Genomic DNA, 288,358 nt, shown 5'->3' with positions numbered 1-288,358 from the left:
GGGTTTTGCTGTAAGTCTCAAAGCAGATTTGCCAGTGAGTTAAAACGGGCTGTAGTGTTTGTGTGGGAGCTACAATCATTTAAGTGTTCTTTCTGAAGTAAGTGGAATGGGTAAGTAGAAGATTAGTTCATATATAGAAGATAACCTAGAGACAGAAAGAGTTTGATGAGTTTGCATAAGTGCTATTTTTCCTTTGTTGGTGGAAGCAAGTGAAAGAAAAACAAAATTTTTGGTTGAGAAGCTCTTTTAATTTAACTAAATAATTTTGCTTCCGGAACCAGTACTATGGCATTGCCAATGCTACTTAGCATTTTGCTTCAAGAACAGTATGCTTTTGTATTGTAGCGGTTCCTTAACGCATATTGAAAGTGCAGTAGAAAAAAGAGCATTGCAGAACAAGAGAGAGAGTCCTGGGAATTGAAACTAAACGAATAAAGAGAAGAAGGATTCAGCTATAAAGATAGGTTGCCCATATTTGGTTTGTTTCCAATAGAAAAGAAGCACCCAGCAATGTATACTTGAAGAAAACAAACCAAGGGAAAAAAATGTTTTGTTTATCTATTAATATAAAGTGCCAGCTACACAGGAGGAAAAACAACCAAAATGCAGACTTTTATCCAATAATACAAATTAAGCTATTTCAGATGGAGCTGTGAGGCCATGCTAGGCACTGCTGATGTAGCAGCCATTGAAGAACTTTTAAACTTAGCAGGCTGGGAGATAGTCCAATGGAGTAAATGATTAGGATGATGTTATTAAATCTGCCAACAAATTGACATACCAGGGAATATTTAATTTAATGAAATCTGAGATTTATGGACCTTCCAGGAAACCACCACTGATCAAGAACCCAACAGTGTATAACCAGGACTATAATACTTTGCAGGCTTCCTACCTGGTAGCCCACTGTCCCTGAATTCCCCTCTCCTTATCCTCTTTGTTGTTTTTTTTCTCTTAATTTGCTGCTTACAAAAAAAAAAAAAAATATATATATATATATATATATATATATATATATATATACAATATAGAAATGCACACCATCTAAAATGCCACTATAAATTAATTGCTCATGTAACAAAAGTTGTGCGTGCATTCTGCAGCCTTGCAAAAGCCTGATATGAAGTTTTCCTATAAAGGATGCAATTTTAAAAATGATCACTGATCCAATAAAAATGAGCAACAAACAAAGCTGTCATCAAACATACTGTATAGTGAAGGACTATAGACAAATGTAAAATTTTCTAGAACCCTTTAGGTGTGGAGGTTCTCCTGGGACAGAATTTCAACAGACTATTGTCCAGAATTGCCAGAGTCAAGAAAGTGCATGGATGCTCATAGGCTGGTCTTGTAGTCTAGTGTTAGACCTCTTCTTATGATTTTGAATAGAAAAGGATTATCTCCATCTGAGACACATTGGAGGCTACTTCAGATTTTCTTTCCTCTGAAATGATTTGAAAAAATATAAAAATCTGTTGAGTGACCTGCTGTTCTATATAAACATCACTTTTAAGCCACAGTGGAGTTGCCTCCCTGATGTTTACTTTTAGTATATTGTAGATAAAGAAGACCAATTTTTTGGTTACCAAAATCAAAGTAAAATATATAAAAAAAGAAAGTAAAAAGTCAACTGAGGTGCATGAGAAAGACTTTCACAAAAGCAGTACACCGTAAAGCCAATAAAGCAGCAATAAAACAAATAGGTGCAAGGATTATTGTCTAATTGAACAAATGTGTAAAGCTAACACGATAAACTGATTAAAATAATACAGTCCTCATATCTGGGGCCAGATCTATATAAAAAAAATTATTTCAGAGATTCTAAATTAATATTAACGTATGGCAGCAGAAAAGAGTAGGCAGATTGCATTAATGCAAAAGAGTCTCCACAAGTTGAAAAGCAAATTGTCTTGAGACCAGAGATGTACGACGTGAGCATAATGTCTCTTCATCTAGAAAGGCAAATTGCTACAAATGTCACAAGTAATGCCCCAATGAGCTCTATTATACTAATAGGCCTGAACATATTTCCCAGCATGCTTTATGTCTCAAGCCCACTGTGACCATACATCTCAAGGCACGGATGAAATATAAAGCATCCATTTATGAAGCTAAGATGACATAATGTAGCAGTGCCCCTCACAGATGAGAAAAGACAAACTGCTATTTATGTGAGGAGACGACACAATGAAGCCTTGTATCTGATTCCCCTGAGGAACAATATATTAGTGGATATCATACAGGCAGCAAGCCACACCTAGATAGGGACTCCAGATTTACCCAATAAATCCTCCTATCTCCACCTAAACATCTTGCACCAGGAGCATGCTTTGATGTCGGATGTGTCTGAATAACAAAGCTAGCTTTATGTATATTTTTTACTGCTAAATTAGTCCTGGAATATACATCAATGAAATGCTTATGATAGTCTTAAATAAAAATACATTCAGAAACTCTGATATACAAACATATAGGAAATAAAGTTCAAAATAGGCTTGGTCAGATTCCATTTATGGAGGAAAACTTATTTCACTGCTTATCTCATGAATACTAAATAGAAACCTTTTGGGAAATTTGGAATTGAGTTAGGAGATACAAATTGAACCTGGCCAATTTGTTAAATGTTATAAAAACAAAACACAGTTTAACCAGAATATTACAAAAGAGCCATTTCTAGGAGTTGTACTACAACAGATTGTAGCCAAGTGCATCTATTTAGGGTACTGGGGCAGAATGGTATAATAAACAGAAATTATTTCAACTGTTCTGAACCAACAGGGGCCATTTATTAAAGGAGAACTAAACCCTAAAGTTAAAAAAACCCTACCCAACATAGACCCCCTCCCTCCTCCTCCACAGCCTAGCTGCTACCCCGGGCAAATGCCCCCAAGTCTTTACTTACCCCTCCATGCAGATACTGTCCAGCGGAGTTCACGGCAGCCATCTACTTCTCTTCGGTAATCTTCGGGAATGAGACCGGCGTAGTGGTGCATGCGCAGTTGGAACAATTTTCTGTTTTGCGACAATTGCGCATGCACCAAAACTCACGAAAATTGCATAAGCGACGGTCTCACTCCGAAGATAACCAAAGCGGCTGAAGATGGTGCCCGTGATCTCGCTGGACAGTAAAGTAAAGACTTAGGGGCATTTTCCCGGGGTAACAGCTAGGCTAGTGGGGGGGAGGCAGGTCTTTGTAGGGTTTTTTTAACTTTAGGGTTTAGTTCTCCTTTAAGGAATCTTTTCAAAGCAGCACTTTGATTTAACCATAGCTAATTTGGGTTGGGACAGCAGATCTGACTTTTAGATTATGACCTCTAATTATCTGGACCTTCTTTGCCTTCTGCATCAGTCAGTGTTTATATGTAACCTGAATGTTTGATGCATGCCTCTCCTTTTGTACAGAGCTGCAGAATATACAGATATGGGATCTGTTATTTGGAAACCTGTTATCCAGAATTATGGAAAGGCCGTCTCCCATAGACTACATTTTATACAAATAATTTCTGTAATAATAAAACAGTACTGTGTACTCAATTCAACTAAGATATAATTGATCCTTATTAGAAGCAAAACCAGCCTATTGGATCTATTTAATGTTTAAATGATTTTATAGTAGACTTAAGGTATGAAGAACAAAATTATGAAAAGATCTGTTATCCAGAAATCCCTAGGTCCCAAAGATTCTGGATAACAGGTCCCATACCTGTAATATAATTTAATACTGCATCATCTGCTTAAGTTGAATGTGCTTTGTACTATCCATATCCTTGCAATGAAATGTCAATGGCCACATGGTTACCTTGCATTAACTGGCATCCTAGGACAAGCACTGGGGCTAGATATTTTTATTATTCAGATCCATATACCTTGTTTCGGAAATAGAATTAAATGGTAATTCAGGAATATTTTAGAACTGATAGTGTAAAAAGGTTTTGTGTGTGTGTGTATAACTGGTTCAACAAGTGCAGTGGGGGTTTGTATGCATAGAACATGGCTATTAATCTAACTTAAACTACATTAACTGCTCACCACAACATAAAGTAATGTGGACAGAACAAACTACCATATTGGAGTGTTGACAACTGGATCTTTGTATTAAATCAGAGAAAACCTGAATAATTATATGTAAAAGTATAGTTGTTCATATTTCGAGCTTCTGTGCCTGCAATTACACTAACATTAAATGGCGCTACCAACTACTAAGCTTTAACAGCTATTCCCTGTAATTCTGTTTAATAATGCCTAATACCTATGGTTATTTATGCAAATTGTAGGGTAAATTAACAATTATCACTTTCTATCACTCTCTTTACTCCTTTCACCAAACCAGAAAAAAAAATGAACTGCACATTGTGCTCTAAATAAGTAGGGTTTTTTTAGGGGGTTATTTTACTAAAATCCGAATTTATCTCATAATTAAAATAAAAAAAGCTTGACCAAACCCCCATGCCTGATTTTACTTTATTTATTAATACAATAACTTGACTAAATCGGATTGGGGAAAAACCTGATAAAATCGAGCGGAAACTCAAATCATATGATTTTTTGGACTTTTGTCCTGTATTTCTCAATTTTTTAGGGTTTTTGCAGATTATTGGGCTAAACCCAGAGCAAACCACAATATGTTCAAATTGGGATAGAGCCATCTGAGACGGTGGATTTTCAGATTCGGGCTTTTTGCCGTATTGGGCTATAATAAATCTTGAAAACTTGGATGCCTGACCAGATCAATTCAATTCGTAAATAACCCCCTTAATGTGCTCCTCACTAACAAAATACCCATATGTGTCGGGCAGCCTTTTATATAATAAATATCTCATTATAAATGGCCATTTCCTGGTCAGTTGAAAGAATATTTCTGGTGAAATAAGTAAAAGTTACTGAACTGCCTAAAAGTTTGGAAAGATGACTCCTTGATGATGGGGCAACATCAAAGCAACTAGTTGTCTTGACAAATATGTAAAATCCTCAAAAGTCCAAATAATAAACAACCTCTATTTTTTTTAATTCAAGGATCTTTTAGGTTTATCAATCAATAAAAATCTCAAACATTCAGCAAAAATCAGAGAACGGGGTTTCAACATTCAAGCCATTTTATGTGTTGAGATTTTCAAGCATCCAAATTTGTAAGAATGATTGGAGCAATCATTAACCACAGCTTTATTAAAGATTACTCTCATGAAAACAAAACTTTTATATAAGTTTCATTCTGTGCCATTAAGACATTTTGTGAACTTGACCCTGACATTCATAGACAGGAGGGGGAACCCCTGTCTTAACCCTTAACTGTTCAATGAGAAGTATTACAAAGCAAGACAGATTTCAAAGGTTTGTCTCTTCCTTGCTTCTACCCTAGCTGTTTCCTACATATTGTAGCTCCGAGCTGCTATTTCAATCACCTTACACAGTTAATACATGAAATGTTACTTGACAAGATGTGGGGGGTTTATTTACTAAAATCCAAATGTATCTCATTATTTAAATAAAAAAACCACATCAAACTCCCATACCCGATTTTACATTATTTTCAAAAAGCTTGTTATTATTCGGCTTTGGCTAAAACTCTTGTCGAGTGAAAACCTGAATTGTACGATTTTTTCGGGGGTTTTCTTGAAATGCCTGAATTTTTCAGATTTTTCCCAGAAAAGACAGAAATGTTTGGATTTTCTGTCTAATTCTAGCGCAGACCACAGAAACATCAAAATAGGACAGGGACCTCTGCAATTGACGTATAAACAACCTCAGCAGGTCTGAGATGGCGGATTTTCAGATTTGGGCTTTTTGCAGCATTGGGCTTTAATACATTTAGAAAAATTCTAGTTTAAAAAAAATTTAAATTTTTAGATTTGCCCCAAAAACCCCAATCAGATGCATTCGGAGTTTAGTAAATAATCCCCTTAGTCTTCAGAATAGCCCTGACAACATTATATCAACATAATCTAGGCCGCAGAACTGTATTGGAACCATACTTGTGGATATACAGTATATATATGTATATATATATATATATATATATATATATATATATATATATATATGTATGTATATATGTATATATATATATATATATATATATATATATTTTTTTTTTTTTTTTTTTAAGATTATAAATTATATTTGAAAGGTGTGTGGTAAAACATTTATCTATCTATCTATCTATCTATCTATCTATCTATCTATCTATCTATCTATCTATCTATCTATCTATCTATCTATCATCTATCTATCTATCAATCTAACAAATGACATCTTCCACTAAAAGCTAATGGTTCGTGTTTATCGCCCTCAGCTACACAATCTTATCTTTTCCACTTTCACAGCTACATAATACTGGCCATATATACAGTCTCTGCTTATTAACCCATTGACTGAGGCTTGGTCAGATATAGATCGGGAAGGCTGGAAATTCCCATCTTACAAGAAGTGCATTACGCTGGATGCAGTCCTCTTCAGAGAGGTCTAAAAAAGTCCCCCATGTGATCTGGTCATTGGGATAAAGGACCAGTCACCAAAAATAATTATTCCAAATCCTATTTTATGACATTTGTCAAGCAAAATTAACTTTAATTACACTGTAAAAAAATATTTGTATCTTGTTTCCTTCAGTCTGGGAATTCATACTTATAGCAAGCAGGCAGGAGCCATTTTGTGGACACTGTTATTAAGACAAGCCTTGTATCATCTCAGAATCTTGTTTGTGCACCAGAATGGGGGACCTGATGTCCATCTCCATGCCCTGGCTACACAATTAAACGGTGAAGAGAACGGGGGAATGTGGGGAGAGCAGTGATATCTAGGAAGTGCTGAATGGAAAGTGAAAGTAATTGTCTGCCTCGCCTCTATGCCTAAGGCATAGAGGAGGGGCAGACAATATTTGATTGACAGCTGAGACTTTTAAATGAGCTTACAACAGCTATGAATGCTTTAATAAAAAATAGAAATTGGATTTCATGTTTAATTTGAAAATGACTTTTATTATACAGCTTTTTATGTCTGGGTGACAGGTACACTTTAAGGTGATCATATCAGCCTAATTTGGCTTACCCTTTGGGTGACTAAATTAGGTGAAGATCAACTTGTTTTGGATGGCTTCAGACAAGGAACTCTTAAGGAGATTTTCAGATAAACGGGTAACTGATACTTCTTTTTGATGAATGCTCTAATGGAAAAAAAAAGAAAATAGAAACTGTCACAAAGTGTTATTTACAAATGGCAGGGCAGAGTGCAAATTGCAAAAAACAGCCACATGCATCAATGTGTTCCACACTTTGCACCTGCCCTGCCATAAGAGCCAACAGGCGCAAGCTGGATTTCAAGAACCAGTGCTGGGGGTACAAAGATGTAGCCCATTCCAGCCCAAAACTAGGGGATCTGAATGGCACCTGCAAAAAGCATGGTGCTAAGAAGCCCTGTATTTACTGTCTTTTTACCATATGACCACAGGCGCCCTGAGTGAATGATCACAAAGGGGTATGATTCTGTTCTTGTGTTTTTCTCTTTTTCAGAAGAAACGTATACACGAGAATACAGATTATTTTCAAGTTCTGTAAGCACATTCAGATGACAGAATAACATTTAAAACCTAAGAAATTGTTTGCAATTTTCACCTTTCTTGATCTGACACTCTTTATTTTTGAGCTTATGTGTAAGGCATTTAGATTTCACAGAAAATGTGTATGGCATTAAGATTATACTTCCCACTAGATTCTATTGTTTCTCTTATTGCTGTGAATATTTACAGTCATTCCTAGCACCATTCCTTTGCATACCTTGAATGTCCAACTTGTAAACGTCGTGTAAATACACTGCAGAAGAAAGGAAAAATAAAAGACATAGTTACTTCAGAGACAATACATTGGTGCTTTGAATTCTGTTCTGTTTTTTGAGCTTTTGGTTTGAGCTAAAAAAAAGGCAATTTAATGGGCCCTAACACTATGATATAATATCACAATAGTTATTTTGCTGGAAGATGCACCTCCCTCCCTTTTTGGAGAGCAATAAAAGTAATTCAGGACACAGTTTAATACTTGCCTGGAAAAGCATAATTTTTATTAAAGCATTTGCTGGAAACCAAACAATAAAATAACTGAAGAGTACAGACTAATAGAAAGTATTAACAGCATCAAAATAAATGATCATTTTGAATAAGCACTACTGGGCAGATCATGTGAAAAAGACAGGGTTAGCAAACCGAATGTGAAAAATGTTGTTGCCGGAACAGAATTGTTTGTTGTTATGAAGAGTTCACCTGACTAGTAATATAACAGAGATAACATAAACATAAAACCCAGTGCAGGTACTACATTACAAATTGCTATCTTCATTGTGTCCCCATCCAATAATTAACAAAAAGAGAATATACTATACCATTTCACTCCCTATAGTGACCCTATGCAAAATGCAAAATGTGCTTGCACATGTAATATTCAGATAGCATACAAAGTACTGAGAAATACAGGTATGGGACCAATTATCTAGAATGCTCTGGACCTTGGATTTTCCAGATAAGGGGTCTTCTTTAAGTACAAGGTATTGTTTTATTGTTACAGAGAAAAAAAAGGTTTTTTTTTTTAAAAAAAAATTAATTAATGGATTAAAATGAAGTCTATGGGAGATGGCCTACCTGTAATTCAGAACTTTCTGGATAACGGGTTTCCGGATAACAGATCCTATACCTGTACAGGGAAATATATGGATTTTCCAGTCGCTCATTAATAAACCTTTTTATTCAAAAGCATTAACTACAAAGGAACATTTTGCATTTCATCTATATGTGAAGGAAATGCTTTAATAATATTCTGAGCAGAATATATTTTCAATATATAGCCCTATTTATTGGTGTCTTATTGGTTCAAGAGTGTGCTCCTTAGTGCTTTCCCACAGAACTATTTTGCCTGGGGAAATTGTTGTACTGGGCAATTTGTGCCAGGTAAAAAAATGCAATGTAAGGTGCACAGTAAAGCAATTCTCCAATACTAGAATGCAGTGTACAAAGTGCAAAAAAAAGTGCAATGGTTATCAAAGGCTGAATTACTTTCCTTGTGCATACATTCCAATAAGTTGAACCAATGTTTATCTTGATTTTTTATTTCTCTGCACTTCCAACTTAGTGGAATGAATGCACCAGGTAATACTCAACCTTCGATAAATCTGCCCCTCAGGGTCAATGAATACATTTTTGCATTTTGCCACGGTTCATGTAAATTGAAGCAAAAAATGCTGCCATCAAGGATTGTCGTTCCACGGTCACCTCTTCAGACTTAGGGGACTAGATGCGTGAGAAAGAAACCACAACCTTTGATAAATCTGCCCCTTACTGTCTGAGAGTAATGTGTAAGCCCAGGAACTCCACCTGGAATGCCTAAATAGATATAGAATATTACCTTGAACAATGTGCAGGGGGATGCTTTGATTTTTACACTGGTGAGACATTATGCAATTTTTTTAAGCTACATATAAAGATACACAAAAAAAAGAAAACAGTGGAGTAAATAATGCAACATTGGTATATGGGAGGCTTAGCACTCTGCTGTCACTAGCCTGTGCCTGCGTTTTTATGTAGCTTGATCCAAGTCCAGCTATTCGCATATAGCATATTTGTTCTTTTCAGATCTGTTTTAAATCATTCTGATAGGGTATCAGTGTTGCTGTATGAGGTCAGGACATCACATGTATTTATTGACCTTAAAGGTTATTATATTATGATAATAGGATTGGATGAGAGGTAGAGGTTGTATATGTTGCATTATTAATAGATTGTATTATTTTATGTCAATGTAATTTATAGTGTTCATATATATATATATATATATTTTCAATCTTGACCAGACACAGAATCCATTGGTCTCAATCCCAAAATAACTGTATGGCAATCATTCTGGTTATGTTTTACTGCTGCATAGCCACACATTTTTGGGGGAATGCAATATAGGTTGGTAATGGAGAAAATTTTGCAATGCAAAAATTTTGATTTGGGAACATTTTGCGAACCCCTCGTCCAACAGTAGGATAGAGATTGTGAATTTTATAGTTTGCAATAGTCGCAGTGTATGTCATTAAACTTCTTACGGAATAAGTTGTTGCATTTGCTTGAAAAGTTTACGCCACCTTCAAGCAGGTCTTAAAGGTTTGCAAGGCAAAATGAAGAATCACAATGCAATAAAATGAAGAATATTACATTGCGACATGCAAATTGTCATTCTTATTTGTGCACAAATTCACTCTCTTTGCATTTTTATTTTTATTATATTTCCCCCATTGTGTGAACAAGTTGTCTTTGGGCATCTAAACATTTACTTAGTTACTCTGCTATTGTTATGTGGTAATACTTGATGAATCAGTCACCTTCAGCAGCACCTAGGAAAAAGATGATACATCCAGTAGATATACAACAGTAGGCAGTTTCATCATGCTAGAGTCCATTCTGTAATAACTAAGTAGAACTCCTAGATGCCCTCATGGTTACACTGCTACAGCCTCTTATCTGAAAGCTCTTCTATGACCTATGGAGAGGATTCATGTTTTTGGAACCTGGGAATACCCACTCACCTATTGCCCCTTTGTTAGAAGACCCACTGAACATAGGTAGAGCCAGGCCCGCTGTCCTTTGTCGCCCCGCCTCCCTTTTATTTGCTTGAATTTTCATCATCCGGAGCAATGGGGATTGGCTCAAAGGAAATTAAAAAAACTATAGTATCTCCTGCGCATCCACAGTATTTCTGAAACAATGTGGGTGTGGTTGGGCAGCATACCACCCCCTAAAATCCTGCCGCCCTACGCCCGGGCCTTGGTGGCCTCTCCACAAATCCAGGCCTGGGTAGAGCTGCATGCAGAGATACAACACTTTGCTCTCACTTGTATTAGATGCATTAAGCAGGGCAAGGTGAAAACTGCAAAAAATCATGGCAATGTTAAATGATGCAATGTAATCATTGCTGCTCTGTGTGGTACAATTTTAAAAATGACCATGTTTATTGGTTCAGAAATATTCAGAAATATTGATGTTGGATTAGTAATTAGCAATCTGTTTATATTGAATATCTCCTGTGCAGGTGCCAGCAAATTAATTATACAACATGAGTACTTTAAAGGTCCCATTTAAAGTGGGAAACATTACATATGTAAAATCAAACTGATAAAATCTACAGTGCAGTAAAATAAATGGCTACATAAAAATCAGTGCAGCCAGAGGTGATTATTTATCATGCTTGCAGTGCTAGATATTATAAGTGGCAGGTGGAGGTCTGGGGGCTGAATCTGGTCCTCTAAGATTGTTATGGCCCCTAGACTGCTCATGAGCTTCAGTGACCTCTTTGGATGACATAAACATTGTATAATCATCTGGCCCCTATCATGTGGTATAAATGTATATCAGTAGTGTAACTAGTAACAGATGGGCCTGGGTGCCGGATGTGCAAACGACCCCACCGCCAGAACCAAGCACCTGCAAGTGTGATCCCAAAAAAGACCTAAAATATTTGCCCTGCCACCAGGCCCCAAGGGGGTGTGGGCCTGGGTGTGATTGCAGCCCTTGTAGTTATGCCACTGAAGTATATTGTGTGTTCAGTAAATTGATTGCAGTCTAACTGTCCAGCACAGTTATTCAAAGTGTGTCAGCAGAAAGAAAATGGGAATGTGTTAGTGACATCTTCTAAGGAATGGGACTTCACTTCAATAGGGCTGCTACAGGCCTGGGCTAGTGCTGTAAAACAAGAGCATAAGGTACAGTTTTTCTAGCCTTATACTTTTATTCCCCCTCAGAAAAATTTTGTTCAGTTTTGGGTTTTTTTACCCATCTGATTTAACTGTACCCCTGGGAGATAAACTGGTCCATTTCCCATAGGTATGTTATGAGATATTGAACTGGGGAATAAAGAAAAATCTATTCATTCATGACTGTCAGGAAAATTATTAACAAACTGACATATTTATCAAAGCACATAGATGTGTCAGCTCATTTAAATGTGTTTGATTGCTTTGAGAGGTCAAACTTAATCATTTGTAGTGCTTTATTGCCAGTCTTAGTCATTTGAGGGAACCAGCTACCCATTTTGGGGATGCAATCAGTGGCAAGTCTCTCTGTGTCCTTCTCAAACAGAGGCCCCCCCAGACATCTGCCCTCTACTCAGCTCAGCAGCAGCACTAATGCTAACAACCATCTGAATCAATAACTGAAATGTAACTTACATATAGACAATTGATTTCTGCAGCGGAACATGGAAATAAATGGTTAAATAGGAAAAAGATCATCTTTTATAAACAGTACGCATGAATTCTGCTCATAAAAACGTACTGACTAATATTAAATTAGCCCCGCATAACCCATTACCCTCTACTAAATACATTTTACATTTAAATCCTCTTAAGCATCAGGAAATCAGGTGAATCCTCCATATAAACCTAAGTTCATAAGAAAGATATCACAAGTCACTGTAGGTTGAATTTGCAGGTCACATTCAACATTTGATAAATATGGTGCATCTTGTATTTCACATTGAGAAATGACACATTGCACATTTTTGGGTCAAGGTATATATGTTTTGTTTTGCAACTTTTTTCTTTTGCTGCTTCCTTTGATACATGACAAATACTTAAAGGCAGGGCAACACAGCAAAAATAGAACTGACCTTTGATAAATTTATCCTATGCAATGCTACTTTTTTTTTTAGGATACCTGACAAATATTTATGGATGAAAAAGAGCATGCTTGTTTTTCTACTCTGTATTGTCTGGGTCACTTTCAATTCTTCCCTTACAATCTTGCATGCACAGTGAAATTGCAGCATTGCAAAAATCATCAAGTTAATAATGTAAAAGTGTACTTTCTGGGTGAAATCACAGCAAGTTCATAGAGGTCCCTAGAGATGTGTGGCAAGTAAGATTCATTACATTTTCCCTCTCACTGAGCCTTCTGGAAAAGCTGCCTATTGTTATATGGGGATGAGTAATAGATCAGCCCCTTGTTTTTGCAGATATAGAATATACACAATATCCAGCACATCTTCTTCAGCAGACACAACATTCAAAACAGTAATTATCACATCTTCTTTTTATAGTTCATTATGAAACCATAAAAGGTTCTTGAGTACTTTGTGTAGTGGAACATGATTAGGGAAAGGGATGTATACTGTTGGGTGCCTGCCAAGGTGATCAGTCTTAGCAATCCCCACAGCAATTGAAATCGGTCAGATTTATTAATCGTTTGAGCAAATTGGTCAGGGATATTTAGAACAGTTAGGAAAAAAATAAAATTAATTATGAAAATGAAACAAAATAATCAAGTGCCAATATATTCTGAAAGAGTACAATGAGAGATAAAGAGATTTAGATCTCCCTGATGACTGATAATGAGTCCTAGGTCTGTTTGGCAGCTAAGTATGTTGGATGAGCTGTTGGACCCACGGCAAATGGAAAAGCAGAAGTCGGCTTTCCTGAGTGATAACCGTCGACATTCTGAGTGAACGGGAAACAGCTGTTGATTGAGAAGGGCATAGTTTCTATATGCCAATTGCATTAGGTATCTTTGTTAATCACAATATGGGAGCTCTCAGAAGTATAAATGTGCAGCTGTCAGTCTGGGCCCACACTATTACATGAGTCTAGAGGTAGAACCTCCCTTCTGGAGCCTTAAAGCAGTCACTGGTTCTCTCCACTGCCTCTATTTAAAACTATATCTTTTGCCTCAAGGTTACATTCTGGAAACTGAAATTGGGGTGTGAACAGCATGCAGCACAGTGACAAAATTACCCCTTATATAGCCCAACACACTGATACGCTGATATCACATGCTTAGTTGGTTTTTGACACTACAGATCTACATAATACTTGTCTCAACACATGGAACAGCTGGATGAGATCTGATCTATCAGTGCTTGATATCTTATGCTTCATCATTCCCCCTTCTCTACCGATAAGCTTCTTTCTAAAAGATGGCAAACTGACAACCTTAAGCTTTGTTTTCTCTCATTTTTCATTTTTAGAAAACAGCAGCTAAGATTTTTTCCAGTTCCAAATTTGCCAAACAAACCATATTCAAAAAATTTGCAAATGTTTTATGCCACACCATGGAAATAGCCATCTACATCAGGTATCCAGCAGGAAGGACACCCCAACATTATGTCTCCATGACATGCTTTCATTAATTATTTCAGTTTCTCTTTAGTTCACATTTTTTTATTCTTTCAGCTTCATTACTTCTTACACATGAGCCAGCAAATTTTTCGAGATTTATTAAAGCCTGATGCAGCAAAAAGGCTGAAACCGAAAATCCACCATCTCAGACCTGCCGAGGTTGTGTATAAGTCAATGGAGAGAAGTTTCTGTGGTCTGCCTGGAATTAGCCAGAAAATCCAACCATTTTGGACTTTTCGTCAAAAATCGAATTTGGACTTTTGGGAAAACGCCCAAATAAAAATCGTACTTAGGTTTTCACACGATTTTTTACCTGAATCGATTAAATGAAGCTTTTTAAATAATAAATAAGGTAAAATTGTGTATTAGAGTTTGGTTGTGATTTTTTCATTTAAAAAAAATAGATAAAATTGGATTTTAATAAATAATACCCCAAATCTTACTGTCATTTATTGGAGGGTGGAGAGGCTTATTTGCATGTCAAACTACACACTACTTATAACACACAACACAGCATAATGCATAACACAACAACAGAGCAACCAGTTAATGGATTCTGGTAACAGCAGGGCTACATATAGTCTACTATCACTTATGGGACTTTATTATTGGTTACACTCTTAACTAGTGATTCCCGCAAAATTTGCGGCGGTTTCGTAAATTTATTTGCCGGCGGCGAATCACAGGAATTCGCCCCGAATTTGCGCCTGGCGAATAAATCCGGCCATCATTACGCTTAACAATATTTTAAAAGTACTGTAAATATTGGCTAAAAAGATTTATGGAGACTTAGGCTCCAGCTGTTACATATTCATATATAATTAAGCTCTTCAGGGGAAAGCTTTCAGTTGGTAGTCTCCCAAACAAAAAATCCACCCTCTGCCCCTGGTTGTGCTGATATTCCCTTCATTCCTAACCTCTGGGATGTCCAATGTGGGTATTTTCACCTTGTGATTTTCTATAAAACTGTATAATGAAATATTGAAATTCTTAGGGATGAGTTTGACATAGTTAACCATCTTACGTATAATCAATGTTTTGTTTAAATGGGGGAGTCCAACTTATCTCAACTCTACTGTATAAAATGACCTGGATGAATAAGAACCTTTACAGACATTTTTCTCTTTATGCCTTTTCTCCTGACTGGCAGCCTGTTCTTTTCGACTAACCATGTACCATTCTCTATAATATTGTCACAGTCTCATAAGGTCGCTGGTACTTTACCTGCCTAGCCGGTAAAACGACTGCCAAGGTTGGAGCTGGTATTACAAATTCACTGGAATGTAGCTGCCAGTATACTTCTGGCTGGCCATAGACCCAAAGATCCGATTGTACGAATCAACGTACAATCAGACTTCCCCATCTCCCGACCTTCCACTAACCATTCCGATCAAATAAAGTAGAAAAGAACAGATCAGCCGATGTTCTGCCCCTGACAGCAATCGTACGAAAGTTATGTCCGACCAAAGCTAGTGACAGTCTCCCTCTGAAAATCTTACGATCGGCAATACATACAGACATATATTATCGACAGAAATCTTTTAACCTGTCCAAAATCGACCAAACGACCGATCTCGGCCGGACAAAAAATTTCTGGACTCTCCACACACGGTCAAAAAATCGTACGAATCCTCAATTCGTACGATCAGATCTTTGCATCTATGGTCAGTTTAATACTCTTAAAATGAACTCCTCACCTGCCCCAATCTTATTTTTTTTCTTCCTGGATCTGCCCTCTGGCCCCCATGAGTCATAGCTCTGCCCCTTTATCTCACTACCTCATTACATCTCAGAGCCCACCCCCTTTTTGCGCCCCCAGTGGCCGATGTAAATTATTCAAAAAAAGTGGCAACCCTATAATCACCATTATTAATTTGTATAGCTCAAGGGCAGGATCTCTATTTCTAGCACTCCTAGGCTGACCTGGGTTTTTTTTCTCTTGCCCCCTCTTGAGTGCTCATGAACGCACACTTTTTTCAAATAATATGTTTCCAAATCTGTTCTAAATCTTCCAGACCTTTGTCATGTGAACAAATGATCACATGACCGAATAGTTTATCTAAAATTGTAATTAATAACATTCTTTTCATCTATTATTCGAGTTGTGAGTTCATTCAAGTTCATTTGGGGTATAAAAAAACCTCTAAAATTCGACCTTTGACAAATAACCCCCCCCAAGTATATTCTTAATTAAGTGTAATCATGGTAAGCGAATTATATTAGTAGTTAAGTATTTGCACGTTATATTAATTATTATCAATGAATAATATATTTATAAGTATCGTCTTTCCTGTGTGGTCACCTCAATTTTGCTGCTCATAATAGAAATACTAACATCACGTCTCTCCTACTATACAGTTTTGACGATTTCACACTCTCTGAGTAGTGATAAAAATTGGCTCAATTATGTTGGTCTTATCTGGTGTTAATCTTTATTAAATCTTGCAAACAGTTTACATAGTGTGACTATGATAATAGGCAATAATATAGATGTGCAACAAAAACGTAGCAATGGCATAAGTGATCTCAGTTTAGTAAACCTGCTCTTTCTGCTGCAAGCCATTATCCCCATTTATCGAACTTTAGTAATCAGACACCAAATAATAGAATACCTATATTTCTAAATGCTGATAAAATCAGCAGTATTATTTCGATTCACTTGTAAATAAATGTCACCTGACGCATTTGGGAGAGAGAACCTTTTCTGCCAGATAAACTCATGTCAGCCAGTATGTGTATCAGATGAAATACATTTAGCCTTATAGTGTAAGCTCACCCGGCTGCTGGTAATCACTATCTGCATTTTGCTGATGGATGTTTGTATTTGTTTCCTTTGATTTACATGACCTGACATCTCATATAATGAGCTTCCCATAGCACACACCATTTCTGATATTCTATGCAGCACTAATCTATCACTCTCTGACCTTACAAGTGTTGGGGTCATGGATTCAATCAGTACAATGTTGCAGGGTGTAATTAATTACAGTTTGTTCACCCAACTTCTCATAAGTGTGTTGAAAACCATATTTTTTAAGGAATATTTCTCAAGGAAAGAAGGCTCGTGCTGTGTAATAAATCCTACCATTTTTATTCTCTTAGATGATAATTTCAGCATGAACGGGCAGAAAACAATTGTCCTTTTTCTGGGGAATAACAATAACTCTGTCTAATCAGAACTGGGTGCATTACAGACTGTCAGCTCAAATAATCTGCAAAATATAGGTTTTGCTTCATTTAAACCTATTCCCTGACTTTAGAAGCAGGTTATGTACATGTCCAGAGTGTTAAAGTCCATAGGGTTCCCCCAGGATTTGTGTCTATATAAATGCCTGGTTATATGTGATATTTATCCATCCACCCTTCCTTGCAGACTCCTGAACTCATAATCCATCAGGGAAAAATATTGCTATCCTTGATATTTACAGTTTGCCTTTTAAAAACACTTTACACTTACACCTTTCCTCACCTTCCATTGCCTTATCCTGTGTAAGTACATGGATATACTGCAAAAAATAAATTGAATATGTCATAGCCATCCACGTGTGATAGTTTCAACACAATTACATGGAACAGTGTCAGTCCACACACAATGTGATAGTAATAATAAATATATAAATATGTATATAAAATATATGCTAAAAAGCATTAACACACTTTACACCGTGCATTATTGTCATTGCACTAGTGCAGTAACCCATGGCAACAATTATATTTCACTATTTTCCCTGCATCTGGCTAAAGAAAGCTAATCACTGATTGGTTGTTATAGATTAATGCCATGGTAAAAAAATGGCTAGTGTATAAGAGCCCCATGTCTTCCAAACAGAACACAAACACATATGCATACCTCCCAACTGTTCCATTTTTCGCGGGACAGTCCTAATTTTGACAGCTCAACTTGTAGTCCCGGATTATTACTGAAATGTCCCAAATTTCTCTTTGATCTCCTGCACTAAACAGCCAGAAAAAGATTTTCCAAAGCTGGGAGGTATGCTTGTGTCTGTGAGAGCGCTGATGCGTCAGAGAACTTCACTCACACAGTGTATATTTGCTGGTCCCCCCTGGACTGGGATTCATAATAGGCCCTGGTATTTCAAGTACAGAGAGGCCCAAACAGCCCCTCACCAGCCCACTAAATAATGCCTGTCTATGGCATCTTACAGCCGCCCCTCTGGCACTTGCCAGAATCTACAAATAACCAGTAAAAATCCTTTTCACTTCCTCATTCCAATCTTGTGCAATATTCCAGATTTATATACACATAAGCACCTGTATGAATGATAATTGTAATTTTTATTTCAGACAACTCTAAAACAACTTGGAAACACAGTAACACAGCTATATTTTAGAGGTCCATCACAAATTATTTTGAGCTACTGTACTGTGTTCCATCAGCACATAGATCAATTGAATGAATGTGAATGGAACAGCATCTCTCACTCCATCCTGCTTGTGGGCTATGCACATAAATATCCATAGCACGTACAATACAGCTGGCCCTTGGTCTGAGTATTCCCTTGCAAAACAGTTTATGTGGTCAGTAAAACAACTTTAACTGTGCAGAAAAATGCATGTGTTCTTCCTCTTTCCTCATGGTTTTAACGAGCCAGTGGTACTAAGGTTGGGAGCTAGACTTAAAGGAAAACTAAAGCCTAACTAAAGAAGTAGCTAGAAATGTTATACATTATGTTTTGAGTTTCTGTACCAACCCAAGGCAACCACAGCCCTTTAGTAGTAAAGATCTGTGTCTCTAAAGATGCCCCAGTAGCTCCCCATCTTCTTTTCTGCTGATTCACTGCACATGCTCTGTGCTGATGTCACTTACTGAGTTTAGGGACCCACTCACAACATACAGTACACATAGAAATGTTAAAATATAAGGCTGATTAGTAATTAATACAGATAATTACAACATGGCAGCACAGAAAACAGTGCAACTAGCATCAGAATTTAATAATCAGCCCTGTAGCATCATCTTATATTACAGACAAACCTAATTTTCTGCTTGATGATTAGTGACAACCCCTAAGTTTAGCTTCTCAACAGCTGCTCAGAGACCACTGAGCATGTGAATGTCGCAGACACTTTCCAAGATGGTGACCCCATGTGACAAGTTTGAAGTCCTGCATCATTGTTGCTCTCGAGAAGCTGAAACTTTAGGCTGGTGCAATAAGTTCAGTATATAAAATATGCATTTTTTTACCCATATTAATTTTAGTGTTTAGACTTATCTGCCAATCAGCAATGGGTATTTTCAGTTATAAAAAATGATTAAGCTAAAATTGGTCCATGGTAGGAAATTGCAGTTTAAAATGTTGTACCATCACATTAACATTAATGCCATGACATAAGCAAAGCACAAAAAGTGTGAGAGGCAAATGTAAAAGAAGACAAGACTTCTTAGCACAAACAAAACTCACCCACTAAATTAATTTAAATAATGTAAAATATAAGAATAGAGACCCAAATCACATTTTTTAAAGAAAGTCTTTTTCGGGATTTGTGAAACACATAGGAGGGTGACTCCTAGGGTTCTAAATCTGTTACATTAAAGCCTTTAAAAAAGTGAGCAATGTAAAGGATACTCTTTTTCAGATTTGGGGAGGATATAGCAAGTAGTGATGTTCGGCTTGACCTGAAACATTCAGGGACCTGGGTGTTTACACCAGTTGGAAGGGTTTGGATTGAAATTTGGATGACCATTGAGGGTTAGGGTTGGGTATGTGTCAGACTGGAGAAGTACACTTCTCCTCTGCTCCCAAAGATACCCTGTTTTGGAACCAGAGGCATGCACAGAAGTAGTATACAGAGCGAGAAAATGTGGGTGGGGGTTGGGCGTGGATGCTAAAATGACAGTAATTTGTGCTGTAGGTTCGAGTGTGGGTTAAGGCTTTGCGGGTTAGGGTTGGATGAGGATAGGGTTTTTCCTGACCTATTTCACTAATAGAAAGGATATCATGTAAAACACCAAGCCATACAAAGTTACTGTGTTTTAATGCATTCAATACATTTATTTACGTTAAGTAAAGTAAGTAAGTAAGTTACTCCTAAGAGCTCCTAATCATTTCTACAAAGTTTGTAGAAGCAGCAGTACTGACTGCTTAAAAATATAGACAAAGCATGGTTGGACTATTTCAGGGAGAAGGAAAGATGTTGATGTTCCAATGGTAAGAGTCTCAATTTACAGTTGAGATATCTTAAAAGGGTCATCTTAAAAGGGTCATATCTCAGTTACTACATTTTGAACATTCCCGGACAAGTAACGACTGTGGAAGTAAGCCATCAAAGCAAGGCCTGCATGATCCTACCTTTACATGACATCTGTAACTTGTATGGAATCTCTGTTAACATCATCTCCTAAACATAGCTAAGTACAAGGGTTTTTCACATATGTCCAGGTACATATAGGGGCACATTTACAATTGGTCGAATATCAAGGGTTAATTAACCCTCGATATTCGACCGTCAAAGTAAAATCCTTCGACTTCGAATATCAAAGTCGAAGGATTTACCGCATTTCCTGCGATCAATTCGAAGGATTTTAATCCATCGATCGAACAATTTTCCTTCGAACCCAAATTGGCTAGAAAGCCTATGGGGACCTTCCCCATAGGCTTACATTGATGCTCGGTAGGTTTTAGGTGGCGAAGTAGGTGGTCGAAACTTTTTTTAAAGACAGTACTTCGACTATTGAATGGTCGAAAAGTCGAACGATTTTTAGTTTGAATCGTTCAATTTGAAGTCGTAGTCGAAGGTCGAAGTAGCCAATTCGATGGTCGAAGTAGCCAAGAAAATACTTCGAAATTCAAAGTATTTTTTATTCTATTCCTTCACTTGATCTAAGTAAATGAGCCGCATACTGTAGATTTCTAAATGTTAAAGCCATTTGTGTTACCTACAGAACATTAGAACACAACAAAGTCTATGCTTTTATGCTGCTTTTGTTTCTTTAGATCATCACCCACTTGTATAAAAGATAAAAACCGACTAGGCAAAATAATTGTGGAAAGGTAATTTATTCTTCAAAGAGTTTTATTATATCTTGCAACTGAATATAGGTTTTGCTGTAAAGTGTTACTGGGTGATCTTTGTGACTTGCTTATTACCGATGGACTATCAAGTCACCTACAGAAGCTCTATAGAGATTTAAAACCACAGAAGTTTTATTGGCAAATTGAGCCAAGGCCATGGGCATGATTCAGTTCTTCTCTAATTAAAAGGATGTTTTATAAAAGTATGAACTGCCAAATCTGTCAAACTGAAATGATATTAATTCCTATGAATTTCATTATATTGGATATGTAAACTGACAGTATAATTGCTCAAATTAATGTGTTCATTTTTGTAATGTGGAATGTGGGGCTTTTTGACTGATCTACAAATAGTTGAAAAGAATATGAGACGGTAGTATAGACTTTTGGAAAATAAATATATGGTTGCAGCCGAAGATATGACCAGGACATTTTTGGCCAGGGGTTATTGTTCCAGGAAGGTGTACTTGAAAATGTGTTGGCCAAACTTACTTAAGAAAGTAACCAATTATTCCATGAATGTCTGATTACTGTAGGTTGAGCTACAACACTGAATCAGTTACTGACCACCATTAAATTGTGATTAAACCTATGACAAAGTGTTCACACAGTACTCTGCTATAATTGCATACACAAAACAAATTCATTTAATGTCTCCAATCCCAGCCAGCAGGCAAGTAAGAGGTTAAGCATCACTGGAAATAATGGGACAACATGTGCCCCAAGGGAGAAGCTTGTAGAGGGGAAATTGCATACAATGCACAAAAGTTTGTGCCTAACAATTCAGATGCAAAATTGTGTTCCAGTTAATAAATAATATAAAATTGAGTGCATGTTGTAGCCATCCTACAAAGAAAGCATATCAGCAGGGCAATAAGCACTGCACTTAAAGGGGTTGTTCACCTTGGAGTTAACTTTTAGTATGATATAGAGAGTGATATTCTGAGTTGATTTGCAATTGCTTATCATTTTTTATTATTTGTGTTTTTTGAGTTATTTAGCTTTTTATTTAGCAGCTCTCGAGTTTGCAGTGTCAGCAATTTGGTATCTATGGTCCAAATTACCCTAGCAACTATGCATTGATTTTGAGAAGCCACTGGAATATGAATAGGAGAGGGACTGAAGAGTAAGATGAGTAAGATGAGTAATAAAAAGTATCAATAACAGTAAATTTGTAGCATTGCAGAGCATTTGTTTTTAGATGGAGTCCGTGACCCCCCGTTTGAAAGCTGGTAAAAACAGAAGAAAACTGCAAATCACTAAAAAAACTATAAAAAATAAATAATGAAGACCAATTGAAAAGTTTCTTAGAATTGGCCATTCTACAAATTACTAAGGGGCAGATTTACTAAGCTCGAGTGAAGAATTTGAATGGAAAAAAATTCGAATATCGAAGTATTTTTTTTCCCGAATCATTTGCGCTAAAATCCTTCGAAATTCGATATTCTAATTCAAAGGATTTTCCTTCGAGGGTCAAATTCGAGAGTTTATTAACCCTCGAAATTCGACCCTTGATAAATCTGCCCCAAAAAGTTTACTTGATGGTGAACCACCCCTTTAATATCTGGTCAACTATGGGTGAACACATCCTTGCTCCATTACAAACACTGCACCCAGCCCATTACTAACAAGAAAATAGGCATCACTATTTGCATACTTTTGTATTCACAAACTTGTGGGTAATGTTAGAGCTACAGTATGTCCACCAATAGAAAATGAGGACCCTGAAGTCCATCAACCACTTTTACTCATTATGATGTACTTGATGTAACCTAACAACGTGGCACAGCCTTATCTTTGAGAATCTCAATACACTGTTCTTTCAATTTCACTTTTCTGACCTCTCAAGGTGGCTGAGCAGACAATATTGGATATTGCATTAATCCCTTTCCAACAAAAGGACAAGTCATAATTTACTTATCTCAGTTTCTCCATGACAGTGAGACATTAATGATTTCCGTCAGCTGAAACTCATTAAAGGCAACTGCCAAGAAATGGAAAATAATTATCTTGCATTGCTTCTCCATGAACATGTATTGAGCAATATGGATTTTTAATGGAGCCTAAATCATGTACAGAGCTTTAAGACATGAATAAAAAACTTTTACTAGTAGTGAGTTGAAGAGCAAGCGACGGGCAAATTAGGCCTGATTATTTAATGGATTGAGAGTCAAAGATTCATTGTAAATATAAATCTTTAAATGATCTATTTCTCCAGGGTGGATTTCATTTAAGAGATATGTTATCAAAAAGGGCCTTAAAATTAGTAGTGAATGAGGCCAATTATTTTTATAATTATATTTATCTACCTACACAAAAAAATGAAGCAATGCCTTTGTGTTCATCGTACCCAGCAATTGGCCATCTGGGTGTTTAGTCTAACATGTAATGGAATCTGCAGCTACTGTACCAACACTGCATGCCATTTATAGGGTGTATGCAAATAAGGTTAATGCTTTGAAGAATAGGTAACTAACTGTTTCTTATAGTTTGGAAAAAAAGTCTGCTTCAAAAGGGCTAAATTGACTTCTATTATCCTTATAAGTTGAAGTTGGAGATTGCCAGAGGCAAGGCAACTACAAAAAGCAAAGTAGTTATCCCGAAACCCAATATCTAGAAAGCTCCATTTTACCAATTAATTCTAATATTTTAAAATGATTTTCTTTTTTTCTGTAATAATAAAACAGTACTTTGTATTTGATAGCAACTAAGCTGCATCAATCCATATTGGTGGCAAAATAGTCCTTTTGGGTTTATTTAATGTTTAAAGGATTTTTAATTGACTTAAGGTATGGTGATTTAAATTATGAAAAGATCCATTGTCCCAGGTCCCAAGCATTCTGGATAATAGATCCCATACCTGTACTAACAAGGAAGCATTTTTTCCCCAGCAACTTGCACATGATTTATCAGCATGAATGTGGATGAACTGGATTCCTTTGCTTCTCTGGGTACATTAGCGCTCGGTACAAGCACACTGACACAGAATGAAAGCATGTTTAAGAGCTGTGACTGACAGGACAAGCAGAACATGTTTACATGAAGTGTGTACTACAGGGATCATAACATACACCAATGAAAAATAAGGATATATTTCATGAGTTATTATGGCACATTTCTGCAACATTTAAAGAGACCGTTCATCATTTAAATCAGTGCCTGTCCTAGTGGAGGTCAGATTCACACACAACAGTCAGTTAAAACAGAAGCCAGTACGTTTTTGAAGTATGGGAGACAACTGGAGAACCCAGAGGAAACCAACTCACAGACACAGAGAGAACATATAAAATACATTGTGGATATTACCCTGGCCAGAATCAAAGTCAGGACCCCAGCATTGCAAGGCAAAAGTAACCAGTAAAAAGTAATCAGTAACCAGTGAGTCACCATTCTTTTTACTATGAAATTAATCTTTCATAATTCTTCCATAATAATAATAATAATAATAATATTCCATATCAAGAATGCATTAGGTTACAAAGTACCCTTCTACTGCAGTATAGTATGGTAAGTGTTAGCAAATGAAGCTGTGCGTGTACATACACCTTGAGAATAGAACCCTGCATATGGGTGCTTGCAGCATCTTTTGCTGGCGTGCTGGTAAACCATCAGGTGTATCCCCATGATCTGTAGAGTGTGCAAAACAGCAACATATTTTATGCTTGCTCGCAGCTCTAATTAATTTTATGCCTCAAGCTCAGAAAGAGGAAAAAATATTTAGTTTGGCAAAGATTTGTTAGACAAAACAAAGAGATGCAAGAGCCAAATTCATAATAGGTAATTATCCCTACAATATCCCTGTGTTTCCTGCCCAAATGACAAGATTATGCACATGCAGGCAAGAACGCAACCAGCAGTAGACTCAGCGGAACAATATGCTTCATGGTATTAAGAACATTGTCCTGTGTGTCATTGAGATCCCAGATCTGGGTGAGCACAGTCAAGCAGCAAAATCACCTGGATTATTTTTATTTAGCTGCCATTGTCTGCCTAAATAATGGGATCTGCATTACTCTAAGTCTGTTGAAAGCCCACATAAATTATTGTTTTGTCATCGAACCCTGGTGTAAAATAGGATTCACTCTGTGAGCCTTTCAATGATTCACACGTAGGGAAATAATTCTTCGTCAGGAAGCCAGGCATTTTCAGAGGCACTGTGAGTAGTCTGCAAGTGAGCCTTTCATGAATCACATATTATCCCCTTTACTGAAGCTGGTGATTATCCTCTCTTCGGCTTTTCAGCACTCTTTAACAAGCCTCTTTTTCCCTTTTGTTCTTTTTCTCTTCATCTTACTGACAATTATCTGCGAATACTCCCTGGGCACTAGAAAATGCTGCTGTTGTGACTGAAGGAAAAAGTGCAGCGTCTAGACCATTAAAATTGATGCACAGGTACGAGGAGATACCGTTCCGTATGCTATTCCAAGTCACTTTTATATTTATTTACATAAACAGCTGTAGCCAGTTTGGGGGGCAAACCATTTATCTCGGTAAAGTGCACACAATAAATGTAATCGCAGCAGAAGAATGAATTATGTATATGATCTCAGGATATTTTTGATTTACTGATTCCAGAAATCTAATTATGTGAGTTGTTATTGCCCTCAGAGCAGTTCACAGTCCATTTGATTATTTCTTCTAAACACAATCAGGCAAATTTTTCCAAAGAATCATTGACATCATCCAATGCCAAGGGCATCATTGCCATTGATGCCATATCCCCTGCCCAGGCTGTTGCATGAATAATGTGCATGCATTCATTGATACTAGGGAACCCTGGAATTATTGTCAGTCAGACAATGTGGTCCCAGGGTTACACTAGCAGTTTGCTTCAATAGATGCCACAAGAAGCAACAAGTAAATCATTTTTGTATGGCCATCATAAGGTGTTAAGACCCTCTCTTTAAAACCACTTATAGTACAGTGGTGGTTACAGGGTCTCATCCTGCTCCGTGACATTTAAAATGCAAGTCAAAAAAACATTGGAAATCATATACTCAGCCTCTACAATAGACGTTTTCTAGAATTCTTTACATCAGTGTAGGGATCAGATAGATCAAATGTGGTTCTGAGAACAGATTCGCAATCTGCTGCACTACACAAAAGGCGAACAGATATACAAGAAATGATGCATTATAAATGTTTCACTGCTATCAAGAGCTGGGATATAATCTGCAGTTTTTTATTTTCTTTCGGTTATGTTCCATCATAAATATTAGAATTTGATGTGATGAATAGTCAAAAATAGGAATAGAACATTAAGCAGGCTGAGATACAAATAATATTTTCATGCCAATAAAGAATGCTGGAAAGACTACAAAGCTTGTAGCAGAACCAACACTAGAACATACTAGAATGCTTACCTATTCTTGAACAAAACTAGCATTGTTTTATATAATTTTGGCATAGAAACAACAGGTGGCTGTTACCAACAGTGAGATTTGCCCTTACTGCACACAGGCACAAGTTCTATGCAGCACAGGCAGAAGATCTATGTAGAACAGGCACGAGATCTATGCAGCACAGGCATAAAGGTGGCCATAGATGCAAAGATCCTATCGTACGAATCCTCGATTCGTACGATTTTCGGACCATGTGTCGGTCGTTTGGTCGATCGGACAGGTTTGATTTTGTCCCGACCGATCCCGTCTGTGCCCATTGAGCTCTCATCGTAATCTGATCGTTCGGCCATAGGGCCGAACGTTCAGATTACCCCCGATATTGCCATGCCTGTTAGTGGCATATCGGGGAAAGATCATCTCGTTTAGCGATGTTGCCAAAGGAGCGGATCTTTTCATCTATGGCCACCTTAAGATCTATGCAGCAGAGGCAGCTGCCAAATTTCATTTGTCCTGGCAAATCTGTTATGGTGACAGTAACCAAGTGCTTCCAATAATAACATTAGCTTTCAATGCTTTCACACTGTAAGGCTTTTACTTTTGATTAGGTATAGCTCAGTTCAATGTCAATGTAGACAGTACTAATGAGTATTTGCTTGGCACATACAGTTGTCGCTTACATTAAGATGAGTATTTTTGGTGACGTATGACTCATACCAATGCATTGCAGCACGGGGGTGACACAAATGATTCCTACTCAAAAGTCTGCCTATAGGAAGCAAGAGTTGCACATGCTTCATCTTTTTAAGCCTTTCAATTTCACCTTTAATTACAGGGGACTGTGCATAATACAAGGTCATAGATTAAGCTTTAAAACCATTTATAGCTAATGAGATGATATACTACTCTGTTCCACAGTCTGAGAACCCCACCCGAGCAGCACCACAGGTTACCCATGCAGAATTACGGTTCAGCAATATATTTTATTTCCGTTGTCCTTGGTACAGTGTTCAACATCTAAGCTCCAGGGCAGGACAGAAGAAGGACTCTTAAAATGTATTTTTTGTCTGAGAAATGACTTTCTGTCAAGAGGAAGAAGCATCACTTAGTACTCTGGTCTTGATGAAGCAGCTGAGAGCAAAGGTTGACTGCAAATACTGGAAAATCTAAAAGGTTTAATAAGGTAGACAGGCAAAGGCCATCAAAAGACTAACGCTACAATGACCTGCAAGAGCTGAGAGAAAAAGCTCAGCAATTCACATTATTTAAAAAGCAATTATTTCATCTTGGTTCTGTGGCTCTTGTACCTGGGAAACTGACATTGCCCAATTCATTTTGAAGTCCTTTGGTACAGCTCGGTTAATATATCAATCTGAGAAAATTATTTTCAACTGAATCAGTTTATTATCCATGACTCAAATAATGATTCTTAGCATGTAGCATTTTCGGCAGTGTGAATTACAAAACGCTCTGACAGTCCTCTTGAGCTTTGTAGGAATAGAGTAGAACAAATTCATTAACACTCACAGAAACTCTTAGGAGTTTAAAATACTTTTTTTTCTTGAGATTTGTTTTTGTTCTGTGTACCAAAGCTTGACGAGAAATTCACTGGCAGTCACTTAAATCTTGTTAACACCAGGCTTCTAGCAGCCCTGGGTTTTTGAGAGACTGCTCAGCTAATTATTAGAACCAGCAATCGGGAATTTAGAAACAGACAAGTAGATATAGATAAGGCATGTAATTTACAAACAACAGAATGTCACAACTGTACTGGATCAATGCACTCAATATTTTACTAATGTTTTTCTATTACTATGAAGTTAATAGTATACATTAATGGCTACATCTATCTGAGCGACAATCCAATATAAAGCACCAGATTCCGGGAAATTGCTCTGGCATATGTGTAGTTGATTGGTCTCGGTTTACAGGAAAATCTGTTGTAATTTGGGATTGGACTTGGTCAACAATATCATGTTCTAACTCTCTTTCATGCTGTAGCCTTACTGTATTTGACAACTAAGGCAGTGAATACAAGGCTAGGCACAGGCAGAAAGTAAGAACTGATTGTTCAGCATTCTAAGAATTCATTTATTATGAGGCTGATAGGGAAAGTCCACTATGTGTGCATGGTCAGTTTGTCAGTTAAGCATTTCACAAGCCACAGTGATGCTAGCAACAATTTTATACTGGCTGTTGACCACTACTTACATTGCAACCATATGCATTGCCAAAGCTGACCCGTTATCAATAAAATAATATGTTGTTGGGGGACCCCATCAATGGCAATCTAAAGTTATAAAACAGTAGTAATATAAATAGTTAAAAGGCACCACATATATGGCTATGGTCCTTTAAACGAATAGTTTTGCTCAGTGTGAAGTATACTTATGGCAATCAACAACTTATTAAAGGGGATCTTAACAAATAATTCATGTAAACATACAGTAGAACCCCCATTTTACGTTTTTTAGGGGACCAGAAAAATAGATTTTTTTGTTTCATTTTCTTTTTAACGAATTTTGACGTCGGCAACAATTCGCGGGCGTCAAAATTGACACCGGCGACTATTTTGATGCCGGTGACAATTTGAAGCATTAAATAGTTGCCGGCATCAAAATAGAAGTGGCCTTCAAAATTTTTTTGGACACAGCGAATTTTCGCAAATTTATTCGCCTGCAGCAATACACAGAAAATCGCAGCGAATTTGCATCTGCCAAATAAATTCGCCAATTACTACTAACCACCATTTCATTACCAGCCCTTATAGATGAGTTTATATATTCAATAAAATACATATGCCTTCATAAATGATCATAATTGAGAATCTATTCAAAATATAGAATTTTCGTTTAAAGTAAATCTTTGATGACACATTAAGGACTGTCACTAGAGACAGAATTTATAGGAAAGTGTTTGCAGCTATCTGAAAGCTAAATGAATGGAAGATATGTATTGTATTTACACACAACATCTAGTCTGGATATAAAATATTGGTCTCCTTAGCAGTTATGCTTGACCTCTTATTACCAATCTATTAAATTTGCACATTTAGATCTATGGCACACAATGGATTTGACTGCCTAAATGCTCTCTGAAAGAACTAAGCCGTTCCCCATCTGCACTCACTTCCCAATCAAAACGATTTGCCTGTCTATCAAGCAAAATGATTCTCTTATACAAACGTTAATCCCACACCTGTACTTAGCTTTTTGATCACATTCAGTCTGTAAACGCTTATCAGTAGAGATAATCATACACTGTCAGAACAAAATTCACAAGTGCCATTAATGGCTGTTAGTGCTGCGCAACTATAGCTGTTTGTTTAGGTACCTAAAGACAATAATTTCTTAGCTTATAATGTCCCTTTACTTGGCAGACTGGAAATGTGTACATTAGATTGTCACCATCTAAACTGAAATGTTTGGCTTTGACCTAGTCAGGGACACTGCTATCCAAAAAATATACACGCCAGTGACAATAATAAAACAAATCAGGAACTGCCATATTTCTATAGTCTGTTAAAATTCATTATGGCCGATAGAATTGTTTCCCGGGAATTTGATGTAAAATTGGAATAGCAGGAAACTAGATGGCAAGTGCTATAATTTAGAAGGTATTTTCATCTTTCACATGCCAATTCTAGGCACCAATTATAAAGCATTGTCAGCTTCATGTTCTGAATAAGGCTCTGAAGGAGAAACATTTAACTGGCAATCGATTTCATGCTTGTAACTTGTTCTATAAATCCATGGAGCCTAATATCAAGGGGTGGAAGAAATTACAATCATAAATCAGTTAATATTTTATATGACAAGTCTACAAACAGACAGTGTCCTTGTTAGGCAGACATCTGCCTTCCCTAAAACAGAACACACCAAAAAATAGTTCAGGGAATGAAATTCTACCTATGACGAAAAATAATTTTCTTTAACGTTTTCGCAGGATGTGATTTGTTTCATTTGAGTGGCAATAGCAATTCTTTATTTATATAGGCCATACGATTCCGTGAGGAAAATGATCATTATGTTTTTGTTTTTATAAGCCTAATTATCTTTGAATATAGTGCAGTCTTAGTTTTCATTAGCATAAATTGCTATGATTTCATATGCTATAATTTTTATGATTTGCTTTAGTATAAAATTCTTATATTACCTGACTGGTAAACAAGCTCCTGACAGTATAACTGGTGCAATATTAAAGGCCACTGTACACTCAAATATTCCTGAAAAATGGTCTTGGTATATGCACCGATGTTTGCATTTACGGGCTATAAGAAATCTATAGAACTGTTATATGACTTGATTTGGAGAATACAGTGGCTCCTGACCATATCCACAAATACATTATGTGACCGACACCTAGGGGCACATTTACTTAGCTCGAGTGAAGGAATAGAATAAAAAATACTTCGAATTTCGAAGTATTTTTTTGGCTACTTCGACCATCGAATTGGCTACTTCGACCTTCGAATACGACTTTGAATCGAACGATTCGAACTAAAAATCGTTCGACTATTCGACCATTCGATAGTCGAAGTACTGTCTCTTTAAAAAAAACTTCAACCACCGACTTCGCCACCTAAAACCTACCGAGCATCAATGTTAGCCTATGGGGAAGGTCCCCATAGGCTTTCCTAGCTTTTTTTGATCTAAGTAAAATCGTTCGATCGATGGATTAAATCATTCAAATGCTCGTTTGAACGAACGAATATCGGTAAATCCTTCGACTTCGATATTTCGAATTAACCTTCTATAGTTGACCCTAAGTAAATGTGCCCCCTAGACTGTTAGACCTTGCCCACTTCTTGTTTCTAATAACAGGATTATAATACAATTGGAGACCAGTGGATGATGATGATGATGACGACGATGACAACGATGATGATGATGAAGAAGGTAAAGCTGCAAGCTAAGCCAGTAAGACTGTCACAGAAGCTTGAGGGTTGGAAGTTAAAGAAAGTAAATATACATTCATCTTTTAACATATCTATTAAACAGGCAGAAATAAAAAACAAATACCAATTAAATCAAAGTGCTTCTCTTGCTGATAAATAGGGTATTGCTGACAATATTTCTAGCTACACAAAGATAGTATTGGTAAATGCACTTTCCTTACCAATGTTTTAGAAGTAATTCATTATTTGCAAGTAGCCAATAACAGGTATTGAGTTTATGATCATAACATTGCTAAGTTATCATACTCACATCAAGGTAAACCCTGTATGGAATTCCTAATTAGTTACCTCTTGTCGATAGGATTATTTTACTTTACTTTACCACCCAAACAGAATTCGGATTACCAAATATAAAAAACAAGTAACTGTTCAAAAAGAGGAATTGTGACTAAAGTAAAGTAATTAAAGTATAATAGTTGCAGTAGCACATAAACAAGAAGCACCACACATTTCTAAAGGAAAACTACAGCCCCAAACAATGTAGGTCTCTATAAAAAACATATTGAATAAAACAGCTCATATGTAAAAACCTTCTTTGTGTAAATAAACCATTTTCATCTTCATCACAATATACTTTTTAAGTGGTACTGGGTAATCCTAAATAGAATGCTACAATTCATGGTGCACAAAAACAAACTAAACAAAGCATACATGTTAGGTCACACGAGCCAGTTAATAGACAAAGATCTGTGTTTTGCTTCCACACTTCTTCCTGTTACAGTTAGGGGCAGATTTATCAAGGGTCGAAGTGAATTCAAGGGAATTTTCCAAGTAAAAAAATTCGAAATTCGAAAGTAATTTATTGGATACTTCAACCATCGAATAGGATACTACAACTTCGAATTTACTTTGACTTCGATTCGAATTAAAAATTGTTCGACCATTCAACCATTCGATAATCTAGTACTGTCTCTTTAAAAAACCTTTGACTTCAATACTTCGCCAACTTGAACTTGCCAAAGTGCTATGTTAGCCTATGGGGACCTGCCAGAGCATATTTCAAAGTTTTTGGGTTTCGAAGGAAAATCGTATGATCGTACGATTCGAAGTTTGATTGGAATACGATCGTATGATCGTACTACGATCGGAATACGATTGTACGATGAATAAAATCCTCCGACTTTGAATTCGAATGTCGGGGGATTCTATTCGATGGCCGAATTTCTAAGTATTTTCCACTTCGAAATTTGACCCTTGATAAATCTGCCCCTTAGAGTTGTAGTATTTCTGGTCAGGTGATCTCTGAAGCAGCACACAGACCATCACGAAATGGTGGCTCAAGGCAAGGGATGTAAAAGGACAATATTTACTTAAATATATCTTTCAGTTTGGTAAGATTCTTTTATATGCCACTTAATATGATATAAAATATCTGTTGCTTAAGTATTTATTTCAGGGGTAAAGTTTTCCTTTAATGGCCCACTACTAATATATTGTTTTATAAACATGGTTTTTATTGTCTGTCTGACGTCTCTGGCACAAGATCCTCATGGCTTCAGAAAAGAATGAACACATAAACACTGTAATTATTTGAGAAGGATCATTTGATTTGGTACACCTATTTATTTATTTGTTGATGCATCTTTTAAGTAAAACGTGTGTCCAGTTTGATGTTGAAATATTTTACATTAGGCTCTAGTATTTCATTTGCTGTATGAAGGCTTTATATGAACAAAAATACTTTTTTTGCTTCATAATTTAGATATATTCAGTGGAAGATACACCATGGCCACTATTCTTTTTCATTCCTTCTAAATGTTAAAACTGCTGCTCTTCACCAACTGTTGAATATTTAAAGGGTTTGTTCACCTTTGAGTAAACTTTTAGTAAGATGTAGAGTGATATTCTGAGACAATTTGAGGAGTTATTTGACAATTTGAGTTATTAATATTTAGCTATTTTTTCAGTAGCTCTCCAATTTCAACAATCTAGTTGCTAGGGTCCAAATTATCCTAGAAGCCATGAATTGATTTGAATAAGATACTGGAATATGAAAAGAAAAGGACCTGAATAGAAATGCGTAATAAAAAGCAATAACAATACATTAGTAGCCTTACAGAGCATTTGTTTTTAGATGGGAGTCAGTGACCGCCATTTGAAAGTGAGAAAGGATCAGAAGAAGAAGGCAAATAATTCAAAAACTATAGAAAATAAATAATGAAGACCAATAGAAAAGTTTCTTAAAATTGGCCATTCTATAACATACTAAAGGTTAACTTAAAGGTGAACCATCCCTTTTACATCATAGTCTCCAGTGCTTAAAAGTCTGAGAGTACTTGCATCAAGGCTTTGCAATATAACTTTTCTAGATTTGCCATTCACAGGTAGGATCCAACAAATGCCATTAATGCAGCTTAGTTACCCTCAAGTACAAGGTTCTTTATGGGAGTATCTATGCGAGATTGCGTTCCCGTATTTTACATTCTGGATGATGTGTTTGTGGATAAAAGATCCCATACCTGCACAACCAAATATCCTGCTGACTGCTGTTATTGGCCTGCTACATTACTCATGTATTCCCCTAATTTGAATGATTTGAGATTCCTTTCTTTATCTGTGACTGTCAGTATCATATCACTGAGAGTAAATTCAGCTTTTAGATTTGGGTAACCTTTTTTTTAACACATCCTGCCTTTAAATTTCAAATTGCAAATCCTTGACCATTGCTCTAATCTTGCTAAATCATTATTCATTTGGTTAATTGCTCACTGGAGAATAAACCATAGAGATCACTTGAGACTATATTAAAAGTACATGATCTGTGACAGGTCCCTGGGGTGCAAAGCATGTAACCTGACCTTCTTCTAATCACCCTGTCTAGGAAACCATTCACTTATCAATCCTACAACCAATCATTGATTAATTAACACCAATATAAATGATTTAAAACAAAACAAAAAAAGATTGTCATGGCACACAAGTTTTTAGCTGTAAAACTATTTTCCTTAACACAATTGAGCCCTCTCTATAAGCTGGAACATCTGATGAGATTCATGAGATTCTATCATTACCTTGGGCTTTGTTTGTTCTTTCCCCCGCATACATATAATCAAGCAGATGTATTTACCAGTAGATAATAAATGCGATGATTTTTCTTATGATTTAAAACAATGTGTATATATATATGTATATATATATATATGTATATATATATATATATATATATATATATATATATATATATATATATATATATATATATATATATTTATATATATATATATATATAAAATTATTCTGCTACTGCAACAGGTCTTAATTTTTCCATTATTTTTCTACAGGGAAATCAAATGTTCCATATTGATCCACATATCCCCTGAAACTCGAGCTGAATCTCTCTTTGTCTAGTGTGTCTCACATTGTTCACCATAAAGGTACTAGTTTAAAGGGATAGAAGAAAGTAAAGTAAAAATAGCTCTTAAAAATTATATATTTTTAGGCTCTGCCGTTGTTTGATTTAACCTGAGGAGGGCAGTACAAACAAATTTGGGAAAATGTAAGAAAGAAATTAAGAATTGGGACATGGAGGAATTGATGAAACTACAAAAATGAGTAGGAGGTTAAAGGTGGGATAAGACTTGGAGGTGAACGTTCATTCCTAGATATTCTTCTACTATTGCATAGTGCCTGATATAAGAATGGTTTCACTTAAGGGAAATTAAAGTCTAAAATAAAATACTGCACATGCTCAGTGTGGCCTGGGCTTAGATTATCAAAACAGCACAAGTCAAATAATATCTTCCATAGAAGCTAATACAGCAAGTTGATATGAATCTCTACACAGTCATCTGCTGCTTTACAGGGAAACAAACAAAGCTGCTTGAGGGAAGTAAGGTGGGAGGGGCTCTGCTGTTTGATCGTATGATTGTTTCCCTGCAGAGCAATTAGGGACCGTTTCCTTTCTGCAGCAGTCAGAGCAAGAAAAACTAAGGGTGAATTTCGCTGCATACAGTCAGGTTTATTATAAAAAAGTTACAAATGTTTTTATTGAAGTATAAGAAGTATAAGTAAAGACAGATTTATTTTTCATTAAAGAAAGTAAAAATAGGAACATAACTTGGGGGGCCTGGGAGGTGCAGTGCAAAATTGACTAATGAGGAAGCAGGGTCCTGTGTATTCCTGGCTTCCCCTGTGGCTGCTGGGTCTGCTTTACTGGTAGTAACGCCACTGATGACACCTCTCCTACTGTTATACAATGGCAAGTACCCTGACTCCAACTTTTAGTTTAGAAGTTTACACAGGAATGCTTTTTCATATCAACACTGAGATGATGTACAGTATGTTGCGCAATTTTGAGTCTCTGCAAAATTAATATTGGTTTGGAAAATATCACAAATATATATATATATATATATACACAATGTAGTATTGTCCAATGGTCTTAGAGGACAGAGTGCTTTGTTCTGTATTTAACTAGTGACAACAGATATGTTCGTTTAACTCATAAGATACAGGGGCTTTTGTGAGCATTTATTTATAGCTAATTTCATTACAGTACATTCATTTTTTTAAAACCTCAGCACCAATGTAAATTTATACAGTTTGCAGCACAAGATAATTGTACTTTTATAGCTGCAGGACATAGCTTTTGTGAATCAGAAAAATCCAGGGGAGACAATATTTTCAGTCGGTGAATTCAAAATGACTCTCTTAAATGCAATGTTATCGCCCTCTTATTCATTTTTGCTTGTTGAGACGGTTTTAGTTAGACTTGTTAAATTTCGATCATGTTTTGTTATATTTGCTATTTTCACTTTGAAATAACATTTATTAATAGTATCTATGTGCACAGAAATGTTTTTAAATTCTTTCTTATGTTTTGCAATGCAAAAGAACATGATTATGTTTAATGTATAACCTTATTATTATTATTTTATTCTCAGTTTATGCAAGAGTAGCGATAAGCGAATCTGTCCCACTTCACTTTTTTCTCACTCCAAATGCAATAAAATCAATGGACATTTTTTCTAGGGACAAATTTTGTCACTGTTTTGTCTCAGCGACTTTTTTTGCCCAAATGCATTCTATTCAATTGGCGTTTTTTTCTTATGGCGACTTTTTTGTCTTGGCAACAATTTTTTCTTGGTGATTTTCTTTGTCAGGGCAAAATTTTTCTAGGCACATTTTTGCCACAGTCTCGAGGAAAAAATTGCAGATGGCAAAGTGCATTATTTTGCTGTGAATCCATGCCAGGCAAAAACATTTACTCATCACTATGCAAGAGTTGTGGAAAGTAGAGAAGAAGATTAATTCCATTGGATTGCAACTGGATTGCAATCCACTGGAGCACACTCGAAAGTGACATATGTTGCACCCTCCTCTGACATCCTTCCTACTTTAATCATGTATCAATATGCCCAGCTGTGTGGACCTATGCCAGTTGACCATAGTTGTGTACCAAACATTAGACAATAGCCTATCATTCAGCCTTTGGACTATTCAGAATACTGGCAACTTAATGCATCTTCTCATCTCCGTGAGAACCAGGACAAGCAGAGCATCCAATTCTTGTTAAAGTATTGCATTTGTACATACTGTTAAATGGCCTGAATGTGTTTTTGCTAATGCTGTGTGCTATGTTGGAGCTTTATAACAATTCACACATTTCTTTAATATATGTGGGGTGGGTATTATAGGCCCAGTATAGTATATAATGTCCCAAGGTTTGTAAACGACAATAGCCTTGCAACATCGCATTTATGTGCACTGTATGAAATAAAAATTGAAGCAGAGATGTGTGGTATTGTGGGTAGGCAGATCTGCCCTATCAATACATAATAAAGTATGGCAAACGTAACATAAATTAGCCAGAATGCACAGTTATTTATCCTTTATAATGAAAGGTTGCCAAATCCTAATCTAGCGTCAACATTTCAAGTTATCACTCAAGACATTGATTAGTCTGACACAGAAAAGTAAAGGAAAATGTGTGCTTGGTTGCTATAGGATAAATATTTAGCATTGACTGTATCAAAGTTACTCGCTCATATTGAAATAGGCTCATTTTGGTCTTCATCAATAAAGATGCATTCATCTACCATCAATCAATTCAGTTAACATTATTAATAATATTCATTGATATAAATAATTAATAACATTATTAATTAAGTCTGATTAGAAGTGAGAAGTGAGAAAATGGTCTCAGCATGCTTACAAATATCTATTTTATAGATCTATATCAAAAGATTTGGCTGAATATCAAACTAAATCTAAACCCTTATTTTAGTAATCTAATTTTAGAAAAGCAAAACAAAATGCATAATCTGTAAAGAAATAATTGTCACGTTCAGATATCAACATCTTTAAATTCACAATGGGGTTTTTATTTTGGTTGTATATGCAAAAAGTGTTGGGATTTGACTGGATCTCAAATCTAAAAATAAATTGTTGCATTCCTACAATCTAAAACACTTCTCAAAATCAACAATGAAATAGTAACAAGGACAAAGGATTTAGGACAATGGCAGGTATAATGTTATGTCATTCACGCATCTCCTTCAGTGTAGGCGACAAAATAACAGGAGATTTCTTTGCATTGGTGCCAGTGTGAATTGCTAGTGGTAACATTTCTTAATTGTGTAATCCACAGAAATGCAAGGGAAGACAATTTACACAATACAAAAACTATCTCTCTATTAAAAAAATCTAATTTGAGATTTTCCCATTATTGGTGTAGAGGACTGATCACCAGGGTAATTCAGACATTGGATGAGTGTATGCTGTAAAGGAGAATTCAACCTCTTATTAAAACCCTACATAGACCCCCTTCCCTCCTCCCCCCAGCCTAGCTGCTACCCGGGTAAATGCCCCTAACTTTTTTCTTCCTCTGGCGCTTCGGCAATTTCTGTAACTTTTGGCACATGCGCAATTGTTCAGGGCATGCAGACTGCTCAACTACACATGCGCCAATATGGCACCTACTTCCCGAAGATTACCAAAGAGAAGAAGATGGCTGCTGTGAACTCCGCTGGACAGAATCTGCACCGAGGGGTAAGTAAAAAGTTAGGCGCATTTAACAGGGTAGCTGCTAGGCTCAGGGGGAGGAGGGAGGGGGATCTATGTAGGGTAGGGTTTTTTTAATACGGGGTTGAATTCTCCTTTAAAGGCACCTGAAATTTATGATTCAGGCACAAGTTACTAACAGCGGCTGTCTGGCCTATTTGTGAGCATGATAGGGTGAGGCGGTAGAATCAGGGTGACTCCTGAAAATACACTTGAGTAGACATGCCTGCGCTTGACTCCCTGTTCCTCTGGAAAAGCTCTTTCTCAGAATTGTAAGTCATGTCTCTCTGAAACTATTAAGCATTAGCGAGATTTGAATTCTGTTGAAATTTCTACTTAAACTTATGAAAACACCTACTACAATAAGAATAGCAGAACCTGTACCTGCTTGGGGCCAAAGAATATAGAGGGGGGCACTAAAACCCTACAATATGTACAGTTGCAATGAGTATTTGCATTAGAGCTAAACAATGAATGCAGTTCTAAGCAACCAGTACATCTACCTGTACATTTTATTGTTCAACAGTTTTACATTTGTTGATTTTTTAAAAATGTCTTTCTGTTCTTTTGTTCTGACTTTTGAAGCATTAGATGCAGTACAAGTTATTTCTTCTCCAGGTCTGTTAATCATTTGGTTTCTACTACATCATTTCAGGATTAAGAACCAGCACTGCAGATAATATAAACAGCCTGACAGATGCTGCTATGAATAGCAATTACATTTATAAATAACTGTAACACCACTGAACATTTTAAATGAATGCATATTGGAAAGATGCTTGTAATTATTTGTATATTTTCATTCATTTTGGAAAAACAGTTTTTCGGTGTAGATCCCATTTTAAGGGAGTCATCGTTTTACCCATGCATGTATGTATACATTCTATTAGCCAATCAATTGAAAAGGTGCCTAAGCTTTGTTTAGATTTTATCTTCACTCCATGATTCTGATCCAGGCAAACACTTTCACTGTCACTAATCTTTTTTAGCCCTATAATAGCATAACCTTCTGATAGTTGTTCTTTCTGATAGTTGTAATTATGCATGACTAGCAGGTTTGTAAATATTCTAAATGACAACTTTTTATTTCAACTAGTTCAGGAACCTACTAGGAAAGACTCTCTTTTAGATCCGGTAACTAACAATACTGAATTCATCTCTAGAATGGCTAACAATACTGAATTCATCTCTAGAATGGCGGAGCATTTATGGAATAGTGATTATAACATGGTCTCCTTGAGATTATGTTCCAGAAATAACTGTAAGCCAGACACTCAGTTTTAGATGTACAGACTTTGGCAGTGTAGGGGCATCTCTGCAATATATTAACTGGGAAAGACTTTTTACATGGTTAAACACAGAAGGAAAATGAAATGTCTTTAAACTAATGCTTAACACATATACATGTCAGAATATTCCACCTTTAAGCAAGGAAATGTGTCAAAATCAAAACCCTTATGGTTCAATAGAAGCAATAGTGTTGAGGTTGGTAAGAAAAACGTGTAATTAAATCAATCAAGTTAGCCAGGATAACTGAAACTTTAATTAGTTACAAATTAGCCAATAATGCATGCAAAAAATGCTATTAGACACGCTAAAATAGAGAAAGAAAATTCCATTGCAGCGAAGAGTAAAATTAACCAAAAATGATTTGTTAAATATTTAAATAGTAAGAAAAGTAAGCAGGAAGGGGTGGGATCCCAAGTATCATGGGGAGGTCAATTGGTAGATGAGAGCAGGTATAAAGCAGAGGTTCTGAACTGTTATTTTGAGTCTTTCAATACCACCTAAGACTTTCAGCTTTCAGCTCACACCTATATTCTTACCTATACTCACACCTATACCCACACATATACACACACTTTCCAAGTTGAACCTATACATATAATTTTACTTTAAAATCCAAAAAGCAGACGGCACTTCTGAAAGGTGGGTTTTATTGGAGATCCTGCTGGAAATACCTTACGCGTTTCGGGAGTTATCCCTTAGTCATAGGAACCTATGACTAAGGGATAACTCCCGAAACGCGTAAGGTATTTCCAGCAGGATCTCCAATAAAACCCACCTTTCAGAAGTGCCGTCTGCTTTTTGGATTTTTGGTGTATATACAGTGGGGACACTGTCTGACAGAGCACCTGTTTTGTGAGGGGAGAACGGCGAGTTGTTTGCGGTCCCTTTTTTCCCTTTTTTTTCTATCGAACAGATATAATTTTACTTTGCCTTCACTATTTTTACATTATTATTTTTTTTAAAAAAATGGGTGTTAGTTTGGGTAATCACTCTCTCTTTAAAGCTGCAAGCTAGTGGCGGGGGAGGATCTAGCCCTCAGAATGAAACTAAGGTTCAGCAGATATTTACTTCAATTAATGCTGCTATGCAGAGAGGCACAAGAACTTTTATACTATGACCAGAGGTAAACAAGTTAGGGACCACTGTGTGGGTGGCTTATCAACTTTATGATCATAACCTTGTAACTAAACTCTTTGCTAACAAATGCAATTGCATATATACTGAATTACTTAGACAGGGGCCCAGGGAATGTGCACTGATTGATTGGCCAGGTCAGTAGCACTTCCATTGTACTTTTGATATATTTTTACTTAGCCTTAGGAGTGCACCCACAACCCCCCTTTTTGTATTAATACCACTTAAGAACCAGGTAACGAAGGCTACCTGTTCTACATAGTAACACAGTAAGCTATGTTGAAAATAGACACACGTCTATCAAGTTCAACCTTTTAAGTCTATATATAACCTGTTATATAACCTGCCTAACTGATAGTTGATCCAGAGGATGGCCAAAAAAAACCCATTTGAAGCCTCTCCAATTTAGCTCAGAGGGGGACTTTGACTCCAAGATGGTAATTGGACCAGTCCCTGGATCAAGTTGTACTATGAGCTATCTTCCATAACCCCCATCCACCCCTTCTTAAGGTTATCTTATGTATCAGCCTATATGACTGATTCAGGGAGAGAATTCCACATCTTCACAGCTCTCACTGTAGAAAACCCCTTCCTAATATTTAGACAGAACCTCCTTTCTCTTAATCGGAATGGGTGCCCTTTTGTCAGCTGGAAAAACCTACTGATAAATAAAGCATTAGAGAGGTTAGTATATGATCCCCTTATATATATACATCATTATCATATCACCCCTTGAGTGCCTCTTCTCCAGCACAATCCCAATTTGCCCAGTGCTTCCTTATAACTGAGATTTTTCCATACTTTTTACCAGCTTAGTTGCCCTTCTCTGGACCCTCTTTAATCGATGGAGACCACAGCTATATGGCATATTCTAGATGTGGCGACGTTCGCCAATAGGCGTTCGCGTCAAAATCGTTCGACCATTCGACCATTCGATCGCTAAAATCGAACGATTTTCGTTCGATTCGAACGAAAATCGTTCGATCGAACGATTAAAAATCCTACGATCGTTCGAATCGAACGATTTTCGGATGTTCGAAGTTCGCGAACTGTTCGCATTTTTTGCCGGTGTTCGCGAACGGCGTTCGCGAACACATACTCGGCGGTTCGCTACATCCCTAGTTATGGAACACAATAACCTATACATTCACTTTACTGGCATGTTAATAATAATAATAATAATAATAATATAATATTTATAATAATAATACAGGGGAACTGAAATAGTACAAAAAGAAGATGCAGCCAAAGTTTACAGCTTTTCAACGTCTTTGAAGTGCCCAGTGATCGTAAACAACCAACTGAAACACAACATGGGAATGGGCAAGACTGTGCTGTGTCTTGCTTTTATTCAAAGGCATAACATTGGCACATGATCAATCAGGACAGACTGCATTGCATACTGATGGAACTGAGTTCATACATATACTCTTTTTGTTTGCTGTTGTACATGAACCCTAGGTTTATGCTTGTATGTTCTTTGCCCTGTTTGAAGTTTCATTTTTAAAATATTTATTTGATTTTCACATAAACAAGAAAAATCAGTATGACAGCATATACCATGCAGACTTAGAGGAGGTGCTGTAATAAGTACAATGGCATGTCATTTTCAAATGTTAATAACATTAATAGATGAAAACATAGAAAAACAAAAATTAACTAAACCAGTGGATGTAAGAATAAATGAAAAGAAAGAAAAAGACAGTTTTTTTGGGAAAGTCGGATTACCCAGTTGCCAATCAATTTACATTTGAAGCAACCTAGAAACTCGATCTTTGGTATTGGAGTCACAGGTCTCAAAATAAGGAAACCATATAAGTATAAAGGATTCTTTGGAACTCCTCCCAATTGTTTTTGCTTTTAAAGCTACCTGCCAACCAAGTTGGTTCATGTAAGAAATGGTATGTGTTAATGAGGGGACTCTTTCAATAGCCAATAATTAAATAAAAACTGTCTGCCAGCAGAGTTCACTAGTACATTTAATGTTGTGAAGGAGATACCCAACTCAATAACCTTATTTCAGCCAAGTATAACATCATCTGGCAACGGCGCAGTAACACACTACAGCAACACAATTAGTATAAGGTGATAATGTAGGAATATATCTATACAGCACAGAGATACCATGGATAGATGGCTAGATAATTGCATTTTAATGCTGAAACTCTGTCTACGCCAAGGCCTACAAAAGGAAATATCTATATCTCATAGAGCTCAAATGGTCATTTAATGAATTGATTATGTTGAAGTCAATATTTTTGTACTACAGAAAGATATAACATTCTGAAAGCCAAACAGATTGTCTATTGATATTGTTCTTTTAAACAAGAATGTAGGGTCAGCTTGAGTCCATACACCGAGGAATATAATAACACACACATATTTTGCCAACTCTGTCAAAAGTGAACGCTAAAGAAACCGTATTTCAGCAAAGCCCTGAAGGTAAAAATAATATTGCTTATGGTTCATCTTAATGAGCAAAAATCAACCAGTGGAACTCTAGTGCAGATGAATGTGACAGATGGGGAAGTTTATATATTTATTTCTTTATTTCCGCTTGCTTCCTGCATTAAAATGAGTTGCAAATTGTACATTCTAAAAAGTTGTATTTTAATGTTATTAAGTTGTCTCATTTATAAAGCCTTAGCAGCTTCCTACTTTTATAAATCCATGTGAAGCTGAAAAAGGAAATATTCAATTATATTTTCCATCCTGAGTCAAAGAACTTGCTATTTATTCACAAATGTTAGATAGCCAGACAAAAAAATGCCCCGGGCTTTATTTAAACAAAGACAATCCCATGATAGGCTTCCCATTATCCAGGGAATCCTTGCACTTTAAAGGAATTTCAGTATAAAAATAAAAACTGGGTAAATAAATAGACTGTGCAAAAAAAAAAATATATATATACTTAGTTAGCCCAAAATGTAATGTATAAAGGCTGGAGTGACTGGATGTGTAACATAATAGCCAGAATACTACTTCCTGCTTTGCAGCTCTTTTGGTTTCCACTGGTTGGATACCAGTTAGTAACCAATCAGTGACTTTTGGGGGGGGGCACATGTTTGCTTTTGAATCTGAGCTGAATGCTGAGGATCAATTGCAAACTCACTGAACAGTTATGTCGCATGTGGCCCCCCTTCAAGTCGCGGACTAACTTAGAGTTATAGAGCTGAGAAGCAGGAAGTATTGTTCTGTTCTGTTCTGTTACATTATCCATCCAGTCACTCCAGCCTTTATACATTACATTTTTGCCTAACTAACTATATAATAAACATTTTTTATTTTGCACAGCCTATCTATTTACCCAGTTTTTATTGTTCCTTTAAATATAGACCATGGCATAGAAGGCAGGACAGGGGCACAGTGCTAAGCACTCCATTCTTATGTTAGCTAAGTACAGTTATATTTGCAGGTATTCCAGAGGGTGCCAAATGTGCACTAATTATCTGCTTAGCCTTCCCGGTTGTGTCACACTGCACATCTAGTCAGACCAGTGCATTACAGTATTTAATAAATCTGTATGGTTTAATAATTGAGTATTTACCCTAATTGATAGAACTGAAACATTTAAATCCCAGTTTCTCAAGCTGGATCCTTTAATGTGACTGATGGTAATTGTGTATCATAAATGGCAGGGAGTGTGCAAACAATATAAAATATGTGTCATTGCTGATGACCTGTACCATTCTGAACTCTGATGTATGTATGGCCAGCATAAATGTAGGTTTTCTTTCTTTATAAAGATATGTTTATTTTTTTTTCCAAAAAAGAAATGTATATCTGCCAAAGGAGTATTTTACAAAGTGTAGCTTGTGCACGGTGGCATAAGACGTTGGCATGCCTGTCTTCTGAACTATGATTTTTTAATTGTAAAGTTAATGAATTTAGGGTGATGGCACACAGAGTGTTTTCTGTTTTAGCCCTTGGAGGCAGGGCCACAATCAGGGGGGCACAGAGGTACTGTTGTACCGGGCCCAGGCCTAATGGGGGGCCAGCTGTGCTGCAATTTGCAAAATAGCCCCAAAGCTCTGCAGGGGCAGTTTGTGGGTTGGTTGCTTTGATTTATATGATAGTTTTTTCCAACCTATTATATGTCAGGTAGCCTTTTTCTGTAGATAAAGAAGGTAGGGCTTTCCTCCGCTTCCCAGAGTCCGATGTCACCTAAATAAGTTACCCTTGCTTAATTCCAGGTTAGTTATCTTGACAAACATGCGATGAAGGGGAACTATATCTATATTAACTGAGCTTATGGTAAACAAGTTTAATACTGGTCTCTGCTGTCTCTGGAAGACTAAGTGCCCATCCTTACAACGTTAGTAACTCCAGACAGCACATCCTGCTCATTGCATTAAAATATGGGACTTGTCCATTAACCCTTAAAATGTTACATATATAAATATTGCCATCTCTTTTTAATTCAAGCCTCTTAATAAAGTTGACTTTGTTTCAGGCAGAATATTGAGGAAGTGATGTATGTTAAATGGTTGGTTGTTTTTTTTCTTAACTATTCTTATTCACATATCTCTTGTTATTGCCCTGCATACAGAGCTCAAATAAACCCTTCTATGTATAATTAAGATTGATAAGGCAAGTATTCCCATTATTAAGGGTATTTATATAAGCACATCATCATTAAGCATATTTATATAAGATCATCTTTTAATAATTGCAATGACACACGTTTGTCTCCTCATCTGGAGCACTGATAACTAGAACTTTAACTGGAAACATCTTCTGAGGCAAATAGGATTGGGAAGGGATTGAAGCTGTGCTTTACAAAAAGACCATTACAAATCACCATGTTTCCAAATCTGTCACACAGAAATTCTAAGCCAATTGTTGTCGTAGCAATTAACAAAGGCTTGAATTTGCTTTGTTGGGAAAATACTTTATAATTTTTCATTCTTTTTTCAACAATACATTTATGTTTATTGTGAAACTGCTGTAAAATAACTCAGACACTCATTTTATTCATTGAGTAGTTGCCTACCGCCCTTATAACTCCTATTCCAATAACTATTTCTGAGTTTATTAGCCAATTGGTTTTAGAAATGTGTGCCAGCTAGGCTTTACAATTTTTGTTTTTTTATTATTGGTTTGGGTTTGCCCATGAATAATAATCATCATCACCAGACACCCCCATAGATCCCTCAGTAACCAGCATCATATAATGCCATAATTACCATCTCCATAATGTAATCAGATAAGCACTCGATGAGGTGCAGAGACCGTGAAGCCTTCATTGGTTTCTGAACACATTTATTTTTTTACCTCCATTACAATCCTTAATTGCTATGCAACATGCGGCATGCTGCCCAACCACACCCACAATGTTTCAAAAACACTGGGGATGCGCTGGAGATACAATAATTATTTAAATCCCCATTGCTCCGGTCCAGATGATGAAAATTTGCATGGATAAAGGGGAGGGGACAGGGGCGACATACGGCAGTGGGCCTTGGGGCGCCCACTATGTAAATCTGGCCCTGACAGGTTTACCTGACTATTCAACTCAATATACAGATCACTGGCTAACTCGACCAATGCAGTTAGAAGCCTAGTCCTTGAACCTTTATGGAGGATTGAGGCACCAACAAATCTATTCTAGCATCGGCAGAGCGAAAGAACAATTTCCCTGTTGTTCCTTGAACAATCTCCTGAAGGCAGGACATCACCCACCAAACCCACAGGAAGGGCAAGGCTGATTGAAATTGGCTGGATTTGTTTGCTTTTGTGTATCTAGATTAAATTGTGATGCACAAGGAGAAGCTACAGAGGACTTGGTTCATAAAGAAGGGTAGCAGTGGTGTAACAAGATGTTACTGGGCCCCACAGCAAATTAATTTTAGGGGCCCCCAAAAAATTCAGAGGTTGTCCTGTTTACCAATATATATTGAAATTGTTCATTAATTAGGGCCTCAAGGGGCCCCCTATACCTCCTGGGTCTCTTGCAACTGCAGTGTCTGCTTCCTCTGTAGTTATGACCATGAAGTATAGCAGCTTGTGTGCCTTATCCTACAGAGTACACGTATCACATATGGGTTCATTTTCTGAGGTGAAATAGTCCAGATTGCATATGTTGTTCTTATTACATTTTTCTAATAACTTTAGCACTCACTTGCTTTGATCTTTGATGCCTTTCATACCATCTCTTTCATGCTCATTATATAATATAGATATAGCAGAGGCACAAATTAGATGATTTTTCTTTCATTTCATTTTCTACTTTTTGGTTATTTTTAAACTAGCCACTTGTTTATAGTACAATTGTCACGGTCGGCACCCTACACCAGAACAGATGCCAAGCACCCTGGTCTCGGCTCGACTTCACCAGTTAAGTGACCGCCTTTGGCCTCGGGAGGAGCCCTCGGCGTACTCAGATGCCACCTGGACTTAACGAGAGGTGCAAAGCATAAGTTCTGGCAGGCAATGGGGCACGACTGTCTTACAAGGATGTTAGAAGATAGGAAGCCACAGGAACAGGCAGGCCGGGCCAGCCCAAGCAGTAGAGAAGTCAGACAGGCCAAAATCAGGATGGAGAAAACGTAGAATGGTCAATGGACAGGCAGAGGTCAGGATTGGAGATGTCAGAATAGTCACAGGCTAGCAGGGTCAGGATTAGAGAGATCAGCGTAGTAAATCAGGCAGGCAAGGGTCAAACACGGCAGAGATATCAGGAATAAAGTAATAGCACCCAGGAACAAGCTAATTTGAACCTACAACGGGCAATTTGCTAAAACCCAAATTCCCCTCTTATACTTTTGAATTTCGCGCCTCTTGCGCTGACGTCATTACGTCAGCGCGCCTGCGCCTTTAAATCAGAGTGCGCATGCGCGCGCGCGCGCGCGCTAGGGAGCCGGCACAGGAAGAAAGCAGCACAGCGGGTGTCCACGCCGAGGACGCGGCGTGGACCCGGCTGCCGCTAGACCACCAGGGTAAGTTCCTTACAACAATAAACAGCAACACTATTCAGCACACTGTGTGTATGTGATAAAAAAAAAAACAGTTTGCTTATTAAAGACACAAACTCAGTTCAGAACCATATGGATTAATGTATGGCTCTTATGAATCTCAACTACGCACTTTGGACTGTCCCACATTTTTAGCGGCTGTGAGAGAACAGAATATCAAAGGCTATTGTGATACTAAACTCTATAGTTAGTATAGGTATGGGTATATAGAATTTGTGTGAAAATAGGGAGGGGTGTGTGTATGGATGCTGGGTTTTCATTTGGAGGGGTTGGACTTGATGGACTTTGTCTTTTTTCAACCCGATTTAACTATGTAACAAGTACTGTGATGCATGCCCAAACCATGTGACCCAGATTAAATTAAAGCTACCCCCTGGCACGGCCAGAGCCTTTAATTCAAACAGCAAATCCTGGGTGAGAAAGTAAAACAGGCTGAGCAGTGCTTTGCATCTTTACTATCATCACTGCCAGCAGGGAACTCAGTTTAATTACCATTATGCAAAATCAGACACTTTGTTTCATTAAGATATTCACTGTTTTCAGTTCATTCCCCACCAAAAATGGATACAGGATACTCTCTCCTGTGATCATTTTCATTATTGTGTGAGCATCCCATTTTAATACTATTTTTGCTGCATTTAGTCTTACGGGTGAGATGCATCTGTTTTTTTTTTTAACTTCCAGTTACCCTCATCAATCCTGACAACCATACTTACTTAAATAACAAAGTCCACTTTATATACAAACTGCCAGCTGTACAAATGCATGATCATGAACTGCAAGGTTCTTTTAACTCTTTGGTTACCAGAATGGACTGATCATTACTTTGCTACCATTACTGCTTAGCACAAAGACAAAAGGCTTGGCTTGTTTATAAATAGTGAATAAAAACATATAAAGCCATTTTCATAAACATGCATTACATATATTTGCCTATTAATGATTCTCTTTATCTAAGACAGAGTATGTAGAACCAGGTGTAAAGCATATTGTGTACATGTGCATTATTCTATGGCCTCATCCAAGCAATGGCAATTCACATGGATAATTTTATCTGGCTGCTCTCACCTATGTTTTCAGATCAAAAGTACTGACTTATTATTGCATTATCAACTTCCTCCCAACCAGACATGTTGTTCCCAGAGTTTTGATTTAGATCGAAGCAACTGCATGCCCTACAAATTATATCCTTGTGTATTAAAAAAGGCTGTTACATTTAAGAGATACTCAGATCAGAATATAACAATTTATTTCACTGCAGCATCCCAAAGGTTGCTAAAAATGCTATCCTTAAAGAGTTTTTTTTATCCAAATAATTATTTGTAGACAAGTTATTTGGCACCACAAGGAACCTATTTACTGTGATGTCCAATAAAAAAGAAGGTTTCAACCTTGGTTAAGTAATCTGGGGGTTCAAAATGGTCACTTTTTTAACAAAATAATACAGACTGTAAAACCTAGTACCCAATTGATATAAAGACTTGGGATGAGGAAAGAACGAATTTGGAGAATATCCATTGTCCATAACACCATTACTTGCACTGTGCATTTTCATACCAGATCTTCATGAAGATCAAAGAGTATAGCTCTTCTGTACATGTACCCTAGAACCATTCCAAAATCTACCCCTAAAGTTCTTATTCATATATTTAACTCAAATGTAACTTGTAACTGTAACATACTGACAGCAAATGAAAATTGGTAGTTACCCTCATTCTCCAGGAGGTAATTAATCAAAGTGACAACAGAGCCACAATAGAGAGAATGGTTGCATTAAAAGCACTGCACACTAGAAAGCTTGAACAAAGAAATACATTTGGAAATTCTGGCTGCAAAAAGATTGTATTTATGAATGCAAAATACAATCTTTGGAATTATAAATTAATCTAACTTTGGGACATGTTTAGTTGAGACTGTGTGGTATGCTTGTTTCTGTGGGGGGCAGAAATACAATGTTTTCTGGGACCTGTAAATCTACTTGTGGTTTAAGCACTGAATTGCCAAATAAGGGCGACCATCTAAGCATATGGATGGTATGAGGGGTCATGGTCAAGAACTGAGCTGAAAAATATCTCATACCGATCTACAAGGTAAAGAGGTAGTGACATGGAGAGTTCTAAGAAAATAAGGTCAGATCATTCACTGTAGGTAGAGCTAAAGTATGGTTCTGTAATTAATAGAATAATACACTACACAAATGTTAGCATTGTCAATTTAGAACATATGGGTTCTGCTATTTCAGCTCATTTATACTGAAGGTTAGTGAATAAAGAATCTTGTTATTTGTCCAAAATTTGTCAAGCATTCCTATTTTTGTGTTTGAAACAGTTGGTTTTATTTATGGCTTAAAGAGAGATTTCAGAAAGGAGATACTCCTAGGGGGTTATTTACTAAATTCCGAATGCAAAAATCCTGAAAAATTTGTGATTGTTTTTTTTAATAAATCTGATTCTATTTACAAAATTGCAACAAATTAGAGTACACTGTGCGCCAGGCAGACTTCCTCAATTTGTTGTTAACTGACAAGTTCATATGGTTATTGCAACAATGTTTCTAAAACTTGACTTTTACTGTTTGATACCATTAAAACATGTTGCCCTATCATATACAGACTCACTGCTTAAAAAATGAGGAACAGTGCAGGACTGTGTCCTTAAGAATACATATAATTAAAAACTGCATCAGGTGGAACGGTGGATTCAATTCTAATAGATATTTAATGCTTACTGAAATGATCAAACTCAGTTGCCTAATGCGGGCAAGTGAAATAGTAGGTAAAGTGCTACACCCAAGCCCTCCCTTCCAATGTGCCCACCCTTCCATCCACCTATGCCGCCCTACGCGTTTCGCTGACTGCTCAGCTTCATCAGTGGCATAAGTCTTATGCCTTATGTATTAGGCAACTGAGTTTGCTCATTTCAGTACGTTTATGTAGATTGCTAGTAATACATTTAAAATGTAGATTCACTATTGGTACAAAATAAGCATTATAGAAATGGAGCATATAATGAAGTTAGGCCGATTATGTGTTTGCAATGGCAGCTATTTCAGTTAAAGACTTTCATGTTTAATCCCAATAGAAGAGCAATGTAATTACAAAGAGTGCAAGACCAGAATGCCTTTCAACAGAAAACACCACAATGGAGCAGCAACAATTTATTTGAACATCATATATGAATTCTCTAGAACCTAATTTACTTAACAGTTTCTCTGTGTCCAGTTTTTACAAATGTATTAAATGATGTGCCATTTTTCAACATCAAGACTGCAGTCTTCAAATGCCATTTTCTTCTGATCTGTAGAGAATTTCCTTTTGTCAGAGTCACTGGCCACTGTCAGCAACACTGCAGTTGATATTTTAAAGGTTTGATATTTTAATTTTTCCAGCATGAACTGTTTTCCTATGATTTAGAAAATGATTTGGTATAAAAGCTACACATATGACTATGAAGATTTTCATTCATCCAGGTCATGGTATATCATAGCTACAATAGTTTTTACTTATTCAATTAACTGTGTAAAGGTCAGCATCTGTATTCCGCGGAGAAACTATAAGAATACTTGAACCATAGCATTTTAATCCGCATAATCCAAATAAAAATGCATTAGGTATAGTACCGTTTACCTTCTATATTGGCAGGTATATTGAAGTATTGGGTGGGATGGTAGTACAGCACATTGGCTGGTTTTAATTACTTGTAGGACAGATCTTACTGAACTTTTTGCTCCACCTTTCTAATAGCATCACTTAGTTTTCCTTCCTTCCTTTCTTCTTTCTGCCACTTTGATAATGTTACTTCTATGATTTAGGGTGGGTAGTGGGTCAGTTTATGGGTAACGTTTTTGAAGGCCATGTGTGGGCATTGATCCAAGCATGTAGGTTTGCAAGTCTATGAATGGGTTGGGGTTGAGTAGGTACATGTCATTCTTGAAGGATTTTATGCTATTAGCATTTCATTGCATTGCATGTTACAGCTATTGGGAAAGTCTATTAATTTGTGTGTTTGTTTAAAAATTAAAGTGTCCCTTTAAATACTATAATTCCCTAAAGCTTTCTGTTCCATAAAAAAGTATGTGTGAAGAGGTTTAGACAAATAAGGTTTGCATTTAGCTTCAGCAGCACTAAATGTATTCCTGGTAATGAAGAATTCATAAACGTGCATGCTACTTTCCTGCTTGCATGCTGAGCACTCCATTATTCATGGGGATTCTTTTGAGATTAGCAGACCCTTGCTAGCATTAATAAGTATTGTAGGATGCATCTCAGCAGAAACACAATGAAAGTGTCTATAATCACAAAAGGAAAAGGGGCTGCATAAAGTAGATATAACCTGTTAAGACCTTCACTCCTGGCAGAAGTAAAAAAAACAACAGGTTTTTGTATTCAAGATGCTCAGTGATTTTCCCTGGTTGTTGCGTGACTCTGTATAGTCTATTATAATCAACACAATAAAAAAAGAACCAACTTCCTTACCAAAAACAATAGTCACACCTCAGTGTAAACATGTAACCTTTATTATACTTACATTAAAAATAAGTTATTTCCCTTATCCCTGGCTGTCATGGCTAGGATTGTGTGTCATATGCAATCTGTTGCAATATATTCAATATATTCATTGCTATTTCCTGTCAATGTTAATACAATGCAATACAACGCAATACAACTTACTGTATAGGATGAGGATTGTGCTTAAAGGGATACTGTCATGGGAAAAAAATTTTTTTCAAAGTTAATCATTTAATAGTGCTGCTCCAGCAGAATTCTGCACTGAAATCCATTTCTCAAAAGAGCAAACAGATTTTTTTTATATTCAATTTTGAAATCTGACATGGGGCTAGACATATTGTCAATTTCCCACCTGCCCCAAGTCATGTGACTTGTGATAAACTTCAATCACTCTTTACTGCTGTACTGCAAGTTGGAGTGATATCACCCCCCCCCCTTTTCCCCCCAGCAGCCAAACAAAAGAACAATGGGAAGGTAACCAGATAACAGCTCCCTAACACAAGATAACAGCTGCCTGGTAGATCTGAGAACAGCACTCAATAGTAAAAACCCATGTCCCACTGAGAAACATTCAGTTACATTGAGAAGGAAAAACAACAGCCTGCCAGAAAGCATTTCTTTCCTAAAGTGCAGGCACAAATCACATGACATGGGGCAGCTGGGAAATTGACAAAATGTCTAGCCCCATGTCAGATTTCAAAATTGAATATAAAAAAATCTGTTTGCTCTTTTAAGAAATGGATTTCAGTGCAGATTTCTGCTGGAGCAGCACTATTAACTGGTTCATTTTGAATTTTTTTTCCCCATGTCAGTATGCCTTTAAAGGAGAACTAAAGCTTAATTTAAAAAGTAGGCTTAAAATGTTGTACATTATGTTTTGGGTTTCTGTACCAGCCCAAGGCAACCACTGACCAGTAGAGAGGAGGGTCTGTGCCTCCCAAACTACCTCTGTAGCTGCCCATCTTCTTTTCTGCTGGTTCACTGCACATGCTCTGTGCTGCTGTCAGTTACTGAGCTTAGGGACCAACTCAAAATATAGAGTACTCATAGAATATAAATGTCACAATATAAGGCTGATTAGTAATTAATACAAATAATTACTACATGTCAACTCAGAAACCAGTGCAATTAGCATCAGAATTTAATAAACAGCCTTGTAGCATCAGTTTATATTACAGGCTAACCTCATTTTCTGATCCATATCCATGAGCCATATTCATTTTAGGGTTTAGTTCTCCTTTAATATACGTAACCCTACTTGGAAGGGCTCCTTCACCCGACTTTGGTTTTAGGGTTGAGGGAAGTAATTTTTTAATGAATGTATAATAAAGGGCTTCATTTTACACTGAGGTGTGATTTGTATTATTTTTAATTGGCTGGAAGGAAGTCAGTTCCTTCTAATTGTTTTAAAGATTTCCTTTGAGGCCGACTAACATTCTCTATTGCAAGTTTTGGGTATATTGTGGCTATTATAAATCATATCTGAAAGTTAACATGAAACACATATTCACCAATGGGACCTTGCCACAGCCAAGACTGATAATATGGATAACCTTCTCATATAGGGTACATGTTTAAACAGTACTTGTATTATAGAAACAAGGAAGGGAGTAAGCATAATGTTATATAGATTATTATCATACTTATCATTCTGAACTTAATTACAATTTGTTGTAACACCTTTTTAATTCTGAATTCTGAAGCTTAAGAATGACAATTTTAATAGGTTTTATTTAATTTAAAAAGAACATTTTAATTATTAATTTAATTTTCTGCACTTATAACTTTTGCTTAGCATTTCCATTTTGGTTGTTTCCTTTAATTTGTTAATTTTTTTTATTGCAATCATTTTCTGGGAAACTATGGTCTCAGGGTTCATCGTGTCCCAAATTTGTCTAGAAGGCCTCAGTTGCAGACCACAGGGGGTGGGCATTCAAGAGAGTGAGCAGGGTTTCAAGCAGTAGTCTAATTTTATCCCTAAATATTATTGTTGGGAGGTACATTATTCTGTAAGGGGAATTGAATGCAGATTGCTATTATTGACATGAATAGGAAGCTGCAGAGGTCAACCTTTACAAGTATTTATAGCATGAAAATGGTACAGTTTTTAAAGAACGGGTACCCATTATCCAGAGAGCTTGAATTATGGAAAGGCTATCTCCCATAGACTCCATTTTATCCATATAATCCAAATTATTAAAAATTATTTCCTTTTTCTCTGTAATAATAAAACAGTACTTTGTGCTTGATCCAAACTAAGATATAATTAATCCTTATTGGAAGCAAAACCAGCCTATTGGGTTTATTTAACATTTACATGATTTTCTTATAGACTTAAGGTATGAAGATCCAAATTACGGAAAAAAACATTATCTGGAAAACCCCAGGTCCCGAGCATTCTGGATAACAGGTCCAATACCTGTAATAATAATTAGAGGGACAGTGAGAAGCAGAGAAAAACATTGATGAATGTGATGACGACAGCCAAGTACTTAGACTCAGGTTTCATACACCTGTATTGGCAATAACTGATTAACACCACTGTAGCAAGAAAGAGCCCACTTTAGGCAGAAAATCTTTTTTTCTTACCTATATTCTGATTTCAGGATAAACACTGAATGTTTAGAGGGCCCTTAAAGGCAAATAAATCTCTGTAACACTTTGCGCCAGATTCGATTCAATGAGAAAATGTTTTCTCGTGGTCTAACAAGTGAAAACTTATGAACGAGATTCAATATGAGGAGAAAAAACTTTTCTCCAAATTAAGTCCCAGTTTTTACCCATAGAATTCAATGGTGTTTTCACGTGATAAAAAGTGAATATTTTTCTGAATTAAATTACGTCTCGAATTGAATCTTGTCCATTCGTTTTCACCTGATGAACCTATTTCTCAATTAATTGAATCTAGCCATTTATTTTTTAATTTTTAGGCCAGGAATCTGTGACCACATTTACCCTTGACAGATTTCTGGTTCCCCAACATCCAGAGCTTTGAGACAATAAATAATATATATCAATATGTAAATATGGCAATAAATATGTCCCCAAACTGAGTTGGTTAGAAATTAGTTGGAAGAAACTGTCTCTCTGATAAGTTAGCATTCTACAACAAAATGTTTGTGAAACTGTGTGTCTTGACCTGACCTCAAATTACATCACATATCCCCAAGGAATGTTGTATCGAAAGCCATAGGCTCACCCCTAGATGAAGGATCAGCAATGTGACTCTCCAGTTGTTTCCTAATATCAAGGCCTGGCTGAGTATGATATGGATTGTAGTTCAGCAATAGACAGTTTGCAGAATCATATAAATGGTTCTAAAATGAAAATATTAAAATCGCAGTTATGTTAGCAAAAGAGGAATAAATAAAAAAAATGTCTTTTCACTGGAAGTTGTGTTTGGGTGATGTTTTCCCCTCAATTCTATAATAAATACACAAAAGAAATTGCCATGTGTTCCTTTCAGTGACCCCATAACATTAAAGTAAAAGGAGAGCATCCTCCTCCTTCTTTGCCATTGACACTTATAAAACTATTGTTGCCTTGAGGAAAAAAAGGTGCCAGGTCAGAGTAGGGCACATATAATGCAAACAAACATAAAATGCCACATGAAATGGCTAACAATTTACAGAAACAGTCCATCACCTTAGGCTAAGTCCCATAAGGGTAGCAATTTTTGCTGTTTTTTCTGCTTCAGTCACTTCAGGCAGCTCTCATTATCCAGCAGCTATGACACCACTGGGGCAGTAAATATCCTTAGCACAGTACAGAAAGCCAATGTTATGTTGGTGGATTTGCTAGTAGAGGTTCTGCTTTGTGCGGCTTTATAGTATACAGAAGGTCTAATTTTGGTGGATGCTTATATGGTGCAATTAAAACAAAAATGAATGTTATTACATTCATCTTGAACACTTCCTTAAGGGATGCTCTGCACTTCATACAGACACTAAGGGGCAGATTTACAAAATTCGAGTGAAGAATTCGAATGTAAAAAACTTCGAATTTCGAAGTATTTTTTGGGTACTTCGACCATCGAATTGGTTAAATTCGTTCGAATTCGAACGATTCGAACGATTCGAAGTAAAAATCGTTCGACTATTCGACCATTCGATAATCGAAGTACTGTCTCTTTAAAAAATACTTCGACCACCTACTTCGGTAGATAAAACCTACCGAAGTCAATGTTAGCCTATGGGGAAGGTCCCCATAGGCTTGCCTGTGATTTTTTGATCGAAGGATTTTCCTTCGATCGTTGGATTCAAATCCTTCGAATCGTTCGATTCGAAGGATTTAATCGATCGAACGAAAAATCCTTCGATCGATCGATCGCAGGATTTGCGCAAAATCGTTCGACTTCGATATTCGAAGTCGAACGATTTTAGTTCCCAGTCGAATATCGAGGGTTAATTAACCCTCGATATTCGACTATTGATGAATCGGCCCCCTAAATATTGTGTAAATTTTCCTAGCCTGTGGCTGCTCGCTTGTAGGAGCTAAAGCCAGAACTAAGTCATGCAGGGTGTTATGTAATAAAAATTATTAGCATTTAGACCCAGCTATAGTATCACTAACTACATATAACATTATTATGGTGACACAATAATCAAGCATCCATTAAAAACAGTCTTGCCTGATACATTTAGTGCAACATAATAAATATACCTGTGTTAAAAGTGATGACCATTTTTAAAAACAAAACCCCTCCCTTAAAATCCTTATTCCCAAAAAATACAGGTTGTTACTTATTGCTACATAATTGGCCGTAATTGTTAGACACTCCCAGTGAATATAATTGCTAACCTTGAACCCCAAGCTAGTGCTCTTCATTGCTAAGAAACACCTACCTAGGGCACCCTATATGTAAATGCCACACCACCATCTTTGATCAATCTCCCAAGGATTCTTTGTAATGATCCAGCACTGCCACGTGCTCCACAGAGTGAAGCTAGACATTTGCAGCTTATGTGCCAATCCAAGACCATAAAAAGCCAGGTAGTGCACATGTACAGCTCATGAAACCCCTGACAAATTAATCAAAGATGATGGTACATAGACCCAGTGAATGTTTTATCAAAGATAAAACTGGGGAGTGCCACTGTTTTTTTTAATAATAGTAACCTTTAGTCAAGCAGCTTAGTCTGACGAGTTTTGTGCATCATCACTTTTTCGAATACCTAAATCCCCCTCCCCTTATATTGTGTAACTGATGAGGTTTGTCTAGAGCTCTTCTGTACACTACCAGTAAATCATGGAACATAGAAAATGTGTCAGTAATAGGACACACCAGCAGAGAAATCATCTATCCAGTCTGATCTGCCTTGTGTTGCATAAGCACTGGAAAATGATGTTTGCACCATTCTACCAGAGCTTAAACTGATCAATGATGAACCTTCTCTGTAAAGCACTACAGTAACATGTAGTTTTATAAATAAAGACTAATAATAATATTCACTCTGTTACAAATGTATAGAAACATATTTGCAGAGCAGCATTTGTTTACATTAGATCCCACCTGCAATTCACCAACTGTAGCTGACCTCTACCTCTCATCATCTCCCAAACGCCCACACTGACGACCAAGCTCCACCCCATATCCCGCCCACTCCACATAGCAGTTAAAAGACCACACAGACATCAGCGCTAAAAAAGTAACCCCCCCCCACACACAAGTTGTAAAAAGCTATTGATGGTCAGGGCCCCCTTATAAAAAATTGGGGCCCCCAAAAAAAAATTTAATTTTTTTTTTAAAAAAAACATTGGTGGCAGGGGCCCCCTTATAAGTTAAAAAAAACTTGGGGCCCCAACAAAAAAAAATGTAAAAAAAACTAAAAAATAAACAAACATTGGTGGCAGGGGCCCCCTTATAAGTTAAAAACAAATTGGGGCCCCAAAAAAAAATTTTTTTTTGAAAAAAAAACATTGGCGGCAGGGGCCCCCTTATAAGTTAAAAACAAATTGGGGCCCCAAAAAAAAATTTGAAAAAAACTAATTTTTTTTTGAAAAAAAAAAACTGGTGGCAAGACGTACGGCTCGGGCGCTCGTAAGGGGGGCCCGGATCTTCAAAAAATGCAGCGCTGCCGGGCCCCCCTTCATGCCCGGGCCCGGTACGCTTGTCCCCCCTGTCCCCCCCTGATGGCGGCCCTGGTCACATGTATGTGGTATTGTTGTCAGAGTACTTTAATATACTATGACAATTTAGTGTAATTGAGTGCAGAGGCACCACTGGAAATTAATTTGGTTCTCTGCCACCTCATTATTTGCAATGTGCCTAGAGGTAGGCTTATATAAAAAACAGTTGGCATTGCTGCAGGGCAAGTCATGGATAGTCTTGTAGTGGGAGCTTTTGTTTCATATAAACTACTGTTTAAGAACATAAATATAGAAGTTTTAATTAAAAAAAAAAAGAAAGAGCAAAACTAACTGTAATATATATTTTTTTATAATTTCAAAGCATATCTAAGTATTCATAACTGCTTGGCAAATGTATTCATATTTGTTTTTGAACAGCTTGCTAAACGCAAATTTTCAGCCTGACACCATCCTTGGGAGATCTGCTTCTTTGCCTCCAGCAAATGAGTTGCAGAATTCTCTGGCCATTGATGCTACGGCTGCCTTTTGTCTCTTCTAAAGCTGCTTCCAGAATGCTGAGTGAGGGGACTTTGTGAGCTATGAGCTAAAGCGTGACAAAGATCTGCATATCATGATCTCTTCCAACCAGCCGTGTCCTACAGGTAGAACTATTGTAGGGACAGGGACTGCACAACATAATACTTACCATAATCAGTCTCCAGTACAGAACAAAATATACTGCATTCAAATTCCCTGGTGTATTACATTTCACAGATTAATAAATGGTAACACTAAAATAAGTAAGTACTAAACACTTCTAAACAAGTATAATGTCTCCTCTTTTGTATCAAACTTAATGACAGTCTACACTTATAGAGACACAGGTAGAGAGAAGCCACTCTGCTCCCATCTGCTCCTTCTTCAGTTTATACCTACATTGGCAGATTTGACATGGAAACAAAAAAATATGCATTTTAGCAGTGGACTGGAGCAGGTGTAGAAAACTCAGAGTGTGCCATTTCCCTAATTCTTGAGTTTCCAGTTAGTGGAAGTGGCCAATGTGTGTGTGTAGGGGGGGCATTTACCTAGAATGTATGGTGTTTTGAGTGAGATATAGTTGAAACAGGGATATCCTACTAAATATGTGTAGGTAAGGTTATGGAATAAACCAAGTAGTGCACTAGTTGCATTTAAAGCAAATGTAGTCAATTTCCAATCAATGCAGCCCAGCAACAAGCATCTATCAAAAATGTCACAGATTTTTTACATGATCTGGTCATGAAGGGCATATCTGCTTTGCTGTCATGGTTCTGTTTCATCATATGACTTTGTGATAACACCTACATTCCAAGTTATCTTCAGAGACAGAGAATATGTTAGATGTCACCTGACATTATATACAGTTCAGAAGCAACACTGAAAAAATAAGCCTAATCCATTCAGGGTCGGACGGCCCAGACCTGCTCCCTCGATGGTCTGCAACGTGGATGGAGGTGCCATTGGCACGGAATGATGGCATTTGCACGCGCACAGCGGGGGTGGGGACCGACGAGAGAGTTTAGAAGTCAGGAAGGCCCTTCAGGTTGCAGGCCCAGTGGCCCGCAATGCTCCAGTCCGACTCTGACTCCAACAAAAATAAAATTATAATGAATTGCGGATCATAAAAGGCAAAAGTAAGATAGATAAGGTACCCAAGAAATCTGACATCTTATTGTATATATCTAAAATAGCATAGTTTTAAGAAAAAAACTACACACTTTGCATTGCAAAACATTTGCACTGCTGAGTGGTTCTTCAGATATATAGTTCTCCTTTGCAACAATGTGCTGCTGAGTAGTATATACTGTGGAATGGTACAGTCTCTTTTGTTAGATGGCCAGGCTTGTGATTTTGGGGTAATTTAAGATCAGCGCTTTGGTAAACCCTAGATACATGTTTTCTCCTTTGCCACAATGTGAGTTCTCCAATACAGTGAAATAGCATAGTCTAAATGGTCAGATAGGCAGGCCCATGAGTTGGTATAATTAGATGGCAAATTAAGGCTCAGCCCCCCTAAACACATGTTTTATTGCATTTTACCATACTTTGTGAATGCCAAACCAAAAGTGGTGGTCCCTTGTAGGTTATTATAAAAATTATATACAATATATATTAACTTTCTTTGCAATAAGTGGAAGGTTTCTGAACAGTTTTGCTGCATTCCTTTTCCAAATTAATGATATCTGGTAACATGTTTGTTTTTTTAACAAAAAATATTTGTTGACCGCCTCCATCATGAAAGAATGGCCCCTGAGAGAAGATACAGAAATTACTATTCCCTTTGAATAAAGGATTATTTACTTACAGAAACAAGTTCAAATACAGAATTTGCCAAGTACATTTAACAGAAAACATTTGTGTTTCAAATAGAGTCATGTACATGTACATTGCTTATTTATCTAAATGTTTGATAAGTATTTACAAAAACATGGCCATCTTTCTGAACCTCTGTAAGGTACAGTATATATCCATTTAAAGCTTTGGGACAACAATCATTTTTATCTATGCAGCTGCCTTGGGAAAACTAAGTAAGGAGTATCACTCCAGAGAGTTTATCATCACTGGATACTGCTAAGTTCAGCCCTGTATGAGGCCACCCCAGTACATTTTTAGCATCATTACTTTGTATCACTAGTGACAGCTAATTCATCTGTCATATGTGTTAAATTCCTTTAATATCATAAAGTCTGAAATACTTTATTTGTGCTTGTAGATCTTGGTTTTCTGGGCTTTAGAAAAAGACATTCTGTATGATCTGAGTTGTAACTCTTGTTTCCACTATTCAGTCACCATGTAATAAAGGCAATTTAAGGGAAAGAATTAAAAGTGAACCACCTACAATATCTGCAAATGTGTGGTTTGTGTTCAAGTTAAGTGTGCCTGTCAATGTCAACATACATAAAGCCAATTGTAAGACATAGCCAATATGTATGTCACTGTGTATGGGGGTTGACTATAGAGCCAGTTATTCCGGCTATTTTATATTATTATATGTCACACCCGTAGCCAAATTATACATATCAAAGGGTTTCTTGGGGATGGAAGGGAAGCATTTTTTAGTAGCAGTATGCACAAAATGTCTATGTCTTGAATATATTGATAATGGGTTGAGTGCAGAGGACTCTTGTATTTGACTATATGTATTTTGTGGTCACAGCCTCATTGCACCCCCGCCTAATGGTTTTAAAAAATAGTGGTGAGCACAACATTCCCTTGTTTACCATAATATTAACACCTATTGTTTTCTAGTGCAGGTCCATATAACTAGTGATGGGCGAATCTGTCACATTTCGATTCGCTAAAAAATATGTAAAATGGCAAAAAATTTGCGAAACACATTGAAATCAATGAACGCAAGTTTTTCAGAAACAAATTTTTGCCGCAGATTCAGGAAAACATTTGTGGACGGCGAAACACGAAAATTCGCTGCAAATCCATGTCTGGAAAATAAATGCACCCATCACTACATATAACCATACATGAGGCAGATTTTAATATTATCATTATCATTATTATCAGTGAGGATTCTATGTACAGATTCTTACCTCTTTAAGTATCCATTATAGTTAGCTCCTCGCCAATACTTTTCACTTATGCTAATCTCTCCAATTGCTTTGCCCTGTTAATTACCAGTAATGTGCACCTTTGATCACTGTAACAAAATGGTAAATTCTCGCATTCATGCATACTGCCACTGCATCCTGAATCTTTTACCTTGGGCATAATGCGATAATTCCAGCAGAAAGAAGATTGTCAGGTGATTGATGGACTGTTAGCATAGCACAAGAGCAGCAAAACTCAGTGAACCTTTCCAGGACATCAGAATTGTTCAAAATACTTCTAGAGCTCCCACTTAAATATAGATATTTAAAAAGGAAAAGTGTACAGTGCTATATATAATAGATACAAATCTTAAGTGTAATTTTCTTTGTGATACTGTATGTTCCCTATCTAAAATGAAAGGCAGATAATTACGGATTAGTGACCCATAGAACATTAACTGATGTGATCCAGCTAAGTGCGTGTCAGAGTGTTTTCATTGAATTTGCCATGTTCAGTGACCTGGAGTAGGAAAAGAAACAGTAAAATCAGAATATAATATGATGTCACAGAATTATAATCCCTTTTATGGGTATTTAGGTGTATGCAAAATGAATGTAAAGTTTACAAAACAACTTTTTGCAGTTCTTATTTTGTGACAAATAAGGGGTTATTTATTATCGAAGTCGGATTTTATTTCAACATTTTCTGCTACAAACTCCAATCAAACCCGCCCGGGTTTTTTTACTCTTATTTATTATTAGATTTTCCCGAGAATTTATTATTAGATTTTCCCGGGAAAAAATCCGATCTTTTTGGATTTCTTATGCTTTTTTACCCGTAAACTTTGGGATATTGCACAAAACCCAGTGCACATCAAAAAATCATTGGGACCCATTGACTTATATATGACCTGAACAGGTCTGAGATGCTGGATTTTCTGATTCAGACTTTTCCATCCTCAGGGTTTAATACATTCCAAAAAATTTGTTTAGAGTTTAGTAAATAACCCCATTATTGTGTGTATCCCTACCTTTTTGTTTTCTATTGATCTGCTTTGTATCCCCATATATTGAAAAGTAGCCTCAGTTGTCATCTGATAATTCTAGTACAATATACTACTTGAATGAACACCTTTAAGAGTATATTATTATTTTGAATTTTGCCCAATTTATTTGAGCAACAAAGATTTGTGCTTCGTGTTATCAATCCCTTGATAGCAAAGTTCTATTCCTGTTGTAGGGATGTTTGGCATATGGGCAGAAATTTGAAAACAGGCAACTGAACTTCAAATACAAAACAATTCTTTTGTCTTAGATTTAGTCTGGTAGTTACAAACAACATACATCCACTTTAATGGCAATTATACATGGACACCCCCCTGTTTTACAGCGCAAAAATACCCATGCAGGGGGACCTACACTGATCCCCATTCATTTCAATGCTGGGCAAAGGAACTAAGACATCTTCTATACCACAGACCTAAAAGTTATTAATAGGTTTTATCCTAAGGCCATTCAGGCAACAACTTCACACAACACTAATAAGAAATAGAGTATAACAAATGCCTTACATTATTAAATATATGTACAGAGATGCATAATGTATATCAAAATGTGCCAATGATTCTCTGTCTATAATACTTTAGAGCTAGAGTGAAATACTGTAAGTTTCTTTATGCTAAATGGATGTAAATTTGTAGATAAAAACTCCCACATCAGCTTGTCATCTACTCATAGTTGAAGTATTAAATTACTGTTACTTATCTTAACTTTTGCCCCTTCTTTTAATATAATATTCTACTTCTTGATATTTCAGCAAACAACAGATATTCCATCTAAGTAACTCATGCCCTGAGGATATTACTGAGCCAACGTTTGGTAATAAGTGACTGAAGGCTAAATAATAAATAATTACTGCATTGCTTGTTTGTTTCCTAAAAAAAAATCACAGGGACACTAGTGACAGTTTCCCCCCTACAATGCAGCATTTACTCCCTCCTCCCAGAACCACAGCATGATTACAGTTATGCTCCAAGTTGTGTTGTCTAACTTGCATTTCATTTGGCATAACAAATGTTATTACAGATGTGTGTTTTCACAATTCAGGTGCAATCTGTGGCAAACAAACAAGCGTGGGTTGTTTCACTAGTAGCTTCTGGATTCCCTGGCATCATTAGGTAGATCTGCTTATAATTCAACAAAAAGGACAGGACAGATACTGTGGCATTGAATAAGCATCAATATGCAGACAACCTTCCACTGATTTTGGCATGCCCATACTTTTGGTTGTAAATGAGGCTTTATTGATTTATATAAAATATAAAGTAGCTTTAGGGGAGCAAACGAAATGTGAACTAAATGCCTAAGCTACTCCTGTATTATTAAAATTCTTGCTATCTAAAACAACCCATAGCATATGCATTTATCTCATCAAAAAAGATTTATACCCTGACTTCAATAAGTCAGTTGCAGTTGTAAAGGTCTGCTTTGAGGAAATCAATTCAATTCAACTTATTATCAGTTTGTTTTGTCTCACTAAAGGGCACTTGCAAATGTTGTGAGGAATGTAAGGGAACAGAGAGTCTAATATTAGGGTGGTGGTCACTGTAATATGCAGACACTTTATGCAAAAAATGTCCATCATTCCTCTCTAATGACAAACACTACTGACTCTATTCTGCAGTGATCCCTCTTCCTTAAACTTGTCTGTCTGAAAATGAACTACAGGTATGGAATCTCCCATAGACTCCATTTTATTCAAATAATACAAATTGTTTCCTTTTTCTCTGTATTAATGAATTAGTACCTTGTATTTGAAATTAAGAAATAATTAATCCTTAATGAGGCAAAAACCAACATATTGTGTTTATTTAATGTTTTCATTATTTTGTACTAGATATCAGCAAAATAACTAATCAATTTACTAAAAGTGTCCCTGGCGAAAATAGACTAGCGCAACTTCGCAGCCTAACGCCAGGTGAAGTTGCACTCTGGAGAAGGGGCAAAACTACGCAAATTTACTACAACTTTGAAGGTAAGTAAATTTGTCCCAAGGTATGGAGATCCAAATCACAGGTCTTGGGCATTCTGGATAACAGATCTCATACCTCTACTTTAATGTCTGATGACTAATCCATACCTTAAATCTCTGTGTGATTATTTTTCCCATTAATCTTCATATTAATGCGCAGATTTATCAAGGGTTGAATTGAAAATTTGAATTGCGAATCCGAATTTTCACGTTTTTTTATGGCCAAAACTGTCAAATTCAACTAGAGAATTGTTAAAATTTGATTTGAGTTTTTAAAAAAAAATTCAAATTCAATTTTCGAGATTTCTCATACTCTGGCCCTTTAAGAACTCGAGTTTGACTATTTGTCACCTAACACCTGCTGAATTGCTGTTTAAGTCAATGGGAGACGTCCTGGGATCAATTCAGAGTCTTTCAAACTCGGAACAAGTTTGTTTCGAATTCAGTTCAAGTTTGAAATTTTGATTTATTTAATAAATAATTGGTTGAATTTAATGGGAGTTTATGAGAGTTTCAAAAAAACTCCTATGAATTCGTAATTCAACCCATGATAAATCTGCCCCTAAAATTCATGTTCTCATTTACAAATGGCAAGTCAGGGTGCAAAGTGCATAAAGCATGAGTTGGCATGTTTTTTACACTCTGCACCCTGATTTTTCTAAAGTGAGCACCCATGGGAGCAACAAATTGCTGTTACCAGATGAATACAGCACTGGCTGTGTACAGGGCTCATTTTCACTTGCGATTTTAATCCAGTGTGAGGTTCAGAGTGCAAAGAGCACTAACAGGTATACTTTTACACCCCTTGTACTTGCATCCAGGACAGGGCCGCCAACAGGGGGGCACAGGGGGTACAAGTGTACCGGGCCAGGGCCTGAAGGGGGGCCCAGCAGTGCTGAACTTTTCAAAGAGCCGGGCCCCCCTTGACAGCGCTGAAGCCGTACTGCCCTTCTGAAGTCCCGAACAGCCGTAAAGCGGAAGTGCCTAACAGCTGATGTCCCGAAACGGCCAAAAGACCCAAATCGGCGAAAATAGCCAAAGTCCCGAAGAGGTGAAAAGATCCAAAGTCAAGAAAACAGCTGAAATTGAAGACCGGAAGCAGCAAAAAGACCCGAAGTCACGAAAACAGCCGAAATTGAAGTCCTGAAGCGGCGAAAAGACCAGAAGTCCGAAAACAGCCGAAATTGAAGACCCAAAGTCATGAAAACAGACGAGATTGAAGTCCTGCAGCGGCAAAAAGACCGAAGTCACGAAAACAGCTGAAATTGAAGTCCTGAAGTGGCGAAAAGACCCAAAGTCACAATAGGAGGAGAAGTTGAAGTCCTAAAGCCACGCGTTCAAGTCTACTGAACACTAATGTGTGTTATTTTTTAATCCCCTGGCCACCAATGTATTATTTTAATACTCTATAGGCCCCTGCCACCAGTGTTTTTTTAAAACATATTGTCTGGGGCCCCAATTTTTTTTTAACTTGTAAGGGGGGCTCTGGCGCCAATGTTTACCAATGTTTTACCCTGGTTACCAAGTATTTTTTTTTTTAACCAACTTTTATAAAAAACTTATGGGGGGGGCCTTGGCACCACATTTTTTTGTAACCTATAAAGGGGCCTTGACCATCAATAGCTTTTTATAACTTGTGTGTGGGGGGAGTTACCTTTTTTTGCGCTGATGTCTGTGTGGTCTTTTAACTGTGGTGTGAAGTGGGCAGGATCTGTGGCGGGGCTTGGGGCTCCGAAAATTTTGTTGTACAGGGCCCCATGATTTCTAATGGCTGCCCTGATTCAGGACATTTGTAATTTAACCATCCTGTGTCTGGGAGTCATATTTGTCTTACCCCTTTCCTTTGCTTTCTTTATTCGTTCACTAATAATCAGAGAGATATCTCACTACTACTGGAACATTAAAGCATTTGCATGAAAAGGTGAATCCTTTTTTTCTGTTATATGTAAAGGATGCTAAAGGCTCACTTACATACTAATCATAATGCCTGCCCTACCTATTATCCAATGTCTTGGGGGTGACATATCTTACTTTAAAAACAACACACTTTTTGGTGGTACAGTCACTTTCTATATTACAATTTACGAGTGGGCTGTAAACACCACCAACAAAAACCAGGGTATTGTGACGACAGGGCTTTGGCTAGTTAAAACGTACCTTTGAAGTCATGTCTTAACATAACTTTGCATGACAAAAGATGGACACACCCTGTTCAAAACATTTTTTTATTACAATGCAAGTTCTTTTTCCATTTTATGATATCCTGGGTTGTAAAGTGACTGGTACATTCAGCAGTGTTGTCTTGTCAAGTAATCAATAGCTCTTCTACAGTGCAATACTCCCAGTTGTTTGTTTCTCTACCTGAGATAGGTGCTTTATTTGGCTCACTGAGCTGCAATCTCACTCACATCTTGCTAAAAAAAAAGGTGAGAGGAAAATGTGATGTATTCTCTTCAAAATACAGCATTTACTGCCTGCAATAGAGTACTGAAGGGAATAGAAGTAGAAAGCACTAAAGAGCTAATCCGTGGATAAAAGCTAAATTCTGAAATCATGAAAAAATTAAGATGACATTTCTGCAAAATTGACACAACAGGTAATCATTCAGTTTAACATCTATTTATCATCAAGGTAAGCAGATTGCATTTAATTGAATGGAAATTGACCTAGGAATGCTTTAATGTTATTGTAGTGACCTTGAAGCTGTTTTATCCATTGAAATTCCCCAGTCCTGCTCAGGTCCTGCTGCTGATGGGCTTAGGATGCTGGCTCACCAACTGACCCTGCTCCTGATCTCTGCCAGGTCAAATCAATGATTTGCTTATTCTGTGCAACATAGAAAAGAGACATTTGTAACACCAAAATCTAATAGGGTGCCCCTGGCTTAACCCTTGCAGTGGCATTATCATTTCCTTAACTGACAATTGTCAATATTTACATATCTTGATTCCTTTTATTGAACTGAAAAAGGATTTATAGTTCAGACATTTGCTCCGGGTTGATGAGCTTGTCCATAAATTCTTCTAGCAAAGGTACACGGTATGATAATATCTGTGCATGCTCTTTTCTCAGTAAATATTAAAGAGCAGAAGTCCTTTTTAACTTTATGGCATTTAAATCATTCACATTAATATCCAAGATTTGAAACCCACATAGTTTTAAACCCATGATATTGTAGTTTCTATATCAAGTGGCAGCCACAGTGGCTTAGCTTTAGTCAACCGCTGTCTACAATTCTGTCTTTTACCATTTTAGCGCCACTATTGTTCACATCGGTTTTTTTTAACAGAGGTTCTCAAAATGCAATATGTAACAGGGATATGTTCCCCTCGTTTTTACAGACTCATGCACAACATATGTCATTTGCTCTGTTACCCAATTGTCAAGACAGAAGACGTGATTTGATCAAGACCTCCACTAAAATACACAGGAGATCATCAGCTGAATCAGAAGCCGGAGCCCATATCTACCAGTTTTCTGAAATGGAAAATGATCACATTTATGTTATGCCTTCCAATATGCCCTACATAACCTTAGCTGTTCACATTTGTTCAGCCTGGGAGGAGAGACTGCTATACAATGTTTTGGCCATACATCCTTGCTGCTAAACTAAACACATTTCACTTAGTCATAAGGCTAAATAGTGAATAAAAGAGATTTAAAAAGATTTTTGTCACAAATGATATTCAGAGCATTACAGAAAACATACTTCTTGTAGTACTCCACAGCTAATTTTTATAAGGCCACTGGTCCTAGAATTATCTCAACTGGTCTTTAGCCAATTAGAAATAAACAAACCCATTAGATGAGTAGCGCTTTTTGTAAGCTGTTTTAGTGTATTTCACACATGTATTTTCTTTGTTCAGCTCTACTGCTAGAATCCACCTGCTTTCACACAAAAGAGAGCACACTGTATCATAGCTAAAATCTTTATTGTTGCTCCCTATTAAACAAAGAGCAAAGAGTAACTTATATAAATATATATATATATATATATATATATATATATATATATACATATATATATATATATATATATATATATATATATATATATATATATATATATATATATATATTGGGAAAATGCACTTATGTACATACACACTGTATATATATATATATATATATATATATATATATATAGATATATATATATATATATACAGTGTGTATGTACATAAGTGCATTTTCCCATGGTACTGAGGAATAACAGCTTTTCTGTATCCTGTTCAGTGGATTTAAAACGTTTTAATTTTTTTAAATGTTTTAATATTATTTTTTTAATATGGAAAATAATTATTGTGCCGGCGTGTATGTATGGCTAGTACTCCTTACATATAACAATTGCTAATATCTACAGAACATATATTTCTAATGCACAAAATAAATATCTCCTTTTATGGGGAGATAGAAAGCAAAATGCATATTTATAGAAATGTATTTTTTTTTAGGTCTTATTAAATTGTTTATTTTGGCCAAAAATACATTTATAAATATACATTTTGCTTTCTATCTTCCTATAAAAGGAGCTTACAATCTTAATATTCATTAAAAAAAACACAGGCAAAACGCCATCATCAGCATATAAGAAAAACACGTATTGTTTACATGTGACCTGCTTCAGCTTTTACCAATTGCTAATTAAGCTTAGTGCATGCATCCTGCAAATACCCATCCTGCTAAGGTTTTGCTCACATTATGGCAAATGGGAACAGATACACTTGGTAAGTAATATTTTTGATTCTTGTAATGCTGGATAAAATGTGGAGAGCATAGTTTATTACTTTGTCTGCATAGGAAGAAAAATGGAAAAAATAAGAGGCTTGCTGGCCATCAATAGAGAAAGGGGAAAAACATTTATATCACACATACAGGCAGACAAAATAAATCACTGTACATATCCTAACAAACCCCCCAGCTGAAGTGGAAGCTTGTTCTTCCACAAACTCTTTCTGGACTTCAGCACTAAACCTAGATAGGTGATCAGCATTTTTATGCTGACTCCCTGGTTTGTAATGTACTGTAAACTTTTAAGGTTGTAAGCCATGTACCACCTTGCTAAACAAGCATTGTTATTTCTCTTTGGTTCCAACAACCGGATGATGATCGGAAACCAAAACAAATTCCTTTCCAGTCATATAATAACATATCTTGTATCTTGTTTAGCAAAAATACTTTTCTTCTGTTTTTTTTTTCTTTTCTTTTTGCTCTGGAAATAAATTTACCTTTCAACAACTGCCGGCTCCTGATCCTTGATAAAAGCATCAAGAACTCACATCCCAACAGTCACCTATGGAATTAAGATGCAATAGCACAGATAAAGCATGACATACCTACCATTATTTTATATATTTTTATATACAATGTCGTTAGGTGTGTCAGAGCAAGCTCAGATTCTAGTAGAAGCTGCAGTAATCGAATTCACTTGTTCTACGTTAGGAAAGAATTGGCCCCATGTGAATGCTGAGATGCTAAATCTAGTTTGCTTCAAGTAATAGCTCCAAAGCAATATGGCAGCCCCCAGGGGTCACCTTCTAGCTCTTCTAACATGGTTCCTTTGTGGCATTGTCCCACATTGTAATTTTGACAGTGATTATCAAAACCAATTTACCATGACAATTCTCAATGAGAAAAACTCATAGCAATTTAGCTGTGATTAGATGTACATTGTACTGACAGGCTCATAGCTCTGCTTTAAAGCAATAATGCCATCACTTAAGTAGTCTCTCTTATTATAATACCGTTTTTATACAAGTAGAGTATGAGCTTAAATCCTGAGACTTTATTTAGGATTCCTGCAATAAGGCAAGGTCAAGCTTTCTTTGTTTGTTAGTCACATGGGAGCATGAGACACATTCCACCACTCTATCAGAAAAATTCCAATAGGTTTGGAGGCACTGGATTCTTTTTAATTACAAGGTATGGATATATGTGATCAATACCCATGTACCCAAAATTATAATAATTATTATTAAGAGCTCAAAGCATAAGGAAAAATTGTGTTTCCAATTGTATTTTCAGTACATAATTGTGACTAAATATCTGTAGGAGATGAATGCAGTAAAACAGTGTAATTGCCAAATGGTTTCAGAGGGATATGGGGCAGAAGAGTGTATCATTGGTTTTTATGACAGAGGAATAGGGCACACCTCAGATAATTAAATGCAATATCACTGGTTCCATTTACCATTTATCATCTGATACTCTGTACCAGAAGAGGAAAGTACTGTAGCACAAGAAAACATCATCTTTAACCAGAGTAAGCATATTTATACTACACCAAAGATACATAAACATATCACAATACTGCTGAGATACCAAATGTCTTGGCTATTGGCTTCAAATATTCAAATATATAGATCAATCCTTCCATTGGTAGCCTCAATACAGTCCTGTACTCAATATACAGTACACATTCTTTAATCTGTACTGTTTATACATTGCCTGCCTCCATTACCTTATAATTGGATCTTGGCTATTATAGATGTAAAAATCATTTATACCATAATTTTGCAAGAAATGGGCATTATAGCTGTGGATCAAGCATTGTTGACTAAATTGCAGGATAGCCCCCATATAGTTCCTCCTTGAACTACTGAGATTTATATTTTACCATTATTAGTATTAGTTATTTATATAACACTGATGTATTTATATAACGCTGACATATTCTGCATCACTTTACAGAGATTATACATCATTCACATCGCTCTCTGTCCCAGTGGGACCCAGTCTAAAGAGGATCATATTGGTACGTTGATGCAGTCCTTCTCCAATAGACTTGCCTTAGCCTTTGATTTGTTCTGGTCATTGGCCCAAATGATCATATCAGATTGATCTGGCCTTGCACAGAGGTCCCAAATAGAGCAAAGGTTTTGTGGCCACCATGAATAAGCAGACCTTTATTGGTATGGCCCACAAAGTAACCAAACTTAGAATATGAGACCGTTAGCTAAGGACTTCTGGTACCTGTAAAAATCCAATAAAAGTTAAATTATATTTGACACAGATCCCCCTTGACAGCTTTTAGAAAAGGAAAAAATCTTGGTGACGTACTTATCAGGAGTGATGTGGTCCCCGTACAACAAAATTGGATCACAATGCTGGTTGAAAGAGCCACTTAAGAATGGATGTTTTTATACAGTATGTAAGTGACAAAGTGACCTTATTAATAACTACACAATAGAATGGTGTTTTAGAACAAAAAAAACTGGTGAAAGGGTTATAAAGCTATGATTAATACTCATGCTTGTTTCTTTGGTTTTGTTAATTGATAATAAGTCTTGTGAGGTATGTGTTGTATTGCTAAATGTCTCTTGCATTACTTAGCACATCAAACAGGGGAGTGTGACTACGTGTGCAGCCTTTTATTAACATACACACAGTATTATGTGTGTAGCATGAGGCATATGAATACCTTCTGTTTTGAGAAGGTTTTCATTGCATGTCTTGCATTTGAAAAATGTGTTCTGTGGGGCAGATTTACTAAAGGGCGAAGTAGGCTTTTATAGTGAAAATTGGCCACAAAGGCAATTCGCATCAACAATTTACTAAAAAGTGAAAAGGACAATTCGCTAGCGAAAAAGCTCAGCGATATTGAAATTTTACGCTGTTTCGCCAGGTGAATTTTTACTTAGGGGAACGATCTTTACTGCACAAATTTATCGAAGTGCAAAGTTTCCAATCCGTTACCCTTTTCACCAGAGTCTGTTTCGCCAGGTTATACCTGTATAATTGATAAGATGAAGCTGCAGCCTCAACATTATTATGTCAGTGACATCATTTCCTGAATGGCAAAAAAATCATAGAAAAAGGCATATTTCAATGAACAGTTGTAACTATTAAATAGTTTTTTTTTCTTTTTTAACCATTTAAAGCTCATGCCACTTTCTGCTGAGACGAAACTGCACGTTTTGCTTAATACGCATATTCGCTGTGAATTAATGACTGATGAAGTTGTGTGAAGTATGGCGAAGCCTTCAAAGGGTCTTTAGTAAATTTGCCCCCAAGTCCTTGGGGTATATTTATCAAAGAGTGAAGTTAATAGTGAAGTTCCGCCACTGGAGTGAAATTCCGCCACTCTCCATTCATTTCTATGGGATTTTTATAGGCGTATTTATCAAAGGGTGAACTTTCACTTTCACCCATTGATAAATACGCCTTTCAAAATCCCATAGAAATGAATTGAGAGCTGCGGAATTTCACTCTAGTGGCGGAACTTCACTCTTTGATAAATTTACCCCTTTAAATTTTGGTATACTGTATGGCTCTGTCCTATTACTCCAATGGTCACAGGGATTAGGAGTAATTTGCATGTCTCCTCCCATAATTTGGATTTTGGTTTTAAGGCAGTGGGTTTGGGTTTTAGGCAGTGGTATGTGTGTAGCATGAGGCAAGTTAGTAACCAGCCTGATTGATCACAGATTTTGATAACTTGCCTGTAATGCCAATGGCACATTGGTCATTTTTTCAGCTTGCTTGTATCCACCAGTGAAGAAGAGCTGATCCACTGCCTTCCTCTTCTGGAGTGTGCACAGGAACAGACCATTAGCAAACACACAGAGCGTGGAAAAAGCTAAAGTATGCATTCTTGTGTCAAAATAAGTTTTGTGTGAGTGCTAACTGAAACAATCCATGTGCCATTGGTCTCTTGTCTAAACAGGATGCAGATGTATAGCGGCTTCATAGATTGCATCAAATATAATAACAATCTCCTGGAAGAATTATTCGATGACCCTAAATACACAATTTCAGGCAGACTTCAAGAAATTGCTTTCAGCTAAGAAGGCAGTCACTAACTGTTCCCAGTGCCAGAATAAGTTGGAGAGAAAAGGAATTTTGGAGGCAGCTTCTGGCCAGTGACCCGTGCACAGCAGGTCACATTGCAAGAATAAGTTCCCTGCTGTGGAAATGAACTCTGAGTATTCATTGTACCTGTTACACAATAGGGAACACTGTTGATTAGCTTTAATGGAGACTACTTGGTCACAAACATTCGAAACACAAATAAAAGTATATTTGCAAAGGGGGTGCAGGCTCACCTTACACTATTGATTTACAATTCCCCTATGTTCTTTCACATTGTCAGTGAAGCAGCAAGTGACTAATGGGCAGCATGACGGCAGACTTTGCATAACCAAAACTAACAGTTTATAAGGTATATGTTACCTTTTATTTATTTACTTTTACAAAAAGTACTGTATATTTTCTAGGAATAGATTATTTTGTATACAGACTTTGCTTTTCCACATATTTACATTTTTGCAAGTTCAAGGGAGCTGCCATAGTACTTGCCTTTGATAAGACGTTCTCCATAGACCTCTAGGTCTGTGCAGAACACCCTTGTCAAAGCAAATAATACAGCCTTTACTGCCTGTTTATTGACTTTGGGTCCCCGGATTTTGGTGAAACTATCAGCATCGAGCAACGTGACATTTTACGTTTGTAAAATCCACAGAAGTAAAGTTCTTGGTATAGATCTAGCTGGTTATTGCTTTCTGTAGTACCGAGTACTGGCTGCTATAAAATCCCTGCCAACATATAATGGCACTGTGAGTCTCAGCAATTGTTGGCATATAATGGTGATCTGACTCTCAGTTACCTGGTAGTTTAAACTGTGACCTGCAAACAGCTTATATACAGCTGACAGCAAATTGGCATTTCTCTTACAATAAAGGAGTGATGAACTTGACTTGGGGACTAGGGGTTAATGTTGATAAGAGCTTATAGAGAGGGATCTGTATGACCGGGGGTTATTAGTCCTGCCTAGTGTCTAATTAAAAAATGATTATTCTTACCCTTTATTTCTATTATGCTTGGCAGTAATGCAGTATGTTTACTAATCAGTGAACACACAAGGAACATAAATAATGAAGTTTTGGAATGTATAGAAGAGCTGATGTGGAGTACATCTTACAGTTTTTGGTGAATTGATGTGCTCTGCATTGTCCCTGCCTCTTGCTACTTAAATGTAGGTGGTAATGATATTGCTTTGTCTTTTTGTCTGTGTTGATGCAGTGAGTTGATCTTCCTTAAAAGAAATGGCATCAGCCTATTTGAGGCCAATCAATTGCACTTCTCTATTCTCTAATCTATGTGAACACCTTTATCTTTTATTCTTAGTCTCAAAAAAAAGAAATATTTGCCTGCTGCAAGCATATCGCTCAGCATACAGAGAAGGCTGGGACTGAAACAAGGGGCTGACAATAGGGAGGGCTTTCCTTAGGTGCGAGGAATGAGATTACAAAGGAGAGGGCAGAGGGAGGGGATTGAAGCCTGGGAGGGAGGTGGGAAAGATAAGGGGCGGGGAACCTGCAGCCTCACCAGCCCTGTGTGTGAGTGTGAATTATTGTAGGGGCTGCTGGGAAGAAAGGCAAATAGAAGATCAGTCTGTGCTTATGGATCCATGAAGCCCAGTCTCTTGCATTTTACCAATCCCCAAATGTCAAAACAGCCTCTGTCGTAATGATCTTGGCTCTCCAGTGGCACCGAGAACATGGATGATAAATCCAATAAGCTGCTACTGGCCTTTGTAATGGTGTTTCTGTTTGCAGTGATTGTCTTGCAGTATGTGTGCCCAGGCACGGAATGCCAGCTCCTGAGGCTGCAAGCCTTTAGCACCTCTGTGGCACTGGACCCCTACCGAGCAGAAGACGAGATCCCAGCCAAATTCATCCCCCAATTCAATTTCACGCCTGCTGAGCTTTTGAGAAAGGTAGATTTCAATATCAAAGGAGATGATCTGATTGTGTTCCTGCACATCCAGAAGACAGGGGGTACCACATTTGGGCGCCACCTGGTCAGGAACATCCAGCTAGAGCAACCGTGTGAGTGCAAAGTGGGTCAGAAGAAGTGCACTTGTCACCGGCCGGGCAAAAAAGAGACCTGGTTGTTTTCCAGATTCTCTACGGGATGGAGCTGTGGGCTGCACGCAGACTGGACAGAGCTGACCAACTGTGTGCCTGCTCTAGTGGACAACAAGAAGGAGATCAAGCAGAGACCCAGGAGGTGAGTGACCATACTGTGGGCATTTAAATCTGTCAGCTTCCTATTATAGCCCTGATTGGCATTCACACCTATTGCATACGGGTGCCAATACTGCTTCATCTTGTTACATAGCCGACTGCTTGCTAAAGGGGAACAATTGCACATTCTTTTATTGGGAAATCAAACCTGTGCCTTCCAGCTGCCTCTGAACAACAGATCCTTCCTTTTGGTTTTGAAGGAGTGATGGGATTTGCAGTGAAATAACAACTTAAAGATTGGATATCCCAGTAAAATGTATAGGTCATGCACTTTTTACTCTGTAAAACCTTTTTTAAGGTCCTGTTAATGCTGGAATTAAAATATAATTTCCATATTCTTATTTATTCCATAAAAATAATGGTATACAATTGTTAATGAGGGGAATCTAACATTTAAAGAGGCAACCCCCCTCCCACAATATGAAACTGCAGCTTACTTGGATCTATGTTTTACCTTACCTTATGAACTTGAGGTGAGCAAATTGGCCCAGCACTGTAATAAAACTTTCATTTTCCCCTTCTCCATAAATATGTCCATGCACTGAAGATGAAGGTTTTGTGCTTAGCTGGCTGAAGTGAAGTTCGGAGGGAGTTGTCAGTGCAAGGTTGAATAGAAGTATAACCTCATCTTTATATTGTAAAAAGGGGATAAATGGTTTTAGGCTCATTGTATTGTAAAGGTATAGGATCTGTTATCTGGAATGCATGTCCCTGGGGTTTTCAAGATAAGGGATATTTTCATAATTTGGTTCTCCATACCTTAATTCTACTAAAAAAACATCAGTTAAACCCAACAGAATTGTTTTGCCACCCATATGGATTAATGCAGTTTAGTTCAAAGTACCGCTGACTCTAGGGGTGCTGGCTTTACCGTAATTTGGCGCGTTCTTGACATGTTTCTGGATAAGGGATCCCATACTTGTACCTAGAACTACATAGTCCATTTTTGGCAGATATGTTTACACAAGTACATTTGTTAGCTTCTGCATTTTTGCTTCTTGTATGTGTTCTGCTGTTTTTACAAACAGCAGATAATGCACTGCAAACCCATGCTTCAACCCAAAGTAAAGTGAATTTAAAATTGAATTTGCTTCATAATTTATTTAGACTATCTATTGACTTTACATATTGAATATAAAACAGCAGATGGGTATAGAATTAAGCAATTTTCTTTGATTTTCTAGCTTATTTCTGAATACAATAATGCTGTGATCACACTTTTATGAAAATAAAGCACTTTTACACTCTCTATAGGAGGACCTTGTCATGGCTATTATATGTTCTGGAAAGAATGTTTCTTTTTTTTTCTCTTTGTTTATTGTGTTTTTTTCTGAAAAGAATGTTTCCAACATCTTTTATTCGTATTTACATCTTCAGAAATGTGATATGTCATTGGCACAAATGAAACAGTGTTACGTTAATGACATTTTCTTTCAGATTATATCAGGTCATACCTGTAGTTTCTGTGTCAATACAATTTTTGTATTTTGTTCATTTGTGATTGTATATACAAGTATGGAACCTGTTATCCAGAATGTTTGGGAACTGGGGTTTTCTGGATAAGGGATCTTTCAGTAATTTGGGTCTCCATATCTTAAATCTACAAAAAAATAATTTAAATAAACCCAATAGGATTGTTTTGCCACCAATAATGTTTCATTATATCTTAGTCTGGATAAAGTATGTTTTATTATTACAGAGAAAAAATAATTCATTTTTAAAAAAAATTGAATTATTTGATTAGAATGGAGTCTATAGGAGACGACCTTCCTGTAAAGAGCTTTCTGGGTAACAGGTTTTACAATAATGGATCCAATACTTATGCTAAATAAATATATATATATATAATGAAGGAATGACCAGCAACACTGAGTTTCTTGAAATATTTAAAAGTGTATTAAAAATACATGTAAAGCCGACATGATGTTTCGGTCCACTCAGGGACCATTATATATCTATGTATATATGTCCGGAGGGTGCTATGGTCAAGATAAATATGTAGCCATCAAGATGGACCAGTACTCCAAGCTTTCAAGTGTTCAAACTTATTTTATTTTCATATCACTCGTGTATCAAATGTTGCGGCTCACATTGGGGCCTTGATCAAGGAAGATAAAAGCCCCAATGTGAGCCAAAACTTTGGATACACGAGTGATATGAAAATAAAATAAGTTTGAACACAAGCTTGGAGTGCTGGTCCATCTTGAAGGCTATATATATATATATATATATATATATATATATATATATATATATATATATATATATATTATACATAAAAGCCATGGATATCTTGTAAATGTAAAGTGATGTCGTCAGTTCTAAACGGTAAGTAGTGATGTCATTTTTGTCACATGACTCACTAACACTTGTGTATCATAATAAATAAAGTACCCCTTGCTTGAAAATATGAGGATATTAGAAGTAACCTCTGAGTTCCATGACCTGTAAAAAAGCACTCGGTCTTCGGCCTTGTGCTTTTATATGGTCATGGAACTCCTCCTGACTTATAATATATAAATATATATATATATATATATATATATATATATTTATATATAGATATAGATATAGATATATATATATATATATATATATATATATATATATATATATATATATATATATATATGTAGTGTTTAGAGTAGCACTGAGAATTGATTGACTTGCATTGTAGTAGGGCTGTGTAGTGCAAGTTTCCTACAACATTGGTTCAAGCGGATACTTGCGCAGTTGTGCACTTAGAATTTAAAGAGCCCTCACTGCAGGCAAGTAGAATGCAATGCTTTGCGCTCCTGTGAATACACACATTTGATTTCTACTTGAGCTGTAATTGCATATTACACAGTTGTACGCAAGTGTTTTCATGGGTACTTTTAGGCCAGTTTAGCTTTACATATACACAAGCTAGCCAGTCTGACAAAGTGATTTAAAGAGAAATCAAAACTTAAAAAAAAATGTGCAGGATTCTTTTTAACTGATGAACAATATCTGAAATAATATGGAAAAATAAATGTATTCAGTCAACTGTCCCTAAACTAATTAAATCATCAGCTGGCTTCCTATGTTTTCTTTGTCATGCATTTGCTAATTGCTAAATGACACATCTGTAGGCAAATTAGCTGCACACATGGGTGCGCAAATTGCACAGACCTGGTCACTCAAATGTAATGACTGCCTGGATCATAAAGTACTCAAGCAGCTAATTTTTCCAGGCCAACATACAAGGTCACTTGTGGATAGGGTTGCCAACTTTTGAAAATTTTCTTACTGGCCAGTGGGGGTAGCAACACATCAAGGGGTGGGGCAATGTCATTGAAGGGTGGGGTGATGACATTGATGGGAGGGGCTATGACATAAAGGGGCAGGATGATGATGTCAGCTATGTCACAGAGAGGCTTCAGGAAGGAGGAAGAGAAAGGTATGTTTTTACTGGATCGGTTGCTTAAGGGAGAGGTTTGGGGGTGGGCCAGGAGCTGCACTTTAGGGTATTACAAATTTACCAGCAACTACATTGCCGGTTAATTTGTAATCCTGGCCCTGGCAGGTGTTTTACCGGCTAGGCAGGTAAAATATCGGCCTGGTGGCAACCCTACTGGCGGACAATGGTCAAAATAATTTTTCTCCTCATACTGGATAATGGATAGTTTTATGTTGCTGTAAGATAGAAAGGTACACAACTACAAATATTCGTACATATTGTATCTATGTGAAAGGCTTTACTCTTAAATTTCAAGGTAGCTGTCGAGGTGGAAATATTTTAATTAAAAGTGAAACCTGTTTTTTAATGTGGGCAGGTCCCCTTATCCTTTATGCAAATGAAAATATTCCTGTGAACATTACTTGGTTCACCAAAAAAGTGTAATAATTTCACTCTAGTTTGCACTGTGTATAACCATATCTATATTTTACAAAATCACATTTGTTTTAAGGACTGTTTTACTAAACAGAAAGACTGCATGCCAAGCCACTATACACATATAATAGATGTAAAAAAATAATATATTTTTCAGCAGCAGTCTAATCGTGCTGCTATTAGAAGCCACAGACAGGAGTGGGAGCTTTGAGCTTCCACACTGCCACTAAAATGTATGATTTCCAGAAATTATAACTTCACCAAAGGTATTACTAGTAGTGTGACATAATTTTGTTACTTCGCCGATTTACTAGCGGTCACTGGCATAACTTCGCTAGCGAAGGAGATAGACTCTAGCGGTACTTCGCTCCCTAACGGCTGGCGAAGTTGCGCTCTGGCGAATGGATGTAACTACGCAAATTCACTAAAATGCGGATTTTACTGAACGTTACCTCATTCACCAGACTTGCCTTCGCCACCTCAGACCAGATGAAGTGCAATAGAGTAGATTGGACTTCCTAAAAAATAGTTGAACATTTTATAAGTCCGAAAAAACACTGGCGTCTTTAACCTTTTTCAGGATGATAGGCTGAAAAATAGCGTTACATTTTTTTGGGGTAACCCACTTCCTCCCTACATTTCCTAACATATGGCACATAAACTATACACTGTGTAGGGCAATATAACAACTTTATTTTATTGTAATAAGGTTTCCCAGGCTTGTGTAATGTAATGTATTTGCTGCAACATTTACGTCCATTCAACTTTAACTTCCCGCCATATGCAAATGAGGCAACGCTATCGCAACTTCACTTTGCTTGCAGCAGTAACGCTAGCGCAACATTGCCGGCGTTCGGCGACATGGACGCAACTTCGGATTTTAGTGAATTAGCGTTGTCCTGGCGAATATACGCCTGGCGAAGTGTTGCGATGTGAGCAAAGCCGTCGCTGGCGTATTTTCGGAGGTTAGTAAATTTACCTCTATTTATTTATATCTTTTAGGCATGTATATTTGCTTGGCATATTTTAGATTTAATATATTTTGTCAGATTTCCTTTAATAAATTCAAATTTCTTATAATTAACAACCATATCACATCCCCTGCCAAGTATTTTTCACATTTTTAATTACACTACCAAACAGGATTTTTCTTTCCAGTCTCACTGTAAGCTCCCGTGCAGGATTTCCCTTTCCTTGTTCAACAGTCCCTTTTCTTTATGAGCTCAGAGCAAGATTAACTTCTTTATTCCTATGGTGTCTTGACTGTTTCAAGGCCCTAGCAGCATTCCCCAGCCTAGCCCACCATCCCTCTGTTTATGAGCCCCAAGCAAGGTTAATAGGGCAGACTCACTCCCAATCAATAGTATCCCTTCTACCCCTATTTTATTATTAACCACTTGTGTGAACATTCTAAGTACCATACATGATAAATCTACAAAGTAGCATCAGCGGTTTGAGACTGCTAAACACTAATTGTGAATATTATTTTTAAAATATTCTGCACCTGCTGGTTTTTAAATCACATGTAAATCTTATTCTACTACCAGCATTTCTGCTCCCAGTTCAATTGTAGCTGCTCTGTTTTGTATGTCCCCGTTCTGGGGGGATCAGTTCATGTTGTGAAGAGTGACAGGCACTCTACTCTGTGTGTGGTGATAGCACAGAGACTGTATAGAGAAATATGTGTCCTATGAAAAGAGACTAGAACATGTTAAGATTAACAAAGGTCCAGGGCCAGATGGTATTCATCCCAGGGTAATTAGCGAGCTTAGCTCTGTGATTGCCAAACCTCTTTACTTAATTTTTCAGGATTCATTGAGATCTGGCATAGTGCCGAGAGACTGGCGATTTGCTAATGTTTTGCCTCTATTCAAAAAAGGATCCCGTTCTCAGCCTCAAAACTATAGGCCAGTTAGTCTGACGTCAGTGGTAGGAAAGCTTTTCGAAGGGTTAATAAAGGGTAAGATAAGATACTGGATTTCATAGCAAATCATAATACTATGAGTTTGTGCCAGCATGGTTTTATGCTTAATAGATCTTTCCAGACTAACTTAATTTCTTTTTATGAGAAGGTAAGTAGAGACCTTGATTCTGGGATGGCAGTGGATGTGATTTACTTAGACTTTGCTAAAGCATTTGATACAGTGCCACACAAAAGGTTACTGGTTAAATTAAGGAATGTTGGCCTGGAACATAGTATTTGTATCTGGATAGAGAACTGGCTAAAAGATAGACTACAAAGATGTGGTAAATGGAACAGAGTTGTTAGTGGAGTACCACAGGGCTCTGTACTAGGTCCCTTGCTTTTCAACTTGCTTATAGATGACCTGGAGATGGGCATTGAAAGTACTGTTTCTATTTTTGTAGATGATACTAAATTGTGCAGAACTATAGGTTCCATGCAGGATGCTGCCACTTTGCAGAGTGATTTGTCTAAACTGGAAAACTGGGCAGCAAACTGGAAAATGAGGTTCAATGTTGATAAATGCAAGGTTATGCACTTTGGCAAAAATAATATAAATGCAAGTTATGCACTAAACGGCAGTGTGTTGGGAGTTTCCTTAAATGAGAAGGATATAGGGGTCTTTGTAGATAACTTGTTGTCTAATTCTGGGCAGTGTCATTCTGTGGCTACTAAAGCAAATAAAGTTCTGTCTTGCATAAAAAAGGGCATTAACTCAAGGGATGAAAACATAATTATGCCTCTTTATAGGTCCCTGGTAAGGCCTCATCTGGAGTATGCAGTGCAGTTTTGGACTCCAGTCCTTTAGAGGAATATAAATGAGCTGGAGAGAGTGCAGAGACATGCAACTAAATTGGTTAGAGGGACGGAAGATTTAAATTATGAGGGTAGACTGTCAAGGTTGGGGTTGTTTTCTCTGGAAAAAAGGCGCTTGCGAGGGGACATGATTACACTTTACAAGTACATTAGAGGACATTATAGACAAATAGCAGGGACCTTTTTACCCATAAAGTGGATCACCGTACCAGAGGCCACCCCTTTAGACTAGAAGAAAAGAACTTTCATTTGAAGCAACGTAGGGGGTTCTTCACAGTCAGGACAGTGAGGTTGTGGAATGCACTGCCGGGTGATGTTGTGATGGCTGATTCAGTTAATGCCTTTAAGAATGGCTTGGATGATTTTTTGGACAGACATAATATCAAAGGCTATTGTGATACTAAGCTCTATAGTTAGTATAGGTATGGTAATTGCAGGAAGTCCACGGCAGCAAGCTGAGTCTGCAAGTGTATCTTTATTGGGGTAGTGAACAGCACACTACATGTTTCGGGCAAGGCCCTTTATCAAGACACTTGATAAAGGGCCTTGCCCGAAACATGTAGTGTGCTGTTCACTACCCCAATAAAGATACACTTGCAGACTCAGCTTGCTGCCGTGGACTTCCTGCAATTACCTCCTTTCTATCACATTGATCTATTAGGGTATCACCACAGGATACCCTGCAGGAGTACCACCAACACATCATACAACTTGCCAGAGTTCAGCCCTGCTACTTTTTAGTATAGGTATGGGTATATAGAATTTAATTAAAAGTAGGGAGGGGTGTGTGTATGGATGCTGGGTTTTCATTTGGAGGGGTTGAACTTGATGGACTTTGTCTTTTTTCAACCCAATTTAACTATGTAACTATGTAACCATGATTAAATGTACATGATTTTTTCAAAAATCATATTTTACTGAAATTCCTAGTAAATTATATACAGGTATTTTTTAATATGTAGTAGAATGCCCTAAGGGTGAAGACACACTAGTAGGAGCTACTAAAAAAGTAACCTGCCAAATCTAATACTGAGAATTGCCTCTGCTAAAACACACATAGGGGCCTATCTATTAAACTTCAATTTTTGTTTGGTTGAGTTTTTAAAGGGAAAAACTCAAAGTTTTAGAGGGAAAAAAAAACTAATAGTTTTATAGATTTATTATACCCCCAAGCTGCTAAAAATCCAAATAAAGGGGATTTCAGGGATTCAGGTTTGGGAGTTTGATCAATTTTTTTTTTATTAGAGTGAGAAAAAGTCAAGTTATAGTAAATACCCCCTTAGGGGGCAATGTAATACAATTTGCAAAGAGAACAAATTAATAAAAATGAGCACGTTGCAATGTAATATTCTTCATTAGGCTTTTATTGCATTGCAAATCTTAATTGAGCAAGGTGGAGTAAGCGTTTGGAGCAAAGGCAACAACTTTTTCATTAAGAAGTTTTATTACATATACTGCACACTATAAAATTTGTAATCGCTATCCTATGGTCGCGTGAGGGGCAAAGTCAACAATTTTGCCTTTGCATTGCGAATGAACTGCGAATGATTTTTATGCTAATGACCAATATTACGTTTCCCCATTAGTGTCTTAGCAAAGCCAATTATCACTATTGTCTATTTTGTAGCCATGACAAGTAACTGCTTCTAGTAGTTCTGTGTGTCTCTATACTTATATTTATTGACACATAGTCATACACAGAAGTTCTGGTTTATATTGCCACATGTGTGTTCAACCATCTTTTATCTGTTGTCTAAACAAAGCCCCACATGCTCTATTGATAAGATTTAAACTTTAGCTACTGAATATTTATGAGGGTAATGTTACACTGAGTTGTTTTGGGTGCTTTAATTGAAGGGTTGTTTTAATGTACCAGAATCCCAAAAGATTAGGATAGCAATTGAATGACCAGTGCTTGTACAAGTTGCCTGCTACATTTATGGTCTTCTCACAATGCTTAAAGGAGAACTAAACCCTAAAAATGAATGGCTAAAAATGCCATATTTAATATACTGTATTTATTGCACCAGACTAAAGTTTCAGCTTGTCAACAGCAGCAATGATCCAGGACTTCAAACCTGTCACAGGGGGGTCACCACCTTGGAAAGTGCTTGTGACACTCACATGCTCAGTGGGCTCTGAGCAGCTGTTGAGAAGCTAAGCTTAGGGGTCATTGCAAATTATCAAGCAGAAAATTAAGTTGGCCTGTAATATAAGCTGATGCTACAGGTCTGATTATTAAATTCTGATGCTAGTTACACTGGTTTCTGTGCTGCCATGTAGTAATTATCTGTATTAATTACTAATCAACCTTATATTGTGACATTTATATTCTATGTGACAGCAGCACAGAGCATGAAAAGAAGATGGGGAACTACTGGGGCATCTTTGGAGACACAGATCTTTACTGCTAAATGTCTGTGGTTGCCTTGGGCTGGCATAAAGCCCAAAACATATCTAGCTACTTCTTTAGTTCTCCTAAACTTGAGTTGTCTCCAGATCACCTAGTTGGAAAAACTACAGGTATTTTCAGATAATCCATGTAAAAATCATACTGTCCAGTTCAAACCCGGACGTGGATCAAAATTTTAAGATTATAATGTTACACCTATGGGCAGATTTATCCAGGGTCCCATCAACTCGAATAAAAAAAGACCAACTGAAATTTATTTAAAAAAATCAAATTTTTTAATCTCGAGTGAATAGGCTGTATTTGATTGTTCAAATCTAATTTTGATCGTATTTTCCATAAAAAAAACTTCCACCAAATGACTCCAAATAGGTTCTAGGAAGTCCCCCATATGCTAAAACAGCAATTAGGCAAGGTTTAAATGGCAAATAGTCGCAGTCTAATTTTTAAAGAGACAGTACAGATAAATTTCGATATTCGGATTTTCACGTTTTTCAAATTCAATTCAATTTTGGAATATTCCCTAGTTGAAGGACAAATTCGAATTTAAAAATTTGATTTCTCAATTCGACCCGTGATAAATCTGCCCCCTAGTAATTGCATTTGAGCCAATATTTGTTACGGTCCTCTTTAGCTGATACATATCATTCACACTCGAAACTGCAGAGCACATTAGTGAATGCATAAAATAGGCTTCATATTAGAGTTGTTCAGGGACAGGGTCAGAGAAAAACAACACAAGCCCATGACCTCATCTGCACTCAAACAGGGTATATTTCAATTCTGGCAAGTTCAGGACCTTGGCTCTAGACTTTGGGCAGCCCTGGTGCAGAACCAGTCCAGCTGCATTGATCTGTTTTTCTGTTTTTGTTAGAGTAGAATATATTTATTTGCCTGCATACCCAATAATAGCAAGTTCATTTGAAGCTAATTGTGGAACTGATGCGGATTGAAAAATCCTTGGTTTTGCTGACTCTCAGCTGAGTTTATTTGAAAAAAATAATTTGCATCTCCCTTTTAGCTTTTGCATCTTTATTATATCTGCCTCATTTTTAGCTTATCTTTAAGAATCTTGATAGTACTACAGCGAGAACCCTCCCCATTGGCAGTGCAAAGTGTGGGCATTATATGTAATTAAGTGGTTTGGTTTTACTGCACTTAGCAGACACTTTCCAAGGGATGAGTCCTTTGCTTTACCATTAGGACGTGACTGGCATACTGTGCAATCCAGTCGGAATGATGCGGTGGCTCTCTTCCACAAGCCTCACTGCTGTAGGATTATCGCAAACTTATGCCAGAGGATGTGTGCTGGAAAGAGACCACAGTTCATTAACGTGTTTTCTCACTGTCAGCCTTAGTACTGGAGGCGAGATGCCGCGTGTAAGCGCACTAACGTTCGCGGGCATGCTTTATTGCATCAAAGAAAAATGTCACCATAAAATACATTTGGTGCAATTAACTTAAATTATGTGCTGTCTTTCATCCGGTCTTATTTGTCTGCCGTAAAATTGTTTTATTCATCATTTCATTGGTTATTTCATAATTGAGGAACTCCCAGCATGCTTTAAACCCTGCAAAAGACTGACTTTACTGTTAGAAGGTAAAGATCCTTCCATACAGTACAAGTATAGGATCTCTTATCTGGAAACCCACTATCCAGAAGGCTCCAAATTACAGCATGTCCCACAGAGTCTATGTTTAAGCAAATAATTCTAAATGTTTACATTATTTCCTTTTTCTCTATAATAAAACAGTAATGTTTACATGATGGTAACTAAAGTGCAGGAATAAGGCTGTGTGTGGCATTTGCATCACACAGTAGGGGGAAGAAGATTTATTGATTGTACCTTTATTTATGTATGACTGTACACAGCCCGCCAAAGCGCATACATGATATAACTACGACAGCTGGGATCCGACTGCTCCCTGTTCTGCACAAAACATGCAGTCTCATTTAGTATTCACTATTGTGCAGCAGGTAACAGCAACATGATGTTCTGAATGGAACCTAAGTTAAATGTAAAAGGGATTGTGTTATTTTAACAAAATGCATCTGTTCACAACACTCCTCCAACAGAATCCTGCATTGAATTCTGTTTTTCATTTACATTTAAATTTGAACTTTGACCTGGGCATAGACGTGTTCTTAGTTTCCCAAATGCACTCAATCATGTGACATTCTCTCTTTATTGCGGCGTTGCAAGTTGGAGCGATGTCACCCCTCCACCAATATTGAACTATGAGAAGATAACAAAATAACAGCTTTTCTGACACAGGCATTGCTAAAAATGCTCCCATGTCTGCAGTTGTAGTGAATAGGAGAAACAATATCTTATCTGAAAGCAGTTTCATTGTGAAGTGATGGCTCTTTCCTGACTGACTGATGTGGTCTACATCCCAATATTAAAACAAAATAGAGATACATTTATTAGTCCACGAATAATAATTTAAATGGTAGAATTAACAATAATTGTTTTTGAGTGGAGGTCCCCTGTAAGGGAGGGTATACCTTTGTTGCGTAAGTTTCTTCCATTGACAACTACAGGTTACTCCAGGTCCAGAGTGGTGTCACCAAAATAGAGTTTTATAAATATGCCATTTGTTTTACATCTTTTTTCATGGAAAACATTTCACACACCTTCAGAAATATGTTCCTTGGTATTTGCCTGTGTTGCATTTATAATACTCATTAACATTATTTGAATTTTTGTTAAAAGCGTGTCTCCAAAATCCATACATACATTTATAACTGTATTACTCCAGATACATTTGGCTCTTATAAATTTAATCACGATTGTCAAGAATCATGTTCTTCGCTGATGTAAATGCCAGCAAAAAGGACTTATTAGTAGATCTGATTGCTGTTTAAATTTGACTAGCAGAGAAGCAATGGCATGCCTAGGAGAATTGGTCTGTTTCTCGTGAACAGTTCAGTGGTTAATGAATCACTTCAATGTACTTTTCTGAAGGAAAGCAGAGCAATTTAAATGTGCAATGCATTGATTTACATCAAATGGATTAGGCCTCAGTGTGCAATCCTTTGCATTAATTTACTTTCTGAAGCAACTGTAATAATGAAGACAGCAATCCAGCATGGCATATCTACTCAAATTAACTCTTGTGGATCATTGCAGCATTGCTGAAAATGGAAGTAATTGGATAGTTTTCACATGGAGGGAATATAATCCGGATCAAGAACTTAATGTTTACAGAACATTAGTCAAGAGATGCAGGATTCCTTGCTAATTATTAAGGGATCCTTGGCATCTTTGCAGCAGTTATGTCTGTAGATGGCCATTTTGGTTATATCAAAGGCTATGACAGTGATAATGGCTAAATTCTTTAGTAATGCTGCAACGACTCCCTTGGATCATGCTCTCATATTCAAGGCATGTCCCTGTATAACGTCACAGCCAATGAGATATTTATCTAAGTTGCATTTAGGGAGCTGCTGCCTTGGAATTGGCAAGCAATTTAATCAAGAACTGCTGCTGTTAAATTAACAGAGAGAAAAGCTGATATTTAGAAGGGTTTGGTGGGGGTGGTGGGTACAGAGAAAGAGAAATGCCTTAGGACACTGTATTCCAAATGCCAAGTGGTTTGGTTCCTGTTGTGCTTATACTGGCTACTTTGTTGTCCAGCCATTTATCTTGCTCTTGTAATATGTGACATATAATGTTAATGTTTATATTTCCATTTTGAATACATGACATGCTTTTTTATATTTAAATGTGAATAAACATAAATGTATTATGTACTATGGTTCCTGTTTCTACCATTATAGTATTACCCCTATAGACCATTGGGGATCATAGCCAGTTGCAATATGTTTGTGATTGTGAATTATCAAAGTGCCTTCCTAGTAGTCACTTTGCCATGCAGGGTGTTTTTAGCATTTCAGTATATATGTGACATATTAATCATGATGTCCAGCTCCTTTGGTTCTGTGGGTTTGCTTGTGGTCCTGACAGTGTGTTTTGGCCTTTTTGCACTTCCTTGTAGATGCCATTTTCTACCCTGGATTGTAGATAAAGGCAGCTATACAGCAAAAAGCCGATGGACTATGTTTATAACTGTATTTTTATGTTTTCATTTCAAATGCCAAGTGCTTTCTCACTGGAAAAGCCACCTACATATTTATTCAACACCAGGTCCACCAGCATAGCTGAGCTTCTTGATACAAGCTTTATCACTGTACAGTATGCTAGTATATTAAATTCAGAAATGGAGTACCTCCAGAGCTTGGCTGCACTTCTTACTGTGATATAGAATAATAGTACACAGGGAGGTTAATGTTGGTCTGCAATAGTTTTTGTTGTATTGGAAAGGCAAGCTAAAAATGGTGCTATATAGGTCAAAATAATGTTTTTATATAATATTCACAAGGAACTCCACCTTTTTTGACTCAATTTAGAATTTCTATCTCAAAGGGTGAAGTCATCGAAATGCCATCAAATGAAATAAAAACAATTATGCATGTTCTGAGAGCCAGAAAAGGAATATATCATAATTCACAAAAAATGTAATCCAGTTGCTCTTACAGCATGAAGTCAATAATCTTCAGCCTATCATGAAAATGGAAATGGTTAGACCGTTGCCTCAATCACACATGAAGGGATAATAATTTTAACACATGAAAGTATAATGATTTTCTTGTATCATCTCTTTATTATTTTGCTTTGAATATAATGTTTTCTAGGTGTACAGTGCTGATTGATTGACATGACAACAAACACCTGCATTGTCACATGGAAACTTAACATTGATTTGATCTCATAGCTCATTTCACAAATGTGAAATAAAACCTTCATTATTTTCTTTCATATTTATTAATATAATCCCTCCCTTTCAATCACCTTTGCCAAAATATATTAGAAAGAGATGCTTTGTTAATGGATGTAAGAGGCAGTGGAACTTGTGATCCAAGCTTAAAGTGCGTACAGCTGCCCACGTATTGGTAGTTATTTTGGGAACAAAGGTGAATGACAGGTTTGTTAATAATTCAACTCAATTACTATAATATACTGTACAGAAACCACTACTTCAGACTGTCGGCTTCCTGGAAAACAAGGCTGTTGAAAATAGATGTAAGTTGCTCATCAATACACATGGGTCTATCCTGTAAAGTCTTCCATTTCCATTCACTCACTTACCTTAAGTAGCGTGCCTACTAGCGTCCCTGGTGTACCCTCTGGCTGCTACACAAGCTTAGTGCACACGTACCCCTGCACAATTCTAAATGAATCTTAGTGGTTCCATGGCAAATTGAATAGGTTATCCCTCAATCCAAACATCTTATACATTGTGCTGTAAATGATGACAATGGAAACAAATATTTTACCAGAAGACTCAAGACAACCCCAATTTTAGTATGTTATAGAATGGCCAATGCTAAGCAACTTTTCAACGGTTCATAATTATTATTTTTTTTATAGTTTTATAATTATTTGGCTTCTTCTTCTGACTCTTTCCAGCTTTCAAATGTGAGTCACTGACCCCATCTTAAAACATATGTTATGTAAGGCTGCAAATTTATTGTTATTACTACTTTTTATTACTCATCTTTCTATTCAGGCCCTCTCCTATTGATATTCCAGTCTCTCATTTAAATAGATGTATGGTTCTTAGGGTAATTTGTACCCTAGAAACCAGATGGCTGAAATTACAAACTGGAGATCTCCTGAATACAAAGCTAACTCAAAGAGAAGAAGAGACTGAAAATAGTAAAATTTTGGACGCCATGGGTATTTCCCCCCCCCCACAAGACCAGGGTCATTGCAGGTGAATGCAATGCGCACTGCTATAAAAAAAATTGCAGGGAGGGTGTCACTTCCCTCTTTTCCCATTAAAATTGCATTAATGTGTGTGATTCTTTGTGCTCAGAAATGAGCCCTATACTAGCTTATTAGTGCTACGACTACCATTTTACAGTGCTGTTAGACATCCGAGAACCATAGAAACCAGTTTCATGGTGAGTGCACCAGCTAATGCCTGCAAGCTAGCTAAAGCATAATGAAAAAAATTCAAATATATTAAAGACATTTTATATAAGGACACTGAAATTTTGGACAGCAGATATGCAAATTCAATGCACACAGAGTAGGTTTGCAACACAATGTTGAATGTTCCTATTAACTACTTAACCTTTGTACACATGTGCATTTGTTCCGTAATCCATCCTACCCACAGCATCTGTTCTGTGTCATATTACTTTTGCACACCTAATCTATTTATAGCCTCACAAGGAGATGTATTAATGCCCACGTCTAAAATGGAGGTGTAAACTGGTAAAGCAACTCTGCATATGGCACGTTTTAAAGGCACATTACATCAAAGTTGGGAAGTGCTATTTGACTCTGCACTCCTCTGTTCCCAAGATTTTTGGCAACAGACACATACAGATGTGTGCAAAATGGTGCACTATTATAGTTTATTCACAAAGGTACTTTGCACCTATACACACTCCTTACAACTTAGCGCCAATGTGCTGGTCCAGACTGATTCATTGATATGCCTGCAATTGAACACAGTTGTGCTCAAGTGCAAAGGGTGCAAAACCTTAACCTCACCTTCAAAGTGTTGCCATTGTAGCACCTGCACCCATACCTGCATCATATAGCTCTGGACGCTACTTCTATGCATGCCTCCAGTTGGCCAAATTTCAACCAGCAGTTCACCACGGGTTTTGGGTCAGCCTGCACATCACTACCCCCGAGCTATTACCTGTCCTTCGCTGCTAGTTTGCAGCAAAGATTAAGATAGGAAAGGGGCTGGAGAGAGGGATCTACTATGCAGGTCTGTTGCATTGCCAGAAAACCCTGGTTTTAACACCTACCTCAAGGCTGTGGTAATTCTAGGGGTCCTTTAGCAGTTGAAACAGATTTGCACCAAGTGAAATACATTAATGCTGTTATTGATGCCATGTCTCAAACAATGCTATCTGTGAAAAAAACATTACATTATAGCTAAAAACATGACAATTTGCATTTACTACTACCACTACTTTTACTCCATTACTTAGGGGCCGATTCACTAACTTCGAAGGTAAAAAGGATTCGAAGGTAAAAAACTTTGAGTTTCGAAGTTTTTTTTGGGCTACTTCGACCTTTGACTACCACTTCGAATCGAAGGATTCGAAGTAAAAATCGTTCGACTATTCGACCATTCGATAGTCGAAGTACTGTCTCTTTAAAAAAAACTTCGACCCCCTAGTTCGCCATCTAAAAGCTACCGAAGTCAAAGTTAGCCTATGGGGAAGTCCCCATAGGCTTGGCTAACTTTTTTTGATCGAAGAATATTCCTTCGATTGTTGGATTAAAATCCTTCGATTCGAAGGATTTTATCGTTCAATCAATCGAACTATCTGCGCTAAATCCTTCGATTTCGATAATCAAAGTCGAAGGATTTTAATTCATAGTCGAATATCGAGGGTTAATTAACCCTCGATATTCGACCCTTAGTGAATCGCCCCCTTATTGTTTCATAGTCATGTTATACTAAAGTGATTGTATGTAAAGTAACCAATGGAGTGCTTGGGAGGACACATGCAGCCTGTGATCCTCCATTTGGACAGTCCGATAGTAATGTAAACTTTAGAAAACTGAGCAGAAGCTCACAAGTCACCTCTATAGATCAAAGCAAGTGATTTAAGTCTTTTAATAATATTGCACATAGTGACAGGTATAATGCAGAGCTGACCCCTAGAAGAGCCATTCCTTATGTGCCTGAAAGCTGCAATATGTTTTTGCATTTTGATCAATATCAGAATCAATGCTGCTAGCAAGCATTTTTATTATTTATGCTCTCTCTCTTTTTTCATAAATATATATATATATATATATATATATATATATATATATATATATATATATATATATATATATATATATATCCACTCACTCCGAAAGAGCCGCTCTCACAGGGCTTAAAATTTAAAAATATTTTATTGCAGAACGAGAGTGCCGGTAATATAGTGATATATAGATATAGATATATATATATATATATATATATATATATATATATATATATTGAAGTTATAAGTTTAACAAATATGTTAGAATACTTTCCTTTTATGCATCATTGGTTATAAGTTTTTGTGTTTTGTGTCAGCCGAATACCGAACCGAATCCTAATTTGCATATATGGGGAAAACATTTTTTACTTCCTTGTTTTGAGACAAAAAGTCACGCGATTTCCCTCTCCGCCCCTAATTTGCATATGCAAATTAGGATTCGGTTCGGCCGGACAGAAGGATTCGGATGAATCGGAATCCTGCTGAAAAAGGCCGAATTCCGAACCGAATCCTGGATTCGGTGCATTCCTAATTTTTTTCTAAAAACATTTTTATCAATTTGTATTTGGCTTCTTTTCTAGATTTTTTTCTGTCATTTCAGTCCATGACTGTGTCATGTAATAGTAAATGTCCAAATTTGATCCCAACAAATGCTAAATATTTGTCAAAATTTCTTGCAAGAAATGCTGGGATAAAGCAGAATTCGGATTGGACATACAGTATTCCTGCTTTGAATATTTTGCTTGTCAGATCTGCATAACACCCCCTGCTGCTACAGGCAGACAAGCTTAGCATTTCCTTTCATTCTACTGTCTTGTGATAATTGAAATTTTGACTAAAATAGATGTTATCATCTGATGTTAGCTTATTTTTCTCTGTAGTAATAAAACAGTACCTTGTACTTGATCCAAACTAAGATATTAATCATTATTGGAAGCAAAAGCAGCCTATTTGGTTTATCAAGGGGCACATTTACTTAGCTTGAGTGAAGGAATAGATTAAAAAATACTTCGGCCATCGAATTGGCTACTTCGACTAAAAATCGTTCAACTATTCGACCATTCGATAGTTGATGTACTGTCTCTTTAAAAAAACGTTGCCACCTAAAACCTACCAAACCTCAATGTTAGCCTATGGGGAAGGTCCCCATAGACTTTCTAAGCTTTTTTTGGTCGAAGAAAAATCGTTCGATCGATGGATTAAAAACCTTCGAATTATTCGATTCCAAGGATTTAATAGTTCGATCAAACAATTTTTCCTTCGATAGTTCGATCAAACAAATTGCGGTAAATCCTTCGATATTTGAAGTCGAAGGATTTAACTTCGACTATTAGACCCTTAGTAAATCTGCCCCTTAATGTATACATGATTTTCTAGTAGACTTAAAGTATGTAGGTACAAATTACGAAAAGATCTGTTATCCAGAAAGCCCCAGGTCCCCAGCATTCTGGATAACAGGTCCCATACCTGTACCTAAATTGTTTGCTTTTTTGGATGTACTGTACAACAGATGTGCAAATAACTTTTGTTGGATATTATTAAAATATTTTATATATTTAAATGACTTTTTACGGAATACAGAATATAAAAAAAAGTATGGGGTTTGTCTTTATTACTACTGTTTTCTGTAGTCTGTAGTCTTCTACTTTGGAACTAGTGTTTTATTCAAATGTTTCCAGTAGGCTTTTTAGGCATAAAATAAATAAATAACAAATCTAAATTTGATATCAGAATTTACATTTTAATATAATTAGCTTTGTGAAAGAAGGCCTCTCATAAGAACAGTAATCCACATCACAGTATGGCAATAATGACTTCTTTTGTCAGCCATGCCGCTCCCATTTCTTTGGGTATTAGAAAGACTTTTCAACCAAAGTTTGTGAATTGTTTTCTTGGAGAATGTTTGGCATCTCTTGTGTTGCACTTCACATTGTCCTCAAGTATGTGGGAATCAGCTTTTCAAATGTAAGCATTTCTTTCTACCTTTATTCACTTGACTCTCTTTCAAAGGCTGGATCATCTGTATAGTGTATACCCATCAGCAGTGCAATGAGAATTCTTATTTCTGTAGAGCTGAAAACTACAGCATAAATGACCTTGACAATACTGCATTTATTGGCAAAATAAAAACTAGGAAGCATTCTTTGTATTATAATATTAAAAATATTTCATCAATAATTTGTGCTTAGTAATAGCATCATGACTCAGGCAATAGCCAACACTCGCTTACCTAACGAACCAATTAAAATGCATAACAACATCATTCCTGAAATGATAATGGCCCCAGCTTTATTGAAGTTACAAAACAGTAAAAATATCATTAAAACAATAATGTGAAATGACTATGCATATGTGACACATCATTACCACAATAGTAAGGGAAAACAGTAAATACAGTCATGGCAAACCACATTATTTAAAACTGCCTACCAGCACCCACTGTCAGTCTGGCCTTCCATAAATTGAGCAGTAATATGCCATCTTACCTAATAACTAAGGCATCCTACCCACCAAGGACATGTGACAACTAGCAAAACAAAAAACTGAATTAGGGAAGGAGGGTGGTGGATCTTGCTTTGTTCTACCCAACCTAAACCTCACTCCACCTGCCAGTTCTAGCTCTCCTCTTAAAGGCTGAGCAATGATCATAAAGCCCTTGCTGCTGTCTCAGGCCCACAGGACAGGTTTTAGAAATAGTCATACTTTTAAAAAATTGGTTCTCATTTTTTAGTTTTGATAGTTTTTTAATCATTTGCTGCTGACTCTTTCCAGACTTCAAATGGAGGTCACTGATCCTGGCAGCCAAAAAACTATTGCTCTGTGTGGCTACAATTTTATTGTTACTGTAACACTTTATTACTTTTCTTTCTATTCAGGCCCTCTCCTATTCATATTCCAGTCTCTCGTTCACACCACTGCTTGGTTGCTAGGGTACATGAAGCTGAGCAACGTCAGTGATCAGCACCCTGTAGAACTTTTTATCTCCTGCAAAGGCTGCTTGTGGAAAAAAGACACATTTTTTGAAAACAAGTTAGGAAGAAAACAAAAGCAATTGATTGCAGAAAGTGTCGGAAAATGCAAAGGCATTTTCCTGCGATTAAGCCAGATCTGAAGGTTAGACAAGGGGAAGGAAGTTATGTTTTAGCTGAGGGAAAAGCTTAAAAATCCAAATCCAAAAATACATCATCTCAAACCTGTTTAAGTCATGTAGAAGTCAATGGCAGATGTCCCTGATGTTGACATCATGATCTGTGCTAGATAACCCGATAAAGTCTGGGTTTTCATTCAATAATCCAAAAAAGCAGAGTTTTTCAATTTTATTGATAAATGAGTTCAATTCATGGAAGAAGTTTGGTCATACTACAACATAACAATTCATGGAGAACAGACGAAGATATCAGAGATTAAGGATTTTTTAAGGATATTTAATAATACTATATGGGTGACCATTTACCAGAACCAGTAATGTATTTCAGTCAATTTGCTGTGAGCTTTTACTGGTGTAATGCAGTTAGAAAAAGTAAAAGCAAGAGGTAGCTATGCTATAACATGGTCATAGTTTGTCCCAGTCTAATTAACCACAGCATTCAGGAAGACTTTTGCTTTTTAAATTATTTTAACTTAAATTTCACAAGCGGTAACCCCCCAGTTTTTATTTAAAAGCAGCTCTTTATTATAGCTGTAGACAGAAGAGCAAGAGAACGTTAAAAACATGACCGTTCGGTTACTCATTTTTTCATTTGGGTTCATTTTGGCTCAAATGGATAGTTTCTATCTTTACCTGACCATTATGTAACAAGCTCTCTGTATTACCCTTTGGATGACATTTCAAACAGATGCTCTTTTCTCCCTTGTAAAACGTAATGCTGTTTTCAACGTTTGATTTCCCAGAGGTAGAATTGAGGTTTTGAACATGTGCAATGTTAGCATCCAGGCAATGAAAGCTTCACCGTACTCCAATATTAAAAGTTCATCGATTTATGTTTTTTTGGAGAGTTTGTTAATCTGTTATTGACTCAGTGGAAAGCAAGACATAAGAGACTTTTTTAAGCTACCTGGTTTGTTCAACATTTCTTGCCTGCGGGGAAATATATGTGGCTTTGGCATGAGAAGGTGCAATTGCTTCTGCAACAGATACTAGTGTGATATTGTAAGTTGAAATTACTTCATCATAGCAAGAAAAAGTGTCAGATGGGAGGAGATTTTGTGCATTGTAACTGATCCTTAACAATGTTTGGTTATAGTAGTAAAAAATATTTTTAATTAACCATTTCAAATTGAATTTAAATCAGTCTTATCGGAAGTTATTATTTGATTCTTACAGATCAATATCAATACTAGTCATGATTTTAAAAAATGAAACCTTTCCCATGGCTTAATGTAAGAATACCAGTCATCATCTTGGGGGTCTTAGATATTGAATGCTTGAAGGTTATGTACATTGATAAAGATTATGATCAAACTGCTAAGCTAATTCCATTGATTCAATTGAAATTCCATCTGATTTAGAAAAAATGCTAAATCACTTTGGTCTTCAATAAGTCTACCATTTATTAGACAGGAGGATAATCAAGTTTCATGCTATGATGTGTGTAAGGCAATGAGAGGACTATAAACACCTTTGTTCAACAAGTGCTCAATATTCTGCTGAATATGTGTTTTGTCTGTTCCTTCAAAATAAATCAATCTGTACTTTACATGGTGCAAGAATGCTTTCCCCTGGAATCTGCAGAGTCACTACGAAATAGAGGGGGTTGGGGTCTTTTTACATTCTGCACTCTTGAAAATGAATATTACACTTCCACTTAGTGCTGCCTAGGTGCTTTTAAAAATGAGGATTTTTTGTTTCTGCATATGCATATTTTATGTATAAGACATGTTTTTATGTAATATTGTATTATACCCAAAACTAATGTGTTTTTTATAGGTACCTTGACTTTTAAATATAATACCTTGTCACTATCACAGTATATTTCACTGGCTATAAAATGAGTATTTAATAAAACAGCTATACTGTACTGAGTAAACAAGTACAGTTCAAATGCAGCCAATTATAAGTTTGGAAATAAACAGGTCACGGCCACCAAACCTGAGGGCAAATCCAGCACCATCTCAAGAAGGGCTAATTATTTTGAGGAATTTATTTTGTGTACCTCTGATGTCATGGGTTGGTTGAATTAAAAACAATACTTTATTGAATGATCTATTCTTTTTACTTTGAAATCATTGTTTGTTAAATTATTGTAAGACCCTTTGTGTTACAAATGAATATAAAGTGTAGTGTACCTGGTTGTGCCAAAATAAATAAATGGTGATGACGACAACAGATTGAATACAGGATTCGATAACGGTAGAAAACGTGTTCTTAGAATACTTGGTTGGTTTATTATTGTTCTGAAACAGATTAAGGGAGGAAGATAGGATATTAGCAAGACCAATACAACAGGATATTATGAAGATCAGTGTCTGTAGATAATGATAATCTCTGTAGTCAACTATTTGGGACAAAAAGTGCCAAAAGAAAAAAAAAACATGCACATGAGATTATTTCAGCCTTTAAAAACATGCCTTTGCCTAGTCATTAAAACCAGCCAGTACTCTGATACAGAAAAGTATGACATGTTTGATAGTTCTACTGCTACTTCATCAACCAATTCCACAACCAGGTAGTACACAAGTAAACTCTCCATTCCACACCCTCTGCAATGTATAAACCTAATTTAAATCCTATTCATTCCCTTTTAAAAAATATATATTGCAGCGTGAGATTGCTCCCATTAAAAGAGGAAAATTAAACATAATCGTGATATCTTACCCTAGGAAAAGAGTTAGACAAAATGATTGTTTACTAAAGTATCTCAATATGACAGTTATGAGGGAGAGATTATTTGTTATTATGAAAAATGCAAAAGTCGGAACTAGTAGAGGCGGTTTGTATCAAATTGCATAAAAAGCCTCAAGCTGAGAAAAATATCTTTGCAGATGTTCTTGCAAATGAATTAAAGTAACTTTAATATACATGTGTTGGGAAGGCTTAGTCTCATTTAAATATACATCACACAATCCCTAGAGAAAGGCAGGCAGAAATGTGAATTTGCACATACTGGATTTCTTGTGGAGAATATAGCTGCATAGTATTTTGTTCTCCCTTTGGAAGCACATGATACTGACAATATCTATTACAATTCCCGAGTGTTCTATTTATGTGTAGCTTATTGCCACACTCTGGATATCATCTGTTTATTGCTACATCATCTTCAGCATGTAGACACTTGAACAGACTATATTTTTTTCCTAGGTGCCCATGCAAAGGCTGGCATTGGCTGCCAACTCTTGATCAAGGCAGCATGCTATTCCATATTTGCAAGACTTAAATAATCTTCCGTCCAAACTAGATATGGATTATTGGGGCAAGGGCCGTAGACCACATTAGCCCATAAGTGTAGTCTGCAGTCAATTACTGTCCACTGAATTCCCTTATGACCTCCTCAATCTTTCAATCTTCCCAATTGAATTTAGATTGGTATATAAAAGATATTTAAAGTGTGCTGTATTAGGGAACTGGAGCCTCAAGAGGACTTTTTAGTGTGTGTGACGTTCAGCAAAGCCTTATGGAGCATTCTAAAGATACATGGTATGGTTAGAGTAGATAACTGGTAGAAATTATAAGAAGCAAATGGAAAGACTTGGCCGAGTTAATTCAACATTCATTATACGCTTTCAGTTTGATGTTGGGATCCAAATATATCTGTATATATGGAAAATTTGGAGACATTAAAGGAAATCTGATGCCTGGAAAAAAATTGTGAAAATACTGAAAACAGGTTTTTTTTTACTTTTTTTCTCCTCCTTGAACAAAGCACAGCAATTCTAAAGTTAAGGCTCGTGTTTAACTTCAAGATACATATTTTTTTATCCTAGTATCAAATAGGATTTATGACTCTTGGTATCCATGGGATATTGTAATTGAAACCACAGCACATTTTATGGCCTGAGAGAGTACAAGAGAAGCTTTTAATCTATCAGTATATTAACAATTTGGCTGCATGGCCTCCATTCGAATCTGGATTCTTTTTTTTTCAACAGAGCACAAGAATATGGTTGCCTTGTTGTAGACATATAATTAAGTACTCTAATTTTCTAAAATAGTCAATATGTAATAAACAGTGGGCCGAGGACAAGGTCACCACCAGAAGGGGCGTTTGGTCAAGCATTGGTATGCTATTAACAGGATCTGAACTGGAGAACAGAGGTGTAGATGTGTAGTCTGACCCTTGGGAAAAAAAGTGATTACTTTTCCCCCCTAGAGGAATAAACTTCACACTGGATGATTAGTTGCTGATGGGATTTCTGGAACATTACAGTACAGGGCAGTGCATTATGGTACCTTGACAATTACATGGTTACTCAGATATCCATGCTCTAAATGTGCAGAAATGTATTTTGGATTTATAACAAACAGTAAAAGATTTTAAGTATGCAGCACAGTGCACATATATATATACAGGTATGGGATCCGTTATCCAGAAACCCATTATCCAGAAAGCTCAGAATTACAGAAAGGCTGTCTCACATAGACTCTATTTTATCCAAACAATCCAAATTTTTAAAAATATTTCTGTTTTCTCTGTAATAATAAAACAGTAGCTTGTACTCAACCCCAACTAAGATATAATTAATCCTTATTGGAAGTAAAACCAGTCTATTGGGTTTATTTAATGTTTATATGATATTTTAGCAGACTTAAGTTATGAAGATCCAATATACAGAAAGATCTGTAACCCCATGTCCTAAGTATTCTGAGTATCCCCAGGTCCCATCCCTGTCTATATATATATATATATATATATATATATATATATACATATATATATATATATATATATATATACATATATATATATATACAGTATATATACATATATATATATATATATATATATATATATATATATATATATATATATATATATATATATATATAGGGTTTTGTTCAGGGCACTGAGATTTCTAATGCAAAAAGACAAGTGTATTAAAACATGCATGTACAGCCAATGTGACATTTCAGCCCTATTAGGGACCTTTCTCAAGTATTCTGGATAACAGGTCCCTTACCTGTATGTGTGTGTATATATATATATATATATATATATATATATATATATATATATATATATATATATATATATATATATATATATGTGTGTGTGTGTGTGTGTGTATATATATATATATATATATATATATATATATATATATAATCATATTAGTATGTGAATTTATTGTAGCTTCATATAATTCCCCACATCTATGCGTTTCGTTCTCCTTGAACCGTCGTCAGGATGCAAACATCGTTAGTTGAAATATGGTGAGTGCTGGTGTCTCTCTTGAGATATATACAAGAACTCCATATTGAGGGAGTCTCCACTCAAATCCTACAAATCCTGACAGATATGAAAATTTGTAGTGATGGTGATACAGGTAACCCTGATTGAGGTAGATTTTGGGTCCATGGTTCCCAATGAGTTCAGTATTGTAAGCAGAAGGCATATATGCATCCATTTTATTGTGGATCTTATTCATAATATTTATACTTATGATCAATAACTTGACTACCCAATTACAACCAGGACTGTCATTATGAGTATTATCTATCTGTAAATAAAAACACACTGAAATGAATAAAACTCGTCTTTTCCCTTTATCATTTCATGTCTCATGTTGAGTTGCCACTATCTGAAATGTTACACTTGTATCTTCTGACAAGCATACTGCCATTGTTAGTGCTGGAATCAGAATTCCACAAACTGCTTTTGGATTCACTTTACAAAGAATGGTTTAGTAAGATTATTTCTTTGCTTTATGAGCAGGATTTCTAGAATTTTCATTTCACTCTTAGGGGCCGATTCACTAAGCTCGAGTGAAGGATTCGAATGAAAAAAATTCGAATTTCGAAGTATTTTTTGGGTACTTCGACCATCGAATTGGTTAAATTCGTTCGAATTCGAACGAAATCGAACGAATCGAACGAAAAATCGTTCGACTATTCGACCATTCGATAGTCGAAGTACTTTCCCTTTAAAAAAAACTTCGACCCCCGACTTCGGCAGGTAAAACCTACCGAAGTCAATGTTAGCCTATGGGGAAGGTCCCCATAGGTTTGCTAACCTTTTTTTGATCGAAGGATTTTCCTTCGATCGTTGGATTAAAATCCTTCGAATCGTTCGATTCGAAGGATTTAATCGTTCGATCGAAAAATCCTTCGATCGAACGTTTAGCGCTAAATCCTTCGACTTCGATATTCGAAGTCGAAGGATTTCAATTCGAGGGTCGAATTTCGAAGTATTTTTAACTTTGAAATTCGACCCTTAATGAATCTGCCCCTTAATGTATTTAGAAGATAACTGATAGGCTTCTGCACCTAAGGGACAGATATAATACAAATCCTCTTTCCCTTCTTCTTTTACAATCATAAATCTCTAAATGGAATGTGTTACACATTTGTTTTAAAAGGGGTGCGTGTTGAATAGATTACTTCCTTTCCATTTGTTTTTCTCTTTTGATGTGGTTCCGTGCTGTGTCCTAGCAGCTGGCTTCTAATAAAGAACAAAGTGGAAAATAAAAAATGGGAAAATAACTTATCACAATCAATTTGTTTTGCTCTTATCCATCAGTGATCTCATCTTAACTTCCTTTTCGCTAAAAAAACAATAATACATTGCCTTTCCTCATCAGAACATTCCGTAAATGGTTTTACAGAGCTGACTGATGGTGCCTGTAAATGAATAGTACTTTCTTAAGGAAAAATATAAATCATTCTGAATACCAGAGCGGCCAACATTGCTTTTCTAAACTCTTTCTAACAAGAAATGGCTTAAATCACAGGGACAATCTTGAGGGCAATGTGCATTTAAATGTTGTGAGTCAGAAGCAGAAAAAAGAACCTTTCCAAATTAAGACATGGATATATTTATCAAGCGGAGACCTTGGCTGCTAAATCAGTTCACCAAGTGGATAAATCCCAGGTTTCAGATTTATGATTTATGAATAGTTCTAAAGTTGGCCACCAAGGTAACAAAGGCTGATGATTAGATTTGTCTAATATTAGCAAATGTTGGAGACATGCATAAATGGACACATTGCATTGATTTGACTAATACAGATTTGTTTAATACAGATTAGTTAGGCCCAGAAGAGAGAATAGTATATTAAGTACAAACAACATATATCATTCACACAGTGTTATTTAGAAGAAGAAAAAAACCCTACTACTATGGAAAAATGTAGAGAGAAATTTAAATATAATAATAATGAAATCTGAAGGAGCACCCCAACTAATAAATCAATCACACCACTTAAATCACCACGTGATCCCAGCACTTCTCAATCCTTTGGATACAATTAGAGGGAGCTCTTCAGGGATGCTTTGTAATACACATCACTGTAGGAGTGGCAGGAATGGATCCTCAGGGCTGCATTACTCAGTCATAAAAACATTAGCAAAAATATATTATAGCAAACACTGTGGGGGTTATTTATCAAGCTCCGAATATCCGAACCTCAAATAATTTGTGGTTTTCGGGGCAAAAATAAGAAACTATGAATTTTTCGAGATTTATTAAAGTCCAATGGTCTAAAAACTCAGAATCTGAAACCCCAGCATCTAAAAGCTCTCGAGGTCCTTTATAACTCAATGGGGAAGGTACCAGTGTCTGCGCTGATGTCTGTAGCGATATCCAATGATTTCTGGGTTTCGGCACATGGCGTTTTCAGGGAAAGCTCAGAAGTTTTCGCAGTTTTGCCTGACTCTATTTTTTCAGGTTTTTTTATTCATAAATAAGGTCCATTCAGGAATTCGGAGTTGCTCGAGTTGGATATTAGAAATACTGAGATAAATTCGGACCTTGATAAATAACCCCCTGAGTGTGTCTTTGCCTACTATCTGTTATAAGGACACTTATACAAAATTGTATGGCTTTTGTGTCTGTGTCATCTTTTTGGGAAAGACATTTATTAAAAATCTATTTTTTTAATGCTTTATTTGCTTTTAAAGGGAGAAGCAGTTTGAGGGTTAAAAAAATACTAATCATGAATCTGTTAAAAAAAATACTGCCAAAAACAGAATTTTTACGGAAAAAAATGCATTCCCCTGAACATTGGTTTCAAAGTACTGTATGACAAAATAGCCTAAAACATGGTAGTATAGAATGGAAAATGGAGTTTTTATTTTTCAGCCATATGCAAGTTGCACCCATGCCTATTAATCTTGTGACATCATAGAAAAGATACAGCATTTTGATTTCTTTGATTCAGCTGGAGGAGGTGGGCCAGCCCATTGTCCACTGGATGACAAGCTGTGTGAGACTAGGGAGGGACAAGGGACTCCCCGCCATGAATAGGATTTCTGGCTATGAAAATCAATACAGTAGCCTTATGTCTGAAAAATAACATAATAAGCACACATATAACTGTGGCTGCAATTTCACTCCAAATGCCTGCAAGAGGAGCCCCATTTACTTACATGAGTAGAAGAACTATGCAGAAGCATTACCCCTACTGCTCACTGATTCTGTAAACATGAGATATAATCTTGTTTTCTAGTGTCTAAAAAAATTATAGATACAAAATTATGAATTGGTAAGCCGAAGCAAGCACTTTAAGATTTTTAAGTTCATTTGGATGTTGGGGGGGGGGGAGAATTTTTTTATTTTATTTATTTGTTGAAGTTTCATTTCATTTCTGCAGTATAATGAAAAACTAAAACTTTCTCATAAATAGCAATTTTTTTTTATAGATTGAAGCAATATTTGCATAATTATCTAAACTAGAAAAAAAAATCAACCTTTTCTTATTTTTACAGTGAATTACCTTTGTCTTCTCAATGCTTGAAAAGGTTACAGTGCCCTTTAAAAACACCACACACCATAAATTCTACAGGATTGTTAATATTTCGGATGCACCAGTGGTTTCTTTTGTATCCTAACCTTTTTTCATTCTTTTTTAAGAAAACAGTGTTTCTTTGTCTTGCTTTAATAAGCAGTTTGCTCACCTTGTGTAATCTGTGTCTTGCAAAGGTCGCCACGTTTAAAAATACATATTACAAATAAACCTGTGTAATTACGCCATTTATAGGTCACAAGTTCCAATCAAATTATGGTTGTTTTATCTGTACGTTGTACTGACTAGGCAGAAAACTTCCGCAACAAAATACACTGTGCCAGCAGGACAAGAATCTGAGTGTCAGTTTAAAGAAGGTGAATTGGGTTTTGGCATTTACAAGCTAGGATATTTACATTTTTGCCATTGAAATACTAGTCCTTTCAATCACAATTGTTTTCCTATGCTTAAAGGATAATAACATGTTAACTCCATGGAGAAGGTTGACACATTGTTAGACACCCCCAAGGAGGCAAATTTTTAAGGATGGTGTTCTTTTTTTAAATAAATATTGCACCAGCCCAGGCCACGTGTCCAGCCATTACACCTGGCTGGGGGTACATGCATATTTGAAAAGTGTTTCTAGATGAATTTCAAACCACTTGTATTCAATTTTAAGCAAGACTTGAGTCTGTTAGACTCTATTCAATGCTTATCATCAATGTCATTGATTTCTGTTAGCACGTAGCATATTCCTAGTAATTAACACTGCATTCCATTTGATTCTCAGTGTTGGAGGATGCATGTAACCCCAGTTATATTTTCAGAAGTGATAATAGGTGAGGTCCAAGTATTAACTAAGATAGGTGTATGAGGTCTGGGGGAAAAAAAAGATTGGAATCTAGAAAACATTGGTAGCCTGCATGTTGATCTTGTCTTAAAGAAAGATGAACTACTCAATCATTAAGGAGACCACCGGTGAAAGAAGATTTTTTTCTGTAACGTATCTGCAATACAAAGACATTAGCAACATCTTTGGAGAATAGACCATAGGAATACTTACAATCTGTCCTCATGAGCTTATGTAATATTGTTCTTTAGGCTTTTATTGCATTGTGAAATATAATTGCAGTAAAAGAGATAATAATAATTGTCTTTAAATACCAATATATGACCATGTTTGGGAAATACTACCAATATACCCATGCTACTTTTATTTTCCAGAGACTTTCCCAGCAGAAGTGCTCCTAGGAAGGAACCCTAAATACTAAAAAGTCTTTCAACAGGGCCATGTTCTAGTAAATGACAGCAATGTTTTATTGAGTCAGGGATGGGCAACGTTTGGCTCCCCAGTTATTTTCTGTTTAAATTGTAAGTCCAATATGCCAGCACTCAACCTACAATGGTTTATCCAAGGTTCAGGATCAAAAAATGGTTTTATATCATGTAAATGGATCAACACTCTCTGTAGGTGAAATTTTTTTTAAATTGATTTAATCATGGTGATTAAGGGATTAAGATATGTTTCACCATGATTAAATGCATTTTGAATGTTTTCAACTACAGAGATGAATGATCCATTTACATGATATATTTATATATGTGTTATTATCTGATGCCTGCTAAATGTTGCAATTTTCATGCTTGTGTATGTCCTTTTAGAAAAATAGCGCTACCTCTATTTATGATCATATTGTGGCCAGCCAACATCATCTACGGTTATGATTGCTTTTAGCTTCATGTTTCATTGTTTTTATTGCAAGCATTAATCAATATAGCTTCCAGGGATGCACAGTTGGAAAATTGTTTTGCACCTTAAACTCTGAATATGAGAACCTGAGTCATCAATTAATCATGACCCATTTATGAAGCAAGCCAACTTTACCTGAGACAACACTCCTGCCATAATTACGGAGACACTGCTTTCTCCTCTTGTATCAGGGTTACAATCTGACACACAAAATCACTGGAGCAGGGACACAATTTCACTTTTTAGAATTCTGACTGACAATTCTATCAGAGTGATTTATTATTTCAAGCCTTAACCAAATACCGGTCAGTGCTGACTGTGCAACTGGTCAGCTATCGACCACTGTGCTGACTTGTTACCATTTTCTGCAGATTCAATACCTGTTCTTTCTGCTGGAAAAAAATAGTGGCTGGACTAAGGGATTTCATGGAGTTAAACACTTGAGCTGCTGGCAATGCAATGGAAAATAATATATCTATTGTGAATCCAGTGTGGAATCTATGCATTCCAATTTGTTATTTAAAAAATAAGTTAGTGAATGTTATAAAACAGTAATAATAGTCAAACAATACTCCCTTACGAATAAAAAAAAAATATATTGACTATATGTTCAAGGTTTGGACTAAAAGGACTGTTTACCTTCACAAACCTTAATGTTTTTAAAAAGGACTCCCGAAATAATGACTATTATGTTCTATTATATATATTACTTTTCATATACCTTTAAACATGTTACAATTAGATTCATTCGTTGCTATAATTTCACTTAAGTTTTACCTAAGAGTATTACAGAGCCGCTGATGCCGTTAGTTGTTGTCAACACTTCAAGTAAGGGAATGTGTTAACTGTGGTCTGCACCTGAGCACTATATGATTTGTAAATATGAAATATAGCTTTAGGACAATGGCATCTGAGTCAATGTCAGTTTAATAACTTTTGAGGATTCAGAGTTTGTAAAATGCTAATACCAGTCCTATCCTGCATGAAAGCAATTACATTAAATTGCTTAAAGCAAAAGGAAAGTTACATCATTCGGGGGGCAGCGCCGGACCAGGCCAGCCAGGTGCCCTAGGCAAACTGGCTGACCGCACTGCATGCACTGATGCTCGTGTGCATGTGCGGATAGTCACAAGCGCGCACATGCAGATAGGTGCGGGTGCGCGAACAGACGCCACCACCATACTCCCTCTCATCCGGGAACAGCCGGCTTCAGAGCAGAGAGGGGTGACCGGACATGGGGTAGGAGAAAGAGAGTGTATGTGCCTGGCGCCCCCCAGCTTTGCGCCCTAGGCATGTGCCTACTCTGCCTACCCCTAGTTCCGGCCCTGTGGCATGTGCTGGAGAGTGAAAAAGCCAGCTTATTGCTTAAAATAGAGGAGCTGTTATTTGTTGCTCAGATTGGAATTGAAGGGTATAGCAATGGCTATATCCATCATGGTGATTTATCCCAGGAATTTTGGCAGAAGACTGGACCTGTTAATATTTACCCACCATACAGAGAACATGAAGGAGGCTGGAATATATTTGCACAAACTATGTGAGCCAACTAAGAGAGTTAAAAAGGGACTACTGCCTGCTGGCCATGTCATGCTAAGGGGTCAGCTTTTCTTTGGTCCCTTATTTAGTTTTTAGCCTGAGGTAGTTTGAATGGTATGATTTCCCTACATTCATCTGAGCATGCCTATAGTAGATATAGTTTATATATGCATTTCAGCAGTTTTTCCCCCTGTATATCTATTATTTTTTTTTTTTTCAACTTTGTGTTTATTCAGGTTCATCATCAGATACAGAATATCAGAAGATAGCTGTGATTTGCAAACCTGTGTTATAACACATAGAAATAAACAAAGAAAAAGAAAAAACAAACAGAGGAAAATAAAATAAAAATACATGTTGCATACAATGTCTAGTGTCACCGTGTCACCGTGTCACCGAGTCATATTATCCGTATAGGCAAAGAACAGGGAGGTAGTGGATGCAGGAGAAAGTGAGCAAACTAGGTAGGGCCAGCTTTGGTAGTCCAGGGAGACCATATAAGGTCATAAGTCTCCAGTTTATCTTTCATCAGGTAAGTAATTTTTTCGTTAGCAGCAATCCACCAAATTTTCCGCTCCAGCTCAGACCGATGAGGGCCAGGGCCCTTCCACATTGAGGCTAACACACATCTCGTAGCGGAACAGATTTGTGTGGCCAGCTTGTTGTGATGGCTGGATAGTTTGAGGCGCCTGCCAAACAACGCCGCCCATGGATCCGGGTTTACATGCGTCTGAAGGATTGAAGAAATCAAAGCAAACGTGTCAGTCCATACTCGTTGGACGATTGGGCAAGTCCACCAATTGTGCCAATTATCAGCGTCCTGGCCACAACCACGGAAGCACGTTTTGGGTTTAGTGGGGTCCCATTTGTGAAGCAGAGCGGGCGACACATACCAATCATACAGAATTTTGTATGGCTTCTCTTTTATAAGGACATTCATAGATAGCTTTGCCATGGTGAGAAAAATATCAGTCCATTGCTCATCCGATAAACTTTCGCCTATGTGGGTCTCCCACCGTATTTGATGTTTAGTTTTTGACGGCGGCCTATCATGCCATATCAGCCTATAGAGTTCAGAAATCAAGGCTTTACGAAAAGACAAGTTACAGTATAACCATTCAAATCTAGTAGGCTTAGCTATGGGCCCTGTAGGAAATCTAGTAGAAATGTAATGGGACAGTTGTAGAAATTGGAACTGATCTTGGTCTGCCATGGCAAATTTATCTTTGAAAGCGTTCCATGTAAGGACTTTGTCCCATTGGATGAATTGGTGCAGAGACCACAGTCCCTTAGCTGCCCAGCGCTTGTAGCCAAGGGTCACCAGGCCCGGGGCATAATCCGGGTTGTTATGTATTGGGACAACCAGGCCTGGTGAGCCTTGTAGATTATATCTCATGCGGCAGGAATCCCAAACTGATAGCGTGTGATGTATATAGGGAGACGGGCAATCTGACAATGCTGGTCTGTTTCTTTTTGCGAGCCAAGGAAGCCCCTGGACCCCGACAGGAGAGGTGAGGGAATGCTCAATGTCGACCCATCTATGGGACCCTATAACAGAATTCCATTGGACTAGCTGTGCCATCCTTGCAGCCAAATAGTAGCTTTTAATGTCCGGCAATCCCCACCCACCTCTGCCTTTCGACCTAGCTAACATAGCCGTGGAAATTCTAGCCCTCTTGTTTTGCCATATAAAAGAGGTTACGTGGGATTGGAAGGTCTTTAATTCTTTATCAGGTAGTATGATGGGCAAGGCCCTAAATAAGTACAGGAGTTTCGGAAGGATTATCATTTTTACCGCATTGACTCTACCCAGGAGGGATATCGGATAAGACATCCATTTACACATAAGATTTTTCAAGTGGAGATACATTGGTGCGAAATTGAGAAGGTGAAGCGTGGTGGGATTGTCAGCCAATTTAACCCCCAAATACTTCATACCGTTGCCTATCCATTTGAAGTTGAAATTTAATTTAAGCAGCTTCAAAGAGGCGGCTGTGAGGTTATGTGGGGTAGCCACCGTTTTGGAATCATTAATACGAAAGCCAGAGACAGCGCAAAAGGATGTAATGCAGCGAAATAGGTTTGGGAGCGATGTGAGGGGGCGTGAAAGGGTGAAAACCGTATCGTCAGCAAACAAAGCGACCTTGTAAGTTCCCTGACCTATATCTATCCCCTGTATGGAGGGGTCAGACCTGACAAGTATTGCTAGGGGTTCTATGCAGAGGTCAAACAGTAGTGGCGAAAGTGGGCATCCTTGGCGGGTGCCATTGAGTATAGGGAAGTCATTTGAGGACATACCTAGATTGCATATTCTGGCAGAAGGGCTTGAGTACAGGTTCATGACCGCATTAAGAAACTTGGGGGGAGGCCGAATTTCACGAGGACACATTGAAGGTACTGCCAGTCAACTCTGTCAAAAGCTTTTTCAGCGTCCAGTGACAGAGTGACCGACGGCACCTTCTTCGCCTTAGTATAAGCCATGATATCTAGCACCCTCCTGACATTGTCGGTAGACTGCCTGCCCGGAACGAAGCCGGTTTGATCCGGGTGGACCAATCTGCCTATCACTGTATTCAATCTGTTAGCCAGGATTTTGGCCAGCAATTTAACATCCGTGTTTATCAACGAAATTGGCCTATAATTGCTAACATTGGTTAAATCTCTGTCTGGCTTAGGAATCACAACTATAGTGGCTTGAAGCATTTCAGAAGGAAACGAAGCCTTACCGTCTAAGACCGCATTGTAAAAGTGAGTGAGATGTGGGGAAATATTGGTAGCTAATTTTTTATAAAATTGTGCAGAGAAGCCATCAGGCCCCGGGGCTTTACCTGCGTGTAGAGATTTTATAGCCTCCTCAGTCTCCTCAGTAGTGATCGAGCCGTTTAACGCATCTTTTTCATTAGAATGGAGGTGAGGGATGTCTAACTTATCGAGGAAGGAAGTAATTTGAACAGGGGTATTAGTGGCCTGGTCAGTTGTTCTCCCAGAGTATAAGTCTGAGTAGTAATTCTGGAACAAATGCACTATATGCTGCGAATCGTACGTCAGTGACCCATTACGGTCTTTAAGCGGGTGAAGGGTTTGGGCATGAGCTCTGGGGTTGAGTTTACGTGCTAAGAGCGTATCAGCTTTATTAGCCTTGTCATAAAATTTATTACTGGTGTATCTCATGGCCTGATCCACCTGTTCATACAGAACCACATTGAGTTCGCCTCTACATTGTATAAGAGCCCGTTCTATGGCCTCATCACCCCCCTGGCTGTGTTCTTTCTCAAGGAGCCTAATTTTAGACGTAAGCTGCAATATTTTCTGTTGTCTAGACCTCTTCTTTTGGGACGCCAGCTTGATAAGGTGGCCGCGAATTACGGCTTTGTAAGCCACCCAGGTGGTTGCTACACTAACGTCTGCAGAAGTGTTCTGTGTAAAGTAATGCTTGGTCTCATCCACTAATTCCTGGGTAATGCTCTCCGCAGCTAATAGTGATTCGTTAAGCCGCCACCTTTTGCCTGTGCGAGAGGTCCCCCAATCTGTTAATGTATGAAGAATCGCCGCGTGATCAGACCAAGAGATTTCGGTGATATCTGTGGATTTTATAAAGGGTAATGTTATAGGGTTTGTGAGCCAAAGATCTATGCGAGAGTAGGTTTTATGGGCGTTGGAGTAGAAGGTGTAAGACCTATCATCAGGATGCTGAATACGCCACACATCCCACAGTGACAGATTAGTCATAAAGGTGGTAAGTATTTTAGTGGGCGAGGGCACTTGGGAGGGGTGAGGATTGCCTGACCTATCTAGACTAGCCTGCGGTGTGATATTAAAGTCACCCCCCACTAGGACATAGCCTGACTGAAGCGTAGCTAATCTCAATTCCAGATCAGTATAGAACAGTTTTTGTCTATCACTAGGAGCATAGACCGACACCAAGGTGGTGTCTCTATTATTCAAGACACATTCAATAATCAAGAAGCGCCCCCTGGGGTCCCTGATCACTTTCTTCTCAACAAAGGGGGTATTCTTTTTAATGAGGATCGCTACTCCCCGCTTTTTGACTTGGTCAGAAGCATAGTAGCTTGTTGTAAAACCTCCTGCCCAGTATTTGGGTTCCTTGCCTTTAATAAGATGGGTCTCCTGCATATATATCACATCCCCGCCAAGTTTTTTGTAGTATTCCGCTGCTAGTCGCCTTTTACGGGGGTTATTAAGGCCCTTGACATTATGGGATATTAATTTCAAATCCATGGAGACCCTCAATATGGATAAGCAGTGATGGGTGGGACCCAGGGAGCGCTTCAAGCAAATCGTGACACGGTGACAACACGATAACTACGTAATGCATTAAACAGAAACAAAAACAAAAACAAACAAAATATGTGCCTGTGAATGGCAATGCCCACAAGCCAAACAGTGAAACAAGAAAGGGAACCACTCTGGGTTCCCTAGTCGGAGCGGGCACTTTCCCACTGCTACCCTCCAGGCAGGTAGCAATCTGTATATCTATTATTTTGTATTCAGTGGTTCAGTCTGGGTCTGCTGTACATGCTGATATGCCGTTTGATATCTCTGCTCTGTTGCATCGAATTCAAATGGATGAGCAGCGTGTTTCTCTGTATGTTTTGTATTATTGTTCAGGTAATTGTGCTCTGGTGAAGCAAAATACAGCAGGGTTATGGATTGAACATAGTGAGATATATTGCTGAATATTCTGTCTCTTTTAAGAAATTGTGTGACTTTTTTTATTTATATATTCTTAAACTAAAGAAGCAAAACAACTATTATAGGTACTGAAACTGTGAAGGATGTGATTTCATTGGAGTCTATAGAAAAGGTTTACACTGATAAGCGTTGGTATCTCACTTCTTGTGGTGGTTCCCTGGATGCTCTTCTCTGGCATCCTATGTAGATCCAATATATTGTGAAATATGGGAGTCACACACTTGAAAAAGGGCCAATGTGCCCGAAACATGTTGTGTGGTTACACAATAAACAGGTGAATTGCAGTTAATCTGCTGTTGTGAGTGACTCCCATATTTCACAATATATTTTCATTGGAGTCATTGGAATCTGACTAACACAGTTGCACCTGTGCTCAAAGACATACATGCAGCCATTGAAACAATTATAGTTAAAGATTAAATAAGACATGGGTTTCTTTGCTTTGAGGCACTTGGATTATATAGAGCATGGTAGATTCATTTGCAGAATTCATAATGCCCTGTTTCTACTAGTTTCAGCTGCAGGGGCTCAAAGGAATATAAACTGTACTTTGTACCCAGCAGCACTTTCCCAATGTTAGAAAGTTTTATCAAATTGAAACCAGTAATCCTTTTTGGTAGGAAATTTAATATTATATTAAATACTCTCTACTCACCAAACTGGTCAAACCAGCCAACTCTTTATATTTATGGAATGTCGGGGACATTTACTGCAAATCAGCAAAATTGTTTAATCCAGTTAAATCTTCATTAAAAAATGTGTGTGCATGGCATCTTAATTCTCAGTTTCTCAAAACAAGCACCAGATTTGTGTTTATGAAATAATCAATATGATATAACCTGTGATTAATGTTGTTTGACAATTCTTTACATAAATATAATTTTCACGCCTGAGACAATATGAAGCGTATAATCCATACTGTTAAATTCAAAATATGTTTCATTATTTCTGGTTATATGGGTGCTGCGGGCATTGCTTCCTTAGAGAGAATGACAGGAAATGAGGCAGAGTCTCCATATACTGACAGGGATATAATTAGTGTGTGAATGTGATTGGGACAGTAGACTGTAAGCTCCAGGGGGGCAGGGACTGATGTGAATGATGTATTATCTTTGTAAAGCACAATGGAATATGTTGGTGCTATATAATATAAGGAAAATATAGTGAATAAAGTACCCCCTCTTGTAAATTATAAGGATATTATAAGTTGCCGAGGAGTTTCATGACCATATAAAAACACGAGGCTGAAGGCCGAGTGTTTTTATACAGGTCATGGAACTCCAAGGTTACTTCTAATATCCTCATATTTTGCAACAAGGGGTACTTTATATATTATAATACACAAGTTTCAGTGAGTCATGTGACAGAAATGACATCAGAACTCACTGTTTATAACTGATGACATCAGAACTCACCATTTATAAGGATATAATTTACAAGATATTCATGGCTTTTGTGTATTATAATAAAATACCTAAACTTATATAGACACTAAACTTGCATTGTCCATATATAAGACATTCTTACAGTGGCTGCTTTAGGGTTAGCACTTTTCTTTAAAGAAAAAGAAAACTTTTTTTTTTTTTTGGTTCATGCCATCAAACTTCCTGCTGCAACTACTGTTGTAGAAGTCAAGCTGCTGTCCCCACAATGTATTGCAGTTATGGGATCTGTTATCCAGATTGAATGCTTGGGACCTAGGGTATTCTGGATAACAGATCTTTCTGTAATTTGGATCTGCATACTTTAAGCTTACTAGAAAATCATGTAAAAATTAAATAAACCCAATAGACTGATTTTGCCTTCAAGTATGATTATATATATCTTAATTTGGATCAAGTACAAGGTACTTTTTACAGAGAAAAAATCAATTTTAAAAATTTGGACAAAATGGAGTCTATGGGAATTGACCTTTCTGTAATTTGGAGCTTTCTGGATAACGGGTTTCTAGAATACGGATCCCATACCAGTACTTGAAATATTCTTTTTACTTTTTTCAAAACCACAACTCATGCTTTTTTATGAATAATGGCCCTCCAGCTGAAACTTGTAAAAAAAAAAAAATGAAAATCATCTTAGCATTCCATGGCCTGTAAAAAGTCGCTTAAGGACAGAACTACTTGGCTACTTGGTTTAAACTTAATAATTAAAGTGATCAGTATATTAGAAGGATTTAACAAATCACTAAAATGAATATGGTAAGAAAGATAGGCAGACATAGCATTTGAACCTACATCCACGGCTGTAAAGTAAATGCAATTAGTATTGTTTAAGAATGGTTTGGGCAGTGTTTTTAATCCATAGAACTATTACTGCATTAATTGCATCAATATGTCGCTTGCATTATATAGATATAGGGACAAGTACATTTAAGTGCAGCGTTTCTTTTTGTGAGAAGCTAGTTAGGCGATAATTCTTTCTGCTGTGCATGTGTAATTATTAGGAGCTCAAATAATTTGTAGACAGATGCTCAGGAGGCCTGTGACACATTGCTTTCTCAAGTGTTCTGAAACATCAATTTGCGATAAAAATGAGGAGCATCAGTGAGAGGTAGCTGGTTATTTGTGAAATGCTGACTTGGCTCTGCTTAAGATGTCACATTCCTTTTTTCATCAATCCCTCTTCCATTCTTAATTAGTAGTCATTAATTAAATGGCAAAGGTAATACCGAAAAATAATTTGTTTTACTATGAAATATGTGATATCCTTCATGGTCCAATGTGATAGAGGTCTTGGGCCATAAAAGTATTTAGAACTTGTTCTGTTTTCATCAGGGTTGAAGAAGGAGTCATTCAGTACAGAGAAATGCTCACTTTCGTAGGCTGAATGTTCAGTGTCAAGCTGACTTATCACACAGCAGTCAGCTCTTCAGATTTCACAGCACATTATATACATATATTCTTATAGGGAATGCCACATAGGACACTGATTGGCTATTTGGTAGCACCGTGTGGGCTGGCAGCCCACAGGAGGCTCTATTTGACAGTAAACATGTTTTTTATGCAAAAAAACTTGCCTCCAACCCAGGAATTAAAAAATAAGCACCTGCTTTGAGGCCCCTGGGAGCAACATCCAAGGGGTCTGAGAGCAACATGTTGCTTACGAGACACTAGTTGGAGATCATTGCTCTATATGGAGTCCTATCATCGTGTAGCTCTTCTAGAATACCACTCCCATGCACTGGTCCCATGCAGTCAACAGCATATCAGTCTCATTGGAATCATGCAAATGTAAGACATTGTTCATAGAAGACATAAAATGCAACGTTCTATGTTTATATAACCTGCTTCACTGCTAGATGATCCAGAGGAAGGCAAGCCTCATCAACTTGCCTCTGAGGGGGAAAAATGCTTCTTGACTCCCAAGATGGCAATTGGACCAGTCCCTGGATCAGCTTTATTTTCAGTAACCCTGTATTTGCTCACTTGCTAAACAGCTGTCCAGCCCCTCCTTGAAGCTCTCTAATGTATCTGCCAAATCAAACAATTGTAATTCTGATCACTCCTGAAAACAGAGAAGAACAAAGTGCTTGTCTTGTTTCACCACACCATTTGGTTTGGAATTTAAGTTTCTCTGAAATTATATTGCTCCCTGATGACATGCAAAATTAAAATCTTCCCTAGAACAAGGACATTCGTTTATAAATATAGTAATATGCCCCTTGAACAACTGATGGAGCCATGTACTGAATTGAATCCAAGCCTCTTTCGGTGTATGAAATTCCTATACACTTTCCATAGGTGCAAAAACTGTTTTTTACATTGTCTTTCTCAGTTGTTGCCTCTGCCCACAAGTTGATGACTGGTAATATTTTGGGAAGATCATCAGCCCTGATAGGTGATGCTTTATCCAAGGGTAGAAAATGAATGTTCTTGGCATACAAGTTGTCTTTCAAATAGCTAAGATTATGCTAGAAACTTCGTTGCATTGCCTCCTCGGGGAGGTTTTAGGGCAGTGAGTATAGCCGGGTAATGTGTAATTCATTTAACTACATAGATAAGGAATGGGAGTCAAAACCAAATCAAAGAAAGGGCATGAGTTACAAAATTGTACATTGTCACAAAGCATTGCTTGATAAAACATAAAGCACATTAACAAATAACTATTCTAGCATTGCACATCATTGTTAAACACATTTATGGGGCAATGTAATAAAAGTCGCAAAGAGAAAAAAACTTGCACCAATAAAAATAAAAATTCACATCTTGCAATGTAATATTCTTCCTTAAACTGTTATTCCATTGCGAATTTTAATTGCACATTGCGAATTATAATTGTGCACTTTTAAGAAGTGCTTGAAGGTGTCGTAATCTTTCGGAGCAAACAAAACCTCTTTTTGTTACATTCATTGTGCGTTGGCAAAACTACAAAATTTGCAAACTTTCTTCCACTGTCGTAAGTGGTCGCTAAACAGATTCCAAGTTCGCAAAAGCTATATTTCTATAAAATTCGCTCAAAGGAAAATTTGTTTGTGCAAAGGCATTGTGAATAGTTTTTCCGTTTTCAGTTTTATTTCATCACCCGATGAGTGTTGGTCTTCAGTGAATTAGTAAAGCAAGAAAAATCACTATAGAGAGAAGCATCACTTCTTTCCGTTCTCTCCAAGGTGTCGCCACCCAAAGACAATTAGGGCTCTTACAGACGAGCGTTTTTAGATGCGCTCCCTGCATTCTGATTTCATGCGTTTAGCCGCAGGGGAGCGCAGGAGTAGACGCACTGAATTATTTTCAATGGAGCTGTACTCACACAGACGCATGTAAGCGTCGAACGCAGGTTGGGACACATGTTGAATTTTTCCTGCGTTCGGCGCTTACATGCGTCTGTGTGAGTACAGCCTCATTGAAAATAATTTAGTGCGTCTACTCCTGCGCTCCTCTGCGGCTAAATGCATGAAACCGGAACGCAGCTAAAAACGCTCTTCTGTAAGAGCCCTTACAGAGAATCACAAACCAGTGAAGTACAAACCACAATTAGCTGATAAGTGAAAAAACCCACAGTAATGCCTGAGGTGTAATTAAGCCCTCTCCCCCGCTTCCCCTGCCATCAAGCATTTATTAAGTAGCAGAAACACCTTAATAAAAATTATAAAATCGGACTTTTAAAAAAAATCACAAATTTTTCGGAATTTATTAAACCCCAAGCATGGAAAAGTCCTAATCTGAAAATCTGGCATCTCAGACCTGTCGAGGTTGAATATAAGTCAATGGGTGAAGTCCCAATGATTTTTTGATGTGCGCTGGGTTTTGTGCAATACCCCAAAGTTGTCTGAGTTTTCGGGTGAAAATCAGTTTTTTTTCCAGCAAAGCAAATTTTCAGGAAAAAAGGTAATAATAAATAAGCATGAAAAACCCGAGCGGATTTGATCGGAGTTTGTAGCAGAAAATATTGAGAAAAATTTGGACTTTGATAAATAACCCCCAAGGAGTGGAAACACAAAAGTATGCATTTTTGCTGTATCTGCTCAATGTAGCTCCACTCAGGCAGATGCCATGCCAGTCAATGAAGCTACAGGAAGGAGTGAATGAAAGTGGACAATCCACTCCATGGGGCAAATTCACTAACATTCGTAGTTTCGCCAGGCGCAACTTCGCCGTGCTTCGCCGCACTTCGCCAGGCGTAGTTTCGCCAGCGCTCCGCAAATTCACTAAAATTCAAAGTTGCACTCAGGGGTAGCGTAAGGTTGCGAAGTTGCGCTAGCGTTGATTCGCTATGTAAAGCGAAGTTACGCTAGCGAAGGCTAATTTGCATAAGGCGCGAAATTCAAATTTCAATGGAGGAATACGTATCAGCACTACAAATGCAACGAAAACCTTCAAATCATCAAATAAAAATTTTATTTTGCCCTACACATGTGCCCACTGTCTAGGTAAGTTGCCATGAGTCAGGAAATGTAGGAGGGAAGGAGGGGAGCCCCAAAACTTTTTTTGATCTTTTTCAGCCTATCACCCATCATGTAGAAAACACGCCAGCGTTTTTTGGGACTTAGAAAAAAATTTGACTTTTTTTGAAACAATCCCTATCTACTCTATTGCGCTTCGCCAGGTCTGAGGTGGTGAAGGAAGTCTAGCGTAAAAGGTAGCGTTCAGTACACTGCGCAAGTTAGTGAATTTGCGTAGTTACGTCGCTAGCGAAAATTCGCCTGGCGTATGGGGGCGAAGTAAAACTAGCGAAACTACGCCAGCGTTCGTTAGTGAATTTGCGCAGTAACGAAAATACCAAACGCTAGCGAATTAACGCTAGCGTTCGGCGCTTCGGCGCTTAGTGAATTTGCCCCCATGTACCCCTGGCTTTAGAATGGCAAGGTTCAGCAGGACTGCCCTATATAATTTCAAAGACTGTAAAATGTTATTTCCCCAACTAATTTGATTTCCAAAGCAGCATTCATATAAAATATGGAATTCGCTTTGCTTAGGAAAAAAAATAAAACAATATAGAATATGTACTTCTTTTCTCAGTTCCTTTTCACCAAGGTAATTTTAGAACACGAAAGGGAGAAAACGAAACAAGCCACTTGGCATAATAACCAATTTGCTATCTCCTCTGAGGTGTGTTGGCATCTAGTTACAGTCCCGTGTTGAGAAACAAAGGTTTTGTGTTTGATAGTGATCAGAAGAGGAGAATGGCAGAGCACCAAGCATCCGACAGGACGTCAGACCTATCACTTTCCCGAATTCTTTTCCTCTGACAAGGTTATGCAGTGAATGAAAAGGATACTGCTGCCTGTGCCGGGACCTTCAGACTGTCTCAGAGAAATGAGTTAATGTGACCTTTTATGCTTTTACACTTTTACAAGTTTTTAATACTTGGGGGTCATTTTAAATATCACAGTACTAGTACATGCCATTTTGAAGTCATGTTTATATCCGCCTATCCTTAATACAAATATCGAATGTTGATTTCAAGTAATTGAAAGGCCAGAGTCTTTCTGCTCTGCTGTCCCCAAAGCAACATAAAGATGGATGCCAAATGTCACTGACCCTCAAGTTCTCAAGACTAGCGGACAGCGTTATTTATTTTGCTATGTATTTGTTCCTTATGGGACACCCATGAGTCCTACTTGCTCTATTGTTTTTTTTAGCTATGATAGATACAAAATGTACTGAAGAAACACAGATACGTTAAAACTCAGACCCCAGAGATTTACATTTTTCATGTAGTAACTTATGAAATATTGTTAAGTATGAAATATAGCTGCTGTTTAATATTGCCATTGAAATTACGGTTGGCATCATTGTTCAGGTTTATAAGATTTATTCAACGGTAATAAAACGGTCATAAGAAAATAAATGCTCAGTCAAGTACTCAAATATCACTGTGGATAAAGATTTATTCATTTATTAATGATACACTGAGAAGAAGTACTTTCATTAGCAATTATGTTCTGGGTTTATGTTTGAAAGTGCATTGGGATAATTTAGAAAGGTTGTAAACCCCAAAATACAATTTTAGCTAATGAAAGAAAATCTAATTCTAGGCAGCTTTTCAATAGATCTTCGGTAGTGATGGGCGAATTTATTCGCCAGGCGCGAATTTGCGGCGAATTTGCGCGTTTCGCCGCCAGCGAATAAATTCGCGAATCGGCCGCGAAAATTCGCGTCAAAAAATTCGCCGGCGTCAAAATTTTTTTTCGAAAAACGGACGCCGGCGCCAAAAACGGGCGCCGGCGTCGGAAAAACGGGCGCCGGCGTCAAAAACGGGCGCCAGCGTCAAAAACGAGACGCCGGCGCCGTTTCGCGAATTTTTCGCCGTTTCGCGAATTTCGCGCGAAATTCGCAAATTTTTCGGCGAAGCGAAACGGCGCAAATTCGCCCATCACTAATCTTCGGTTTCAATGATGAATGCAGGTTTTGACTTTATGGGGCACATTTACTTAGCTCGAGTGAAGGATTAGAATGAAAAATACTTAGAATTTAGAAGTTTCTTTTTTGGCTACTTCGACCATCGCATTGGCTACTTCGACCTTCGACTTCGAATTGAACGGTTTGAAGTAAAAATCGTTCGACTATTCGACCATTCGATAGTCGAAGTACTGTCTTTAAAAAAAAACTTCGACCACCTACCACCTAAAACCTACCGAGCACCAATGTTAGCCTATGGGGAAGGTCCCCATAGGCTTTCCTAGCTTTTTTTGATCGAAGGAAAATCGTTTGATCAATGGATTAAAATCCTTTGAATCGTTCAATTCGAAGGATTTAATGGTTCGATCGAACGATTTTTCCTTCGATCGTTCGATCTAAGGAAATGCAGGAAATCCTTCGACTTCGAGATTCGAAGTCGAAGGATTTTACTTCAACCAATAGTAAATGTGCCCCTTAATGTAATATAGCAGAATCTGTCCTGCAGCCGTAACTCCAGTCCTTAGGGCAGAGACACACACTCAGATTCGGGGAGATTAGTCGCCCAGCGACAAATCTCCTCTTCTTCGGGGCGACTAATCTCCTGAACTGGATCCCGCTGGCTAGAATGTAAATCGCCGGTGGGACGGCAATTTGTGTGCTTCGTTTTCCGAAGTTGCCTCAAGAGGAAACTTCGGGGTGACTTCGGAAAACGAATCTCTCCGAGTGCCATCCTGGCAGCAATTTAGATTGTAGCCAACGGGAGGCAGTTCGGGGAGATTAGGTGCCCCGAGAAAGAGGAGATTTATCGCCGGTTGACTAAATCTCCCCGAATCATAACACAGGTCTGTTGATCAGCTGAATTATTCTACATTGCTTCAGCTGTTAGTACTATTAGATGTCAACATCAATTATACTGAAAATGAATCTTAAAATAATTTAATAATGATAATGAAAGTATGAATTATTATTCAAATTTTCTTTTATTAGGCAGAATTAAATGTTTTAGGTTTAGAACCTCTGCATGAAACAAGAGAAATATACAGTTCAGCATTAGATGTCATTATGATACTATTACTTTGTAACCAGAGATGTTTTTGAATATCACAAAAAGGGAGATTATTAGCAGAAACCAATATCCTTATAATTTCATAGCAATTACAATATTTGTATTTTTAGAAGAGAGATCTTATAGCCTGGGCTTAATTAGTCTTTTAATGTCACCTTCACATTAAATTATTTCCATATAAAATAAATGGAATTAAAGGGGCTCTAAACCCAAAAATAAAAGTTTGCCCAATAAAGAAAATGGAAGTCTAAGCACATTTGTAGTATACATTAAGGAAATATTTCAAATAGTTTTAAAATTATTTGTAAATTGAATTACTAATTAAAGCAGTATCTGTCACTTTCTTTTATTTGCAGTGCTGGCTCTGACTTTTGAAACAATGTAGCAGGGGCCAGCTCCATCCAATCCTTGCATTTTTGTTATAGAAAAAAAAGAGTAGAAAAGGCAGGAACTGGAAACCACAAACGTGAGCATTTCATGGTGAGCACAATTCTAATGTTTGCCTTAGACATTACATTTACCTCCATTTGAATGGGCTGTGGCAGGAGGGCAAGGGAGTATTGACCACAGGGGTTATCAGTGAGCCCAGCAATGCAGCGATCAAAAAACTTCTAAATTACTCCCCTTTCTCAGACAGGCAATTTGACAGAAGCACTTATTCCTTGTAGCCTGCACATCTCCTTCAGCTTTATAATTTTATATATGTATGTGTATTTTTATTTACTTATTCTCTTTGTTGTGTCTCCAGGTAAGATAAGCTAGTTCCATTGATTATTGATAATTATTGTCATGTGACAAAATGACTTCAGATGCAACTGTCTAAAGATTTGGCATCTGTGGAAATATTATATATCCAATCTATCCTAAATTTACCCGAAAGGAATACCTGTTTTCATAATACATGAGATGTTTGTTTCACACTAGGAAAAAGAACTATGAAATAGTGGAAAATAACAAGCACAGCTGTCAATTTCTTGCCTGAGCTATGGCCTCCGTGTGAGTAATTTCTCTTCTAAAAACAATAGTTTTGGACAAAACCACTTAAGAAAACTAGACAGATTGGGAGACTTGGTGAATTTTTATTGAATAAGTCATGTCTATTTGGTCCCATGTGACTGACCTCACCTGTGGTAGCCAATAGTTAGAATGTTTTATATAGTGAAGGCTGAGTCTGAATTTATAGTAGTATATAATAATGTATAGGAGTGCATATTATTATTTTCCTGGTCTCCATCAGCTTTGTTCCCCAGAGTATGCTATAGGCAGCCAAGCTGCTTAATATAAATTGCAGCCAATGAATATTACAATTCTGGTGTACTCCAGTGGGAGAGAGTCCTGTATGTGACTCTTAGATTTACTGTGAAATATAGAAATTTAAATGCATATACAATATGGTTATGTCCTTAGACTGCTTTACAAAGGTTTTTTTAGAACCATACAATTCATATGGCTTTAAGTTATTCTGTAGCCTAACCATAATGTATCTGACACTTAAATAGATGACACAGAATCTGTCCAGTAATCATATTCTTAGATACACAGACACAGCTCCAGGATAAGAAATTAATTTAAAACCTGTCACTTTAAGATAGAATAAATGCTTATATTTATCCCTCCAGAAATGTATGGATTCTGAAAATATGGTCTTAGGGCTATGCACTCATTCTGTACATCTGGAGGTATTACTGTACATTGATGGGCATGTGGGGAAGAGATGAATTATGCCATTTCCATCTTACATGGATACATTATTTGTGTATGAGGACTGAGGTATTAACAAGGATAGGGATAGTGTGCTCAGTAGAGAGGATTGAGAATGATAGTTTACCATATTACGCTTCCTACCACTATTTGTATAATGACACAGATGAATACTTTTGTTAGGGTTGTCTTATGTTTTAGTAATGGTTCTGTTCTAGCCTTCATCCAGGGTATATCCCCTAGCAGTAGGGTTGCCACTTTTCCCCTGTGGTAACTCTGGGCTGGGGGCAGGGCCGTGATGCAACAGGGATGGGCCAATGATGTATCAGGGGCGGTCTGATTATGTCTGGGGTGGGACTACGACGTGGCAATTGGGTGATATCAGGGTATCCTGCCCGGTTTTCCTAATTTGAAAAACTGGGCAGGCAGTTTTGACCTGGACAGTCCTTTAAAAAAATGTGCTGTGTGGGTCAAAACCAGACATGTGGCCAGGCCCAGATTTGTGGCAAGGCCACAAGGGCCCAGGCCTAGGGTCGCACGATTTCAGACGCGGCATGCCGCCCAGCCGCACCATTTGCCAATGTATAGAGTACTGCGCGCATGGCAAATTTCCTAGTTACTTACCAGGCACACACAGTCCTTAGTGTCGATAGGGACAGGGAGGGGGGTGGAGCGGAAAGACTGTGGCCGGCCTAGGGATGCCCGGAAAGAGAAATCCAGCCCTGCATGTGGCAACCCTACCCAGCAGTCTGCATTGAACTTGGTTACAATCAGTTGACTCTGTTGTACTGTATATGTAACTTTGCCCCTAATTTTATCCTTTCTTTTATCCAGCCATACCTGGTTGTTTGCTAGCCTTATGGAAAGTGTAATGCTGTGCTTTAAGTCCTTAGTATTGGAGGGCTCACCCCAAAGTCAGTGGCAGGGGCACTGGGATAATGAGATGAGCTGATTAACTCGCCTCAGGTGGCAGTTCTCCGCTAATTACCATTGGTGGCAAAAGTGCTGCTCCAATTTTAAGAGCCAACTTTCAGGTTTTCAAACTGCAATTGTGCTTCTCTGTGCTATTGTCATGGACCCCCCTACCCCCTGGACCCCCTCCAGTGGAACCAAGGTGAGCATGAGGGGGGGGGCAACAGCAGCAAACCACCTCGGGCAGCAAGGGGCCCAGGATTGCCCCTGGTCAGTGGTGGCTATCACCGGTACAAAGAACATGCATTTAATAGTGAATTAATTGAGCATGCTAGATAGTATTGCTTGTTTGCTGTTTTTAGCTAAAAGCATCAGAAACAAATATTCTAAGTATGTAACTCCAGGCAAAATTCGGTTAAAGTGAATGTTAGCTGTTAATTGCATTTTCTTCAAAACAAGTGCACTAATGTTAAATTTAACTGGCACATGGGGTTTTAGGTTGTGAGCTTGCACACCACCTTACAGTTGCCATTGCTAAACACAGAACATCTGCAGGGCATCAATAGTAATGAAAACCTTCTGCAGGCCAAGAAAAACAGGAAACATTATGTTTAATTAAAATCACATTCATTAACCTTAGCAGGGCTTTAGTTAACCTTTAAATTGTTAACTTTGTATAGATAGGGCTTTGAAAGAGAGACTATTTTTCAATCAATACTGTGAGCGAAATTTGCGTCTGTCATCTTATACTTTTCTTTTTCAAATAGAACCCATTGCATTCTCAGACAGTGAATTACTGTATTTACCAATCTATACTGCACAGTAAATAACAAGTCCCTTGAATTATGTAATAACCTGAGAGGGAAATTATTCCAGCCCATTCAACATGTCTTGTTATTCATCTCAAATTCATAAGTTATAATCACTTTTCTTCTTCTTCTTTAACCATATAAGATCAGCCTTTGCTAAAAATCATCCCTTTGCTAGGAACCATTTAATAGTTGCAAATGAATGCAACAAAAAGCAAATATACCGAATTGTAATTAGAATTAGGAAGTGTGAGGCACGATAAGAAGATATATTCAGTTATGGGATATATCAAATATTTATATGTTCATGAAAGACTGGGCTTCCATCCTAAATCAATTTCTTCTGTTTGACTATTAAATGGATCAGTCATCGCTAACAAATTTGTGCCTAGGCTTGTTGCAGGAACCACAGGAACCATAACAAATATTGAGTAAAAGAATATATTTTTCAGTGCTGGTTGACAACTAAAATTTTAGTTTTTGATGGATGTTAAAAGTTGCTAACATAAAATGACTAATAAAATCTTGGCTGAGTCCATGCTCATAAACATTTTATTAGAGTTACTTGGTTCTTAAGATAAATATAGCTGACCTGTGGCTATCTTGCTGCTAGAATACAATTCCCAGCATCCTTTTAGGCAGATATGCCCTTGGCTAACTAAATGTGGATCAGAGGAATTGCAGTTGAACAACATCTGCAGGGCTTTAGGTTGTCTATTTTTATAGATGATTTTCTATACTATCATAACAGTATGGAAATAAATATTTTCTTCTGATAGATCATTCAGATGAAATACACATATATCTCTATATCACAAATATATCTGTATAGAAAATGTGTTTGAAGCAGGCATAATTTGCATTTATGGAACCCACAGATTGTAACGAAAACTTCATCTGAACTGGATGTAATAAGAGATAAAAGCAGCAGCTGTGAAAATGCAGGTAAATTAGACCTTTTTGTGCAAAATGTATAATTTAGATTTTTGATAAATTTGATTATATCCAAGAGTACACAGAAAGTACCTAAGATATGCTGCTAAGATACTCATCAATAAACTCATATAGAAGTGGGGATACATATTTAATGTTTAATATATACCTAATTACTGGGCAGAATGGAATGTACTGTACAAATTAAGGTTATGCAGGACAGTTGGGGCAATGTCCTTGTACTTTATATTTCCCAGTTGTGTCTATCAGCCATCCCCAGTTTAGCATCAGAATTTAAGATAATTCTTCCACTGTCACTACATCAACCAAACTAAAATATTACCAACGGTCCAAATGGCTTCTTGCACAGGACAAATGACTTTTTCTCAATAGATTAGATATGAGTGCCTGCAAAGAGTGGTTTTGTCATAATTTTAAAGGCATGAAGATGTGGTCAAGAATTTCATGAAGGGCAAAACATCAGCCTGAGTGTTTGAAAAGCATTGATCAGTCAGTAATGCATTCTATTTTCTTTTAAAAGATTTCTGACATGGTGAGTCCTCATGTTTTCAAGGACAGAAGGACTGCATAGCAGTCTTGCCATTTAAATGTTCAATGCAGGTACCTTTAGGTGGGGAATACATAACGATATCCATTATTGTCTCTTTTGTTTTAAAAATAAACCATTACAAAATATAGAATGCAAAGGAAGAAACTCGTAATTGCAAGGGGGGTATAAAAAGGGCAGTTGCTAAGATACAAAATACATTACAGCAAAGCTGTGTTCCAAGTAAAGGTTTATTGAATGTGCTATAAATTAAAGCATTTGACAATAAAGTAAAAAGAGCGATGTGCTATGCTCAGTTCTATATCTGGGAAGATACTTTATCTGAAAAGGAGACTGTAGAATACAGCTGGAATGAAATATTTATTTGTACAATTTATGGCTGGTGGGCCATTCTCAGTGCACATTAACACATTGAACATCATGATCTGAATAGATTTGTGGAGAGTACAAGTGAGATTTCTGAAAAGCCCTGCAGAGGGGATGCCCTAATCCTCATCAGCTCCTCAAGCCCTCCTTAAACCATTTCCATCTCTAAAAGCCTGTTCTTTGTGCATTTAAATAGAACGCATTAATAAACTTTTTGTAGCATAATCTGTGTACACAAATAGGATTTTTGAACCTTTAACAAAAACTAAAAAAAAAACAACAAAAAAAAACTTAAAGCACAGTGTTGGAATTTGCGTGGGCTGCAAAAGTAAAAATAAAAGATCATGCACATTAAATTAGATACACCATCGGAGCATGCAGAGACCTATTGGCTCAGAAACAGTGAATATAAAAGGTTACGCAAGCAGGGTTTTTATACTATTTAAACTAGTTGCTCTCTTTCCTTGCACTGTATCCTGAGCAGAAGTTTCATATTACTTAGAGAAGATAAAGAGCAAGAAATGATGGCCTTATTATCTGGAGCAGACTCAGGGTGGTATATTTATCAAAGAGTGAAGTTAGAGATCGCCACAGTACGCTATAGTGAAATTCCGCCACTCTCCATTCATTTCTATGGTATTTTTAAAAAAGAGTATTTATCAATGGGTGTAAGTGAAAGTTCATTCTTTAATAAAATACACCTTTTAAAATCCCACAGAAATGAATGGAGAGTGGCGGAATTTCACTCTAGAGGACTGCTGCGATCTCTAACTTCACTCTTTGATAAATATACCCCAGGGACTCTATGGAATGAAGAGGAGGTTAGAGAAAGCCCAACACTATTCCAAGTTCAGAGAAGACAACATTTCAACACCCAAGAAAAAAATATCTTCTTTCCTTTCATGGTTTCTCTGCTGGGACTGCAAAAATCTGCATTGATATGTTGACATGTTTTTTAGTGCGGAGTCTGCCAATTCTTGTTATTGCTGTTCATTAGAAAAGTTTATATATAAACCCAAAAATAAAACTTTGCATAATGAAAGAAAGAGAATATAATTCTAAACAACTCACATAGACTGTTGTCAGCAACTGTTTTCAGCCTGAGTAATTGGGTTTTCCGAAGTTGCCTCAAGGAAACTTCAGATGACTTCAGGAAATGAAGCAATCCGAGTGCCATCCCACCAGCGGCTAATCTCCACGAATCGCATCGTCTCTGCCCATAGAATTACAATTTGTTTCACTAGGAGGAAGGATGACAAACTATTTATTAGATTTCCCCTCCCAGTTTAATCTACCAAATAATGGACTCCTCTGCAACCTAATCTACTTGAAAAAGTAACAATGTGGGTTAGAGTGGATATGTGTAGTGATACTATTCTATTAACAGATATTAGTCTTCCCTATAGAAAGCCACATACCATCACAAAGCTGTTTACAGCCTTTAAAGGTTTTTGTGGATTTTGTCTTTTGTAATTGCACAAAACTCTGGGACCTGAATATGGTTATATCCCACAAGTTTGACACACAGGAGCAAGAGATATGCATATGCAAGTACCTTTCAATCAGTAATTTACACACCTGTAAGCATAATGAAGCTAGTCCAACTGTCTCTCAGGTGCTCCGTCCATGCACCTACATACACCAATGTAAATTCAAATAGGAGGACAGAAGGACAAGATGCAGGATGACTGCTAATGTGCAATTTATTGCTTATCCACACGACATGTTTCAAGTGTGAAAAAGGGCCTGTGACATTAGCAGTGCACATTAGCAGTCATCCTGCATCTTGTACTTCTGTCCTCCTATTTGAATTTACATTGGCATATGCAAGTACATGCCAAGACATGGTTGTGCACAACAGGCAATATAGCAGCAGCTCTAGGTACAAGAAGCTGCTGCAAAGAACAACATTGTGCCACTATCACTGCTAGTATATTCTCCCCATCTGGAGCTTCCGTGGGGAAAGCTTTTCAGGGTGGGATAAATAACACATTTTTTAATAATTTTTTTTAAATGGATGAAATCTTAATCAAAACTAAGGGGATTAACTAAAATGGTATAATTATATCTGACTAATATTATATTCCCAAACCATCAGGGCTTATTTGCTAATACAAGCATTTGTGCCAAACACAAACATCAATGCCGTATTTCATACAACTAAGTGCTATTCACAGCTACTTGTGCCAATAACTGCTACTTTATACTTACACCAAAATGCTGGCAGCTTATTCTGTGCTTATCATGGTGCAAGCACAGAGGCAAGGTAGCCCTAGAATTTACAGCTGTCTGGAGGAGACGTTATTTTCAGCTCTTACTTTTCATGTTGCACTTACGTGCAGCACCCAATTGGTTGCATGCTAAGTGTACTGATACCACAGGCATCTGCGTGATAGAGATGATGAGTCACAGCTCCATATTAAGGATTTTTTTATGTGACTTATCAAAGCAGATGTAGATTTGCTTATGCAGCTTGGGCGCATATATCCAAAAAATGTCCTTCTGTTGCCTTAACCTATAACCTGTGAGTGTTTGGCTGGTCAGTGACTTTTGTGCACACAGTGCTTCAGGAGAGACAATGACTTACAGATGCTCATATGAAGAATTCTGTTCCACGATGTGTTGAATTTATGTTCTGTTTTAAAATGTCTAAGACATCAGTGCAGAGTTATTCTTTCAAAATGAATTAAAATTACACATAATGGGAAAAGAAAACAAAATCCCAGCCCACTTTTGCCTGCCATTCATTCAATAAATGCGGTAGAATTCTCACTACTTTGCTCAGCTTATTTAATTAATTGACTTATCTGTACAGTGTTGATTCGACGGTCTGACAGGGTTTTCAATGCTTATTGAGGTGACAAAAAATTTTCTTAACATGCACAGATAGGAAAAGGGGGTTGCAGAATGGTCACAAAACATTTCCAACTGCTCATTAGATTTACTGTGACAGTGTAAAAGGCTTTGCTAAAAATATCACTGAAGCTTACTCATGTGAAAAGAAACAAATTAGGCATGTATAATTTCCATATTCCGTCATGAGCTTAGAAATTATTTGGAAAAGGTATTTATTGTGACCTCTGACTCCAGTTTTATTTGCGTCATTGAATAACCTTCACCTATTTTCAAATATAAAATAAACATTTCATGGCTTTCTGTATGTATCCCAGAAATATTTAATTTATTGTACCCAGTCCAAGAATTGTGTTTAGTAATTGTACAAGTAAGAGAGCTCTAATATGTAAACATAATACTCACAAAACTCCATATTATGGGAAGGCCGTTTCCCATAGGCATCATTTTATGCAAATTTACAATAAATAAAATAATATCCCTTTACTCTAATAAAATACTTCTGGCTTTTACTTAGTGGTTATTCATTTTCATGAATCCAAATTGGTGGCAAAACAATCCTGTTGGGTTTATTTAATGTTTTCATTATTTTTAATAGGTAATGGGATCTACATGAAAGAAAGCCCCCTTATTTGAAAAACCCCAAGCATTCTGGATAATAGAATCTTCTTGTTTATAATAGCAGGAAAACAGTTTGAATCTGGATTAAAACAGGAAGCATCTTTAAAAAAATTAGAATGCAAGGAATAAACTCTTGTGAGCAGGGCTCCCTGATCACATTTTATGCTGTAACTTGTTAAATTATTAAAATACCCTTGTTTGTTATAAATAAATTTGAAGTGCTGCATAACTTGCTGAGGTAGTCACTAACACAGAGGTGAATCAGCCTCTGCCCCCTTCATTGTTGCATGAGAATAATATCTCTATTCATATTAAAACTATTCAGCAACTGTCTAAACAACAGAGATAAAGAGTTAACACTTCAGCAGAATATGAAAAGATTAGGAGAACATTATAATTAGATTGTATTATTTTATTTTGGGAAATAGCAGGTATAAGAGACCTTTACATGAGTGAAGCGGAAACCCATTATCCAGAAAGCTCTGAATTACGAAAAGGCTGTCTCCCATATACTCTATTTTATCCAGATAATCCAAATTTTAAAAAGTGGTTTCCTATAATTAAACAATACCTTGTACTTGATCCAAACTAAGATATGATAAATCCTTGTTGCAAGAAAACCCAGCCTATTGGGTTTATTTGATTTTTACATGATTTTCTAGTAGACTTAAGGTACAAAGATCCAAATTATGGAAAGATGTTGAAATAAAACCACTTCTGTCCAGTCTAGTGTATCATGCTAGAGAGTCTTTACTTAGTAAATATGTGTTTAAGTGCACTGTAGTTGCTAGTAGTTCAAAGATTATAGTTTTCTGATTGCATAGGGTTAGCTGTCTGATTTAGTATCTCAGTTCCTAGTGGAATAGTAAATTTGTAAAGTCTGAGGAAAGATCAGCACATTTTATGATATCTGGCAACCTTGTCTGAATTTCTTGAAGACTTTTGAATGAGTAATTGCCCTGCTCAGGACATAAATTTCTATCCAAAGACAGCCACTTCCCATTTGAATTTTGTAATAAGATTTTCTTTTATTACTATATACCTAGTATTTTTTTAAATTGCTAACCTGTATATTATTGTAAAACAGGAGATATTTTATGTAGTAGAAGTCTCCGGCTGGCTGAGAGGTTGTACGTAGTGATGAGCGAATTTGTGGCGAATTTCTGAAAATCCACCAGCGTCAAATTACGACGCTGGTGACAATTAATAGATGCCATTGACTTTAGTGTGTGGCATAATTGTCACTGGCGTCAAAATTCGCATTTTGCTAATTTTCCGCTTGCAAATTTCGCAAATTTTTCAGTGAAACGGGAGAAATTCACCTAATACTAGTTGTACGTTTTGATGAAGTAGCTACGTAATGTGCATCATTACTCTGTCTGTGCATCATTCGGCACTTGTCTATATTTCCATTTAACCTGTAGGAGGTCACTAGCTCCTGATTCTTAAAGGGATGACAACACTAAAATAGAGAGTTCTTGCAATTCTAAGCAGGGTTAGGATAGATATTTTACTTGCCTGGCCTTAATAGTTTAAAAACAAAAATATAAAAAAAGATTACAAGTGGTATAGATCTCACCATGTAGAACGTAGAGTAGACTCAAGCAAAATATGGGTAGAAAACCAACAATGCATATCAAACACAGACTTTTTTATTATTTATTATTTTTAAAGAAAATTCCCCAGTTTCCCCAGTCTGCACTCTATCAAGCATTTTACTAGTGCTCTCAATCAATTTTACTTACTGCTGATTAAAAGAACTTCCTTTTCGTCTGTAACAGAACATTAACTATTCTGTAGGAATAGCACCTTCAGATTAATTGCTGAAAAGAACAGCCGATTTATTCTAGTGATACATTTACCCAGGCAAAAAAAGCCTGGTGACCCATTTGTGGAATGTATAACAGAGGCCAATAAAGTTGTTCTTTTTCCCACATTTTTTAATAGGAACAGGTCTGGTAAATCTCCTGAGAAACCACAATAAATGATAAGTACTTCTGAAAATGCAACACATTTCACTTATTTACATGAGGATTAAAAGCCAATATTCAAGCATAGCAGGTATTCAAGGTCCCAGCAGTAAATTGCTTATAATTATGTATTTGATGTATGAATGAAAGCATGACCTGTAAGGGGTTTTCAGACTATACTTGAGGAGTCAGTTCTACTCCTTTATAGTACATTAATAAGTAGATTTTTTTTAAATGTATTTTCCTAAAATAAATGAAAATATATATTAAAACACCTCAGCTAATTAGATACACAGACTATTACATGGTTAGCTAATGGTCCACAGGTTATGGTTACATGTATGCAATCTTTTGTTAATTTGTAAGACTTGAAAACAATGCTTTTATTGGCAGCCCCTTAATTGGGATGAACATGGATTTTTGAGGGTGTCATCTTTATACACTTGCTTCTGAATTTGACTAAAAGCCATTGACTAGTTAATTGTCCACTTGACAGATCAGTGATTACTTCTCACCATTCAAGTTACACGAAGCCAAAGGCTCTGATAATGGGTATAAGGGATCTCAACTGAAGGACCGTTGCTTTCCAAGTACATTTCTATTGGTACTTATATATTACTGCATGGAGTCTGTTGCTTGTGGCACAACCTTCACTTACTAAGACACTGGTATTATATTTTGCTGATGAGCAATATCCAGTGGATAATGTCTCCCTTGAACAGTCAGTTTTTGTGAATACTTGAGCTGTTTATGCCATTCTCCATTTAGTGTGTCGGCATTGCCCAATTCTATACATGCACTATACATGGTTTAAATGTTGTTTTCTAATGTTTTGGTTTTCGTGAAGTGTGATTAATTTCTCTGTATTTTCTAAAGCAAATGCTTTTTCTTTGCTGTCACAATTTATTCCAAATTAGAGCGCCTTTTGAGAATCTATCCTTTAATGATTTAGACACTGCTACGGGCTGGTTAATTAACTGCACTGGTGATCCATTATTAAAGCCATGCCTTATTGTCTAATGCCATACTTCATTAACTCCTGTGGACACCAGCGCATTCTCACATCGTAATTATCATCTCTGTGGTAACCAAGAAGTATTCTGAATTATGGCTTCAATTAAAATTACAGGAATACATATAACATGCATGGCAGTTTAATGTTGGCTAATTGTAATTCAGTTTGAAGGCTTGCTCTATTGTCTTAATTGTTAATCATCACCTTTGATTTTGTGCAATTAAATAAAAAAGCTGACACCCAAAATAAATAACATTAATTTATAGAAACAGAACTGTGCCTCCACTGTGAAAAAAAAATTCAATTCTGGTATCTAAATATGTTTTTTATATCTAAGATCAGTGAACAAAAAAAAATAGACAGTTGACGCTAATATCTGTGTGCATGTGGCTATATTTTCCACTGGCTGTATTATCAGGTGATTAGAATTAAATTCATTTATGAGCAGTTTAGACAATGCAAAAAGCCATAATGCCATTTAAGATGAAAAGAGGACAACCCATGAAGGCCAGCATGAGCTATATACTATATAAAAGATATATCTTAAAGTTTTGGGTGAGAGTCAGTATTTTTGTAGTCGCCAGTGCAGTAATGATAAAATATTTTGCCTTATATACCTGCCAACACTTAGGGGGTTATTTACTAAAGTCCGAATACCCGATAATCCCCGAAATTCGAAAAATTCATGATTTCTTGTGTTATAATAGGCTTTTAAAAAAAATCACGAATTTTTCGGAATTTATTAAACCCAGAGGGCTTAAAAAGCCAGAATATTAAAACACGGCATCTCAAACCTGTCGAGGTTGCATAAAAGTCAATGGGAACAGTCCCATTGATTTTTGGTTGTGTCGGGGGTTTCACGCAATTTCACAATGTTTTCTGAGCTTTCAGGTGAAAACTCAGTTTTCATGGGAAAATTCACAAAAAAATCGGAGCTTTTCCCGCAAAGGTAATTTTCTGGAAAATATTATAATAAATAAGCGTTAAAAAACCGAGCGGCGTAGATCGGAGTTTGTAGCAGCCGATATTGAGATAAATTCGGACCTTGATAAATAAGCCCCTTAGTTTTGGCCTTTGTGCCATGAATACACCATATTTGGCATATTTTAACTTTAGTGGATCCTCAAACAGATAGCCCTCAAAGCCTCTGTATTCTCTTGAAGTGTTATTATGTCCCAAACATAACAAACAGTATTACGTTCTTCTGTGTAAGGAAAGTAAATGACATCTTGCTCAGCCAACAGAAAGCAAATCCAATACACCTACTGCTGCCAAGTACATTTCTGTTTTTATATCATGGCTACAGTGGTCATTCTCTAACTCACCAAGCCTGGCTAGAATCTCCATAAAACTGTAGAAGCAGTTACAGTTTCTAAGGTCTGCCTCCACAGAAGCCATATGTCTTTTACTGATAGTCATGTATTATTGTTAAGGGGAACACCCACTCCATTCCCCGTTACCTGCATATCTGAATTGTAGTAGCATTTTAGGATTAAAGCCACACAAGCAATTTACATATGTATTCCATTTATTATGCTTTTTTGCAAAAGTTGTGTCCAAAACATTTTGCCTGTGGTTCTACCTGCTCCTGTCTTATATCTCGCTACAGAATTAGGCTATATACAGTTGTAACAAATAATTTAGTCTACAACAGTCCATAAAAACTACATTCCATTATTAATTTGTGGCAAATTTAGAATTGTATGTGTGTAAGGCAGCCTGATTGAATTAGTGTTTCGTCTGGAATATGTGAACAGAAAACGGGTGATTATCCAGTCTTTATCTTCTAAAGGGTTTGCAGAAATATAAATAGAAGGAGTTTAGATTAATAAGATGACAGAGAAATACGAGTTCTTTAATATGACAGTGATGCTGCAGGCTGTTTTGAAGGAGCATTGCAATTAGTTTTGTTGAAGTGCTAATTAATTAAAAAGTGATATTTGTTTCTTATCTTGGTCTGCCTTTTTTTGCTTTCTATAAAACAAATATAAATATTAACAAGGTCTAAATGAATTACATGCATCTTGTTTCCGAGTATCTGCTTATCTTTTAGACACAGCTGAATGCATGTTTCCATGTATTTGTGTGCAATGTGCATTCAAAGCAGCCCCAAATGTTTATGGAATTCCAACTCATTAGTTGTAAAGCCAAGAGCTACAGCGTTCTGGGTAAAGAATAATCATTCTGTGTTCCTGTTAATCCATGAGATGGAATACATACTGTGATACCTGTAAACACGTTATGGCAGAAGTTGCTGTGGAGATCATCCCTGCCATCTGATTATTGTTTTTCTTCTAGCCCTAATGATGACCCAAGGTATTCCATATCCCAGCACCACTCTTTTAGTAACATTTAATAACATCTCCTGTGCCTAGTGTAGCTGATAAAGTGTGCCAGGTTCACAGTCTACTTCTGCTGTAAGGGCTCCTCTGTGAGAATTGCCACTTAAAGTGACTCTGACATTCTTAAATCAATGGTGAATGGCAAAATACTTTTTACTTAGTTTCGTAGTATGTGTATTCTGTGATAGCTCTCAGGCAGGCATTTACAGCACTAATTGGATTTTTAACTCTCATCTTCCAGCATGGTTGAGGGTTGCAGAAATGCAGAATGGTAACTGCATTGACGGAGATTTCTTGTGCTGGTATTCTAATATATCAACATAAGAAATTTTGGAATTTCAGTCATAGGGATTACCTGTCTAAAATGCTGATCTGTTGCATCTCTACACACCAGTGTGTAGAGAGAGTCTCTACCCATGTTCTATGCCTGACTCTGAGTGACATGAATAGATCAATGTTATAGTATAGATTCCTGCTTTTACTTTTTTTGTCTTGAAATCTATGGAATGTAATACAGCCTTAATAGCATCATATATTTCTTGCAAATTGTACCTGAAATAATGTTCGAGTAAATAACATTATACATATATATATATATATATATATATATATATATATATATATATATATATATATATATGAAATAATGAAATTCAGAGATTATTATGATGTTTTAAATAAGGTTTTAAAAAATAATATGTGTGTATATATATATATATATTTTTTTTTTTCCTGTTTTTAAATTGCAACCCTCGAGTAGAACCTGATTGAGCCTGATGCTAAATCAGAAGGTGTGGGCCCACTAATAAGATGTCTGGTTGCAGCCAGTATAATTGAAATAACTTATATGCAGAATAAGAAAATGTTAATTGACACAACTGACATTTTGCTTTGACAAAGGCCGGAGAACAAGGCAAAATATTAGCTGTGTCAAAAAAAAATTCATATTACATTATATATATCACACAGACATATCCAGGAATTCTTGTTTTTATGTGCTTTTTCACGTCAGTTTAAATAAAAACTGATTACTGTTCCTTCTTTATATCAGTGAAACAAAATGATCCCTCAGAAAAGCTTGCTAGCGGCTAGTTGAACTTAATCTGCCTCTGTTGCCTCTAGGTATTTGTTACAGTCAGACAATATTTTCTTTAAAAAAATACAACTGTTAGATGAAGGTAAACTGCACTAAATATTTAAATGCACTGAAACAGTCTGAAAAGCAAATTAATTGTTGTAGGGTCTATTGATGTTAAGGAACATACAGAGAAGAAAGGAAATTAATCTATCATACAAACACTTACTGCCTTTTGATTTTTCAATGCAGAGGTTGACTAAGGTCTCACAGAATGCTTAGTTATATTCTGCAGGTATTTTGGGATGGGTATTAGATTTCCTACAATTTATTTATTTAAGGTTATCCAGAACAGAAAGGGATTCTCTCTTTGTTGATGGGTAAGGGGTGCCACTGGGTCTGCGGTTCAGATTTAAAAGGAATAGAAGAGAAGGGTAGTTTATGCAAGACCTGACATTGTATAACATGACGGAGACTTGGGAAAACAATACCAGCTATCTGATTTCACAAGCAATTTATAGACTTGACGTTCATATAGTCTTGCAAGATTTAAGCTTGCATGCAACTAAGATAAACTAAAAGAAATCTTCTGTTTATCATTTCAAAGCAATTTCATGCTCCAGCAAGCCTTCCTGGCTTCATCGTTATAGCACCAAAGGTCCGGTAAGGTTCCATAATAATGTGTGCGTATAAAATATCTCTGTTTCTGAGTGTGCTTTTGAGGGGGCTTTTGCATATGACATTATTAATGTCTGTGTATGCCGTACAGTTTGCAAAGGATTGGAATTGAGAAAAACTATGAGGGCCAAAACCAGGAAATTTTATGCAGACAAATGAGATCTGCCGAGCATAGTTTTTACTGGCATTTGAAAATCTGTATAGATGGTTATGGGAAAGAAAATTGTAGTTGCAGAAAAATTATTTTTAATAACAAAAAACTTGCCAGCTTTGCATGTCTCCCTGCTATCTCATCCTTTTAAATATACACACACTTGTATTTTATGTTCGGGGCCAATTTATTTAACCTCAATTTTTTTTTCTGTTCGAGTTTTTTAGGGGGAAAACTTTTTCATGGAAAAATAAAAACTACAATTTTTAGAGTTTTATCATACCCCAAAGCGTCTTAAAATCCAAATCCAAAAATACTCAATCCCAAACCTGTCGAGGTCGCGCAGAAGTCAATAGTAGATGTCCCTGCTCTCTCATCCTTTCAAATACACACACACACTTGTATTTTTTGTTCGATGTACTCTTGGGGGTTAATTTATTAAACCTCAATTTTTTTCTGGTCAACATTTTTAGGGGGAAAACTCAGATTTTTCATGGAAAAATAAATACTAACATTTTTAGAGATTTATCATACCGCAAAGCTGCTAAAAATCCAAATCCAAAAATACTCAATCCCAAACCTGTCTAGGTCACCTAGAAGTCAATAGTAGATGTTGTTGAAGTTGTTTCTTGACATTGTGATCTGGATAATCAGATAAAGTTGGGGTTTTCATCCGATAATCAAAAAAAGTTTAATTTTTGCAGCAAAAAATCAGCTTCAATCATATGATATGAACTGACACTTGATTTTGTTGCAATATTTTGATGCTCTCATTTTTCTGAGGAAAATTGAGTTCAAAACATGGAAGGGAGTTTGGTCGATTTTGTTTTAATAAAAAAACTGAGGTTTAGTAAATTACCATCACTACCAAATATGTAATCCCCACTTGACAAAATTGTGCAGAACTTGATTGATTTATATAATCCCCACCCAAAATTTGTGCAATATGATGTGATCTAGCTCAGACCTCAAAATCACTGTTTTCAGTTTATCAGTTCAGCAGATTTAAGGAGAATCGAATGGAGAAAAAGTGATATTGCATGTTCCAGGCCCCTGCTAGAGCAATTAGGCTGCTGTTCGAGCAGATCAGTAAAGTGTGTGATTTCCTGCCCTCGCAGCAGGACAGTTTGAGGGCAGGTCAAAATATGCATGACATTTGACAGGACTGTAGATCACTTAAAAAAATATTAAATTATATAAGACAGGCATATTTAAGCAAAGTAGTTATTTTACATTTGTGGACTCTTTGAAATAATTCAATTACATGAAACAGGTTTAAAAAAATATACAAAATATATCCCTCTTTTTGCTTCTGAATACATTTTACTAGATGGATTGAATTCATTATATTTATCAAAGGTCGAATGTTAGCATTTTTTAGACCTCAAATTAACTTGAATGAACTCAAATGGTATCTTATTTATAAAAAAAACTCAAATGGAAAAAAATTGATCCTCTTAGTTTGAGTTGTGAAACCCACAAACTCAAATTAATCAAGTTTACTGTGGGAAAAAAACTTGAATCACTCAAATTATTTGAATTTTCAGGCAAAACCCTCTGAAAAAAAACTCAAACATCATGACGGCTATTAACATCTTCAAATGGTTCAAGGGATCTCTGCCATTGACTTCTAGATGACCTCGACAAGTTTTAGATGGTGTATTTTTGGATTCAAGCTATTTCCAGGGTCAGGGTATATTAAAAATTCTATTTTTTTTTTTTAAAAAAAAAAAAAAAATCTAGTTTACTTCTCAGTTTCCATTTCACAAAGAAATTAAACCATTGTAAATGTCACAAAATAGTCCTCAACAGTACAGGATGGTTTCTACAGCCTGTTTTGCATTTTGTTAAAATTAGTGCATGCTTATAAAATATGCTTCACTGGACTTGCCTCTAACATTATATATATATATATATATATATATATATATATATATATATATATATACAGGTATATATATATATACTGTTTCAGAGAGTACCCACACTCTTTCGTAGTCCAGTGGTGCTTGGTCAAGAGTTTGATATACAAAGTTCAGATTTGACCAGCACTCCACTTGTGTTTTAAAATGATTTTATTGAATCATCACTCGTAAACGCTGGGGGCCGAAACGTTGGGAAATACGAGTGATGATTCAATAAAATCATTTTAAAACACAAGTGGAGTGCTGGTCCAATCTGAACTTTATAAATATATATATATATATATATATATATATATATATATATATATATATATATATATAATATTATATTTTGTGTATGTTTAGTCGAATGAGGAGGACCTGCAAAATGGATGTTATTGCAGAAATAAGCATAATTTTGAATATATGGAGCCTCCATACAAAATCAGGAATTCTACTTAAGAACATATATTTTGAATATATTATATATCATAAAGAAAAAGTAACACATTGCCACAAATCATTTGCACTTGTCTTGTCTAACAAAGCTGAATGTTAACTCATCCACACACAAATACCCACACTGTGACATTCAAACAGCCTTACACAAATACATGCAGTTACTATATTTATATTTGTGTGTGTGTCAATTCAAAAGGTGTTCAGAAAAATCTACACCTCTATATAACGTTATTGCACGTTTAGCCTCATGATATGTTTCTCCTTAGAAACAGCATTTTCCCTTTTTTACTTCTCAGCATGGTGCCAGTAATCTCAATGCAGGCTATTTTTTCCACCTCTTTAGACTCCAGCAATATGTCGCTGGCTGTAGCTGTAAGCTATCAATTATTTAAAGTAAAAGGGCACTAAGACAATCTCCTTTTTTTTACGACATACACTTTTGATGGAAAATGATGTGTCATAAAAAAATCTACAACAGCAGACAGCATTTTTTATGAATAATTTAAATGTACAGTATACAGGCAAATCAGTAAGATATGACTTTTACTAATCTAGATTCTAAGCAGTAACATTGAACTTCGGTAACTAGGGAAGCATAACACCAGAAAATGAAAAAAATGTCCCTTAAGCAAGGACTCATTTATTAAAGAAAAGATATAAAGATAGTGATAGTAAATAGGACTTCTCTAACACACCTACAAAAATGTCTAGTTAGCTTATTATAAGTTGTTCACCTATTTAAGTGGGGCAGCAAGAAGACAGCATATTATAGTCCACTTGCATGCCCCTCTCTTCAGCACTAGTAGTCACTAGTCACTATTTTCTTACAGATGCAACAATTTTGTGTTTATATTAATGCCCGCCTAGAGCTACATCTACTTATACTAACGAAAAAGAGGAAAATCATGGCTTCCACTGAATAATGAAGACAGCCCAAAAAACTGTTTGTATGATAGCTGTCACTTTATCCCTGGTGGCTTTGTCACTACGGATGTTTACAGGATGTTTTCTGAGTCCACAAAGTCAAGGATGCCGTCCCAGCAGAAAACACGCCATCCCTTCCACAGGGACCTAATTAAATTGCAACACAATACAATTATTTTCAGGGTGTTCATAATGCGAGTGCTATAATATCAAACATTTCTAATGAATGTAGTGATGCAATTTGTATGTTATTTCTTACCCTTTTTACATTTCTCTAATATAAAAAAAGATTTTATTAGTCACTCAGTTATATTATATGATAATACCTGGCTGCTTGTTCCATAATATGCTCATTATTGTGTTAGCACCTTGCAAGTTTGTGACAGACACTGTTTTAATGCATGCTGTAAAATTATGTTCTTTATAGCTTGCATAGAGTTTGGCCAAAGTGGAATTTCTTGTTCTTCGTTTGCAGGTAGTGAAACAGTGGAACTTAAATTTTTTAGTGTACATTGGTGACAGAGGCATTTTTGGCAAGTAACATAAATAAAAGGTACTAAGCCGGCCCTTTACTATAATAGTGGATGTGTGCTCTTGTTTTTTTACCATTGGAATATACAGTATATATATATATATATATATATATATATATATATATATATATATATATATATATATATATATATATATATATATATATATATATATCCAGAACCAAAGCGAGCACTCTCAGGTCTTATTAGTCCAATAAAAGAGTTTTTATTTAACAAACAGAAGCTGACGTTTCGGCTACCACTTTCCAATTGTTTGTCCAAACAATCCCTGTGTTGTTTAAAGGGTAAGGCATTTTTCAGTAGCAGTATGCACAAAATGTCTCTGTCTTAAATATATTGATAATGGTTTGAGAGCGGAGGACTCTTGTATTTGTCTATATGTATTTTGTGGTCACAGCCTCATTATTAGTCTCTTGTGCATTATACAATGTAAAATAAGGCAGCTCAGCAGAGTTAACTCTAATATGTCCTATCACATTTCATGACTAATCAGCACTTTGTCAGAAACTTGCCTATACACGCCTAAGGATCCCTAGATAATGGAAATAATTAACAGGTGTAATTTATCTACTAAGTAGCAATCAAGTAAAAACAGTCAATGGTTTCAAAATTTTCCATCCAGTGCCATATAAACAGAAAGATTTGATAATTTATTTACCAATAATACACTTATATATGCTTTGAATGGGGGAAAAAATATATATATATATATATATATATATATATATATATATATAAAGCATATGAAAAATGTATCTTTTTTTTTGTTTTCAGAAACACATTGAAAAGAAGAAACCTGACACTAACAGAAATTAATTTTGAGCATGTTTAGGGATTAGTACACAAGCATATATTGCCTGTAAATGGGGCCTGCCTTGTTTATATTGGGAAATGTACATAAGCAAAGCACTGCACTGGAATATAATGTCTGCAGCAGCCTACTCAGTGATCCTTTAGATCCAATTATTCGGGTCAGGCCAATTTGGCTTATCATTTGGGTAATCACCTAGGGCAAAGAGTCACTACTTTTCTCAGTCTGACCAAACACATTGGTCTTTCCATTTAGCGTTATTTGTGTTTCTGCAAAATCAATAATTTAGATTTAATTGCATGTGTATAAACAATGGCCCACTCCAACTGTGTTTATTGTCTATTTCTTCATAATACATTAAGGAAAAAGTAATAAAGAAAAAAGCAGGGGGCAAGTTTAGATGGCAGAAGAGAATAAGAAAAGTAAGTTTAATGACATATATATATATATATATATATATATATATATATATATATATATATATATATATATATAGAGACAGAAATTTGTGTATCTTTCTTATTAAGGCATTAAATAGCTAGCCTTCTATAATGAAACAGTCAAATATTGCATTTGAATTAAAATGTTAAACCACATTGTAGTAATATTAATTTCCGTTAATGTTCTGTAGGTCCCATTTGATTTTTGATTTTGTATCATATTGTTTTTGCTCTAACTATTGTAAAGGTTATTTTGTTCTTCCCATTCTGTCAAATCCAAATGTTAAAATGCAAAAAGAAAATTGTTTTTCCTAAGGCATCAGTCAAGGGTTCTAAATATAATAATATATAAGTGAAGGGCCCCAGCAATAAAGTGATGTGATAGAAACAGAACAATTGACAAAGGTGTCCCCTTGGTAATAACGGGTAAGTGATGTGAAAGGGGTTTGGGGCATGAAGAGTGCTCTGCTCCCTGTTTATTCTGCTAATGAGAAACAATCCCAGAGCAGAGATTGGCCTTGAGACATGAATCAGAAGCATTGTTACAGTCCAACACCCTGATTTGATTTACAGTTTGTTCACCTCTTAATCCCCACGTTGCACTCTGGGTGACGTCTGTAAGGTCTTTAGGGGGTAAACGGAGTTACAGGTGCACCTGTCCAATTATCTTTCAACCCTCTTTTCTGTGATGGCGCCATAATATTAACCACCTCCTTACTTTAACAGAGGTCTACAAATCATTGTATTGCTGGTTAGGGGGAAAGCTTTCGCTGTATTACTGTTGTTGACAGCAATGGTGTACTGGCACAGACTGCAAATGCATTGCAGAGAATCACGCTTTCAATGATTTTAATGATAAGGTACTTATCAGTAACTGTTCCACTACAAATGACTGTATTCAGCTTTTTATTTTCACTAAGTTCGTAGAAATAGATGATTATGTAGGTAAAAAAATATTATATTACAACTTTACATGCCATTTGATTGGGTTGTGTAATATAATTTTATTAAAGCAACAATATACAATAAACATATAAATATATATTATATATACAGGTATGAGATTATGAGATACCTGTATATGTGTGTGTATATATATATATATATATATATATATATATATATATATATATATATATATATATATAATTTTTTTATTAATAATAATAATAATAATAATAATGTAGAAGATCTGTCTGTCAATATAATGTATATATATCATTTATATAAATATTTCCTGCAGCAATTATTTCATTAAATTAGATCTCCTTTGAGTACAATTCTTTTAAAGAGACTCAGGTTTGGTTAAAATGCCCTGTCAACCACTGTAATGGAAATTCACATAAATTTACTGGACTTAAACATAAATTGTGTAATATGTAGGGGATTTATACTAAATTGTGCGTTTAGTACACAGAGCTGCATGTAATAAAGATGATCAAATTAATAAAGAAAGATGTCTGTGATTTATCTAGAATATTTATAATAATTCATTACAGTTTCTGCTGTCACTAGGTGTCAAACCTGTGCCAAACTCTATTATTCTATTAGTTTGAGAGGCATATAGCTTGCAGCGAACATGCTATTTTTAGGACTGGGCATCAATTTGCTATCTCATTTATCACTGAGGTGTGACCTGCTCATCAAGTGATTTGTGAAGTAAGTAATTAGTGATTTTTCGATGTTCCCTTGATCTCACACATACGGTACCTGCCATTTAACAAGCGTGATCAGTTGATTTGTCTTATATACAGACAGACTGCTGCACATTATTTTGCAGGAATTCTACAGATCAACTACATTATTAATACACGTTTCCTTGCTGATACCTCTGATGTTGGTAATGAATGGTAAGAAATTCTTCTGGAAAGGTTAGACTGCAGTCCTCTGTCTGTAATGAGTAGTTTTATTTTCTCCTCACAAGCCTGTAATGAGTATTTCTTTTTCTCCTCACAAGGATAAAGCCTGGAATGTTGGCTTTGTGCACAGTCTATTCTATATCTAGCTCTGAGGAAAGAATCAAAGTATTTCAACTTGAATACCCCTATGCAGCATGACCCAGGTACCACCCATTGTGATCTCACTCTGACCTGAGTTTATAAGATATTCTTTGTTTTATAGGAAGCCATGATAAGGACTTCAGCAGGTGAGGGGCCTGTACCCTTATGGATGAGAGGAGGATAATTCTGCCAGCAGTGTTTAATATAGACTGTAGCAGGGAGAACTGGGAGTTAGGGAGGCCAGTTAGTAGAAGGTTACAGTAATCTAGTCGGGATAGGATGAAAGCATGCATGAGTGTCTTGGATGTATCAGGTGAAAGGAAGGGACGGATTTTGGCAATATTGTGCAAGAAAAAGTGACAGGTTTTATACATATATATGATATATATATATATATATGATATATATATATATATACATATATATATATATATATATATATATATATATATATATGTATATATATATATATATATGTGGGTCTTTCTCAAGTATAAAGGTTTTTGTTATCCTTGAGAAAGAGCACAGTTGTTGTTCGAAATGTAATTTTTTTTAAATAAATCGTATTTTTTTCCAGAAGTATTCCTGTTGAGTGCGGTACTATGTTACTATATATATATATATATATATATATATATATATATATATATATATATATATATATATATATATATATATATATATATATATATATATATATATATATATAATACCAATAACATACATTGAACAGTGCAAATAAGTATAATAACTTCCAGTCACCAAAATAACTAGTTCGGAGGATACTCCCACAAACTGGGCTCAGCAAGCCTTTACTGAATGTTTTCATAGACTCCACACACAATGGTCATCCACCTGAGGGGTTAAACCATCCCACAAGACCAATATCTGACAGAACTACTTTCCCCCTTGCAGACATGGGACATGGGACACCCATTAGCTGTGACAATTATCCCACTAAATGCAAAGTCCTGAGATTTACCAAATGCCCCGTTTATCTGGATAACTAAAAACTTGTGTTCCCCAGCCCTCCAGGCCACATGTGTGACACTAAGGGACCTTGAATTTTTAGAGGAAAAAAAAAGCTAAATTTTTGGAGATTTATTATACCCCAAAGCTGCTAAAAATCTGAATCTGGAAATACTTAATCTAAACCCTGTTGAGGTCATGTAGAAGTCAATGGCAGATGTCCCTTTTAAAATCTCTTGACATTGTGGCCTGCACAATAATTGTGATCCGTACAATAATCTGAAAAATTCAGGGTTTTTAGGCAACAACTTGATTTGGGCATCAAATTCAAAAAAGTCTCACAATGCCACTTTTTGTTTGATTTTTTCGAGACTTTTCCTGAACCAACTCTTTCAAGCTGATTACTTGATAAATGAGTTGAATTCATGTATGGGAGTTAGGCCGATTTTGTTTTTACAAAACAACAAACTAAAATAAAAATCCAAACCCCCCAAACTAGAGATGGCATGTGGGGACGTTTTCTTTTAACTGCCTTTTTCATAATGGTAGCTCTTTTTCCCTAACCTCAGTCTAGGATGGCACCCACTCCACCCCTCATGACTATAGCTCCCTCCCTTTTAACCTTGAACCTATTGGGCTCCCTCTCAGGTTTAGGCCTGGTTCATGCTGTCCCTCCTCCAAACTGTTCCAGCTTCTATATGTAGTTTACATTACATGGTCACAATCCACGCACAATTACATAGCGTGCAAATGTTCCTGTACATGGTTTAAAAAAAGGCAGGTGCACTCCAAGTGTGGGTCCATTTCATCCTGATCAGATTATCATGCCTTTCTACATAGGTGCAGAATTTCTTAGATTCCAATTATCCAGCCACATACTGTGTCTAACAGCATTTTTAATTAAGATATTATAAAGGATTTGTTTGTGTTATCCCTTTACTTGCTAGATTAAATAACAGTTATTACAGTTAAGGGCCTACAGTATATTTTTAACATTCTCTTACCTTTTGTGGTTCATGTGTAGTTGCAGACAGCAACCAATCAGCATTTAGCTTTGAATAGGCTAGTAGAAAATAAAACAGAAACTCTGTTCTTTAGGTAGAAGAGCACAAAATTATGACCCTGCAGCTGAGGGATATTTTAGTGGGAGTAGTATCAACATAAAACAGGGTGAACAAGAGGAGAATTGAAAGGAACAAAGTTGGTTTATGAGGGAGGTAAACAAAATAAAAAATATATTTACAGTATAGTGTAAATACGCATATTTAAACAGCAAAATCTAGACCTGCAATAATGCCTATAGGAGCTCTCTGTCCACACATTGCAGGGCCATGTTTTTATTCAACATGGAACCCAGATACCTTTAAAGCATTTCTCTCTCAGAGAAATCAAATTTGACATTTCAGATAACACAAGTCCTTTGCCAAGACTCACATTCCACATAAACACAATACTGCAGTGTACATCCTGATTAAGACCTGTTTTGGAGAAAATGTATCTGATGCTATTGAAGTGAATAGATATCGATTTTGCTCCTTTGGGTGAGCTCTTTTTCTTGTTTCTGATGGATGACAATTTGCAGTGTAACATAATCTCCCATTTGTGTGGAAAATTACACCCGGCCTGTGGATTTCTATCCATTGCCTGTTCTCCTTCCCTGCTCCCAGCAATTAGCTCTAACAGGCCCATGGCTACCCATCTAGTTCATTCTGTGTAAAACAGTATTACTGATGGCTTCACAAGAAAACGGATTTGTTTAGCTACTGTAAAAAGACCAAAGTGTTGTTGTTTCAGTGCCTATAATTGTGTAATTTAGCTGGAATAAGGATTACCAACCCATGTCCAACAAACTATTACTCTAGTCATTGCTTCTGCTAGGCTTATGGGAATTGTAGTTCAGTGACTGATAATGGTAAAAAGTTATTCTTAAATGGTTGTTGTAACTTCTAGCATAATGCAAAGAGTAGAATTCCAAGATATTTTTTATTTCGTCTCCGGTTCTTATTTGTTGTGGTTTGTGAATTATTAGCATTTTTTTGTTTTGTGGCTTGGAATTCAAATAGTTTTCTATTTGCTATGAGTTACATTTTTCTAGCAACAAGGCAGACTATTTGAAATCAGAATGGAAGATGAATATTATAGCAATATAAAGCAAGAATAACTTTTAAGCTCTTTGTTTACTCTTTGTAAATACTTTTTTATGTTGCTTGGTTGCTGGTGACCCTTATCCTGACAACAAGAAAGTAAAGGAAAAAAAAGACTAACTCTTCACATTTAAAAAAAAAAAAAAAAAAATAAAGACCAACTGAAAAGTTGCTTAGAATAAGCTTATCTATGAAAAAACATAGAGGCCCATTTATAAAAGTCTGAATTTATCTCATTATTTTCTGAAAAATACTCCGACCAAATCTGCATGGGTTTTCCCCCCTTATTTATCAATACATTTTCCCAAAAATTTCCTGTGCATGTGCAGTTTTTGTATGAATTTTTCATATTTTCCACCAGAAAACTCTGATTTTTTCTGATCTTTTGCCTGAAAACCACAAAACCTTCAGATTATTGCACGAAACCCAATATAGATCAAGATATCTTCAGGACTTTTCCCTTTGACTTACAGTATATGCAACCTCGGCAGGTCTGAGATGCTGGATTTTTGGATTCTGACTTTTTCCATCCTCAGGATATAATAAATCCAGAAATAAAAAAAAAACAAAAAACAGATTTTTTAGTAAAGGAACACAAATTTGTCAGGTTTTTTTTAAAATAACCCCCTGAAAGTCAGTCAAAGTTATATTCCCCTTTAAAACACCCTTGTTTTAATACAGTTACTAGAACACATTTGCATTGAAAAACTATAGCTAAATTGGATTTTTATAAAAATATTTGCCGCACTTGCTAATTCTCTTAAATGAATACAGCTGGAAGGCTGCAGGCTGACTTTCCCAGATGCCTATACTGAAAATGTCTAACAACTGGTACACAATATTATCCTTAGCCCAAATATTCTACCCTCTTACCTAAAACTGGCCCTGCTTAGTTTGCTACACGTATTAAAAAATCGAATTGATATTTTGGATATATAATTTAAAGGGGAGACATCCTTCAACAAAAGGAGTAGTTTACCTGCTGGAATGTTTTGCTCATCATTGAGAAATAATGCTCTCCTGCATTTGGTTTTTTCCCCTGACAGAGCCTGCCTGGGTTCCCACTATTGTAACCACTATACTGGACAGGCTTTTGTTGCTCAAAGAAGAGTGAGCGTTGGTGTAAATAATAATCATTTCCAAGGTCAACGTCTCTCCATGATGTTTAGGGGAAAAATAATGTGATTTTAGAACATATCTGTATGTAATTGTGTTTGAAACAATATGTTTCCTTTGGATTAAAACACTCTGTATGAATTCTTCCTATCTGTTTGTGCACCTGGCTGTCTCAATGTTTGGATTCTGCTGAAAGCAGGAATCCATTTCTGTCTTTGCATCACATGTTGTACCAGAAATGAATGGGAAAGGGATGCAATGTATTATACTGGGAACCTGAAGCCAGGACTGTCCTCTTGCCAGCAGTTACAATGCAGCTTTTGCTACTATACCTGAGATAACCTTGTTTAAAAGGCAGCGCTTGGCACCGTTCCAGTCTGGCAGCCTGAGACATCCAAATTGCTCTCTCCCTGGGAGCCCAGTTCTTAGCTTTTTTAGAAATCAAAGCTGTAAAACTTGGGTTCAGTCTGATGATGATTTTCCACATCTCGTTGTTCTAAAACATTCTGTTACTGGTTGCAAAGAGACAGGTGGGATCATATTATAACATTAGGACAGGTTAACTAGCATTTTGATTGATACTTGCCACTGAGTGATTGAGATTTGATATATAATGAAACTGAAATTTGATCTCTTTAGCAATTTAAAATACTTTCTCCTCTTCTCCTGCTGTCTCAGTTCCTCCCATCTGCCATGGAACTTGGATATGCATTACCTTTATTATCAGGTGTCTCTGGAACAGTAGAATGCACTGCTTTATGACAAATGTTATACGGATGAAGGGATGGGGCTTAGAAAATAAGAAATAAATGCAAATGTTATTCTTTGGATAACTATAAAACACTACAAAAGGATGGCTGTTATGACAAAATTGTTGTATGGCTACAGGACCTGTTATCCAGAATGTTCGGGACCTGGGGTATTCTGGATAAAAGGTTTTTCCGCAATTTGGATCTCCCTACTTTGTTAAACATTAAATAAACCCAATAGGATTGTTTATATATTAGTTGGGATCAAGTACAAGGTACTGTTTTATTAAAACAGAGAAAAACCCTTTACAAAAATGTTAACTATTTGATTAAAATTGGGTCTAGGGGAGATGGCCATCCTGTAATTTGGAGCTATCTGGATAATGGGTTTCCGGATAACAGATCCCATACCTGTACTGCTATCTTTATAAGCATAAGGCATGGACCATACACAAAATGTCACCAAGCTCTAGAATTTTGTTACTTAGGTCAAGTATTTAATTACTGAACAGTTTCATCCATTTACTGGTACCTCTAGTTCTTGTCTCCTACTTTTGTGTTGGCATTTCCCATTTGCCTCAGAATCATTGCTAGCCTTAATAGTATCATGTGTTATCAATCTATGCACTAAAAAGTGAAGCATGTTTCATTGCTTTTAAATGCATGCTTCTGTCTGGGGGTTGCTGTATGGTTCCATTCCACTACAGTGTACAAACAAAGACTCAGACAAAAACTAAGACTCATAAGAGGAAGCTATGCCCAGCCTTTATACTTGCCATATTTTTTATTACCTATTTTTTTAAACCCCAGAAGATGACCCTTTAGCCCACTTGAAGGTGATGAAGCTTTATAATGTCATCACATAACCACTGACAACGATGTCAATCACAGTATGAACTCTCCTGAGCTTACAGGGATGTCTACTGGTTTCTGAACAAGGATAGCCCAGCAAATAGCTTACTGTGGGACCCTTAAAGGTCAAATTCTTTCCGTGTATATTGTTGTTAATCTAGTTCAAAATCGCCTTGACTTTTACACCTTGTTGGTAATGAGGCTTCAATTCATCCTGCCTTCTTTATGTCTATTGTGTTTTGGACACAACAGCATGAGATCACTGATGCAAAGGTCAATAATTACCTAATTACAAAATTTAACCACAAAATGCTTTCCTGACTAAAGCATTTTTAAAAGTTCTCCAGCTTTTTTTTTTTTCGTCTTTATGCTATTTGCAAAAGCCGCTCTGTGAAATGCTTGGCTCAGTGAAAGTTCCAGAAATAAATGAACATCGATAATGGACTTTTAGGACATGAAAGGCTCACTGATGAGAAACAAGAGTGGTAATGGCTCTGTGGGTTCCTCAGGTGTCAATAGGGCTTGTGAAAGAGTCACTCGAATCCATCGCTGAGGCATTTTGAACTCTGTGGTAGGTTTTATTTGCACTTGAATGGTAAATGAAATCTAACAGAGAATCCATCTTAATGCTTGTCTGTGAATACTCGAACAGGCTTTGGAGGGGCTGCTCTCGATTTATCACAACATTCACAGTTAACATTTCCATCCACCTCACCACAATTTTTTTCCGTCCGTATCGCATTAGAGAAATAAGATAAATTGTAGCTATTTTGCTTTTTACCCAAATTTCATTCTTCTAAATACATAAAATATAAAAATAATTTGACACAGATGTGAACCTTTCAGCCCTCTTTAGTATATACAATTAAAATGACATTGCCAGTGAAATCTCCAAAGCAAGGGTTTTGTGGTAATGTTTCTGCAGCTGAAGGGGCAGATTCACTAAAGGGCAAAGTGGCCGTCGCTAGTGAAAATTTTCCAGAAATCCAATCCGCAGGAACATCACCAATTCATTAATAGGCGCAGTAAACAATTAGCTAGCAATAGAGACTGTCGCTAGTGTTCCTTCACACTCTATTGCTTTTCGATCTGGCGAAAGGTTGTGGTCCGCAAATTCACCAAATTGCAGATTTTACTGAACGTTACCTCTTTCGCCACAGTTTCCTTCGCCACCCCATACCAGGCGAACTGCTGATACAAAGCTACATCCTCCTTAATCTGATGTCAGTCATAAAAAGTGTAAAAAATGCAGTCAACTTTTCTAACACAATAGTATGACACAATAGTATGACAGCCCATTAAGCTTTTAAAAAATTATAAATATATGAGCAAAATTCCACTCCATGTATACAGCATTGCTATAGCCTTCATGCAAATATTATTAAGCACCAAAGTATGTACAGCATCTAAATGAAAAAGTAGACTCGCTCCAATGTGTTTTATGGGTGTTCTTTAGGATAAAGCAAACCAGACTGATGTCACATTCAGTGAAGACCCCTCCATCAGAAACATCTCCAGATGATCTTAGAGGGAAAGTAAAATCCCTTTCAGAATCCAAAAGGACAGTTCCTGGTTCAGCTTTGTACTAAGAGTTCATTTCAGTAACTTTGTATTTACTTACTTTCTTAAAAGCAACCCAATCACATCTTAAAGCAAACTAATGTATCTGCTTGGACAGCCACTTTAGGGAGAAAATTCCACAACTTCACAGCTCCCATCACAATTGTTTTCACCACCATAGGTGCAGAGTCTGCACTTTAGATGGAGTATTTTTTAAGAAAATCACTTCCCCTCTTTGCAATTGGTGTATGCTCCTGGTGCGAGCAGCCCTGTTGGGGCACATGCATGCACATAATACAGTTATGGGATCCGTTATCCAGAAAGTTCCGAATTATGGAAAGGCCGTCTCCCATAGACTCCATTATAATCAAATAATCCAAAATTTTAAAAATGATTTCATTTTTCTCTGTAGTAAGAAAACAGTTGCTTGTACTTGATCCCAACTAGGATATAATTAATCTTTATTGGAAGTAAAACCAACCTATTGGGTTTATTTAATGTTTACATGCTTTTCTAGTAGTCTTAAGGTGTGAAGATCCAAATTACGGAAAGACCCATTATCCGGAAAGCCCCAGGTCCTGATGATTCCAGAAAATAGGTCCAATACCTGTATGAGGGAAAGTCCCAGTGTAACGTTCAGTATCCCACAACCCAGAGTAAACCCCAATGTCCCGGGCTCGGCTCACGCTTCGGCCTATAACCGCCGCCTTTCACGTCGGGTGGGGCCCTCCGCTACTCGGATGCCGCCAGGACTTAACCCTTTAACTGCCAAGAACGTAGCTCCTACGTTCTTTGAAAAAAGGCTTTAAGTGCCAAGAACGTAGGAGCTACGTTCTTTACTAAAACAGCTCTCTCTCTGCACACACTGCAAAATCAGCGTGCAGAGAGGAGCAGCTAGCAGCAGAACCCCCTAGGCAACGAGCTTACCTGAAAAAGATCGGCGATCCTCCACTCCAGAGTCGCAGAGAGACGCAGCAACAGCAGCAACCGATTCAGCAGCTTCCATGTCCCAAGCATCAGCACAGCACATGTTCCTGCTCCGCCCACGCACTTCCTGGTGCTGTGACTCGGCGTGTTTCAACTGAAAAGCACTGAAAAGGACTCCTCTTCATCTAGATTTGGTAAGTGCCCCTTTTTTTACTTATTTACAGGTATTTACAGGTATTTACAGGCATTTACAGGCATTTACATATACACAGTACACATACTAGTAAAAGTAGTTTTTTTTTTTTTGATTTTCTGATTTTTTTGATTTTTCAAACTTTTGCACATATATTACATACTCAAATACATATATGCAAATATTTATACACTTTTTAGAGCTGTACATCCATGCATACACAAACACACACTTATAGGGGGTTTTTTTTTGTTTTTTTAGTTCATTTTCTAAGTTTCCCTTATGTTATTTCCCTAAAAACTTTAGATTTCACAGCATGACTACTGGATCAAGCATTCTGACCTCTAACCACGCTGTCGGATCAGTTATTTTGTTATTTCGTTGATTTTCCTAATTGTATTTGCTTTTTTGTGATTTTTATTGCAGTTTTATGCTTGCATTGTTTTTCCTTATGTAATGTTTTAGCCTCATTTACACTTTGATAATTTGGGATAGAAACATATTTTTAGCAACTCTGTGTTCGTCAGAATGTGTACTTTCCAAAAATATATGGTTTTGGGGGGTCTTTGTACTGTTAGGGGGTCTTACGGCAAATTATATGCAGTCAGAGTGCTATGTTCACAGGAGGCGAATTGACGGCTGAGAAAATTCTTATGCACTGTTTTTATTTGGGGTCCGCACGTGCCCACCTGCTTTGGTTTATCTATGCATATTGGGCATCAAACTGTTCAGTAGACCCTTGGCGTCAATATTTAGGGTGTTTTCTAATTGTATGTAAGAAATTGGGTGAGATGAATGCGACCAACTGCAATATTTTTAGGCGATTTTCAGAAATATCATTAAAACCGCTGCCTTTAGCATAGTATTGCAGTATGTAAGTTTGGAGTAGAAAGACAATTATAGCAAATTTTTATTTAGCAGAATGTGTACTTTCCAAAAATATATGGTTTTGGGGGGTCTTCGTACTGTTAGGGGGTCTTACGGCACATTACATGGAGTCAGAGTGCTATCTTCACAGAAGGCGAATTGACAGCCGAGAAAATTCTTAAGCACTATTTTCATTTGGGGTCCGCACGTGCCCACTTGCTTTGGTATATCTATGCATATTGGGCATCAAACTGTTCAGTAGACCCTTGGTGTCAATATTTATGGTGTTTTCTAATTGTATGTAAGAAATTGGGTGAGATAAATGCGACCAACTGCAATATTTTTAGGCGATTTTCAGAAATGTCATAAAAACCGCTGCCTTTAGCATAGTATTGCAGTATGTAAGTTTGGAGTAGAAAGACAATTATAGCAAATTTTTATTTAGCAGAATGTGTACTTTCCAAAAATATATGGTTTTGGGGGGTCTTCGTACTGTTAGGGGGTCTTACGGCACATTACATGGAGTCAGAGTGCTATCTTCACAGAAGGCGAATTGACAGCCGAGAAAATTCTTAAGCACTATTTTCATTTGGGGTCCGCACGTGCCCACCTGCTTTGGTATATCTATGCATATTGGGCATCAAACTGTTCAGTAGACCCTTGGTGTCAATATTTAGGGTGTTTTCTAATTGTATCTAAGAAATTGGGTGAGGTAAATGCGACCAACTGCAATATTTTTTGGTGATTTTCAGAAATATCATATAAACCACTGCCTTTAGCGTTGCTTTGCAGTATGTACATTTGGAGCAGAAAGATAGTTTTAGCAAATTTTTATTCGGCACAAGGTGTACTTTCCAAAAATATATGGTTTTGGGGGGTCTTTGTACTGTTAGGGGGTCTTACGGCACATTATATGCAGTCAGAGTGCTATGTTCACAGGAGTTGAATTGACAGTCGAGAAAATTCTTAGGCACTGTTTTTATTTGGGGTCCGCACGTGCCCACTTGCTTTGGTTTATCTATGCATATTGGGCATCAAACTGTTCAGTAGACCCTTAGTGTCAATATTTATGGTGTTTTCTAATTGTATGTAAGAAATTGGGTGAGATAAATGCGACCAACTGCAATATTTTTAGGCGATTTTCAGAAATGTCATAAAAACCGCTGCCTTTAGCATAGTATTGCAGTATGTAAGTTTGGAGTAGAAAGACAGTTATAGCAAATTTTTATTCAGCAGAATGTGTACTTTCCAAAAATATATGGTTTTGGGGGGTCTTCGTACTGTTAGGGGGTCTTACGGCACATTATATGGAGTCAGAGTGCTATCTTCACAGAAGGCGAATCGACAGCGAGGAAATTCTTAAGCACGATTTTCATTTGGGGTCCGCACGTGCCCACCTGCTTTGGTATATTTATGCATATTGGGCATCAAACTGTTCAGTAGACCCTTAGCGTCAATATTTATGGTGTTTTCTAATTGTATATAAGAAATTGGGTGAGATAAATGCGACCAACTGCAATATTTTTAGGAGATTTTCAGAAATATCATAAAAACCACTGCCTTTAGCGTTGCTTTGCAGTAGGTACGTTTGGAGTAGAAAGACAGTTTTAGCAAATTTTTATTCGGCAGAAGGTGTACTTTCCAAAAATATATGGTTTTCTGGGGTGAACCTAGTTTTTTGTACCTTTGCCTGTTGCAAAATGCTGTATATGTGCTGGTTATGCAGTATCTGGAATTACAGAACTCGTATGGGGTGTCTTCTTTCTGGGGCCCCTATACGCCACATACTTAGGGGTACCTATGCATATTGGGTATCAAACTGTTCAGCGTACCCCAGACTTTCATGTTTATGGAGTTTTATATTGCTATATATTGATATGTAGGAGATACAATGCTTTAGAGTTGGAGTATTGAGGAGATTTTTGTATATGTCATAAAAATTGCGAAATGTAGGAAAGCTTTGCGGCTTGGTACTTTGGAGTAGAAAATCGTGCCTACCCATTTTAGATTAGTTAGAATGTGTACTTTTCAAAAACATATGGTTTTCTGGGGTGAACATAAATTTTTGTACTTTTGCCCCTTGAAAAATGCTGTAAATGTGCTGATTTTGCTGTATTTGGAATTACAGAACTGTCTTCGTTCTATGGCCCCTATACGCCATATACTTATGTGTACCTATGCATATTGGGCATCAAATTGTTCAGCAGACCCTTGGCTTTCATATTTAGGGTGCTTTTTCTTGGTATATAATGATATGTGGGAGATACGATGCTTCAGAGTTGCAATATTGAGGTGATTTTCTGTAATGTCATAAAAATTGCCAAATGTAGGAAGCTTTACGGCTTGGTACTTTGGAGTAGAAAGACGTGCATACCCATATTAGATTCGTCAGAATGTGTACTTTCCAAAAACATATGGTTTTCTGGGTTGAACATACATTTTTGTACTTTTGCCCCTTGAAAAATGCTGTAAATGTGCTTATTTTGCAGTATCTGGAATTCCAGAACTGATAACTCGTATGGGGTGTCTTCGTTCTGGGGCCCCTATACTCCACATACTTAGGTGCACCTATGCATATTGGGTATCAAACTGTTCAGCGGACCCTGGGCTTTCATGTTTAGGGAGTTTTATCTTGGTATATAATGATATGTGGGAGATACGATGCTTCAGAGTTGCAATATTGATGTGATTTTCGGCAATGTCATAAAAATTTCGAAATGTAGGAAAGCTTTGTGGATTGGTACTTTGGAGTAGAAAGACGTGCATACCCATATTAGATTCGTCAGAATGTGTACTTTCCAAAAACATATGGTTTTCTGGGGTGAACATACATTTTTGTACTTTTGCCCCTTGAAAAATTATGTAAATGTGCGGATTTTGCAGTATCTGGAATTCCAGAACTGATAACTCATATGGGGTGTCTTCGTTCTGGGGCCCCTATACTCCACATATTTAGGTCCACCTATGCATATTGGGCATCAAACTGTTCAGCGGACCCTGGGCTTTCATATTTGGGGTGTTGTATCTTGGTATATAATGATATGTGGGAGATACAATGCTGTAGACTGGACACTTTGAGGTAATTTTTCAAAAATGTAACACATTTTTATAAAAACTGCTAACTTTAGGAAAGAATTGCAACTTGGTAGTTTGGAGTACAAATATATATTTACCCATTTTGAACTCGTTGGAATCTGTTCTTTCCAATGAGGGGTAGTTTTTTAGGGTAAACCTACTGTAAGTGGAATGTTTGGCCTTGAAATCAGATGTATGCTGTTTTGTGGAGCGGTGCTTTGGAAATTTGGTAGTTTACTGCTTCAGAGTTTTCAACTATCGAAGTGAGAAATCTCCATAAAATTATATATATTTGGTATTGGTTTGTTCGGGAGACACAGAACTTTCCAAATCTGCCATGTTCTCATGCATAAAATAAATTATGCTTCTGATATATGCGTTTGTATCATGTGAAACTGTTTTTTTTTGTTTTTTTTATACACTTAGAAGCCCATATCTTTTTACAGGACTGGAATGACAACTAAATTCTAGCATATTTTGAAAGCTTAGGTTGTCCTGAAAAAAACAATATCTTGTTTTCATGGGTAAACTAAAAGACCCCCCCAGGAAAGTCCCCTAAAGTGAAAGAGCAAAAAATATTCAAAAACGGTCTGGCAATAGAAGTTCCAACTTGGCCAAATTGGCTGGCAGCGAAAGGGTTAATAGTGAGGAGACTGAGGGAAGAACTCTGGGCGAGCAAGGGAATTTAACGTAAAGGTTAACAAAGTCCAGGAACGGGCCGAGTAGAAACCAATCGGGAATGCAGTACAAAATCGGTAAGCAAAAGAGTAGTCGAGGTCACAGGCCAGGTCAGCAATAAACAGGGTCGAAGCACAAAACGGAATCCAAAGAGTAGTCCGGAACAAGCCAAAGGGTCAGGGCAGGTGGAAGTCAAAACAGGAATCAGGAATAGCCAAAGGTCACAACAGAAATACTCACACCCAGGAACAGTATACTCCATAGGAGCCGGCGCCTGAGGCCTAGCCGCATCCGTGGCGGGGAAGTGAGACGGGCGTCCCCGTCGAGGGGGCGACAGGCGTACCTGCCGTCCCCTAGGTAAGCATCTTACATTACCCCCCCCCCCTCCAGAGGGGGCCACTGGACCCTTAGGTTTGTTGGGAAATTTAGAATGAAACTGTCTCACCAACCTATCCGACTTAACATCAGAGGCGAAAACCCAGGATCTCTCCTCAGGACCATAACCCTTCCAATGAACCAGATATTGGAGTTTACCCCTAGAGATACGAGAGTCAATCAACCTGTGAACCAAGAATTCAGATTGACCCTCAACAGAAATAGGAGGAGGGGGAGAATTCTGACGTACCACTCTAGCAGGTCTCAACAGAGATACATGGAAAGAATTAAAAATCTTGAGTTCGGGAGGAAGATTTAACCTGAAAGTACATGGGTTGATAACACCAGATATAGAAAAAGGACCAATAAATTTGGGACCCAGTTTGGCTGAAGGGACTTTCAGAGAAATATTTTTGGAGGACAGCCAAACCTTGTCACCAACCTGATACACAGGAGAGTCTCTCCGATGTTTGTCTGAAGCCTTCTTCTGAGCAGCTACTGCAGAAGACTTCTGAACATCCTGCCAAGTCTTAGAAAAATCTTTCACAAAGGAATTAACAGCAGGAAGATCACATGAACCTGAGAATGAAAAAACTCTGGGATGAAGACCAAACACAGTGAAAAAAAGGGGATTTTAAGCCAAAGTGCCTGATTGCAGGAGACATAACATCTAAGATATTGTTCCAGAGTCTGATTTGTCCTCTCAGTCTGACCATTGGTCTGGGGATGATATGCAGAAGAGAAAGACAAATCAGTACCCATTAATGAACAAAATGCCCACCAGAATTTGGACACAAATTGAACCCCCCTATCAGACACAATATTGAGAGGAGCCCCGTGAAACTTAAATATATGGACAATGAAAAGTTCAGCTAGAGTCTTGGCAGAGGGAAGGGTAGAAAGAGGAATAAAATGAGACATTTTACTAAAACGGTCCACCACTACCCAGATAACAGTATGCCCATTCGATGGAGGTAATTCTACAATGAAATCCATGGATATATGAGTCCAAGGTCTCTCAGGAATAGGAAGTGACTGCAGCAACCCTTGAGGTAAAGATCTAGATGGCTTAGATCGTTGGCAGACTGGGCATGACTCAATATATTTGGCAACGTCTTGTCTTAAAGTCGGCCACCAGAGAGTACGAGACAACAAATCTCAAGTCTTCGCACAACCCGGATGACCAGCCACTTTAGAATCATGAGTCTCTGTAATGCCCGAAGGCGCAGTTGAAGTAAGGACCAAAGAGGAAGCAACAAATCAGGTTCGCAGTACAGAAAAGGGTTTATCAAAGAATGGTCGTCAAACAGGCAGGATGGTCAAGACAGGCAGCACAGATTCAAAGTCGATAACAGGCAAAGGTTCAAAACACGGAAGATCAAGACAGAATATATCGCACCCAGGAACTATATGAAACAGACCTATAATTGGGCAAGGTCAGGAAGGAAATGAGGGTCTTTATAGTCCAGTCTATTGGCGCCAAAATTGACGCGCTTGCGTCAGACGCAGACGCCAGCGTCCCCACGCTGACGCCTTGACGCCGGCGCCCGATTCTGACGCCGGCGTCCGTTCCGTCGCCGGCGACCAATCACAGGGCGAGAAGGAGATGATGCAGGAGGATTGCGACCAGCCGGAACCATGTGCAGGGAAGAGGAATCGCCATTTTGGACGCCATCTTGGAGCAGGTCAGAAGATTCCATTACAGTACCCCCTTCCTTAGGGGGGGCCTCAGGACCACCGGGACCAGGACGAGAAGGAAACTGCCTATGAAACCTGCGAACAAGGATGGGGGCATGGACATCAGATTTTTTCACCCAAGAGCATTCCTCGGGACCGAAACCCTTCCATTCGACAAGATACTGGAGAGCGCCCCTGGAAAAACGAGAGTCCAGAATCCTGCTGACTTCAAATTCTAGATGGTCATCGATAACAACAGGAGCTGTGGAAGAAGAAGAGGAGGAAGACACTGCAGGTTTAAGGAGAGACACATGAAAAGCATTAGGGATCCGCATCTCGGGAGGAAGAAGAAGACGAACTGCCACAGGGTTGATGACCTCGATGATGGGAAAGGGACCGATGAATTTGGGGCCAAGCTTGGGAGTGGGAATCTTGAGGCGAATATTCCGTGTAGACAACCAGACCTTGTCATCAGGAGCATAGGGTGGAGCGGCAATTCTTTTCCTGTCGGCAAACTTCTTCTGGGAGGACGAACTTTTTTCCAAATTAGCAGTGGTGGCCTGCCAGATGGCCAGCATATGAGCGGCTTGATCATTAGCAGCAGGAACGTTTGTGAGTAAGAGATCCTGAGGGAATGCCAATGGGTTTCGGCCATACACACAGAAGAAAGGAGATTTCTGGGAAGAAGAATGAAAAGAATTGTTATGAGCAAACTCCGCCCAGGGAAGAAGGTCCGACCAGTCGTCTTGACACAAGGATACATGGCAATGAAGAAATTGCTCCAAGGCCTGGTTAACACGTTCAGCGGAACCATTGGACTGAGGATGATAAGAAGAAGAAAATTGAAGAGAAATATTTAAAGCTTTACACAGTGACCTCCAAAACTTAGACACAAATTGGGGGCCACGATCGGACACAATTTCTGCAGGAAAGCCATGGAGGCGAAAAATATGTTTAATAAATAGTTCAGAAAGTTCTGGAGCGGAAGGCAGTTTGCGGAGAGGAGTGAAATGAGCCATCTTACTGAATCTGTCGATAACAACCCAAATGACAGTGTGGCCGGAGGAAATGGGCAAATCTACAATAAAGTCCATGGCGAGATGAGTCCAGGGTCGAGATGGGATGGGTAGTGGAAGAAGAAAACCCTTGGGAGGAGAATGTCCGGATTTAGACACAGCACACGTGGAACATGAGGAGACAAAATCTTTAACGTCCTTTCTTAAGGTTGGCCACCATACTAGACGAGACAAAAGCTCGGTCGTCTTCTGAATTCCAGGATGTCCAGCCTGTTTGGAACAATGAGACTGAGACAAAATAGTAAGACGAAATTCAGGAGGGACAAAAGCAACACCAAGAGGAGTTTCCGCAGGAGCAGAATCTTGAGCGGACAACAATTGGGAGGCACAGGAAGGGAACAAGGCAGCAATAATCTTGATAGAGGGTACAATAGGTTCAGGTTCCTTGGACACAGAATCTTCGGGAATAAAGCTTCTGGATAAGGCATCGGCCTTCCTGTTTCTGGAGCCAGGACGAAAAGTAATGACAAAATTAAAACGGGAAAAGAAAAGTGCCCACCTGGCTTGTCGGGGATTCAGACGTTTGAGGGTTTGGATGAACTCAAGATTTTTATGGTCGGTAAAAATCGTCACAGGAACCGAAGAACCCTCCAGTAAGTGTCTCCATTCCTCCAAGGCTAATTTGATGGCGAGTAGTTCCCGATTCCCCACATCATAGTTCTGTTCAGGGGCAGAAAATTTTTTAGAAAGAACGCACAAGGATGAAGTTTACCGTCAGAGATGGATCTCTGTGATAAGACTGCACCAGCTCCGACATCAGAGGCGTCAACTTCCATGAAGAAGGGTTGTAGGGGATCCGGGTGCCGAAGAATTGGAGCGGAAGAAAAGGCCTCTTTGAGGGACTTGAAGGATTCCAGGGCTTGGGGAGACCAGTGTTGAGGTTTGCCCCCCTTACGAATCAGGGCCAGAATTGGAGAGAGTCTGGAAGAAAAATTTTTTATAAACTGTCTGTAATAATTGGCAAAGCCAACAAACCTCTGAATGGCTTTGACACTGGTAGGAAGAGGCCAGTCCAGGATTGCAGACACTTTGGCAGGATCCATCTTGAAACCTAGAGGAGAAATAATATAGCCAAGGAAAGAAATGGAAGAGACTTCAAAGGTGCATTTCTCCAATTTAGCAAAGAGACTGTTCTTCCTTAGTCTGGAGAGGACCTCACGTACATGGGCACGATGTTCCGAAAGGTCTTTAGAAAAAACAAGAATGTCATCTAGATAAACGACCACACATAGACCCAACAAATCCCGAAAAATATCATTAACGAACTCCTGGAAGACCGCAGGAGCATTACAGAGACCAAAGGGCATGACCAAATACTCGTAATGTCCATCACGGGTATTAAAGGCGGTCTTCCACTCGTCCCCTTCACGGATCCGGATAAGATTGTATGCCCCCCGAAGATCCAGCTTTGTAAAGATATTGGCACCCCTAAGCTGATCGAACAGTTCAGAAATAAGAGGAAGAGGGTACCTGTTTTTAACTGTGATCTTGTTGAGTCCTCTGTAGTCGATGCAGGGCCGCAAACTACCATCCTTTTTCTCAACAAAGAAGAAACCTGCTCCAGCAGGGGAGGTGGAAGGACGGATGAATCCTCTCTGGAGATTCTCCTGGATGTATAACTTCATAGCAGAAGTTTCCGAAGGGGAGAGTGGGTAGGTGCGGCCCCTGGGGGGCATAGAGCCGGATAGAAGTTCCACAGGGCAATCGTAAGGCCGATGGGGAGGAAGAGTCTCAGCGGAACACTTGTTAAATACATCGGAAAATGCTTGGTACACAGAGGGAATAGAGGAATTAGAGGACACAGAAGAAACTTTGACAACCGGAACAGTGGGTAGGCAGTTTTGTAAACAAAAAGGACTCCATCTGGAAACTTGCAATGAGGACCAGTCAATGACTGGATTATGTACACATAACCATGGCAGACCCAGGACAACCGGAGTGGAAGGGCAATCAATGAGGAGGAAGGATAGTCTCTCCAAATGCATGGTGCCCACCTTGAAGGAAAGTTCCTGAGTAGAATGTGAGATGAAGGCAGACGACAGGGGACGATCATCAATCGCCAGGACACGAAGAGGAACAGCCAAGGGTTGAAGAGGGATGGAATGGAGTCCTGCAAAGGTTCGGTCCATGAAGTTTCCTGCAGCACCGGAATCTAGAAAGGCTTGTGAAGAAAACTTTAGAGAGCCAAGCTGGATCTGCACCGGAAGAAGGAAACGTAGAGCAGAGGAATGGGGAGAATGACAAATCCCACCCAGGTAAGTCTCCCCATGCTTACCTAGGCTTTGGCGTTTCCCGGCTTCACTGGACACTCCTGGGCAAAGTGGGTTTTACCCCCACAGTAAAGGCATAGACCGGCCGCCCTTCTCCGGAGTTTCTCCTGTTCGGACAGACGGGCCCGCCCAATCTGCATGGGTTCTTCAGCCGGCAAGGAGGAAGAAGCAGAATCCATAGGAGCAGGAGGAAGCACTGGGGGAACAGGATTGAAAAGCAGGGGTCTCTGGAAGCGGGGGGCCAAAGAAGGTTGGAACCGGGGGTACCTTTTTGTACGCTCTCGGTCGAGTTCGAGCTGGAACTCCCTCTGCCGGGTATCCACCTTCACCGCCAAGGCCACCAGATCCTCCCACCGAGAAGGAATTTCCCGGGAAACGAGGTCATTCTTAATGCGTATAGCCAAGCCGTTGTAAAAGGCCGCGTGGTAACCATCGTTATTCCAGGAGGTCTCTGCCACCAGAGTACGAAATTCAATGGCATACTCGGGGACTGAGCGAGTGCCTTGTTGAAGCTGGAACAGTCGAGCCGAGGCTGCAGTAGTACGACCTGGAGCATCAAACACCGTCCGGAGTTCTTGGAGAAAAGCCCCGGCGTTGTCGATCAGCGGGTCTCTCTTCTCCCAAAGGGGTGATGCCCATTCCAGAGCCTTCCCCTGCAGACGGGAGATGACATAACCAACCTTGGCTTGCTCGGAGACGAACTGGCCTGGCTGCAGAGTGAATTGAATTTCACATTGGTTAATAAAACCTCGACAAGCTTTTGGGTCTCCGCTGAAAAGAGGTGGAGCGGGAACACGAGGTTCAGACACCTGAAGAGGAGCAGGAATGGCAGGAACAGGCACAGCCGCAGGAGCCGCAGGAGACATGGCAGTCAATTTCTCCAGGATAACATCAATAGCCTGGCCAATTTGAGACTGCTGGGCTTCATAGGATTTCATGCGGGAAGCCAACCCCCGAATGGCCCCTCCGACATCGAGGGGTACTTGGGCCTCCTCCGAGGAGTCCATGGCCCAATTATACTGTAATGCCCGAAGGCGCAGTTGAAGTAAGGACCAAAGAGGAAGCAACAAATCAGGTTCGCAGTACAGAAAAGGGTTTATCAAAGAATGGTCGTCAAACAGGCAGGATGGTCAAGACAGGCAGCACAGATTCAAAGTCGATAACAGGCAAAGGTTCAAAACACGGAAGATCAAGACAGAATATATCGCACCCAGGAACTATATGAAACAGACCTATAATTGGGCAAGGTCAGGAAGGAAATGAGGGTCTTTATAGTCCAGTCTATTGGCGCCAAAATTGACGCGCTTGCGTCAGACGCAGACGCCAGCATCCCCACGCTGACGCCTTGACGCCGGCGCCCGATTCTGACGCCGGCGTCCGTTCCGTCGCCGGCGACCAATCACAGGGCGAGAAGGAGATGATGCAGGAGGATTGCGACCAGCCGGAACCATGTGCAGGGAAGAGGAATCGCCATTTTGGACGCCATCTTGGAGCAGGTCAGAAGATTCCATTACAGTCTCGTGAAAGACTGCTTCACGTAAATTACTAGGAACAAATAACTTGCCCACTGGAATATCAGGAGGGGAATCTACTTGGGCATTCGACAAGGAGGTAGAGAGATCCGGACTCAAGGCTGCCACAATCACCTCCTTAGGAACAATAGGGACAGGTTCCAAATCCTCCCTAGGCTTGGAGACAAAGCTTCTAGAAAGGGCATCTGCTTTCAGATTCCTTTCAGCAGGCCTGTAGGTGATGAGAAAATTAAAACGTGAGAAAAACAATGACCACCTGGCTTGACGAGGATTTAACCATTTAGCGGATTCTATGTACAACAGATTTTTATGATCTGTGAACACAGAAACCGTATGCTTGGCACCCTCAAGGAGATGTCTCCATTCCTCAAATGCTAATTTAATGGCCAATAATTCCCTATTGCCAATATCGTAGTTGACCTCAGCAGAGGAAAAATTTTTTGAGAAAAAGGCACATGGGTGAATTTTACCGGAGACAGGATGTCGTTGAGATAATACTGCTCCGGCACCGATCTCAGACGCATCAACCTCAACAATAAAAGGCAAAGACGAGTCTGGATGCCGGAGAACTGGAGCAGAAATGAAGGCCTCTTTTAAGAGACCAAAGGCCTCAACAGCCTCAGCAGACCAAATACTAGGGTCAACCCCTTTCTTAGTTAAGGCAGTAATTGGGGCCACCAATTTAGAAAAATTCAGAATGAATTGCCTATAATAATTAGCGAACCCTAGAAATCTCTGGATCGCTTTCAAAGAAAGAGGTTGTGCCCACTGCTGAATTGCTTGGACTTTAGTGGGCTCCATCTCAAGACCAGTTTGGGAAATAATATATCCAAGGAAAGGTACAGCAGAGACTTCGAAGAGACATTTCTCAAGCTTAGCATACAAATGATTCTGCCTTAACCTGGATAGAACCTCCCGAACATGGGCACGATGGGAAAACAAATCCGAAGAAAAAATTAGAATGTCGTCTAAATACACAACGACAAACCGACCCAAAAGGTCACGGAAGATATCGTTAACCAGTTCTTGAAAAACAGCGGGAGCATTACACAGACCAAATGGCATTACCAAGTATTCATAATGCCCATCTCGGGTATTAAAAGCGGTCTTCCACTCGTCCCCCTCCCTTATCCTGATTAGATTATAGGCACCACTTAGATCCAATTTGGAAAAAATAACAGCCCCCTTCACTCTATCAAAGAGTTCAGAGATTAAAGGGAGAGGGTAACGATTCTTGACCGTGATCTTATTTAACCCTCTATAATCGATACAGTGTCTAAGAGTCCCATCCTTCTTCTTGACAAAAAAAAACCCAGCCCCCGCAGGGGAAGAAGAAGGTCTAATGAACCCCCGCTCCAAATTCTCTTTAACATATTCTTCCATGGCTAAAGACTCAGGGAGAGAAAGAGGATATGTCCTACCCTTGGGAGAAGAAGACCCAGACAATAATTCAATGGCACAGTCATAGGGTCTATGGGGGGGGTAAGGATTCAGCTGCTTTTTTACAGAAAACATCGGAAAAAGCAGCATAACAAGGAGGAAGACTCTTTAAAGAAGTAGCGGCCAGGGTCTGGACAGACTTAACACAAGAATACATACATGCAGGACTCCATTTCAAAATTTTACCAGAGGGCCAATCAACCTGGGGATTATGACCTTGTAACCAGGGAAGGCCTAAAATGACTGGAGTCTGTGGGCACTCGGTAATGAAAAATGAAAGGGATTCAAAATGATCGGAAATGGACATGTGAATAACCTTAGATCGGGTAGATACTAGTCCAGAACCCAAAGATCTACCATCAATGGCGGATAATCTGAAAGATGGAACCTGTGGTTCCCAGGGAATACCATGTTTCTGAATAAACCCAAAATCCAAAAAATTACCCGCTGCCCCAGAATCCAAAAAAGCAGAGCTCTGCACACAACCACTGTCCCAACTCAAAAGAACCGGAATTAAAATTTGAGAAGATTGGGGAGTAGAAACGACATCACACAAGCAAGACTCCCCAGACCTGCTTAGGTTCTGTCATTTCCCAGCCTTTTGGGACAGGTGTTGCGAAAGTGCCCCTTATCCCCACAGTACATACATAACCCATTATTCCTCCTACGAACCCTCTCCTCGGAAGAGAGACGGGTCGAACCAATCTGCATAGGTTCTTCTAAAGATCTAGGAAAGACTTGTGGGGTGTTAAAGACATTTACAGAAGGAGGTGTAACATAGGTAACCTGCTCCTCCTGGAGTCTCTCTCTATGCCTTCGATCAATTTATCATCATAAATTATAGCCATAGCATTAAAGAAAGCCTCTAAAGAGTGCCGGGCTGGATCCCTTCGAGACAAACTAAATGCCCAGAGCTGGGCATCACCCTGTAAGAGCGTAACTACAAAATTCACCCTAGATTCTTCGGTAGGGAAAGAATAGGGTAAAAAACTGAAATGTAATTTACATGCCTCTTGAAAAGTAAAAAACTTACTTCGATCCCCAGCAAACTTTTCGGGGAAAGGAACCTTGGGCTCATGGAAGGTACTACCCGTAGGTGGAGGTAGAGAGGTGCTTGCCTGAGGAGTAGTATTGCTCGGACCAGGAACAGGCTGTTGCTGCATCATGTCAAGTCTGGAAGAAAGACCGTGAAGACATTGCACAATATAGTCTTGCTTGTCCTTTTGTTCACCAAGCCTCTGTAGAAGATTCGCCAGAATCGCTTCCGAAGGAGTGGTGGAAGCAGTAGCTTCAGCTGGCTCCATCTTCTTAGTTTATGGGCCCAACGTAATGTAACGTTCAGTATCCCACAACCCAGAGTAAACCCCAATGTCCCGGGCTCGGCTCACGCTTCGGCCTATAACCGCCGCCTTTCACGTCGGGTGGGGCCCTCCGCTACTGGGATGCCGCCAGAACTTAATAGTGAGGAGACTGAGGGAAGAACTCTGGGCGAGCAAGGGAACTTAACGTAAAGGTTAACAAAGTCCAGGAACGGGCCGAGTAGAAACCAATCGGGAATGCAGTACAAAATCGGTAAGCAAAAGAGAAGTCGAGGTCACAGGCCAGGTCAGCAATAAACAGGGTTGAAGCACAAAACGGAATCCAAAGAGTAGTCAGGAACAAGCCAAAAGGTCAGGGCAGGCGGAAGTCAAAACAGGAATCAGGAATAGCCAAAGGTCACAACAGGAATCACAGAAATAATCACACCCAGGAACAGTATACAGAACCTACGTTGGGCAAGGCACAAAAGGACTGCTGGCCATTTAAAGATTTGAATTTGGCGCCATTGGACGCTGGCGAATCAGCGCCAGCGCCTGCGCAATTGCGCCAGCGTGACTATCCCTTTAATTCCGGCGCGCGCTCCATAGGAGTCGGCGCCTGAGGCCTAGCCGCATCGGCGGCGGGGAAGTGAGACGGGCGTCCCCGTCGAGGGGGCGACAGGCGTCCCTGCCGTCCCCTAGGTAAGCATCTTACACCCAGGTTGCTCATTATGCTAATGCATGTGACATAGGATTGGGGGATGCACCAAACCAGTGCAAATTGATAGTACCAGCTCCCTTTATCACAAGTTTGGGGCTTTGTAACCAATGATAAGCCTAGGCCACAGCCAGTTATACCTAGTCATTCTTCCAATACACCTAATCCATATCAATAACCATGCTCCTCTCTGACAGACACATTTCTTCACACCACCTGATTTTTTTCCCCTATGCTTTGTGATTTTTGTCATAACAGTGGACATACTTAATCTAAATACAGCATATAAAATCACTATCCTAACAGACTGCCATTTTTTTAGAACAAGCATGCCCTTTCAATATTTCCAATTTCAATCTGCTGATACAGACAATATTCCCCCTATACTGTAAACACAGCAGACTATGGTGCACACAAAGGATTTTGTGTATCCATTTTGACCCAATTCTCTGCCCACACAGTACTGAAAAGTGCACACAAGAGATCATTTTGACATACATATACACAACAATTACAGTACACCCCTATATTTTGGTTACACAATGTATAAAAAGTTTCAGCAGCAAGGGTCTCTTTTATTAAAAATCATAGATGCTTTACAAATGTTAAAAAGGGACAACTTGAACAGTACAGAGTGGGTGGTACAACCCAAATTGGAACTACCAGCAAATTCTAACGTTATGCATCATTTACCTGTAACAGACAGCATTCATCAGTCTCATAGTACATGTTCAATAGCATAGAGAAGAGGCAGGTCTCACACAGAGACATTACAGAGAGCAGCATGTGCCCCACTTTTCTATTCTCAGTCCTGGTGAGCAGTTAAACTTAATGTAAAGATGTTTAACAATTTAGTAATATACTTCACTGAAAGAAGTTTTCACAGGTTGAACAGCACAAAAAAAACCCATTCAGTTCCAGATGCTGCAAAAGTGCTTACAATTTACTTTAAAAAGCAATCAAGCTAGTGAAAAAAAAATCAAAGAACACTTTAACCACGATAAAGTGAGTAGTATAGGTTCTTGGAATTGATTGGTTTTTAACTGATTGGAAAGCCTTAACCAACTTGTTCCTGAATGATCCCAAGGCAGACTTGCTAGCTGCATGTCCTTAGTGGCACTGCTTTACTGTCCTCCATCTAAAGCAGTGATCCAGCCTATATAGGGGCTACCAATAGTTAACCACAGCCCATAATTGGCATTTCTAGCTACTACTTTGGTTAAGCTTTAGTTCTCCTTTAAGCCATTCCAGAGAAGGTTAAAGAGAAACATTCCTCTTGTTGCAGTGGCTGGAAAAAATTAATCTATTCTGACCCCCAAAATGGCAGCTAGACCAGTCCCGGGATCAGTGTTGCACTGAATTTTCTTTCCATAGTGACAGCTTCCACAAAGAAAGAGGAGTAGAATACCAGCCTCGTCTTGACACGTCTTTACAAATAAAATCTTTAGTGCTAAATCACAATGCATGTTAAAAGGCATTGTCTATTCCTATTGTTGCGTTTAACAGTACATAGTGTCTCTTCGACATCTGAAATCAAAACACTGTCCTGTAGGTGCCTCAAGGCCAGTCAGTCTAGGGGATATTAAATGTCATGACCATTATCAGTCTTTAACAGCCATTCAGTTAACAGAACCACTACAGTGGCGGTAGAACGTAGCTAAATAGAGTCTATTGTTAAAGCTAAATGCTACATATAGAATTGTGCACATATTTATCAAAGGGTAGAAGGAATTCTACACAAAATGTTCCCATAATTATACGAAAATAGCCTATAAAAGTGATATTCTGCTCAAATCTTCTCATACTCCTCATATATTTTCTTTGTATTACTTTTATCACATTCCCCTCAAAGGCAAAACATTTTTGGTTGTGGGTAATGTTAATAATATAAATCAACACTGTTGCATTTTGCTATTATGGTAGAACAGGCTGTGAAATAGATGTAAGCATGGTGAGGCCAGGGCTGGCCATCCTGTCTGGCATACTATTTGCAATATTAGAATGTGGGAATGCGGTTTCTAAAAATTTACATTTATTTTATTTTTCTGTAAATATTCAGTAAAGTATTTGTCAATGTTTTTTTTAAAGGAAAGAATATAACCCCTATATAATAATATAATAATATAATCCCTATCCTATTTGGCTTGATTTTATCAACTTGTTCCCCGATCTGATTAAATTGTGCTAATAAATAAGATTCTAGTTTTCTAGTCTAGTCTGACTTTTTTTAATTAAATACTCAGATTTTGATAAATAAACCCCCAATGTTGTTAGTCATTTTAATGCCTCTTTTTTTGATTTTGTTTCCATTTTCTCTTAGGCTATAGTCACACCTGCAACAAGGTGAATGTCAGTAAGTCAGTAAGTCAGCTTTGGTTAGGAGTTAATTACATCAGCATACAACTTGCTGCTGGTGGGTATAGGGAGGCCCATAGAGAATGACTGCACCCCATTTGTGTGCTCTGTTGGTTATATGCCAGTACATGCAAACACAAAAGAAAATCATAAGTGAAAATAAATACAAGGACTGGATACTGTTGGCCTAAAAAAGCCATATTACAGGGCATTTTATAGCTGTGGAGAGAGATGAGACTAATTGCTGTGATCAAGAGAGGGTACCTATATCTGCAGCTCATTCTAGTGTATCTGATGGAAATAATTGAGAGAGTTCTTATTAGTAACCCTGGGGGTCAACATTCCACACTGCTATGGTCCAGTAATTTTTAAACAAAGTTTATAAGAATAAGAGCTTATTCTTCAAGCTCTAGCAGGGGGTAAAGAGAGGCTCCATTTACATGGTCTTTCACCTTTTGATCATGGCATGGGTCACATATATATATGTAGCATATACAGTATTGCCCTTGTAATATGACTGATATTTACAAGGCTTCATGTGAAATTCTAGGAAAATGTGCTGCACAACATTCATGTTTTAGTATTCAACCTGAAGTTGTTGAGCAGATCTGAGTGTCTGCTGAAGACAATTTCCACTGACACTCTATTTGTGAGGAAAGACAAGCTGCAAACAGCGGCCCTTTATAATTCTCTAAACTAAAGTATTTATGTCACATATCCAACTTTAGGTTCTAGTTATTACTACTCCTACCTACCTATGAATATAGGCCTTGTCTTGTATGAGTGCAGTAACAATGGATTCATCATAGGACCTTGAAACCCACACGTCTATTTCCATCCACTTTGGTACAACTGAGACATTCATACAAACATTTGGATCTACCACAATAAATGGAAATGTGTTGAAAGAAATGCGTTTCATTCCTTTCTATATGATTCCCAAGACCAAAATACCCTACAGACCTTTACAATGTCTTCTAGCTAAGAAGGATTAATAAAGGGGACAATAACCATGAATCTACAATGTGAGCTCCTTATTCAGAAACAATTATACCTCTTTCTGACTGAATTGTCATAGAATTGCAAGATCAAGAACCTCTTATTTTTAAGTAAATGTAGTTTACTCTAATGCCCTTTAAGATAAAATACAGCAATAAAAAATAAAGATAAGAAGCACTCTATATGTAGATCTAATAAATTAAATTGCTAAGTCTTCTTAATTACAAAAGAAATGGAGAATACCTAGCACCGGTCAAATAACTAGAGCCTAACCACTCAACAGAGGAGCTTTTATAATTAAATTGAGGAGCTTTGTATTCTGATGTGCCGTTAATTGCTGCATTAGATCTCACTGTCAAATATTTAGGCAGGGTTGCTATTCTTGCATAGTACTATTAGATGAAGACACATTAGGCATGGAAAACTCAACTGAAAAATGTTCATCTGCTTATTTACATTTGCTTAAATCTATTATTACCACCATTATTCTTAGCTAACGTCTATATTGTAAAGCAAACTCTGTTCTTACTGACATGAGGCCAGATTGTGATTAAAGAGACACATTTCTAGTTAAAACATTGTAAAGTTGTTGTACCGTGTTAGCCAGTCACAGGGCAGAAGTTACAAGGGGTGGTCATATGCTGTCCCTGAGAAAGTGCCCCCTGGGGCAAAATTCTAACCTTGTCTCATGAAAAATCTCTAAATATATGTACAGCCTAACTTATATTGAATGTATACAGACTGGCCATGTTTTGACTTCTGTGGCCAGTATAAGCAGCCTTCATATTGCAAAGATTTGAGCAATAAGATCATGGTGTCTTTTGGATAAATCACTGGTCAATAAATGCAGTTTCTGTTTTAAACATGGCATTGGACATTTATTTATGAATCAGAGTGTGTTCCTTTGACAGGAACATGCCCTGAATTCAAAAATAATTGGTCTTAATCATTTTCTTGTACAATTATTTTCATCCCCGTGGGTACAGTGCAATGCAACTGAGAAGTTTCAAAAGTGCAGATGTTTCCAGTAACACTCTGAATAGCCACACCTACAACTACTAGGGGGTGCTCTAGTTCATCATCAGACCTCATGAGCATGCCATTGTACCTTCTTCTTCTCCTTTGTTTCTTATGTGTGTTCTTTTCACTAAGCTATTCTGTAAATTTGTTGGAAATGATGGCACTTCATAAAAAAACACATACAGTATACCTGCATTTGTAAAATGTATTTGACTTAAATTACAGTTTATGTAAAAGTAAATTCTACTGATACTATAACATATTACTTTCCAAGAAAATATTGACTACAATAAAGTGGTGCAGTACACATTTATTCCTGTATTATTAACATTTTTCACTCATTGTTTTGTTGCTGTGGGTTTTCCACATTCATTCATATCATTTTAGGTACCTTAGAGACTAAAAAGGGAATTTACAGAAGCCGATAAGCAAATCTACCAATAAGGAACATATTTTATAAAGAAGCTCATTCCTCTTCTTAAAATGCTCTTGTCACTGTTAAAGGTATAGTGCCAATAGCAATATTGTACATACCGAGAAGTCATATTACTTAAATTGATGCACTCAAAATTGAATCCTATTGGCCCTCTAATATGATTTCTGTGGCCCTAAGATTTGAAGTAAAACCTTTCCACCCTGACATGTTCATGTAATGTCCAACATCCATGCCTTGTAACATCACTACCAAAATGACAGTTAGGACTAGCTACTTGCAGCCATTAAAGTGATATATATGCTGCCATGCCTGTAATGATTTCTTTCATGCATGTTGGAGGAGTATTATAGGTATTGTGTGCCCTGTACTGAATATAAAATTACAGATCAATAGATCACTAATTAAGTGGATTAATTGGCGGCAGTTGTATAGCATGAATTTGACAGCTGCGATTGGCTGGAGATCGGTCTAACCATATAATAGCACTGCGTATCTTGACAGCGCTATATAAATAAATGATGATAAATGATGATGATGATCCTTTTATCTGCAACAGGGTGGTTCTAGGAGTCGAGATGAAGCTGTTTATCAGCTCAAGAGAATCATTAGAAAACACCCATATAAGAGATTAAAACATGGAAAAATATTGATCTAAAACTGACAAACAAAAATACAATTGAGCTCCTTAAACTGGTTTTGCTGCTTAATAATTGACTTGACTAGTAAACCAAACATTACAGAAATATATACAATGCCGTAATCATGTACATTACAAAGTGTGGCCAAATAATAAATGACCATAAATCACACAGATGAAAAACAGAATACAACAAAAATGAAACCTGAATAAAGTATCCAAATACTTTATAACTACTAAAGTAACATCATTACATTACTTATGGTCTACAGTTTAAATATGCAAAAAACATAATATTGACCCTAATTAGTTCCTCATGAGTAACCTTCCTATAGCTGAATCTAGAACTACTAAGAAGACAATTATGGGGTTATGCAATAAAAGATGCAAACTTTCCTACAATTCTAGTCACCCAGAGCAGCCAATGAACAGGAAAACATTGTTGGTCACTTGTTTAAAAGCAAATTGGTTGCTAAGGATTATGCACCTGGGCAAATTCAGTGCCGTTTATTACATATAGTGGTAAATATTATTGCAAAGTAAACAGACTACAAATGGAATTCTGCCTCTGGCTGTGCAATCTTTGTCTACATGGAATGCATTACAGCGAATAAAATGTTTATGGCACAGAATGCATTACTATAAGTCCTCCTAATAGTAGCAGTGACATACTAGCGGTTACTAGACCGCACAGAATTAATTTTAGGGACTTTCAAAACTTTGTTGATTGTTTTATCAATATATATTGAAATTATTCTTTAATTAGGGCCCCACAGGTCCCGCTACACACCTGGGCCCCACTACAGTGGTGGCCTTGTATATTTGTATATACTACAGTATATAGTGTAGTATGTAGCATTTCTAGCTCAGTTCTTAATTGAGCTTTAGTTGCGTTTTAAGTGGAATCTAAATTTTATAAGATCTCTATATTTGTGGGAGGGAGAATTTAAGTACTTGGACAAAATATTTTGAGCACACAGAACATTCTTTATCTGTATTACTAGATTTATAAATGAACGGGGGATAATACATTGCTTTGAACCCATGGCAAGCAATCACATTTTGCTTGCATTGTTTACCCTTCAGCTGCAAAAAAGATAGCTAATGACTGATTGCTTGTGGTTATTGCCCAGGTGCAAATATGCCCAGTATAGTGGGCTATTTTCTTCCTATGAAGTGCATCTGCACTACCGAAACCCCTGAAAAGATGGTAAGGAATTGCTGTAGAATGAAAAGCATTTTTTTTTCCTTCTTGAGCTTGCGCACAAACTGTCAGCCGTTGTTATTCTTTGTCACTGCTAGATTTAGCCTTTCAAGTCTGCTTTGCATAGAACATCATTTATTAATGTTAAAATATGTTATGTTGCCTGCTGTCTTGTTGTAATATTAGTAGCATGCAATTATAGTAATTCTTCCCAGAGCAACCGGAGAAGACAAGTGCATGATAAACAAGTCTGTTAGCACGGTTTTAATAGGACCATAAGAACCACACACAAATTACCCTGTTTTCGGAGCACACCACAAACCTCCAAGCATATTTAAGACTTGCACTTGTTCAGGATGACAAAAGTGACTCATGTTTTGTCTCTGTAATTATGCAGGGGACAGATTTCAGTGGCGAATGCTAGCGTGGGGAACGATAAGAAATAGGCCAGTGCAGTGTTTCATTGCTGCGCTTGCAAAGAAAAAGCACACCGTAGCATTATTTATCTTTATGGAATATTCTGAGGGGTAGGACTTACATCCTAATCCATTATTTCCCCAGATGTGCACTTTGCCAGAAGCAAGCATTGTTAACGTTGTAACCCACAACACTTAACTGTTTGTGCCAGTGATTAGTCAAATGTGCTTAGACTCTGTCACTGTGTAAGGGGAAGGAGTGGAGGTTAGAGCACAACTGTCATAAAAACAAAGTGATTTTCTTTTGAATATTGCTTAAGTAAGAAGTGGGTTACTCTTTCTCTTATAATGTGTATGTTGGCTGCAAGAAAAATGTGTTGCTATCAGCCCTTCTGCAGTGATTCTGTAGATTGCACCTTATTGTACCAATGTAGCAAATTGCCTGTGAAGGGTATGGCAAATAAATGAGCCTGTGCACTTATAATTAACATTTTTAATAAACTGTCTGTCACCTCCCTTTGAGCTTCACCCGTCAAGTAAAAGTTACAGCCCATCCCCAAATGCCCAGCTAAGTGCGGAGCCACAAAACATATTAATGCCACAGACAGGTTAAGGAAGGTATTTATGGGTGGACAGATCTTCCAGAATCAGATTCACCCATCTTTCCTTACTCACAACTAGTACAGCACTGTCTCTACTCCATACACTGCCATACTGTTCCTGGAAAGATTACCAATTAAATATCTACAGTATTTCAGTTGAAGTTCAGGTGGAACAGAGACTCCTTTCCTCAGTGGTGCAATAATTATGAACGAGGCAGGACATTGTTTTAGACTGCAAGGAAACCTATATCAATTATAGAAGTGCCTTTAATAGACTGCCTTTAATGAAGTCCAGTTTATGAAGCTTACTCTTCTATTTGTGCTAGAAAATTGTATTCTCGATTGCTCTAGTATAGCTACTTTCTTAGCTAGGGCTGAATGGATAAAATAAAATAGTACCAGAGCATGACCCTAACTCATCCACAAACTAAAGGTCAAAGTTATACAGTCATTTTTCTGAACATGACCTAATTCCTTCTTCTGGGCCTGGACAAAAGTAATTGAGAATTTGCCATCCCTTACCTGGCAACAAAGTGGGGATACAGTGCATTGAGAATATTTTTTATTAGTGCATGAGCATCCATGTAAAGCTAGGTAGAATAGCAAAGCAAATACGATTAGAGAAGATAATATTCAAACACAGGCAATTTGATTATAAACCCTGAATGTTGAGGAGACAAGTTTGCACCTGATATGAGTCTTGATATTGTTCAGACAATACAAACAAACTCTGTTGGGAATATTCCTATATAAACCACATAATATCACCTTTTCCCACTTCCATTTCCTTTCTTACATGATTAGAGTAACAGTACAATCGTTCAGACACGTCCGAGTCTGCCCCAGAGGAGTGCTAGCAATATTGTGAGGCCAAACAGGCAGCACAGAATTTATTTAGCAATATCTGACTCCGTTTCCCTTTGAATGAAATATAGTATAAAGTTATTTTTCTGGGTAGTATTTTTCTTCTTTTCTAAGCTATTTTTTCCTGATTAAATTCAGCAAGGACAAACTGTGAACAAAATCTAATCTGAGGCGCTCAGTTCCAAACAATCATACCATTCAAATATAGGGCTGCCATATTTATTCTATACAACACATCAAGGGGGGCTGACAGATGTGGATGCACAGACATGCTATGTGGCAAGCCTCTTCACTTTTTTATTTATCTGTGGCCCTTAAGCTGCAAGTTTTGATACTTTATTTCCTTTCCTTTTACAACAGACTGGGCAGACTATTTCTATTATGATTATTTCATGTCAGAAGATCAGCTTTTAATCATATAATAGCTTTACGAAAATATACAGTTTCCCCCCACAACCCCCTATAAAATACACCCATTGAGGCTGCAGATATCCAAATGTAATTACTATTATAGGAGATGTCTTTGTAGATCTGGGTATGACCTAGCCTTGACCAAGCTTTTTACCCATCTTCCCATATAGTCAAAAACTAGAAATAGACTTGACTACATACTGATTGCTAGGTGGAGCACATATTGCAGTCTATTGCACAGTGCTTAACAAATACATCAGACCTGTTATCTTGGCCCGACCCCATCTGCCAGCCAAGTCTTCCATACTTTTATTACCAGTCCCTTATCTATATATACATGTTTAATATGCATTCCTGTTTTTCCATTCCATTCCTTTCTTAGAGATGCATTTAAGATGGGGGTAAAGATCAGATATAAAAAAAAAGTCAACCAAAATAGAAAGATGATTACTGCAAAATAATATATAAATGTGATTATTAAAAATAGATAGCTTTCTTTTAATTAGTAATCAATAGGAAAATAGACTCATGGGGATAACACTCCAGTGAAACTGATTGACAGGACCTGCAGCCGAACACCCAGGGATGGACGATCATAATCTTCCAACATAAAGCCACCCACGTGTGGCCTCATTGCTTTCCCTTGTACTCTTTTGAACTTTCTGAAACTCAATGTAGAAGTCATGCTTGTTTCTTGTACTCTGAAGTTTCTGAACTTTCTGAAACTCAATGTAGAAGTCATGCTTGTTCCTTTGGGGAATGAGGTGTAAAAGACTGACAGCCTGGAGTCCTTCTCAGCGATCGGTCAGATCCCCTGTAAATGATCCTTAGCTAAAGGTTTTTCTTATCCTTGCATAGATTTTGGCTCACTCATTAAGGAAGATGTTAAGTAAATTATTGATTGGTCTTCTCCTTTTCCAATATCAGAAATGCAGTTAAAGTTACCCTTGGGATGTCTTTGTCAAATTTGTCCCAGTGCAGCATGTTACTGATTTCTCTGACCTAACATCTGTTAAAGGAAAACTCAGCAGTTTATACTCCTGGAAGGTATTTATATGGTGAAATATTAGTATGTTCACCTGATTGTGTGACTTACCTTACATCCCAATACCACTAAGGGAAGGAGTAACTGTTAGTGGCAGCCGAGACTATATAGACCATAGTTCAGCATTTTAATTCTTTAGTGCAAATCGGTCAAAATTTACTGCAATTGCTCTAAATGTACAGATTTAGGAGGTTTCCATTAACTAATCACAAAAAAACTGTCCATTCTGAGATTTCCTGAGTCACATCAGAAACCTTGGAGGTTAAGAATGATATATGCGCCTACATTATGTACATTATTTATAGCAGTGATTCTGTCTGTACTAATTTCAATCACTCCCTTTATCTATCCTTTTTGTCATAAGGGCTATATACTGGATGTTGTGCATTACAATTCATTCAGTCAGTGAACACTCCATCGTTAATTGCATGATTTGTGTCCATAGTCCTACTTGGGAAAACAAAACTGTAATAATCTATTACTGTTGTAATATCAAATAATGACGTTATAGCTGAGAAAAAAAAGCTGAAGATAAAACATTTATCATCCAATTATAGCCGCAATCCATAATCTTGTCAGTTCTTTGGAGAAGGCCCAAAAGACTATAATTACTACTATCTTAACCCTATTTATCTGTGTGCTTTTATTATTCAAAATGGGTTTAATGTAAATTATATACTCTTATGCATGGTGTCGTTTTACAATCAAAGCAATAATGTAAATGAGATGTGGCATGCATATATAAATCGGTGTACAGAGAATCTGGAAATTAATTTCCTTTTCTTTTCTCCGCATTCTCTCCTTGCTGATGGATTCCTCCCACTAAGGTATGTGTCACTTATTATTGACTAATTGTGACAGATGTTGACTAGTATTTAAAGGACAATTAAAGCCCAGATCAAAGTGAAGTGAAAGCAATGGGTGTAAGGACTGGAAAGGTTTACATTCCTGCATGCACATAAAGCAACTGAATGCATATGCAGTATTGCCCCAACAAGTTCCAAACCTCACAGCTGCGGTTATTAGGTTGGGACCTAATAGGCAAAAACAAAAAAGATATTATGGATAGGATGGAGGGATAAGGTTTGACCTAATTGTTTAGGGATTGGCAAACTGGACATGGCCTTTAATGTCCCCACAACAAGATTATATGGCAGAATGTATTTTTTGCCACACCCATGTACCCAGGATGCCCTCACTAGACACTAAGCACTGACATAGTTCATTGGACATTTACATCAATGCCCATTGTAACAGATTCACCACATTGTGCTTCACTTTTTTCAGGGATTAATTGTCCGTTTAATTTCATTATTTAATGTTTTAATCAAAGTGTCAGCTTGATTGTGGTTCGGTAAGTATACACACCCCAACGAACATTTGGTTCGATAAAGTAAACCTTTTACAAAGATATATCTCCCTTTGTTTTCCTTCAGAATTTCTTGCGGTTGAAAGTCAAGTTGCCTATGTATGCCTATAGCTACTCCTTTTGTTTTAGAGTCTTTATTATTACTATAAAACCATTGTGAATAATTATGATATGTCATAAGTATCTCAGTCTCTCCTTTAAGATGTGTTAAATTTCATTATTTAAGAAAAATGACCCCTATGTTTCGAAAGAGTTTTATAAAATAAGAGCACAATTTAAGAACTGAATAGAACAAACATAATCCTTGTTTGTGATGGCTGGTCTTCAAAAGGCCAAAGTGCTCATTTATGAAGTCAGACAGTCCTGCAAGAGCACTAATTGAAAGAGAACAATCCTCAGTGCTCATACGGAGAGCACTTCTATCCAGGAAGTTGCTCTGCTCTGCAACTAGCAGCACAAGCTGCAGAGCACACCATTGGCCTGTGCTGCCTATTTGCCTCCCCAACTGCCCTTCATGAATACAGTGCTGCTGAACACAGTCCGCACTGTATTCATGGGGCCAGTCTTGTGTTCTAAAAAGAAGTCCTGTGACAATTCATCTAGGCTGCAAGCAGTGGTGTAACTATAGAGGAAGCAGACCCCATGGTTGTTGTGGGGCCCAGAGCACCAGGTCGGCTTCCCCTATAGTATTAATATCCCCCTCCATGTCCAGCAGAATGGGAGAGGTAATGCGTGCCGGGCTCCTCCAAAAAAAATGGGGGTCTTGTTTTGCCGCTGGCTGCAAGCCAGGGTGCAAAGTGCAAAAACACTTCAAAGTGAACAATTTTTTGGACTATATACCCTGCCTTCTATGACATGAATATATTTTCTATCAGCTGTTCATGGATCATGGCCTAGTTTCTCACCAAGCATTGTGTCCCCCCTACCTTATGAGTACATGTGCAATAAAAAAGTCACTTTAGTAAATGTGTAATATCATAGATTTGTTTTATGCATGCATTTTTTTCAAAGTTACTTTGTAGGTATAAAGGTGGATACAGTGGAACTCTACGGTAAAAAGTTGAGAGACACTGCCATATTGTCAGATTTCTTCAGTCTGATGGGAGAAAGTTCAGAAATCTTTGATTATTATAGCGATGAGCGAATTTATTTTCTAGCCATGGATTCGCGACAAAATTACAAATTTACTGCAAAAAAAAAAAAAAACGACCATTGACTTTAATGCATTTGGAGAAAAAAGTCTCCATAAGAAAAAACGCCCCTTGACTTTAATGCATTTGGGGGAAAAAGTCGCCATAAGAAAAAACGCCCATTGACTTGAGAAAAATTGTCGTGCATGTAAAAATTTTCGCCTGTAAGAACGCCCATTGACGTCAATGCATTTCGCAAAATTTCGTGAATTTTTTTGCAGTTTTGCAAATTTTTTGGAGAAGCAAAACGGGACAGATTCGCTCATCACTATTTATCTACACAGTGGATGGTACAAACGCAGTAGAGTTTACAGATGGATAGTTCTGAAACATGTACACTATATGAAGAGTACATGCAAAGAGGGCCTACACCAAATGTGTTAGCCCACATGGTGACGTTTTATATGCATCTGAAAAAGACATAGCACAAGGCCCTATATCTGTTGTTTTACTATAACATCTCAACATTTTGTTACGACCAACAACTGTTGCAGAGTAAGGAAACCCTTCTTCCTCTATGACAGAGAGGTGAATGTTCACATTTTGCAGTTGTTCCTTAGGCTTTTGCCTGCTCATGTGTAGTTAACATTACAACTGCGGCTGCACTGTACATTTGATCAATGTGTAGAGAAATGACAACTTAAGCAGTGGCAGAAGATTAATCTACAGTAAATCTGTTTGGGTGGGGGGTTCAGCTCTTGGCATAGTCTTCATATGCTGCAATGCTTGACAAGGTATAAAAACCGGCATGAAGCCTTTAGTGTAAATCACCCATATTTTCCTTTATTTAAGTTTTAATAATAAGACTGCTAAGCATTCTATAGTTCTTAATGTGACCTTGTCTGTAAGAAACTTGTTTCTATAATATTTTCTTTGCGCACAGCTTAATGACAGAGGAACTCCCTTTCAAACATTTTTTCTTCTTTTTTTAGTCTTTTCCATTTCCATGATGCAGCAATTTTTTTTTATATCTGAAGTCAGATTCTCGTTCTTCTTTGTGAAGGAGATTTAATTACAACGAGAGTGAGCAACATCCATCATTTCCAGTTCATGGCCTATCCTGAGCTGTTCCTATTACTTAGAAGACATTGTCACATTGTACTGGAAATTCTTTCATATTAGAGAGAGAGAATTTCTTCAACAACCCTTGATAATAAAGGGCTCCTTTATGACCACTGAGTGCAGTTGTAGTCGTACAAAGTTTGCTGCAGTCATTGCCCCAAAATTACTATTCATTTAAGTGTACATGTGTCTAAACCAGTTCCTTGCACTTTCATATTGTTGTACTGGGCACCCGATTGTTTGTTATGACAAATTGCTTGTCATTTACTCCCAAAAATACTATTCATTAAAGGAATTGTTCAGTGTAAAAATAAAAACTGGGTAAATAAAAAAAAAACGTGCAAAATAAAAAATGTTTCTAATATAGTTAGTTAGCCAAAAATGTAATGTATAAAGGCTGGAGTGATTTGATGTATAACAAGTCAGTCAGAACACTACTTCCTGCTTTTCAGCTCTCTGGGTTTACACTGACTGGTTACCCTGGCTACCAGGCAGTAACCAATCAGAGACTTGAGGGGGGGCCACATGGGTCATAACTGTTGCTTTTGAATCTGAGCTGAATGCTGAGGATCAATTACAAACTCACTGAACAGAAATGTACCATGTGGCCCCCCTTCAAGTCGCTGACTAACTCAGAGTTATAGAGCTGAAAAGCAGGAAGTTGGATTCTGACTGTTTTATTAGAGATCTGTTCACTCCAGCCTTTATACATTACATTTTTGGCTAACTAACTATATTAGAAACATTTTTTATTTTGCACAGCCTATCTATTTACACAGTTTTTATTTTCACACTGAACTATTCCTTTAAAGGTACAGTGTACTTGTGTCTAAAGCAGTTCCTTGTACTTTCATATAGTTTGTTTGTTATGAAAATTGTGTACAAATGTACCTGTTGACACAAGGAACCCTGGAGCTCACACCACTTTAAAGATGACATTAGCTCTAGGGTTCCAACAACGGGTTATGTCAATAGATGCAGCTAACTTGTGCCTATGGAATTGTACATCTGTATCAGTATTGCAATTCTTTTAAAGGAAAACTATACCCCCGAAATGAACACTTAAGCAACAGATAGTTCATATCATATTAAGTGGCATATTAAAGAATCTCACCAAACTGGAATATATATTTAAGTAAATATTGCCTTTTTACATCTCTTGCCTTGAGCCACCATTTCGTGATGGTCTGTGTGCTGCCTCAGAGATCACCTGACCAGAAATACTTCAACTCTAACTGTAACAGGAAGAAGTGTGGAAGCAAAAGACACAACACTGTCTGTTAATTGGCTCATGTGACCTAACATGTATGGTATGTTGGTTTGTTTGTGAGTACAGTGAATCCTACGATCTCAGGGGGCGGCCCTTATTTTTTAAAATGGCAATTTTCTATTTATGATTACCCAATGGAACATAATACTAGAAAAGTATATTATTATGAAAATGGTTTATTTACATGAAGCAGGATTTTACATATGAGCTGTTTTATGCAATATCTTTTTATAGAGACCTACATTGTTTGGGGGGTATAGTTTTCCTTTAATAAGTTTTCAGGACACACCAAAGGAAATTTAGACTGCTCAAGCTACATAGAGCATAAATAAACTAAAACACAGGCTTTTGTGAAGATCGCGCATACACCAGTTAGGTTAGTAAGTTTTATGAAATGTGAGGCGCACTTAGCAACAATTACTCAAATCATATAAATGGGTTTTATTTGCAAATATTTTGGCAGGGAAATTAAAACATATGGGCACAGGTTATTGTTCATTATAAGTCATATTCCTTTTTATATTTGTATCTCGAAGCATGGAAACTTACTCACTGCTATTCTGATTAGATTAAACAAAATATTATTGTAATGTAGACTATATCATACAGAGAAGAAATTCCCTGGTGAAAAATTATTAGTAAAATTACAGAAAATATTGGATTTTACAGAGTTATAACAAAAATAGCAATACAAATTAGACTTGCTGAACACAACATTGTTTAAAAATTCATAACTGATCAGTGCAATTCCCCTTTGCTGATGGTGTCAATGAAGATATGGGCTAAGGGTCCTGGGAATTTCCTTTTAAAGAATCAGCAACAGGTTCCCTCTCCCTTGCATATAATGTACTGCCTGAATCTAACCATTATTCTGTAAAAGAACACCACCTCCTCCTGAATGCAATCACAGAGTCATTTGGCTGTGGGTTAGAAGATGGAAAGCTTTTCAGCTGTTACAAGCAAAATTTCAGTAAAAAAAAGAACATAGCTCCATTTAACTTGGACTCCTAACGGCACAGACTCATTTTGCTTAAATGAAAGTTCTGTCAGCAGCATCGTATGAGTTATACAATAAAATGTTGCTTTCCTGTTCCATAGCCCCCAGTTATCATGCATTACAATCTTTACATTGTGCTAGCAAATGTTCATATGTTAAAATTCCGACAGTACAATGCAAAGTCATTTGAAATGGTTGGTTTGTGCAAACGACACTGAAAATGACAGTGCTCCGTTTAAATGCATTACACTGGGAACTGCTGCTGGTTTTGTCCAATAATAGATTTTGTAAGAATCCAACAACAGGCAATGCAGGAGATCACCAGGTTTGTCTTGTTTTTATCCAACACGTTTCATTGTGGGTAATTATTTAGACAGGCTGCATAACCATACTTTATTGTGTGGCTACAGCTCTTGTGGTGTGTTTGCACCAAAAATGTTTATTGTGACTTGAGCTTTTAAATCTGTTCAGAGGAGATCACTCAAGTTGGTTGATGGCATCCCACACATGCTGATGGATAGAGTCTACTTACTGGAAAACAAAGCACCGCAGTTCTCTTGTGATCTGATCATTTAGCCAAAAGGACAAATGACAAGACTGGTACAAAATGGCTGTCCACAAATGTGACCAAATTGCCTCCATCTGGCAATATGACCTAAGATCACACATCTAGTAATTAATCACAACAGAAAGATGAAAAATAATTGCAAAACCAAGCAAAATAGAACCACAGCAGCAGAAATTCTGTCTTATGCACACAGCAAAGATCAGAAGCAGCAAGTAATGCTAAATTATTCATCTCTATTGAAAGAACTAAACCGAAGACATAAATGAGCTAGTTTGGTCTGTTCGCCTGTGTCTGTTTCCTCGCATTTATTATTTTGCATACCTGTTTGGTGTTACACATATAAAGCTGCACTTCATTTATTGGATATGTATGTCAAGGTTACTTTCTTAAAATGAATAGTCAACAAAACAGTTTGTCCGCCATATTAATGGCAGAATTGCATAAATATTTCATAATTTAATAATTGTGGCAGATATTTGTCTCTAAGCACCAGCTCCTATCCATGCAATGAAAGATTTATTAAGCTGTTTGAATTTATTTTTCATCAAAAGAAAGCAAAAAAAGAGACAGAGATAATAATGAGTTTTTAGCTTGCAGAGGTTTTTCAATAGATGTCTAATGTGAGCCACCCAGCTCTTAATTTGCAGTTTCAAAAATTCCACACACCACAGCCAATGTTTCATACAGTGTGAATTGTAGATGCCTTTAAGGCGGGGATCTCCAACATTTTTGACCAGTGAGCAACATTCAGATGTAAAAAGCGTCATGAAAAATGTTCTTGCGTGGTGCTGTGATTGGCCATTTGGTAGCCCTATATGGACTGGCAGCATACAGGAGCTTCTGTTGGGCAGTACACCTGGTTTTTATGCAACCAAAATTTGCCTTCAAGCCAAGAATTCAAAAATAAGCACCAACTTTGAGGCCACTGGGAGCAACATCCAATGGGATGGCAAGCAACATTCTGCTTACGAGCCACTGGTTGGGGATCCTTTAAAGGAGAAACAAACCCTTTACCAAAAGAAACACTACACCCACCACCTGTAGACCCCCTTTCCCTCCTCCCCCCTCGCCTAGCTGCCCCCCCCCAAGGAAATGGCCCTAACTTTTTACTTACCCCTTGGTGCAGAGTCACAGCATCAGAGTTCACCACAGCCATCTTCCGGGTCTACGTGTCTTTTTCCGTCACTTTGGCAATTTCTGTACATTTCGGAACATGCACAGTTGTCGCAAAACGGTAAATTGCTCCAACTGTGCATGCGCCGCTCCGCCAGTCTCCGTCTCAGCTTACCAAAGACCCGGAAGATGGCTGTGGTGAACTCTGATTCTGTGACTCTGCACCAAGAGGTAAGTAAAAAGTATGGGGCATTTCCCCTTTCCCCGAGGGGGGAAGCTAGGCTGGGGGGAGGAGGGAGGGGGGTCTATGTGGGGTGGGGGGTAGGGATCTTTTAGGTAAAGGGTTTGTTTCTCCTTAGCATGTGCTATTGCCAATGTGCAGTCATTTTACCTATATATCCAGATGGATTATTTGCATTTAAGATTACCATAGGTGTAGCTGAATATTGGCAGAGTATTGTAGGAGATTTCTGTTCTGAAAAATATAAAATAGCAAGTTAGAGCTGAGGTCCCTACAGGGACCTTTCCTGAAACATCAACCACTGATTAAACAATTTAGAGTACCCAAAAGGCTTTGTTGTGCTTATTCTGTTCATCGGTTTTACAATACTGTGATCTTTAAATAACTCCATCACTCCATCCATATTTCACTTCAACACTATAAAGGTTACTGGACAATTTGCTGCTTTTGAGGTGCAAGTGATTCAAGGGCACAATATTTTCCCAGATGTCACTAAAAATAGGTGACCATGTTTAGGCCTGCAAAAGAAGGAAATGGCAAAGACTGACAAGACTTAATCGTGTTTGTGCTTGTATGATTCAGTGTTCCTTTGTGTTATAGTTATTACCCAAGACTAGATGTAAAGATGTTAGAAGCTTTTATCTTTTTTTTTTGCAGAGTTTGTAGCTGATTAAAGTCCATTAGAGTCGCAGTAGATAAAGGACAACATCAGAAAAGGAAAAACAGGCAAATGAGGTAGTCACCTGTTACTGTCACCTTGCTAACAAGGATACAAGCAAGGTACTAGTAATGGGTTATGAGCTGCCAGTTTCAAACAGCATGATATTTTTTTGCCTTTTAACTGCAGCCCAATGTCAGCTGTTGGCAGCATATTAAGTATTTGCCTTTAGGAAGAAAACGATTTTCATATTACAATATTTAAAACCATTATCATAGCAGCATCATTTATTTTTCTTGAAAGCACCAACACCATCCATTGCTCAAAGACCTGTCAACTTCCTTTTAACCATAAGAACGTTTAACCCATTGCCTCCAAGAGTACTAAAGAGAGATCAAGCTGGAAATGCAATTGTAAGGCATCTAGGTTTTAGAATGGCGATTTAATACACTCCATAAATAACATGTGATGGCAGGTTAACAGATTATACAAGTATTTGAAACAGGACAGGCAATACAAAAGGGGTAAGTGAAGAATACTACTAAATGGGACTAGAATATGGGATCTGTACTTTAAAGTAAATCAGATAAAATCACTGGATTCCTACCATAAAGGTACTGTTAGGCCCAGATACCCAATACTTTCTGCAATTTCTTTAGGTCTTTCCTGAAAAAATAGGAAAGACCTAAAGAAATTCATACAGTATATACAGCTGGAAGATAACAGAGGGAAGGCAATAATGGAGATGAATGTGGCTACACCCAAAGGGCAGAATATGAAGTTATCAAGAGGAAAACGAAAAGTTAAGTCACCACTTTATTTCTAAAATATAGATGTGGTAGTATTAATACAGTAAAGGATTTAACAAATCATGTTTTAACTATAACCCAAATCTCCATTGCGTCAAAATGGAAAACATGAACCCTCCCCTAACTAGGAGAAAATTACCAAAAACGTAATAACAATAAGAACTTTGAATACAGGATTGCTCTTCTTAATGGTTAACGGTTCCAAATGTTTAGAAATTTTGGGCAGCTTGGGAAATCCTTTCAACCATACAGTGATAAAATTGGCAAATATTACTATATCAAGGTATTAAAAGCCAACAGAACTCATGCTTATTGATGAGCGAATCTGTCCCTTTTCACTTCACTGAACAATTTGCGAAACTGAGAAAAAATGTGCAAAAATGTGAAAAATTTGCGAAACGCATTGGAGTGAGTAGGTGGCTAATTTTTTAAAGAATATTTTATGCGTGTGACAATGTTTTCTCACTACAAATGCATTAAAGTCAATAACCATTTTTTCTACTGGCGACTTTTTTGTCTCAGTGAGTTTTTTGTCCTTGTGCATTAAAGTCAATGGGAGTTTTTTTCTTATGGTGACTTTTTGTCTCTGCAACAATTTTGTCTTGGCAACTTCTTTGTTGCAGTTTTGTGAAACAATTCACAGATGGTGAAGATGCACAATTTTGCAGTGAATCCACTACTCATGATTACAACACTTACGTTAATATTTATGCTTATTGTATAGGATTAATAGTTTTTTTAAATCTATCACTCTTGCCTTTGCCTTCACTTAGGGGCCAATTTACTTAGCTCGAGTGAAGGAATAGAATAAAAAAAACTTCGAATTTCGAATGTTTTTTTGGCTACTTCGACCATCGACTTCGAATCGAATGATTCGAACTAAAAATCGTTTGAATATTTGACCATTTGATAGTCGAAGTACTGTCTCTTTAAAAAAATTCGACCCCCTAGTTTGCCACCTAAAACCTAGCGAAGTTAATGTTAGCCTATGGGGAAGGTCCCCATAGGCTTTGCAATCTTTTTTCGGTCGAAGAAAAATCGTTCGATCGATGGATTAAAATCCTTTGAATCGAACGATTCAATGGATTTAATAGTTCGATCGAACGATTTTTCGTTCCATCAAACTATTTGCCGTTAATCCTTCGACTTCGATATTTGATTTACATTCGAGTTAATTAACCCTTGATATTCGACCCTAGGTAAATCTGCCCCTTAGCTTCTGTTGTAATCCTAACAACAAATGTGTTTTTTGATTAGCAACTGTATTACCAGGCAAAGCTTAAAACACAAGACAAACTTGATATACTGAATAATTGAAGGTAAAAAATTCTGTGCTCTGTTTTATCATTAGAATTTGTCAAACAACAGTTCATTTTTACACTGTTTGAAATGTGAATTTGAAAACAGCCATTGTTCATTTTTGTCAAAATCCATGTTATCTGCTCTATGTCAATTAAGCCTTGTGTGATAATCACAATAGATACAATGATCTGAAGCGTGTCCTACCATATAAAGTCTTGTTATGCTGGCATTAAAATTTGGCCATAACCCAAGGGATCATTAATGACTAAGACTTGTCTCATGTGTAACATCAATAATTGTTATTGTTTTCTGTTTGTACTGATAACAAACATATATTATATCTAGAATTTGCATTTCCTGATCCAACCTCTGTTAAGGATAGAAGGCCACTTGCAAACGAGTTTATTTATTGGTATTACTTTTGTGTGTATGCATGTGTAGTTTCTTTGTTTGCATTTGTTTTTACCATAAGCATGATATTACAGGTATGGGACCTGTTATCCAGAATGCTCGGTACCTGGGGTTTTCCAGATAACAGATCTTTCCATAATCTGGATCAGGGATCCCCAACCTTTTTCACCCATGAGCAACATTCAGATTTAAAAAAAGTTGGGGAGCAACACAAGCGGGGAAATCGTTCCTGGGCAGTGCCAAATAAGGGCTGTGATTGGCTATTGGTAGCCCCTATGTGGACTCTTCATCTACTGGAGGCTCTATTTGACAGTACACCTGGTTTTTATACAACCAAAACTTGCCTCCAAGTCTGGAATTAAAAAATAATCACCAGCTTTGAGGCCACTGAAAGCAACATCCAAGGGGTTGGAGAGCAACATGTTGCCCACGAGCTACTGGTTGGGGATCACTGATCTGGATCTTCATACTTTAAGTCTACTAGAAAATCATGTAAACATTAAATAAACCCAATAGGCTGGTTTTGCTTCCAATAAGGATTAATTAGATCTCAGTTGGGATAATGTATAAGCAACTGTTTTATTATAACAGAGAAAAAGGAAATAGTTTTTAAACGATTAAACTAATATGGAATCTATGGGAGACGGGCATTTCATAATTCTGAGCTTTTTGGATAAGGGGTTTTACGAATAATGGATAACATACATGTACTATTTTCTCTCGATGTTATTTTTCAAATTTTTGGCTTTTTAATTTTCATTTTTTGTACTCACCTTTAGTTCCGCCTTTAATAAGTTGTCTTTTTTTATATAAAAATTCTTTGTTCTCCTGCTTCTTCAGCCCTCTGTCATCAGTTCTCATCACCATTATGTTCTTCTCAATTAACTTTCCTCATATCGTATGTCCTGCATTTGCTTCTGGTTTCCCCATTAACTTTTAATTATCATATTATGAAGCCATACAGATCTTCAAATGTCTGAAACACATATGTCTACAGGTATGGAACCTGTTATCCAGAATGCTCGGGACCTGGGGTTTTCCGGATTATGGATGTTTCCGTAATTTGAATCTTCATAACTTAAGTCTACCAGAAAATCATTTAAACATTAAATAAACCCAATTAGTTAATTTTGCTTCCAATAAGGATTAATTATACCTTAGTTTGGATCAAGTACAAGTACTGTTTTATAATTACAGAGGAAAATGAAATCATTTTTTAATATTTGGATTATTTGATTATTATGGAGTCTATGGGAGATAGCCTTTCCATAATTCAGAGCTTTCTGGATAAATGGTTTCCGGATAACAGATCCCATATATGTCCGCTTGAATGTAAGGGTAGATCCTTGGTTGTGAATGATTATAATGTGTGGGTAGAAGGAATACTGTATAAAAATGCAGGAGCGAGATAAAAATCTATCACAGCCTCTAGAATATAAAACATCTTTGTTTGCTTGGTACGATTCAAGGCACACAAATATTTATTTAAATCAAGTTTGAACCTTCAAACATTTGCTGCAGCTCTACACGAAAACACTGTTCCGGAAAGTTTAATCAATTAATAATCCAATACACAGGTATTGGATGGGTATTTTTCCTCTAAAACTACGTGTGCATGTATATAACTCAAGGGACATATAATCCTTTTTTTTAAAATATGTTATTTTATTTGCTCCAATGACAAAATTACAGCTTCTAAGCCTAATTGATTTCTCCAAATGCACATTAACACAGTTAAAGCAGCAGGTAGAAAGGGATCTGGGTTCCAGCTTGCTGTTATAGATTCTGTTTAGCACAGGTCATTCCTTACTGTATAAACTGCACACTAGGGTTTCCATTTTGTATGAAAAAAAGAAAAAAGACACTAGCAAAGGCAATGGCTATAAAAAGAGACAGGTTGTGGCACAAGTTCATTCATTAAGACAGAATAATTAGTATAGTTAGAGTGTTGTTCATGCTGACCCTTAATAATACAGGTGCAGTTACTGGTTTTATTGATCAACAGCTGGAAGTCAGCATGTGCCTTCCACTAATACAAATAAAGGGAAAATTAAGCACAGAGGAACCAACTCATTTTAAATATTGCAGTGCTTTCTGCAGCAATGAAAGTGGCCTTAACAGTGTGCAGCTGCTTCCCATTATACTGTATAGAAAATATTTTGCCTATGGTGCAATGTAGATTCACTGATCATAAATACTACTTCTAAATACTCAAACTACACTGGAGAAGTGGGAAACTCTGGGAAGTTGGTGGTGCGGGTAATAGGTAGTAATGCAGCAGTTCAGTGAAAGAGGGTTATGTCAATCCAGATGCACTAAAGTTGTGCTAAAGATAACAATGTGTTAAATTGAGATTGCCCTTAGGAAGGTATCTTACACGTGCATATCTATTAATATACCATCCATCCATTTATCACCAAACACGGTGAGGTATAGAAGGTATATTACCATTCTAGTCTGAAACAAAGTAATATCCAGTTTACTCTAAGCTATATAAATACATGATGATGACAATTTATTGTATTACTGGTATCTGTCATATCTGCCATGCTCTAGTGTCAGCAAGGTTTCTAAAATAATTGCAGTTTAAAGGCATTGGATTGTATGGATTAGAGGCCATGCCACAGACAAATTCGGCAAAGGAGAGTTTTAAAGTTTGGCGAATACGAAATCTTATTATTAACAGTTAGATGGCAAAGCAACATAAACATAATTTAAGTATTTTATGTGTTTTAAAAATAAGGTGATGCAACAGTCCTTATAAAACATGAACTATTAGGGCTTTTTTTTAATCCAATTCACATTTTTTTCAAGTTGAGCGCAACCTATAAATTGTGCTGGTCAATGGATGTAATTGTTCAAGGCAATGCAGAGACGGTTTATAAAATGTCAGCTCACAGAATATACACCTGCCATAAAAAAAAAAAAAAGACTTCATATATATATTTGTTTTACCACTTTAGGCAGATTCCTTGAGAAAGCACCTTGCAGAAAAGAAGCTGCTCTCCAATTTTGGTTGCAGAATTAATTTCTGGGCTCACATCAAAGTGTTTCTGTTTAATGCGCTGTGTTGCCGCAGTCCCCATTCATGATAAATAAGCTAGTGCATTATTTAATACTTTTTTTCTCTTGTTCTTCCTTTGCTGGATCTGGCTAGCCACAGGAGGTAAGGGTTTTTGGGGAATTACATTTTTTTGTATCCATTTATTTTAGCCGCTCCAGTTAGCAAAGAATAAATGTTATTTTGTAGAAACTAAAAAAATGGCATTGTAGTCCTATAGAATGCTTAAACCTCTTTAAATTGTGGCGTGAAATAAGATGTACTGTAGTTATTACAGGAAAATTCCAGATTTTGAAAATAGTGACCATATTCTGTGAATTTTTTCATTTGATTGGTTGGGGTTTTCTCCCAGGTGTAAATGTGCCCAGCATTGATAAATGAGCCCACTATGCATGAATTAATATGTCATGTCTACTTTTTACATTTGCATAATTAATATTTGCATAATTAACATTTGCATAATTTCTAAAATATTTCATTTTCATTTTATTGGGCTCATTTTTATGATTCAAACTTAGATAAGAAAATGATACAGGGTGATCTATCGATAAGTACATAGCCTGCATGTGCTCAGTTGTTTATCCCGGGAAACCTGGTAAATTGCCCTGTACTACATTCAAGTGTTTTTGAATTTATTTTTTAAAGGGGTTGTGCACCTATAAATTAATTTTTAATAGGATGTAGAAAGTGATATCCCAACACAATTTGCAATTTTAAATTTTTTATTATTTGTGTTATTTAGCTTGTTATTTAGCAACTCTTTGCTTTGCAGTTACAGAAATCTGGTTTCTAGGGTTCTAATTACACTAGCAACCATGCAATTATATAAATAAGAGACTGGAATATGAATAGGAGTCCTGAATAGAAAGAAAAGTAATAGAAAGTAGCGATCGAACGATTAAATCCTTCGATCGAACGATTCAAAGGATTTTAATCCATCGATCGAACGATTTTCCTTCGATCAGAAATTTGTTAGAAAGCCTATGGGGACCTTCCTCATAGGCTAACATTGTACCTCGGTAGGTTTAAGGTGGCGAAGTAGGTGGTCGAAGTTTTTTTTTAAAGAGGCTGTACTTCGACTATCAAATACTCGAACGATTTTTAGTTTGAATCGTTCGTTTCGAAGCTGTAGTCGAAGGTCGAAGTAGCCTATTCAATGGTCGAAGTAGCCAAAAAAATACTTCAAATTCGAAGTATTTTTTTATTCTAATCCTTCACTCGAGCTAAGTAAATGTGCCCCTAAATGTATAGCCTCACAGAGCATTTATTTGTCGGTCAAAGCTGGAAAGAGTCAGAAGAAGAAGGCAAATAATTCAAAAACTATAAAAAAAGAAATATTACAATTACCATACCATACTAAAACTTAACTTGAAGGTGAACCATTTAGATCTACTTTTAGAGACTCATTATGACTGCTATTCACCCCCATGTGCCATGGATTATTTGAGCCCTGTATGGATTTAAATATTGGCATTCATGTCATGTATTTTTTTTTATTGTTCACCGTTAACTAATTCCCATTTTATCATACTTATAATGTTGCATTAAAATTCTATGACATTTTCAACAATAAACCTACTTAAAATGACCGACTCTCACAACTCTCAGAGTAAAATGGGAACAATTTAACTATATTACACAAAAATGCTTACATCATCTCTAAGTGGGATTGCATTTTTTGATTCCAGATAAAAGAGGTTTCCTCATTATACCATCTAATTTAGTATAACAGCATAATTTGTCATAATAAAATATATGAAAGAAAGAGAACAGACAGTTTCCATATGTAAATGCTTACAGCATAGTTTCTCCAGACTTTCTTTAAATATATTACCATAATCAGCTTATTATATGGTTTATTTTTTGTGTCCAGAAATCAAACAATCATATAGTTATTGCATCATTTTCTATTTTTCTGATCATACATAATGTGGTCATAAAGAGAAACACTTCCAAATTGTTTCTATTAAGATGGAAAAGTCTCAGATACAGTAGCTGACCTGAAAGGGGCAGAATTTACCTGAAAGTTTTAGGTTACTTAGAGGTTACTGAGGCTTTTTTGGGTGAGGGCCGTTGGAAAGGTGAGAGGTTAAGAAGTAAGTCTAAGAAAATTAAGTCTAGAAGTCAGTTTTGAAAAACATAAATTGATTTACATTTAAATATGCATCTACTGTACTTTCAATTAACATTCTTTATTGTTGGCAGAAACTTAACTGTGTTAAAAGGGTTCTATAGATGTTTCCTGAACAATATAGCAGCTCAGTTTTGGTTGCTACAGCCAAGTTTATCATCTACAAGGACTCCAAGGTCCTTTTCCATAATGGATTTGCCTAGGGCAGTCCCATTAAGGGTATAAGTGGCTTGGATATTTTTACATCCCAGGTGCATGACTTTACATTTATCAACATTGAATCACAACCACCCCCTGTACCCGATCCTGTAGCCAGTTTCCTATCCATGTGCAAATGGTTTCATTAAGCCCAACAGACCTTAGTTTAGAAAGCAGTCGTTTGTGGGGCACGGTATTAAACTCTTTGGCAAAATCCAAATAGACCACATCTACTGCCCACCCACTGTCCAGCATCTTACTTAACTTATCATAAAAAGCAATCAAATTTGTCTGACATGACTTATCCTTCATAAAGCCATGCTGATTGCTGCTCATAATGCCATTCACTAGGACAAAATTTTGAATGTGATCCCCAAGCCTTCAAGCCTTCAAATAATTTGCCCACCACCAATGTCAAACTTACTGGCCTATAATTGCCAGGCTGAGACCGTAATGCCTTTTTAAATATTAGAATGACATCAGCTTTTCTCCAATCCATAGGTACCATACCAGATGAAAGCAAATCTGAGAAAATCAGAAATAGGGGCTGGTCTAAAACTGAACTAAGCTCTCTGGTGTTTATGCCATCAGGCCCTGGAGCCTTGTTTACATCAATTTTTATTAAAGTTTTATGGATCATATCCTGAGTCAGCCATTGACAGATTGAGCTGAGCCATCAGTGCAGCTATGAAGTAAGCCTGGGAATTCAGACTCCTCTATTGTGTACACTGAAGAAAAGAACTGATTTAGCACATTTGCCTTTTCTGTATCTGTTACAACCATACCGGTACCATTATTTAATGGAGTAATACTCTCAATCTGCATCTTTTTACTATTAATGTATTTAAAAAACGTATTGGGGTTAGTCTTAGCCTCCGCCGCAATGCACTTTTCATTTACTTTCTTTGCCTTTCGGATTGCTGATTTACAACATTTATTATAGTGTTTATATTCATTAAATACAGCTTCTGTCCCAACAGATTTGTAGATTTTAAATGCCTTTCTCTTCTTTCCTATTAACTTCTTAATAAATAGCTGATTTCTGTTTGTTTCATCGCCCAAGCTGGTTCTGTGTACTCAGACCTTGCTAAAGCCTTCTACTGTTTATTGTTCTGCTGGTTTTTCATCTTGTGCCTGTTCCTCAATACTGTACCTTTCCTGCCTGCCCAAGACCCTCTGTCTGATCTTGACTACGCTTTGCCTGATCCTGTTTGTATCACGTTTTGGAAATAATCTCTGCCATGTGTAGGTTCCCGGTCTATCCCCCAGCAAAAAGTTCTGACCCCCCAAAAATGCATTGGTGAAAAACAGGGTTTGACAGGGGCGTCCTGTTCACATAAGAGGATGCTTAAAGGAATTGTTCAGTATAAAAATAAAAACTGGATACATAGCCTGTACAAAATAAAAAATGTTTCTAATATAGTTATTTAGGCAAAAATGTAATCTATATAGGCTGGAATGACCGGATAACATCATAGCCAGAACACTACTTCCTGATTTGCAGCTCTCTTGGTTTCCACTGATTGGTTACCAGGCAGTATATGTTCCATGTGGCCCCCCCTTCAAGTCGCTGACTAACTCAGAGTTAGAGTTAAAAAACAGGAAGTTGCATACTGTTCTGTTATGTTACACATCCGGTCACTCCAGCCTTTATACATTACATTTTTGGCTAACTAACTATATCAGAAATATTTTTTATTTTGCACAGCCTATTTACCCAGTTTTTATTTTTACACTGAATTGTTCCTTTAAAGCAGTCTACAGGTTCTTCTCTATACAGTCCGTGGTGTGGATCTAGATGTGTTCTATATGGATTGAGCCAAAATATGAATTTTTTTCTTTTCAGACTTTTTTGGTCTCCAACATGTATTCATATTCCCAAGAAGAGGAAATCAAATAAGTATCCCTCACTTAAACATACTTTGAGATATTTATCATTTTTAATGCATTTATGAATTTTGGTGCAGTTATGGGGTCTATTATCTGGAAGAAAGTTCCTTCCCTCAATTAGGATTGCCTTGACTTCAAAAACATTTCTTAAAAGCAAACATTAACAAACCCAACAGGATTGTTTTGCTACCACTATGGATTTATGCAGCTTAGTTACCATCAAGTACAAGGTACTGTTTTATTTTTAAAGAGAAAGGGACTTTATGGAAATGGAATTGCTGTATTTAAGAGCCTTTTTGATAAAGGGATTACAGATAATGGATCCCATACATGTATAATGAAAATGTGGACATCTCTTCACATTAACCACAGGAAAGAGCATTTTGAAGCAAAGAAAACAGTTATGGGTGTATGTTCGATTAAATAAAAAATTCCCACATTTTCAAATGAGCTTTAAGAGCTGCAGATTTTTCGTTTTAGTCACGTTTACTAAAAACTGTACATTTCCAAAGAACAATTTCTGTTGTTTTCTCCCACAATAATCTCACATCATAGAATATATCCTTATTCTTTTGTCACAATACTGAGTTGCCGATACCTTTGGGAGCTGTGCCATCTGTTGACAAACAGATTGTGGCATTGTATGCTTTTTCACTGAGTAATCGAAAAAAAAAACCTGCAGAAACTTTAAAACATGCACTTTCCTTTCAGTGTATCCAAAATGCCTTCGGGCTGCTAAGCCAACAATCAAACTGTAGAGGCAGTTTCTGAAACTTTAATTTACACATTATTGATTAAAAGGTTCATAATTGTATATGAATACATAATGTGCAATTTATTCCATTAAACTTCCATCGCAGGACCTCAGGGTACGTTTATCAAATGGTAAAAAGAGAGCATACAAAAGATCTTTGACAAATGAATAGAGTGATCTAAGGAGCTTTCTTTTTACCATTTAATATGACCCTAGCTACCAATAATCTTTTTCTTAGTGTCATGGACCTTTAAATATTTGTCACAGGTCAATAATTTTATTTTCTATGTTACTAGGGAAATTAAACTGGACATTGTCAAATGCTATACCACCATATGTAATAAAAGGCACTAAGTTTGCCTGGGAGTAGTAACCCATAGCAACCAAGAATATTTTTGTTTATAAACAGATGACCAGTAAATGCTACCTGCTGATTAGTTGTTAAGGGTTACTGCTCCTGGGTAAACTTAGTGACTTTATTATATAACTTCCTTAATATCACATAAATCTGTGTTAATTAATTTTATTAATTCAAAACATATGTTTTTTCGGTTTTGTTCTGAAGATTGTGCCCATAAGAAAGACAACTCGGGGCAGAGACACACTTGGAGATTCGGGGAGATTAGTCGCCTGGCAACAAATCGCTCCTTCTTCAGGCTATTAATCTCCCTGAACAGCCTTCCCGCCAGCTAGAATCGAAATCGCCGGTGGGATGGCACTCGGAGTGCTTCATTTTCCGAAGTTGCCTCACGTGTGTCTCTGCCCTAAGTGGTAAAACAGACAAAACATTTGAGCACTACAAAAGTAGTTGTGCCTATACAAGTTTCTACCAATTTTGCAGCAAATGCTAATACCCCCGTTCAGTCTTCTCCGATGAATATCACACAATTAATGATTAATGTTACTTGCATCAAGTGAATTGGCACCTAATGAGATTACTGAAATCATATATTGGAGGGGATGTTGTTTATACAAAAATGCAGAAATTGTGTGGCACAATTTGTGATTTTTCCAAGGCAAAAGGTAATTTGTGTCCAAATGAGAATTACACACAAGTTGCCATATTCAGCAGCTTCTGCCCACATTGATGCTCAAATTCTGAAGAAAACACTGTGGGTAAAAAATAAGAAAATTTGGGTTTGAAAATTGCACTTTGTACATAGAGTAAAGTAAAGTTTATTCATGTATGTATTTCTAATGACTCATCGGTTTGTGCTGTTGTATCTCATACTGACTAGACACAGGATAAAGCATTTTTGGAATCTAGTAGTTTTGAGTAGACCTGCTGTAACAGAGAATGAAAGTCAGCTATAAGGTTGGCCTTCCTGTGAATTGTTTCATTATATCATTGACGTGAGCAGTAAATCCTACATTTCCTTTACTGCATGCTGAAGGTCACTACTGCAGTCAGATCCTAATGAGCCTCATAAGCGTGTGTCTCTTCTCAGCAGGATGCTCAACAGATTGCCAAAAATGTATCTTTTGTTTCTTAACCTTATTAGTTTAATAAGCCAAATATATCTTGTGGGTTTTTAAAAGCCATTAGCAAGGGCAGAGGATGCTGCTAAAAATATAGACAACAGGTATCACTTGGAAAATATATATTTATATTTACATACATAGATACAGTGGTCCAGATAGACATTACTTAACACTATACGGCTCATTTGCAAACAGTATCTACATTAGGGTATGTGGTGCAGCAGACACTGGCACATGGGACTCCTGTGTCTTTTCATTTTTAAATTACAAAGTTTGGGGGTTATACCCTAGGTTATCCCAGGGGTGGAGTAGTGCCAAAATCTACTAGCTCTAGTTGCTAGCTCTTGTGCCCCTTTTAGCAGATTTATGTTTAAATTTACCAAGACCATTAATGCTCACGAGAAATCGAATGTCTGACACAAGTCTCAGCAGGAGGGTATATATTTTTTCCTATAGGATATGAATATTGCTACAGGTATTGGATCCCTTATCCGGAAACCCGATATCCAGAAAGCTCCGAATTACGGAATCCCAAAGACTCAATTTTATCCAAATAATCCAAGTTTTTAAAAATTATTTCCTTTTTTTCTGTAATAATAAAACAGTAGCTTGTACTTGATCCCAACTAAGGTATAATTAATCCTTATTGGAAGCAAAACCAGCCTATTGGGTTTATCTAATGTTTAAATGAATTTCTAGTTGACTTAAGGCATGAAGACCCAAATTACAGAAAGATCCGTTATCCGGAAAACACCAGGTCCCGAGCATTCTGGATAACAGGTCCCATACCTGTATTTAATTATACATATTCACCATCCCTATCAGAAATGTGATAAACTCCAAATGTCACAGGCTTTCTGTATGTTCCCATCTGCATGCTAGAATTCTGATGAACTCTGCTTCAATTAAAACAACAATGCAACAAATCAAGCAAGAGATGTTTACTTAAAATTATTGTGATCGTTCAAGGACTTCCAGTGATTTCAGAGCCAAATCATTGCGTCCAAATCCTTTGTAACATGCTTGTTTGTACGTGAACTCGTGTACTCTCACAACCCATTAAAATAATAATTTCAGGCTTGAACAACTTTGTTCATACTGCATCTCTAGCCAAATGTTGCAGGAATCCCAGACAATATGCTTGTTTGATGTCTGTCTAAAAGTGATTTGACATCCAAAAGAAGGCACATTGCAAACATTCATTATCATGTAATTTAAGCACTTGCTTTAAAATTAATTAACACAACCAAGAAATAGCAGAACGGGAGGGACTGTACATCTTCATTCCCCACAGTAGCTTGTGAGGGCATTTATTCTTGGTTCTCATATTAATTAGACAATTGTTAAGAGGACAAACTTGGAACTCAGATCTCCTCTTGATCACCAGGTGGTTATTTGAAGATGTTAAAGGTGAATGTAAAGGCATAGATAAATGTTTCCCCCACCAGAGGTGCAGACTATAAGAGCCCACACTTTGGTTGGGGGGGAAAAATTGTGGTTTTTTTTTTAATGCTCACTAGGCCACCCACACTGGGAAGAAGGGCCTGAATAGAAAGATGTCATTTTTTTTAAATATTTTTTTTCCTAACTAGTGTGACCCATCACTTGAAAGCTGAACAGTGGCAGAAGAAGGAGGCAGATGATTCAAACATAATAAAAATGAAAACCAAGTGGAATACTGCTAAAAATATGCCATTCAATAACATATTGCAAATGAATCTGAAGATGTACTATCACCTGCTTCAATTTATTATCTCTGTTATCTCTTTGGGACACTCCTTCAATGGACTTGCTTTTCTTGAGTGCCTAGAGAATCCATGCAGCTGGAACTTGTCCAACTCTTTCAGGCAAAACATGCAAACAAGCTCATCTATACCAAAAAAGCTCATGTTTTATTACAGAGATCCCAGAGAGTTTTACAACAAAGGTTTAATTTGATGTACATTAGGAGAGATTAGAATATGTTTAATCAAATAACAGCAAATACAAGTAAAATCTATAATTCATATATATCCAGGATGGCATTATTTATGCCTTTATGAAAGGTTAATTAGGATAATGAAATATATGTATAAATTCTAGTGCAGTGTAAATGTATAAATTATAGTCATGTCTGTTTTCTGACTTTACTAAATACAGTATGTTCTAGCATGTCTGTAGCCTTATGACTCTGAGATGTGAACTGGATTACTTTCCATTTCAGCAAATCTTTCCTCCCCATTTCTGCAACTTCAGCCTTCTCCCAGAATGCCAGTGGTGTCTGTATAATCACTGGTCTGTTTTAATGAAATCTCAACTGACCAAAGTCTCTACAGCATGGGCAACATTTGTGACTGTGACAATAAAATGAATGCAGTGGATGGCATCTAAAGTTGACTGTGACTTTATCAGTGTGATTTACTCTGATACTGTTCAAACAGATGTCCCTGTAAATTTATGATTTAATGTGCAATATGCTTATCATATATGGTGGGTCTGATGCTGTAAGCCCTTTATTGTGCAATGGTTCATTCATGAAGATCCCCTGTAAATTATATTAAACTATTTATTTAGCATATGAAAGTGTGTGAGATTCTAACAGAATCAACTCAATTATACAAATGCTGTGAGCCTAAGGCATGCTGGGAAGAACCTGGAGGACCTCTGGCTGTAGATCTCTGAGAAACAGAAGGCAATTAAATGTGAGAAAATACCTAAAGTCATTTCTAATCACTTTTCAAATGAAATTATATTTGTGAGATATTCAAGTCTCAAAGAGAGACAGGGAATTTCCTAAGCAATTGTAGGCCATCTGGGAGGACAAGAAGGTCCTCTAGTTGTGGGAAATGTATACTTTAACCTGAAACCCCATTGGTAGAGTTTTGAAGCTACCTGACCAATGTATTTCCATGAACAACACCTTCTGTTTTATATATATATATATATATATATATATATATATATATATATATATATATATATATATATATATAAAAAATACTTGTGGTTTCCGCACACCACTGAGTAAAGCAAAATACTCAGGTGCTACTCAAAAGCAAATAACAATAGACTTTCCAAGGAAGAATGAGTGCACACTGGGAGCATTTAAATTAGTTTAAGACATATTTTTATTTAAGTTAATTAAAAACAGGCCGACGTTTCGGTCCGCGTCTAGGACCTTTATCAAGACCATATATATATATATATATATATACTTTTCATCCTGAGTAGTGATGGGCGAATTTCTCCAGTTTCTCCCACTTCATCAAAAATTTGGAAACTTGAAAATTGACACCCGCATAAATTTTGACAACAATGTTAAAGTCAATGGGCATCTGAATAGTGTTGACGTACTGCAATTTTGACTGTAGTGACTTTTTGGAATTTTCGCAAATTTATTCGCCGGCGACAAAACGCTGAAAATGTCTGCGAATTAGCGCCAGGTGAAATTATTCACCCATCACTACTCCTGAGTGCCAAAACACAGATGTCCCTTTATCTGCATAAAACCCATTTAATCCTCCACTAGCAAAAAAACGAATTCCTCATCCTACCACCACTGCTGTGCACTCTACTCTGCCAGGATATTTTTCAGACTTAAAAAGGTATGAATTAGCCTTCCTTAAAAGTAACTGCATTAAAAAGAGAAAAAAATTCAAAGCATATAGGTAACCTGCAGAGACCTATAGTTAATTGAAGATTTTGTAACCTACACATGAATAGCAGATAAGTTGGAATTGAGGAAAAGTTTTGTTGATATTTTTTGTCATTTAAAATGTAATAATATTTGTATCAATTTGCAGGCTGCATCTCTTCTAAGAACAAAAAACTTTTCAAAGAATAAAAAATAAGGTACATATAGACCTCTAACAGTCATTAGGAAAGTATTTTTTATTTACCAGTAGAAAATTGCATTGACTTGATTTGTTCCCCAAGGGTGTGTGGTTTCTAAGTTTGTTTAATGTTGTTGAACATTCAATAAATCAGCTTTACAGAGGCAAAAAAATTCGCAAGAAGGTAGGAGTAGCATAAAAACTTCATTTTTTACACATTTATAACCCTCTGTGACTGGCACAACACTGCAGCAGAATTAAGATGATTAATAAAATACATTTTAGGTATGATCTCATTCCTCATGGCAGACACTAACCTGAAATAGACAGTAACAGCTACCATTTTAATGCCTCTCACTCCATGAATAATTGTTAGCAATTAGACTGTCTCGTTGTTAAGAGCCATTTATAAAACCATCTCTCATTTTTATTGCTATGTATATAATATGAGCATTTACATACAGAAGGCTGCTTAGGAGCTCAGTGGCACTGGATTGGTCGTCTCAGCCCTGTATAACTTCAGCTGCAAACAGGAACACCTTGAAAGGTGAATGGGAATGGGAATTAGAAACTGCTCCTGAAACCATGTCTTTTTTTCAATAGACAGTATAGTAAGGAACATTTTGGCTTATGTCAAACATAGAATCAAGCATTAGAGACATCAAGTCCTTCGCCGAGTAATGCAGTAGGTACATACAGATAAGCACATGCTCACACATTGGGAAATGGAACTGAATTTGGATAAAAGTTTTTTTTGCCCGGAATTTAATCTTGTCCATGACTTTTCACACGATAAACCATGAGATAACTTTTTCTTGCTGAATTGAATCTGTATACTGTCATTAGTTTATACCACTTTCCCTGCTACTCAAAACATGCTTTCCACACACAATGTAATCATGTAGCACATTGGTAAGCATTATGTAACACATTTCTAGATTTCAAGGTCACAATATTTCAGTATAAAAAATGTACATATTAGGCCAGACACGGAATCTGCCCTGGCCCTGTGTTGTTATGCCTGGATACGCCCTTAATCCATTCGAAACCACATCCCAGCCCCTTTCAGGGTTTATGTTCTTTCTAAAGTGGAACCAGTGCAGCTGTGTTAAACTATATTCATGGTATCCTATAATTCATATTTGTCCCATTCTAGTCCAAACATAAATATAGATATGATATTTCATTCCCTGTGTGTTTCTGAGCCATAAGTGTTGATACCATAATATTTGGCAGTTTTAAATAATTACAGAGATAGCTGATGCTATGTATATTTGTAGCTGCAATGTGCCCGAGACCAGTTCATTATCAGTAGTATTCTTTTCCACTGGGATTATTGTTTTCACCTACCTTTTTCAGACTATTTGTTGTTAATCCTGCTGAGAAAGAGATCTGTGCAAAGATGAATCAGAGCTCACCTGCATGTTCTAGACACACATCAGCTGATTCAGCCTTACCGGGGCATCCGAGCATGCAGAGACGCAGCAGGATTATAAATCTTGCTCTGATAGCCATCTCTGAAATCTTTAAATAAATGATTCTTACAGAGTAGCCCATGTTAGCACCCTAATGCAATCCAATCCATTACTGTGAAGCCTCCATAAAGAACTCCATTATCATACCATACTGAAGCAAAGCAATATAGGGGAATGGTTACTCATAATGCAGACTTGGCAGGACATTCTGCTATTACATTTATTCAGTCCTGAAATACAGTAAAGGTAATGGCTGCACACGCAATGGGGGTTTTGACTAACGGGTCTAAACATCAATGCTTTGGCCTAATCTGACATCAGTAACAAAGTGACTTACTATGTACAAAGAATACATGGAAACTATATGCAAATACATGAAAGTAATTAATTTTCCCAACTTTTATATCAGTTTTAATATTTGTAGGCTTTTAGGTCTACTTCCTGCACTGATCAAGTTGTCTAGCATAGATATTGCCACAGCAAATGCATAACCGTGCTTTCCAATGCTATCCATGCATATCTTCAATATTTAGGGTGTTATTTACTAAAACCGAGTTTTTGACCCAACCCGACTTTTTCTAGTTATTTTATTGATAAATAAGATATAATTGTGAATGTGAGTTTAGTCAAGCTTAGTTTCATAACAATATTAGATATATTAGTCACTGATGAGGAAGTCTCAAAGCTTTTGGCCTCTTCTCACCTTACCACCTGCCCACTTGATCCAATTCCCTCAAAACTTCTCCGCAATACCAATCCTTGTCTAATCAAAGCCTTAACTCACCTATTTAATCTTTCGCTCTCAACTGGACTGTTTCCTTCTCAACTAAAACATGCTCTTGTCACCCCCATTCTGAAAAAACCCTCTCTTGATCCCTCCAATCTTGACAACCTCCGACCTATCTCTCTGCTACCTTTCATCTCTAAACTACTTGAGCGCCTATTCTACAACCGACTAACCTTATTCCTCTCTGACAATAACCTGCTGGACCCCCTACAATCTGGTTTTAAGTCACAACACTCCACGGAAACTGCCCTGACACGACTAACTAATGACCTTTTAACTGCTAAAGCCAACAATCATTTCTCACTACTAATACTGCTTGATCTCTCAGCCACATTTGACACTGTAGATCATCCTCTCCTCCTCCAGTCCCTCCAGTCACTTGGCCTTCTTGACACAGCCCTGTCCTGGTTCTCATCTTACATCACCAATCGTTCCTTCAGTGTCTCCTACAATGGAGTATCATCTTCTCCCCTACCTCTTTCTGTTGGAGTTCCTCAAGGCTCCGTCCTGGGACCATTACTATTCTCCCTCTACACTTCCTCCCTCTGCAAATTAATCAACTCGTATGGTTTCCACTACCACCTCTATGCTGACGATACTCAGATCTATCTCTCATCTCCTGATCTCAACCCAGAACTCCTAACTCGCATCTCCTCCTGCCTGTCCGCTATCTCTACCTGGATGTCACAACGCTACCTTAAATGAAACCTCTCTAAAACTGAAATGGTTCTCCAACTAACACCAGTAACATCACGGAAGTATCCATCATAGCTAACAATTCCACTATCACCCCCTCTACCCAGGCCTGGTGCCTTGGGGTTATCCTAGATTCTGCCCTGTCATTCACTCCTCATATCCAGTCACTTATTAAATCATGTCACTTCCACCTAAAGAACATATCCAAAATACGATCATTTATCAGCCAAGATGCTGCCAAAATTCTTATTCACTCTCTAGTCATATCACGTCTAGACTACTGTAACTCTCTTTTAATTGGCCTTCCCCTCCAGAGACTGTCACCTCTCCAGTCCATAATGAACATATACCTCAGCAACCGCTCCTCCTCTGCCTCGCCATTCTGTCAATCCCTGCACTGGCTTCCGTTACCTTTCAGAATCAAATTCAAATTAATGACACTGACTTTCAAAGCACTTCATAACTCTGCCCCACCCTACATCTCTGAACTCATCTCTATATACTCACCCAACCGCTTACTACGCTCCTCTACTGACCTGCTACTCAACTCTTCTCTCATTACCTCCTCACATGCTCGCATTCAAGACTTTGCAAGGGCAAAAGCACCCCTCCTCTGGAACTCTCTCCCACAGTCTGTCCGACTTTCTCCCAACCTTTCTGCTTTCAAGAAATCTCTGAAAACGCACTTCTTTCAAGAAGCCTACCCTCACTCTGCTTAACTACCAAACGCAACACCACATACAGTACTACATTTCTCACCCACTTAATTCAATCTTGCCCACTCCCACACCTTGTGTATTACTCCCCTCCCTTTAGACTGTATGCCTATGCATAGGGCCTTCGTCACCTTTTTGTACCTGTATTGATTGTGATGTTTGTTACTCCATATGTTCTATGTATACAATTCATGTGATTTAGTTGTATAATCACATTTACTTTACAGTGCTACGCAATATGTTGGCGCTATATAAATACATGTTAATAATAATAATAGATACATTTGAGTTTTAGTAAATAACCTCGTCAATACTCGTGAATCTCTGCTACCTGCCACAAAGTGCATAGTACCAGATAGCATATATCCAGTATTTCCAAGAAATTTCTTATAATAAAACTTAATTTACCTTTAGCAATCACAGTGCAAAGTGCAAAATAATGGGTGCAATAGATGCACCGATGCTATAGGCATTAGTCCCAGCTTGCAGGGACACAAGGGAGTCCTATAAATTTCTCCTATGTGTTAAGTACAGAGTCCCTTTTTTTTTTGATTGCATTCTGACACTAGATCAAGTTTTGCTCCTGTGGTGCTGTATAGTTTGCTGCTAGCAAAATATTGCATAGTGGGCAGATATGCAGAATTCTCTGGAAAACGCTGTAATTGTGTGTTATGTTGTATAAACATGATAACACACAATTACAGTCAGCCTGCACCCACTGGCCCAGTAGCCAAACTAAAGTCACAAAAGGGCTCATTTATGACCGCTGAAAGAAGTTGTAGTCATGCAAAGTATGCCACAGTCATAAATAATAATATATACATTATTTAAGGTTACTTGTGTATGAAGGCACTCCTTGCACTTTTAAAGAGTTCTGCTTGGCGCCACTCAGTCTATCCCAGTCCATCTTTCAAATCGCGAGCCTACTAATGCAGAGGAACCTGGTACCTCCAGACTTCCCACAGAGTTCTGTGTCAATTGACCCATTTGACTTGCACCTAAAGAATGAGATGACAAAGATATGATGACAACTGAGCACCAAATATTTCTATGCAATTGTGTCTGATTTACATGAAAAACACACGCCCAAGTTTTCATGCATTTCCACAATTGCATCAGATGCATTGGCAACTCACGGCTGCAATTACATTGGAATTATGTGAAAAAATGCTGCATTGTTGGCAAAAAACTTGGTGACTTTTGAGCCAAATTGCACTTTGCACATTCTGTCTCCAGAAGTTGTCAGCTTTTCCTAACAGATACAGTAGCTCTTTGTTTTTGCTGATTAAATGATGAGGACTATTAAATAAATATTGTGAAATATATGCAGCACATTAGGAAGCTCTATTAATAGCTCTATTAATAGTTTGCGTGTAGTACACATATCCTGTGTCCCTAGAAACTGTTTTTTCAAATATTGGCAGGTATGATGACACCAGGTTACAAAGATGATGTTTACTGCTAGAGTTTACAAAGAATCCCAGGCATAGCTCCTCATGTGTCTATTGTAAAAATGACTCCCACTATCAATTTGCTGTTCAGTTATCCAGAATGTTTATAATTCCTGGCCTCTCTTAAATACTGCCATTATCTTGGGTGCAGAATTACATATGCTGCACACTGGGAAACCATTTAAGAGTGTAAAAATAAAACCATCAGTGTAATTATATAAAATTGCCTCTTTTTGCATTTTCTGTAAAACCCTGTATACACTGTATGGCACTCTGCTCATGTGCCGAAAAAGACGAAACTTTTCTGGAACCCGCTGCATTGATGTAATGCATTAAACACATATACAACATTCAACCCTATTTACACAGTAATTCATTTGGTGGCACTTGTTCAGGCACACTTCTGGGCCTTCCCTTGGCATTATCACAGTATGAAGCCATCATATTCTGGACAGGAGTTTAGATGTAAGGTTATAGATTGAAATGTAATTAGGTGCAAGATTCAATTATGTGGACTTTGGTGTGACCTGGAATATACAACAACCTCTGAGAAGTAGCAAGCAATTTTCCTTATGCATGCTGTTTAATAACACAGCCGGTATTGATTCGCTGAAGGCGACATCTTTATGAGCTAGTCAGCATTTTGACTAAAATATATATATAACACAGAATGTATTAAGAAATTACGTTTCAGGGTTGGTCAAAAGTTCATATTTTAATTAATTATAGATAATCAAATCTCTATTGGATTTGTTCCCTTTCAGATTAATGACCCGACCAACAAATATATGATTTGTTATAAGTAAGCAGAAACTAAAATCTCCTAAAAATATAACAAAATCTGTTATGATTCATTTATGTAAAGACATAAAAATATAAAAAAAGTAGATACAGACAAACAATCCTTGTTTTATTTAATGGAGAGGGCAGTTTTATAGCTTTCTGCCCAAAGCATCTCAGTATTCTTTATTACAGTATATTAATATGGGTCAGGAAGGTGATTTATCAGATGATTTTTAATATAAGCTGCATTTATATTTTTATGAGGGTATGGATCCCAATTTAATCTGAATATTGGACATATGCAGCCTTATTCACATAAGGACAACTTGAAAGAAAGAAAATAACAGTGATTTCACCCAATCACTACTCAAATCTTATGCGTTTGTAGAATTTGGTAGAAAAGGATTACAGCAGTGACATATTTATATATAGGCATCTGAGGGCCTTTGCCTAGGGCAGCAGCTTTTTGGGTGTGTATATAAAAAAAATGTAAGAAAACAAATATGCCCAGCAGCACCAGAGACTTGCTGTCTAAATCTGTTGATGGAGCTGGGTGGTGAGGGATTCCTGGCCCAACATAGAGCATCAGGGGCAGACGTGACTCCATGTGCACCTGGAAGTGACATCACTCTCAGTTGGAAATGACATCACTCACATGCACAGTTCGCAAGCTGGGGTGTGTGGTTAGATTCAGTGCCTAGGCTGGCACAGAGTGACATAACTAACAGGATTGTAATAGTATATGATTGTATATGCTTACAGATGACCTGCCTCAAAAGGTGTGACATAAAAGGAAATAGTATCTCCATATCCAATCTCCATATGTGTAGTCTTATATACAGTTTTAACTTGTCATGCTCTATGTCTTTCCTAAAAAATAGAAGTAGAAAAAATACTCTGTACTTACAAACCTTACAATCCATTTTAAGGATGACAATCATGGATGCATTCTACTTAGAGCAGATTGCATTTTGCCTTTGATTCTCTTTAAGAAAGCTTTGCTTGTTCCTTTGAAATGTTCATTTATAATGAATTTGTAAGCTTCTTTTTTTCTCCAAAAAAAAAAAGTCTTGTCTAGTACTTATCTAAATTCTTGGTCTGCCACCACAATCATCCAAGGCTTTGGCTGCCTTGAAATATGCCTCTTTGCTGTGGGAAGCAAAAAAATCCTGCTCAGTTGCACTCCATGACTCTTAGCTGTGAGATATATCTTCCCATTTTATTGGATTTCTTCATACTAAATAGCCATGCACTCTAAAAAATATAGACTCTATAAATATGTATATGCTTGAAACAAGATGTTTTCTAGGTGATCCTGCCGAAGATATGTATTGTTCTTGTTTCAGTTTCCTTTTGTTGCAGTATTTGTTTTTGAATGAATTGAGGACTCAGAGAATAAATTCCATGAATACTTACATATTGCAGGAGAGAAAGCATTTATCCTGAACAACTGTGACTTTTGTAAATAATAATACTGCATGATGCTGTGTTCAGAAGCAATACCTTAGTAAAACTAAACATGAATTCTTCCATTTTACAGGACTACTTTTTCTAGATTAGTAAGATATACAGATGCTTTCGATTACAAGGAATATTACGGCAGCTGCTGCTGAAATAGATAAAGACATCATGCAAAAAACAATGCTCCCTGTGTCTGTTCTATAGCTATTCAAATATAGATGAAAGGACAAAAACAATGGGCTCAAGCCTTGTTATTAAAAGGGTATATTTGTACATATATAATGGCGTCACACTTACCTTTTTCAAGCAATGGCCACAGATGCAGTGACCAGATAGTTCCAAGCAGACTTGATGACAACTGGGCTTCCTTGAGTACAATTTAAAATGTCAAAACTTGAAAATTAGATTTAGACTCATTCTAACAGGCTTTTACCCAGGTTTTTTTTCTTTCAAACAGCTCATAAAACCCACTGAAGATATTTAAATGGCATACAAAGACATTTAAAAGAAAAAAAAAAAACTTTGCATACTTCACATTGGAACTGTGGTCTTACCTTAACCCATCTACTCCCATAAAATACTGTATGTTTCCTAAAATGACACGATTTTGTTAAAACACCCACTCCTTAGTATTTTTAGTTTTAATTATTTTCCACCCGAGTTGGTACGAGGGCTTGATTAAGCCTGTCTTTTAAAGAGTAATTGCAGTCTAAAAAATAGCTTTCTATGTTCTGCTTGTGAAAAGCTTTTGTTAAAAGAACAAACTCGTTCTTCTACTCACTGTGATAGAAAATAGGCTCAGAATAGCCAGGAAATGGTCAGATCAACTGCTATGATTATCCTTCAAATTGCATGCATGATTTTACCATAACATTCTTTAGTTGCATGGCAATTTTTTAGCTAAATCTTCCCGGAATCACTTCACCAGTTTAGTTCAAGGACTTTGCTACTCAGCTGTACCTATTTTTAGGGGCATCCTCCCATAAGGGGTCAGAGGGGATTGGTCTTATGAGAAAGACATCAAACAACTTACTAGTGGAGGGTCCTGAAGCTCTGAGCTGAGCCAACAGCAAGGGGGGATGGATAAATCATATACAGTAACATGACAGGCATTCTAAGAGATCGCTCCAACTAAGAGATCGCTCCAACTATGGACTAAAAATGCTGATCCTGCCATTATTTCTCCTTACAAGAAAGTCGAAATGTTTATGGTAGATAGGCCATTAATGGGTGTAACCGTGATCTTAAATTTCACCAGTTTTAATTTGCTGTACTGATAGATCTAAAAAAAATGGAAGCTGGGATTTTTTTCTTCAATATTCTCCCTGCTTATTGCGTTATTGTTTTTTTTTCTTGTTAGTTTTGGCCATAAAATGTTTTAAACCAGCAAGGGTTCAACAACCTACAGTCTCTGGCCTATAAATGTACTCCTTATATCCAGGTGTGTTTTGAATTGTGATACATTTAAACAGGTGGCAACAACTATAACAGTAAACTCTGAACATATTCAGAGCCATCTCTGCCTCATTTCATTTATGGGTGTAGGTAACATTGTTGGAGGGCACTTAAAGGAGAAACAAACCCCTTATTAAAAAAAACCTTACCCCCCCATCCCACATAGACCCTACTCCCCCCCAGCCTAGCTGCTACCCCGGGCAAATGCTCCTAACTTTTTACTTAACCCTCTGTTCAGATTCAGGGATCTGAGTTCACGGCAGGCATTTTACAGGTAATCTGAGAATGAGACTGGTGCATCAGCGCAGCCTGACAACTGTGCATGCGCCAAAATGGAAGGAAATTGCTGAAGGGCCAGAAGAAGGCACGAAGACCCGGATGATGGCTGCAGTGAACTCCGATCCCTGAATCTGAACTGAGGGGTAAGTAAAAAGTTAGGGGCATTTGCCCAGGGTAGCAGCTAGGCTGGGGGGGAGGGGGGGTCTATGTGGGGTAGGGTTTTTTTAATAAGGGGGTTGTTTCTCCTTTAAGTTCCCATCTCCTTTGCAAAGCTATTTGTATTATTATGCTATTTATATGTATATTGTGTATATGTGTGTTTACAAGTATACAGCATGCTACCATACATCTCTTTGTTTACTTACTCAGCTCTATACCTTCCCTTATGCACACAGACACTGAAATCACATTTAATTATTTTGTTTTGGAATGAGGTATTGCCAGCCATAACTATTAATTATGCTAATTATTAATTGGATTTTTATCAGGAAAAGGCATGTGAACACAGAGCAATGTGCCATTAAAAAATGATGTTTTTGAAGAAAATGGATTGACTACAGCCAAGATAAGAAACACATAGAATCCCAGAGATACAAATCATCAAAAATGCTAATGTTTAAAGAGATGGAATGCTATCTGTATGTCCCAGGCTGTTCAAGCCCTTGATTATGTTAGGGGTGCAGAGCAGTGATAATGCACAACAAGATAATGTCATTGGAACCTTATGCAGCTAATTCAAAGCTTGTCTTGGAGGACAGACCCAGGCAAAAAAAAATATCTTTGCTGTAATGATTCTGCTTTCCCCTGCAGTAAATGGTAAACTCCTTTCTATAATACTGGATTTGTACATCAGTTTACTCAAGCCTCTCTTGGGATTTCAGGTAATTAAAAAAGGGCTTCAGCGGTAAACCAACATAAACCAATATAGACAGTATTCTATAGAATTATATTAATCAATGAAAATTAAAGTCTATTTTTAAATTAGGATTGCTCTTAAAGTGCACACTTCCTTTAATGGTGTTTCTTGCAACAGAATTTACAACGGGCCAAAAAGCAAAGGGTGGGAAGGGAAGAAAGGGGTTACAGTTCTATATATCAAGGAGTGAGCAGTGTTACACATACAGTTGTTGTATGTATGGTACAATAGGAAAAATCTGCTTTCTGCTAAGCATTTACCTATATGTAAGGTTAAGTCACATAGCATCTCTAAATTGATAGTTTTTTTTGAAAAGGGTTTTATGTTAAATTCCCATTTGAGAAATCATTTTTCAAAATGAATTTGAATACTGTTTTTATTGCCTCCAGTTTATTGTTGCATCAGCATACACATATATAGCAACTGTATCAATTATTTATGAATAATAATGTTGGCGTTCAATGAAAATATATAGAAATGGGGTCACTGTGCCAACAGTGTGGCAGCTTTTAGTCTCTGTGGGTTTGTTGCATCAGCATACACATGCTCTTCATACACCCATGACAATGTTGTACCATCAATGTTCAGTGGAATTATATAGAAAGGTTCCTCGCAACAGTGTGTCAACTTCTACTTCTATGTTTAGGCAAGAAATGTTCTGCTGACTAAAATTAGCTTGATTTGACTTTACTTGATGGCTGCTAATAATATTCACTTTTTAGAATGTATTAATTTGTTCAATTTGGTTACTATATCAAAGACTGAAAAGACAAACCATCAAAGACGTCTTTGAATGCATCAGGCCCCCTTTCTCTTGTCGGCTTCTCTGTGATTTGGGAGACATTTTCGTAGTTTTGTGAATTATTCGTTCGCAGCAAAATGGCCCAGATTCGCCTATCACTAATATTCACACTGTATCCTTGCTTTGTGAGTCTTCATCCCAGCCTTAAATGGCAAGTAACCTAAACCATTATTGAGTTATCCATACATTTCTGGACTATAACCACCAGCATATTTAACATATTGTGAGGTTAAAATGTGCTGAACATTGTAGTCCAGCAGCATCAGGCATAACGATTCTTCATGCATGGATCCTCTCATTGATCAGTATTGTTCAATACAAAAGTTTCTCCAGGCCTAGAAGCCTACATAATGCAATCAAATCCTTCAATAAATATCCAGGCTGCTTTTGTTAATGTGATCAGAGATGGAGACATATAATTAAACAAATAAACAGCATTAGATTTACTGTTTTGATGTCTAGTTGACAGTGTAATATCAGAGAACCATAACTGAGCAGTAATCACCAAGTAGTACTGGTAGGAGAATCATCTTGAATTCAAAATTAATTTTGGGTTTCCTACTTTAGAGAGCCAGGGAGGGACTGCAGAGGAAGAGTTCTAGAGTAGGCTTCTTATGTCATACAAAGAGGTTAGTCACGGCCAATTTCTTTGAAACACAATGGTTAGAATAATCTCCCACATAAATCTTGAGGGAAATACTGTATTGTGACACAATAGGGGTGTTATTTACTAAGCTCTGAATACCTGAAATTCCCCGAAAACCGAAAAAATGTAGATTTTTTTTTTTCTAAAATTGGACTTTCAAAAAAATCATGAATTTTTTAAACCCCAAAGGCTAAAAAGCCAGAATATAAAAACACGGCATCTCAAACCTGTCGAGGTTGCGTAAAAGTCAATGGGAACAGTCCCATTGATTTTTGGTTGTATCAGGGGTTTCAAGCAATTTCACTATGTTTTTGGAGCTTCTGGGTGAAAACTCTGATATATTAGGAGATTTCGGGGAAAATTCACAAAAAAGTCGTGAAAATCGGAGCTTTTCCCACAAAGCATTTTCGGGAAAATGTAACAATAAATAAGCTTTAAAAACCGAGTGGGTTAGATCGGAGTTTGTAGCAGCCGATATTGAGATAAATTCGGGCCGTGATAAATAACCCCCTATGTGTGCATGTGTCTGTATCAAAAGTCTGTATGGCCAAACAGGATAATGATTGTAGTTAAAGAAAGAGTTGTTTAAAGCAGTCATTGGTCCCTGACAAAAGAAATAAGGAAATGCTTTGATATAATTGGATTCACTGGGAGGAAGAATGAAACTTAAAAAGTCCTCCCCCAGTTAGTCTAAAGATGAGATGGGTAGTTTTGCGACCATTTGGGTAATCGTCAGGCAAATTGCCCAGACTTATGGTGGACGCTCACTGTTATATTCATTTTGTCTCCTCAGCTACAGTGGAAATTATGGGTTTGCAGTTATTTAAAAAAAGAATAGATGAAAAATCAGCAGCTGTAAAATGAAACAATTGTTCATTTGCTATGTACATTACAAATAACAGAACCTAGAGAATCTTTTCAAACAGAAACATCTTCTCTCGGTTGTAGGCTATGTTCTACTGTATCTATCAATTCTATTAACTTTTTCATATAATTTATTAATCCTGTCAATTGCTATATTTATATTGAATAATATTTGTTTGCAACAAAAATGTTCTGGGTGTACCACAATTTGTTATATGCTCTGCTGTTAGAACTTTGCATTTACAAGCAGGAACACATTTTAAGTAAATTTTGTTAAATTGTAGACTATAAATTCTTTTGCTGTGATTGTTGGCTTATGAGGCCATGAAAGTCTAGACTTGTTAAATGTACATTATTAGCTGGATTGGAGTAAATCATGGACAGGTTTCTCGGTGATGCTCAGTGTTATTAATCATCTTTTTATGCAGGCTTACAGCAAAAAGCATACCTCCCAACATTTTGGAAATAAAAAGAGGGACAAAAAAGTTGGCATGCAATGGCAATTTTTTGACCATGCCCATTTTTGTGGCCACATCCCCTAATTACCATGTTCATTTTACAAAATTTGGCAGGTTATGAAAGTTTGAACTGAGGTTTTTTTTCAGTTTTGCTAATGAAGGTGAATTGCCCTTTACGTTTCCCAAGGGACCTGTTATCTTATATTGTTACAATTACTTATTTGCGTATATAGAAATTGTTACAAAAGTATCTTCTGCTGTGGCTGTTCTGGGCTCTCTGCCAAAAGCCAATTAAGTTGGAAACTTTGTTTCTTTTTCTGGCTGTTCAGTGCAGAGAAAAACTAAAGTGGACAGTCATTTGGGTGATACTGACCCTGTAGATAAGTGTAATCCAATGAGTATTGCTACATTTTACAAAACCATTGGGATATTAAGATAAACCTTCCTCTGCTTTCATTGGGATTTTTCTGATTTTGCACAATTTAGAAAGCCAATCAGGCTCATCCACTAACACTGAGTAAACTTGGACAGTACCACATGCCAACCAATCAGTGATGTTTTGTTTAGCAGGCTGCAGGTAGAACAATGAAAGCAAAAATGTAATCAGTTGTTATGGGTAACTGTCCAGATGCTTATGTGCCGGTGTTGGTAAGAACCTAGCAAACAGCTAAAAAATTTAAAGATTGAACATGTTCCAAAAGATACCAGACAACAATAATTATTAGATTTTTGCTTCAGTGGATACATAAATTTGCACTTCTTTTTATGTTTCATTAAAAAAACAATAAGGGGTATAAAAATATGTGATGGAAATTCCAATACAATACTCATTTTTCCATATAACCTAGTAAGCTTCTGTAGAGCTTGAGCTGGGGAAATTGTAACTTACAGAACTGCAGGAGAACTAAAATAACATCTTGTGTGTCTCCTGTTATTGGTCACTGTATTCTAATGCTTTATGAACTGAATTACTGAGACTTTACGTTTTCCAGGGAATTACATCAAAATGGTTAAAGTGCTGCAGAATATGTTAGCTATAAAGGATAATAGTAAAAAAACAGCATACATTCTGGGAAAGTTTGCCTGTATGGGATTCAAAAGAAATAGCTCAATCCAGGAAAACCTAAGATCTGTGTTTAATGTATTTTTTTTTTTAAATGCTTACGGAACGCAACACATTTTAGCATTATATCTCTGAGTGAGACCAGCCTACAAAACTAGCCACATACTTTGTTATCCACATACTTTTCAACCACACTTATGCACTGTTCCTCTTAAAGTCCAATCCATCCCTTTACTCATTAGGAAAGTCTGATTTAATATGGCAATTGAGAGTTATGTCTGTAGTAAATAATGTTGTCACTGTACTAAATGTATTGTTCTTTTTAACTAAGCTAATGGCCAATAACCCACATCAAGCATCAATTTGCTTTTCACTTATCAAAATGGCAAAAACTAATATGTTAACAAAGCCTTGGTTTACGTTGGTCTGACCAATTGTGAGCAAAGATTTTTACTCCAAAATGAAATTAGTATAAAGTATATGAAAAAAAGTATATAGCGCTGGTACTCATTGTACTTAAACAAAATGATTTAATGGCTTTGACTTAGTTCCAGACTTCTTTATCTGATGTTATGATTTTGATATAATCTGGTTTATAAGCATGTTGATGTTGATGTTTTAAATATTCACTGCAAAGAATACATTCCATTGGTGTGCTATATGAAAAAGACAGTTGAGAAAGCAAATTAAGAGTTTTTATTTTGAATGTCTTATGGTGTTTGGTTTAAAACCAAAGAGAGAAGACTTGTTATATTCTGCTGCTATCCCTAGCAAAAAGATTCAATTTATTTTATTATTTAAATTGAAGGTTGGCAGGCAATGCAGTTTTCATATTTCAGCATTATAGTTCATTAGTAAGTATCCCTGGTCTTGTTATCCAGCCATCTTTTATCCAATTCCTATGATAAGCTATTAATTAAGGCAAAAAAAGTCTAGGCAGATGTTGGGTGGTAGCCAGCATGTGAAATATAATGTACTTGATGGATGTTGTATACACAGCACAATATATTTGTATCTGCTAGTGGGGGTTATGATTCGTAAACAGATATTAATACAATCATTAAAAATAACTTGCTTCAGTGCCATTTTCTGAACCAATGGTACAAGCGCCAAAGTTTGCATAATGGTTTACAAAATCACAAGTAGCACAGACATTACTCTTTCTTTTATATATTACTTGCAAAGAAATATGTTACAGGCAATTATGAAACCTCAACTCTGATGGAAGTCCCCTTGTGGGATGTTAGCATTAATAAAGGCATTATGTTACCTTACGGAATCTCTTAACCTTCCAGTCCTCCTGCAGATTAAGCATTGTGTCTGGCTAGAATAGTGTTCTAGTTTTAATTGTTTAGCTGCTTAGTACCTAGTGGATTATGATCAGACAAGTGTTAATAATCACCAAGACCAGGTAAGTATCTTCCTAAGCCTTACTGCCTCTTATAACCCCTGTAGATAACATTTGCAAGTGTAAGTGTGGTTGCCTTAAAAAAGATTCAAATGTTGATAAAATGATAAAATGATAGAAACAAATGAGCTGCAGTTCTGTGTAGCCCTGACTCTAGATAAATTGTGCCCTAGTGCACCTATTGATGCTGGGCAAAATTAAAAAATGCTGCTCATTGAACCAATGGTTTCCACAAAGAAATCTCTCTTTTATATCAGTGCATGTTTACACTGCTATAGTCCTGAGATGATGATAACAATTTATTTCATGTCATGTCATTGTATTGCTAAAATTGTGTATTCCTTCTTTTTTTGCTTTCTTAAAAACTGACAGTCAGTGTTGTAATAAATGGTCTTAAACTTGCTACTTGTCTAGTAACCAATATCAACCCATCAGAGCTAGAAGTTGCTTGTTAAACCAAGCTCTGATTGTAAACTGTGGTTTACTAGATGTTGGCACTCTGTTAGACTGAAAGGCTGTATTCCTTCCTAAATTCATACTTCATAGAAATATTCATTAGACTTTCTGTGAGAGAACATTTCCAGCCTCCTAAATTGAAGTTCCTTTTTTTTTTTTTTTGGATAATTACAATAATAAAATGGATCTTCATATATTGTTAGAGTCTGGTGTGTCTGCTTTTGTTTGCTGTGTGTACATAGGTAACTGCCACATAAGAACATTACATTCAAACCATGCTCATCGTGTATATGCTAACCACCCACTATTATTAGGTTTTTGCAAGACACTTACAGTCAGTTTAGTGATAGATGTGACATTTGTTTTGGTCTTACAGTGAGTCTCTGCTTCATGTGTAACATAGTGTAGATCAATAATAGAAACATGGAAACAAGCTGGTCTCTTATCTTCAACTTTAAAGGCTATGTTCTAAGTGAAGCTGAAGATGGCAGCCCAGCTTAGTGTCGATGGAGCATTAAATCGCCAGAACGCTAACTCTGCAGTGCTGTAGAGCAGAGCATCATCCTTCAGATGCGAATTATGGCTCTGACACGCATGAAAACAACTTGGCCCAGTAAATCTGCCACTATGCAAAAGCTGAGTCCTTCCAATACTGAAAGAGCACACAAAGCTTTCTTGAAAAATATTAGTGAATTAATTTCCCCTGAAGTTTATAAACACTTATGGTGCTAGAAACAGTTACCAATTGTCCAGTTCCCTGATAGTACCAAAGGGACATCTCTTTAAGGGTGGGTGAAATGTAGGTGAAATCGTCCCTTAAAAATTCTGCCTTCAAAATGCTAATATAAAGGCTACTTGTATTGTAATTCATTTATAATCAAATGATACCTAATATAGAGTGCCTTGCAAAGATATTCTGACACATTTTGGGATGAGCAGGTGCTATCTTGGCACACTGTTTAGGAGTGATTTGGGGAAAATTGTGCCAAGTTGAGTTTGGTCAAATGACACTCGCGAATGGCAATTTTCAAAACATTGTGACAGTTTCTCAGATTGATATCAGGGTTTTTAATGGCCCATTGTAGGACCTTTATTTATTAGGGCGTTGCACACTGAGCAGATCATTGAAGGAGCAAATTCACTGTCCTCCATCTGCATTCAAAATGCAGGCTGAGGAAAGTGGATGATCTGCTCCTTAGTGCTCCAGCCTCTCCAGTGTTACTTTGTCTTGTGTTTGGGATCATTGTCCTATAATTGCAAAAGCCTCCATTTTATTAATAAAAACAGACTTTCTTTAGAGCCACCACCATATTTTACTGCAGGGAGCCGTCCTTGGTGCAAAAAGTGACTCTGCTAAATATTAACGTGTGAGGTTTGAATACTTAAACAAACAGATTTTTTGGGCTTTTTATTATTCTTAAAATGTGTTCCTATTAAAAAAGTAATTTTCAGTTTCAGTACATAACATGTCACAGAGGACAGGACTTATTATTTAGTATAATGAGAAAAGTGGTTAACAATCTAAATACTTTTTGCAAGACAAAGTATATCAGTGTGAATGTTCTGCAGACGTCATTTGGAAGTAAAGCACTCCGTCTTTCTAATTCACAAGCCCTGTTCTTAAAATAACACAATTATACCCACCAGTGTGCACAGAGCTTTTCATTCAGTGTGTCCTCACACCCCCATACAAATTACAGTCTTTTTTGTTGCCTGATACACATTGACGCGCTCAAGGTCACAAGAAAATGCAATAGAATTAAATCCAGAACACCCAAATGTAAACCCTTCTGAGCACGACCTTATCTTGTTTTGCTTTGACATTTTCTTTATTGCCTTTATAATCATATAAAAATATTGAGAATCAGAACAGCGATTGAGAAAATGTTCACGTTGAACCTATTTGCACAGCTCACCTTGAATTAAAAGTAATATATTTTTCTCTCGCAATTAATAGAGTGAAATTTTACTGACGACATTTGGGTTAGAACTGGAATAACATAAGATTGCATTCCTCCCAGAAATTATGTTTCATACAAACACTGGTTTTAATTAGTTTTTTCTAATTAGGTTTTAATTTTCCTTGCACTGTTTTGTGCCAGCTGTGTTACTTTTGAGTACAGAAAATGTTTACAAGTTTGAATGCCAAAACTCCCTCTCACGTAAGAGAAATGTGTTTGTTAGCAGGTGGCTTTCATAGAGATTCTAAATATCTGTAGATTTTACATTTTATAGACTTTGCTTATTGTCATATTGTGCACTGCTGAGTCATTGCTTTAGAGGGGTTGTTCACGTTCCAACACTTTTTTCAGTTCAGTTATTTTCAACAGAAATAACGTTCGGTTTGCTTTCTATTTTCTAATTGTGATAATTTTTCTTAAATTGTAATTTTTCACCTTCTTATGTCTTTCTGAAGAAACTCGGGGGGGGGGTCACTGATTCTTTAAACTGTTCTAAATTGATACATTAGTTGATGCATTTATTATCTTTGGCCCTGCTGAGCAGAATCCCTTGTTTTTCTTAATTGATTGATAATTAATTGATGATTGTTAATATTACACAGATGCTGCTGAGAAATGCACCAATTAATGTAGTAAATTGTGACAATTAAGAACCTGCAGCTGGATTACTGAGCTGCCACCCTAAAACACTAGATGGAACATTAAACTTTAAACTTGAATTTTGGAAAAATGGTAAAAAATAATGAATGGAAAGCAACTGAAAAATTTTATTTCTGGTGAACAATCAGGAAACAACTGAACTGAAAGATGGAAGGTGAACAAATCCTTTAATGAAGTGATTCATTACTAACCATAATGTTTCAAACTATCCTAAATGTTAAACAGTACCTATTCATATTGAAGCAACCTGCCCTATTCAGCATTAGTCATATACAGGTAGGTCACTTCTTTGAGGCAATTAAAAGTCCTTCAGGAATAACTTAAAATGTTTTTACAAAAGGTGAATCCCAAACACAGTGGGGCTCATTTATTAAAGCAGCGCAGCGCATAAGTGGACGCAAAAGGTTGTCTGCGCCATCACAAGCGTGATCGCTAATATATTTGCGTGATATTGCGCATAACACAGAGCTTTTGCGATGGTTTTGTTTATGCGCATTGCGCAAAAGATTGGGCATTTATGTCGCAACCGATGCCGTGGTTGTTAGGGGCGTGGCTGTGGGCGTGGCTACAATGCGCTTGCACTGCGGCCGTCGCAGATTTGCGTCTGTATATGTGCAAAACTGCACCCGGTCAACAGCACCACAATTTTTACGCCTGCCTCTTCGTGGCGTAATAGTAACGCTCTTCAAAATGCGCATTCCTGCCCAGCTGCGCTAGTATATTCAAGATGAACAACCCTTGTAAAGTGCATATTAACCACGCCTTCCACCCAACATGTTTATATTGACCAAGGTTCCTTTAAGGGTATCAGGTAGGCTAAACACCTTTGCAACCAAACAAATATTAGCACAGAAACAAATGCAGATGCGTCTAAGTGAACGCAATATGCGCAATATGTGACGCAACTAATTAAAGCAGCGCATTCATACATGAGCACAACTAATCCTTACCTTTGCGGTATCTTCCTGTGCGCACAATTTATTATAAGCACTGCGACAGCTGATACGCAGTTTCACACGTCGCACCTGTCTTGTGTCTACATTAGCGCACAAATCGCACTGTTAAGGTATCGTGCGCTACATTATTAAATACTCGCATGCGCTGGGCAAATGTCTGGCCACTGCGCTCTTTTTAGCGCTGCGCTGCGTTAATAAATGAGCCCCAGTGTGTCCCCAGTCCAGCAATTTGTCAGGCTCTCGTCCATCTACAAAAAACAATAATTCCAAAATAAATCGCTGTATACCTCAAAAAATAAATTTTTGGGAAAATAAACAGAAAATAATATAGTGTAGTATTCTTATTTAGTTTGCCACCAAACAAGTGTTTAGCGTCACTTAACTCAGTGCACCCCAATGGTTGCCTTTTATTATGGTGATTGGTGAAAGTGAGAAATAACATGTGATTAGATCTGGGTGATGAGAGAGAATAGAGTATAATTAATACCCACACTATCATCAACGTGGTTCTGGTGGTCTATTATACTCACAAATAACAAGTGGATAATGGCATGTATGAAGTATGGATATTCCGTCATTAATTCCAACACTTCCTTTCTCCTTCCTGGGCAATAAAAAGTGACATGTGTAGAAGCGTTTACTATCTTTTAAAAAATAAGTAAAATTGCACTCACATCCAATAAATATTACATCCGCATAAAATCAAAAGGGCAGCTTCGCAGTGGTTGTTAGTCTCTCTTGTGTCTCTCCAGCGTCTCTCTCCACTGCGCATGTATCCGCTCCCCAGCTACTGGGTCATTGTGGATAAAAGCGGAATCAGGGCTGTCATTCAAGACCAAAGTGTTTTGCGGTGACGTCTCTTCCGCACGTCCTCGTCACCACTTGATGCATTTCGCCATTGAAGCTTCTTTCAAAAGTGGTGAAGTCTCTTCTGGATAGTCACTCTTTATTTCCCATATTCAACAGCCAACTTCACGTGCAGCCTCCTGGATATGGCCTTCCAATATATGTTTGGCAAGCTAAATAAGAATACTACACTATATTACTTTCTATTTTTTCCCTCCACAAAAATATATTTTTTGAGGTATACATGATTTATTTTGGAATTATCCTTAAGGAATAACCCAGAAGGAGCTAGTCCTACGGGGGATTAAGTTGGAAGTGAGACACCCATTTGTGAATCTAGTTAGCTTTAATTTGTAGGAGAAGATATTTACAGATCTATTGTAAGGTATCTTGGTCTGTAATGCAGATATTCATACATATGGCTTTAGTTGACATTTGCCAACTCAACACCATGAGCTTCACTGGTATGTAAGCAGCAATATACAGGGGATATTTATACAGCAGTTAAAGCTCTAGATATTGTAGCATTTTAGTGGAGGAGAAATAGTTTGGACTGTCACATTTTGGCAATTAAAGTTGCTAGTGTGACTGTGATTTTGTCCTTAGATCCTAGGTTTGAAATGTGCTGTCAAGGATCAAAGTTGCATATTTCTGCTTTACAGGCACAGTTCTTTTCCCATGATAGTTTTCCTTTAATCCCATGCTAGTTTTGGTCGAGTTATTTTCAAGGACGGTGTTGTTTTCTCTTTCAGTTTTAAAATAGAACAGCTGGGCTTAGTCACTGAAACATTAACATTTTAAATACAAAGTGCTACTGGGTCATTGTGGATAAAAGTGGAATCAGGGCTGTCATTCAAGACCAAAGTGTTTTGTCTGCGCGCCTGGAATTCAGAAAGTCTCTTGCTAGAGTATTTCAGGGAACCCATAATGTATAGTATTCACCACAACTAGTCCCTTGTTGTGAATTTTTAATTATGCCAGATCATTTTCAGTAAATGGGACTGTGGGCTCAATTAGTGCTGTCAGATCCAATTTTTCACTCACCTGCTATCGAGCTCCATCCTGTGTTGTTTGCAGTAATTGCCAAATCCACAGGAAGATGAGACCCGCAAAAGAGAAATGTCTGCAGAGATTCCCATTTTCAAGGCCTGGCTGTGGCACAGTAATAGGTATACTTAATCCTTGTGAAGTTAGAATGCTGTGAAAAGCATTTTGTTATTCACCATGGCAGATGAATGGGCCCAGGGGTACTAAATATAAGATAGGCAGCCTGTGGCACTAAAGCTGTTAATGGACTCCACCATTAAAAACAAAGTGCACTGTTTTCAAAACTTTTGTGAATAATGACAACCTTTGAAAAAAATGTATATATAATGTTTCTGTTTAAATGTATTCAGGTACACATGCACCTGTCTGATTTAGTTTAGTCATATATGTAATATTTGGGGGAGAAGGAACAGAATATAATTATAGTATGTTTGTCTCATCTTCCGTGACTTTAATAATGTATATTTTTTTTAGTTAAATGCATAATAATATAATGTTTTATTAATAATAATACAGATAAGGACCACTGCCTAATTTGATCATGCCTAATATGTGCTGCACAGCATTGCAGCATTACTGGAAGGATGTAGTGCTATAACTAGAATGAATATGAGTAGAAAAGTGTTACTTTTTTTCTCTACCTCTGCACATAACACTGTATTCTTGTCTCTTAGGTACATTAACACTTAAATGAAGGCTTCATACACTTTAGCCACACAAAAGTTTATTTGTAAGTGCACGATGAACAGAAATATTACGGGCAGATTCATCAAGGGTCGAATTGAATATTCAAATTTGAAAGTTTTTTTATGGTCGAAACTGTCAAATTTGACTAGGGAGTTATCCAAATTCGATTTGAGTTTTTCTAAAAAATTTTAATTAGATTTTCAAGATTTATCATACTCTGGCCCTTTAAGAACTCAAATTCGACTATTCGCCACCTAAAACCTGCCGAATTGCTGTTTAAGTCAAAGGGAGAGACCCACGGATCAATTTTGAGTTGTTTGCAGTCTTCGTGACATTCAAGTTGTTTTTTAATTCAAATCGAAGTCAAATTCAATTTGAGTTTTCGGGTCGATTCTATTCATCCAAGTTTTAAAAAATTTGATTTTATTAATCAATTTCGACTGTCCGAATTTCAAGTTCATGGAAGTTTATGGGAGTTTTAAAAAAAAAAAAACTGACATGAGTTTGAAATTCGACTCTTGATAAATGCACCTCTACATGTAAAATATTTTCACAAGGTCAACATTGTAATATCTTATTTTTATTTAAAGGGCTCATCTACCCAAAAATATTTAGTAGTATGAAATTAAATGTAATTCTCTTTGAATTATACACATTAATGAAAACAGTTTTAATTACTAAAAAGTGATGTGCAGAAGTCATTACTTTTGAATGCATTATCTGGCTGGTTTACATTTTCTGCACTCCTGGCTCTCACTCCTTAAGCAATGTTGCAACTGACTTCTGTTATATTGTTTTAAGAGTCAGACCCAAAGAACAGAAAGGGTAAAAAAGCATTGCTTGTAATTGCAATAAACCAATGTGTATTGAAAAGCTGCTTAGAATAATTTATTCTTTCCTAATAAAAAGCAAGAAAAAACTGTTTTTGGTAGAGAGCCCTTTTAAATTGTTACTATGCCTATCTAAAATACAACTTAACCTAATATAGAAGTCAGTTCACATATTTATCAGTTCCTAAACCTAGTTGCTGGACATTGTGAAACATGCAGTTGACCAATTATAAAAAAGAACTGCTACATTTTAAAGGGGAAAAGGGAATATTGCTAAGGGAAAGGATATTTGTTCTGCAGAACAAATAAAAGGTCACAGTTTATTCAAGCTGTATTTACAGTATATTTGGTAATATTCTGCCTTTAACCTGCTTTTTGTTTTTTAAAACAAGTTAGTCATATAGGGGTAAATTTATCAAAGAGTGAAGTTCCGCCACTAGAGTGAAATTCCGCAGCTCTCCATTCATTTCTATGGGATTTTGAAAGGCGGATTTATCAATGGGTGAAAGTGAAAGTTCACCCTTTGATAAATACGCCTTTAAAAACCCCATAGAAATGAATGGGAAGTGGCAGAATTTCACTCTAGTGGCAGAACTTCACTATTAACTTCACTCTTTGATAAATATACCCCATAGTCTCCTATGTCTGTAATGCCCTTCTATCTATATCATGCGCCCTAAGAATGGTTAGGGAACAGATTCATTTGCAGTTCTTTTTAGCTCTCTGGTTACATTGGCAGTAAGAAATTCAGCCTCTCCTGTACGCTCAGAAATGTTTTTCTGTACCGAAATGAGTTAAAATGAAAGTCATTTTGTATTTCCAAATGCATTCTGAGGCTATTCTTACGCGAATCCTGGGCTCTGCACCCAAGTCTCTGTATTCTCTTGTTTACAGAACCTGTACAGGAATCCATTTGAGTTGAAGGGTTGTTAATAGCTCTCCAATTTGTATCCATCCCATGAGGACTCCCATGTTCCTGATCAAATACCCACCTTCAGAGATGTGTTTAACGCTGACCTTGAAATACATGTAAAGTTAAGAAAAGCCAGGATTTGGTTGTGTGGATGTGTCTACAAGTGATTAGTTATTTTTATGCAAAGCTATAAAGTATACACATTTACTGCCATTCCAGAAAGTTCCTTTTATATTAATTCTGCAGCTCTATTCTTATTTTTATTGATTTGGCATCAGTCTTAGGCATGGCAGGTGCAGCCAATGGAAATTGTCCAGCCTGAGGCAGGACAATTTTTTAATAGGAAATATACCTTATACCGTACTAATACTAAGTAGACAGAACAGTATATGGACACAGCTCATTGTGCATATGGAACAAATATTGTCTCAATATATACATAAAAGTCAATGCTGTTGTATAAAGTTGTATCCACATGTATGTATACATCTTAATATTAAGAAACAAATGTATTGTATTACTATTATACTTTGCTGCAAGGGATTGTGTATAGCTAACAAACTTTACATGTTATTTAATCCAAGACCTTCCATATTACATGAAGAGGCTCCCAAAATCTTAAAAGTTCTAATTAAACCATGCTAACTACAGTATGATCTTTATTAACCCCCCCCCATATATTTTTTCCATTCTTTTGACCTTGGCTTTCTGGGTATACAGTACCTACATGTACATCGTATTCAGTGCTGAAGGGATCAATCAAGCTTTCAAAGTCCGGTCTGCAAAATTTACCAATAAGGCAGGCAATTTATGTATCTCACCTAGTCTGTGTATTTGATTGAGTGTCTTTAATATGCATTAATAATGACAAATATATCTGCATGCTGGTTAGAAGATTTCATAGCATTCTGCTCAATTACTGTCAGGCTAAAATTAACAATTGCCAGGCATGGTAGCAATTACAGTTAATTAATCACACACTAATTCAGTAGTGTAATTGACATAAATTTCAGAACAAAAATAGCTTTTTTTTCTAAGTGCTTCAGCAAAGTTAAAGTAAATAATTGTGTTGCCCACACAGTTTATGGTTGATTAAATAATAAAAGGGGATTATTGTTAGCATATCCAGCAACATGTGTCAATAAATGTGTCCTGTACCCTTGGAAATATAATACTCCAAGGTGACAGTCAGGGTTGACCACCAGTGAGTTGGCATGGAAAATGTTCAATAATTGCTTTAAAAGTGAGGACTAGACATATTTCTTTGGCATGGGTATAGGGCACAAATCACTTTATTGTTGAAAAAGTATGGGCTTCAGTCAGTGTGTGTGACATCAAACCTCTGTCCCTTCAGTTGTTGATGAACTATGGCTTGCAGCTGTCCCCTACTAAGATCAAGAAGGAAGGTGATACAGGGTGACATCTAATATGAATGTTAGAATGAAAGCATTTCATGTTTTCAGCAATTCATCAACCTACAACTAAACGGCTCCTTGGCAAAGATTGTCCTATTCTATAAGAGAGATTTTTTTTATTGTTCTGTAGAGAGCCTTGAATGGGTTTTGGCCTCTGTTTATTTTCAGAACTCCTATCATTGCATTCTGCAGAGGTTATCTTTTATATGCAATATAAATGTGTGCCCTGTAGCCCAATTTCATCTTAAATTGCTTCACCATGTCTACCAATCAGCTATAACCTGTAGTTATAGTTCAGAAGCAAATGCACCCTTTTAATCATTGCAGGATAACAGAACATTATATTTAAATGCATGCAGAACTCTTTCATTTTTTTTGGTGTTACTGCTTTTAAATGAGTACCATGCATCGCCAGGCATTTGGGCAGGAGCACCATGCATAACCAAGCATTTTTTTTTACAATATTAGATTTTAGGACAATTCCTCATTAAAAACAGTGCATGCTTTTGCAAGGCAGATCCCATAATCTAAAAGGTGTTGCATTTCCAGAAATAATGCTGCTCCTTTCCTTATTAATGTTGAAATCCTTTGAAAAAAATGGTCTTTGGCCAAGTAGGTGAGAAATGCTACAGCAACCTACAAAACTTTAAAAAAACTGAAAATTTGCAGTTATGGTTACCATGTAGCCAGTATACAGCTATTGGAAAAGATCCTTGATGGTGATGGTAACACAAAGCTAAAAAGAAGGGAACACTGGTTTCAGAAAAGTTGGAAACCCAGTCTCCAGTCACTTCTGTAACCTATTGGTTAAATTAGCAGAATACAGATGGAGCAACCACTGACATGTTATGCTTTACATGGCACACCATGGTACCTCATGGTCACAGCATGCATTTCACTGGGAAGAGGTTTGATGGAATTTAAATGAAGTGGCATGGTTAGCCATTTAAGCAGTATGTCCAAATAAAATGTACTTAATTGTTCATTAAAAAAAAGTAATAATTCCCAACAGAACACCTTTAAGGTTATGTTCTAGTAGTACCTTATAGAATATAGTGCACGGTTTACAATGATGCTTTAGGTCACAAAAACTATGCCTACACCTGAACGGAATGATGCATGACTGAACTTATGATATTGTTATGTCATTTTACAAATCAAACAAAAATAGTAAAAGCAGTGAAGTCAGAATAAGCCTATTATTCAGCCGTTGATTTTCCTGTTGGCAGGATAAGTAAACTGGAATTAGATATTTTGCAAAATCAGTCCCCCATGTCAGGATTCAGAATTTTACTAAATTATTCAGGTAGACAGCAAAAACAAACAAACAAGAAATAATCGGTTGTGGGTAGAACAATTAGTACTTTTATGTTTTCTATTAATATTATATATTAATATATATCTTTCAAAAGGTTGTTATTTTTCCTTGAATAACTATCTTTACATTCACTGATATAGTATAATTTTTCCAAACTGTATGTTTTACATACCTTTGTCTTCATGTTAAACCTCTTCTACTTCTACTAACCTCTTTTAGTGATATTCAGCTTTCAGTTTTAGCCATGGCTAAGCAGCAATTATTTCACTGCAGGCTGGATACAAGTTTCTTGTCTATACCCACCGGACTTCTGTTTTCTAGTTTCTAATCCAGTTAAAAGAAGCCAGGACAGGGCAACTCTCTGGGTAGCCTGTACAGAGAGATACCAAAGGTCTAGTATATATTGCTTATATTGGAAATCAAAGGGAGTTATTTTTGAAAATCTGAGTTTATTTCATATTTTATAAAAAAAAAAAAACGACCAAAATCCCATGCCAAATTTTAGCTTGTTTATAAAAAAAAATTCGATTTAATTGGATCGCGGAAAAACTCGATAAAATCATGCAAAAATCCTGAACTGCTTGAATTTTTAGGGCTTTCTACCCAAATTGCTCAAATTTTTTGAGTTTTTGCCTGAACCCCCCCAAAAAGTCAGACCACATGCAGACCACGAAAACTTCAAATTGAGATAGGTAACTCTCTCATTGACTTATAAAGGACCTTAACAAGTCTGAGAGTAACAAGTCACTAAAGGAATTTTAGTGAAAAAAACTCAAATTTTTCAAGATTTCACAACTTTACCTTTAATAAATAACCCCCAAAGGGTATGTATTGGTGAGAAGGGATACCTGAAAATTTTCTTATGTGCAAGGACCCTAGTTTAATAGGGCCCTTACAGTAGGTATAGCACAGGGGCGTTGTAATTAGGTTGAAACGCGTTGATACAGCTCTTGTTGTATCAGAGTGTGCAAAAGTGGACCCTCTTGTAAAGGACCCTTCGAGTGACGTAACTAGACTTTGCGGCCCCCCCCCTGCAGAGGAACTTTCAGGGCCCCCTCCATTTATATCAGTCAATGGCAATGACAATATTAAATGATCATCTTTTTGAAGTGATAACCACAGTACCCCTGCAGATGCCCCAGCTCCAAAATTGCCATGGTCTCATATTCAACTAGTACTAGTAGAAACATTTCCTCCATGTGCCCTGTCTCCTAGACCTGACTCCTAGAGAGCTGAGTCAGTTCAGCAGCAACAGCCTGCACTGCGACTGTCATTCACTGCAACTGCCTCTCACTGCTGCTGCCTCTAACTGCACCAGCCCAGAAGAGCGCAAATCACTTTCCCCAGTCCCCTCCCTATCCGGACCTCCTCTTCCCTGTCTTCCCTCCCTTCTTTCTTTCCTCTCAGTCCCAGTCCCAGTCCCATCCAATCACCTCTCAGACCTCACTGCTCCAGACCCTCCCCTTCCTTCTTTCCTTTCAAGTCACTCCCAGCCAGTCCCTTCCAATCACCTCTCAGACCTCACTGCTCCAGACCTTTCGGCTCCCCTTCCTTCTTTCCTCTCAATCACTCCCAGGCCAGCCCATCCCTTCCAATCACCTCTTACTCAAACTTTACTGCTCCGGACCTCCCTTCCCCTTCCTTCTTTCTTCTCAGTCACTCCCAGCCAGTCCCATTCCCCTCCAATCACCTCTCTCAGACCTCACTGGCTGCTCTCTGGACCCGACACACGCCTCCCTCGCTCCCTCCTTCCTTCTATTGTAGATGATTTATTGTCTGTGTGTGCATTTAATTCATATCTATATATATTGTATAAATATCCAGCACAATACAGTATGCACTGTATCTGAATGTGTGTTTGTACCTTTGCCTTTCCAAGGAACACTTCTGCAAATTGAACGGCACTGGAGGTGAGGCAGGGGCCAGTGTGAAAATATCACTTTCCTGCCTTCTGTTTTCTACATAACAATAAAATCCTTTCCAGTATGGTTGGCGGTGGCTTTTATAATCATAATGCGTGTGGAAGTATGTAGGATTGATTAGTGGTCGCTGACTCTCAGAAACAGAGTGCGTAGTACAAAATGCGAGAAGCAATCCCAGGGCAATATTTCATGCAAGGTTTTCTTTTGCCATAAAATATTTCTCCCACGGAGCAGAGCAATCTTCAATTCATCATAACAACTGCTTAAACAAGAAATGTCAATAGATTTGCTTCAGATATGTGTAGCATATTATTTTCTGCTGTGTCACAAATCAAATAGAAGCTCTCAAGGTTGATTACTTCATCCTAATTCTATGCTTTGAAAAGATGGGGTGCAATTTTCTGAATAAGCTTGTTATTACTACATATCTTCAGGGATGGTAGGACCAAATATCACCAGCTAGCAGCAAGCCGTGAGTGCGGCATGCACAGACTGACAGATGTTTTGGAGCAATGTGATACTGAAGGAACTGCCACCTGTAGGATCCTGTTATTTGTTGGATGGACTCATCCAGATGTTGGATCCAAAGTATGGAGATATAGAAGGAGGAGCTCCAGGTGATTAGGAAGTCTTGGGTCCCAATCAAAGGGGGGGGGATATATAACTTAGGGGTTTATCTTAATACCCTGCAGCTGGTGGATTCTGGGAATTATATTTTAACACCCCTACCCTACCGTAAAACTGATCAGGAGGGCCCCAGGTTACTAAAGCCTGGTTTCTGCACTATATGAATTCTGAGTTAGTGATCATTGCTTTTGTTCCCAGATATCCATGCTAAAGGGAACCTGTCACCCAGATATAAAAAGCTGTATAATAAAAGTCCCTTAGAAATTAAACATGGAACCAAAATTCTTTTTTTATGAAAACATCACTACCTGCTATAAACTTGTTTAAAAATATCAGCTGTCAATCATATATCGCCTGTCCCTCTAAGCCTTAGGAAATAGAGGTTGGGCAGGAATTTACTTTCACTTTCTATTTCATGTGTAGCCAGTGCATGGGTATGGGCATCAGGTCCCCCATTCTGGCACATAAACACTTATGTTTGCAAAGCTTGCCTTAATAACAGTGTCCACAAAATGACATCTGCCTGCTTGTGATTGTGAATTCCAAGATTAAAATAAACACAATTTAAACAATTTATATAGAATAAAAAAAGTTTCTTTTGCTTTACTAACATCGTAACATAGGATTTGGAATTATTTCTTGGGGTGACAGGTCCCCTTTAATGTCTCTCTCTTTGTAGCCCTGCCTTACTTTCTATCAAACAACATTGGGCTCAATTCATTCACATCTGATCAGTTAGTAATTCCCTGCAGAAATAGAAGTAATTTTGCAGTTGGCCATTTCTCGGAGTTCTCTAAGAAAAGCAATATATCTCGCCCACGCCATCTCATTTGGATGTGTTCTTTCTTACTTGCAATTTGCAGCAAAGCTTTTCTGTAGAAGTCTGTTTTAATCACAGATTAATTTAGGGCTGCATAAATAAATGATGAACAATTGTAGTAATGTTAAACTCCTGGGTGCTTTTGGATTTTTGCAGGCTCAGGTGATGTGGCAGCAGGCGAGCAATGACTCCAGCAGTGTATTGCAAATGACTATTCTGCTGCCCTTCTGCCTTAAACAGAAATGACATTAAAGTACATAAGAAGCATTGTACTGTCAGAAAAAAATCTCTTTTCAAAGTCTGGCCTTCCTATGCTAATCATATGCGTATAAAACAATAATAATACAGATGATATCTCCCTAAGGCTTTTAAAGGTCACCTGGCATTGTCACTTCTAAGGAAAAGTCAGCTGTCACAGTAATTGAAAGGGGCAGATAGATGGAGGACAATAGATTTCAAGTGAAATGCCAGAGGACTTAAGGTTGTGCTCAGCTTATCAATACATGTAATTCCATTGCATATTCACTTGCTATTTTCTAAAGAAACATCTACATGGCCATTTCCTAGTGGCTGTGATGTTAACTTTGATTTGCTGTAGTATGTCTTGTATATTATCCTTTTCAGCTTAAAACATCGGCATGGACATTAAGATCTACTTGTTGGACTGTCTTGGCAATCCATGTTCAGAGCCGTATCAATCGGTCTGATCATCTGGCCTAAAGGTTTCCCTTTTGCCACCTCTCATTATTTTGATTGGGAAAGGCCTATATATATATATATATATATTTGTGTACAATTTTCAAACTACAATTATAGCACTGGTGTTTAAGCTATCTACACCTGCCCTGGCTGTGTTTTGAAACCCATTGGGTAAGTCTTAGCCTACAACATTGACATGAACAGGGAAATTATAGGAGTCATACCGGGTTTCCCTCCCAGGACTCCTTCTGCTTTGCATATATATATGAGACGAGCAACTCCTTATTCTAAATGCCTTTTTCCCTAGGGCTATTTCAAGGGGGAGTTAGCTGGGAGATGAATTCCAAATATTGTACAAAATGAAAAATGGACTGTGCAAAATGCCTTAAACTTACAAATATTATAGACCTTAGGGACATAGAGGCTATGAAAGCAGCAAAATATCCAGGATATCACTTATGATAGAATCAAGTAAGGAAGTAAATAGGTCATGTGACTCACTGGTAGCTACAGGGTGTGTTACCTAGAACATCTCACTAATTAGCCAAGATAATGGTAAAGTAACTCGTGAATAATCATATTAATGTTGAAAAGCTTTCTCTTACTGTTGGTATTCATGCAAATTCTTATTTGCACATTAGACTCACGTGTTATCTATATTTTAACTACAGAATGGTATAGCAGAGATCAGGCATAGGAAAGCTTGCTCCACATTTGACTTTAGCCTTCTTAGAAAAACCAATATGCAATTACCCCAGCAAGCAGAAGTGATGGTGCAATCTTGTTAGATCTCATCAGTGAAAGCTATTGGAGGAGTAGGACTTGGAGAGTATCGAAATGGGAAACCGAACTTGGTTAGGGTGAGGAGGAGCCAAAAAGCCCATCACAAGAAATTACATGCAAAATGAAGCCTTCTGAAATCAGAAGGTATTTACTTGTCTCTTGCCACACACAGCACTGCTGTAAAATTATTCACAGCAGAGTAAAGCATGGCTTGCCAGATATTTAAGCGTTTTATGCATACCTCCACATCTGTCAATGGGCTATCATTTCATAGGGCAACTGTCATTGTGAGTTTTAGGACTATCCAAAACTGACAAATGCCAAAAGGGCTCTTTGCCAAGGAAAATCATGGAGATTCTTGAATGCAAAAACAACAAAAAAACAACATGCATATTGTCATGGTGCAGAGAACAAAAAAAAAAAAAAAATTTTATGGTTCAAATGAATGGGCCCTATTGTGCAGATGCCAGTTTGGATATAGCGTTATTGAAATGGCCATCAGAAAAAAGAAGCCACACTCCCATTTAAAAAAATGTCTGAGCAGAAACCGTTGTTATATAAGTAACACTTTCAAAGTTCTGTGGGTTCTTTTGAGGGATATTAATTATCATTTATGATGGAAACAGCCTCCTCTATGTCTAGCTGTTGTCTTTTCTATAATAGCTCATTCACATCGATCACAGCAGAACCATTTACTTCCCCCGTCCTGCTCTCAGCCATACTGGGGCTCAGTGTACTTACTCATTTTTGTATTTATTGTTGTGATGTTCGACTGTAACACTGCACAATAGAATTGGAAAAGCTATAAACCATTTCCAAACTAAGAAACTAACCTGAAAGGTTCAGAAGGTGAGTGGCAAGCTGCTGCTTGGATATTTGAAATAAAAAATGCCAACCTCTTGAGAATGTCATAAAGCTGGGTAGTGAATCACACTTTATCGCTTTCTGTGCTAAGTGAAACTTTAATTCATGAGAATGTTATTGACTTGCTTTCATACTTATGGAAGTTGCCTTCACTTGGAGATTTTCAGAACGAGCCGTCTGGCAATGCATCAGGAGCTTTGTCAAAGAAATATTGTCATCAGCTTGATAAGTATCCTATTTATCTTCTTTCAGAGAGCAACAACAAATACTATCAAGTGTGCACCTCCTTTCAGTATGTCTGCGATGACATATTTGATGTTCTGTTCATTTCGACTTCTTAGCATTTGACAAGTGAATCCAATTTGCTCCCACTTTGGTGACACGCTGCCTATTATGTAATTGCATTAGGAGTCATGTAACACCACTGCTATAGATTCCATTTGCCAAAGACACAGCTGTAATAGGACCTGTGGCTGTATTGCTGTATGCTTGCACAGTGCTGATAAGGAGCATGACCTGTCTCAGCATTATGTCTGGTGGAACATTCATGTATGACAATTGGATTCTCAGGCAAACACTCCATTGTGAAACTAAAATAAATTAAGTCTAGCTAGCTAATCTTAGCAGCTACTAATTGTCTGCGTGATATAAGGTGTTTTTCTCTTCCAAACTCTATTTCAGTATCCAATGACATGAACACACATATATTTATATATTCTTTAACATTTCCCACCACTTATTTTGTCAATTTACAGGCTACAGCAATACTAAAAAAATCATATTTAAAGGAGAAGGAAAGGTTAAACTAAGTAAGCTTTTTCAGAAAGATCTATATAAATATACCGGTAAACCCTCAATTTAATGCTGATCTGAGTCCTCAGCCAAATGAAACACTGCATTTCTTTCCTTCTATTGTGCACACATGGGCTTCTGTATCAGACTTCCTTCTTTCATCTTAAACTTCCAGGGCTAGGGCTTGAGCATGCTCAGTTTGTTCCTCTCTCCCCCTCTATTCTCTCTCCTCCCCTCTCTGCTGGAAAACTATACCCCCAAAATGAATTTTTAAGCAACAAAGAGTTTATATCATATTAAGTGACATATTAAAGATCCTTACCAAACTGGTATATTTATTTAAGTAAATATTGCCTTGAACCACCATTTCATTATGGTCTGTGTGCTGCCTCAGAGATCACCTGACCAGAAATACTACAACAGAACTCTGTCTGTAAATTGTCTCATGTGACCTAACATGTATGGTTTGTTTGTGTGCACAGTGAATCATACGATCCCATGGGGCGGCCCTTACTTTTTAAAATGGCAATTTTCTATTTATCCAATGGCACATACTAAAAAAATATATTATTATGAAAATGGTTTACATGAAGCAGGGTTTTACACATAAGCTGTTGTATGCAATATCTTTTTATAGAGACCTGCATTGTTCAGGGGGTATAGTTTTCCTTTAAGTTCCAGTTCTTCCATCAGTGAAACCGGAGGCTTTTCTTACTAAAGGAATGTCTAATGTCCTTCTAGAAACACTTCTCCATTAACAACAGAATGTCAGCAGGGCATGCATCTCTGAATGAGTTAATAAATATTCATACATTTTTTCCATGACTTTTCTAGCCCATGTATGTGTTTATGTGTGATTCTAAGTCAGGGTTTATGTTTATATATAAAATATGTGAATTATGTATGTTGTTTCATTTATAATAAATGTGATTTTTTTAATGTTACTATGTTTTTATTGGTTATCTATCAGAAGAAATACTTCTTGGCAGCCCCTGTAGCATTGCCTCTACTGGCAGCCTTCTACCTGATGCAAGCAGCGGTAAAGTAAATAGGTTGAAATAATACATCCAAAGGGAAAGCTTGCCCTTCCCAAAAGAAAGTGGTGGGAGTTTTATTGTGCTTATTTCTTGATTGGCCATGAGGCAGATGGATTGAAAGTGAAAGGTGAAGACACTCAGGGTGATTTGAAAGAAATGTGTCACAACAGTGTATTTGTGGCTCTCTTTCGAAGCCTGATGGCTGCCACGTGGCAGCTTCTACATTTTTTACTTTGTATTATTCACTAATGCACACTAGGCTGCCATTTCTTCTCTACTTCCACCAATAGTACAACATATCAGTATGAAAAATATTTGTACGTTAGTAAACTGTATTTATCCATTGTATATTTCATCAGCTCCATCTGCAACTAATACAATGGCAGAAAAGGACATGTGTAAATACCAGCTAGAGTGTAAATAATAAACATATTGACAAAATATCCAACTCAACAGCCCCAGACAAAGAAACAGATTATATACCTGCAGGTGCAGTCTAGGGGGTTGCTCACCTTTGAGCTAACTTTTAGTATGATGAATAGTGTGATATTCTGAGACAATTTGCAGATGGTTTTCATTTTTTATTATTGTGGCTTTTAAGTTATTTATGTTTTTATTCAGCAGCTCTCCAGTTTGCAATTTCATCAATCGGGTTGCTAGGGTCCAAATGACCCTAGCAACCATGCATTGATTTCAATAAGAGACTGGAATATGAATAAGAGAGGCCTGGATAGAAAGATGAGTAATCAAAAGTAGCAATAGATGTGTAGCCTTACAGAGAATTTGTTTTTAGATGGGGTCAGTGACCCCATGAGAAAGCTGGAAAGAGTCAGAAGAAGGTGTAAATAATTTAAAAAAACTATAAAAATATATAATGAAGACCAATTGAAAAGTTGCTTAGCACTAGCTTTTCTATAACATACCAAAAGTTAATTTAAAGGTGAACCACCCCTTTAAAACTCAACAGCCCATAGGAAAGGATATATCAAAATAAAACAGTCACACACTGTATTGCACATTGATTTGTTATACTGTAAAAGTATGGACCTTGGTTTTCCGGAAAAGGGATCTTTTGTGCAATTTGGATCTCCATATACAATCATAATAGCCTTGGATATTATTCTTGTTCACAAAATCATCTAAGCCACTCTTAAACTCTAAACTCACATTTAGATAAATCTGCCCCTAAATCTACTTAAAATTATATTAAACATTAGGATTATTTTGTTCCACTAAGGATTATTTATATCTAAGTTTGGATCAAGTATAAAGGTACTGTTTTATTACTACAGAGAAAATGAAAATTCATTTAAAAAATCTGAATGATTTGATTAAAATGATGTCTATGGGAGACCACCATCCAGAAATTAAAAAAAAATACCAAAGGATCAATGTAAAGTGTAACTGAAATAAGTAAAGGTTTACTTTTAGTATAGAGTTAATGTAGGTTCAGTAAAACATATTGTATGCACATATACTATTCTGCATACAGTATTTGTATTTGATAATATGTGTGGGAGCTGCCATACTTCTTGCTTTAGGGAGGTGAAATTAAAAAGCATTCAATAGCACTAGCTTTTGTTTACCAATTAACATTTCAGCCATGCAAGTACAATTGTTATAATGGCAAAATAATCCAATAGATCAAACTGGGTATTCAGTTCAGTGTCTGCATAATTATATAGCTACTCCCTTAAACATTAGCTATCTGCCCATGATCCTACCAGCCTCCAAAAAGTCCTAACCTTTTTACCTTCTAAAGAGTCCTCACCGTTTTACCTTCCAAAATGTTGGACTGTTCCGTGTAAAACCTGAACATTGACAGGTGTATAGTGAGACGGGCAATATTTACCATATAGGCATTCAATGGTCTGTGCCAAAGTGGCAGCTTTAAGGGGCGGCCCTTGGATGCCTATTTGGTAAATACATTTTTTGCAAAAATAAAAAAATATTCATCTTTCCCTGTCACTGATATATTACCAGAAAATCTGGCAGCAGAGGTGGGGGGAAAAAATCCTTTTTTTTCTCTTTAAAAATATAACATTGCCGTGTTCTTGATCCTAATGAAGCTGCCCAAATCCATATTGGTGGCAAACAATTCTATAGTGTAATTTAATGTTTAAATGATTTTTAGCAGGAGCATAAAATATTCTCTCTTATCCAGAAACCTGTCATCTAGAAAGCTCCAAATTATGGAAAACTCATTTCCCATATAGAGTTCATTCAAATAATGAAAATTTAGAAAAAAAAACATTTTTCTCAGTAAAAATAGAAAGGTCTCTTGTTTTTGATCCTACCAAGGTATAATGAATCCTTATTGGAGGAAAAAAAAATGCTATTGGGTTTATTGTTTAAATTATTTTTTATTAGGCTTTTAGGTATAGTAATCAATATTACAGAAAGATCCCTTATCTGGAAAAGCCCAGGTCCCAAGCATTTTGGATAATAGATCTCATAACTGTATAGTAAATAATATGGTTAATAATGAAAAGTATGTAGAAAAGAAAGCCTGCATATCCAGGTGCTTAGGAAATAGTACAGTCTCATCCGAGAAGGACAAAAAGCAGAAATACAAGGTGAATTTTAATGCAGGTTTGCCTTATGCTTTATCATTGGGCAGTAAATGTAGCCATTGCCGCACATTCAGTCCTTTCTCCATTTCCATAAATAGCAGATATATGAGTTTCTGTTGTAGTGCAGCGCTCCTCTTCCCCTGCCCTACCCCAGATGCTAGTTTTAACCGTCGTTTAACATGTAGTTTCAGATATTTATGACTATATAAAACTATGATGAACTGTGCAGATTAGTGCTTAAAGCTGATTGTAACCTCTTTAAATTATTAAGCTTTTACGTCCACACTAAAAAATTCATTTTTGCTACTTGCGAAGAAATAAAGTGACAGATCTGCAGCAAGGTGCGATGAAAAAAAAAAAAACAATTTAATAATACTGGAGATAACCGACACATTCTTCGGCTGTTGTTAAAGCAATTAGTGAACATTGCATCTTTAGCCATTTCTCCGAGTTACAAATTCCCAACACATCCTCCTAATTAGTATGGAACGTGTTATACTTAAGATAAAATAAAGTTCATAATGGCATCTTACAAGAACAGTAATGGACTGATGTTATCAGCGTGAAAGGAGCAACTTCATTTTATTAAAGGAAAAGAATGCCAAAAATAAGTTCTTTTCAGAGTATTTCTTCTGCCTCTCTATAGTGCTCAGGTTAAACTGTTATCTATTAGTGGGGTCTGACCCTATCAATCAGAAAGTGGCTGAATATTTTTAGTTTTTTTGTATAGTTTTGTAATTTAAACCTACCGCTTGCTTGTTAGCCCCAGCAAGTTATTTTTGAGGGGGGTCATTTCAGAGAATTTACACCAGGTAGGATTTATGTGGGATATTCACTAAGATGCGTAGTTGCGCCAGCGTCCGCTTCGCCGCACTTCGCCAGGTGTATTTTCGCCAGCGCTACGCAAATTCACTAAAATCCGAAGTTGCGCTCAGGGGAAGCGTAAGGTTGCGAAGTTGCACTGGCGTTAATTCGCCAAGCAAAGCAAAGTTACGCTAGCGATGCTTAATTTGCATACGGCGCCAAATTGAAGTTACAATGGAGGTATATGTAGCATCACTACACAAGCCTGGGAAACCTTTAAAACAGCAAATACATTTTTTATTTTGCCCTACACATGTGCCCACTGTATAGTTAAGGGGCCATGAGTTAGGAAATGTAGGGGGGAAGGAGGGTAGCCCCAAAAAAATGTTTCTATCTTTTTCAGCCTATCACCCATAAAAAAAGAAAAAACGCCAGAGTTTTTTGGGACTTAGAAATTTTTTTTAACTTTTTTGGAAGCAATCCCTATCTACTCTATTGCACTTTGCCTGGTCTGAGGTGGCGAAGGAAGTCTGGCGTAAAAGGTAGCGTTCAGAAAAATTCGCACTTTAGTCAATTTGCGTAGTTATGTCCGTTGCGCAAATTCACCAGGCGTAAGGGTGCAAAAAAGTACCACTAGCAAATTTACGCCAGCGTCCGTTAGTGAATCGGAGAATTAACGAAAATGTGCTACGCTAGCGAACTAACACTATCGTTAGGCGATTCGTCCTTTAGTGAATTTGCCCCTATGAGAGATGATCCTTTGGTTTAAATTAAAGTTTTGGGTTTGGGTTCAGCATGAGTGATTACTTCTCAAGTAGGGATATGTGGTTGTAGAGTACGGCAGAATAGGAGGTGCCATCATATTGTACTTCAGACAGGAGATCAGTTTAATTGCTACACATTGTATGGCCTATTACATGCAAAATAAGCATAAACGTAGTTCTAAAATCAGCCCCTGCTCTTTAATCAGCTTTCTGATGTGTCTGCACCCAGAGTCACTCCATTGGTCAAACAGAAGTTTCACTTTCCTCCCCTTTATACTGTCTTATGTACAATAGATTATGCTGGGTACTGATGCCCAAACTTTCTGCAAGCAATACAGCAGTACCCACACTTACAGATAAAATCAAAGAGGCAAAGTTTTATGCAGTGATATCCCCCCCCCTACTTATGCAGACATTAATTGAAAATAAAATAACACTCTCACATAGCACAAACAATTATGTTTATTGCAACACAGAAAGGTGCATTTAATGTGCTTATTTCTGAAATAAATATATTTCAAGAGCACTGATCCAAAAATGAGTATTTTCAGAAGAGCACATAAACTAAATAGTATAAAGGATAAATTATTTTAAGTGTAATTTCCCTTATTCAACTGTCTCTAAAATGATTGCTTGAATCATAAAATCTTACACGTGAACGTCTCCTTGAAATAAAAATGCCATGGAAATTTTAAATGATCCCATAACCTGCAGCAGATTCTATGCAGTAAAGAATTAATATACATTCGCAATGTATTTCTAAGTTGCTAACTACCTCATTTCTGTCCATCACCGAAAACACCACAGATACGTTCAAGTTTTATTGGAAACTGAAAACTTAAATTAATATTCAGTCTTTGTCATCTTGAGAAGGACATTTGTGGCTATGGAAAAAGGCTTTGGAGAATGTAAAGGACACACACTGTAGCTCCCGATGAAGATTAGAAGAGAGGGGTAATATGCATTAACCAGGAAAGGTACAGAGGAATATAATTTAGGCAGGGCACACATTTTAGGTCTAATCATAATTATAATTATTCTGTATTTATATACTGCCAACATATTCTTTCACACTTTAAAAAAAATATATGGGTATGGGATCTGTTGTCCAGAATGCTCGGAACCTGGGGCTTTCCAGATAAAGGATCTTTTCATTATTTGGATCTTCATACCTGAAGTCTACTTAAACAACAATTTAAACGTTACATAAACCCAATTGGTTTGCTTTGCCTCCAATAATCTATTATATCTGAGATTATGGGAATTATTTACTAAACCTCAAATTTATCTGTTCGGGATTTTTGGGGCAAAAACTCAATTCTGAAAAGCCATCTGGATAGCTGGATAAGGAGCCTATATCAATTTGAAGTTATCGTGGTGCTGGGTTTAGCCCGAAGTTTTCGGAAAAAGCCCAAAACATTCAAACAATTTGATTTTTCGCTCAATAAAACTTTCAAGCGATTCATGTTTTTGCTGGGGTTATTGTTTTAATAAATAAAGTCAAATTGAGCATGGGAGTTTGGTTGTGGTTTGGTTTATATTTTAGTAAACAAAAAATCTCAGTTTGGATAAAGAAAGTTACTGTTTTATTATTACAGCAAAAAAGAAAATGTATGGAGTCTGTGGGAGACAGCCTTTCCGTAGTTTAAAGCTTTCTGGATAACAGATCCCATACCTGTACATTGTTTACATATTGAGTTACTTAAGGCAAAGTTTAGCCCTGAAACACAAAATTAATATGACTCTATGCCTTGTAACCAAAATCAGGTGGTTGATAGATTTGGCAGAAAGCATAAGATTATACACTATTTTACATGCAATACTAATAATATTCTGTATATGCTAATTTGTGCCTGTAAGAAAATATATATTGGCAAAACCAACCGTGCTTTCAAGAAAAGATTGATGGAACATATCTATAGTATCAATAATGCCCTGGATTTATTAAAAGCAAACAAAAAACTACCGCCGGTTAGTCGTCATTTTCTGGAAATCCATAACCACTCAAGCTTTGGTCTGAAAGCAACGGGCCTTTCGAAAATTTCCCTCGGTATAAGAGGGGGTGACCTAGAAACAGCTCTCTTATCCAGAGAAAGCGATTGGATATTCTTGATGAATGCATTGAGCCCTAATGGTCTCAATGAGAGCATCACTATGAACATATTCATCTAGTAGTTTATGATACAACAGTCAGTACCTACAACATATTAGGCTACGCCAATATTGACACGTCAGCTCTTTTCATTACGCCATACTTGTTAGGCACCTTTAATGCCCCAGGGTCCTGGGGCTTTCTTACACTGGTCAATGTGTGATTAGAGGATGATATATGCATATCCCCTTGATGTTTGAATACTTACGTTTTTCTATAATATATCCACAGTGTTTTGTGCAATTGCCAACATACTATTATGCGCAGCCTGTCAATATCGCTACTTTGGTTAATATGTTTTGCAACAATGAAACTGCCACTTCCCTTGGATAAAGGATGTAATTAGATGTGATACATTGTTGCGCCTTGGGCCATTGCGATTACACAGACTGCGCAATACTCGATCTGTCATAGCAGGCAGGGCTTACATTCTGACAGTATCCTGCCCCATCGTGATGTATGGTGCGTTGATTGGCTCTTACTCCGTCAGGCTGCAGAGGATGTAGTGTAACCCTCTGATTGGCCGAATTCAAACGGTTACTGGCTCTTCCGCGTTGTTAAATAGAAGTGTAATACCGGCTCTTCTTTTGCCTTTGACAAAGCCCGCAATTTGGCGGGTGAAACGCGCATCAGGCGCATATTTAGTTCTGGTTAGGCAGGTGTCTGATAGGGACACAGTTTTGGCTCAATTGGGTTAACGGATCGGGAGGGGTTCTTTGTGGGTGAAGGGGTTGGACAATGGTAATGATCCGTGGGTCTGATACTTCTTGATATAATTTAGTTCTGAAGAAATCAAGCGCTTCAGTGCCGTTGTTAACCTGGTTCTCACTCAACCAACTTATACCACAAGGGAGGGATCCTTAAGTTGGTGAAGGGGTTGATTTGGTGTGGGTAAAGCAGGGATCCATGGGTCGGATACTATCGGCTACATTGTTGCTTCTAATTAATTTAAGTGCCTCAGCGCTGATGCTACCTTGGCTCTTACTCCTTCAACCAAATACCACAAGGGAGGGATCCTCAAGTGGGTGAAGGGGTTGGTTTGGTGCGGGGTAACCCTGGGCTGTGCCTGATAGAAATATAACTTGGCCTACGTGCCAAATTACTACCATTTGGACCCCAACCGCTATATTGAACCGACTCAAGTGCAATTAGCACATTCCCCCTAAAAACCCGCTATTGCCGTGTCAGTCAGCCTCCTATACCTAACCTCATTTTTAATTGTGCTTTCTAGACATGTTTTTAACGATCTATTAAAGGTTAAGTTTTAATAATTTGCTTCACTTGAGTTTTGTATTTATGATGGGTAGGTGCAGATATATGGGTCAGTTCTTTTCTTTCTTCTCAATTACAATTATTATTTGACCCTGCACACCATCCTCTGTGTTTGATGGGCGGTGCTCCCCAACTACTAATTTTCTATGCCTTGTAACTCCCTACTAGATAGCCGAGCATTCCTTGGATTATGATAATAGTGAATCCAAACTTTGGGGGAACCCGGTGCACCAATTCTTAAGAAGAGAATGCCAGAGCATTATAGTAAGTGTGCTGACCCTTCATTGACAATCTGCATTAAATCACCTACCAAGGCTTGTCTATAAGAAGCATCATACCATAGAATATTAAAAGTATCTACCTATAGGATTTATAACAATGAAAATTGACAAGTAATGATGCCAATCCACAGAAACGCAGCCCCAGGAGTATGGATCAGTTTTCACTCTTTCAGCTCCTGCAAATCAATTTTATATTTTCTTACAGCATTTGCATCAGTGATATTTAACCGCAGGTCTCTGCTATATAAAAAAAAAAAGTTTAACTTTAGAAATGATTAAATCCTTCCATTCCTTCATTGATTAGCAAATGTTCTTATATGAGCAGTCAGATGATTTTATTGGATTGGGCAATTTATTTATAATTATGTTGGGATTATTTCTAATAAAAGCACTGTTCTTAGAAATCCAAAACAGAAAATGCTGCATGTTGATGGCAAGTTCTGCATCTAAGAGCCTGTATATTTTGCACAGCAGATGAAACCCTCTTTTTTTATTTTTTGGGACTGTTTGGCAGTATAGATTAATTAAGAACAAAATAACTTTTCAATTCTATAAATGCATTAATGTTTTACTTTTTTGTTTAAATCTGTTTGATCTTGAGCATAAAGTCAAGTGTTCTTACATTAAATGCAGGAGCAAGTTGTGTTCATATTATTCACAATACTTCAACCTACAGAATTAGATAAAAGCTTATTTCCTTTGCCATTTATGCACTTGCACAAATGGTTTTATAGACATCTCTGTAATAAAACATGCTTCCCTTGGCTGCAGGAAATAAAATACTTGTCCGAAGCATGTTTGGAAATATGACACAAGGCAAAATGAAGCTGTAAGCACTGCACAAACCCCAGATTTAATTGTTGCAGTTATAGGAAATTTGCATACACATAGATTCTGCAGGCACATTTTACAGCATTTTAGCAGTATAATTGCTTTGTGCAGTGCAGATGTGAAGAGAGCGTTAACTGAGCTGTGGCTGTCCCGCTATGTTCTGTAATTTAACATTACCTACCTATTGCTGTTTTATTAGCTATTTCATAGCATTGCGGCTTTCTATACTGTACTGCATAGAGAGAGCATATTTGGCAATATAAACCTTCTAACCATCATTTTGTATTCAAACCATGGTATTTGTCAGGCCTGTTTATATGGAAAAGTGTTATGCAACTCACCTCCAAAATGTTGTATATGATATTGCAAATCAACCAGAGCTATTAGTATTAGGGCACCTCTATATGGCTGCAGCTCTATACTGGTCTCTTTACCTGTCATAGCTGGGCTGTACAATTAACAGTGGTACACATGCTAACAATGATGACATGCTACCAGTGCAGCAGCTTCTTCCTTAGACTGCATCATAATTCAGGGCTCTGTAGGGTTAAAATGATTCATTAAAACAAACATGAAGTAGAACTTTCAGCACATACACCTGTCCCCACAATGGTCTTTAACCACATTTTGCATGAAATGTACATATTTTAAACTCATGTAACTGAAATAAAACATGCTAAATGGTAAACATGTTACTGGGATCTCACCGGGAATATCGGCCTTCAGGTTGGGGCAGGTTTGGGGCACTGATCATGTCATGGGGTTGGAAAATGGCTGGGCAGGGAAATGGATGGATGGGACTGGCAAATGGGCATGGTATGTGGGGAAATGGGTGAGCTGGGTGGGAAAATGGGTGGGGTAGATGTGGGCCTCTTCTTTATAAGAGGTGTTCAGTAGTGGAGGTGGTCAGGGTAGGGAGGGCTTTATAAGGTTTTACAAATGTACTGACAAGCACGGAGTATCTTGTCAGCACCATATAAATAAATGATGATGATGACGACAAGTTAATTGCCGGTAAATTTGCAAAACTGGCCCTGGCGGCCAATTTGCCAGCTAGGCCAAATAAACAAAATACCGGCTGGGCGGGAACCCTAGTCTGGAGAAAATAAAGAGTTGTTTGGGAATTATCTATATTTTTGGCTTACTGTTTGAATCTGTGGTACTAGGGCAGGTTAGCCCACCCTTAGGCGTATATTTATCAAAGACTGAAGTTAGAGATCGCCACAATCCTCGAGTGAAATTCGGCCACTCTCCATTCATTTCAAAGGGGTTTTTAAAAGAGAATTTATCAATGGGTGAAAGTGAAAGTTCATCCTTTGATAAATAAGCCTTTCAGAATCCCATAGAAATGAACTACTATGCACTAGATTCATATGTTTATGCAAGTGGGATGATCCCAGTAGTGAGTGCCTGGAGCATGTGCACATACATATTGTATAGTTGTCTTTATATGAATCAGTTGCAGAGACTGGAGTATGAAAAGGGATAATCAAGTACCTTTGTAAGAGCCTACCCTGGTGGTCTAGTGGGAGGGGGTCGGCAGGGACGCCCGCTCCAAGCCGCATCTTCTTCCTTGGCGCGCTGATTACTAAGGACGCGCTGGGTATATTAGCGCATGTGCACTGGCGTGATGACGTCAGCACGCAATGGCGCGAAATTTGAAAATATTTAAAGGGCCATTATGCAGATTCTCATTGCCCGTTATAGGTTTGTTCCTGGAGCCTTTCGCTTTTGCTATTTTGATTCTGAGCATCTGTTGTGACCCCTGCCTGTTCCTGACCTCTGTATCCTGATACATTGCCTGGATTTTGACTACCTCTTCTGCTATAGCTTTCTGATTGATCTCCCGGTTTTGACACTTGCATGCCTGACCTCACTTTGAACGCTGCCTGCCCAGTCCCGGCCTGATTTGGTTACGCTCACTTTCGGCCTGCCTCGACCCGGCCAGTTCCGACTATGATTCTGTCTAACACCTTGTACCACGACCTTCTGCCCAAAGACTTCGTGCCCCTCTGCTTATCCAGAACCTCTAGCCTTGCACCTCTCGTTTAAGTCCTGGTGGCATCCAAGTAGCTGAGGGCTCCACCCGAGGCCAACGGCGGTCACACTACAGGTGAAGCACGAGCAGAGACCAGGGTGCTTGGCATTTGTTCTGGTGTTGGGTGCCGACCATGACAACTTTATTATCAGCTATATACTGCGTCACTATTTTGTGTCATGGAGAGGTGGGGCAGGGCAGAGTTATGAATAGGACCATGTAATGGGCCACAGATGTCTCTGTCACTTTAAGGATAGAATTGGGATTCTTGAGATACTTTCTGGTGCCCTAGAAAGCAGCTGTTTTCCCATCTGGGACTAATAATTGCATCTAATATCTGAAGAGCCTCTGGGTAATACTTGAAGAGCTCCCAGGCATGCTGATTTAGTGATTTACAATATTTCAGAGAAGGTGACGCAAGAAAGACGTCGAGCATGTACAAGTGAATTGAACCAATGAGGGGTATCTGCCTTCTCCATTTTTACAGATTTAAAATGTGCCGTCTCTTGCAACAAGATGTATAGCTTATGTGCTTCTTGCTGAATCAAACTCTTCTCCTGTAGCACATAACTAATGGTCTCTAATAGATTTCCTTTTATTATCAGAGTTGATTATCTGTATCTATTGCAGCTACAATTCAGACACACAAAAAAAAAATAGTAAAAGTGTGTGTGAGCCCTGAAAGCTTACTGATGAGTAAACAGTAAATTTAGCCTTGGAAATGCTGGCAAGGCTATAAAATTCAGGACACCATCTGTCTCGGCGCTTTCAGCAAGATTTCTATGCAATAATTAAAATGTCACACACATTCTTAACCAGAATATTCCTTACCAGTAAGATAGCACCAACGTTGTTTACATTCTGAAAAATAATCTCACAAGATAATATATTGAAGTTTCCCTTATAGGCACACAGAGTAAATCTTCAGTTATTAGCTGAATGCTAAAAGCCTAAGAAATGATGAAGAGAACACAAAACAGCACTCCAGTACTTGTAGAGGGTAGAAGAGTTTTTAAAAGATTAAATAAGATAGGATTTACATAACAGCGGTTTGTCTTCTGGATTTAGACCTATTATCATAAAGACAGAAAGATCAGGGCACATTGGCATGTGAGACTTTACTAGACAATCAGAACGATAACATAAAAGAAATTATGGGTCCATGCCCAGGTTAACAGCTTCATGAAGGTTGCCCCATGGGTGCCTACTGTATGTATAGAAACCTAAAAGAAACTTCCCTAGCCCACCTATGAACACCTGTAGCTTACACCATCTTTGGAACTGAGGAGGGTTACCTCTTCCTTTGGCGCCCAGCGCATGTGCAATATGAAAAGTGTACTGCATAAGTGCTAGTTGCCAAAGGGGAGGGGATGGCACATGGTTTTCATCTGGTGCGTGGGGCAGCAGTGGAATAAAATAGAGCCCTTACTACAGTACATTTCTTGTTCTACTAGATCATTTTTGAATGTACATTTTTAGGACATAGAAACATGGACAAAATTTGATGGAATTGCCAATTGAGGCTAAATGTTACTGGACTTTGGCAAATACTGCTCATGTTACTACCAAAGCCTGTTAATGTAATTACAGAGTAAATTTAATATAAGAAAGATCTTTCTGTGAGTTTTCTTCTGATGCTAGTTGGTGGAAGATGCCACCATTAAAAAGGGAAATAGCATGTAATAATAAACCAATGCAACTCTGTGACCTGTATTTCTGGAATGTGGAACCTGCACAAAACCATAGGGCTTGCGCATTATTTTGCTATTTTTGTACCATCATCATCATTTATATATATATATATCGCTGTCAAGATACGCAGTACCACTCCTTTTACCTGCTTTTTGAGGAGGACACCTTTCTCCATGCTGACATTGATCCCCAACGAGTGACTCGTGAGCAACATTTTGCTCATCAACCCATTTGATGTTGCTCCCAGGGACCTGAAAGCAGGTGCTTATTTTTTAATTCCTGGCTTGTAGGCAAGTTTTTAAGGCACGAAGACCATGTGCACTACCAAACAGAGCCTTCTGCAAGCTGCCAGACATGGTACTACAAAATAGACAATCACTGCCCTTATTTGGTACTTCCTATAAGATTTTTTCACGCTAGTGTTTCTCCTCAACTTTTTTTCCATTTGAATGTGGCTCACCTGTTGAAAAGGTTGGGGACCCCTGATCTAATTTATCTAGGGTATATTGGTTCAGGAGCAGACAGTTTGTGGCTGGTGCACACGGTAAAAGGTCCAATGCTTGTGTGCTGGTTGGAAACAGTAATACGAATACTTAGGAAAAGAAACCGCACCAAACAGGGCTTAATATGAAGTCCAAATATCAAAATTTATTATCAACGTTTCGGCTCGAAAGCTTGAGCCGTCTTCAGGGGTTCAGGAGCATGTACAGCACATTATGATTATGAAGCATGAAAATAGTTTTTGTGCACACAAATAAAAGGATCTTGATAAGATATACTATGAAAATGTGGTTCTTTGTCATTAACATTTTTGACTTAGCTGGTATCCCTTTGACCAGTGTGTTGACCCAAAATTGTCATGAGGCTGACTGAAGAAAGACTGTTGTGACATTTTTGGATCTCCTCTGATGCTCTCATAGTGACTAAATATGTTCATGCATCTAATGTAATTTAATTTGATTGCATTCCAATTCTTTTTTATTGTCCTGTCTTGATTAACTTACTTTAGTTAATGTGTTGCATATCCATTTCAATTAAATTGGAATCCCCTTTTTATTATGTACTGGAGATATGTGTGTTTCAGTGAGGGAGAAGGACTGTTCGCTGTTCATTTGAGGCCAACTCTGTGATTATGTTATCCCCACTGAATTAAATATTGTAAATGTGACCTGAAAATCTTTAATCTGCAGTTTAAAATTAAGTAACTTCTATATTCCAATTAAACGGTACCCTGATATGCAGAAAAAAATCTTACTTTCATTTTATTCAGTAAAAAGGCATATGCCAATAGAGTAAAGTCTGAGCCAGGCCTAATCACCCCTAGTAACCGATTAAATGTTTACTTTCTAACAGATGGCTAGTCATTTTTACCTGCTGACTGCTTGGTAACAAGGCTTGGTGCAACCACTGTATGGCTCATTTACGACTGCAACAGCAATTGTGAATGTTAATCTCCATTTATTTCATGCGTCATGTAATGTTTTCCTATTATTCTAGTATACTTGCTGAGTTATGCCAGCAGCAATTGCTTATGATTTAAATCAAACACAATTGCTCTTGCCTGTGGTAACGTGTCCCATACATCTGCGGATAAAATCTTCCGAGTCAGGATTGCACTAATTCCAGTGATCAAGGTAAAAATTACATTTGCCTGTGGGAAGCCTGGAATTACACCCACATTTATAATGGCAATAGTTAGTTATGTCCGATATGACCCCCTTCAAGTCTGTGATTGGTAACAGGCTAGAGAGGGGCAAAGGATGAGTTCTTGCTATTAGGATAGATATCCAGTCACTTCAGTCTTTATAGATTAAATTTTTGGCTAACTAACTATATTAGAAACATTTATTTATTTTGCACAGGGTATCTATTCACCAAGTTTGATTTTTACACTGAACTGTTCCTTTATTTTTTTTTATCCTTTTTGTTGCATTTTCCATAATATGACAAATATCAATTAACATACTTCTCAATTTACATTTACATAATGATCATAGGCTTTACATAAGCACCACATTTTAACTACAAAGGGAAAACAAAAAAAATAGGGGGAGAAAAGGAAATAAACTATAATAACAATATCCATGCTCTCTCTTAAGCATCCAGGGGCGTCACATTCATATTGATTGCTGCTAGTATCTTTTCTTACTGAAACTTTTGTGACTCTGATAATACTGCTTTTTGATATGTTGGTGACTAGTAGCTTTTCCATTTTTGGGCTATAGCAGCTCTGGCAATGACTGGGCAATGAGCTTTGCTTGGTATCATATCGAAATTCAAGTTCAGAAGTGCCAATGATGGATAAAGCAATATCAACTGGCCAGATAGCTTTGAAATGAAGTGGAATATTTTGACACAGCATTGCTTTATAAGGGACAAGAACACTATAAAAACATCCTATTTTATTGCAGCCTCGCCAACACATAGGAGATGATGATATATATATATATATAAAACTTATGCAATGTTTTTGGTACTAAACACCAAATTTCTCTATTGCCCACATTGCCTTTTGCCACTGTACATTCGTATATGTTACCCCTAGGTCTCTCTCCCATTTTAACATGTGTGTACTTTTTTGTAATTCACTAAGATTGGTAAGCAGATAACATTTAGATAACATTTTTGGAGCCCCTGGTGTAGCTCAACATGCCACATCATACTTAACCACAAGACATCTCTTAAAATAATGCATGTTCTTTTTATTGACGTGCAACATATGCTTCCAATTACAGCATAATTGTATTTGCAAATAAGTAAATGAGCCATTGTGTTGTTTATGCCATAAACCTCTTTTTTCTTCCAGAGTTCATAATCTGACAGCATTATAACTCTTTAAAAGGTGCAGTCATTTGTAGAGAGATGTGTTTTGCTTTTTACAAGGTTTATGCAAGATTATTTAGACAGTGATTCGCTTTGCTGTAGAACCTACTGTCATTTTGATTAGGAAGAATGCTGAAAACCTGTCTCTGGTTTGTTTATGAATATCTAGAACTTAAGATTTTGATTAAGAAGAATATCTAGAAACATTTCTGTTTATAAATAGAGGTTGAAATGTCAGGAGTTGGTTATGACTGGAGCCCTTCCATTTATTAAATCATACCCCAACGCCCTGCGCAACAAGTACTCCTAGCCTGCCTTTTCATGAATTTTTATGAATACATTTATGAGATAGTTTACCACTGGCCAGTAATATCTTTAGAAGATGCTGTGTGCCTATACAGAGTATAAGTATTGCTGAATGTAAGTGCAAAAAAAGCTGTTGCTTGAGGGATCTCAGCCATTATACATGTTCCAGACAGAGCAGTTTTGATACAAGACAATAAGCAGGTTGTTTATCTTTTTGAGTAGAATGAAAGTGTCCATGTTAATTTATTATTAAAACCATATTGACAAACTGCTAGCACAGGAATAAGTGGATTTTCTAGATAAATTATTAGTCTGCTCATTAGCATACACTTACACTTCCGTGGAACAGGTTGTGCTGTGTAGCAATATATAGCTCTGCAGAGGTCTAAATCAGCATCATGCTCTTGTGATTAATGTTAGTAAGTATAAAAAGGAAAAAGATCAATGGGAAGTTGTATAAGAAAAAAATGTAGTGCCAAGAAAACCTCAGGTGTGTGTATAAAGCAGTGGTTGTTTTACATCAGAACACATTCTTCTGATTTAGATTGATCAAGTCTGTCTGCCACCTTTAATAAGTACAGGTCAATCACTGATCTAATGAAAGATGCAAGACGATAAACCATTGACCTATAATCAGTATTTAAAATTATCTTTTGTTGTCTATCCTCCTACAGATGTTAATAGAGATAATATGCCACCCTATGGCTAACAAGTAGGTAACACATGAGATCTAGTATCAAATGATCAGTCTGGCTATAAATTACTACATTTTCTCTAGATCAGTCACCAGCTTATGTCTCCTAACACAGCATTATGTAACATTTAGCAGCTTTTGTTTGTATTGCTTCTTGCCATGTGTGCCATGTGGGTTTAGATATAAAACTATAATGGTTGTGCAAACATAGCCGTGAGACAAGCATAGTGTTGGGTTTGTTTAGAAATGGTGGTGTCATATGAAATATTTCATACCATTGTTTCTGCATTCATTGTTTGCCTGTGCTCCTGGGCTATAGAAGTCTAGGGATTTATCAACTGCATTACAACGATATCACCCACTAGACCACTTTAAAATGCGTCACCCCCACCCTCACCTCGGGACAGATCCTAGCTGCCTGTGGGAGCATAGCAGAGTTGAGACCAACAATAACATCTGCAGCTAGGTCACCATTTATCACAATTTCATCTAAATGTCATCCTGTGACGTGATTTCCTTTCTATGGACTGTAATGTATCAATACTTCTAACAGGACCTGCTATTGCTGGGTGCCATTTGATTTATTGATGAAAAATCTCTTTCCTTTTTTCTTTTGCTTCAGCAAAGGCAGTCTTCATAAACCACAAATAACTGCACCATCAAGTGCTGAAAGACAGGCAGTACTGCATCATTGCTGTCAACACAGTAAGAAACATGGCTATCATTGTCACACAACTTTTTTTCTTTTTGTTCCATCTTTCATTTAATGCACATAAATGTTCCTAGCAGCCTTTAAATAAAAAACTAAGTAAAACTTTTTTGGTGGGGTGATTTTCTACTTGTTCATGCCAGTTACTTAAAGTTAGTGTTACGTGCTGTACTTTTGCTGGAATTGTTATAAGTTGTAGGTGCTCAAACACCAGCATTGCCATAGACTATAGTAAATGGCACATGAGTATGAAGTTCTCATTCCCCACCCCAAATCATGATAGTGGGAGGCTCAATATTTGTAAGTTTCCTCTCCTATGATCCCTGTTTTTATCCTGATGAAGGGGAGGGTGACCCGGGAGGGTGACCCGGGAGGGTGAACCCCCCCCCCCCGAAACTTTAATGCACATGTGGTGACAATAAAAGGGGCAAGTTCCCCACCTGCGACAATATTGGTGTTGTGCGATATCTAATTGCATTACCTTAGAGGCCACAGCCTTCCCTGAAGAAGTAGGGGCAACACTGTGAGAGAGTTCTACAGTTTCAGAGTGCCTTTATATTTTTTAAAGATATTATATGTTTTTCTTCATTACTTGAGAGATGAAATGGGATTATGTTTGGTAATTGCTGAAGAAACATAAGTTGACCATCCCAGATCCTCTTTTCTTTTGGATAGTGATATTCAGAATTATCTTGACAAATTTTGTGTGAATTTAACTAGAGACTTTAAAATTGCTGTTACAGATGGCTGTATGCCAGGTTGTTGTTAATATGTATATAAATCACACAAAAATTAGTACTGATGATATTTATTCTGCAGTGCAATGCAGAGATGCCAATCTGTTGGCTTTGTATTTCGGGGGGCATGTTGGCCATGCCATGTTCTGCATATTCCAGGTATATTTAAATGCAGTAGGTCTGGGGTCCCCAACATTTTTTTACCCATGAGCTACATTCTAATATAAAAACACAAGCATGAAAATGTGGGTGCCAAATAAGGTATGTTATTGACAATTTGGCAGACACTATGTGGACTGGCAGTCTACATGCTGTGCTTGACAGTACCCCTGGTTTTATGCAACCAAAACATGTCTCCAAGCCAGGAATTCAAAAATAAGCACCTGCTTTAAGGCCACTGGGAGCAACATCCAAATGGCTCTCTATTTCCGCTGCACTTATATTTTCATTACCGGTTTGACTAAGGAGCAGAATAATGGGGTGACCGCAGGGAGATGGGTAAACAGAATGCAGCAACAAGGATATTTGGAATGGCACAGTGCGTAGGAGGCATGCCTGGAGACAGTTGAAAGCCAAAAAAAGCAGTAAAGCACACACAATATAAGAGAAGAATGGTGCTGTAAAAATAGTAGGCTGGGGTGGAGCATGGAGAAATCGAAGGACTGACAGTGCGCATGCATTTCTGACTTCTCTAGCACAATAAGGGGCAGAGTTACAGTATATTGGTGGTGTTGGTTTGAGTTAGCCTAAATGCAGTTTTAAAATAGGAGCTGACAACAAATCCTTTGGTGAGTAAATATAGGATAGTGCTTTGCAATTATTGAGCTAATTTTAATAGCAACTGGTTTGGATTTACATATATTGCAGCAGTATAGATGACTTTTTCACCATGAATTGTCATGATTGTTCCCCTTTAAGTCTTAAAGGTTAATAAAGCTTTGGCACTGCTGACACAAGACTCATGAGTTACTGAATCTCTTGACTTTGATGAAACCTATCCAAACATATACATTCATTTATTATTTCATTACATTTTGTTTTTGCTAAGCAAAGTGAAAAAATGTATTGTCACTATAATACATCACTGTGGGTAAAAAAAAAAGGAGATCTTGCACACTGTATTATGAGGCAATGAGGCGTCAAGCTTTCAAGAACAGGCTGAGTAGAGTTGAAAATGAAAAACTGCAATTGTTCCACCTCTCTAGGCCCTTGGATTTGGAGCTTCTACTCTCAAAGCCTGGTTTGTGTGCAACATAACGGTACCAGTGTGGCAAACCTCACTGCAGCGGAATAAACATTGCAATAAATCAAATGGGGCACCAATCAGAGTTGTTCTGTCTTTATCAAAGTAAATGAAAGGCATTTAGGGAAATACATAATGCAGCTGTTGTATGGCATTACACTGTAAGCTGAAAACAGATATTTAAAAAGGACTCTGGGGCAAAAAGTCATGCCACAGCAAAAATTCCTGCTCAGTTAAGGCTATTGCATATCTCATAATATACAGTATTATATACTGTGCTAATACTATATTTACATATATTTGCACATTTAGATATATAGGGAGGGAAACATTACTGTTAGGAGCTATACGTTTGCCATACAGAAGCATCTAAAGGGTTGGAGTTTAAAGATCATTAATACCTTACAAGGATGTTTTAGAGAGCAAACTGCATATACATTTCTATCTAGTCATTGTCCATTGTAAGTAGATTCCAGGAATTGCTGGGCTTATGGCATACGTAAGAGAGATACAAAGATATTTGTATTTTTTGATGATTGTTGCTCATATATGCCATAAGCACTACGGATTTCATTATTTATAATGGGAAGTGATTTTAGTTATCTCCTTTGGGATAGTATTTATTGTAGTGTCATTATCTCCAAACATGTTCAGTTATAAAAATAGGACAGAGAGGGTCACAATCCTGTCTACCTGTCCACACTCCCTCTTCTGGTTGGATGAGCCCCTTTTGTAGAGTCCAGTAATGTTAGCTGTTATGATATACCGTATATATACTCGAGTATAAGCCGAGTTTTTCAGCCCCCAAAATATGCTGAAAAACTCGACCTCGTCTTATACTTGGGTCAAGCGCAAAAACGGCCGTCCAAGAATAGTCGCCGGCGTCCAAGAATAGTCTCTAAGAATATTCTCCGGCGTCCAAGAATGGTTGCCGGCATCCAAAAACGAGACGCCGGCACCTCCAATGGGAGCAGAAACCCCAAATTTCCCAGTTTTTGGAGGTAAAATTAGGTACCTCGGCTTATACTCGGGACGGCTTATACTCTAGTATATACGGTAGGTGTTTGTTGGGTAGGGCTTGCATCAAGATAAGGGCACATATTCAGTTGTAAAATAAGGGCTGAACATTTAAATAACATTCTGAGCCACTTTGCTTACACCTTTGCATTAAATGCAAGTCAACAAATAAACCTCTCTGCGTACGTGCAGTGTGCGGATTTTAAACGTCCATATGTCTGCCATCTGCTCTGTTCCTGTATCATTTAAATGTGCTGGGGACAGAAGGCTATCCTAAAAAGGAGCATAAGGTTATAAATAACGTTGGAATGAGGCCCTACTCCTTTTATAGGCCGTACCCTGGTGTCATGCCCCTCATGTATTTCTTTCATACATACTGACCCCTTCTTGTTTGGACTATTAACAGCGAGTATCTTGGCAACTGAAACACTCCAAAAAAATCATATACATTTTTGTTCATTCATAAGGAAAGTGACCTTCAGTTGAATAAGTTATGAGTGTTCTCTTTATTTATGGATAACCCAGCCATTAATTCTTCACCGTATAATTGCAGGGCTTTCATTACAAAAATATAAACCTATGAGCACAACAGAGATTTGAAGGCAACTGCAAATGTGCCCGAATAGAGATAAGGAAGGGGGTGAAATGTTAGTCTGGGTTAAAGGCCAATTCAAATGTAAACTTTAGTTATTGCTCCTATAGAACATATAGTACCATGCCATTTATATTTAAACACAAAACAATAATGTCATCAGATGGAGCATTTAATCATTTGAAGAGGTACGAAGCAAAATACTTTCAGATATTCCACAGCTGGAAATAGTAATCCCTTTCTGAAGCCGTTGTACGGGGTCTTAATTAGGGATAGACCTAAAACATTTGGGCCATTCTTATTGGTTCTGTAGGTTAGGATAAGTTATTAGTATTGCACATTTATGCCACACTCATGTCCAGTTACGTTAAACTTAGTTTATCCCAAACTCTGCCCAATTTCTGCCAGAACACTGAAGAATCTGCAGTATCCTACCTAAATGGGGTATTCATCTGAAAATTCTGTTACTTTCAATATTCCCACCTCCTCGCTGTCTCTTTACTCTGACTATAGAACTTCTCCAAGTACAAAGTACTGGAACACACACACGTTTGCTACCCTTGCCAATGCTTGTGTTGGATATGACCTTAAAATTCCCATCGTACCGTACATATATTTGTGTGTGCATCTGTCTTATTGGAATACAGCTGACTGACCTTGCAAAACCCAGTAAAGTGATCAAGATCATTCTAAAACAGAAGATTTCCTCTGGGCATATTAACAAATGAGGTTATTAGGCAGGAGTGTATTAATTATGAGCTAGCTAAACTAAGTAGAGAATGGTGCTAGCTGAGGTTTCTCTGGATCTGTTTCTTCTGCGTATTCTCTACAGATTCACATTAGGCTCCGAGCAGTTTAAGTCAGACAGAATCATTTTGCCAGAGCTGAAATTAATGCAGCGCTAATATTCTGTCTTCGCCGGTAACAACTGCAATTTGTTCCTCTCAACGTAGAGATGAGCTGCTGTGAGGGTAGAAAGGAAACATTGAACATGAGGCTGACGCTCATCGTAGATACTGTGCGGTTCATTTTACATAAGGAGTGTGCAAAGCTACCACACCGATGTGTCATCTAATGTACAATTCATAAACATCTAGTGTACTTGTACAGTGTCCTATATTTATTCATTGGACATAAAGGGCACGGCAGATCTGCAAGAGAAACCTCCCTGTAAACTGCCCCCCTAAAAATGTAGCACTTTGAAGTCACCCTTGGTGACCCCACTTTGACTGTTAAATCATTAAATACTAAAATAGAATACCTTCAGTCTTTAGTGTGAGCTATTTATTCTGCTAAAGAAACAACTGTTCTCTGCCTTATTAATATTCATTGAAATAACAGTGTTATACGGAAAAATTACATTGATAAATAGATATTGAAATGATTGTGAGTAATTGATGCAGTATGAAAGTGGAAACTTGCTAAATCACACTAAACTTTGGAGGAATTTTGGTGCTAATCATGTCCTGTCTCTCATCCTTTCCTAAAGGACTTAAATACTTTCTTACTTGGCCACTGCTCTCTGAAATACAGTCTCTGTAATACAAGACTGTGTGAGGCAGCAAGAGGTTAAGTTGTTTTGTGCAGAGAGCACAAGTAACTTAAGGAGAACAGGACAGAATAATTAATCCAGTCTTTAATGAAACAGCTGTCCATTTAAATGGGTCCATTGGTTTCAAACAGCCATTGCCATCTATACACCACCAGCATGCCTCTGCCAAGCTTTCCCCTCTCCTGTCAGTTCTGCCTTGCTAGAACTCTCTTCCAATATTCTTCAAATGGAAGACAATGGGAATGCCTCTAATTATGTCATTAGAATTAACTTTTCATTTGGCCTTCATTTTTTCTTTTTTGTAGTTATTGAATTATTTGCTTTCTTCTTCTGACTCGTTCCAGCTTTCAAATGGGTCATGACTCCCATCTAAAAAACAAATGTAAGGATACAAATGTATTGTTATTGCTACTTTGTATCACTCATCTTTCTGTTCAAGCCCTCTCCTATTTATATTCATATCTCTTGTTCAAATCAATTTGTGGTTGCTAGAGTAATTTGCATCCTAGCAACCACATTGATGAAATTGCAAACCGGAGAGCTGCTGAATAAAAAGGTAAATAAAAAAAACAATTGAAAATTGTCTCACTCTCTACATCAGGGGTCCCCAACCTTTTTTACCCGTGAGCCACATGCAAATGTAAAAAGAGTTGGGGAGCAACACAAGCATGTAAAAGTCCCGTGGGGTGCCAAATAAAGGCTGTGATTGGCTATTTGGTAGCGCCTATGTGGCAGCCTACAGGTGGGTCTGTTTGGAAGTACATCTGGTTTTTAGAATTTGCCTCCAAGCCAGAAATTCAAAAATAATAACCTGCTTTGAGGACACTGAATGCAACATCCAAGGGGTCGGAGAGCAACATGTTGCTCACAAGCTACTGGTTGGGGATCACTGCTCTACATCATACCAACAGTTAATTTAAAGGTGAACAACCCCTTTAATTCATTAAACATCTACAATGCACTATAGATAGTTACATAGTTAAATCGGGTTGAAAAAAAACAAAGTCCATCAAGTTCAACCCCTCCAACTGAAAACCCAGCATCCATACACACATCCTTCCATACATTTTACACATACAGGGTCCTTTGCACCCTAGAGTCCACCACATTGGTCCTTGTGTGTCAGTTATAGGTGCTACAAAAGTTGACGGAAGATGCAAGATGGACTAGGTGCAACTACCCTATGGAGTTTTATCAGGCACAACTTTCTTGCATTGCACCTGCAAATAGCAAATGAAGCTCATAATTTAATATATAGAGCCCCTGGTCCAATTAAACACCGCCACAAGTCCTTTCATAAGAGATTAATAATGGTCTGTAATAGTGTGGTGTGTAGCAGGGTTTTTTTTTATACATGGCAATGCACCCTCAATGACTGATTCATAAAGTTTCACTTAAAAACAAGTTTGAGGGACAATTATTCCCAAAGACCAAGGCCCTGAAATGTTTACTGATGGGAACCATAAAAAAAATAAAATAAGGCTTCTTCAGAGAGTGTTCCTCAATTATAGTGTGTGTGTGTATATATATATATACATATATATATATATATATATATATATATATATATATATATATATATATATATATATATTTATTCTGTATATACGGTATATGTCTAATTATGCCACCATCACTATGTGTGACACCTTGTCAGTCATCAGTCAAAGCAAAACCTGTAGATTTGTTGTGGATACCCAGTATTCACAGAGATATTTGCTGTTTTTAGCATTAGTGTACCTTTAATGACTTTCCATTTTGTGTGAGCTGCACCTCTTGTTGCTTGGCAGGAGATGCTGGGAGATGTAGTTTGCAGCTGTTGGTAGGCAAGTTTGACATCCAAAATCTAGAGGTATTAAAATATCAAAGAAACCAAACTCTAGAACATGCCCAGCACATGAAAGTACTTGCTGCTTTTCTGTTTGTCACATCTCTGAAGGGTGTATTAATTGCAAAGAGGTGAACAGGAGCAAGGGAACTATTATCATGCGCCTCAGCAGGACGCCAAGCTTAGGAAGCCAAATTGCAAGTAAAGAAAGGCATCTGCATATCATTTTATAGTGATTTATTTTTGCAGAAGCCTAATCTCGCCTAACCCTCTGAGTATAGCAGAAAAAAATATAACTGAAACAGGGAATCTGGCCTTCAGTACATTTCCTTTGTGCTTGTCCCAGTTGGCTTTTGTCCTCAGAATACATTTCACTAGTATATTATTGGACGGGTAAAAACAGTTTAACATGCTCCTCTGTAAAGTTCAAAGCAAAAATATACCCTTTTTTTTTATAATCAGGGACTAGCTGCCACTGTAGCAAGGCTATAACTTAAAAGGGAAACTGTCACGATTATATAAACTGTAGTGGATGCTTAATAATGCTTTTTTTCACAAACAGGTTTTAATATTATGTTTCTTCTGTTTTTTATGATATAAATAGGTTATTAGTGTGCTTCTTCAGCCTAATTATTCCCTACTGCAAGCAAAGCTGATTGCCAGAGTTGAGTTTTCTGACAGATCAGCCAGTTAGCATGTGTTGGTTGCACCTAGTAATATATAGTGATATATAGTGAATAAAGTACCCCCTCTTGTAAAATATAAGGATTTTATAAGTTACCAAGAAGTTCCATGACCATATAAAAGCACGAGGCCGAAGACCTTTTTATACAGGTCATGGAACTCCAAAGTGAGTGCGAATATCCTCATATTTTGCAACAGGGGGTACTTTATTTATTATAATACACAAGTTTCAGTGAGTCATAAACATAAATGACATCACTAAGCTCCGATTATAACCAATGACATCACTAAGCACCATTTATAAGGATATAAGTAATTTATAGCATATTCATGGCTCTTGTGTATTATATATATATATATATATATATATATATATATATATATATATATATATATATATATATATATATATATATATATATATATATATATATAAAGTTCAAAGTGGACCAGCACACCAAATCTTCAATCAAAAAAGGTTTATTTCAACATCACTCAAGTGTCCAACGTTTCGGCCCACATTAGGCCGAAACAAAGGCCCTAATGTGGGCCGAAACGTTGGACACTTGAGTGATGTTGAAATAAACCTTTTTTGATTGAAGATTTGGTGTGCTGGTCCACTTTGAACTTTGTATACTTTGATTGACCAAGCACCCACTCTCGACAACTAGGAAGGTGTGCAGGTACTTTGTGAATATTTATATATATATATATATATATATATATATATATATATATATATATATATATATATATATATATATATATATATATATATATATATATATATATATATAATATAGTCCAATAGTAGAAAGCACTCACAGCACACGGTTTTAAAATGTGAACAACGTTTTTTCTGTCTCCATATTGTTGCTTTTCGATCCACACGGGACCGTCATCAGGATATATACTGTATATACTGTATATAAAACTGTATGAAAAAATAATGGCAATGGTGAAACAGATTTATTAATCTACCTGCCCTTATCATAGGCAGGGAAAAAGTTTAAATACTCCAAGGAAGTATGATAAAGTATACGCCTTATTGATTTTGGCAAATAATGAGTTTACCTTTCTACATTAACTCCATATTGATTGCTATTTTGACCTGTGCGGCTTTGCTGTCCAGGGTCAGGCATGTGAATTTTTCAACCCTCCCTCTATGGTAGCCTTTTTGTGGCATTTAATGAACTCCTGGAAACTCTATCTAATGTGTCTAGAAATTTCTCCTAAAGTTAAAAGACCAGAGTCTCAGCCTATGTAGTGAAACCCTGGGAATTTTATAAACATTAATATTTTAACTTGAAGTGTTGAGAACCAGGTCCATTTTTTAGAACACACTGTAGCTACTGATCTGCTTGCTCCCACCAGGAGAAGACAATGGGTCACCTGGGCTTACAGTAGAGATTCCCTACTGATGAAATGCTTTCCTTTGCATGTTAGTGATGCACCTGCCAGTTTGTTGTAGGAAACATGACACAACCTGATCCATATCTATTATCAGCAGTCATTTGTTTTTTAATGAGGTGTTCTATGGAGGTGGAGATAGAGGTAAATGACAAAAATGGGGCACCCATGTATACCTGCCACCATCATAGTCACCTCTAAGCCAGTACTCAACTCATGGTATCAAAGATGGATGCTCATAAATAAAACATGGTTATGTGGTAAGAATGTGACCACACACAGGAATAATGCTAGTATGAAACACTGGTTTCCAAAATTGAATTATATCCCTACTTTAGCCCAAACTCCAGTGCAAAAACAGAACATTAGTTACATTGATCCTGGGCCCTCGTTATAATGTGTGGTGAAAAGTAATGGGTGTTGTTGCACTACACTTTCTTCTGGGAAACACTCTGGACAATGGACACCAGAGATTCATAACCAATTTGTAGAGGTTTGTTAAACACATCGAGGTATTACTCACACAGTACAATTTTGTTGTATATTGGTTGCAGTGTTCATCATTCACAGAAGATACAAACTGCTATGTAGACAAACTTGGCAGATTTTCTTTTCCCTTCTGAGACACCCTTTAGTAGTCTGGATCCCCTCCAATAAAAACCCTAGAGACAGTTCTAACTTGAATATCTTTCCAAACTTGGCTAACAAGCACTATCCACCAAATCAGGCAGTTACCGCCAATCAGTCGATCCTGATTTGAGCTCAATGCTGCTCTAGCTAGCCTGTCTGTCTTGCATTCCTAGGGGCAAATGTACTTACCTTCGAAGTTGCGCCAGCATTGGCTTCGCCGCACTTCGCCAGGCGAAGTTTCCCCAGGGCACCGCTAATTCACTAAAATCCGAAGTTGCGCTCAGGGAGGCGAAAGGTAGCGGAGTTTCACTGCCGTTAATTCGTCAAAGCAAAGTTACGCTAGCGATGCCTATTTTGGATACGGCGCCAAATTAAAGTACAATGGACATATATGTAGCAGCAAATACAATACACAAGCCTGGGAAAGCTTCATAAAATAAAATAGAGTTGTTATTTTGCCCTATACATGTGCCCCCTGTATTGTTTAGGTGCCATATGTTAGGAAATGTAGGGGGAAGGCGGATACCCCCCAAAAAAATTATGATCTTTTTCAGCCTATCACCCTTAAAAAAGTAACGAAATGACATCACCCTGGCGAATTTTCACTAACGTTAGCGCCCTTTAGTAAATTTGCCGACCTAGAGTGTACACGAACTAGCTCTATCACTGTTATAGGTTCCATGATTTACACTAAAGGGATGGTTCATTTAGGACATTATCCTTTACTGGGGTTTTTGTTGTCAGACATCCACTCTTGATAGCAGATGGAGGCCAGAAAGGAAAAGCTTAAACACTCCCCCCCCCCCCACTATAACAAATAGCGATGTAATGAATCCAGGATTTGTTTCAAGATTCTGCCAAGATTCAGCCTTTTTCAGCAGAATTTGAATTTGGCCTAATCCAAGTGCCTGGCTGAACCAACCCTGAATCCTTAAAATCCTGTGACTTATCACACACACAAGGAATTTGTGTTTTTTTCAACTCCATGCCCTTATTTGCATATGCAAATTAGAACATGGCTTCAGTTTGGAAAATGCAGTTCTCAAAATAGTGGATTTGGTGCATCCGTAATATAAAACCTTATAGTCTTAACCATCCTGGGCCAATAGATGATAATTATCACTTCTCCTTTAGGTTACAGGACTGGGATTTAGCATATAGAGGGATGTCCCTGAACCAGTAGGGTATTTAACCCAATGGGTCCCTACAGAATAATAAGTCAACATCTGAACAACAGATAGAGTCAATGTAATACAGTAGTTTGGACAAATTATCTGAGGTCTCCTCAGGTATATTATGCCTATGAGCACTGTGTGCCTTTGCAACATGTATTAAAAATCCTCATTTGCATATCTCCAAAAATCATATCAACCAAGGAAGCCGGGATCAGCAGAGGCCAACTGAGTTCTCTACAGGCAAAAATTTGTCTGAAAATGCTGAAAATGCTGAAATGCAAGCTTTGTGAGTCCATGGTGAAGGTCCAAAAGGAACATTCATAGTTATACAGTATGTAAGGTGTACAGATTACTTATTATTCCCCTAAATGCCAGATTTCTTTGGAGCAGTCAGAGGGCTTATGGTTAGCAGAGCGGTTAATTCTATAGTTAGTTAAGCTGGAATAAACTTTCCACTCACTGTTAATTGATAGGTTGGGGAGGTAAGCAGGACATATGAAGCAGAAAAAATAAAAAGTTGGTTGCCCTACTGGGTGGCAATCGAGTGCACCATTCTAAAGCAGAAACATTTTCATCTTTTGCACTTATTGCTTGATTATGGAATCCCATGGAAATCGAGTGATTGGTACAAATAGTTATCTGAGCCATCATAAGGAAGGGCACTGAAAAGTATGCTGCTAGTAGACTGTGATAATTGATTTTCTACCACTGATGCTGAAAATGAGATATTTGGATTAAGATCATGCAGATAAAGGGTGCATGTAAAATTAATTCTTGCCTCAACACCACAAGTCTCTTCCTAATCGTTTTAAAAGCTACAGAGTCTGCTTGTTGATTGGCAAAACATATTTGTCTGACAATAAAATTAGTCACATTGGGAACATCATAAATTTCAATTAAAAGCAATGTCTCCGGGCTGCCATCTGATAATGGACAAACTAGAGGGGAAATGACATCCCTTGCTCAACTTCTGTGTCTGTCTCCCATTACAAACAGGTCATAAATCTTACATGTTGTCTCCTAGTTTGTAATCTTTCCTCGTGCATTAGGTCACATTAAAAATGACTCATTAAACAACACAGCATTAAATCAAACAAATGCCTGCATTTCAAGCCGCACATATTTTTTTCTGTCTATGAAATGTCACTCTCCAGTACGGCTATCTTAGGGGGGTTCTGTTTGGTCCTAATTTAGAGGCACGCCAGAGCTCAACTGCCAATATGAAAGGGGATGCTATGATCACAGATTTATATATGAAGTATTTGTTGACTTGAGAGAGCAAAGGGGTTTCTACTCCTCCTTGCTCAGAGCACATGAAAGTTCAAAAAGCATGGCAAATGTTATAACCTGATCTGGCAGATTATAAAGTGCAAAAAGGGGAATATTTTTTTACTTTGCATGTTGCTATAGGTTTCTGTACTACCATTATTCAAACACAGGTTATGGGAATGGCAGAAGACGCAGGCTGCAGCAGGGCCCTGTCCTTACCACCTGCCACAAGAACTAGGTGCAGTGCCCAGTATTCCCTTGTTAGATGAGCACTGAGGGGCATACTCTTGTTGTTCCTATTGCTATGGTGCTATAGCTGCTTTTAGAAGGGTACAGGGGGCATCTTCTTTGTGCCCTTCGCTTTACAGAAGACTCTGAGTAAATCTTATTCTTGAGAAAATCTTATTATTGTGTTATTATAATGCATTATAAAAATGCAATGACCTGTAGATAATATATCTTTAGTATTATGTCAGGGATTTCTATCCTGGGGCCCTCTTGATGCTGTTCACGAGGACTACCAGAATCCCTCTTACAATGCATGTTAATAGTGTTAAAAGGTGTAGCTAAACAACCTTTAAGGTTCTTAGGATAGCCTGGGGGCTCTTCCATTCAGCTCTTGGGCCCCTTCTACTGGGATTCTCCTGCTCTTTATGTTGCTCAAATAGGTGCTTTCTCATGCTATGTGTGCAGAAGAAACAACAAGCTTTTGTCTATATTCAAGAGACAATCCATCCAACTCCACTAAGCCCCAAATGCCATAGTTTCCCTTTATTTATGTTTGTGACATCTGAAAAGTGAAGGACTATAAAGATACACAGGGAACTCAACGCTAGGTAAAGGCAGAGCCATGTGCAGAGCCATGGGTACAGTATTTGTTGACATTATCTGTTATACCGCATTGATGGTACCGCCATTACTCCCTACTCAGGGTCACAGAAAATCTTGACACAGGAAGAAGACATTTGCCCTCTATATTACTTAGTTTGGAGGTGCAAATGTTGGCATCAGCAAATTGCTTCTAATCTTATATAGCAGAGGTCCCCGACCTTTTTTCACCATGAGCCACTTTCAGATGTAAAAAGAGTTGGGGGCTGGGACAAAAGAAACGCTGTGATTGGACATTTGGTAACCCTTATATGAACTGGCAGCCAATAGGAGGCTCTAGTCGGTAGTACACCTATTTTTTATTTTTTTTATTTTTTTTATACCGAAACTTGCCTCCAAGCCGAGAATTAAAAAATAAGTACCTGCTTTGAGGTCACTGAGAGCAACATCCAAGGGGTTGGTGAACATGTTCGCACCAAGAGCCAATGTTTGAGGATCACTGCTATATTGGAAGCTTTATAGGGTAGGTGTTAGTGGGCTTAAATGGGAGAAGATACCCCAATTATAATAAGGGTTTAGCTTTATTGACCATTCAACAAAATAAGAACAACATTTATTATACTTAGAACATTTTTACATATTTATAGGATGTTGTTGTTGTTCGTGGAGAATTTAGAGCTTACCTTGCTGCAGGGGCAAGTCCCACACACACTGGTATAAATGCAATTATGCCAAGAAATAATGTTCCGTTCACATAATAGCCTATGCCTTTATTCATTATTGTCTAAAGGAAAATAAATGCAAAACATAACCTGTTTATAGGCAAGGTTTATGTTCCCAACTGGCAATGCAGCCATAATCCAGGACTAAAAGAAAATGATTCTCTCAGGCAGGTAAACTATAGTTTATATATTCTATACTCTAGAAAGGCACAGTGCAGTCTGCCCCTTCATTCAACTTTATTTTTCTATGCTTTTAATTTCTTGCTTATTCTGCATTCCACCTTGCATATTAATCATATCTCCCTGCCTTTTTGTGCACTCCATCCCCTCCATTCCCTTCCAATTTACCTTTCCTCTGTCTCAGTGTCTTCTGAGACACGGCTCCTCTTCTTTTTTAATGGCTTGAATCAAAGTTGCAGGACCTGTATCAGAGTAGTTCTGTATAATTGTATAACATACATATATATTTATGTATAGATTTTTTCCTTTTTCTTTTTTTTTTTTTTTTGAGATCTGGAACCACGCCAGCAAATGCCTGCTAATACTCCTGTACATCCTGTATCACCATCCTGCTTTAATAACACTAAATAAATGAAGTATACTCTATTTATAATAATGCATTGCCTTTCTTTTGATTGTATTACTCCAAACAAAAGCATCACTGAGCAGTGTAGATGGGGAAGGACATTATGGAAGCAATCAAACAACTTGCATAGGGGCCTGGATTAATCACAGGCATGAGATAGTCAACAATGTATTAAATCACTTAGTGATTTTTAAAATGCAGTTGGCTGGATAATCAATTCAACTGCTTCTGTTATTTCGAAATCTAAAGTAGCTCTTTGCCTGATGATTTGAATAACCTGCGATTAAGTATTAAATTATAAGATTTAATTCTTCCGCATCCACCCCCTACAGTACCTTTACCAGTGGCATTGATGGTCTTTATCTGATATTACAGCTGTATACATTAAAAGGAAACATGTATTTATAATAGCAGGTTTAGATGGTGGTACTGCTAGAGCAATCCTGATCCCTAGACCTATAATGTTATTGATGTTAGTATCCCACCTGTGTCCATATATGCAAATAGGGGAAAGACATGGCATTACACTAAACCCATGACAGGGCCCAATGTGAGAAATGGACAGAGTTGGAATATAATGAAAGAGCTGGTATCAGATGATGTCAGGCATGGCTACAAGTTCTTTTCCCTGCTGTCTCCTTAATGAACAATTAAAGGGGAACTATCCCGAAAATGAAAACTTAATACACTTTAAGCTTCATCATACTGAAGAGATTTTCTAAATATAATCAATTAAAAATTTGGTATCATTTCTGAAATAATCAAGTTTATCTTGACTATCCCTCTCTCAGCATCTCTTTCTCTTCATTCTGTCTACGTGCAGCAGAATATTACATTTTCGTTTTTTGCGACAGTTCCCCTTTAAGCATTTGTTGCATAGGATAACAAGTCTAAAGTAAAATGAAACAATGACTGGAAGAACAAAAGCACAGCTTTACGGACAAAACATTTAATAATAACAACGGTCATTATTATAATATTAGATGTCAGTGCTCTGCTAATAGTAATTGTCAAAACAATCCCTGTCCTTACAAACAAATAATTATGATTCCATGGACGTTTAGAATATGTGGTCAATGTATAATACAGTATAGGACTGAATCGTATGGATATCTCAAACCATAATTCTGCGGCTTATAGTTATAAAGTTAGGCAAGTAAAAAACACTTTTCCTGTAAGAAATGTATTAACTGCGTGAACTAAATGGGCTACTTAATTTTCTTGAGTTTATCTTCTTTTTTGGATTTATCTAATAGAAATACTACATTTATATAATCATTTGTTTTTGCATCCCCTAGATTTTATGCAGATGTTGAAAATGGCTCAGCTTTTCAGTCTTGGATACGTTTTTGTTGTTAGAAGGCAGGCTGGTCATCACCTTCCTTATGACTTCCATGCAGCATATACCTTACTACACTATTCAGCATGGGTGCACTCCCATTACTGGGATTCCAGCAAGTCACTAGAACAATGATAACATGTTGTAGCCCTCAAAGGATCTTTTTTTTTGGGGGGGGGGGTGAGCTATCTTTTGGCTTTCAAGACTACTGTAGTGGCTAAGGGTATTTAGATTCTTGTGTAAATACCTTGCCACTGAGGAAATCTATTTTTTAGGATGAACTGGGTCAAATGATGATCTAAGTGAATTAACTGCATAGATTTGTTGCTTAATAAATGTGCCTTTAAACCTGTGAATGTGGAAGTATAATCTCCATATAGTGCTGCTGATTGTGTTGGACCTATAGAATCAAAAAAGAAGAATTACACAGGACATAAGATCTGCAGGGTAATATAATAAAAGGCACTATAGTGGACCAGCTTTAGTTACCCATAAAAAAATAGATGGATGTTTTTAAACTACTGACTAGTAAATACTGTCCGTTGATTGGTTGCTGCTGAATTACTAGACCAGTAGTACATTTTTCATCCTTTACTACATTTCCCCCCCCACAGAGACCGTTTTAGGATAGAGTAATATGACTGATGTATACATGGGGGGGGGGGTGGCTTGAGGATTCCAATATGGATAAGCTTCTACATAGGGGAAATATTATTTTTAAGTACAAGTCACCGTTGCCCCCACAATTCGAATGTAATACCAGACTCGAGGTGGCAATGTGTCTGATACAATTGCCGCGTCTGATGCAGTTGCACTAAAAGTCTTTGGTGTTAGGATGTCATTTCCAGTGATCTGCATCAAAATGACATTTGTGCCCGATTCTTTAGGAGCACATATACTGCATCTATTTACCTAAATAGTGAGTTCAGTGGCAGAGCTGAACTTTATGATGAGATAACGAAGGGGTCTTCACAAAGTGGAGTATTTACTCACCACATTTAGGAAGTGGCCCAGGTGCACCGCCCTGAGCCCTCAGCATGGGGAGCGGACAACTGAAAAAATCTGAAGCAGGCACTCAAATAAAGGCAATCTTCCATCAAAGTGTAGAAGTCAAGTAGAAAAGATTTATTGTGTCCTCAGGCAGTGCTGAATTTTAACACACGCTGCATTCATATCAACCCAATGTTTGTCTATAAGGGAATTACTAGATTTGTTTGGATGATTTCCACCTTACTACAAATTGGTAGAATCATGGACAGAGCTGTTATTTTATTAAGAGACAACCCGTGGATACTGCTAATAAACCAGTAAAATAAAATAATAAAATCAATTTTAGCCTAAATCCTAATCACACATCCTACCCCCACCCCTCATTTTGAGCAATCTTTCCTTCCTACCCACTAGTTTGTGTACCTTCAAAATACCATTTGTGAGGGATAATGCCTTTGGATGTTGCATGACTCCTAGCTATAGGTAGGACTGTATGATTAATGATTAATGATGCACTAAACCTTAGTAATGCAAAAGACACTATGCGGTGTCCCAGATATATCTGACAAAATCTATCTTGCATTTCTAATAAAAACTGAATGTGCTTATCTTGCACAAAGAACCACTCAATATTTTGCTGCATAGAGAAGACTGGGAAACTAGAATACAGAAACCTAGTGAGTTGCTGACCTCTAGTGGTTGCAAACAGACATGTCAAATTTATTTACAGTACGACTTCTTCCGATTAATAAGAATTTTTAATTCATATATGGCTATAACAACCTTAAGATTTATGAGCAAAATGAGGTAACCATATGTAATGTGATGCTCTAATCATGCCCAGCTGTAATAACCCATAGCAGCCAATAAAATGGTTGGTTTTAAACAGGTGACCAATTAATGGTTCCTGCCGATTGACTGCTATAGGTGATGACCTGTACTACCTCTTATTACATGATCCTAATGTATTGTGGTACAGCTGAGTTGAAGGTACAAAACCTATTAAGCCTTGGGCGAGGGGTCCTGTTGTCTTACTTTTTATTATGTTTAATTGTTTTAGTGCTTGAAGAGATCTGCAATTAGCAAGGTCAATGGTTTCATTAAGACCCATATATATGTTCTCAGAACGTGTAGTCTATATTACAATGTAATGCACAATCCTTTAATTTCAAATGCATACATATAGGGGGTTATTTTTCAAAGTCCAAATTTATCTCAATATTTTCTGAAAAAAACTCCGACCAAATCGCACAGGTTTTTTGGGGTTTACTTTTTTTTCAGATTTTTCATCGGAAACTCAGAATTTTGCTTGAAAACTTTGGGGTTTTCCAAAAACCCAGCGCACATTAAAAAATCATTGGGACTTCTCCCATTGACTTATATGCAACCTCGACAGGTCTGAGATGCCAGATTTTCAGATTCTTACTTTTCCCATCCTCTGGGTTTAATAAATTCCAAAAAAATTGTGATTTTTTTTTAAATTCTGATTTAAAAAAAGAATCACAAATTTTTCATGATTTTTGCATTCAGAGCTTAGTAAATAACCCCCTTAATATTGCCTTTCTATACAGAATGGCTTCTAAAATCTGTTCCACTCAGCCATTCAGTCTCGTCAGTATTCATTATTTATAACGCTATCATTCAGGGGTGCCATATAGTCAGTCGTGTGAAATATGCTGACAATAGGTAGATAAATCCTAATATGGCTAATTATTGTTGTGGGGATGCATAAACCCTGTGATGTTGAGTAAATAAGGTGACTTGCAGGAGAGAACCCGGAAGGATGTGGTTTGAAGTCACCGCTAAATGCTGCTTAGAAACAGTCAGATGTACTTAGGCCTGTATAATAGGATAGAGGTTAGTGTGATGATTGTTTTTAACGAGATGCAAATCCCCATGGGCGTTTTTGCAAAATGTAAATAGCATCTCATAGCAATTTTGTTTGTAAACCCAGCTGGTAAGCTGTAAATGGGATCCAATTAGACTGGAGAATTTAGTACAAATCTGCATGTAAACTTTTCTCTTGCACTATTCTGAGCTTAGAAACATCCCACTTTCCCTTTATCATATTATTATAACAACTATATTTTATTCTGTGTATATTTCTGTATATATTTCCCAGAAGAGCCATTCTGCACTATTTTTATTTCTTAAATTGTAATTTGCCCTTTCTTGCTTAATAAATATGAGTCTTGTACTTATTTATTGGAATGTAAACTCTCAAAACAAATTCATGTAAAACTGCTCTCTTCTAATATCCTCTTAGTTTACATACACTTTCTTTCTGTTTTTTAAAATATTACCAGTTTTGTACTGCTAATATAATGATTTTGAAACAATAGTGCCACCTGCTGTTTATTTTGACTTTGGTCAATTGAAAATTCATTTTGTGAGAACAGCAACGTTTTGTCATGTGACTTTTTGCAATATTGCAAGTCTCTTTTCTCATCAAATGAATTATACCTGACTGACCAGCAGGCCAAAACGAACAGCATTAGAAGACCAATTTTGCATTAATTTGGTTTAAGGGTTTACAATTCCTTTAATGTATATAAATATATCTCTAAAATTTGTGTTTGAAACTATCATTCGAATTTATGAGTTTTAGCCCAAAATAACTTGGATCATGGTTAAAATTTAAATTTGAAAGTTGATAAACCAGCTCCACAGAATATAAATCCATTGTTTTGGGTTTGCTTTGATATTAAAAGCTATTTTGTCTTTTTTTTTCTTCTAGAAATTTTTACTACATAACGATTCTTCGTGATCCCGTTTCACGGTATCTGAGTGAATGGAGGCATGTTCAGAGAGGCGCAACATGGAAGGCTTCACTGCATGTATGTGATGGGAGATCTCCAACATCTGAAGAGCTGCCCAGTTGCTACACTGGAGATGATTGGTCTGGCTGTTATTTGCAAGAATTCATGGATTGCCCTTATAATCTGGCCAATAACAGGCAAGTCCGCATGCTGTCTGACCTGATCCTCGTGGGATGCTATAATCTATCAGTGATGCCAGAGGAACAAAGGAACAAGGTTCTCCTAGACAGCGCCAAAGAAAACCTAAAGCGTATGGCTTTCTTTGGACTCACGGAATTCCAACGGAAAACCCAATATCTCTTTGAAAAAACTTTCAATATGAACTTTATCTCACCATTTACTCAGTTCAACAGCACCAGGGCATCTAGCGTAGAGATAGACGAGCCGACCCAGCAGCGCATCGAGGCACTCAACTTTCTAGACATGGAATTATATGAATATGCAAAAGACCTTTTCTTACAAAGATACCAATTCATGAGACAAAAAGAACATCAAGAAGCACGGAGGAAGCGGCAGGAACAGCGAAAAATCCTCCGAGCTAAACATCTTGTTCACAAAGAAGAGACAGACAACTCAACTAATGATTACATTGGGAATGTAGAGAAATGGCGGTAGTACAGCCCCTGTTCTTCAGCCACTAGATGAACTATACAACAGGAATTAAAGAATTTAAAAAATTCATTAGAGAAGATGGGGTAGTTCAAAAGATTTCAGCTTCATATACCCTTTGAAGCAGAAGATGTTTATCAGTTGCCTTTGCAAATGCTTTTGCATTAAATGTAATTATTGTACATGGGGACATTTGAATCTTGATGTGATTTAATTGTGACAGGTTACTAAAGCTCCTAAAGCATTTCATTTCATAGACCAGATTGTCGGATAAACTTCAATATTTTAAGTGCTCATATATGACCAATCCAAATGATGCTACGTTTGGCTATACTCTCATGTCCTACTCATTTTGCAGTAAAAGATGTCTTGAAAATCAAACTGTAAAATGAATGGTAATAAAAGAAATAGAGGTAAAATGTTCACAATATTCACCTTTGCCCTCTTTCATTTTTGCTTTTTCTTTTTCCAATATGCCTTTAGCAAAACACGTTTCTTTATGACCCAAGATAATGTATTGGATCGCAAAGAGCGAAAATGCCCTACAGTTGAGTGAATGCACCCAAGGAAGAAACGATACATTTCATTTTGTATGACACTCACCAATAACTGGCAGCTTCAGCTCTGCAATCTCTATTTCTAAAAACATGTTTTTTTTATGGTAAATAAGATTTTTTTAGAAGGTTTTCAAAGAAGATTTAGTATGAAATGTCTTTATAATTTGTACCCTGTATTATGGCTAAATGTACATTTGAACCACACAACACATTAGGAACTATGCTATTATGTGTCATACTTTCTCTAGAACATCCACCAGTAAACACCAACCTATTTTTGTGGTGGTGTATTGGTAAACATTTTCCTTTTGCTTCAATAAGGCTGCACTTTTTAAATTATGTAGACCCCTTATCTCGTTCCTTGTTAGGCACATCAGAGTGTTTAGGCTGGTTCTCTGATTTTATGTTTTCTTATCTAAACTAACACGAGATGCTTTTTGGATGCCTATCACCAATGTTTAAGTGAACAGAAAATGAGCATACCTCTAGGGCAGGGACTTATATCGCATGACTGTTAGTTTAGATGAGATTCAGACTGAAAAGGACAGTTAGAAGGGTGAAGCAGTGTGTGTACAATAAAGGCAATGCTACTTAGTGATGCAGTCCTGCAGAAGAACAAAATGTATTATCAACTCTTAGGGCTAGTCCACACGGGGAGATAGCGACGCGTTTGCGGTCGCCGCGACCGGCGCAGGCGACAGGTTTGTATGGGCGCCTATGTAAAAACGCCTGTGCTAACCACACGAGGCGATGCGCTTTTCAACAGTCGCCTGAAAATGCCTCGCCAGGCTTTTTCAGGCGACTGTTGAAAAGCGCATCGCCTCGTGTGGTTAGCACAGGCGTTTTTACATAGGCGCCCATAAAAAACTGTCGCCTGCGCCGGTCGCGGCGACTGTCGTGGCGCTTTGTCGCGGCGACTGTCGCGGCGCTTTTTCGCCGCGACCGCAAACGCGTCGCTATCTCCCCGTGTGGACTAGCCCTTAGGTTTTCAAATTAAATATAAAGATCTTTACAAAGTGACAATGACTAAAATATCTATAGGAACGTATTTCTTAAAAAGTTTCTCCTGGGAAAAATAGTTGCTGCTGGGAGCTCTGATTTTGAGGCATTTCAACATGGCAGTTTCACTTTAAGAAAATATTATTAATGGAGAATATACTTCTGCCTGGAAACCCGGAGCAGCAATAAATGTAGTATTCTTACATTTTATGTTTTTATATGTGTTCTCCACTCAACGCTATACTATTGATAGGCAACTTGGTCTTCTGCATGCAGTTTCCTGATCAGAAGTGCAGGCCAGTGCCATATTAGAACAGTTGGAGAGGTTTATTAAAACCTTTTGTTCAGATACACAGGAATAGTCTAATCTGAGCCTTGTCATGCAAACACATTGCTTAGATCACCATGTGCTCCTGCTTAATACTTAGAAACCTATTAAACTTGGTTTTTTAAAGGTGGCGGGTTCTTTGATCTTGAAACGCCATCATTTAGATTAAAGAAGAACCCAGATGTATAGAATCGCTCACTCTGGCAGTGGGGTATTTGACAGCCATTATCTATGGCAGGTAAGTTGTTAAATTATACTATATTACTTGAATAAGGATAATCTTTAGTGATGGCCGAATTTGCGCCGTTTCGCTTCGCCGAAAAATTCGCGAATTTCGTGCGAAATTCGTGAAACGGCGAAATATTCGCGAAACGGCGCCGGCGTCTCGTTTTTGACGCCGGCGCTAATGATGGGCGAATTTATTCGCCAGGTGCGAATTCGCGGCGAATTTGCGCGATTCGCGAAAATTCGCCGGCGTCAAAAAACGGGCGCTGCGTCGAAAAAACGGGCGCCGGCGTCGAAAACGAGATGCCAGCGCCGTTTCGCTAATTTCGCAAATTCGCCCATCACTAGCCGGCCATGAATTTTCGCGGGCATTTCGCGAATTTATTCGCTGGCGGCGAATCGCGCAAATTCGCGCCTGCCGAATAAATTCCCCCATCACTAATAATCTTCCATTTACCTAAGGAAACAAAGTGTGAGGACATATTTGGTTTTATGTATATGAGTGGAAGTTGTCATATTGTTTAGCTATGCATCACAGTAAGCTATGCCCTTATATTTGCCTATAATAGAGTATTACACAATAGCATTGAAAATTGACTTTAAATATGGACTTAAAAAATACTGGGGACAAAGCTGGCACCTGCACCTGATGGAAATTCATGCTGCTTGCCGTATTATTGTCAGATGCAAGTGCCTTATTTTCACTATGGGCACTTGCCTTCACTACTTATGCTCCAGTGCAACATAGCCCATGGCTACACAAGCAACCAGATAAGTTCTCTCTATATGTGTGGTCACCTTCAAGGGAACAAATGGATTATACATCAAATTTATAACAAGGGCATTCTTTCCATTGTAACACAATATGGGAGTGCAGTTTTTTTACTAAAACAAGATCCTCTTGGTCAAAAATGATTGTTGTTTGAGTACTGCAACACCAGAAATGTGACATTTTCTGGGTATAATCAAAGCTGGAATTTCTGTGGGGCATTTTCTTCCTTTGCTTATGACTAAATGGAAGCCATAGTTAGTGCTGGTAAACATGGAAAACTGCATTTTCCACAGAGGATCATGGGCATTTTTGTGTTGTCACAACTAACAAGCAATTCTTATTCCCATGAGGTGTGACCCATGTGGATTTTGATCATGATACCCAGAATTAACTTGAGTGCCTTAGGCTCTTTTGTTAAATTAACCCGTTCCACAGTCAGGGCTACAGATGCTGAAAATGCTCTCTTTTGAGTTTTTGGTAAAATTCACTGTATAAATGAAAATATGTTGAAAGTGGTAAAGATGCAAACATGTGGGGGAAAAAAAGCACATTGTATGTCACAATGCACAACATATAACACCTTCCCATACTGCAAATGTTTGGGAAAATACTACTTTGTGTATAGCTATAGTACATTGAGCTTGATTCTCAAAGCAAAATTTATTTTCTTCTGGTAAATAATAGCTGCTGCACAGGTGGAATCAGTGTATATCAGCCATTCAGCTCAAATACATTAGTAAAGTCTTGAGTTTTAACTTGTGTTTTTGCCCCTCGTTCTGGGGCCCTTCAACCATCCTAGAAAAGCTGGTATTCTGGGCTCTTTAGTTTAACAGCAACTAAGCCTTGAGTTTGGACATTAGTATATTCAATATATATATATATATATATATATATATATATATATATATATATATATATATATATATATATATATATATATATATATATATATATATATTTATTATATTACACATTCTCTGGCATTTACATTTGTTATCATTTCTTCTGGAAATCTATTTCTCATGGCAGAATGCATACAGTTATTTGATATTTGCATTTCATTTGAAACTCCTTTTTAGCAATTCTATATTTCTTACAGAAAGAAGTTTAGGATAAGATCCAAACATAGCTTTATCCAACCTGCTGAATTATAATGCTGGTGATAATTCCATATGTTTCCACGTTTAGCAATGTATGGACTCTTCTATACAAGTTTTGTAGAAGCCAATATTGTAATGGTTTTCCCAATTCCAGTGCTGGCGTGTCATCTAATAATAAGTTCTATTTTATGTGGGAGCAAATAACCTGTTATATATTATTTGTAATAAATGACCCATAAGGACCCATGAGCTTCCATAGGGAAAAAAACTTTGTTCTGAAAGGGAAGAACAGAAAGACTTGTACAGAACGCAACCTACAGGTCACGCATCAGGGCAACATAATGTTGACTAGAACTTAATTGGGGTCCTCCAGGGTTAACTGGGGACTCAAAAGACAATTCCAAGTTCAACTTCCAAGTTTTAAGACCAGCAATTAAGCTGGAACTATTCTATTCAGCAACATATGGACTCCCAATATGTCTGAAAGCTTTACTAAATGTAAATATTGTATGATTCTTTCTTGTTTCATGTTGATAATAGGAAAGCATTAAATGTTTTTAGTTGAAACTACAGACTTCTTCATTTTTTAACCTTGCCAAACACATTTATTTATAAAACAGAGTAACTATGGAATGGAGCATCCCCCCCCCCATGGACAATTTTAAGAAACCACAACAATCACACAAAATATCTGTTTGGGAGTCTATGATCAAACGTAAATCAATAAAGATTTTCATTCATCCAGGTCATGGTATATCTAGTATAGGTAATTCTAAAACAACCGGACTTGCTGAGTAAACATTAAAGACGTTTCACTACTCATCCGAGCAGCTTCTACTGGTATGGGAAGTCCTCAACTTATAAACGCTTCCTAATCAAGTATGTTTGTTGTTAGATTAACAACACATACTTCAAATACAAGGACCATTTTTATAGACAAAAATATGGCTGTGCAATGGGTTTTCCAGTATCTCCCATCGTAGCTACCTTGTACATGGAGGAAAGGAGGGCATTACTTACATTCCAGGGAACTACACCGAGTCACTCGTTCAGTTATGTAGATGACAGTTAGGTTAAAATCAGATCCAATGAAGTGGTGGCCTTTACATTACACATTAATTCAGTGGACAACATCAAGTTCACAAGGGAAGATGTCCACGAAAACAAACTTGCCTTGAACTTGAAAATGGAAATATACAGGAAACCCACTCATATGGATCAATATCTGTTGTTTGATTCCCACCATCCGCTGGAACACAAGCTGGGTGTCATTCGAACTCTGCACCACAGGGCGGAAAGTGTGATAACAGATACAGAGTCTAAACAGAGGACAAGGAGCATAAACATCTCAGAGGAGCTTTGAAAGCGTGTGGTTACCCAGACAGGGCATTTTTTAAAACAGCAGCAACCAAGCCCAACAAGAACACCAAACAAAATAACCGCCCAGAGAAATATAGTAGGCAAACATAGCCATCCCATATGTAGCTGGAGTGTCAGAGAACACAACAAACACCACATTCCTTTGTTTTTCCTGTGTGGTACACCCAAAGGATCCAACACCTAAAGAGAAACAAAGCAGTGTAGTATATGCAGTCCAGTGTAGAGAGGAGTGCACTGATCTATATATTGGGCGAAACAAAACAACTGCTCTCCAAGCAAATGGCTATGCATAGGAGGGCAAACTCTACAGGGCAAGACTCAGCTGTCTTTCTACACCTAATGTCCGGACTGCCGGGATCGCCCGTCGGTGCTTCTTGACGTCCCGGTGGTCGAAGATCCAAGATGGCAGCGCCCATGTTTGACATGTGGTTCTGGATGCTGGTGCGGTGTCGCTGGCATATGATGTCACTGGCGCAAAGATTCGTAATAAAAGGGCACCCATGATGCTGAATCCCTTCCCAATTATAGGTTCAGTTTCTGAGCATACCTTGGTGCTATATTGTTGCCTGAACTGTTTCTTCAATACCTTCTGCCTGCCTTTTTGACTTCTGCTTGGATTTTGACCTTGCTGCATTCTTGAACCCTTGCCTGTACCTTGGACTTTTATCCCAAAGCTTCCTCCTTGGTCCTGACTACTCCCTCTGGGAGCCGATAGGCCTCCTGACACTTAAAAAACAAGGCACACTCCTTTGAAGAGAACAATGTCCAAATCTTATATAAAGAAGACCGCAGGTTTGAAAGACGCAATTCGTGTCAAGGTGTCGAAACCATCCCTGAACAGAGGAGGGGCTTTTGACACCACCTGTCTGCTACATACATTGCTGTTCTCACATCTGTAACCTGGCGGTTACAGAACACTTCACAAATCCATTCATGCAACTCTCACAAGTAACACCGGTTTCTAGGAGTTGCATAATACCTTGGTAATCCAGTAATCACAGTAACTAAAAAGCAATCACAACCTCTGAGTTTCAGATGTCACCTCTCTGAAAAGTTACAATTGCCATTGTGATTGGATTAATGGAAGAGTTTATATGCAGAGGACTTTCCACAAAAGTCAGTTGAACTGAAGAAGCTCCTCGGATGAGTAGTGAAATGTCTTCAATGATTACTCAGCAAGTTCAGTTGTTTTAAAATTACCCATATTAGATATAAATCAATAAAATACATAAATATGTATTTTAATTCAGATAAACAGTATAATTTAAGTTCTCTTTACTCAGGGAAAATATCCTACATACCAGGAATACTGAAGGTTTCTTTGTTGAGATAGGACAATAGATGAATATATTCAAGTTGCCTGTGCATGCTAACATTCCTTTCTCAGTTTTGTTGAATAGCTTTCCAGTGATCTAGCTGTACCTTACAACAAAGAAACCCATCATGTATTGATGGGTATCCACTTCCACGTGTACCTTCTTTCTTTCAGTTTCTACCACAATTACTCCTTAAGTATGTTCCTGCCAATAATTAGATGCATTTGTGTATAAACTACTGGCTCAAAACTAAGCACATGCAGAGATTGTAGCTTGAATGGGATCTTGCAGATGTATTTTGCAGCCTACAAATGATAAATTATATTGAAGCAACAATATGCAGGACACTGGTGATACTTAATTTATGCAAACAAATCAGTGCATTCACTGCATTCTTTGCCGTGAACGGATCAGAGCAACAACCTCCACCCAGCAGAGTAAACATTATTCACGTCAAGTATGTTTATAGTTCCATTTATAAACATGAAGGATTATATCCTTCACTCTGCTTGACATATCCAGACACTGAAAACATTTAAACCAATATAAACACTGGGCAGTAAACTGGAATATGAAGTTCATTGTTGATAAATGCAAGGTTATGCACTTGTAGAAATAACAGAAATAAGAGTTATACACTAAATGGTAGTATGTTGGAAGTATCTTTAATTGAGATGGATCTTGGGATTTTTGTGGATAACAAGCTGTGTAATTCTATGTAGTTTCATTTAGTGGATACAAAGTAAAAAAAGTTGAAAACAGGGTATTAACTCGAAGGATGAAAACATTATGTTGCCTCTTTATAGGTTACTGGTAAGGCCTCACCTTAAGTATGCAGTGCAGTTTTGGGCTCCAAGAAGAATTAAACTCAAGGAAAGGCTATAATGGTTGACATTGTTTTCTCTGGAGAAAAGGAAAAGGCACTTGCAAGGGGACATTATTACTCTTTACAAGTACATTAAAGGACATTATAGACAGATAATGTGGATCTTTTTTCCCACAGAAATAATCAATGCACAAGAATCCAGTCCTTCAGACTAAAAAAACAGAACGTTTGTTTGATGCAGTGTAGGTGGTTTCACGGTGAGGACAGTGAGGTTGTGGAATGCTTTGCTGGGCCATGTTGTAATGGCAAATTGGCAAATTCTATGCCTATGCTTAGATGATTTCTTGAACAACAATAATATCCAAGGCTATTGTGATCTTAAGATCTACAGTTAGTATAGATATTGGTACATATAGTTATATAGATGAGTGTATAGATAGGTCAGTATAAGCATGTGTATATATGTGTACTGGTCTTTTTCAACCAAACTAAACAACAATGTCTGGAAAGCAGGCTAGAACTTTTTACTCTAGATAACAGCATACTAAAATTCAGCTTTGTTGGAATTCCAGTGATTGATGGAAATACAACTATTAGAGACAGTTTCTAATATTGTGCCCCAATAATAAGTTGTATAGAGATTAATAAACTCCCTATTGCAAGACTGTAGAGAGACATATAAAGAAAGGCACATGGTCCCTGGCCAAGTTAAGGAGTTTCAATGTGACATCCAATTCTTTATTGTTTATAATGCACAAAGTTCAATGAATCAAGTGAACAATGTAACTAAGCACCAAAAACTGTCACATTTATATATTCTGTTTTATGTACAGAATTGTGCAAGATGCCATGTTGTTTACCTGAGCTGGGTTATGCAGTATATCAGTTGGCCAATGTCTCTTAGATGATGCTTATTGTTGACGCTATTGTGGTCTAAGAAAATTATAATTTTTTAAGAAGACAAATGTTTTCTGTACACACAATAAAATGCTACAGGTAGCACAATAGTGTTAAGAGATAAAATAAATAAACACAATTTTCCCCAAACAGAAACTATGGGAGGTTTCTCTAGATTTCTCCTGATTTTTTGTACATGATTTTCATGAAGCACTACCATGCGCAATGTACAATGTAAATAAGGGATGTATAAATCGAGGGATAATCTTTTCTTTTTTTATTGTAATTTAATCATTTTCTAATTTGCCATGTAATTATTACAGACACTTACCTGGGTATCCCTGAATTTTATGTGTATATTTACAGAGGAAAACTTATCTCACTCTGTGTTACTGAACTGGCAAATAAAATGTAATTAGAACCTTTAACATGTCTGCATTCTGTTTATATTACATTTTTCTTGTAATAGACTCTTCCAAGCTTTTTGCTGATTGGCTGCACACTTCATGCTTCACATGACTAACAGTATTCTCCTAAGGATATGTTAAACAAAAGCAAAAGTTGGGATAGACTTACTGTTACTTGAAAAAGAGGAGCCCAAATGATGTATAAAAAGTAGAACATTTTTATTAGTCACAATTAAGCCTGACGCGTTTCGTGCTTAAGGCGGGCTCTTACTCTTAGGCTGTTACGAAAAGCTTCAGGCTTAATTATGCCTTAATAAAGATTTTCTACTTTTTATACATCATTTGGGCTTCTCTTTTTCAAGTAACAGTAAAGGGCAGATTTACTAAAGTTCGAGTACAAAAAGTTTGAATTTCGAAGTAATTTTTTGGATACTTCGACCATCGAATAGGCTACTACGACTTTGATTCGAATGATTCGAAGGAAAAATCGTTTGACTATTCGATAATCTAAGTACGGTCTCTTTAAAAAGAACTTTGACTTCAATACTTCGCCAAATTAAACCTGCAGAATTGCTACATTAGCCTAAGGGGACCTTCTACAAACTTTTTCTAATTTCTTTACACATCGAATAAGAAAACTTCGATCGTATGCTAAAATCGTTAGAACCGAACGATTTAATAGTTCGATCGAAAGTTTTTTATTTGATTGTAGGATTGCTAAATTCGATGAAAAAACGTTGAATTCAACGTTTTTCAATTCGATGGTCGAATTGCGAAGTTTTTTGTACTTCAAAATTCAACCCTTGATAAATCTGCCCCTAAGTCTCTCCCAACTTTTGCTTTTGTTTGGCTTTTTCAAATTATATGACCCGTGGACTGGGGGCTCTCTCTGGGATGTGACTAATGTGCATAATTTTTTGACTTATTTTACTTCATGAGATAAAAATGTATATGGAACTTTGAATTGATGCCTAGGAAGTAGAACTGCACACCACAACAACAGAGTAAGGATATGTTCCAATAGGTATTTTTTCTATATTTTCCATAAGGTATGTTCTAATTAGTTTCATGGGACTGCTTAGCACCTTAGGGGGTAATTGGTCTCTTTGAGCCACTTGGCTTTGCTCTTCATGGCATTCCTGATGTTCTGTTTGCATGTTAAATGTTCATCATGTGCCTAGGGGTATAGAGTCATGTGTCATACTGTTGACTCATGGAAATCACTGGAACATGCCATGCATCAGCTGCAGCAAGAACGCCTGTAGACAAACAGCCAAATTAAGTAGTTTACTGTTAATGAAATTCTTGATGTTTAAAGAATGTATGTGTAGCGTTATAAATACTTGGGGGAACCTTTTCCAGCTGGTCTCAAAGGCAGAGCAGATTGGCTCAGGCAGAAGTAATAGAGGAGGAAGGTTCTCAATGCTAAAGTGCAACTCTAAAATACCAAGACAGAGTAGTTGTTAACCATGTAGTTAATAGTAGATTTATTATAGAAATAACACAGAAATTAGGTACTTCCTTTGTATACCAAATATTTAAAGGCACAGATTTACATCCCACAGAGTTCACAATATTACTCATGCCACAGGTGCTTGCTCTCAGTGTACCAAGTTTTTCTCAGCAAGTGCTCCAGGAGGTTATTTACTAAAATCCAAATTTATCTAATTTTTAATATTAAACAAAGCTTGATCAAACTCCAATCCACGATTTTACCTTATATATCAATAAAATAACTCAAAAAAGCTGGGAAAAGCTCTATAAAATCAAGCCAAAATTCCAATTGTACACATTTTTTGGACTTGGGAGTAGTCGCCCTGAAAACCCTGAATTTTTCAGATTATCAGGCTAAACTCAGTGCAGATCACAATATCTTCAAATTGGGATAGAGACATCTGCCATTGACTTGTACATGACCTCGACAGGTTTGAGATGCCGGGTTTTTAGATTGGGGCTTTTTGCAGCATTGGGGTAATAAATCATGAAAACGTCTATTTTTTTTCCATGAAAAATTAGAATTTTTGCTCCTAAAAGCCTAACCAAAAAAAAATCGAGATTTATTAAATAACCCCCTTCAATTTCCCTCAGTCCTACCCACTTGAATTGAGTCGAGCTTTTTGTGCTCAATTGTGTACCTGACCATCCTTGTGAAAGCTGCTATAATAAAGTCTGTGCTTTTGTTCATCGTACCGATGTGAAATGTGTCTAATTTTCACACTAAAGGCCTGTCCAACCATCTTTCCAGAGATGGGATTCCACCAGACACAGGTGGCCCAGTTAAAACTATTGTGCTGAATTTATTCATTAAACTTTTAAAAAACAGTTCAGGTACCAGGGCCAGCAAAAAAGCTACTCCTTTTTTTAAGCTGCTCATGATTTTAAACTAGTAAAATTCGGCTTTACTATAAGGTTGCCACTTTTCCAACCCACTAACTCCAGGCCGGGAGGCAGGACAGTGACATAGCCGAAGGCGAGTGTGATGTAGCATAGGCAGGATGTTATGTTGGGGCAGGGCTATGATGTGGCAATCTGCAATTGGCTGATCGCAGCATCAATCTCAGGCAATCCTGCCCGGTTTTCCTGATTTGGAAAACGGGGCAGGCAGTTTTGACCCAGACAGCCCTTCAAAATACCGGGCTGTCCGGGTTCAAAACTGGACAGGTGGCAACCCTACTTTACTAGTGCAAGAAAGTGCAATATCTCCACTAGTGATGCGCGCGCGCCCCCCCCCTCCGGCTTCAGGCGGCTCCTTACAAAGAATCTACCCTGTATTTACATGATGCAGAAAACAGTATGCTTTTTATCACTCTACTAATGTTGCTTGGATGCATTAAAAAATTAAAAGCTGCAATGATTGTGTGCCATTTGCCTTTAATTCCTGGCTGCATGCTGTTTCTGTGAAATTCAATGACATTTAAAGAAAATAAAATCAATGCAACAAAGTATATACATGATTCTAGAGGAAACATAACCTTTAGCACAATATTTTTATCTCTGAATCAATTATGTATTTTAACAGCACTTGCTGTACAGTACATCGAGATTGCTGTACTGTGGATGCTACTACAAGTAGGTTTCATCCCTGTTAATTCTGTATGCCCTAATTGCATACAACTTCTTAACAATAATGAGTGAGTTGGGTTAAGGTAGTACAAACAAAACTCGTCCTCAGTTTTGGACGAGTCATTGCCAGGTAATCTAGGGAAGACACTGGCATCATATTTTAACTGACAGTATTTCTTTAACTGATTGCTACAGGTTTCTGCAGTGGAGCAGAACTAAACAGAGAATTAACCAAATTCAAATATAAAGTGAACTTGTGTACGGAGAAGATGAAATCACTAATGAAACAATTGCTTGACAATTTTTTTCTCTAATAGGCATAAAGAATAGATTTTTGGGCCTGCAATGCCATTTACTGCAGATGCAGCTTAAGCAAGCACTTTAGTTACTTATCCTTGCCTCTTCATTCTGCTACAAAGAAGAGGAACAATATGGGCTTAATGGTGGTACTGTTTCATTTCAATTCTACTAACCTTCCTACACAAAAATATCCTAAATAATATACACTAATGAGAATTGATTTCCCCACAGAGCATAATGGACTTCACTTTCATAGTGCTGATGTTTTACCATTTACGTATTTTATAGTGCAATTATCGAAGTGACCTACTTCATTACTCCATGTAATTTATGATAAGATTTTTTTTTTTTTATAGATTATCTTCTTCCATTATTGTGAATTACAACTCCCTTTATTGCTAACTCTGCTTTTAAGATGTAGCATGGAACAAGTGGATGGTGTTATGCTCAATTTACCATCTTTAATCCTGATATTGAGAGTAGAACTGTATAACATATAATTAAATAATACATGAGAACTTTGAGTAGGAATTATATATGGCCAACCCCTCCAAAGAAGCATATCTTAATCAAATAGGCATTATCATATGTATTGTTGATGGTTAATAGCCTGGGATACTCCACAATATTTTAAGTTATCATTCACTTCATAAACCTTAACTATATAGTACTGTATTTATAATGTATGTATAATGTTACTTAATATGGCTCTTAGTCTGGGTATGTGAATCAGGGAATACAGAAATGCCGGTCTACCATACCCTCACAAAAAGGGTGCAATTTAATTCTGTTGCAGTAACCAATCGACAATGACCTTTGATTATTTAGTTTAAGTTTGACAGTACAAATGAAAGCGACATTCTGATTGGTTACAATAGGTTACCATACTGAAAAAAATCTGTTTTGTGGCCAATGTTCTCTTTCAGAACTCAGTGATGTCAAGTTTGCGTTAAAAATATAATCTAAGCAAAATAATATGCAGTATCCATGCATGTAAGATAATCTTATATCACATATGCAAAAACCCACTATTTGTATTCAACTAATATTTATTATGAGGCCTATGCTATCAATATGCTCTGGGTCTAGACATTAGGAAGTTGCTCATTGTTCTACAAATGACCTCTTTTGAACAGAATTCCCACCAAATATACATGAAAATGACATCAAGGAGCTAATGAACCCTACATGAGGCTAGATATCATGCAAATAGTCTTGTAAAGATTTTCAGTCAGTGGAAGTGCATATTGTAGCTGTCGGATTTTAAATATTACTCCATTACAAAAAGAGAGATTGCAATCACTTTCCAAATTATGCCCAGTGGAGACCTTGAAACCCAAAATAGATGACAAATACAGAAGAACAACCCCTTTATTGCTGTAGCCAAAATCAATTCCTGAATGAGACCATGACAATAGGTTAATGTTTAGAGAATTGGTGCAAATTAGATCTGTGGATGAGGAAATGTAAAAAGGAGAATTTAGGATATTGATTTTCAAATTAAGATAAGCCTTGAGAGAATACTTACTGCATGATCCTATTGATCTCTATCAACCTCATAGTACATCACATCATAGAAAGAGGGTTATATAATATTGATTGCACACTGCTATGCCTACAGTCAAGCCCACAATGCTTAAAGCTAACAGATGATCTGGAGATTGTATATATTTGTCCTTTACTCCAATGGGGCACACCAGACCATTAGAAACTTCCTCTGCCAAATAGACTTTCTCTGAATTACAAGGCCTATTAATAATGGTACCTATATGGTTGTCACATATACAGAAAAGGCTAATGAGCTCAAGGAGTTATTTTCTACAGTGTATACAATAGAGGAGTCAGAGTTCCAAGGCCCACCTCATAACTGCAATGTTGGCTCAGCTCAATCTGGTAAGTGGTTGACACAGAATATGGTACTTAAAGTTTTATTCAAAATTAATGTGAACAAGGCGCCAGGGTCAGATGGAATACACCCTTGGGTATGAAAAAAGCTTAGTTCAGTTTTAGACTGGCCTCTATTTCTGATTTTCTCAAACTTGCTTTCATCTGGTATGGTACCTATGGATTGGAGGAAAGCTGATGTAATTCCTATTTTTATAAAGGGATTTCAATCTTAGCCTGGCAATTGTAGACCAGTAAGTTTGACATCTGTGGTGGACAAATTATTTAAAGGCTTGTTAATGGATCACATTCAAAATTATGTTCTGGAAAATGGCATTATGAGCAGTAGTCAGCATGGCTTTATGAAGGATAGGTTATGTCAAACAAATATGATTGTGTTTTATGATGAGGTAAGTTGAACAGGGGGGGAGCTGTTAATGTAATCTATTTGGATTTTGAAGGTCTGTTAGGTCGTTTGCACAAGGATAGGAAACTGGCTACTGGATCGGGTACAAAGGGTGGTTGTTAATGGGACATTTTATGCTTAGCAGATGAGATTCAATGTTGATAAATGTAAGGTTCTGCAAAAAATATCCAAGCCACTTATACCCTTAATGGGACTGGCAAATCCATAATGGAAAAGGACCTTGGGAGTCCTTGTAGATAATAAACTTGGCAGCAGCAAGGACAAACAAGGTCTTGAGCTGTATTAAAGACAGTATATATTTGTGGGAGGATGGGCTTATTCTTCAATTGCTGGTAAGACCCCATCTAGAATATCCTGTACAGTTTTGGTCTCCAGCGTTCAAATGGGTAATAATTAAACTAGAGAGGG

General features: G+C 37.4%; 1 protein-coding gene across 1 annotated transcript; it reads left to right on the top strand.

Moving 5' to 3' along the window:
• The first annotated feature begins 75,293 nt into the window (after positions 1-75,293).
• LOC121397039 (heparan-sulfate 6-O-sulfotransferase 2) lies at positions 75,294-274,661 on the top strand. The gene is made up of 2 exons (XM_041572800.1): positions 75,294-76,058; positions 272,779-274,661. The coding sequence occupies exons 1-2, from the start codon at positions 75,547-75,549 to the stop codon at positions 273,473-273,475; spliced, it is 1,209 nt and encodes a 402-aa protein (XP_041428734.1). The 5' UTR covers positions 75,294-75,546; the 3' UTR covers positions 273,476-274,661.
• Positions 274,662-288,358: the final 13,697 nt, after the last annotated feature.

This window comes from Xenopus laevis, chromosome 8L (genome assembly GCF_017654675.1).
Source record: "Xenopus laevis strain J_2021 chromosome 8L, Xenopus_laevis_v10.1, whole genome shotgun sequence".
In the NCBI taxonomy this organism is placed as follows: Eukaryota; Metazoa; Chordata; class Amphibia; order Anura; family Pipidae; genus Xenopus; species Xenopus laevis.
This window is presented reverse-complemented; position numbering and strand designations above follow the sequence as displayed.

Coding starts and splice junctions, on each gene's coding strand:
- LOC121397039 (XM_041572800.1), top strand. CDS start 75,547: ATGGATGATAAATCCAATAAGCTGCTACTGGCCTTTGTAATGGTGTTT. Junction 76,059..272,778: donor ATCAAGCAGAGACCCAGGAG/GTGAGTGACCAT, acceptor TTTTTCTTCTAG/AAATTTTTACTACATAACGA.